The sequence below is a fragment of the Musa acuminata genome, chromosome BXJ1-1 (assembly GCF_036884655.1).
Source record: "Musa acuminata AAA Group cultivar baxijiao chromosome BXJ1-1, Cavendish_Baxijiao_AAA, whole genome shotgun sequence".
NCBI classification, from domain to species: domain Eukaryota; kingdom Viridiplantae; phylum Streptophyta; class Magnoliopsida; order Zingiberales; family Musaceae; genus Musa; species Musa acuminata.
The window spans coordinates 435,961-682,327 of record NC_088327.1 but is presented as its reverse complement, the minus strand read 5'-3'; the positions used below and the strand labels follow the sequence as shown (position 1 = coordinate 682,327).

General features: G+C 39.9%; 29 protein-coding genes, 3 long non-coding RNA genes, 2 other non-coding genes and 1 pseudogene across 87 annotated transcripts; 17 read left to right on the top strand and 18 right to left on the bottom strand.

The window, feature by feature from the left end:
• Nucleotides 1–7,795: 7,795 nt before the first annotated feature.
• Nucleotides 7,796–15,110, bottom strand: LOC103981913 (uncharacterized). Its single transcript, XM_065079473.1, has 6 exons — nt 15,060–15,110; nt 14,512–14,634; nt 12,266–12,325; nt 10,390–10,527; nt 10,136–10,224; nt 7,796–8,383 (listed from the first exon to the last, which is right to left on the bottom strand). Exons 1-6 carry the CDS (start codon nt 15,108–15,110, stop codon nt 7,903–7,905), a joined length of 942 nt encoding a protein of 313 aa, XP_064935545.1. The 3' UTR covers nt 7,796–7,902.
• A 3,951-nt stretch (nt 15,111–19,061) lies between these two features.
• On the top strand, nt 19,062–28,384 carry LOC103981903 (ubiquitin carboxyl-terminal hydrolase 18). Its single transcript, XM_009398663.3, has 11 exons — nt 19,062–19,618; nt 21,360–21,558; nt 21,644–21,732; nt 21,852–21,937; nt 22,015–22,183; nt 22,319–22,442; nt 24,331–24,488; nt 25,628–25,712; nt 25,820–26,032; nt 26,102–26,163; nt 26,611–28,384. The coding sequence occupies exons 1-11, from the start codon at nt 19,326–19,328 to the stop codon at nt 27,842–27,844; spliced, it is 2,712 nt and encodes a 903-aa protein (XP_009396938.2). The 5' UTR covers nt 19,062–19,325; the 3' UTR covers nt 27,845–28,384.
• Nucleotides 28,385–28,895: 511 nt separating this feature from the next.
• Nucleotides 28,896–34,718, top strand: LOC103981895 (thioredoxin domain-containing protein 9 homolog). Of its 2 annotated transcripts, none has more exons than XM_009398655.3 (4): nt 28,896–29,051; nt 29,144–29,416; nt 33,960–34,118; nt 34,208–34,718. In XM_009398655.3, exons 1-4 carry the CDS (start codon nt 29,028–29,030, stop codon nt 34,385–34,387), a joined length of 636 nt encoding a protein of 211 aa, XP_009396930.2. In that variant the 5' UTR covers nt 28,896–29,027; the 3' UTR covers nt 34,388–34,718. The 2 variants fall into 2 exon arrangements, with proteins under 2 accessions (XP_009396930.2, XP_065043771.1); XM_065187699.1 differs by having other exon boundaries at nt 28,952–29,051; nt 29,133–29,416.
• Nucleotides 34,719–35,226: 508 nt separating this feature from the next.
• Nucleotides 35,227–38,691, top strand: LOC103981886 (glutamyl-tRNA reductase-binding protein, chloroplastic). The gene is made up of 5 exons (XM_009398644.3): nt 35,227–35,761; nt 36,131–36,211; nt 36,388–36,492; nt 36,949–37,098; nt 38,181–38,691. The coding sequence occupies exons 1-5, from the start codon at nt 35,348–35,350 to the stop codon at nt 38,403–38,405; spliced, it is 975 nt and encodes a 324-aa protein (XP_009396919.2). The 5' UTR covers nt 35,227–35,347; the 3' UTR covers nt 38,406–38,691.
• Nucleotides 38,692–38,843: 152 nt separating this feature from the next.
• LOC135676393 (uncharacterized) lies at nt 38,844–40,975 on the bottom strand. The gene has a single exon (XM_065187547.1). The coding sequence runs from the start codon at nt 40,966–40,968 to the stop codon at nt 40,210–40,212; it is 759 nt and encodes a 252-aa protein (XP_065043619.1). The 5' UTR covers nt 40,969–40,975; the 3' UTR covers nt 38,844–40,209.
• Nucleotides 40,976–41,169: 194 nt separating this feature from the next.
• Nucleotides 41,170–41,292, bottom strand: LOC135592708 (U6atac minor spliceosomal RNA). The gene has a single exon (XR_010479201.1). It is a non-coding gene; the product is annotated as a U6atac minor spliceosomal RNA (small nuclear RNA).
• Nucleotides 41,293–42,918: 1,626 nt separating this feature from the next.
• On the top strand, nt 42,919–47,853 carry LOC135676282 (probable E3 ubiquitin-protein ligase XBOS32). 2 transcript variants are annotated; one of them, XM_065187369.1, is made up of 10 exons: nt 42,919–43,989; nt 44,084–44,143; nt 44,289–44,360; nt 44,445–44,620; nt 44,712–44,872; nt 45,963–46,021; nt 46,113–46,159; nt 46,634–46,707; nt 46,981–47,072; nt 47,296–47,434. In XM_065187369.1, exons 1-9 carry the CDS (start codon nt 43,795–43,797, stop codon nt 47,061–47,063), a joined length of 927 nt encoding a protein of 308 aa, XP_065043441.1. In that variant the 5' UTR covers nt 42,919–43,794; the 3' UTR covers nt 47,064–47,072; nt 47,296–47,434. The 2 variants fall into 2 exon arrangements, with proteins under 2 accessions (XP_065043441.1, XP_065043384.1); XM_065187312.1 differs by having other exon boundaries at nt 42,922–43,989; nt 46,634–46,774; nt 47,296–47,853.
• Nucleotides 47,854–48,549: 696 nt separating this feature from the next.
• Nucleotides 48,550–53,284, top strand: LOC103981849 (GCN5-related N-acetyltransferase 7, chloroplastic-like). The gene is made up of 5 exons (XM_009398605.3): nt 48,550–48,956; nt 49,377–49,532; nt 49,695–49,790; nt 51,550–51,670; nt 52,982–53,284. The coding sequence occupies exons 1-5, from the start codon at nt 48,588–48,590 to the stop codon at nt 53,146–53,148; spliced, it is 909 nt and encodes a 302-aa protein (XP_009396880.2). The 5' UTR covers nt 48,550–48,587; the 3' UTR covers nt 53,149–53,284.
• A 5,356-nt stretch (nt 53,285–58,640) lies between these two features.
• Nucleotides 58,641–60,360, top strand: LOC135676197 (transcription factor IBH1-like 1). The gene is made up of 2 exons (XM_065187134.1): nt 58,641–59,281; nt 59,382–60,360. Exons 1-2 carry the CDS (start codon nt 58,731–58,733, stop codon nt 59,434–59,436), a joined length of 606 nt encoding a protein of 201 aa, XP_065043206.1. The 5' UTR covers nt 58,641–58,730; the 3' UTR covers nt 59,437–60,360.
• Nucleotides 60,361–62,174: 1,814 nt separating this feature from the next.
• On the bottom strand, nt 62,175–66,128 carry LOC135676115 (E3 ubiquitin-protein ligase GW2-like). Of its 2 annotated transcripts, none has more exons than XM_065187051.1 (8): nt 65,794–66,128; nt 65,624–65,675; nt 65,483–65,528; nt 64,155–64,236; nt 63,946–64,021; nt 63,723–63,813; nt 62,796–62,868; nt 62,175–62,642 (listed from the first exon to the last, which is right to left on the bottom strand). In XM_065187051.1, the coding sequence occupies exons 1-8, from the start codon at nt 65,998–66,000 to the stop codon at nt 62,313–62,315; spliced, it is 957 nt and encodes a 318-aa protein (XP_065043123.1). In that variant the 5' UTR covers nt 66,001–66,128; the 3' UTR covers nt 62,175–62,312. The 2 variants fall into 2 exon arrangements, with proteins under 2 accessions (XP_065043123.1, XP_065043061.1); XM_065186989.1 differs by having other exon boundaries at nt 62,186–62,642; nt 64,155–64,220; nt 65,449–65,528.
• Nucleotides 66,129–67,810: 1,682 nt separating this feature from the next.
• On the bottom strand, nt 67,811–67,883 carry TRNAE-CUC (transfer RNA glutamic acid (anticodon CUC)). Its single transcript has one exon. It is a non-coding gene; the product is annotated as a tRNA-Glu (tRNA).
• A 2,803-nt stretch (nt 67,884–70,686) lies between these two features.
• LOC135582801 (uncharacterized) lies at nt 70,687–76,647 on the top strand. Of its 7 annotated transcripts, none has more exons than XM_065186808.1 (15): nt 70,687–70,798; nt 71,726–72,007; nt 72,257–72,345; nt 72,429–72,529; nt 72,667–72,789; nt 74,001–74,070; nt 74,215–74,301; nt 74,381–74,446; nt 74,532–74,624; nt 74,726–74,782; nt 74,871–74,999; nt 75,090–75,180; nt 75,311–75,399; nt 75,956–76,149; nt 76,257–76,647. In XM_065186808.1, exons 2-15 carry the CDS (start codon nt 71,779–71,781, stop codon nt 76,360–76,362), a joined length of 1,524 nt encoding a protein of 507 aa, XP_065042880.1. In that variant the 5' UTR covers nt 70,687–70,798; nt 71,726–71,778; the 3' UTR covers nt 76,363–76,647. The 7 variants fall into 7 exon arrangements, with proteins under 7 accessions (XP_065042880.1, XP_065042516.1, XP_065042758.1 ...); XM_065186444.1 differs by having other exon boundaries at nt 70,710–70,865; XM_065186686.1 differs by having other exon boundaries at nt 70,732–70,929.
• Nucleotides 76,648–76,758: 111 nt separating this feature from the next.
• On the bottom strand, nt 76,759–79,128 carry LOC135676074 (tubby-like protein 4). The gene is made up of 9 exons (XM_065186901.1): nt 78,758–79,128; nt 78,569–78,680; nt 78,140–78,316; nt 77,946–78,001; nt 77,751–77,853; nt 77,568–77,657; nt 77,389–77,484; nt 77,186–77,253; nt 76,759–77,111 (listed from the first exon to the last, which is right to left on the bottom strand). Exons 1-9 carry the CDS (start codon nt 79,111–79,113, stop codon nt 77,036–77,038), a joined length of 1,134 nt encoding a protein of 377 aa, XP_065042973.1. The 5' UTR covers nt 79,114–79,128; the 3' UTR covers nt 76,759–77,035.
• A 428-nt stretch (nt 79,129–79,556) lies between these two features.
• On the top strand, nt 79,557–81,590 carry LOC135675802 (large ribosomal subunit protein bL35c-like). Its single transcript, XM_065186357.1, has 3 exons — nt 79,557–79,856; nt 79,936–80,052; nt 81,344–81,590. Exons 1-3 carry the CDS (start codon nt 79,581–79,583, stop codon nt 81,419–81,421), a joined length of 471 nt encoding a protein of 156 aa, XP_065042429.1. The 5' UTR covers nt 79,557–79,580; the 3' UTR covers nt 81,422–81,590.
• Nucleotides 81,591–83,083: 1,493 nt separating this feature from the next.
• LOC135675768 (uncharacterized) lies at nt 83,084–92,587 on the top strand. Its single transcript, XR_010514004.1, has 4 exons — nt 83,084–83,618; nt 91,212–91,859; nt 91,959–92,186; nt 92,320–92,587. It is a non-coding gene; the product is annotated as an uncharacterized LOC135675768 (long non-coding RNA).
• Nucleotides 92,588–93,699: 1,112 nt separating this feature from the next.
• LOC135675727 (chaperone protein dnaJ 8, chloroplastic-like) lies at nt 93,700–95,426 on the top strand. The gene is made up of 3 exons (XM_065186208.1): nt 93,700–94,026; nt 94,409–94,477; nt 94,974–95,426. The coding sequence occupies exons 1-3, from the start codon at nt 93,802–93,804 to the stop codon at nt 95,145–95,147; spliced, it is 468 nt and encodes a 155-aa protein (XP_065042280.1). The 5' UTR covers nt 93,700–93,801; the 3' UTR covers nt 95,148–95,426.
• Nucleotides 95,427–96,253: 827 nt separating this feature from the next.
• On the top strand, nt 96,254–103,941 carry LOC135675549 (uncharacterized). Of its 11 annotated transcripts, none has more exons than XR_010513975.1 (7): nt 96,254–96,728; nt 99,709–100,242; nt 100,353–100,430; nt 101,247–101,346; nt 101,868–101,952; nt 102,231–103,219; nt 103,344–103,941. It is a non-coding gene; the product is annotated as an uncharacterized LOC135675549 (long non-coding RNA). The 11 variants fall into 11 exon arrangements; XR_010513967.1 differs by having other exon boundaries at nt 98,463–100,242; XR_010513961.1 differs by having other exon boundaries at nt 96,254–96,748.
• On the bottom strand, nt 101,989–105,279 carry LOC103981773 (putative receptor-like protein kinase At1g80870). Of its 2 annotated transcripts, none has more exons than XM_009398512.3 (2): nt 103,238–105,279; nt 101,989–102,689 (listed from the first exon to the last, which is right to left on the bottom strand). In XM_009398512.3, the coding sequence occupies exon 1, from the start codon at nt 105,277–105,279 to the stop codon at nt 103,291–103,293; it is 1,989 nt and encodes a 662-aa protein (XP_009396787.2). In that variant the 3' UTR covers nt 101,989–102,689; nt 103,238–103,290. The 2 variants fall into 2 exon arrangements, with proteins under 2 accessions (XP_009396787.2, XP_065041838.1); XM_065185766.1 differs by lacking the exon at nt 101,989–102,689 and adding an exon at nt 102,941–103,030.
• A 4,223-nt stretch (nt 105,280–109,502) lies between these two features.
• LOC135675434 (transmembrane 9 superfamily member 9-like) lies at nt 109,503–113,361 on the bottom strand. The gene is made up of 7 exons (XM_065185617.1): nt 113,131–113,361; nt 111,863–112,027; nt 111,667–111,776; nt 111,469–111,577; nt 111,269–111,381; nt 111,035–111,188; nt 109,503–110,914 (listed from the first exon to the last, which is right to left on the bottom strand). Exons 1-7 carry the CDS (start codon nt 113,248–113,250, stop codon nt 109,757–109,759), a joined length of 1,929 nt encoding a protein of 642 aa, XP_065041689.1. The 5' UTR covers nt 113,251–113,361; the 3' UTR covers nt 109,503–109,756.
• Nucleotides 113,362–114,662: 1,301 nt separating this feature from the next.
• LOC135675231 (photosynthetic NDH subunit of subcomplex B 1, chloroplastic-like) lies at nt 114,663–119,054 on the bottom strand. 2 transcript variants are annotated; one of them, XM_065185536.1, is made up of 9 exons: nt 118,656–119,054; nt 118,071–118,480; nt 117,827–117,917; nt 116,556–117,619; nt 116,291–116,481; nt 115,902–116,159; nt 115,334–115,439; nt 115,134–115,219; nt 114,663–114,986 (listed from the first exon to the last, which is right to left on the bottom strand). In XM_065185536.1, the coding sequence occupies exons 4-9, from the start codon at nt 117,216–117,218 to the stop codon at nt 114,821–114,823; spliced, it is 1,470 nt and encodes a 489-aa protein (XP_065041608.1). In that variant the 5' UTR covers nt 117,219–117,619; nt 117,827–117,917; nt 118,071–118,480; nt 118,656–119,054; the 3' UTR covers nt 114,663–114,820. The 2 variants fall into 2 exon arrangements, with proteins under 2 accessions (XP_065041608.1, XP_065041601.1); XM_065185529.1 differs by having other exon boundaries at nt 118,071–119,054.
• A 4,117-nt stretch (nt 119,055–123,171) lies between these two features.
• LOC103981745 (WRKY transcription factor WRKY71) lies at nt 123,172–124,577 on the top strand. Its single transcript, XM_009398482.3, has 4 exons — nt 123,172–123,410; nt 123,527–123,871; nt 123,979–124,095; nt 124,184–124,577. The coding sequence occupies exons 1-4, from the start codon at nt 123,276–123,278 to the stop codon at nt 124,466–124,468; spliced, it is 882 nt and encodes a 293-aa protein (XP_009396757.2). The 5' UTR covers nt 123,172–123,275; the 3' UTR covers nt 124,469–124,577.
• A 5,141-nt stretch (nt 124,578–129,718) lies between these two features.
• On the bottom strand, nt 129,719–132,958 carry LOC135582774 (reticulon-like protein B21). Of its 4 annotated transcripts, XM_065184397.1 has the most exons (9): nt 132,328–132,958; nt 132,182–132,244; nt 132,014–132,116; nt 131,862–131,936; nt 131,609–131,762; nt 131,446–131,515; nt 131,268–131,333; nt 130,282–130,404; nt 129,719–130,176 (listed from the first exon to the last, which is right to left on the bottom strand). In XM_065184397.1, the coding sequence occupies exons 1-9, from the start codon at nt 132,956–132,958 to the stop codon at nt 129,941–129,943; spliced, it is 1,521 nt and encodes a 506-aa protein (XP_065040469.1). In that variant the 3' UTR covers nt 129,719–129,940. The 4 variants fall into 4 exon arrangements, with proteins under 4 accessions (XP_065040469.1, XP_065040408.1, XP_065040596.1 ...); XM_065184336.1 differs by having other exon boundaries at nt 129,719–130,404; XM_065184524.1 differs by lacking the exon at nt 131,446–131,515 and having other exon boundaries at nt 130,037–130,176.
• A 223-nt stretch (nt 132,959–133,181) lies between these two features.
• LOC135582770 (protein POLAR LOCALIZATION DURING ASYMMETRIC DIVISION AND REDISTRIBUTION-like) lies at nt 133,182–137,825 on the top strand. 9 transcript variants are annotated; one of them, XR_010513768.1, is made up of 7 exons: nt 133,182–133,569; nt 133,643–133,748; nt 134,580–134,675; nt 134,757–135,215; nt 136,410–136,861; nt 137,000–137,262; nt 137,388–137,825. XR_010513768.1 is itself a non-coding variant. In XM_065184730.1 (7 exons), the coding sequence occupies exons 3-7, from the start codon at nt 134,654–134,656 to the stop codon at nt 137,427–137,429; spliced, it is 1,242 nt and encodes a 413-aa protein (XP_065040802.1). In that variant the 5' UTR covers nt 133,182–133,569; nt 133,680–133,748; nt 134,580–134,653; the 3' UTR covers nt 137,430–137,825. The 9 variants fall into 9 exon arrangements, 8 of the variants coding, with proteins under 8 accessions (XP_065040802.1, XP_065040719.1, XP_065041025.1 ...); XM_065184730.1 differs by having other exon boundaries at nt 133,680–133,748; nt 136,996–137,262; XM_065184647.1 differs by having other exon boundaries at nt 136,996–137,262.
• Nucleotides 137,826–138,525: 700 nt separating this feature from the next.
• LOC135587733 (probable CCR4-associated factor 1 homolog 7) lies at nt 138,526–139,365 on the top strand. The gene has a single exon (XM_065079461.1). The coding sequence runs from the start codon at nt 138,526–138,528 to the stop codon at nt 139,363–139,365; it is 840 nt and encodes a 279-aa protein (XP_064935533.1).
• A 264-nt stretch (nt 139,366–139,629) lies between these two features.
• On the bottom strand, nt 139,630–144,487 carry LOC103981688 (nicotinamide/nicotinic acid mononucleotide adenylyltransferase). Of its 2 annotated transcripts, XM_009398432.3 has the most exons (10): nt 144,346–144,487; nt 144,122–144,232; nt 142,858–142,931; nt 142,494–142,579; nt 141,541–141,624; nt 141,206–141,290; nt 140,774–140,853; nt 140,294–140,395; nt 140,131–140,189; nt 139,630–139,974 (listed from the first exon to the last, which is right to left on the bottom strand). In XM_009398432.3, exons 2-10 carry the CDS (start codon nt 144,214–144,216, stop codon nt 139,884–139,886), a joined length of 756 nt encoding a protein of 251 aa, XP_009396707.2. In that variant the 5' UTR covers nt 144,217–144,232; nt 144,346–144,487; the 3' UTR covers nt 139,630–139,883. The 2 variants fall into 2 exon arrangements, with proteins under 2 accessions (XP_009396707.2, XP_009396714.2); XM_009398439.3 differs by lacking the exon at nt 141,541–141,624 and having other exon boundaries at nt 144,346–144,484.
• A 441-nt stretch (nt 144,488–144,928) lies between these two features.
• LOC135675028 (uncharacterized) lies at nt 144,929–149,369 on the top strand. The gene is made up of 5 exons (XM_065185320.1): nt 144,929–145,520; nt 146,444–146,524; nt 146,780–146,842; nt 146,918–146,977; nt 148,890–149,369. Exons 1-5 carry the CDS (start codon nt 145,080–145,082, stop codon nt 149,052–149,054), a joined length of 810 nt encoding a protein of 269 aa, XP_065041392.1. The 5' UTR covers nt 144,929–145,079; the 3' UTR covers nt 149,055–149,369.
• Nucleotides 149,370–163,665: 14,296 nt separating this feature from the next.
• LOC135679765 (uncharacterized) lies at nt 163,666–164,586 on the top strand. The gene is made up of 3 exons (XR_010515331.1): nt 163,666–163,818; nt 163,899–163,948; nt 164,032–164,586. It is a non-coding gene; the product is annotated as an uncharacterized LOC135679765 (long non-coding RNA).
• A 2,587-nt stretch (nt 164,587–167,173) lies between these two features.
• Nucleotides 167,174–168,409, bottom strand: LOC135679755 (protein RGF1 INDUCIBLE TRANSCRIPTION FACTOR 1-like). Its single transcript, XM_065193739.1, has 4 exons — nt 168,299–168,409; nt 167,957–168,202; nt 167,732–167,872; nt 167,174–167,648 (listed from the first exon to the last, which is right to left on the bottom strand). The coding sequence occupies exons 1-4, from the start codon at nt 168,383–168,385 to the stop codon at nt 167,322–167,324; spliced, it is 801 nt and encodes a 266-aa protein (XP_065049811.1). The 5' UTR covers nt 168,386–168,409; the 3' UTR covers nt 167,174–167,321.
• Nucleotides 168,410–170,608: 2,199 nt separating this feature from the next.
• On the bottom strand, nt 170,609–171,599 carry LOC135674402 (uncharacterized; annotated as a pseudogene).
• Nucleotides 171,600–173,065: 1,466 nt separating this feature from the next.
• On the bottom strand, nt 173,066–173,644 carry LOC135587728 (uncharacterized). The gene has a single exon (XM_065079453.1). It carries the CDS (start codon nt 173,642–173,644, stop codon nt 173,066–173,068), a length of 579 nt encoding a protein of 192 aa, XP_064935525.1.
• Nucleotides 173,645–175,890: 2,246 nt separating this feature from the next.
• LOC135674341 (probable anion transporter 6, chloroplastic) lies at nt 175,891–192,164 on the bottom strand. The gene is made up of 15 exons (XM_065184144.1): nt 191,727–192,164; nt 191,013–191,158; nt 188,348–188,447; nt 185,076–185,128; nt 184,188–184,262; nt 183,599–183,679; nt 183,333–183,394; nt 181,730–181,833; nt 180,873–180,988; nt 179,434–179,470; nt 177,834–177,929; nt 177,212–177,353; nt 177,075–177,127; nt 176,454–176,540; nt 175,891–176,358 (listed from the first exon to the last, which is right to left on the bottom strand). Exons 1-15 carry the CDS (start codon nt 192,117–192,119, stop codon nt 176,263–176,265), a joined length of 1,641 nt encoding a protein of 546 aa, XP_065040216.1. The 5' UTR covers nt 192,120–192,164; the 3' UTR covers nt 175,891–176,262.
• A 1,314-nt stretch (nt 192,165–193,478) lies between these two features.
• LOC135674288 (ER membrane protein complex subunit 7 homolog) lies at nt 193,479–203,328 on the bottom strand. The gene is made up of 7 exons (XM_065184037.1): nt 203,136–203,328; nt 203,006–203,049; nt 201,560–201,668; nt 195,040–195,103; nt 194,848–194,964; nt 194,662–194,770; nt 193,479–193,780 (listed from the first exon to the last, which is right to left on the bottom strand). Exons 1-7 carry the CDS (start codon nt 203,240–203,242, stop codon nt 193,695–193,697), a joined length of 636 nt encoding a protein of 211 aa, XP_065040109.1. The 5' UTR covers nt 203,243–203,328; the 3' UTR covers nt 193,479–193,694.
• A 669-nt stretch (nt 203,329–203,997) lies between these two features.
• Nucleotides 203,998–210,202, top strand: LOC135673697 (translocase of chloroplast 90, chloroplastic-like). Of its 17 annotated transcripts, none has more exons than XM_065183894.1 (4): nt 203,998–204,231; nt 205,719–205,834; nt 207,738–207,763; nt 207,856–210,202. In XM_065183894.1, the coding sequence occupies exons 2-4, from the start codon at nt 205,823–205,825 to the stop codon at nt 209,978–209,980; spliced, it is 2,163 nt and encodes a 720-aa protein (XP_065039966.1). In that variant the 5' UTR covers nt 203,998–204,231; nt 205,719–205,822; the 3' UTR covers nt 209,981–210,202. The 17 variants fall into 17 exon arrangements, with proteins under 17 accessions (XP_065039966.1, XP_065039698.1, XP_065039342.1 ...); XM_065183626.1 differs by having other exon boundaries at nt 207,735–207,763; XM_065183270.1 differs by adding an exon at nt 204,597–204,721 and having other exon boundaries at nt 207,735–210,202.
• A 614-nt stretch (nt 210,203–210,816) lies between these two features.
• LOC135673518 (flowering time control protein FCA-like) lies at nt 210,817–230,369 on the bottom strand. 4 transcript variants are annotated; one of them, XM_065182585.1, is made up of 18 exons: nt 229,920–230,368; nt 227,985–228,055; nt 226,325–226,403; nt 219,859–219,941; nt 219,671–219,722; nt 218,424–218,491; nt 218,115–218,181; nt 217,945–218,024; nt 217,805–217,869; nt 217,610–217,672; nt 216,668–216,809; nt 215,997–216,548; nt 215,583–215,786; nt 215,262–215,492; nt 215,148–215,186; nt 212,237–212,299; nt 212,105–212,150; nt 210,817–211,160 (listed from the first exon to the last, which is right to left on the bottom strand). In XM_065182585.1, the coding sequence occupies exons 1-18, from the start codon at nt 230,218–230,220 to the stop codon at nt 211,153–211,155; spliced, it is 2,214 nt and encodes a 737-aa protein (XP_065038657.1). In that variant the 5' UTR covers nt 230,221–230,368; the 3' UTR covers nt 210,817–211,152. The 4 variants fall into 4 exon arrangements, with proteins under 4 accessions (XP_065038657.1, XP_065038734.1, XP_065038818.1 ...); XM_065182662.1 differs by having other exon boundaries at nt 212,105–212,140; XM_065182746.1 differs by lacking the exon at nt 215,148–215,186 and having other exon boundaries at nt 229,920–230,369.
• Nucleotides 230,370–230,852: 483 nt separating this feature from the next.
• LOC135673409 (nonsense-mediated mRNA decay factor SMG7-like) lies at nt 230,853–239,307 on the bottom strand. Of its 2 annotated transcripts, none has more exons than XM_065182485.1 (8): nt 239,152–239,307; nt 238,526–238,622; nt 236,792–237,394; nt 236,557–236,679; nt 235,171–235,403; nt 233,148–235,096; nt 232,938–233,079; nt 230,853–231,308 (listed from the first exon to the last, which is right to left on the bottom strand). In XM_065182485.1, the coding sequence occupies exons 2-6, from the start codon at nt 238,595–238,597 to the stop codon at nt 233,188–233,190; spliced, it is 2,940 nt and encodes a 979-aa protein (XP_065038557.1). In that variant the 5' UTR covers nt 238,598–238,622; nt 239,152–239,307; the 3' UTR covers nt 230,853–231,308; nt 232,938–233,079; nt 233,148–233,187. The 2 variants fall into 2 exon arrangements, with proteins under 2 accessions (XP_065038557.1, XP_065038479.1); XM_065182407.1 differs by having other exon boundaries at nt 233,166–235,096; nt 239,152–239,306.
• Nucleotides 239,308–246,367: the final 7,060 nt, after the last annotated feature.

The window sequence follows — 246,367 nt, the reverse complement described above, 5'->3', positions numbered from 1 at the left end:
TCAGTGGAGACAATAACCTAATCATATTTCGTGCTCTTTTACAAATATTCTGTTTCTTCTTGATTGTAGTATCAATTTATTATCATTTTCTGCTACAGATTTAAAAAGCCATGTTAAGATAAGAGTCTCATGAACTTCGCTCTATATTTTGTTCCACTGAAGATAGGAACAGTCAGTATGCTTGATTGTCTACCATTCAAGCAAGTGTCGGGCTGATGACAAAGTATCATTTTCTTCGCATAGCATTTTCTTTTGATGCCTATGCACAAATTGTTTCTGCTCTAGGATTGAAGTCTGTTATATACAGATTTATATTCAATTGATCTCTGATATCTTTGGTGGAAATCCACAAAGTTCAATAAAAAAACTATGGAAGTCACCAAACTGCAAAAACTGAAACCTTCTGGGCTCTGGTTCTGTTATTATCTTCTTTCCGTGAAGCATGTTTTGTGCAGTACAAATGTAACCAACGAATGGGCCATTTCAGCAATTTCTTCACATTGTTTTCTGCAGACCCTATTGGAGATGCTAACCTAAAGATGAATCTGCTGCTATTCCGGTGGCATGTCACACAGGTTGTAAACGATTGTCTCTTATACTACATCCTTATGACACAAATAAGTACGACAAGACTGCAATGTCTGATCTTACTTTCCCGTATATTTATTGTTTTTGCCAAATTTCAACAGATATGGACTAAATAAAAAAATAACAGATATGAACTAAATTAATTGTTTATCATATGTTGGTATTCTTTCTCTTTCCAATCAGTGCCATGTTCTAGCATCTCATAACGATGATCTCCACATGCTGTATATTTTATGCCATTGGTTGTTTTACTGTTAGATAGCCATGACCTATATCATGTTTACCACTGTGACCCTTAAGCGATTTCTTAAAGGGGATATCCACAGCATGGTGGAAATGTTTTTGTGTCATCACCAGTTCACTGTCATCCCTGTATATAATTTCTATGTGCAACAACTGGGGATTGATCGGGTTATAGATTGAAGATGTAATATAGCTTTCCACCTCTCTGTACTACATTTCTTTAGCAAGCAGGGTTAGGAGAATCGATAAAAAGTTAAAAAGTTGTATGTCCTTTCATAATCATAAAAGAGTGCTCTTGTTTGGGGCTTAAAGTTGCTGGGGAGCATGACAGCCTGATCCTTTGGTCCGAACCATTATACAATGTACAGTTTGTTCTGAGTAGCATATCTTATCACGTTTAAAGAGTTTTTTTAGTGTTTAAGTACATGATATAATATCCGTCCCTTGTGCTTCTCCAGGAGGAAGAACTCAAAGGTGCTGCTGTCCTTGTACATGCAGACAAGCAGATAAGGCTTCTTTATTTTTTTTTCTGCTCACTTTGCGTAACTTAGTTAAGCAAGTTATTTTTTTAATATGCAAAGAATATTGCAATTATATTAGTCATGCATGTCCAATAAAATAATAAAAAAGGTTTATTTGATACCATTGCTGACTTCTATGCACTAGACGTGCCCAAAACAGAGAAGCTGTCAAATTAGTGAACACTAAAACTTTTTTTTGCTCTCTTGGTAACTAAGCTAAGATGTTCCTTTTTGAACATGCAAAAAAATTGTAATTATATTAGTCATGGTACCTTAGCTAAGAAGTTATTTTTTTAACATGCAAAAAATATTGTAATTATATTAGTCATGCATCTCCAATAAAATAATAAAAAAAGGGTTTGTTTCATACCACTGCCGACTTCTATGCACTAGACGTGCCCAAAATGTTAGAGAAGATGTCAAATATGGGAACACTAAAAGCTCTACATATGATAGTGGTTGCTAAAAGATGGCAAACAAACATATTTAAGGTTTACCTTGCGAGAATATATACTTATTTAGGAACAACAAAATGGTTTCCTTTGACAAAAGTTATTTAGTAGTACATAACTTCTGATATCCTTTATATTTTACAGTAATTGTCTTCTTTTAGTCATGGTCATTAGACGGTGCTGCGATAACAGAAATACTTGGAATTACACAAGACCAAAAACCGTCAAAGGGGAACTTCTGGCAGCTATAGGAGAACAGCTTTTAGATGCTCTTTAGATCGGTAAGCTTAACTACTTCGAAGTGCTATTTTTACTGTACAACTTGTGAAGGTAACCATAACTTTCCCTTCCGATTTTATACTGCAGTCTGAAACTTTGACAAGGAAATCATTAGGCAAAAGGCCACGAGTTGCCATTTGAAGGTATGCTTCAAGATTTCCCCCTGGCCCTTAAAATCATAGAAAACATAATCCAATACATAAGACAGAAGAAGATAAAATAAATATTCCACGACCCAAAACTCTAATTATGTAAGATGGCAAAGGTATTTCGCCATGAAAACAAAGCCTAGTAAAGCAACTTTAGTTCCCGAATATTGATGTTTCGTGCCTTAGTCTTTGATCTAATTTTGATATTTCTCAGTCCACTAAGGCAAGAAGAATTCGCATAAATAATAAGATGATGTGAAGAATATTGTTACAAAAGCCATGAAGTAGAAATATAGTCGCACTCATTTTTCTCACTGATCTTGCCTCTTAATATTGTAGATACAAACAAGTAATATCATCAATTGACACACTTCTGGTGATCTCTGTAAATAAACCTAGTCATGTCTAGTAATTCTGGTAGCTGTTTTCTGCATCGTCTCACTTCTATTTCCCATTCCGATTTCTTTCTTTACAATTTTACTCTTGATTTGGTATAACTCCTCTACTCCAACACTACTGCTTTCTTTTCTACCAGTAGATTTGTTTTTATTTTGTATATTAATTATATTGACACTGTAACATGTTCAATATTTCTTTGCAGTTGTGCATGCAAAAACAAAAAAAAAAACTCATACCTGATCATATCCTAAGCAATTTGATGTAGTACAAATAATAATATTTTATTTTCTTGATAATAGAGGAATGTATTCCGAAACTAATGTTTTGCACCTCCACATGTCTTACACATAAACGATAAAATAATTCCATTGGAAAAAGTACTTATAAACTCACACTATTTACACACAAGATGAAAAAGGAAATTAATTCATTGATCAATTTCAGATTGATGTACTACAACACTCTAGCCCTTTTTTATAAGATCTAATGCAAAAATAAAAACATATAAAAATAAAAAAATACAATCATATCAAATTAAATGCATAATGTTTTCTTTGAAAAAGGTAATAATTTTTATTTGATTCAAAAAATAAATTTTCTTTCCATAATGGTATTTTTAATTAATAAACTTTCATCTATAAACATAAATCTCCTATCAAGATTTTTAATTTTTAGTCAAGAATGAATTTTTTTTAATTATTTTGTTTTTTTCTTTTGAGTAGATGTTGACATATGATAGTTTATTATATATAAAAAAAATATTTTAAACTAATCAAATTTATTTAAATAGAAGATAGATTAAATTAATTATGTATTATTTGCTTTCATTGAATTGGAAGCCCCTAATATAAATAAGTGATGATAAAACATTTTGTTTAGGCCATAAGCCCCTAATATAGATAAAATGTTTTGATTCCATACATTATATAATTAGTTTGGTTAATCAATCAATTATAATAAAGTGATAATATTGTTCATTAAATCAAATCATTTACAATGTTTTTCAATCAGGTTATAATTTTTTTTATTCAACCAAACTAATTGTAGTGTACTTGAATATAATTAAATATATATTATTATTGAACTAAAAACCCAACAACCTTATTAAAAAATGAGTTAAATTGATTCAAATTCTTATAAATATTAATTATGAGTTTTGTTTTTATATTAATATTTAATAAAATATTGTATTTGAGCATTCTTAAGTGATTTTAAAAGAATTTTAAAATTATTATGACATGTTTTAAGGTATTACAAGCTTGTTTATGTAACCAAATTTAAGCATATAGTATTAAAAATAGGTTTAAATATTTAAAAAAAATCCAAAAATAAGGTGACATTATCTGGTTTCAATATTTTTCATGAATTCACGGTATTTCTGGACAATTAAAAAATATTATTATAAACCACTATAATGTTATTTAAAAATACTATAATAACTTATCGATTTAGCCTAAAGAAACTATTTTATAAGGAAAGGATAAAAATTTAGAAATAAAGTGTTATATGAAAAAAAATCCGAAAAATATTTTTCAAAAGAAAAATCGCCCTTGATTAAATATCACGTTCGGTAACCTGATGAGCGACACGTATTTGGAATCCGAGGCAGCCACATCTTGACTCTGCGGTAGGTTGCATTACTATATCTCGCTCTCAAGTTTCAATCCAACGACGAAACAGCTGTAGTCCAACTCGCCATGCAAGCAAGATATTGCGCCGAACCCGTCAAGCCGGTCGAGCTGTTCACATTATACCTTTCTCGTCGAAAATCAAACCACAATTATTCCCTTTTCTGTGCAAGGTTGCACACGGCGTACTGAGATTCATCACCAATAGATATTCTCATCAGAATTCTTATGATCACTTACATATCAAGAAACCCTAAATGTGATGTGATTCAACAAAACGTAGTTTGCAAGAGATGCATTGTGGTGACCACTCTCTAAGGTTATTAGAATAAGGACAGGCCAAGAGTTTGAGCAAATCAAATTTTACTACAAACCATTTATTCCATATAGTTAGCCAAGCTCAGAAACACCTTTTGCATGCAAGCATAGCAACTCGTAACGGTGTACTTAAGGATTAATCAATCTCACGTCTCTTTGTGCAATGCAAAGTAGCTACCAATTTAAAATAGGCTTCGTCAATAATACTTTGCGCACTGCAAAGTACTTACGTTTGATTAATTAGTCCCAGGTGAGCCAGAGTGAAATGCATAAACAAACTAAGCCAATGGATTTTGGGCTATACCATATGCTGTGTTGAAACGTTCACGAAACATCAACATCACCTACCACGTGATTGTGCTTGTGTTCAGTGACATATGCTATAAATGAGAAGAGCAAACAAAAAGAACATACCTTTGGTGGATGGAGAGGCTGCAAACACACAAAAAAAAGGTTAGCACCTGCGAGAACATTTGAACTTCGCATGCATTGCACGGACTCCTCTGCGTGTGTCGCAAATTTCTTGTTCGGCAGTGCCTTTAATTGGCAAGTTAAGATTCTAGGTATGTAAAAACATGAAATGAAAATGACGTAAGAAAGCTTCTAGAACTTGTATCAAACCATACGATTCAGCTGCCAAGAAATTAGCTTGCAATCAATCGAAAGCATTCTTATTCGATAACTCTTATACCACCAAAGCCACATTATAGAAACTGAGTTGTCGTATAAGAGGTATCGAGGGTCTCTATTAAAATATTTGAATTGATTAATATATTATTATATAAGTGATAGATTTCAAATTCAAATTCAATATGTACGTCACTTAATGTCATAATTATTTTCAAGACAAATATTGAGTATTTCATATTACTAGATATTTTTAGAATTTCAACACAGCACAAGTATAAGTTCCATTGGGTTTGATGCGGAGCAGCAAAGTGCCACTCTGGCTCAACTAGTCACGTAATCTCTCCAGCCTATTCTCATCTCAGCCATGTCCTCCGGGGATCTTTTCTTCCCTATGATACAAAAGCCTTCGCAATCACCAAATGTGCGTGCGCGCCAACCGTTCAAACTTCCTACTAGCTCGTTTTGTGGGGACCACAGCGATCCCACTGGCTGAAGCCAATGGAAGATGAGACTGAGACAGTCTGTCCCTCCGACGCTGATCAGCCGGTGATAGCCACTTTTCCTACCAACTAATACGGCTCGATTCGTACCTCGGAGGCTGATCAGAGGGTGATATCACAGAGACCCCACCGAGTCTAACCAAGGGAAAGTTTGAGGCCGACACATTCTGTCCCTCGGATGCTGATCAGAGGGTGACAGCCACTTTCTTCCTACCTTTTTTTTTTCTTTTTCCTCTTCCTACCCATCAATGTGACTTCATTCGTGGGAACCGAAGCAAGCCCACGGAGTCGAGCCAACGGGAGGTGAGACCTAGACATTCTATCCCTCGGATGCTGATTGGAGGGTGATAAAGCAGTCAGGTTAGGATAAAAATAGGTTACACGGCCGAACAATCGGCGGCGTAGAAAAAATGAAACAGGATGGTCTAATGCTAAGCACCATGTTAATGGTGCCGGGGTATTATCCGAGTTGGAATTCTAAACGGCCATTTCCATTGCGTGCCTTGTTATTGGCAATCTCAGGGCAGGCCTCAGGCGCTCTCGAGGTGAGAAAGACTTCCCCCGATGGCCCTCGTCTTCGACCATTGAAAGAACTAAACCAATAGCAAGAACTCAAAGAACACCACAAAGAAAGACGAGAGAAGTGTTCAAGCAGAGAGGAGAAGAGAAGTGGAGAGAGAGAGAGAGTGTGTGTGTGTGTGTGTGTGAGTGTTGTGTGCGGTAGCGCGGCTGTATTACGGGGGAGGACGCGGCCATATAGCAGTCCCTCGCTGCCGTGGCCACCGTCCCCGCTCCTCCCCGGTTCCAACCAAACCCACGCCAAGGGTTGGATCGGGGCGCTGCAGTTCAAAGAGGAGCAGTACTACTTCTCGATCGCATATCCTTACCTCTATCTGGTGAACACCTAAATGGTTGGGCGATCCTAATCCCCCGACGCCCCAGTTCCTCCTTCTCGATGCCGAAGCCGAGCTTGATTACGACTCGTCCAAGCCGATCTATAACTCGCACACCACCTGCTCCAAGAACCACACAGCAGATCCACAAGGAAACTTCAGATCTACAAATTTTTCCTCACTAATGTGCCATACCTTCCACGATCCTCCGTGATCTCGGATAGATCGGAGCGGATCTGTCGGAAGAGGTGAGAGAGGTGACGGACGGAGCAGCGGCATCGTCGGCTGAGCAGACAGATCTGGAGGCGAGGATGATGCCGTACAGGGAGATGCGGAAGAACGCCAAGCAGGCAGAGATCGACGAAGAGGTCGATCGCATCTCCTCTGTCGCAACCGCCGCGCCGTGCTATCCTTTTGAGAGGGAGCCTCTGTTCTGGCCTCGGTGTCTATATATAGTGGAGAGAGCTAACACGGGCTCTGTTTGCGACACTACACGACTCTTGATGCGTGATTTTGGAGGGAAGCGGATATTTCGGAGCCCTTTCGGCTTTTGAATTCCGTGTGGCACAGAATATAAGCATGCAAAATAAATGCTAGGAATTTTATATGAAATATATATAACAGCTTTGTTGCGTGGCCAAGAACAAGATGAGGATGAGGACATGATGAGTGAGCACGAGGACTCTCATGCTTCAATCAATTTCATAGGAATCCTCACAAAGTCTCAAATTCCATGACCAAGATTTTTGAATTAGTGATCAACACATGATATAAACGAGAATACTTCTGTAGATGATGGGGGGAATAGATGAAAGGAAGAGATCGATTTATCAGTATCTGAATGTGTTGCCAGTTTGGCGAGTGCACGCGTAAGTCTTCTAAAGGTTGGCATAAATGATGACCGAGCTGGTTGCCACATACACTTGTGTCGAAGTTTGATTCGATAGCTTACAATGGCAGCCATCATCCATCCCCTTCTTCTTTTCAACCATAGCAAGTAGTGACGTCCAGGTTTTAGCTATAATTTGATCTGTAGGCAGCTCTAACCCCATTGCAATTTCTGTAAAGGATTAATATAATGGGAACCTTCTTAACAAGTCTTTGTCCAATAATTACCGTCGTACTTACCATTAAAAATTCCAAGAAATGATCGAGCTGGTAATTTTCATGCAGAAAATAAATAATTCAAAGGACAAACCTTCAATTCAGCTCAAGAATTTGCATTTGCAGCTCAAAATCTCTGAATCTGAAGAACCAAAGTTACTTACAGATCAATCTAAGGAAGGAACAAAAAGAAGACTTTTACTGTTGGTTTACACCTCGCTCCTCACTACTATTTCCGACGCCTTGGCGTTGGGTGCTGTCTTTGTTCTTCCATTCCGTCGCGGCTTCGCGGGTGACGTCGCCTTCGTCCGAGGAGGTAGCGGCGCGGCTGGCGACCGGGGTCGCGAGGAAGGTGGGCTTGCAGTCGCCGGCCATGATGACGACGACGCTCTCCTCGCAGAGCGGCGGGGGCTTGGCAGCGTCGCCACCGCTTGCTGGACCGTCCACTTCGCGGTCACGGCCGCCGCGGTCGTTGCCGGATTCGAGGTAGCTGGCGAGCTTCCAGTAGGAGCAGGCGAGGATGAGGAAGGCGAAGCCGATGAGACCCAGCATCACCGCCAGCGCGCAGAAGAGGTAGGGAACAGGCGACTGCCACGACGAGTGCGGCGGGCCCGACGAGGCGGGGGACGGCGACTTGGCGGCGGTGGCGCCACCGCTTGTGTTAAACTCGCCTCCGGACCTCATTAAGAGAGAGAGAGAGAGAGAGAGAGAGAGAGAATGATGGCCTGCACTTTACTTTAGTGGGGAGGTGTATCTGAAGGAAAGCGGATATCTATAGTTCGGGGATGTCATGAGTGAAATTATTTTAAACTAATATGATTAAAATATTCGAGAATTATATTTACTCTGAAAACGTTGGCTGTACTGCCCGTACGTACTCTTGATATGAACACCCATTTTTTTATCTACTCGAGCATATTTCATGTAAACCTAATATGTTGGTGAATTTTGCCGTCTAATTTCATACCCAAAAAAACAAAAAAGAGTTACATGCAACACTTAATTTACGTGAGTTTTGAACGAGTCAGGTTTGGATTGAAGATAAGAATTAGTTAGTCAAATTTAAATTTAAATTCAGATGAGTACTCAATCAGCTATCACCCCTTTCAACACTGAATCATAGTTCATTCAACCTTACTGCACTACAGCTCAATGATCCAATTAAAGGATAAACACTCCCTATTCACGAACCTCGCTTTGAAGGCACCGATGCTTTTAGATGCCTAAACATCAATTTGGGTGCTATTAATTGTGTGCTTTATCAATAGAGGCCCCACCTCTGTTCATATTAGGCATCCTGATACGTCTCATTCAAGCCCAATGAGACCCGCACTAGTAGACAAGAAGGTGGTGGCCTCACCTCTGTCAATTTCTGTTTGGTGTGCTTTGATCTGAAAGGGATGCATTGGGAAATGTATGATCGCCTATTTCCAATAGGGGCTTCGTATATCCTTCGATTTAGGTCTCGTTTTGTATATGTTTCTTTAACTCAAACTAATATTATACATGTCATGATAAATTTTAATGTACGACATGCATATATATCCTCTATGTACGTTACATATATATTTTCAATATATATATATAATACCCTAATAGTTTCAATATCATAATGAGTCTTAAATGTGAAATAAAATTTCAACCAAATGATAAACTTAAAACAGACCAATCACAATGACAAATATGTGTATATGCAAGTTTTTAGGCTTTAAAGAATATATATATATATATATATATATATATATAGAGAGAGAGAGAGAGAGAGAGAGAGAGAGGGATAAGTATACAAATCATTTGCTTTAGAGGGATATACAAGTAATTTTACCCAGACAATGTTATATTGTCTCAGTGGCACTAAAGTTTGATGCATCTTTCCAGAAACGCATCACGTATTGGCCGTGCATGAGACGATACAAACAGATGGACTCCCTAACTCCCAAGTTTGGCCTAGAGCAAGCCCATGGTTTCTTTTTTGGTTTTCCAATGGTTCGGCGACAAACGGATGGGTAGTTCCAAAATAATATTGATTACCGATTCCAGTCATATTCATTTAGCATATTCATGCGTAATCTTAACCCTGTAATATTGTCATGAAAAAGGAAAAGAAAGACATGAATTAGTTCCTACGTACAGACCTAATTTGTAAGGACGAGGACTTGAAAGGGAGCATGTCTACAGTTAACTTGTGTCAAAAATAAGCTTGACTAGGTTCAGTTTTATTTCCTTAGTAGACCTCTAAGCATCTCTTGTGGAGATGGAAACACCAGATAGAAAATTTTCAATAATCAGAATTACATGATTATGTAGTAGATTAGTAAATGATCTGAACTTTCTTGATGATGAAGAAGCATATCATGCATAGCAAATATATAAGTATGAAATATATGGAAGAAATCAACAGATACTTAGAGAGGTATATCGGTAAGCTCACCACGATGCACTTACATTCACAGCGTCGGGATCAGGTCCTCCGCCTGAAAGAAGAGCCCAGGATCCGTGGTACCCTGCTCCACGTAGTTTCTGGCCATCTCAAAGCACCATCAAGCCAAGCCATGCATCATAAGCAGTTCAAGTAAACAGTGGCAAACCTATACAAAGCGGAAAGCGGCAAGCTGATGTAAGTCAACAAGGGATAAACATATAAAATATAACTTGATAATCTTCATTATGTAAAGCGAGTGCTACCTCTCTTTCAAAAAAGATGAATGCTTTTTGATTGCGTAACCATGCGGAGTATGCATTCCTGTTCCTCCCAACCCACCAAATGCCACTTGAGTGGAGGATAAGGAGGAGTTGTGCTGCTGATGGGAGATGTGATGGAATCTGTCGTCACAAGCCAAGATTGCAAGGCACATCAGAATTACCTATCCGATCATTGTGCCCATTGAAAGTAAATTAAAGCAGGAGGAAAATAAAAGAAAAGGATCCTTGCTAATGATCCAAGTCAAGTCTCTTTTTCTTTCACTATGGAAAGAACAACTGATGAATTTGATAGACTCCCATACGTGATCCATCATGAAATATTTCACATAACGGATACAGAGCCACACGAAGCATCTCATATTGGTCTCATCATGACGTGAAGACTAAGCAGGTGAGGAAACAACGTCATCATGCAAGGCCCGGGAACTCATTCTGTATGCTTCTGTCACAGATGCTCATGTCCATGAAGAAACAAGGTGAGAGATGCACTCGTGGCTTTTAGTCGTTGTATTTTCCAATGCTTACCAGAGAGCATGAATGCAGCAAGTGTTTGAGCTATTAAAAATAAAGATAATCTAAATGTTATGTAATCATAGGTGATATGGTCCAAATGCAATGAGTAAGCTGGACAATTGCATCACAGTATTAGAGATTGGTGGAAGTCATTTTCTCATTGAACAAGACATTAATGTCTCTGTCAGCAAATAATAACATATGCAGCTGGAAATATGCTATTTTGCAAGAACAACATTAAATTATAAGATTCACATATGCACATACTGTCTCATGAAGAGATCATTTGGTGGATAATACACTCCAAATGGTTCTGTTGTAAGGGAAATAATTGCCAGCTCCATCATGAGTAAAACAAGAGCAGTGATGTGACCAGACCAAAAAAAGATTCTTAAAGGGTGGTTTGACAGAAGCATAAGACTGTGAGCCAAGTGGATGTCTCACCAAAAAAAACAGTCATAAAGCATGAGTGGTTTGGTCAAATTACAGAAACCTGATGGCTTATAATTGGTGAAGCAAACCCTGATTAGTCGTAATTCTTAAATCGTGTTCCAAATATATGTTTTGACAACTTTGTCTATGCTAATTAGTTAGTTTGGTCATCAGCTATGCATTCCGATTCACCTGAAGAATTTGAATGCAAGTCACTGTAGGTTTGATTATCACATAAAGCTATATTTGTCTACCTATGGAATTATCACCAAGGATTTGACTTGTTCATGTGTGTCACTGTCACCTGGAGCATACAGGGAACTAAAGTTTTGATGGTGTATGATTTCAGCATCAAATTCAGATCTTCTGTTTTCCCTGTTTGCTTGCTACTCATGCGAAAAATGTTATAGTTATTACTGTAATTTGTGGATGACAACTTGGAATTGAACATTTCTTAGGTAAGTCTATATTGCATGAGTAGATCACTTGGAATCAAACACCTTGAGTATAGCAGGCAGGGGAAGATAAATTTATGGCAGTAAATAGAAGATTTAACTTTATAATAGTATTCAGCAATAAAGATGACAATTACAACTAATCATAGTTTTCGCCCTTCTGTTTCATATGATTAGTGCCATTTATCACATGTCTTATGTAAACAGGATATTGCTACAACTTAATATTTTCTGAACCAACAATAAATGATGGAACCACAGGTTCTGTAAGTAGCCTGCTGCAATATTTACTTATGGATGAATTGTCTGTGAGTATTTATCACTAGATTATGTTATTCTTCAAAGTTATATAGGTATACAGAAAGAAATATCGATAACAGCAATGTCAAAGTGAGCAAGTTAGCAACATACATTCATCTCTGCATTCAGGAGAAAGGATTCAGTTATATGGAATTTACCAGATGGGAAACTGAAGTTGCAGTGTATCCTTTGATCAGCAAGACAAGCCTTCCATGTTTCTTCACATATAAAACATATGATAGTCAGTGTTTGGCAAAATGGTGCTAAGGAGAATTTTTGGGAAGACGTTATCACTCGAAGCTAGTTGACAACTTTTACAAATACACTTGGTAAATTTGTCTCTTGAGCAAAACATTGAATGATAACTGTTCCATTTGATAAGATAAAATAAATTAAACAACTGGACATTCCATATAATGCATTATTATGCAAGACATCTCATATTCTCATCCATATGGTAACAATTCTGAGGGCAAGGTTATGGCACATTAAGATATGAAAGCTTAGTACAAACAAACTTAAGGAATATCTACAAGAGCTCAGTCGATTATTTTTATAGCAGTTGCCAAACAAAAGGATTTACTGAAGTTGCAAACTGACAACCCCACCAAGAATGAAGAAAACTCATAAATAATTACCACACAGCAGAAAGGCTGCAACCTATACAAAGGAAGAGAGTCAAAGCCACTTTCTGAGTAGTGAATTACAAAGTCACATGGGACAACTAAAGAAAAAAAGACCACAAATACACCATCAGAACTCCTTGCTCCAACTTTTACATAAGTCGGTTGAGCACTCATCTGACTTTAAAATCATGACTTTCAGAAATTTTGGATTAACCAGCAACTTATTCGGAGCAAGAGGCAGGTGAACAATCTCCTCTTCTTACACAGAGACAATATATACTTGAAATATTTGAATAAATATTCTAATATAATACATTCTAAGAGTTTGGTCATTGAAGGATCATCAGAATGTCCCTGGAAGCTATACATTAAAATAAGCCTTTGTAATGGGCTACTGGGTGATCTTCATATGATTAGTCCCACAACTGAGGACTTCAAGTCAGTGTGATTATGAAAGAGATAAAGTTATAGCACCTGGGGAGTTGCGTATGTAATTCTTGTCAGTCGGATGGGAAATACACAAAATCCTGGCTATTTCTGATATAGCTCAAACAGGTCAAAATAAGCATACTATTTCTGCACCTAGTGCCTGCGGTAGAAGGGGATGAACTTTGTGGTGTTTGGGTTTCTTTATTGCATCACATTGAAAAACTGGAGTTGGAGGCTGAAATAAGATGGCTTTTTAATGTAAGTGCAAGCTGCCGCTGAACAGGTTTAGGCCACAAAAGATGAGGAGAAAATTAGTGATCACAAAAGAATAATTAGGCATGTAAAAACAAAATCGAAGTGAGAAAGAGGGAAAATCTATCGGCCAAAAGAGTTTTTCCATGCTGCAGACACTTTTATCCCCATTGAATTCAAGCATACAAGACCTTACCCTTTCAGTAGCTGAATACCCCATAGACAATATCCTTACCTCTTTCTCAACCCATCTTAACGATTGCAGCCCAGAAATCTACAAAAACTATTTTCAATTATAACCTTTTTTACCTTAGTTCCTTGTGAAAATGCAATGTCACACTCGTGCCATGTTGCTTGTGTCAACGGGAAACTGTGAAGCATTTCAAGTGTAATTATATTGGACAAGTAATTAATAAACTAATCTCTCATGATTGTGGGGTCAAAAAATTTATTTCAAGTTATTGTTGCCTGACCTGAAGTATTCTTCACTGCATCATAAAAATAAATCTCCTTATAGCACAATGAATGAGTTCAACAGCTTGGTTTCTGGAAACCCCTATTAAAATTTCCCAAGTCAATCAAAAAAGAAGAGCAAATTACTCTCATAACCCACTAAATACTTGAAAGAAGGTGTTGATATATCCACATCTCCATCAGCACGCTCTATAAAGTTGCGACCTACATCGACTACACAGTCTAATTCAACACATTAAGATTATAACAACAGAAAAAGCTGAATCCATAACTAACTACACTTCTAATCCGTGATGAACAGATCGAAACCACAACCACCCACCTACTGCGGAAAGCCTGATCACCATTCACCAAGTATTTCAAGAGGAAAGCTTAGCAAAGGATCAAGCGCTAAGTTCCACTACTAAATAGCCTTTGAATCATCTCAACAAACAAATTGCGGGCAATGCAGGACCTTTCTTTTAAAACAAAATCATAAACGATAAACTATCAGGAAAGTCGTCATACTGAAGCCAAGCAGACATGATGTTAGACAAATCAGGGAATAGAAAATCTGCCCAGGGATCGGACGGGATCAGAGGGAGGGTGGGAAGGATTGACGGAGGAGACGGTGCAGGACTCACGAAGCTTCTCGGGATTGCCGCGACCGGATTGGAGACGGCGAAGTGGACCTTGTCCCGGTGAACGGCCTCGGAACGGTAGGGCTCGTTGAGGCTGTGGAGTCGGTGATGCACGCCAGCACGCCTCTATCTCTCTCTCTCTCTTTCTCGTGGGCTTGATCTCGTGGTGGCTTATTATCTGACGCATCATGACGGCCCAATCCGGTATACGTAAGCTCTAATCCACATTTCAACATAATGTTATTTTCTTACATCTCCTATTATTTAAATATTAAACGAATATTATTGTCCTATTCACTTTTTTGGGGGGGAAAAATCGTTCTTAAATCCAGTAGACCCATTCCGACATATTTTGATTTTTTAAAGTCCTTGATAATTTGAATATTCAATAAATACTTTTGTTTTTCCTAAACGATAATCAAACCCCATATGGTACGGCTTGATCCAATCTCAAGTGTGCAGAGTCACTTACGTGGATACTCCAACGAAGGTGGTCGGGTTCAATTCGGGCTTCATCTCTATAATTGATCTAAGGTAGTGTAAAGAATTACTCTCTCCTCCTCCCGCTTGGTTGCTGCTCCTTTCTTATCAAGTTCCTGCATATAAGCCGAAGTCGAGAGGGGTATTTCTCGACTTGACCCCTCTAAAACATAATTTAGTATTTAGTGGGGTTAAGTGGAGTTGAAGTGTTCGAGGTCTTTCCTCTGATGCCGATCAAGGGATCAGCTTTTATACCTATGAACGAAGGTCGATCATACGTGATTTGTTAATAGTGATTGACTCCTCGGGCTACCAGCTTGTACCTCCTATGCGAGCGTCGATCGACCTACATGTATCTGTGCTGTAAGACACCATTTTGGGCTTTTTGAAATAGCTCTATGCTATGCGACAGTATCTTGTATGACTTTGGACAATGCAGGAACAAGTAATCGTCCCATCCGAGTCCGAGGTGTCAATCGCTATTAACAAATCATGTATGATCGACCCTTTCGAGCTTTTCGAAACAACTCTGTGCTATGCGACAGTGTCTCGTTTGACTTCGGACAGTGCGGGAACAAGCGATTGTTCCATCCGAGTCCAAGATATAATGTCAATGCAATGCACCATATCAATCTTGAGGCTTTATGTTGGCACTATTGTGATTGCTGACTTTTGTCAGCGGTACCAAAATATGCCCTATAAATAATAATTCTCAACTTCACATTCATAAGAAAATAAACTCATGATAATTTACTAAAAAATTCGATATGTTGTAACAATGAACATCAATAATATTTGAAGCACAATAAGATTTTGATTAAGATATTGAAGCAAAGGAGGAACCTTCATGATATATTATGAATGTTATTATTATTATTATTATATATACAAAATCACGAGGATAAAATTTTCTCATGTATATAAACAAAGAAATAAAATGTACCTTACACAAAATAGTCTAGGTTAGATCAATTGTAAAATATAAGTTAATTACCTTCTGATCTGTATGCACCGTTATGCTAGGACGAGCATGATTAGAGTTACATTAATCCTTCTTAGAGTAATTTAAATTTATTTAAAAATAAATAAAATACATAATGGAATATTTTGGTGGGATCATTAATAAGTGTCTTGTGTATAAATTTATGCACGAAGCTTAAGGCGACGATCGGTTGTGAGAGTGCTAAGAATTAACGTAGAAATAGACCTACTCGCTGCATCCAAATTTTGGAGAGAGAGACGAACTCTCCCTATGCTGCCGTCGATATAATTATTAGCATTGATTTTTGGTTTGGTCGTTTTTAAACTTACAAGCTTTTCATGTGTTTAGGGAAGGCAATTTGATTGGTCCAATAAACAACAAATTTTTATTGGACATGGAGACCTATAAATAATTTCAGTTTTTTAAATTTGAAGATCGAAACTGAATTATATAGAGCTAGTTCTAGCATTTTGATTTGGTTCGAATCATTATTTTTGGGTTAAGATTCATTTTAGCCCCAATAATTTTGGTAATTGACCTCTTAAGTTTCCTCGCATGGTATGTTTGCTCATAAAAAATTATTAATATAATAACATATATAATTTAGGATGAAGGTCTATTTTAAATCTTATAATTTTAGTCATAGACCTCTTAAGCTCTTATGATCTACTCGTATCTAAAATAATCCTTATATTTTAAAAATATAATATATAAGCCTCTCACACCAAGTCCGAGTTAACAAATATTAGACTTCGTATATTGACTCATAATAAATCATTATTATAATGAGGGACTAAAAAACTACTTTGTGCCTGGCGTCAAACTGGTCAAAGCACATTCATTTGAGGTAGGACCAAAAGCTTTTGAGCTCATCGACAACATAGGAGAGGCTACGTGCGTACGATGCACTACTAGACAATAATAGTTTAGTGTTGTTGCTGGTGGTCGCATCCACGATATCACCTCTTCTCGTAATTGATAAACGTCTTAGTTTTTTTTTTTTAAATTTAAATTATATATATTATTATATTAAATACTTTATTATAAGTCAATAGATCTTGACGTTTGTTAACTCTTGATGAAAGAAACATATTTGTTATATTTTTAAAAATATAAGAGTTATTTTAACCACGAGTAAACCACAAGAACTTAAGATATTCATAACCAAAACTATAGGGTCTAGAATGTGTTTTAACCATAAATTATATATATCATTATATTAATAATTTATTGTGAGTCAACGTATCATGTAAGTAGACTAACTACGATTGAGACTTATATGTTATATTTTTTAAAAATATAAAATTATTTTAAATATAAATAAACCATAAAGAGTTGGAAGGTCCATGGTTAAAATTGCAAGTATAGAATGAATCTTAACCTATTATTTTTTATATTAAAAATAATTTAAAGTAAAAAATATTATATATTTTTTAAAATCAACAATCATAAGAATGATGTTATATAAAATAGTATTCTAATGTAATTGTTGGAAACAAATTAAACGGCACTTGTGTACACGCATTACTTAGCGATCAAGGAGTTTTGCTAGACAAACGCCCACTTATTCTTTTGTTGGAAGCAATATACGAGGTATATATATTTTCTGCCGCAAATTGAAATGAGACAAAAGTTTCTTAGGAAAATTCCTTCCTCATTTGACTTTTAATGCTTAGGGATTTTTCTATTCTCATGAGAATTTTCTAAATGCAGTCCAGGTTGAGGCAATTTGACTAAGTGAGATTGACAAAATCGACCTTATTAATTGATATAAATAATCTCATTTATATAAATCAGAAAACATCTTTAGAGTCCAAACCTAATTACTTAGATTGCAAAATGTCAATCTTACGATTAATTGCAATAAGGACCACATTCTCTTTGGTCATTTATTGTTTTAATTAATCAGCGGATAAGTTCATTATTTAATGGAATAAAATTATTCTCGGGTGCTGTTAGATGCATATTTAGAAAATCTTAATCAATATAAATATTATATTTCCATTTATGCAAAAAAACTTAATTAATAAGTTAATTGGATATCCATTTTTAATTTTAACCCAAACAAAATAATATTAATATCTCATTTGTGGAATTAATAACTAATATTGTTAATAAATTTTTTTTTGGAATAAATACTTCACTTTTGAAAAATTTTAATAGTAATATATCAGGTATTGTTCCATAGTTAATAAATATATAATTATCATGTCGGAAAACCTACACAAAACACTATATATATATATATATATATATATAATGGATTATTGATATATAATTGAATTGAATTGCCTCAACCAAACAAAGTAAATGATGAATATCATAAATTTTGTTTCATGTACATTCTTGAAAAGGATATTACTAAACATAGAAGCTTATCCTTTGGAAAAAAAATAAATGATATAACTAAAATTTAGTATGTAAATTTGATATTTTTCATTACAAAAAAAAACATAATATCTATATAAATTAAAAAAAATACCATATCTCTTTTTTGATAATTTTGTTATGAAGTAAAATATTCAAATCAACAATCAAATACAAATTTACAAAGTTGAATCCAACATTCATTGTCTATGTGTGAGAAAAAAGTTAAATTTTTTACCACATATATACCTTCATATACAAAAAGTATATAGAATTATTCTATAATTTCTTTTAGATAACAAAAAACTTAAGAAAAATATCTTTTGACATCCTCCTCCTATCAAAATCTATACATTCTCGAGATATATATAAAAAATAATTATGTTTTAGTTTTAGGATTTTTATCTCTTCACATAATTTTTTTTATATTTTTGATTTTTTATCGTATTGATTATAATAATAAAAAATAATTTTCAATTTTATTTAATTTAAATTTAATTTGATAATCTCCACTTTTCTTGTGCAAAATATAAGAAAATCCATATTATATCCTTTTCTTATGTTATAAATGACGACGATAGAGAGGGACTAACATGGGCCATAGTATGGGTTAAGCAACACAGAGTTTGGAATCATGGGCCACTTAAAACCAATATATTGCCTAAAAAAGAATATTTAGGCTAATGATAATTATAAATACCAACCCTCCCCTTTCTCTCATCTCTTCGTCTTTCCGGTGCCCTCGAAACAAGGCTTACTTTGGAAGGCGACGGAAAGCGAGAAACCCCATAAGGAAACCCTTGTCAAGGCTCGATCGCTAACGCCTTCCGATCCCATCACCGTCCTAAAATTTCCGATTCCTATAATTGATTTGAACGACGGGGTTGGAGTGCGAGAATAATTAGGAATTCGATCGGTCGCTTGAGGGCCATCGGAGGTTGATGATCCATGGAGCGCTTCTGATCATTGCGGAAACCCTAGGTCGTAGATGCTCGGCGCCGCCCTCCCCGCGCTGGATCTCTCGGCCGTGCTGCAATTCGCGTTCGCCCTGCTGCTGACCCTCTCTGGGGCGCTCCTCGTGGTGAAGCGTGCCGCATCCAGGTACTTCGTGGTCGACGCCAGCTTCGAGGCCGGCTCCTCCGGGTACGAGCCGCGGCGTTCGATGTCGATCGGCAGCGGCGATGCGGGCGGGGAAGGCGCGGCCCCCGCCGGCGGCGCCTGCGCTACTTGTGGGAAACCGGGGAGCAAGAAGTGCTCGGGATGCAAGAGGGTTCGGTATTGGTAGGTGGCTTGCAGATTCTTTTTCGCGTTGGTTTTGACGTCGATTTGGGCTTCTCGTCCGAAATAAAATTATCTACTTGGTTCGGATGAACTGTACAATTATATATTTTCGTTATGATTTTTTGTCATTTTAGTTTAAAGATAAATAATCGGTTGCTTCATGATTCATGAAAAACGTCAGATAACTTCTTGATTTCTTTGCTAGGCGGACGGTCCTTAGACTGATCCCTTTTCCTAATCACTGCAATCTTCATTAGTGATTTTGATCCTTACGGAAGGTCTTATCAAGATCAGTTATTCACATCAAAACATACCGAGGTTTAATTTTCTAACATTCCGATTATTTGGGTCATCACGGTCCAAGTCTTGAGAGTTTCAACCTTCAATCTCAACCAAATAATAAAGTGAGAAATGCATACCACTCTTAAGTATGTAGTTTTATTTTGAAGATATGTCTATGGAAGTTTCATTTGTTTCAGTCTGAAACTAACACTATGGATGTAAACAAGCTAGTAGTGTGTTTAATAAATTTTTGGTGTCATGCCTCTTTTAACAAATTTTTGGTGTGACTAATGGTTCAGAGCGAGTTTGTAGTTGACTTAAATTATGTTGCGACATAGACTAGTGTCAAGTCTTCCCATTTTATCTGATGATTCACTATTTACTTGTGCAGGTGTAAAGCTAATTTAGTCTTCCTGTACCTTCTGAAGTCGAGTATTAATTTTGTAACTACTTTCATTAGAAGAATTATTGTCCTTTTAGTTAAGATACTTCCAGTCTCAGTCCTCTGATGTTAAGGTTCAAAGAACCAATTTTTGTTCTTCTAAGTTCATAGATTGATTAGTGCTCATTCTTGGTTCTCATAAGGGTTTTAGAGGGAATGAAAGGCTCATTTAGAGTGATTGTCCATATGATTTGATATGAAAACGAACTTCACACTTATTTAGCGGTTTGATTGGATGGAAAAAAAATTGAACAGCAAGTCATTGCCAATTCATTCTGATATCTCCTTTTTTTCCTAATATTTCGTGGGATTCCTGTCGCTGAGTGTTTGGGCTCTATGGGAGAAAGCATTTTTGTGCTAGCTTAGTTGAGGTAGCCCTGCATCTTCTGGAGTTGTCCTCAAATGACCTATGCTAAATTGCCTAGAATCCCACTTGGTAAGCCTCTATTTCTATATGTAATACAAAGATCTTTAGTTTAGTATGGAATGAATTCACGTAGTAATCCAAAGGGTGGAGACTGCAAAGTTTGGGACACAATATGAGTGATATCGGGCTCTTACACAGTTATTTGGGGCCGTGACACAATCCTCAATGTTTAAAGTTTTGAACTGATTCCAGGTTTCTTTCCTGGCTGTTCTTTGGTTGCATTTTTCATGTGTAGTTCCACTTGCTGCTTACTTTTCTTATGTATCTTCTAAGTGTTCAAAATTTTTCAATAAGTTTTGGGTTCTTTGCTCCATTTACAAAATTATTATGTGTTATGCAGGCTATATGCCACTTAATCTTTAAAATAAATTTTATAAACCAACTACTGCGAAGTCAAGATTTTGTTTCTAATACAACATGGATGTTGTAACACATATCTTATTATGTGCTTTTCTAGTAATGTTTATACATAGTCTGATGTTGTCATTTGCAGTACCTTATCGTTCCTTTTCCCACTGTTATATTTATCATGTAATTTTTTAATGCATAATTTAACAAGCTTACGAGAAAAATATATTTTTCGTATTCAGTTCACAAGCATGCCAGTCAAAGCATTGGAGAGCAGATCATAAGTTTGAATGCAAACAATTGAAGTCATCAGAGCCAGATAAGGTAGACAATGTTTCACCAGGTAACAGTTCTTGCAGAAGAAGAAAATCATCTGGGTTTGGTTCTATTTCTTTGGTCCCTGCCCGTGGAACCTGTAATATCCTACAAGAACCAAAGAAGGTGATTTTTTTTTCTACTGAGCCTTATAGATTCACCTTGTTGCTGGTATTGGTTACTTTGTGTTAACAGTGAGTGCTTTCTTCAGATTCTTTTCCCGTACAATGAATTTGTGAAGCTTTTCAACTGGGATAACCCTGGATTTCCACCTTGTGGGCTTGTGAATTGTGGGAACAGGTCAATAATATTTCTGGTTCTTTTTTGCTTGATGGTATTGATGTTTCTACTTATTGACATCTAACAATTAGGATATTTGATAACCATTGTATTCATTTTGTTTTCTTCTTTTTGTGCAGTTGCTTTGCTAATGTGGTTTTACAATGTCTGGCATGTACACGGCCGCTTGTTGCCTATTTATTAGAGAGAGGCCACATTAGAGAATGTAAGTGGCTGGCTCTGAGCAGGCTTTTGATTACTCTGTGATTCAATTGCTTATGTTTGCCACCTCTTATTTCTTAGGTGTCAGAAAGCAGACTGATTGGTGCTTTCTATGTGAGCTTCAATTACACATTAAGAGAGCTAGTGAAAGTCGGCATCCTTTTTCACCTATCAATATCCTTTCTCGGTTGCCTAACATTGGTGGAAACCTTGGCTATGGAAGACAGGAGGATGCTCATGAATTTATGAGGTGCTTCACCCCTTGCTTTATCTTGAAAATGCTCCAGGACCTTAGTTTACCTACTATTTTGTTCTGATGGCCTCTGCCTGTAGTGCTAACTATGTAGTTAAGAAGTCTTCATTGACTTGATCATGCTACTTCTAGGTTTGCAATTGACACAATGCAATCTGTTTGCCTTGATGAGTTTGGAGGTGAAAAGGCACTTGATCCCAGCACCCAAGACACAACCCTTATTCAGCATATTTTTGGTGGTCATCTTCAGTCTCAGGTCGGATGCTCAATAATCTGTAATGTTATTGCTGGAATTTGCTTGCATATTACTGGAATTTGAATTTCTTTCCAAATGTTTGATAATTTCACATTACCTGATGAAATTGCAATGATGAATTTGTTTAATAAAATTTTAGCTTCAGATTTCTTTAAGCTACATGGTGTATAATATTCTTAAATCAATCATTCAAGCCTTTCCTTTTCTTGTCTTCATTCTTGTTCGATTGGTTTTTATCAATCTCAAAATATTTCATAATATTGGATTGAAGTTCTTTACGTTGAAGTGTTGAAATATAATATTCATGTCAAGGGTTGGGTGCACATGGTTATGCTAATGTTAAAACAAGCAGCCAGTATACCATCTCATTGGTTGAAACAAGCCTAGAGAGTGTTATGATGTCTATCCCAACACTTTTTGGTGCACCATATCTATGTAAAATTTACATATTCACATAATCACATCGATGAAAATGTAGCATAAGGTTTGCGATTTCGAATCGTACCGCCCGGTATCGGCTCGCTCAATATAGCCCTGTATCGAACGATACGAGGCTGTTTCGAGCAGTAATCGCTTGCTACCAGGCGGTATCAACCTGACTGAGGGAGAAGCGTCGAATAAGGAAGAAGGAGCGGGCATTCGAAGAAGAGGGAGAATCAGCAGAACCTCGACGTAAACTTGTTTCCATGCCCTTTCTCAATCCCGATTTAGTACAGCCCTCGCTCGACAATCCCGACCCAAGAGGTAACAGTGAGGAGAGTCATAAAGAGGAGGATCTGGAGGCGTGGGGATCAGGTGAGGCGGCGGCTAGAGCAGCGGAAGCGGTCTCCTTCATCGCCTCGTCCGCGACTTTGCGACCTTCGTCGCGTTCTTCGCCAAAGGCCTAAGACATCTGCGACTTTTGACGTCTTTGTCGTCTTCTTTGCCGAATGCCACAAACGAGGCGACAAGAAGAAGAGGAGGAGGCGACGTCGCCGAGGTTGCATACACCTTTTTTTAAAATATTTTTTAATATATATATATATATATATATATATATATATATATATATATATATATATTTATATATAGGTGTACTGCTCGATACACCTTGATGTACCGCTCGGTATGTTATACTGTATCGAGCAAAGCTCGATACACTAGTACAGTACGAAATTTTGAACTTTGAGCATAAGGTCAAAATATATCAAGGATTTGCTCGATACACCAGTACGGTACGAAATTTTAAACTTTGAACATAAGGTCGAAATATATCAAGGAACATATGTAGCTACATTATCACTCAATCCCATATGTAAATTTTTGCATTGTGTTTTATGCATGAGATGGTGCTCATTTTGCAAACTAAAATAATTTTTCTTAGAAGTATTCTGTTTGTTAATGTTCATCCTACAAAAGTTAAGCATATCATAGTGATAATTCTCTGAACTACATATGCTAACATTTGACAACATATGTAACATAATACTTGAGGGCTGTCCTTGGTACAAAGGTAAGATTGATTCTTTCCAACCTTGCTGACCAGGGTTGGAGTTACAGAAACAACTTCTTTATCTGTAGTGCATGGATCCTGCATTGATGGGTGTCTTTTGCACCTTCGTCCTTTTTATATGTAACAGAATGTAACAGAATGTAACAATTTCATATTAATTAGCTCACCTAGTAGCCTAAGCTATTCTCTGATACCATATCGATCCATCATATGGTGTTGCCTAGGTTATTTGCCTATGCATTGTAATGGTTCTTTTTCATCTGCCTGCTGATATATAATTAAATTTACTCTTTTTTTGTATACTGGTTGAACCAAAAATTAGTTCTTAAGCTTAAATGTCTAATGCCAGTTCTTGTGTGAATACATTATTCATACACTGACACAAATTAATCTCAGGTTACTTGTACACAATGCAATACTATTTCAAATCGCTATGAGAATATGATGGATTTGACTGTTGAAATTCTTGGTGATGCTGAATCTTTGGAGGAGTGCTTAGATCAATTTACGATGAAGGAGTGGCTTGATGGGGATAACAAGTATAAGTGTGATGGGTAAGCATTTCTGATTTGCTCATAAGTAGTATGATTTGTTATTTTATAGTATATCTTTTATACAATCTGCGTAAGAACTTTGTCTTAGGATGATTCTTCATCCATATATTGAGATTACATCTCACTGTTTTCAAATATCTGAACCCTCTAGCTGTTGAAGTTACATTTCTTAATGGGTTTAAGTTTGAACTATGGTTGCTTATCATATGTATGCTTTCTATGTTAATGAATGGCATTTGTGACACGAATAACTGATGTAGGGTATCGTATGCCTTTGGTCATCACTATGTGCATGTATCTCTTTTCCTTTCCTTGTTTGTGGGGTGACAGCTCTGTTAGTGTCTTCTATCTGTAGGTTTAAACTTGTTTTTCTGTTTATTTTGTTCTTCAGAAGAATATTGTTAACTGCTCCATGAATTGTAGATTGCATTTTAGAATTTGAATTCATTTGTTATGGTTATAGATTGCAGAAGATTGCCTGGTCTATCAACTTGTCAAAAGCACAAGATTTCTGAATGCAATTTTCTGACTAACCACTTAACATTTATGAATCTGAGAAGAAAGGAGCACCACTACATTCAGAAAACATCAACATATAGTCATGATAATTTAGTGTGACCTTTCTTTTTTCTGATTGTTTGTATGAATAGAGTCGGGATTGGATGCCTATCCTGTAAAGCGTTGACAGTCTACTGTGTCAATAACCATAATTCTTTTGATCTTTGTGCAGAGTTTTAAAGGTTTTGTACTTAACATAGAGCATCATAAGATAGTCCCAATAAGTGCATGAGAGAATTTGCAGTACCTACAACGCAATTACCTTTATGCCTAAATCGTCGAGGGCCAAATCGTCTTTTCATCCATACTTTTGCAACTTTTTCCCAAATCAAATACAAATGGAACTTATGAATTTAGTTTGTGATCTAGCATTTCCATATAGTGTTTTTGTTGTCTAAAAGAGCAGCATCTACCATTCCTATATAGTCCTCTAAAACTACAGCTACAAGCATGCTGTAGAAATAGACTTTGTTGCAAGAATTTTATTTGATACCTTTCCAACTTATTAGGCATAAACTCTCGTTAATAAACTAAGAACTGATTATTATTTGTTCTAATTAAACTAATTTTCTTGTATACAGATGCAACGATTATGTTAAAGCATGTAAATGCCTTACAGTTCATCAAGCTCCAAATATCCTTACAATTGCTCTGAAGAGATTCCAGGTCAGATTTTTTTTAATTTTAAAGTTATATTATCTTTGGACATTGTGCACCTTGTTTCACTTTGTGGGTGCTAGTGACACTGAACCTCCTTTTTTATAATTGTACAGAGTGGTAGATTTGGTAAACTGAATAAGAGAGTTACTTTTCCTGAGAACTTGAATCTTACTCCCTATATGAGTGGCAGTAGTGATGGAACTGACCTATATACACTCTATGCTGTTGTTGTTCATGTGGACATGCTAAATGCTTCATTCTTTGGCCACTATATTTGTTACACTAAAGATTACCAAGGAAAATGGTACAAGATTGATGACTGCAAGGTAATTTCATATATTTTTATTCAGTTTTAGGTTATTTGATACTTTGGCTTTACTAGTATCATATTCCAGGTGACGAACGTTGAAGTGGAGGATGTACTTTCTGAAGGCGCTTATATGCTCTTATACAGCAGGTAAAAGTTTTATTTGTTTTTCTTTGATACTCAAAATCAGAGTAAAAATGTGGTATTTAAGAATTCTAGTGTAGTAATAGGTGAGAATATATAAACAAGGTTTGTTGAACTATTCTTGCATTGTATAGTTTGTTAAATTTAATTTTATTATATTATAATTTCAGTTAGTATATCACCCAACAATTTGTTGGTGCATTTGCCTAGAGATGTTGCTGTGATTTCTTACATACAGGAACAGATTCTTAGTGATCATGCAATAGGATATGTCTAAGCAATTAAATAAACATATTTCGTAAAAGGTGAAATTTATGTTGGTTTATCTGTTAAATTCACTTGTCATGATGATTTTTTTTGTCCCAACTTGCTTTGATTTATCTGATTAGTAGTTTTACCTTCATCAATTCATAAAATTATTATGAATAATTCTCACATAATTCTTATTTTTAGGACAAGTGCACGCAAGGAGCCTTTTGTTAAGCATGTGCAATCTCAGAATACAAAGCAATTAGTTGAGTCAGCTCCCAAGTTATCAAGCCCCATCGGTGTTTCCTGCCTGGGGTCTGACATAGATAACCAATCAAGTCCTCCTGAACTTTCCATGTTTAGAGACACAAGGAACAAGAGAAAATTAACAGATGATGTCGATCCTGCAAAGGTCACAGAAGTGGATGTTATGGTCTTGAATACACCTTTAGTCGAAAAACCAGCAAGTGTCCATAAAAGTTTAGGAGATCTAGATTTCTGTAATTCATCATCAAGTTCAGCAACTGCAAAGAGTCTTGAAAAAGAGAGTATTGGTCTTTTCTCTCCTATGCCTGACTACTCTAGTGGGGAGAGCATGCAATTAGATAATCATCCAGAAAATTCTGAAAATAAAGTTGATGCTGAAAAATGTCAAAAACCATGTGCCAGTTATGATGCAAGCCATATCCTAGAAGATGGTGAGCCAACTAGAGAACCATCCACTGTGCAGATTAATGATGATATGATTATTGAGCCATGTTCCACTACTCCCATTACTACTGAGAGTGTAGTTTCAGAACCTTCAGATTATTCATTTGCCGAATCAGATCGTCCAGTGGAAACATACAGCCAATTTGATTCATCTCTTGAAGTTAACCGTCTGGATGGAGCCTCAGTTGATAGTGAAGGAAGCATGGCTTTGTTGTCAAGTCAGGAAAATAGATCCAGTGGAAAATCTAAGGCAGTGTTTTCCCGTGGTTTCCTTGATAAGCCTGCAAGAAAGAAGACTTTGGATAGTACAGAAGAAAAGCAAAATCATAAACACCCAATTGTTGATGTCAACAAGCAGAATGGTCACTCCAATGGTCATTGTAACATTGGACTGGCAGAGTCCACTGAGACTGGTGAAAATATTATTTCAGGTGATATGCCCTTTGTAACTCGTGGCTTCCTGCAGAAGTCTTATGCTAAATCTTCAGACATGAAGATGAGAGAACCTAAGAAATCCGAGCATCAATGTAGAGTCAATTGCAATGGTTCTGCTGAATATGCTTGTAGTTCTGCAGATGAGAGCATAGAGTTCAGATCAGCAGCTCCCTGCTGCAATGGAGCTAGCTTCATGCAAATCGACAATGACAAATTCCCTGATTCTGCATCAGTTAGTCAAGATAGGAACGAGGAACAACAGTTTGCAAGGACGGACGACCAGTGCCATTGATCTTTAGGAGCAACAGCAATCTTGCACCAGGTGAGAAGCTACAGCCACCCTCAGCGTGCCTAGTTGAGCATAACAGGCTATATAATGAAGAAAATGGTAGTGATAATGTTCAGTGATTTGATTCTGCATTTGGGGAGGTTGATTGACCAAAGATCTAGGAGAATTTGTTCTAACCAAGAAGCAGACGCCACTGGATTTGCCTAACCAAGACAACATCAGTCCCATCTCCCTTGGACTAGATTTGCATGGACTCACACTTCCACTGAGGAAAGATGTGGAGGTGGGCCTCTGGGTTTCCTTTCAATTTCTTGGAACCTCAGTTGCCTCTATGATGCCATGACAGTGTCATTACATCCTACTGTACATCTTGATTTATTCATCTGTTGTCTAAAGGGAATAAAACTATCCATTACATCAATCCAAGCATTTGTCTGCTGCTCTTAGCTGCCCGTAGTTTTAACAGCGAGTCCATGTGTGAACAATTGATATGATCTTTGTGGAATTTTGTTTATGATTAAAAGCATTACACAGTATGATATATCTCTCTCTCTTGATAGCATTTCTTTCTTGGTTTTAGCAGCGCGTGCATGTTGTGCACACTTCAATCTGCTCTTTCAGAATTTTGATCATTTTTGGAAAACGTAATTTACAGTATTTATTTCATCCTTTCTCTTGACATCATTTCTTTATTCAATCAGCTACTGGAGTTTGATGATACGATGAGCCCATACAAATCTTCTGGTGGCTGCCGCGGTCATTTAAGAACCGTTCGTGTGGCCCTGGATGGTGGGCTTTTTCGTCACTGTGAACGGTGAGGATCACATTATGAAGTGTTCTAACTATTATCGAGTTATGAGTAGATGAACGGTCATGATAGATCTCGATAAAGATGATAAGTGGTCACTCAAGATGTGTGCTTAAGGTTCGTCAAATCATCAACAGTCACGATTCACTCCCGTAATTCATCAATGATTTGGATTGCATCAAAAGTAGTGTTAGTGATCACGATATGTATTGGCGCGTCTCAGAAACATTTTCTATAAAGAAAAAAATAAAGTAAAAGAAAATTTGGAGGACCTGCGTATATATACGAGAGAGAGAGGGGGGGGGAGAGAGAGTCACTTCAACCATCTCCTCCTACGATCCTCGATCTCGAGAGGTAGGGATACAATTGGATTCGTTCATGGACGAAAGTCACGCGAAGCAGGTTATCGATACATCTGAAACGCAAGATCTCTTTTGTTGGTCTTTTTGGTTATTTTGGAGAGGAGTCGTGATTGTTTTCTAGGGTTCTTTCAGATCCTCGAGCAGCAAGTGCTGACCGTGGCCAGGGCCGTCGAGGACAAGATCGATGACGAAATTGCGGCACTCGATCGGCTGGACCTCGACGACTTCGAGGCCCTGCGGGAGCGCAGGTTGCAGCAGCTGAAGAAGATGGCCGAGAAGCGGAGCCGCTGGCTCTCCCTGGGCCACGGTGAGTACACTGAGATCCCCGAGAAGGAATTCTTCGCCGCTGTCAAGGCCAGCGATCGTGTTGTCTGCCATTTCTACCGCGAGAATTGGCCTTGCAAGGTATTTTTCTCTATCCCCATAATTCTAGTTTAACATACAAGCCATTTTTCTTCTTACAATTGCAATGCGGAGGGCCGTTGGAGAAATGATTATGGTTTGTAATTTGGTAGGAAGGGATTTGTTTGATTGTTCAAGTTTGGTAGGAAATAAATGTTTGAATCTGCATTAATAGTGTAGAAAGTATTGAGCCTAAAGTTGCCTTTTGCTGGTTAATATGAAAATTTTATAGATTCACAGATCTTTTCGGTGCTGTATAAGCTCAAATGAGATCTCACTAGCAACATGTCCATCCAATACTAAAACAGGTTCCATCTACTTATTGTGATACTTCAACTCTTAGATTTCTTTAGACTTGGTCAAGTTTTTTACTAGGGATAATATGGTACTTGGTTTTATTATATAGTAACATATCTTGAATGCATTCTTGCCATTAAACCTGTTAATGGACACCTTAAAATATCCAAAGAAAACAGTAATTTTATGTTTGTTGTCTAGTCCTTTAAGTTGGGCTCAATAATTTCATAACAAGGCACACAGCTTGTGTGTTTCCTTCACATTGTATGTTTTTCATCCTATATACTGAACGGCTATCCACCTATATACTGGACGGCTATCCAAAATTTGCAGTTGCCTATTATCTTTAAAGATGGCATCTACTTCTGAGTTCCCTTGTGGAACTTCATATTCTTTAATCCCACTGCTCAAAACTAGTACCCAATGGTCAATTTATTTCTTGTATTATTTTTAATAGCACCACCCAAATGCAGCACCTTTTGATTAGTTAGTTTTATGATCTGTCATGAATTTGTACTCCTTGTAGCTTCTTCCTTCTACTTTTGACTTTAAAGATGGCTAGATGCACCAATGCAACTCACAGGTAGAAATTTTGAAGAGAGAATGACAGAACTTGATGCAGCATTGGTTCTGTTGCATGCATCTTCTTAAGCATGAAACCAATGAGAATTTCCGCTGCTAACTAACAGAAGGAATTCATATGATTTAAATCTTTGCCAACTGAGTTTTAGAGGGAGAAGGATTACAGTATCCAGTAGATTTAAGATTCCAGATCCAAACAGTTACATGGGTGAATTTTCTAAGATTGAATGCATCAGCGTCATGCTTCTTGATTTAGCATTATTTTTGAAAGAAGATATGTAAGAGTACGACCAACATTCTTCGATATACTTGGTTTAGGGCACCTGCAACGTGCACATGGAACAATGTGATTATATACAACAGCAATAACAATAACAACAAAATCACAAGTCTCTGCTATTTGGATCGACTACGTGGATCTTTTGCTCTCATTGAGATCTGTAAAAAATCATATATTTAGTTAAGTTTAGAGTCTTTAAATCTTTATTTATAGTTTCTATTAAATACTCTTTAGGTCTTCCTCTACTCTTCTCGTACCACTAACATTAATTATTTCACCTGATTACTATATCTGGAGGTCTCCTAAGAATTATATGATTATATAAACAAGAAAATTTCATCTTGAATAAAGATTACCAAGAACACATTTATCACATAGCAATACGAGAACAAGTGAGGTCACTAACGATTTGTAGAGAGGCACAAGGCGATCGTCAAAGAGGGCCCTCAATATGCAGAATATTGGTTAGATCTGTGAAATCATTGGACATTTCATTGGACATGAACTTTGAAATACGGTCAACAAACAATCATCAGTGGAAGTGATCAAAGTAGTTGCAGTGAAATTTGAGCCCTCCTTGTTCATCACAAAAAAGCCCTCCTTGTTCATCACAAAAAAGCGAGACCTCGGTCTTTGTAGAGAGGCACAAGGCGATCGTCAAAGAGGTAGGTTCTCTGACTCTCCCCTTTATAAATTCTGTCATGTAAGTTTCATATTTTTATTAGAAATTTTTTGAAAAATATTTAAAATTATTGATTGATATTATAGATCAAAATACATGAAAATCATGAGTAAATAATCATTAGAAATTTCGTTTTGGACAATTATCTAATTTGATTTGTTAATATTTTTAATTCATGAAATTAATTTTAGAATCCTATTAAATTATGTTTCTGTTTGAATTAAATTATTACATGATTAGAACTTTGATATGTTTAAGAAATTTTGAACAATTATAATTGTTAGTAAGGATTTATAAAAGCTCATCTTTAAAAAAAAGTCAAATTAAATAGAAATTGGAATTGTTCTGACTCAGGTCTGATCTGAGTCAAACCAATCGATGGTACGATATGGCCTATCTAATTGATTGTCTGCTGCTCGGCCCAATTTAGGTATGAACCAGACTCGAACTACGGTTCTGTCCAACATGACCTCAAGCCTGCAACACAGGTTTGGCTCAGGTTCAACGGGCTGGCTTGCCAGCATAGCTTAACGGGTTGATGGCTTGGTGTTGACGCGGTGTAGCTCAGCGTTGCAGCCTAGCCCGGTACCTTTTTCCCTCTACGGTGCATGTGCTGAGCACATGAGCCCCTCTTGGGCTGGTCTAGAATCGTCCTAGTACGGTATTGAGCAAGCCGATCGATTTCTAGTCTTATGGTAGTATGGATTCGGGTCTGGGTTGACCAGTAGTGTTGTTTTGACCTATTTTATGAGTTTGGGCCCAATTGACTCCTAAATTGAATATGAAGCGAACTAGTTTGACTTATTTTGACTGATTCAAGGTTATTCTGAACTAATTTAGATCGATGCAAGCCTGTTTGACCCAAAGGGAATTGCCCTACCATATATTAGCCTTCCTAGAATTAACATGGATCATCCAATCCTCTTATCATTATCAATCTCATATCTTTTGTCAGTCTCTAGACTGAAGCTATCATGTATATTTATCAATTAAAAAATTATTTAACAATATTAGTATTAGGAATACCCTAATTAACCCTCAATTGATCTGAACTCTAATTGAGTCAGTCAAATTGATTTGAAACAGACTTAATTCAGCTAGAACCTAATTGAACCAACCTATCCTCATGGACTAATCTGGAATCACCCTAAATCAATCTAACTTGGACTTGGTTAGGTCCAATTTGGATCAAATAAGTTTGAATTGGTTTAAAACAGTTCGGAATCACCTTGAGCAGGTCAAAATTGGCCAAATTGATTTGGTTCAAATTCAATTTATGGATCAATTGAGCCTGAACTCATAAAACATGTTAAAACTGGATTATTGGGCCAACCCAAACCTGAATCCATACTAGCACAGGGCTGGAAATAGGTCGGGTTGCTCGGTACCTTGTTAGGCTGATTCTAGAGTAGCTCACAAGGGGCTCACTTGCTCAGCACATGCACCAGAAGGGGAAAAGGCACCTGATTCGACTGCAACATCGGGCCGCACTGTGTCGACTATCAAGCCATTGATCGATCAAGCTATGGCGACACTTGAGCCGAACGAGTGTCATAGGCTCGAGGTCATGTTGGATCGAGCTACAGTTTGGGTGGGGTCCGTGCTCAGATTGGGTTAGGTAGCATATGGTCATCTGGCTAGGCTTGATCGGGTCGGACAGTCAATATGACTCGAGTTAGACCAGAGTTGGAACGATTTCGATTTCGATTTAGTGTGACTTTTTTTTTCCTTTAACATAAGCTTTTAGAAATCCCTAATAACCATTATAATTGTTCAAAATTTCCTGAACAAATTAAAGTTCTAATCACGCAGAATAATTCAATTCAAACAAAAATATAACTTAATAGGATTTTGAAATTATTTTCATTTAAAAATATTAATAAATCAATAATTCCGAATTAAAAAATTCATGAAAATTTTGGATAAACTTTATGTATTAGAAAAAGTCATGAAGAGTAAAATAAAATTATATATTTATAAAAAAAAAGTATGATTATTTGCTCATGATTTTCATGTATTTTGATCTATAACATCAATCAATAATACTTAATATCTTACAGGAATTTTCTAATAGATCAAAAATAGATTTTATATCGTTTAAATATAAAAATATGAAATTTACATGATAGTATTTATATAGGAGTCGGAGAATTTGCCTTTTTGACGATCGTCACGTGCCTCTCCGCTAGGACCTCGTTTCATTGTGATGAATAGGGAGGGCTTTCCTTATCCTTGTATAGGAGAGGGGAGAGGGTTTTGCTATGGTTAGGATTCTAATCAAAATATAATCAGATTTAATAATTTAATTATTTAATTTCAGTTATTTCCTATTTAATATAGTTTGATTAGGACTCAAACTCCCTTTTTAAAATTATCTTATCATAAAAAAATCATTGAAAAAGGAAATATATTATGAGATATCTTTTTCTTATTCTTATTCGGATTCATTCTGAATTTAATTTATTTGGGGGATTACAAGAAGGCATCAATTGGGTCCTACTCTTTGCTTGGTCCACTTGGGGTGTGGTTACATGAAAGATGAACTTTGGATGTGATAACTAATTTATTCAATGAGTCCAGGCTTGAGATTTTCTGTTTAATCTGTTTATTAGATTTTCACTTCGAACAGGTGATACTGTATCTTCATTACTTCGGGACATACCTTTTTAGTATAAAAACAAGTTGGCTGTTGTATACGTTTGCAGGTGATGGACAAGCATCTGAGTATTCTTGCAAAGCAACATATAGAGACACGCTTTCTGAAAATTCATGCTGAGAAAAGTCCCTTCTTGACTGAGAAGCTCAGGATCATCGTACTACCTACTCTTGCTCTTGTAAAGAATGCCAAAGTTGAGGATTATGTGGTAAATGGTGCATAGTTTTCTACTTCCATGACTGAATACCATCGAAAATGCACTAGTTTTACATGTGTTCCTCTCGAAATGGGCTTCAGGTTGGTTTTGATGAGCTTGGAAGCACCGATGACTTCAGTACAGTAGAGCTGGAGGAACGATTAGCCAAGTCGCAAGTTATCTCCTTCGAGGGTGAAGCATCATCTTATCCAACCAAGTCCAACAAAACCAAGAGAAGTGTCCACCAATCCGAAACAGCTGACTCGTCTGACTCTGATTAATCCTATGCTTACGTCAGTTTATTCAATGGAATTAGTGAAAAATATTCCACCCGTTTATTCTTGATATTATGCATCTGTCTCCAGAGAATTATTTAGCTTCACCCACGCTGTCGTGGGATTGAACCTTTGATTTCATGATATTGAGAGATGCCTTTGGGATTGAACCTTGAAGTTTTCTCGAGTGATGTCGCCTCTCCAAATCAGGTGACACAAATCAAGTAAGAAAAGTTTCTGGGGTAATGTTTCTTTTCTTACAAGATATTGGAGTGACGTTTCTTTGCTTGACTGAAGGTCTTGCCTAATTTATAGAAGTTTGATGTTATGATCTCAATACAGTTCTCATTTAGTGTAAGTATATTTATGTTGCGAAGAATTTGATGATTTCTTTTCCTTCTATCAAAAGTGGAAAAAGATTTCCTTTGCATGTGAATGGTGTTGAAATTGATTATTGATTTAGAAAAATGTGTTAATTAAATATTATTATTTTTACAAGCTCGATTGATTTGGAATGATAGCAAGTTGATTACCCATCAATTTCGTCCTACTTTCTCTTTAACCCGATTAATTATCTTAATTAATCTCGTGCACGTATTTTTCTCATTCTCCTGCTTGCTTTGGTGATGGAACGAGTCCAATTAATCTTCATGCTCCTATTTTTAGTAGAACACCACCAGGGCCAAACCAATCGTCCGAGTTGAGACTAGGGTGGGGAGCATCTCAAACGAGTCAGGTCCGAGTCGATACTGTTTGACCCACGGGTTTGATCGCAATTGGCACGAGTCACAGGGAGAACGAGTTGACTCGGCGATCGACAGGCGAACCAACTCGGTTTTCAGCGGAGTCAGGGTCCACCATATCGTCTTCCTTTTCCCCTCTCATCGTCTCCAATTGGGACCAACAACCTCACCAACGCTTCGCCTCCTCCCCAATCCTCTTTGCCCTCCTCTCTCCCTCGGCAGCATGCCGCTGCTTCCCCACGCCCTGCTCTCCCCCGCCATTCCCTTGCCTCTGCCCTCTCTCTCCCTCCCAAAGAAGCCTATTCTCTCCTCTCCCCACCAGATCCCACCCCTCCGGATCTCCTCCCGCCCGTCCTCTTCCTCTCCCCACCTCCCCAGATGCTCTCTTGTCTCCGTTTCGACCGAGGCGCCTCCCAAGGCCAGGGAGAACACCCGGGCGAAGCCGTCCCCCGCTGAGGTTTCCAGGACCATCATGGAGCTCTCCTCAACTGGCACCTTCTCCTCGCTGTCCACCGACGGCTGGCCCCTCGCCATCGGCGCCCGCTTCGTCGTTGATGCTCAGGGCGCCCCTGCCGTTTGCTTAAACCAGCCCGAGAGGCTCTTCAAAATTGATGGCCTATCCAGCTTCCATGTTCAGGTTCAAGTTCGGATCTTTATTGGCTTTCGAGTGGCTTATAATTCAGTAATTTGTTTCCTTGTGCCTATGTGCGTGCGTGCGCATGTGTAGTGAGTGTCTCGAGCTCCCAAATCTTATCTTTCTTCAAGTTTCAATTTTTATGGGCTCCCTATCAACACTTGGATTCACTTGTTATGCTATGACTTGTGATATGGGTGATTCGGTTACTTTAGGGCACACTAGCCCTAATGTGCTCTATTGGAGAGAAAAGTTAGGCTTTTTGTTATGTTTTTGGGTCGAGTTAGGTTTTAATAGTTTAATGTGTAAAGTGTAGTGCTATAGACACTATGGAGTTTCTGATGCATATGTTGTGCCATTTTCTGGGAGCAGTTTGAGCAAACCAGGTCACGCACTCCACAATGCACGTTACTTGGAAGCCTGAGTAAACCCGATGATGCGTTTCTTCTGAAGGTAATCTATGTTTACTCTCCCTGTGATCATAGGAGTAAGATGGTTAATCTTGTGCTAATCGTCATGCATTCTTGTTTGCTGACTTGTTTTTTAAGTTTGCTTATGCCAATTTTCCTTCCCCCTCTGTTGAGTTCCATGAAACTTATTTGTCTAGATAATTGAATGGCATTGTACAGAGGCTTCGTGCAAAATGGGAGAAGAAATATGCAGAAGAGGTGGAGGAAGATCTTATTTATCTAATTTCTGTAGAGAAGGTGCTTCAAATTGAATATTTTAAGGAGGTATGACTGCTGTCCTTTTTGTAATTTTCTTGAACCAGCATGGAAATTATTGTGGTAACATCTCATGACTAAGTCCCATCGATGAAAATTATGTTGTCTTGGGCATGTTGCCCACTGATTCTAAGATGTGTATTAGTGTCCGCTTGGGTATCTTATTCTTCTTCATTGCTTTGTTCCATAAAGTTGGGCATGATGCACTTTAAACTGTTTCAATGGAGAAATTCTTGGTTTAGATTATGTGCATGAGTATATTCAGAAATACTTTCACCTTTATGGATGTAAATCTTTGGTATCTTTACCAGATTCTCATGTGTTCTCTGTAAATGTTGATGCCTAATTGGTTGTCTGTTGGCCACTAAGTCCTTGATGTTCTTGAGTCTGCTTTCCAGCTAATTGACATCGTTGATCATCTACATTCTTTATTCCTAGCACCTGTTTTATATATCATCTTTCCAGGATGGTATATGGGTGACCTCCTCAGAATACTCGAATGCGGAACCTGATCCTCTACGAAATTTTGCTGAAAAGATTGTTGATGAGATGAATTCCAAACATGTTGAAGACGTCCGAGGGTTATGCAATGTTTATGTGGAGCCAGGGTTTCAGGTGTGAATTTTTAGATGCCAAAGTTTCTTCAATTTTTTGTCTTTATCCTTTGTTTATGTCTTTTGGCTTGGATGTAAAAGTCTTGCAACCGTTTTTCTTACTTGTATAGTCAAAGCTAGTTAGTCAGTTTGATTGTCACTCCACCAGTCATTTCATGAGCAAGCATTTTCAGTTAAATATTAGTGTAATTGCAATGTAATAGAGAACCAATGAAAGTTTCTAAATCAGATAATCTGTATATTTTGAATAGAGTGAACGAGTATGCTAGTATCTGTTTGCATCGGTCTGTATCCATAAAGATGGGCTGATAAATTTACTTTTATATTTTAGGATTGATATGCATGATTTGTGTTCCAATCTATGATCATTATGAAGTTGTAACACAACTAGCAATGGCAGTAATAATTTTTTTTCCCCTTTTTTTGTGTGTGAAAATTGTTGCCGAGCTACAGCTAGCAATATCGTTGCGCTATTTCCTCTTGGAAGATTATCTACTTTTTCCTCTTATGTCTTGCAAGTTAGGAGGCACCATGAGCCCAGTTGAGGGTTGCAATGGTTACTTTTGGTAGTTAACCTACTTTATGTCAGCTGTATATGTTCCCAATATATTCTCTGTTCAACATCTGAAAAATGAAAGGCCAAGGAAAATGCAGTTGTGAACTGCACATTATTAAGTAATTAGGTTAAATTAAGTATCAAATGTGTGTTAGGTCTGTTTGCTGGCATGCTGATTTATCATGCTTACGTTCTTGAATTGCCGATGCATGCCTTGTTGCATGATGAGCTGATTTATTCCATAGTCGCACAAGAGGCAGATTATGTGCTGGCAGGGTGACAACGCCCTCTGGCATTGACCGAGTGACATGTTACAGGGGTGTGAGCCTCAGTATATGCCTGTAAGATATTGGCTCGATTGGTGCCATGCAGTATGCACATTTGAGCTTGTTATTTTGGTTTAAGTACCTCAACTTACTTGATATTCAAGTGGATCAGTTTTCCTTAAGTTGGCACTGACTGTGAAAAATTATCCAGCGACCCTGAAAATATACATGTTTACACCTGTGATTTCACCATGTTGGCAGGTAGCAGACACGAAGTTGATATGGGTCGACCGTCTAGGGTTCGACTTATTTATTTATTCAGAGGAAGCAGTATTTGCAGCCAGAATTCCTTTCCCTAGAGAAGTTTCAGATGAAAAGGGCGCCAAGTCATCATTCAATTCCATGTCTCATCTTGCTTGGGAGATCGAAAAGGGGTATGCCACTCCAGACTTCGAGAAGGTGAAATTTCTGAAGAGGATCAGGTAGCGGCTAATTGATTCTTGTCGCTGCCCCGTGTCCTCTTATTTTTCAGAGGTTAATCTGTCTGTGTGCAAAATGACCTTATTCTTCTGGAATTCCGCGAGTTGAAATACATGATTTGGATGCTGTCAAAACAAATACATGACATCATTGGCATTCCTGCTTTGTCTGAAAAGGAATGTTTGTGAATTTGTGGGCATCAAGTCATTTTTTGGGTTAAAGAATACTGAGTTATAGCTTATCAACCAAGTATTTCATTGATATAAAATTTTTCGGCCCTGTATTCCTACAAGATGGTGGCTCTATTCCTGACCAGGCATTTGATGTTATATACTCTGTCCAGCCACATTAAGAGACACTCTTGCTGCTTATGTTGTGATATACGCTTTGATGTATAATATGTTCATAATACCCAAATACATTGGTTTTGGTGGATAATGTCAATACACAAATGCAGTAACTTTGGCAACAATATCATTTACATTTGACTTGATGTATGCGACAAACACCAATAGAAACAAGTAACCCTAATATGCGACAAACACTGGATCATAATTTCCACGACAACACATTCATGGCAATTCTACTGCATCAACATAAGCATCAGTAAGCAAACTAGCATGTACAATATGCCCATCCATCTCCAGGAACTTCTCCTCTCCTTCGCACTTCTTGCACTCATAGTAGAGAACTGTACTTGTGGCTAAGATCAACAAATTCAACACCACATCTTTGCCTATATGGATGAACCCAATCAACAACTGGCTTCCATCAGACTGAGCAGAAGAGACTGCCTCAGACACCAAAGTGGCAACACTGCTGACAACGACCACGAGCACAGCGATCACCACTCCTTGCTTCCTGCTCCTGCTGAAGAGCTCCAATGCCCTGCCCATCGCCTCTGTTCCGTAGCACTCATCCTCTATTGCCGATACCACGATACATAGCAGCAAAACTATAGCTACGTACAGGTAATAAAAAACTGCCAGGAGGGATACGACGATGAGCAACAGAGTCAGCAGCTTTGAATTATTTGAGATGATTGCCAGACCAAGAAGTACGGGGTCAGTTGACAGGACGAAGCACAGATGCAGGATGGTGATGCAGATTTGGGTCACGAGAGACCCTTTCCATGCATGTCTCGTCTTCAGGATGACATCGCCTGGTGTTGCTGGGTGCTTCCCGGTGTATGCCATGGCAGTCGCATGGATGGTTGCAGTCGTTAGCAAAGAGATGACGTTGAAGAGAAGGGTCAGCAAGATCCACTGCGGAATGCTAAGCCCTTCGACATGTGCAAGGAGGCTAAAGAGATCCGTGACTCGGCAGCAGACGGGTCTCGAGAAAAATAACATGGAGAGGCTGTCTCCCAAGAGGAGGAGGGAGGAGAAAGAAGACACGAGGGTTAGGATGAGGATGGGAAGGATGAGGTTCGGGTTTCGGAAGGGGATTCTGAGGGCCTCCCACAGAATCGTGGAGGTCCCAGGGAACTTACATGGTTTCGCCATCGTTGCAGGAAAGCAGCTCACATCACCATCTCTCAGTTTGCCTTGTGTAAGTGTTGAAGGGAGAGGCCTTTTAAGGTCTGTGCTTTGATGTAGGGGGATAGGAATGGGTCAAAGAGGGCAGATGAGGAAGAAGAGAAGATCTGACTTGTTCCACTGGTTCCAAAATTGAATTTTTCTGAGCATCAAATAGGTGAAAGCAACAGAGTTGACTTTTAGCAGAGTTTATAATTGGAGACTAGCAACTTGCACCAGCTCATTGGTCTTTCTTGGAGGAAGATAGAAGATGAAGTTACAAGGCCAAGCCTTTAGATCGTTCTCTTCTCTTTTGCATGTCCTTTCTTGCACTCAAAATAGAACATGGTGTACAAAAAGTAGGTGACAAACTTGACCATGAGGAGAACTGGACCAGCAAATAGCAGAGTCCCAATACCCCAAGCACCGTCATCGTTGCACCCAAACACCGTCAGCACTGCTTGCTCGGCGAGTCCTAATGCTGCTGTCAGAACAAACCCGTGTAGCTTCTTCTCCTTGACGAGCTCCTCTGCTCTTGCAAGTGCACTCATCCCTTCGAAATCCTCCTCCGCCACTGCAACCACCAGGCTCAGCCTACAAGCGATCTCCGAGTGCGCAAAGACGACCGGCCCGAGGCAGGACAGCAGAGCCAGGGAGCCAGAAATCACCAGCGCTTCCGGCGCAGCTTCCCCGGCGGCCCCCGCAAAGGCTCTGAGCGCCAAGAGCAGGGAAGCCGAGGCCGTGGCGAAGAGCTCGACGTACGCCAGAGTGATCGCCGGCCTCCGCCATGTCGACAGCATGCTGGAGAGGAGCTCGCCGGGGGAGTGGGAGTGGTGGTGCTTCCCCGCGTACGTGGCTGTCGACAAGTAGGCCATCGCCATCGCCGACAGCCTTGAGCCGACGAAGCTGAGGGGCTCGAACTGCTTCGCTTTGCCCGGCGACGCTTCGATCTTCGAGAGAAGAAGGAAGAGGTTGCAGATAACGAGCACCAGAAGCGTCGTGGAGATAGTAAACGTGTTTCCGGCGAGCAGAGCCATCGTTTCGTGCCTCATCGGCCTCCTCCACGCTGCAAGGTGTGTTATGTATATACGACCAGAGATTGCAGGTGGAAGGGGCCAACGCCTTGACCGTTCACTGCGGGGAATTGATGTGAGAAGAACTAAAACAAGGAACGGCTAAAAGACGGCAGCCTCGTTGCGGCGAACCGTTCAAGCACCGGCACATGAAGGGTTAGCGTAAGGCTTCCGACGCAGAAAAAAATTGGGTAAGATCCGCCGAAGCGGGTAGCCTTAACCGTATGTGTTAACAGGTAGACCCGAAGGTCGTTCCCGTCCCTGTCAGGGGAGATGCCAACCGTCTCTCCTTTCTACGAACACAACAAGCGGGCGAAGTGAACCCATTAAGTAGGCTTGGAAAACCTGAAATATATCAATGTGGGACTAAAAACTCATCCCTCTAACAGCACAGTACAGAGCATGATCAAACCTGTGATTGGCACTGTTCGATGTGGATGCTAAACACGCACCGAAACAAGGATTTAGAATGAGGATATCAGCTGTGTGGACAACAAATCCTCGAGGATGATGATATGCCTCGGTAGACTCCTACTCTGCAAGTTTGCAGAACTGGCGAAACGCCATGATCGACCAGATGGAAGGTAAGCCATGGAGATAGCTTAAAGGTCAGAGCTGCGTAGGTTATCTGGGCAAAACCTGTAAACAGAAAAGATCAATACAACTAATTAATGCTCAGGCAACTTCAACTCTCCAGACTAAGGAAATTACTTGTCAGTGTAAACAACTTTATGCCGTGGCCTCGGGGCCAACACGGCTTGGTTCGGATCTGAATGGACTGAGATTTTGTACGGCGCTCCTCGAGCCCGCCGGGGAGGTCGGGTGCGGTGTCCGATTAGGACGGTGTAGCCGTCTCTTCTGGGCAGGAACTCCTCGCCTGCGCGCCCGCATGGGACCTTGGTCCTTGCACCTGTACAAAGGTCGAGCCGAGGCGCTCGGCTCGACCCCTCCGACGATCAAGTTAGCAGATGCGGAGTGGGGTTTGTTGTCTGTCTTCGTGTCTCCTCCCCCCTTTTCGTTTAGAACTCGGGGGTATTTATAGGGCAGTTTAGTGTTACATGATGTACATGCCTGCAGGAGCAGAATCGTATCTCTGATGGCGTCTGATATTGCCGTTGGCGTTGCGTGAAGAACCGAACTGCCACAGGGCATGGGCGTGCCTCGGTCGTCGTTCTCCTCTGCCTCGGTCAAGCGATGGAATCGTTGTCTGAGAGTGGGTGACGTCGGTGCACGTCGTGTCGACATTATTATCCTTGTTGGGCAGAGTATCGTCAGGGTGTGGCTGACGTCATGACGTGTCACGTCGTCGTTATTACCTTCATCGTTACTCTCAATCTTTTTGAACTCGCCTCATCTCACCGAACTGAAATATACATTAAATAGACGCTCTCATCATTCTACTATATTGGATAAGTTATTTCTTTTGCATTATCGAACAATTTATTTAGATTTGGGTTGATGTAATTATATTTAAATATTAATATCTTTTTAGTCAGATAAAAATGTATGTATATGATATTGGTTATAATTTTGTATGATTGAATTTTTGCCATCATCTATATTTCATATTATTTAATATTATTATCAGAAAAATATTTTCTAATATTATACTTAATTTTGAATTATTTTTGCAATATTTTAATATATTATTAATTAAATTCCTGTTCGAAACTGATGACCCTGTGTGGGTCCTCAATCACGTGTGGAGTCCGAGCACCGGATGTGAAAATAAAACGATGTGTACTGGACAAATCTGTAGCAAAATAATTATTTCGAAGCGGCTTCATCCATATTTGGCGCTCGGTAAGGTCACCGGATGGATGTAACGCATGCGACGTCCCCGATGAGAACGTGGCTGCTGATCCATGGACTCAGTGGAACGTGGCCTTTGACTGAAGATTAAAGAAAAAGCTTCCTCCGCTGCCCACAGCACGGAGTCGGTCTCCCAATCATGGAGACAAGCTCGCGTTTTCTCGTGGAAGCTCTCAGCACAAAAATATACAGCAAAAAAGAGGGGGAAAGTGTGCCTTTTTCCATCTTCCTGTGTCTTTTTCATGCAAACACCGATCCTTTTCCGGTCTTTTTGATCCTTCACATCTTATTTCGTTGCCGTCGAAACCATTTCAGCCCTTTCGTCTCGTTTCATCCCGTAAAACCATAAAAAAAATATCAGCTTTTTCTTCTTCTTCTTCTTCTCTGCTGTTCTGCAGTTGTCTCTCTCGGATCAGATGTGTGGCCTTGTCTTCTTGCCCAATCATTCGTGTTTCTTTAGCACCTCCTGTTCTTGGCACCAGAGAAGACGCCTCTTTACAGCTAATCCTCATCTGGTCACGGATCGATCAGCTGTTCCGGGGACGTGATGTTGATGATTGTGATGAATAACGCGAATCCCGATCTGCGTTCTTGTCTCCTGGGCGAGAGATTAATAATAAAAAAGGCGTCTTTTTACGGTTCTCGGGATTCTCCCTTCTTGGACCTTTGTTTCTGAACCCTGTTGGATGTTTGCTTCCTCTTGTTGTCTTTGTTGCGGCAATGGAGTTGTTTGAGAAGCGGTGTACGATTCGTTCCCCTTCCCAGTTCTCGAATTTGCAGTTTCAACCTCTCTCATTTCTTGGTTTTGGGAGCAATCCTCACTCTGGTTCCTAGAAGGAGATTTTTTGTGGCAAAACCAACGTTTCCCGAGGGAAAAGCCTGCAGTTTTGTGATCCTCTTACAGTATGGGATCTGTAGCATAGGCAACTTCCATTGTGTTTGATTCGAAGTAGGGATATTCTATCTTTCTTGGACTGATTTCGAGACATTAGCATGGGATTCTTAAGCGTTATCGGCAATTCCTTTGGGTGTTCGACTTCCGGAGAGCGGCTGCTATCGGCGGCAAGAGAAGGAGATCTTGAGGAGGCCAAGGCTCTCGTAGAATACAACCCTCGCCTTGCTAGGTATTCGACATTTGGTGTGAAGAATTCCCCTCTCCATTTCTCTGCGTCACATGGCCACCACGAGGTGATCCATCTTTTCCTTCTTTGTTCTATGACTGGTAACCTCGTTAAATCTAGTTCGACATGTCAAGGGGCTCATCTTGTGATTCCACCTTCAGATCGTCTCTGTTCTTGTCGAAACTGGTGCTAATATCAACCTCCGGAATTATAGTGGGCAGGTGAGATTTGTCTTCAATGGTGTAGGAAGAAAATAAGAAGATCTGACATGCTTGCTTATATTTTTCTTAGAGAAGTTGGCTTACTGGTTTAATTATTTGATAAATGTTTATAGTGTTGCATTAATGCCCTCTCATGCATTGACAGACACCTTTGATGCTTGCTTGTCTACATGGGCACTGGGAAGTTGTACAGATTCTAATTCTTTTCAAAGCCAATGTAAGATTATTCTACAAGAATAACCTTCTCATAAGGCATTCCATTCGAATTGCATCTCTTGACCAAAATCAGCCTGGTTTTTAGATACACAAAAAGGATTTTCTAAGTGGTGGAACAGCTCTCCACTTTGCCGGTCTTAATGGTCACAATCGCTGCATTCGCCTTCTTCTTGCTGATTGTGTTCCCAGCTCACCACAGTTTTGGAATACTATGAGGGGAAGATTGGCCTCGGAAGATTCTCTTGTGGACTTTGATGAGGTGTATGTTGAATTCTCATGTCTTCTTATTTTTTGTCTTTTGGTAACTATCAATAATTTAATAGCTTCTTTCTTCTTCCTTGTGTTCCTTTAGTGATTTATGTAAGATAGTTAATAGGAGGGCAGATGGAGGCATCACTGCGCTTCATTTGGCAGCACTAAATGGGCATGCAGAGAGTGTGCAGTTACTCCTGGACTTGGGTGCTTGTGTTTCGGAGGTCACGGTCAACGATGGAGCTACAATTGATCTAATAGGTGGTTCAACTCTTCATTATTAAGTTCCTTTTTTCTTGTTTGCATTTTGTTTTATTTCTAGGTTGATGTGAAATTACAGTTCTGGGTACAACTAATTAATTATGTGACAACCAAGTTTGATCGGTTTTTTAGGCTCCAAATTAATTCAAACCCAAGCCTGAGCATGATTAGGCTTGTTCAAGCTCGGTTCTCAATTACATCGCTAATGGACTATCTGTTGTGAACTTAATGGTTTACCTTAGTTCCAGTTTGACATAATGAAGTCTCAAACATTGTGGATGTCTGTGGACAACATAAGAAGTGATGCTGATGCCACTAGAGCAAGGTTGTCATAAGTTGTATTTATATCTGTTGCATTGGTGAATCAAACTCTTACAGTTTTTGGTAAAGTGTGTGGTTTTTCCTTCATCCTCCTCTCGTGCTACATTTCCTTTGGTAAACAAGTTGAGATTGAGGAGCTAGAGTAGCCTGTTCGCTCCTATTGGTTTTGGTGGTATCAGTAATGTAGATTTGAAGTTCAAGAAGATATAAGAATGTTTTGGCAGACAGTAAAATAAGGGGAGAGAAATCTATTATGCTCTGTGTAAGATTTTCCAGAGTTTGTATTCAGTGAGTTCATTCTGTTACTAATTTCATTTAGGTTATAATATTAGTCTTCCTTTTTTGTAGAGAATCATAGTAAGTCTTACATCAAGCAAAGTTTGTTTCACCCTCTTATGATGATTCAAAGCTCCTTTGCCCTTGATCAAACGTGCTTGTAGCCTAAGTACATTTGTTGCGAGGTAACAATTTCTGGTATCCAAAAGTGAGAATGTTTGGTTGATCATTCAAAAGGGAAGACTTTTGCCGAGTGTTTAACATTTCAAATGGAATTGCATGAGCGAGAAAGATGCGTGGCAGGGATAAGCGCTTAAAGCTTTACAGACTACCTAAAAGCCATCATGATAGTATTGGTTATGGCCAATTCATACATCATATGAAAAACTATAAATCGTTTTGTTTTTTTTCTCAAATGATGAAAATTTAATTATTTGAGGCTAATAACAAAAATTCTCTTTCATGCATCTTCTTAATTCTTTCAATCTGACAGGAGCTGGTAGCACACCCCTTCATTATGCTGCTTGTGGTGGAAATGCAGTATGTTGTCAGGTATGTCTACTGGGACTTCAATGTTTCCACTCTATTATTCATTTACCATAACACTAACTATAAATCTAATTCAGGAAATATGGACATGTAGGTACTTATTGCAAGAGGAGCTAGCTTGACTGCTGAAAATGCAAATGGGTATGTGTTGCACATTGCTAGACATCTAGAATTTGAGATGTGTTCCATATGGCTAACTAACTAGATAAACTGTTGAGCAATGCGTATCTTTTGGAATAATGTAAACATCACTGTAAATTTGCAGTTGTTTAGAAAGTTTATTGCCAATGTTAATTCTAAATATTTCATAAGGCCTTATCTGGGCCTTCTGAATTGCAAACTTTGTTTGTTATTTAGGGGCAATCTAAGATCATGAGTCATGACTGCCAGAAGTTCTAGGCTATCGGATTGTATATTTCAACTTTAATCACCTAAAGTTCTAGCACTTCATTCATTCGGTGCTTTCGATTATTATGTTTGTAAGGCAAAACTTCAGGCTAAACAGAAATTTAGAGGGTAAAATGCATTAGCATACTTGAATTTTTTCTATACGCAAGTAGAGGTTTTTATATACTTTCTTTTTTGGTTTGGATGTTTTCCTTGTGTGTGTAAAAGTTGGACCCCGTTGATGGTGGCTCGTTCATGGCATAAAAACTGGCTCGAGGGTATCCTACGGAAGGAACCAGAAGGTCAGATTGCTGTTCTTCCTTCAAAGTACCTCGCTTTGCCATTAATGAGCATTGTTAAAATTGCTCGGTAAGTAGGCATAAAACTTCTCGTACCTTCTTTTGTATTACATGATCTTTTTTTTTATTTACTTGATGCGTGTATTGCAATATTATTATTTTCTTCAGAACTGCTTGATGCTGAAATTAACTCGGAGTGCACCTGACAGTTAAATTTTTCACAAAGTTGAACTATTTACATAATCATTTAGTTTCCAATTGTTTTATATTTCATAGGGAATGTGGCTGGAGAAAGACAAAACATGAACCCACTTGTGTTGATCCGTGTGCTATTTGTTTGGAATCAAAATGCACTGTAGCTGCACAAGGTATATAATTTTGAAACTTGGGGTGAGATAAAGCATTTTGTCATTAACTTCTTGTTTACTCTCAACTTAAAGAGCATCTTAAAGTTGCTCTATCTTATCATAGAGCATCTAGTTCTCTCCTGTCTTTTTTTTTTAATATTTTTTCTCGGCTTTTCCGATCAGTGCACGTGTAGATATAGCAAATAGCAAATTACTTTTAAAAAATATTCTTCTCATTCTGCAGGTTGTCACCATGAATTCTGCACCACCTGTGCGTTGTATCTTTGCTCAACGAATAACACATCCGCTACAGTGCATGGTCCTCCTGGATCAGTAGCATGTCCTCTCTGCCGACGTGCTATAGTTTCATTCATCAAGCTACCGGGCACCACTAACATGACGAAGGACCTGGTGAGAGCAAATCTATCTAGATCTCTGTCCGTGACACACTCCACGACCAGGTCGAATCCTGCCACCTCAAAGGCTAAGCAGATAACCAAGCCTGATTTCCAGTACAAGCAAATCAAGCAACGCTCTTCTTCATTTCGATCACTTGGTTTTCAGCAATTCCTGTAATCTGATGCTGTTGGGATTCAGGCAATTCACAGCCAAGCTCTTTGCTTCCAACCAACATTGTAGATATCTGTTAGAGCATTTGAAGAGCTCTCTTTTTTCGAGTGAGCTGGACTTTTTGTTTTGTTCTTTATCTCTGTATCAGCTTGTGGCATGTGATTTCTTCTTGCTGGTTAGTGATGTAGATAGAGAATAACATGATTGCTATCTGAAATATGTCTGTTGCACAGTGTGTTTATATTTTGCTAGGAGGAGGTGGGTGAAGGTTTGTTGTCAATGTTGGCATTGTTGATACAAAGTTTCAAGGCATTTGCCAGACCATTTCATTGAACATAGTTGAGCCCCTTTCTTGTGAATAGTTGGATTTGGGGATGCCAAGCAAGAGATAGGAGATAGATACCATATCTAAAGAGTCAAGCAAAACATAGAAAACCATAAAGGAGAAGAAACCATAGAGTCCCCTTCTCTCTTCTCAAAGTATCTTAATCTCAATTTGCTTGGAGTGCTCACTTCATCAATTTATACTTTATTTGTCGAAGCCATACAAACAATATCAAGCTCAAAATAACCATTAATTACTTAAATTAAACACAAAAAATCAAGGATAGTACGATTTATTCATACCAAGGATAAATGTCTCACTTATTTGAGGTCAATTAAATATAAACAATAAGTTCATGTATAAATTAAATATGTAATTAAAGAAAACAAATTGCCAACTGCCAACCACCAACGACCACACAACTGTGTAAGATTTTTTTTCCCGTTATGATACTCCGCAAGAACATCCTAAGCTCTGCCAAGCCGTTCAGACCCAATCTCCCGGTGCTCGCAACACTCATGTTAACGGACGCGTTAACTAAATCGGTTCCGCGGGTTATTGTACAACATCCACCGAGCAAAAGGAAAACGGGCCGAGAAACCATGGCAGTAAAGACAAAAAGGAGAGAGGAGTCGGCGACGATGGCGCTGCTCTCCTCGGCCGCCGCTCCCCCGTCGGCACGACGCCCCACCGACCCGCTCCTTTCCTTCCTCCTCCCGAGCCTAAGGTGCTCGCTGAACCCTAGCGCTCGTATCTCTTCTGCCCTCCGAAGAGAAGCGCCGGCCAAATCCCTGTTCTTGTCGTCGGAGGTTCGATACCTTCGGAAGCGACGTGGCTCCCCTCGCGGCGACGTCCGAACCGCCGCCTCCCACCTTTGCGAGCAAGAAAGGCCGGCCTTTGACAGGAGTTTCCTCTCCGTGGGGGAAGCCATGTCGGATGACGAGCTCTGGGCCGCCATCCGCCTCCGGGTTCGCACCTTCTACAATTTCAACGACTCCTACGGTATCGAGGTGAGAATGTCTGGTGATGAGCTCCACTTTGTCCAAAAGTGTTGGTTGTTTTAAGATATCTGGATTCTTTCTTTCCTTCAATTGATTTCTCGTTGGTGGTAATCAAGGGAAAACAAAATGAATGTATAACGCTGAAGGTTTCTTCTTTCCAGCGGCTCCTCACAGACTTCTTTGTTCATAAAGATTCTTAATTTCTTATAAAGAATCATGACTTCCAAACTTTCATTTTCAGAAAAAAAAACAAGGCAATCTGATAAATTGATTGATGGTCATAGTCCATTTTTAATTGTGTATTTGGATTGGAAAATATAAGAATAAGATGGGTTTTGGTTCTTATTTCCAGAAATTGAAGCTAAATGCTCGCTTGTGGTGTCTCTTGTATCATATTGATGGTATTTGTTCCTTGTCAAGTTTTGTTAGGATTATAAGGCATCTGTGGCCAAAAGGGAGTTCGAAGGTCTGAAAGATCGCGTTGCTGGGAAAACCATGGGATTTAGAAAAGCTTCTTGCATCAATGCTACTCTGCCAGTATCAGCATATGAAGGCTCCATAGATGAACTCTGCTCTATATGTAAGGTGTGAAGGTTTCTTCATGGATATTAATTTCTAGCCAGTCCTTCAAGAAACTTTATTATGATGCTAATTGCAACTTCAAAAACCTTTTGTTTTGTTTGTTTTTCCAAATTTATAAATAACTATCTCCAATGGTGAAGATGTCGTTTTCTGTTGCATATGCAGTTTTCAAAAAAGAAAGGAGACCGAGTAGTTGTTGGAACCCTAGATATCAATTGGTGCCTTCAAATGCCTGATGAATTGACAGGAAAGCGACCTGAGGTATACTTTATATAGAGTTTTATATTGAAATGATTATTATAACAATGAGCTTATATTTGCATAAAAATTGTCGATTGGCTCACCTTATTGTTGGGATAATTTCAAATCTAAATGTCATAATTATGATATTTTCTTTTTCTGTAGCTGTCGGATTTTGACATAACATCAAAGAGTATCAATTTGTCGGGAATTTTTGATGCACAGTACTGAAATATGATAAAATGCAGTTTGACAGCAATACCATTTTATTATGGCAACCAACAAGTTCTTTTTAGCCCTATTCTATTTTTCATCTGGCCATTGTTGTCTGCTTATCGTTCGCTCTTCACTTCTTGTGATGATCACGAGTCCCTAAACCTTAGTTCATCGTTTAGCATTTTATAAATGTTTTTTATTGAGTCTGTTCCGACCAAAACCTGTCACGATCTAGTCTAATGGGATAGCATGTATGTTAACTTTGTTCAGCCTAAATCACTAGCTCAAAATACTTAAGCCGAAGTTAATAATAGTACACTCATCAAATCCATATAAGTCATCTAAGTCTTAGTCCACTTTTGATGTGATGTGGGATTAAACCAGGTGTTACAATGTCTCCTGCTTAAGGGCTTGACGTCCTGGCCCAACATAGCCTAGAATCAGACCATTGTATGGTGTATGTTAGGTATAGCCTAGGGATGACTCTACTGCACGACGTGTCCTTTGGCCCCATCTGTGGGTAGAGGGCATCCTTCCATGGGTAGTCATTTCCTATTGGAGCCTCTCACCATGCCCAATATTATGTCAGTTCTGATATCAATTGTCACGATCTGGTCTAATGGGATAATTGGCTTGTTAACTTCATTCAACCTAAACCACTAGCTCAACATGCTTAAGCTAAAGTTAATCCATTAAACCCATATAAGTCATTATAAGTCTTAACCTATTTCTAATGTGGGACTAAACCGGGGTGCTAATCCACAAGTTCAGCTGAGAGATAATTTTCTGCTAAAATTAACTAGTCCACATACCAGTTTAGCCGTGTAGCTAAATACCACCCAGTATGAACAAGGTTTAGCAAGATTGAAATATTTGGTAGTGAATAAGATGTTTATGTGGGAATTGATAAAAGAAGATTTCTTCATGGAACAACACATATTTAACATACTAGAAGTTTGAACGATTTATAAAGGTTAGCATTTGATCAGACCACAATTTTGTCAACCAAATCTGTGGGTTTTAGATGCTGAGATCTAAAAGTGAGTGGTAGACCATTTTATAGTTCTGAGATGAGCTTGAAAAATAGATGAACCATGCTTTGAAACTATTCTAACTCTAAGCATTTATTTATGAAGTTGTGTGCCATTTCTTTAACTTTTTTTTTCTTTGGTTGTAGTTAAATGGTCAATGACATCAACTACCATTACCAGATTAGCTGTAAAGCATGTTAGAACTAGTTCGTATAGTTTGGAATTTCATCTACATGTGGTACCATTTTGTTATTACCTATGGTATAAATATATCTTCCATGCTACATATTCTAATTTAGAATATGAGATTGTGTCAAATGTTTAACATCATTTGTACCTCATTGTATTTGTGTTCAGATATTTATTACATTTTTGACAGCTGAGTTAGTTATAGATTTGTACATGCTTCTCTTAGAATGTATCTAGATTTAGAGATTTACTGTCTGTTAGATTACCAGTGAATGTATTGCCTTCATTTTTGTCCTAGTAAAGAAAACTTGGTAGTAGGCATTTATGAAGAAGCAACTTTGCAGGGGCTTGGAGCCGACCTCACAAGGGCATATTTAAGTAATGTATGTGTTGCCAAGGAGTTGCAAAGAAATGGCTTGGGCTATGCATTAATTGGAGAATCTAAAACAGTTGCTCACTCTTGGGGTGATTGTCTCTACTATGTGTATATCTTTTCATATAAATATTTGATTTTCATTGCACCATTTTAACTTACATTTAGCCTGGACATAACAGTTTGTTTTGTGTAGACATAGTAGACAGAGCCCAAACCTCTTGGAGATTAGGACTAGTCTCTAGTCTGATCAGAGAAGATATATAAAAGATGGATTATTATCTCGAAAAGGTTCAGAGAGGATTTATCCCATTAGATTTATTTGAATATGTGGTGTCCTGTAAATTAATAAGCGTACACAATCCATAGGTCTATATTCTTGATACGAATGGAACTTGGAGTTTGTAGGGAGCTACTGAGCAATCATATTGGGTGTTATTCTTGATCCATTCAAAAGACTGCAATATGAGTCCGGAAGACCAACAAAGAAAGGGAAGGTTCTTACTGGTCAGAAACCACCAACTTATATGGTTGAAATATACCTAGTTTGATTTCATATCATGGTTTCGATGGACATCAACTCTAGAAGTAGGCAAAGGACCTTGACTACCATGAAATAAAGGGGGCATTTGTTTTCAGCCAAATGAAAACTATTTCTCAGCATCCGGAAGTTTGGACTTTTGCACTACCAATATAATCCAGTTTGGAATAGACCAGATATAACATGACAGATGTTACTTGCAGAAATGAGGAATTCCATAGTCCCTCACTCAACCTTCCTGATGGTTGTCAGCAAATACGTGAATGGTTTAAAATGACCAGCCATCCTAAGCCATTATAATAGCTGGACGCTTCTTGAATTTTATCATAATGATGGGACTAGGCTGATGGTGGTTTGGTTTTCATCATAAATGACTTTCAATTTTGATTTTTTTTTTTTTCTTTTTGAAAGCTATGGACATGCAATCCGATTGTAGAATTAGTTTGCATCATCAAACTTCTGGATTTTTTTTGGTGGTTCCAAGTTCATTATCTACTTTTGACTGTGCTTGCACTAAGAATATGAACATTTAAATACCCCTACTCTGACCAAAGATATATATTTGCCTAGGATATTATTCAGTCGCATTGAGTATTCGGAGGTTGATCTGTCGTTCTAAATAGATATAAAACTTTTGCATGTTCATGAAGGAGAATAATCAATTGCAGATTTGTGCTTGGTATGGAATGCTTGGTAAAAAGGAAGATGTTTATTTTTTAATTATGGACTCTAGATTCTCTCAGCTTAAAGCCCAGACAGCAATGCATTATGTTTGCTAGTAGATTAAATTCTTAAAAAATCTCTTTCCAATATTTATTTGTCCTGTTAACTAACTGCATTCCCTTTCTATTTAATGCACCAGGCATAACTGATCTATATGTTCATGTTGCGGTTGACAATGAAGCAGCACAAAAATTGTACAATAAGAGTGGTTTTATTTATGAAAGCGAAGAGCCTGCTTGGCGAGCTAGATTTCTTGGCAGGCCTCGGCGATACTTGCTTTGGACTGATTTAGGTAAATTAAGTTAGATATTCACATTAGTGGTTTTGATAGCAAAGCTGGTCACAAAGAAAAGATATGGAAATGTATGTCAGCAACATTCATGTGTATACTTTTATCTTTTATTTCACATCAATCAAAATGATTACATAGTTTTGTTGCTGATGTTTATCTTTCACAAGATGACCAATATTTGTCATTGTGTCAGTTCTTGCACATAAAATTCCCTGCATCATAAGGTGTTCATTCAGATAGTCCATGCCATACTTGTACCTTTGGAAAAGGTCATCTGTTAGCTCATGTTCTCCCATACTGGAATATGAATTATGATGGCTCCATCAAGTTCTGCATCATGCTCATGTTCTCCTACATTTGAGCTTTGCTTCCTGATGTACTTGTATTTTTATTCTGGTTCTCTTGGAATGATCAGTAAATGGTGAACAAAAGTGGGTGGTGTTCATAATGGTCCTCGTTTAGGTTTACATGTCTGAAGCCTTACAAAGATACAGGAGCATTTTAGATATTGATGGCTAGAAGACGATCGTTCCTTCTTTCTTCACATTGGTGAAAGCTTTCAAGGAACTGTAGATGTCAGTTTGCGAGGAGGATAAGAAAAGATTAGACTTCCATTATCCTAAAACCCTTGTGCTGATTTCTTTGATTCTTACCATGAGACCTTATTAGTTCTTCTGAACTATCTCTGACATGAGAATTGCCGGGAGCAGTCATCTTGGCATGTCTTCTGTTCTATCGTTTTCTTGATGAGAGCCATTTCTGCCGTGACTGCTCCTTTCTGCATACTCTTTCATTTAACAAAACTGAGAATTAGTCTGCTTTCCATTGCGGTTGAATCTTACTACATGACAGGAAGAAAACGTCAGGGCTCGTAGCTCATCATGGTTGAAGTGGTAGAGAAACCATGCCATCGACAAGCAGTGAAGAGATCTCGAAGCTCGCGTAGGTCTCTCTCTCTCTCTCTCTGTGTGTGTGGTGATGGGATGCTTGGACAAAGGGTGTGTCAGGGGATCGTACTGCCTCTCACGAGCGACGACTCTGCCCACGTGCACAGGATTGATTGGATGTACACTTGAGTTCTTCTCTCGCATCACATGCATCTTGTCCATTCCAACCCTAATGCCTGCTGCATGCATTATTTTGTATTTTTCAAGTAATATTTTAATTTCTTTGACATATCATCATGACTGATCCAATTTTTTGAGTGATAGACATGATCCATCCAGTTTAGCTATTTCTCATGATCAGCTAACTCAAAATGCATGACTTGCTTGAATCTAACTCTTTCCAAGTAATATGGAAGAAGGAAAATAGCTAAAAGATTGAGCTGGTTGAAGCCGAGTCCTGTGCAAGGTCAGAATAATATGAACTTGACTATTTCAAAGTCGTGGGGATTCACATTTCTGGTTCTCTGCATCGCAATCATTACAAGTTTTATTTATTTATTTATTTATTTACAGTGGATGAGAAAAGCTGTAGACTATGAGGCTCAGTGAACAGTGTTGAGGTATTTCGGGACATGACAGATCATGACATGTCTTGTGTAGCAGCAGCTCGCTGTGAGTGAGCGGGCAATGTCCTGTTCTCCGTTCACGTGTTCCTGTAGTCTCTTGTGCCCGGATATACTTGTGCTGTTACTTGCAGGTTTGCTGGCACAAAGACACAGTGGATAATTGCACTGGGGAAGATGAAGCGAGGAGGTCATGGTGTTCGTCTTGGATTCAAAAGGAACAGGGCATCGAAGGGCCAAATATTATTGTATGCCTTGCATCATGGTAGCTGCAGTGCTCATGCTCGGTTTGGCCTAGCTTATCATAAAATTCATAGCCGGAGGAGCCTCACAGTGACAGGCTAAAGTAGCTTTCTAGGGGGTGTAAGCTTGCAATCAAAGACATCGTACTATGTATTTTATGCAAATGCATAGTTAAAGAAAAGCTCTGATTTGATTGTTAGATTATCATGCGCAACAGAGAAGACCTTGAAAACTCTTAATAGCACAGCTGAAACATGGACATGAGAAGATACTCAATCTTCTCACTATGCCTGAGTATTTATCGAGAGACATTTTCTTGATTGTAAGGTTAGATTTGGAGCATCCGAACTATGGCAAATGCAGGATTCTTTTGAGAAGCATGTGAAGGACATCAGGCCATGCTAGATTTGCAACAAGGAAGGAGAGGAACACGATGAATCACAACAACATGTGGGGGTGGGGGGAAGAACAGTAATTTTAAGAAAGGTGAAGTTTGCAAAGAGGCTCAGAGAACGCAGATCTGTTACCCGTGGCATATACCAATTTCCTGGAAACAAGCACTATCAACCAAGGTTGCAGTGCCATGGGTTGCTTGAGCATGAAATCAGCTGACAAGGCTTCCCATGTTTCGAGGGGAAGAAGACACTCAAGGGAGTAATCAAACAGATTGGCACTTTGGTTTCGGTGTCATCGGACAAAGCACTACAACACGAATCCCGATCCACCATCTAACCCGAGAATCCATAATACCGATTAGTCTGTCAGATCTTCCTAAAGTGCCCTACTATAGGACATGCAAAATGGAAGGGGTCCCCTGCCCTCTAATGATTCAAACCTGGGGGGATGCATGCCTTTGTTGGGACAGGAGGAGCCCATCCATGTGTGAGAACAATGTGGTTTAGGGCAACCCCTCTATGCATACAGTACAATAATAGTATCTGTACCTTATCATGTGGTCCTTCTTTAGAGCATAGAGGTGGAGAGAAAAATACTTGTGAAGGTCAAGGTCCACTGACCCACATGCGTCCAAGGACCAGTGGAGGTGATGAGGCCATGGTCTCATTTATCCTTTCAGATTTTGGAAGCTCACCAGCTTCGATTTCCTCACACCACTCTGATTTGATCCTTCTTTCTTTCTTTCTCTCTCGTAATTAACATAAGATGTGGTGGCCATTCATGTTGCATTCGAAGCTTAGGAAGTTAACAGTTGGATAGTTTGCTTGGGGTCATGCAAATATCTGTTCTAAAACCATCACATCAGTTGGAGCACTATTTCAGAAAAAATAAATAAAGTGGAATCAATTATTCTTCGAGTCTTCACATCATCAAAGTGTTACCCAACTTTGTGTGGCATTCTTCTTCCATCCAAAAACATCTTACCTTCATGGATCTTTTTTACCAAGCTCAAGCTCATGTTGTGTCCACGATGCAAAAGTTGGCTGCACAAGGAAGTACGTGACTTGCATCACTAGTCATCTTGAAATCCTCTGTGGAGCACATGTATGGAACGTACACTCTTCTTTTACTCTCTTCTTCCCCCAGTGTGCCAAATTGAATGAGATCATAAGCTTTAAGAGGGTTTCTTTTGCTTGACGATAAATACCATGAGAGAGAACTATTTGCAGAACTCACCGTGAAGTTACTTTCGTAGCCATTCTTCACAACCTGTTGACTTTCGGGTGCATCCTCAGAGTCAATGCTGCAATGACGTGAAAGATTATTATCAGCAGAAATCACCATGAAGTTCTCACGTCTGTCTGCCTTGCCTTACCTCCTCCTCCTCCACAAAAATAGTGACTCGTGAGGAAGATAACAGTTACTTGTCTTGGCAAGATAGAATTAGTTGTATTCGAAGAACAATTAGATATCCAAATCATATTCATATTCTTCGCATTTATATGTGATCTATGGAACTCATAAGAGTATGGGGGGGGGGGGTGTTTTCCATACGTAAACAGTCATATCTTTGTACCTCAGTGAAGATCGATCGATGCAGAGACGGTAAAAATCGACATGTATTTACACACACGAGACGAGGAAGCAAACGCAAAACGACAACGGCGAGGAATATGAACGGTCTTAAAATTATGAGCTCTTTCTAAAAGAGAAAACAAAATACAGAAAAACCTGTCATTTGATTCTCTCGACAGGACACAGAAGAACACTACACTTCCAGCCCTTCCATCGTCTTGCTATGTTGGATGGATGATGTTAATGCATTCTGTAAGTTGTTTCCGGTGCGATGCATTTGACAAGCTTATAATGCGGAAGGAATGCAGAAAACTTGTTCCTTTTCTTCTTCTATCCAAGGAGACGGTCACTCGTGCGCAGATCCCTCGGAGCAAAGATAAAAGAAATGAATCAAGCAGACATGTACAAGAACGGAGTAGACAGGCGGAGGCATGAATACTTTTGAGACCACGATCGTTCTTCTCTTGAGAAAAAGGAAATGACTTTAGCGAGAGGGCAGGGGAGGGGTCATTCGGAGCTCCAAAGGCGATCGACCCCATGTGGATACCATGTGGGATTTCTTCCCAAAGCCGACCGAGGCTACAAAGAAAAGGTCGAGCACCCACATCCATCACCATGTTTCCCGGATCCTGCTAATCCCACTTTTCACAGCACCCCGGTCTTCCAACCTTGTGCTACATATCTCACCTCCATCGTTCTCAAACACAAACGTGGAAGAAGACTCAAACTCGATTCGAACCACACGATTTGGGCGGAATGGATCAGTTCACAGAATTTTTCTGGACCATACGATCTCCCAAGTACTGATGTAACAGTTCAGTTCATGCGCGACGAGATCACCTCGCAAAGCTTCGTTTTTATGCATCAACCAGTCGTCAAGCATGACAACGAGAACCGATCGTGTTGTCAAAAGACCATTATTATTTCAGATGATAGTGCGTGTGTTGTCCGAACGAATCACTTTCAGCACAACTTTGCGTGGAGTTTCAGAGGAGGAGGAGTTTAATTTTGTGCTTAGTGTCGATCCAAGCAGGAAAACAGTAGAAAAGCTCGATCGTTCTGACTCATGAATGCGTTGCTGGGGAGATACTACAGTGGAACCCTAATGATCAGCATGGCACTTCTTGGGCATGCATATATGGTCCTTCCCAGTGCCAACTTGTGATGTGGTTTCTCGCAGTGCAGTTTACTATGGGTGACGTATGGTGCGGTGGGCCTCCGGCACCATGTGCATGCATGTGGTGTGTCTCTTCCCGGTAGACCCCTTCTCCCGACCTCCCTTTCCATGGCCCTGGAACAAATTGGTTTCTCTGCTCATACGCCCCTTAGCCTCCATGCCATCCTCTTCCCCATGGAGAAGTCCACATGTTATCTCTTCTTCCTGTTTCATTTCTTGTTTATCCGGACACTTGGTGCCTGGCTGTTTCCTAACACTAATGCCTGCACTGCACAATCATAATAATCCACAGTATACACGAAGACAAGTTCTTCTTTCACATGACTTCTCCATGTGCCAACCAAGTCAAAGAAGCCACTTGGTTTCTCGCCACTGTAGACCTCGGCATAGGAGGCTCTCATCTCAAGAGGCAGCCAATGTTTCTCTTGGTTTTATCTGCTTGCCAATGGCCTTTTCTAACCTTCCTGACTAGGTGAAAGAGAGAGAGAGAGAGAGAGGCAGGGTGGGGTGGGCGAGGGGATAAAGTTTACAGTACCATAATGACCTAGCGCCACATGCAATGCTTTCAAGAACCTACTCACGAAATCTTCCAGCGGAGCTACCTCTCTCCTTCCTACCCTCTGTCTCTGTCATCTCGCTCCATATAAGCAAAGCAAGCCTTCGACACACTGTACTCTTCCCTTCCAACCACAACCATGCAAGCCACGAAATCGTTCGAGCGAGCTTTCCTCAGGCAACTGCTTCGTGTCTTCCGACTATCTGCTGTTTCGTACAAAAGCATGAGCTTACAAGAGAGGAAGAGCGCCATCAAGCTGTCGGCGGATGTGGCCATGGCCTCTGCGAGAGGCAGCAGAAAATGGACTCGTGGCCTCATCGCGAAGCTCTCCGAGGAAGACGAGCACAGGTCCTTCCTCCGGCTCATCCTGGGAACGGAGTACGAGAGACTGACCAAGCCATGCCACGGCTCATGGAAGATCCCAAGAAGCAAGAAGATCGTGAGGAGGAGCCTCCGAGTGTGCTCAAGGAGGAAGAACAACCTACGCGCACCGCACGGTGTCAAGAGCAGTGTCCTCGCCAGGACTCTGGTGGAGAAGAGAACACATGCGCTCAAAAGGCTTGTTCCCGGGGGTGAGTCCTTGGATGGGTACTCTTTGTTAGATGAAGCCTTGGACTATGTCATCTCTCTTCGAGCTCAGGCGGATCTAATGCAGAAGCTTCTGACGACTTTCGAGGCATCAAAGCTCAGGTAATTAAGCATCATCATCACTCTTATCTGTTCTCCTCCCTTATATCATTGATTTGCGTTGACCATCTTTGCACCATTTCTTCATTACTTGCATCCACAGTGCTCTCAGCAAATGCACATTGCCCGAAAGAAAAGCTTCGTTCGTTGGCAAATGAGGGATGTGAGGTGGGAGGCTGGTATTCACCAGCAAAAGTTGACAGAAAAGGCTCAGCTAAGGCCAAAGCTCACACTGTAAAATGGGAACAACGTGGTCTCTGAAGAAAGTAACATGGGAAGAATGTGGTGCCTGCAACGAGTGGTTTGTGATATGCTTTGAGATTGAAGGTCCCAATGTGAAGGACCGGAACTGCGCATGTTAAACCTCATCATATGGTTGTATATTTCTGCTACTTTGGTTTGCGAGAGTGGAGAGGGATTAAGAAGTGGAACTTTCTTTCCTTTTGCAATCGATGTTACTAGCTCTTGTAGTTACCATCACATACAAATGTGTCTGGGAAAGCAAGAAGCAGCAGCAGCAGCTCCTCTTCAAAGCACTCAAAATCCGTGTGCTGTTCGAGCAAATTCACTCAAAAGTCTATTATGAATTATTAGTTCCCTTTATACTCATTCGTATATGCACCGTTTAGTCTATAAACATTTCGAGGAATATGTTATATGAACAGAAATGATCATAACTGAGTGTGTTGATATATATCATGGGAGAAGTGGATTCATCAAAAGGGAAAGCTTTCAGAAACAGTAATGCTTTCATGCTTTTTTGTTTCTTTTTTAGATCAAGAGAACAAGTCTCTGCATAGTGTCGTGTTCATGTTTGTATGTATAATATCCATCAACCTCTGAGATTTACGATTCAGCAGTCTGTATCACCGTTAGTGAACTGAGATCACTTGGACATGGTTTAGCTTTTTAAGTAAGAAGCTAACGTCATGGATGTTCGTCTTAGGACATTCCATTAGGTGATGATCATCAATTGTTGTACTGTAGTTTGATGGATTATTGTGGAGTTATGATCCAGTTTAATGTTGTGGGCCAAACATTAAAGGAATTAGCCTCTAAGTTTGAGGGATTACTCTCGATTATTTACACGATTTGATCGATCTATTGTCGATTATTTTGTGATTTGGTAGGAAAAAAAAAATGCATCTATTAACACTAAGAAACAGCTTTCGATCAAATAAAGGTTGGAGTAATTTGTACTAAAAGAAATTAAATGCAGAGCTTTTAACCATCCAAAACCTCTGAATGTAGCTATCATGTGATGATGACTGATAGCTTAATTAGGATCATCAGACCAAACAACTCAACATCACATCCACAAAATTTTCTTTTTATCTCACAACATTTGATCATCAAGATATATGTGCATATATATCTCCAATTACATCCATACATGCATTTACTTGGATAGCTTTCCTGTTGCTAAATCCAACAATTTCAAACCATATAAATAATAACTTTCATCAACTTTTTCTTGCATATCCTACTGGAAAAGGAAAATTTTATTGCCTTGTTGGCCAAAATTAATGAGGCTCAGAAAAAGAAAATTTCCAAACTTCATTGGAATTGTGCCAATAAACAGACATGGCATGAGGATATATCTTCACAAGGACCTAACTTATTTGCACATTTTACATAACAGCTGAAATCCTATAGCAAGACAAGGCCAAAAATTTCCACATCAGTGCCCATGCAATGTTTCCAGTTGCCTTCCTAAGCACTAACACAAGCAAGTTGGTCTTGTGATGAAAATATTGTCCAGAACAACAATTTAATACAACAGGGACAGAGACCATTTCACTCTAAACAAGTTATCAAAATCTTTCATAAAAACAGAGGAGTTATCATCAAAGTTTCTTGAGGATTGAGTTACAGTATGGCAGTGATTAAATGTTATGGTTTAAAACATACATAAATTGATAATTTGATGATGATGTATCAAACTCACTAATCAAAACATAGACACATTGAGGATGGATAGCTGGTTAAAACTTGGAACTGCTCATCTTTACCACTTTAAAGAAAAAAAATCTCAGCTTGGAACAAAATTCCACAGTAACTCATCTTCCAGTACACACACAGGTTTTTGCCACAAAAATAATTCTTGGCACAAAGTCAATATTAAAGTATCTAATTAGAGGAGAAAAATCTTAGTTTGTGAAACCTTGCAACCAATGCATATGATCATAGAAATATGGTGAATGTTGATTCAAGCTACAGCTTACAGGTGCTGAGTGAAGGTATTTTACTTGCATGGGGGGTTCTAAGTTTGGATTAGAGGAGAACAGAGAACATAGATAAAAGATGGTCCAAATCTATGACTAGGGACTCATCAAATACACAGATGGGTCCCTCAAATTGATATGTTACATATAGTAGACCATGCAGAGATCTACATGTTTGGGTAGGTAATGTGTCACTACCAATGGCCCTGAAAACTTCATGTACCAAATGCCATTTCTAAGAATAACAGCTCTGACAATTTGTGGCTTCTCCAAGTGTAAGCTCAAGGAAGTCCATATCGCTGCTACTCCAACAGTTTTACTCTACAAACAACAAGAGCAGTACAGTTGCTCAAACATTGAAGAATGTCAACCCAGACTTAAGAAAGGAAATCTTGAACTCCTAGGATCAAAACACCACAATTCTACATGAAGCTGCAAAGCTACAGTTGATCAATCTTTTATATTAACTATGATACAACATTCAATTCTGGTGGGTACCTCATGCTGAAACTCATGCTTTATGCCCATGTTTATGGCATCTATGACTATGACTATTCACCATGATATGTGCAGACATGAAAATTTAGATAACTAATAATTCTGAAAGAAAAAAAGTATATATCGAGCTTTAGAATACAGGACATATCTGTGAAGTTTAGTTTGGTATAATTATATATCTACGAGAGACATGAGTGCCAAGAAAAAGATCAGTTATGAATACTTGTACTATCATCCAAGAAAAAGGCTCCTCATGGTAAATTGATATGTAAATCCAATTGCTTAAACAACTAGAGACACGATTACAGGTATCAAGTATGCTCTTCGTCTGAATCGAAAGATGTAGCCAAACATTCAACCAGTGATACCCTTATATTTGATTCTTCAGCTGAACTTCCATGTGGCTTCAACTTGGCCTGACTTTCACAATCTGGCTCAGGATGCTGTGCCTGCAAGAGATTTTGACCAGGTAATCTTGAAATACCAACTGCAGCTTCCACAGGCATTGTATCTGTTGAAGATACTTCGCCAGATGATTGTAAACAAGTTGCATCAACAATTTCATGTTCTGCATTTCCGAATCCAACCATATTGCTAGATCCAGAAATTTGATTTGCAGCACTTTTCTGTAATCTGGAATCCTGTAAAGAAGTGATGAAAGCTAAACTTCAAATATCTAAGGAAAATGTTACAATCTGCGGTCTCTGCTTGCGGCAAACCAGTATGATAAACAAAAAAAGAGGCAACAAAGAGATTGGGATGGTCAGAGAATCATAGAAGAACAGCAAACTCACAATCATGTGAAGAGAGTCCCATATAGCTTCCATGACCATGACTTCTTCAAGGTTTACACTTAGATTTTCATTCCTGCATAAAAACTTCACAATCACTAACCCTTTCTAGAAATACCAACACACTAGGAATAAAGAAAGGACTTTTTGAAAAATAAATGCCTTCATCCTGACCATGTAATCCTGCAAACCCCAAATAACATTGCCTGTTTATGATGTTTAATCAATGGAGGACTAATTATTTGTTTATAAGAGGCATGAACATCCTGATTACAGATAATAAGACAGGGTATCAACTTACATAGTACTTTTGCCATTGTAGAAATAGTGTTGCAAAATATAAATCAACAACATGCACTCAGTGAACTATGTAGATCAAACGAACCATCATTTCAATTACACGACGAGCATATCTAGAGGGACATTAGCAAAGGCTGTTGCCGGTAAATTTTGCAGTGCAGCAATATAACAAAAGGTTACAAGAAATGATATTTTCATAAGATCTGATAATGGAGTTCAAAAGAATAGTGATGACAAGAATATATACCGGATAGATAACTCTGCACACTTTCACAATTTCAACAGATAAAGTGATTTTACAGGGTAAATTATGTAATTTTCTGGTCCAGAAAATATTTAAATACGAAAATTCAAAATCATATTTATTCCTTTTTCAGTTTATTTTCCAGTATGAGTCCTGCAAATAAAAGAAAATTAATTTGAATTATAGAGAATGCATAATTCACACAGTTTTGTTTAGAACTTATGAATTCCACTTAGTGATGCACCCAAGGCCATGACAATTTTTCACAGTGGCAAGAATCACTGAGAAAATTAGTGACAATGAATCTCAACAATAAGGGCATTACAAAAATTCAGAATAATAGGGGAAAGACATAGCACAATATATGAGGGGAAGTACCAAATGACCTGTTATTGCAAGTCCGGAAAGGACCATCCAGGTCATTTCCTTGCATCAGAGAGGCCCCTCGTTCAGACATTTCCCTAATATTCTGCGCACCTGCAATAGGCACAGATATACTATATCGCAATGGCAAAAGTAATAACTTAGAAACAGAACTAAATTGGCACAGATTTTTCACCTCAAACTTTGTAAAGGGATATTAGAATTTGAAGAGAAGTGGAGATTCACCTGATGGTATAACTTGCCCAACAATTTCATATTCATGTTGCATCCTAAGTTTTGCTTCAGTGACCTTTTGCTCTTCCTATAAGCGAACAGCAAAGTTGCCAGAATTTAAAGGACAGTGAGAACATATCATCTATTCTTTTCTGGATTGGATAAGATATTTATATATGAAGCACATGAACTCAAAATTCAATCAGAAGTAAGATACATACAGCTCGTTCTAGGTCCTTCTCTTCCTCAGTTCTAGCACCACGATACTCAACTGCATACCAGGAAGTCTTGCAGAATGGGCATCTTTTATCAATAAGTACTTCAAACGAGGCAACAAGTTTTGAAATAGAAAAATGAAAACTTTACAATTTACAAACAAGTCATACCCAATGATATCCATTTTAGCCATCTTAGAGAACAATTTTTTTAAAAAAACAGGTCACATAAAGAAAGAAGCCATTAGAGAGATGTCACCCAACTATATTAAGTACCAAATGAGCCCTGCCGAGACCAACCAGTTTGTTAAGTTTTAAACCATTCTTTCATCATGATGTGTCCTCTTTACAAGTTGAATGCCAGTTCAAAGGTCTGAGGTTTCGTAACATGCTTGTTTTACATCCTTGCTTCTTGTCCAATACTAGTAAATTTTATCTTGGTGTCAGTTGTCTTGGAGGAATCATGTCAGCCATCACTTTAATCTAATGCAGCAAATCTCATCCAATGACAATGGATTCTGTTTCCAAAAATCAAAGCATGAGCATAGTAAATTTTGAGTGAATATCTGTAGATGGATTTGAATTGAACAAGTTGTCATAAGTGCGAAAAAAACTCCCCATGACAAAATTGTTTATTGTGCTAATCTCCTACATTTCAATTAACACAAGAATACAAGGATACAGATGAAACTTTTGATGGAAGACTTTCTCTGATTACAAGCCAACATGGAAGAAGGTAAAACCCAATTATGTAGAATTATAGAATAATCCTCCTAAAACTTTAGCAGATGGTTCATGAACTCGTAAATAAGCAGTGCTATTTCTATGGATTTCTATCAAAATCAAAAGAAATATATGAAGTACTTTGGCAGTCGTGTCTTTGCAAATTCCAACAGAGAACAATGTAATATACGTTTCTACAAGAGAGGCATCATGACTCCAGAAACATGGTGATGAGAGTAATCAAAGGGTGTGTGTGTGTATATATACACAGTTACACACACACACACATGTTGGTTTGGTCAACTTTTTGTTCTCTGTCGGCAGCAACACCACAGCAGCTCAATTGGAAAAGACATGAAAACCTGATTATTGGTCACCTTTTATCTTTTCAGACAAAAATGACTATAAATGACACTAATTCATTTCACATGCATTCACTATCACAACCAAGGAAAGAGATGCAATTCGGGCATCCAAATCAACATTCATCAACAGCAATGATTCATGAAGGTAAATGCAACGATCAAACACGCAAAAAGATACGAATTGAAGAAAGTAATGCAGGCAGAAGTAGAACCACAGCACAAGACGATGAAGACAGTGTAGGATACTGAACGGGACGACTCGCATCGGAAGGCTTCATCTGCAGAAAACACTCTGCAATTTTTATAAAGGAAGTGTTAAATGATGTTGGCAAATAATAATAAGAAGCAATATACGCCTAACGAAACAAGATTAAGCAGATTCCCCACCAGTGCAAATGCCTTTCGAGCAACACCGGGATCGATTCAGGCTGGGATAGTACTGTCCAAAGGCAAAAAGGAACGAGCTTGCTCATCAGAAGCCATGGCGAACATAAAACAGAGAGAGTTCGAACAAAAAAGACGCGATTTTGATGGGAGGGCAAGAGAGAGGGGATTACGAAGAAGCAAATGGGGCACTCCTCGAGATCGCGGGGGTGGTGGGGGACCTCGTCGAGGGCGTCGAAGCAGGGGGCGAGCTTCCGGGCGAGAATGAGCTTGCGGAGCTTCTTGTAGTCCAGATCGGTGGGTTGCCGAAGGATGCGCTGCGGCCGGGTGAGGCGCTCCTCCACCGGCCTCCGACGGGAGCCGCTGATCCGGTTCCCCATCCCCGCCCGCCTCTCCCTCTCATCAAGGGACTAGGGCTTGGGATGGCGCAAGGGGAGAGGAGGAGTAGCAGTAGGAGGGAGTGGGAAGGAGGAAACTTTTAAATCAAGCAGGGTATGACAAGAAACGGACGTCGCAAGCAAAGTAATGGGAGTAGTAGCCACAGTGATCGAGTGAAGTAGAAGGCAGTATGAATGTTGCCTATGTTCCGTGGAATCACAGAAATGCCATTGGGTTGGGAGTCCTTCATCAACATTGCTAGATTATTATGGAGGGAAAGAATCACTTGGCAAATTATTTTAGGAACTGTGGTTTGTTTTATGACTTAGCTGCAGATTTCAATTTTTTATTTATTTATTATGCATATATCTTTTAAAAGTAAGTAATTTCATAGATTATTTTTTTTTAAAAAAAAAATTTCTCCGATACATTTGATATTTCATAAATCGATATGCCGAGTTAGACTAGTGAAACATATACGGGTTCAAATAAAAATTATTTTATTAGAAAAAATATTTATGAGTATTACAGAAAAATAAAAACTCTAAATATTAAATATAAAAAAATCATCATTAAAAAAAATTATTTATGCAAATTACAGTGTTTTAGAATATGAAAATGTAGGGAGATGCATTCATGCAAATGTAAGCTATTTTGGAAGGCACAGGTGAAAATATAGAATAGAGGAATGTAAAATGTTCAATGCATCATCTTTGATGGGTTTGTATCAGATGTGATTATTCCCTAAAGCATGTTTTGGTTCCTACAGCACTGCAAGATTGTAAAGTTACTTCTTATGCTTGATCAAGAAGTATTCTTCCAAAAATTAATATGATGGCAATGAGCTTTGCTTGGTAGGAACACAAGGTATTGCAGGCCTAAAGTTACAAGATGATGCTCAACCTGAGGGTGAAGGATGAAATGGCCCAATGAGATCTGCTCTGTTGAAAGCTGAAACACAAAAAATAGTGCCAGCCTTGTCTCACTAATATAAAACAAGATGGAAATTAAAAATTAACATTATTGGATAAATTCATATAATAAGACATGCTTTGTGATTTAATGCTCATATTTGTGAGAGAAAGAATAATTTGATAGGATTGATTGCTCATTTGATTTAATTTGGTAGAATGAGACATACAACTTCTTTGATTACATCTCCTTCAAAAGAAAAAAAAAAGACAAAATGGTACTGCCAGCTCATTATTAATAATTCCAAAATATATTTTAAAAATCAGCTTCTTTTCAAGGAAAATAAAAGTAAAATAAAACCCTTTTACCAGCCAAAATTTTCCTTGTGAAAAATAATGTCAGCTAATTTCTTAATTAAGAACAAAGGTAATGTCAGATTGTGTTCACTAATGCAAGAGGAAATAAATAATTAATCAAAAAATAAATTTTAGCTTACATTAAAAAATCTGCAAAATATAAATTTTATTAAATAAATGGTGCTAAAATAAACTGAATTAAAAAATATATATTTCTGAAAATTAAAAAACATTATCCAAGAGGAAATAAATAATTAATCCAAAAATAATGTCAACTAATTTCTTAATTAAGAACAAAGGTAATGTCAGATTGTGTTCACTAATGCAAGAGGAAATAAATAATTAATCCAAAAATAAATTTTAACTTACATTCAAAAATCTGCAAAATATAAATTATATTGAATAAATGGTGCTAAAATAAACTGAATTAAAAAAATATATATTTCTGAAAATTAAAAAACATAATCCAGAAAAATAAATTGTGCTAAAATAAACTGAAATAAAACAAAGCTAAAAAAACTTCTGAAAATTAAAAAACATAATCTTCCGTTGCCGGGACTAGAACCCTGGTCTCTCGGGTGAGAGCCGAGTATCCTAACCAACTAGACTACAACGGAGGACTGTTCTAATTCAATATTTATTTTAGTTATAGTAATATATATAATTAAAGTAGGCTTGTACCTAATATTTCCACTTACGTTGGTAGTAGTAAAATAAAAGCAATGAATATAAAACAAATGTCACATGACATGTGTTTGGCATCAGCGAATTCAAAAGGTATATACATCCAACATGTAAGGAGTAGAGTTAATATCTCTACGGTCTCCAACGTGGAAAGTGACATCGGATCGGATTATTCTGAATTTTCCGACGTTGGCGTAACCCGCCACCGCAGTGGATCGAATTTAAACAAAGCACGACGCGACATGCCGGCGTCGAGATTCCCTACTTTCCACGACACATGATGTGCGTTGGATTAAACCCACCCGGTGGTCGCCAATCAAGCCATCACCTCCGCGTACGGTGCGGGCCACCCTCGACTATGGAACAGCATGCGGACATCGGTGACCTATCACGCACGACACGGTCGGTGATGTGACCGTCACTTCGTGGCTGTCGATCTTATCCTGACGGTGATACGATCGACTACTTGTGGTGAGTCAATAGCGACCGTCGAACTCACTCGACGTCGTTGTCCACTACAGCGTGGTGTCGATGGACGCACCAAGGCTCGTCTCGTGATTCGTGCCACATCGTTGCTTTTGTAGATTATTTATTGTAGCTTACATCTACATTCGATGCTCTCTTGTGCACGAGACGATATATTTTACGCGTAGAAATTGCAACAGGTTGGGTATGTTTAGGTTCTCGTGACTATCTGATCCACTTTAGTTAGGTTCAATTATTTTAGAATTGGAATTAGGATGGATAGTTATCGAAATGATGTTCACATTTTTTTTTCTATTTGGATAGTTATATCGATCTTTTCTTTATAATTATAGGAAACAAATTTATTTTCTTAAGAAATCAAAATGACTTACAGAAAATGTGTCATGGGAGAAACGATAACGTCGACATATCGATACTGGACAATCGATAATGCTCTGTCGACATATCACGATTATACGATTGACACATTTATTATGTAACACTTAACTTGTTAATATCACATGATTGATGACTCGATCTCACGTATATATACTCAAGCCACATGGATGATATAATATTTTATTACGTCAATGTGATCAAATCTTAGGCCTCATGAAGTAGTATATCGATGGCAGATGGATCTCATGCGGTATGTTCATTCTGTTTCAAAGTTTCATGTTCTCTATCTCGCCTTCATAATCCAATCCTGCGTTCAACGTGAGTTAGTGATAATTACGATTGAAATTAATGTCAAATTATCACACGAAGGTAACAACAACGAACACTCATGAGACTCATAAATATATTATAAAATTTATTGGACATATGTATTCGATTTGTTCGACTAGTGTATTAATCTAGATATTAAAGAGATATTATCGGAAGTGCCTTGACATAGTTATCGTGACTATCTGATTCATTTTAGTTAGGTTCAATTATTTTATAATTGGAATTAGGATGGATAGTTATCGAAATCATGTTCACATTTTTTCTATTTAGATAATTATATCGACTTTTTATATATAATTATAGCAAGCACATTTATTTTCTTAAGAAATCAAAATGACTCATAAAAAATGTGTCATGCGAGAAATGATAAGATCGACATGTTAATACTAGACAATCGATAATGCTTTCTCGACATATCATGACTATGCAATCGACACATTTATTATGTAGCACTTAACTTGTCGATGTCACATGATTGATGATTTGATCTCACTGTACTCAAGTCACATGGATGATATAATATTTTATTACATCAATATCACGTGATCAAATCTTAGGTCTCATTGAGTAGTATATTGAATCTCATGTGGCATGTTCATTATGTTTCAAGTTCTATGTTCTCCTATCTTGCCTTCGGAGTCCAATCCTAAGTTCGATGTGAGTTAGTGATAATTACGATTGAAATTAATGTCAAATGATCACACATAAATATATTATAAAATTTACTAGACATATATATTTAATTTGTTCGACTAATATATTAACCTAGATATTAAAGAGATATTATCGAGGGTGCCTTGACGTAGTTCTTGAAGGGTTCAAATGATTCGATAAAAAAATTAACTTAGAAACCGATCCGAGAAATAGGTCAGATTAGATCCGAATCAACTTTACAAAAGGAAACTTTCAAACATGCCACCATCATTTGAATTTTGAATAGAGCAAAAGAAAAGAAAGGTATGAAGAATAATTAGTTGTCTTTTATTTCACTTCCTTACGGAAACGTGTTTTATTTTAGTCAATCATCCCAATCCGGTCGATGGACGATCCGCGGTCGTCACGTGTTCGGGGTCCGATCTCCCCAAACTCGTCTAATTGGAAGATACGACACGCGTGTGAGTTACCGCGGATCGTTTCTGATCCGGAACAGCGGATCCCTCATCCGCGGACGCGACACAACTGCGCCGTCTCTCATCGCATTCCAACCGTACGATCTCTGCCGCGCAGCGCGTGTCCCCGCCTCGGCGCCCGCGAATGGCATTTCACAGGATCGGGAACACGGAATCCCAGCGCGCGGACCGACCGATTCTTCCCGCACCCACACGCGACGTCACCTGCGCCCTGGTGTCCTGTTCCTGACTGGATCAGACAGCATCCCTCTTCCTTCGACCCTCTTGCGGGCCCCATCGTTTCTCTGGGCTAGGCAATTGGGTTTGTGTTTCCCGTGCACGTTTCCGGCGCATGACGGCAGCACGTGGCGGGCCCCGCTGCCAACGAGGCGGGTGCGTGTACTATTCCGGTCCTTTTCCCATACTAAATTAACGCCTCTCTCTCTCTCTCTCTCTCTCCTATTCCTTCCCGGAGACGGATTCTTGGAGACCAAAGAGATTAGGACGCGGAACCGACCCTACGGCGGACCATCACCTTGCTACAGGCATCGCCTTTTCTTCATGAGACAGTAGAATTTCGGTCTTCCGACCCGTTTTCCCTGTAGAACCAAGGTTAGGGCTTGGTGGCTTCTCGACATCCTCGAAGACGTCGCCGGAGAAATCCATCGATGCCGTTGTAGAGTTCTGTTGACGATTCTTTTTCGTTGAGGATCTGACTGGAGGAGATTGGTTGACTTTGGAGTTTTTCTGATTCCGGTGGCTTGCGGAATATGCTTCCGTTATTAAGATGTCTTTTTTGGATAAATTTTGATGGTGTTTTCTTCTTTAAAGTGTTGATTTCGTTGGTTTCTACCTTTGGCTATAGTCAGAAAAAAAATTCTTCTAAATCGGGAGGATTCATTTTGCCCCCTGGGTGTAAAAAAGGCCAAAAAGATAGTTTTTTTGTGATACATTAACCTACCTTTTCCCTTTGTTTGTTTTCTTATAGCTTTCGTTTTCAAATCGCGTCAAAACTAATTGGAAATTATTTTGAGATTGCATGTTTTATATCGAGATGCAAAGGTCTGAATTTGCTCGGCCCGGCTTGGAATCTACTGTCGATCGGATCTGGATTCTGTTCATGATGATGATAAAAGTTCTACAGTTTCATCTTTCTCTTGGATTTGAATATAACGGATTCGGTGCACCATCGAGAGGTTCATGAATTGGTTGTACTACCTTTTGCAATTGTGTAGCGAGTGTTCCGCTTCGGTATGTAGGAAGTTTCTCCAGCACTAATTTTTAGGTCGTTGCTTTGAGAGCCGTACAAGATGTTCTCTCTTCCATGAAGCTTTTTACTGTAAAATTCCTCGTTTTATATTCGCTTTTACAACAAAAAGGGGAACTTTTTTTGCAAGTTGGCATTTGAATTACGTGATGCCATGAAGGTTTTATCTTTATTGATTCTGATAGCTTTTGTGTTGCCTATATAGGTACGATAGCTGCCAACTGAAGTTAGACTACCGTACGTTCTCAGTCGACAAGGATGAGGTCATTTGCTCGAGCTCTTCGACAAGTTCGAGCTCCATCTGGGGTTCATCGGGGAGCGCTTTCGCACACTGGGTTAGGGAAAGATGGGAAAGTCTTGATTCTGGGTAATTCAGTTGTTGATTGTTCGCGGAGCGCCTTTCACGGCAGAGAAATTGGTAGATATTTGAACCAGAGTACGGTGCTATCGAGATCTCTGTATACTCCTGCAGCAAATGACTCTGAAGGTTATCTTTTTGTTACCATCATCACCTTGTTATCTTTGTTTCCTCCCTTGTGGTAGAGAATTTTAATGCAAATCTTCCATCCTGTGTTCTATTTATACTATTGTCGTGCAAAGTGTAAATTTCTGGGTACTGCCTTTTCAGCTGATTTTGCGTATGTAATGCAAATAAACATGGACAATTAGGAGATTTCTACACCGATGCAAAATTATGTTCTCTGTTTTGACATGTCATTGACTATGCTAATCCCAGTGTCTAACTATGCTGGAGGAGCTGGCCCTTTGTCAGAGTATGAAAGGAGAATTGCTTCAGGAGAACTTGCTGATGGAGATGACTTTCAGGTGCAGTCACTAATTTCAATCAAAGGAGCGTTGGCTAATTGGAATTTTTGGATGCTCTAATTGTTGTCTGACATTTGTCTTAGGTAGATACCATTCAAGAACTGCAAAGGCTCTATCGGGAGCTTGCTGAGCTTGAAGAGAGTTGCCAATTGGATAGATATACTGCATCCAAGAAATCTCAGAGGTAATTTGTGTGTTGTTACTTAAATTTGACATCTTGTTAATATTTGTTGGTGCATTATTATTTTTCTGTTGTACATTGAGTTTTGCTTCTTTATTGGTCTCCTGTGGTTTATTTACTGGCCTTCAGGGTTTTTGCAGGAGTAGGTGGCTATGGTCCCGTCTCATTCCACAATCTTCATATTCACCAGTCAAAGGTCTATACCTGTATGGAGGAGTAGGCACTGGAAAAACAATGCTTATGGACTTGTTTTTTGATCAACTGTGAGCACTCTGTGAATTCCATTCTGATGCATTCTGTGGATACTAGTTCCTTGACATGTCTGTGTAACTGGGGAGATTTACCACGTCTAGGTGCCCTATGATTGTTAAAGCATAGCTCTAGTCATGATTAAGTTCACAATATAGATGTCCTTCCAAATTCTTTATTGGCAGGTGGTCTCATTCAGAATTAAAAAAATGCAAATCCTGAGTTTGGCATTGTAACTAATTATTGCTACTGACTGATCATGAAAAATTTATGGAAAAGAAATTCTGATTACTGTTTTACAGAGCCATATAAGACTGTTCTCTCACTTTGTTATTTTCTGTTCTCTTGATCTTTTTCTGGAGCAACGCCTTCAAATCTCATTTAGATGGCAAAAGTGAGGAACTAAATAGGAAGTTTGCACTTGATACACACCAGTCCATGTCGTTTATATCAAATATATGCAAAATGGTACCAACCCCTTTTATCATTTTTTGTAACTTTGCTTTTCTATATGTCCAGGATGGTCCAGTCCTGAACCGGCCAAGCTAAATTTATTTGTCTTGTTATCGAAAACCCTTGGGTGAGATCCAGCTTGGCATATGACAAAATACTTTAAGAGAGGCAAATTGTCATTCAAAATGTTAATAATATTTTATGCCAATCAGTCTGCTTTTATGTGATAAGTGGTCTGGCTTTTGCTAAATTATTTCAAAGTCGAGCCTAAGGCTAGTGACAAGTTAATCAGATATTTGCTATAATAGTATACCTGCAAATGGATGCCCAAGTATGATGAAGTTTAACATAAATCGGAAGCATATAGACTTGAACTGTAACATTCTACGTAGATGCTTGACAGCAAGCATTTGGTATTTCCATTGTCAATCTTAATGAGGTAGCAAAATGCATCCCACTTTTCTCAAAAAATTCTCAATTCTTAATAATTTCATGTTTGCTTCAATGCAAGTAGTACTTGACTGGACCACCTGATATCTAGTTCAGGATAGACGTTAAAGGTTCTAAATTGAAGACAGCCAAAAGTATAACTGCAATTTTTCACTTTTTTATTGATTTGATATAGATTTACGATCAGACTTTTTTCTTTGCAAGTAATTGTTTTTCTGCAATGTAAATTTTATCGGCATACAATTGAATCATTGTAACTATGACTAGCATGTTTATCATACTCTACGAGAGCTCTTTCTAATACTCCTTTGTTCTTGTGCAGGCCATCTAATTGGAGGAAAAAAAGAATTCATTTCCATGATTTTATGTTGAATGTGCATAGCCGCCTGCAGGTACAGCTGGTTCTTTGCATACCTGCAATTTTTTTTTATCCTGAGATTTTCACAACACCTAGTCAGATGATCTTTTAAACTGGTTTTTCTCCTCCTCTGCTTAATGCATTTTTATATTCTCTGCCTGGCATAACATTCATCTAGATGCACAAAGGAGTATCAGATCCACTTGAAGTCGTCGCAGGAGAGATATCAGATGAATCCATTCTTTTATGTCTTGATGAATTTATGGTATGTTTATGCTTACTAAACAATAATTTTCTCTGTACAGTGTTGTTTTATGAATAATCATTGAATATGTCATTAACAGGTAACTGATGTGGCTGATGCTCTGATATTGAATCGTCTTTTTCGGCATTTATTCAGTGAAGGCATTGTGTGTTCTCTGATCCTTTCAGATTTACTATAAGTATAAGTTGAAAATGCATTAATCCAAGTCATTTACTGTATGCATTCTGTAGGTCCTTGTCTCAACTTCAAATCGTGCTCCAGATCAGCTGTATGAAGGTGGATTGCAGAGGGACCTATTTTTACCATTTATTGAGACCTTGAAGGCAATGGAATGGATATATTTGTTCAAATTTCCATTTGGTTTGCAACTAGTTTAAGCATACAAGGACTCTGCTGTTGGGTTGAATGGAAATGTTTGTTGCAGGAAAGGTGTGTAGTTCATGCAATTGGCTCATCAACTGACTACCGGAAAATAGGTTCGGTAAGTATAGTGCATTTCTTCAGCAATACAAATCTGAAGTTTGTGTTTGTACACAACTCAAAATTTAAACTTAATTACTTTGATGCAGGCTGAGAAAGGTTTCTATTTTATTGGAAAGGGGCACACTGGATTTTTAAAACAGAAGTTTCAGCATTTGATAGGACATGATAAACCTGGACCGCAAGTTGTAGAAGTTGTTATGGGAAGAAAATTGCAGGTCCTTTTTCACAACCTGACATTCTAAAATAGTTAGCACTTTCAGTGGCTCATGGTCTGGCATCTTTGTTTTTTTTTTTTGTTTCTCCAGGTTCCTTTTGGTGCTAATGGATGTGCATATTTTCCATTTGAAGAACTTTGTGATAGACCTTTGGGGGCAGCAGACTACTTTGGACTATTTAGTAAGTTATCTATGTTCCCCTTTTATCTTTGTGGTGAGAAATTAAATTTCTTCATAGGCTGTATCATTGGCTTTCATGTTATTGTGGTGTTCTATAATTTAATTTCGAATTTTGCCCCATTGCCATGCAGAAAATTTTCATACGCTTGCCCTGGATGGGGTGCCAAGATTTGGGATCCACAACAGGACTGCAGCATATCGCTTTGTCACATTGGTTGATGTGAGTATGATTTGTAACGAGCTTTATGATTTCCATGTTACAGAAAATCTTTTCCATGTCTTGAATGAAAACTATGCACTTTTGTTGGATAAATTATTAGAGAATTTCTATTTATATCTTTTACTAAAGGAAGTTTTCATGCGATCATTGTCTAGATAAAATAACAGACATTTATATGATTTGTTTTTGGAGAAAATAATATTATCTATGTTACGCTGATGTCAAATTCAAATTTTTTTGTCTGACTGATATCTTGCCTTTTTATGAACTTATTGAAATAATCTGATTGACAAGTCTCGTTGACATCCAAAAAATTCAAAGTCCTCTGCATTCCAGTTTCTTTCATTTAAATGAGCATAATGTATATTAGGTTCTGAATCTGCACCAATTTCATAGTGTTCTTTGACCTGACAATACAACTTCTGTCACATTTCTATTTCATTTTAGCAAAATTCTACTTAGAAGGGTTGAATTTTGTTATAAACGAGCCATAGTTTGTTGTACAAAACATTACTTCTGTATTTTGGTTGTCATTATACGAGTCACTTTTCAACAGGTGATGTATGAAAACAAGGGTAGGCTGCTATGCACAGCCGAGGCATCCCCAGTCGAACTCTTTGAAAGTATTGTGACAGTTGCCGATGCTCAAAAGATATCACCAAGAACATCATCGCGGTCGCAGAAGAAAGATGATGTTGATCTTTGTGTCGACAACGAGCTAGGATTCGCTAAAGACCGCACAATTAGTAGGTATGACTCCAGCAGTCGTAACAAGAAAGGAGGTCTTCTATTCTTGCATTTGATATATGAAAAACCAATAGTGGTGTGAGCTACTAATGATATTGTTATATTTTCAGATTAACCGAGATGAACAGCAGGGAGTACTTGGAACAGCATGAAGCCAGATTGCAGGAGAAGGCCTCTGGAGAAGCACGTCTTAATGGTGTTTTTGTAGAAGCATGATTACCTTTTCTTTTGACATTATTCTCTATATAGTCTATTAAGGAGCAATTGATATCATCAATAATATCATCAGAGGCTTCAGATATAAGGCAGAGAAGCCTGCTTACCCTGTAGATGAGGAAGCCCTGAATAATCTTGCTTATGATGAATCATAATGGCCTATCTAATCTTATTTGTATTTTTTTGGGTACGATACCGAATGTTGATAAATATCCTGTATTATTTTCTTATCTGTGCAAGCTCAGAACGAGTTAATATTAAATATTGGTGACGGATTTTGGTGTATGGCACTTATGGTTCACTTGTATTTTGGTAGCTGATGGTGAGAGCTTTGCTTACAAGCAGCTAAAAGTTCTTGAATTGAGTGTCAAGAACTCGCATTATCTGTTGCAAAATAATCGCATGCATTTTGGGGCGCTGAAAACATCTCATTGCATAAGAAAAGTCTACATAACTCTGATAGTGAAGCAGGTAATGAAACATTACAATGGATTTTGGCCTCCATCCTTCATTGTTTGTCAGAGATCTTCCTTCAGATCCATGTTCATAGATGTTCCTGGATGACATGCCAAGTGATTTGTTCCTCTTCTTTGATAATGAAAGCCTTAATGATGGTTGCCATTGATGTTACGCTACAAGGATTCATATTTCTCTTTGTTCAGAGGTTGAACATCTAAACTGAGCAACAAAGCTTGGAATCAATGGATGTCAAACAAATGCAAAATGCTTGGTAACCAGTCAAAGGATATCTGCACAAGAGAGAGAAGGTTGTTTTAGATGCGCATTCTACAAAATGAATGCTTTAAACAAAGGTATTACTTGCCTATAATCCATTACATATTTTGATTTCCCAATCTTCCCAAGCTGCAAAATAGTCTGCTTTCCTTTCTCCTGTTCAACAATGTATGAACAGCTATTAATCTTCAAAGCAAATAAATGGGGAAATCTTGTGTACCAACGCAAAATTTGCCAAAAACCAAGCCATGATTTAATGTGATTGATGCAGTCCGAGCAAAAAAGATATACCTCCATTGTCAGCTGAAAGTTCTTGACCGAACTTTGAATTATTGGCCCTGTTCTTCCAGCTCTTTCTCTGAAGTCCAGTTCATGTCTTTTTGTAAACTAACCAGCACCAAACCAATGCATATTAGCATCACCAATCAAGTGAAAGAACTCTCGTGCAGATTCAATTTGGGAATGCTTACGGTATTATAATACGGCACTCTTGAAACAAGCCGATTGGCTCTGTTCGAATTCTCCCCCCAGTCTTTTGGAAGTCCATTAATGTGTTGGATCTGCCATGGCTCCAAGTCCAAAGCCAAACATTAGATGCACACTCCAACTCTTTAATCTCAGTTGGTCTTTACAAGGATGATCGTGGAATTCACCTGGGTGGTGTTCGAATTCTTTAGCTGCATGGATTGATACTTGGGAATCCATGCCCTCAAGCTTCTATAGTTCCCTGTGATTGTAGTTACTGTAGGAAGGTACCTGTCATAACGAATGCATTTAGATCACTCCTGAAAAAGATGATGGGACGCATCCTGAATTCATAGAATAAACCGTAGACCAAGTTTCCTCACACTACAAGCCCGAGAAGACGCCTGGAATGCTTCTTTCTAGGATCAAATCTGTTCCCCTGCAGCAAAAGAAGGGAGAATTATTATGCATGATGTCAAGTCCCTGCTTACTGTCAAATTGAACCATGAGCTCCTCTCTCTCTCTCTCTCTCTCTCTGTGTATCAAACTTCAACATGAATGCAGAGATGTCAACAACCTGATCCCAAATTTGATATTTTGATCCCATGAGGTTCGCTGTTATACTGCCCAAGAAGCTCTCATCTGAGTTGCAGAATATTCCGTTTGGATTCTGAGCAACGATGAACTCAGACCTGCCATTTCGCCTTCTGTGCCATGCAACAGCCAGTTTCCGATCTTGTCGTCCCTGACCCTCCTGCAATATCCAATCGAGATGATAACTCTCAGAAGAACTAAGCATTTTGTAGAGTTTTTGAGATTATTCAAGTAGAAGAAATCTTGTCAGAGAAGATTGAATTCTTGCAAAATCCCAAGTTTCTTACAACTAGTTCTTAGAATTTCTGTGTTGGTATGCATCGAAGAAAGCTTTAACAATATGTCATGCGGGGATGGATCATTAGAATGCCACAAACATCTTCCCAACTGAGATTGTAAGTGGAAAGCTCACATTGGTGTAAAGTGTGTAGAAAGACATCCCACTCCTGCCTTGTGTTCTCTCCTTGAATATGATGCAAGTGCATCTCCCAACATCCAGAGGCAGAGGCCTATACAACAAGGACCTGCACACACACACACACACAGCACGATTATTGCAGCTTAGCTCAACCATCCCCGCGTAGGTCTCTGTAACGCTCACCTGTTGGGAAGAGTGGACCAAGACGAGGCCGGCGCGGATTCGGAGTCGGAGAACTGATCCCACACGTCCGACGAGGAGGATAGCGGTTCCCACGGCTTGGGCGGCCCGAGGAGCGACGACGACGACGATGGTTGGGGCGGCTCGTTCAGCTTCATGCAAAGCTGCAGGGAGGACGGCCTCAGCGCGGGCTTGACGTCCAGCTTCTTTCCCTTGCAGGAATTTAGGCTGACGACGGGGACGAGGTTCTCCTTGTCGGGGTCGAGGAGGGGATCTTGGCAGCGGGATTGGTGGGGCGAGGCGGAGTTGCGGTGGTGGGAGGAGGGCAGTGGATGGGGCTTCTTTGGAACAGCAGTCATCGCTAGAGAGAGAGAGAGAGAGAGAGAGAGCCAAGTGGGTTAGGGGCTTCTTCGACGGGTTTTATGGGTGTGGAGGTGGTGGGGTCAGCTGTGGGTTCAAATTTGAATGAAGTCTGGGTAAGAAAGAGGGGAGGGCTTAACGGTTAGTAAAACCTTGGGAAGTGCGTCGTACACTTGGTTTGGAGTTATTTAATGATTGCTTCGGGCGGTGGGAGGGCGGGAAGGTGACTTGGTTTTGAATCAGACCGGCCGAATCCGGTCTGACCTGAAAACTTTGGGCCGATTTGCCATGCCTAGTCCTCAAAGGCTCCGTTTGACCCGGCCCATCTGATTCTATTATCCGGTTTGGGCTTGGCTGAATGGACCGGTCCCGGGCCAATGCCACCTCTTATCCACGAGAGCAGGAAACCCCGTCGTTCGACCTGATAAGAGGACGACGAACCTGAGCCGATGGAACGGAACAAACAATGGCCTCATCGTCTCTTTTCGTCGTCAAGCTCTCTCCCCTCGCGCTACCGCCACTTCGCTGCTCTAATGCCGTCCGTTTCTCCCCCTCGCCACTTGCAGTCTCTCTCAAGAACAAGCTCACCTCCTCCGCAACCCTATACGGGTCTCCTCTGCTGCTCCGGAGAACTCACTCTCCGATCCCCTCTTCTTCTTCTTCTTCTTCTTGTTCCCTCTGTCGGAGATCTTCGAGTCTCGTGGTCTTTGCTGCCAAAGGATACAAGATGAAGACCCACAAGGTACCTTCTTTCCTGCTTCTGTAGCCTCCTTGATGACATCTGAGGGTAAGTGGTTGTTCCCTTTTCTTGGCTGGAAAAGGCCTCCGCGAAGCGGTTCCGGGTAACGGGGCGGGGGAAGATTGTGAGGAGGCGGGCGGGGAAGCAGCACTTGCTGGCGAAGAAGAACACCAAGAGGAAGCTCCGGCTGTCCAAGATGGTATGTTTCAGATTGTAATTTGGGTACTGATAGTGCTTGCTTATAAGAATTGGAAGCAATTTGTTTTGACCCAAGTTAATCCTTGTGGCTTTTTTCCCTTGCATAAGAAAGGTGGGTGATTTTGCAGATTGCTGCCTATGAAGAAACTTTTAACATATGCTTAGTTACATTTAAAGGACTCTTCTTTCTCCCTTCCTGACCTACAAATATATGTATGCAGGGCATAAGATTGGGTGGATTTCATATACTATGTGGCAACATGAATTCCATGCAGGAGAATGTTGTCATGATTTGTCAATAGAAGATATCATAATTATGAACTTTAGAGCATGGATTTGCTTCTGCTAATATCCGATAATTGACAACTTTCATTCTCTAGAATTATTTGTGAGTTGGAGATCCTGTTACATAGGCCTCAAAATCAACTTAAACTTGAAGTTTTTTGCTTTCTTACATGCCATTTTATGTGCTCTGACTAACTGAGAATAAACCAACAATATGTTTTTTCCCTCTTAAAATCATGCGTATAGTGAGGTTGCTCGGATGAATTAAATTTCTCTTAAGCAAATTGTTGTAACCTAAATTCCAGAATACAATGTAGAGTATACAAGTAAAGAACGTTTTCTTCTGTGAATTGAACAGTCATCTAGATATGCTAATTTCTAGCTCATTAGTGGAGCTTCATGAGCTTCATGTTGGTCACATGACATTAAACCTTGATGATGTTTCGTGAGCCAATGAAATATGGACCATGAAGCTTACTGAAATGTTTCTCATTATTTTTGATGTGTTTTATAAATCCCATAGTCATGCCTTGAGAAATGGATTATCAATGCTTGGCATTTTGGTATCTAGCACGTTGCTTTGGATTTACTGATTGCTCAAGTTTTTTGCATTTGGGACAATCACATATCTTTGTTTTCTACCATGGTGAAAACATTTAGTTTGTTAGTTTGATTCCAAGAACTCTGGTTATAATTACCTGCAAAGTTTTCTATTGGTAACTGATTGGTCAAGTTAATTAATTATGTATGACCATGAGTAGTAAGATAATGACAACAAGAACCTTTTTGTTTTCCCTTTTTCTTTGTGAAGGAAAAAACGGGTTTCCTGTTGTCATTGTCCATTGTTTAGAGATGATATCCTTCTAATCATGATCATACAGAATCTTGACTTAAATCTTTCTGATAAAGAGGATAACTATGTGGGTGTTCTTGTTGGATAGCCACAAGGAATCATAGTATATGGAGAGTAATATATGATTATGATACACGCTCAATTTTGTTTGCAGCATCCAGTAAACAAGAGTGACTACGACAATGTCATTGGTGCACTACCGTACCTCAAAGTGAATCGAAACGCAACCTGAAAGGCTCTATTCATGTTGGACCTTTTTTCTTGATCTTTTTACACCCTGTGCTACTATTGATTTGATAATTTATGCTGCCTTTGCCCTGATTTACTCATGTTTTGCAAGTTCGATAACTGTAAACATGTCATTCACTCTGTTCTCTTCGTGAAAACTTGTGCATTCTTGAGATCGACCAGTTTGGTGAAACTAATCTTCCTTTGGAATTTGATTGTTTTTATCTTGGGTCTTTTGTGATAGGGGATTATAATTTTAAGAGGATCTGCTGCTAAAAAAATTGTAGAGAGGTGGTTTGGTTCATCACCATCTAATTATAGCTTGCTGGGTCAGCTGTCCAAAAATTTGCACTGGACAGATAAGTACTTCTGTTAATGTAATGCAGGCTGGTATTTGAGATTTAAGTTTCTAGTTATGTGCCAATGAAATGAAAGGAAAGCCATAGCTAAGTATGGAGAAAGTGTGAAGTAACAATGTCCACTAAAGTATTTGGGCTACTATAATTGTTTTGCAAAATTGTATGTCTATGAATACTGCTACAATTTAATAATATACTTCTTTTAATTTAAATTTTACATATATGTACATACAAGATCCAAAATCTTACATGTGTTTTTGTAGTTAATCTGTAGTTAATCTTTGTTAGTTGATAATTTTAATATCTTCTGGAAACTCCCTTAGAATTCCAAGGGTGTTTTCAGTATTTTACATTTTAACTCTCTTTTAAATTTACTCTTTCATATTTGTTAAACATGATTAGTAATGAATATTTTAAGTTTCATGAAGAATTTTGTATGAATGTATGGATGTACACATATGCTCTTCTTGGCTTATAGAGCTAATAAGTTTTTATTTTTGAAACGGCGAAAAATAAATAAATAAATATTAGATAAGTAGATATTCTTTATAAAATAAATGCTACTTGGTCAACTTCATGGTGGAAATTTCTCAAGGTATTTTATATATATATATATATATATATATATATATATATATATATATATATATATATTTGTCATTTATTTTAGTAGATCGATAATTTGTAAGTTGGGAGGCATTAAAGAAAGGATGATTTTTTTAGAAAATATTTTTTTTAGTATTTGTCGATCGGGACCTTTTAATTTTTAATAATAATTTTAATTTTAAAATATCCAAACTGCCTTTTAAAAGTTTTTTTTGATATATTATAATTTTTTGATCTATTTGTAACAGTGTTTTGGTCTATTATTATTATTATTATTATTATTTTGATCTATTACAATGATTTGACTATTAAAAAAGTACTGTAAAATATACTTAAAAATATTATAAATAATTTAAATTGATTCCTAACTTCAACCAAACTAACTATATGTCTAAAAATATGTATTGTAATATTTTATAAGCAATGATAATTAAAGAGGCTTGATATGATGTCCTTTATAATTTTTTTAATGAATAAAGCACTATAAAATTTATTAGGAAACATTGTAAACAAATCAAATAAAAATACTATAATAATTAAAAATTAGAAAAATAGATGAAAAATTTTAGCGAAATATATATATTTTTAAATTTAAAAGTATTATTTGAAAAAAAAAAGAAAAAAATATTTTTAATAAAAAACTAAAAATATAAATATTTTTTTTAGAAAATCGCACTAAAAGAAACACATAAATCAATCATATGCTTTCTTCTTTGTTGGATTGCATGTTAATTCTGTGTATTATTAGTTGAGTTAATTCTCTGGTTGGGCCCGTGACTCAGTGATCCGAGTCTTGGCCGGGTGGATACCCGATCCGCTAGCTGCCGTCTCTCACTTGCGGCCGATCCCTGTTGTTGTTTCGATCCGCTACGGTGTCCGATCAAGTTCATCATGCTTCGTAAATTCCTTGATCTTAATCTGACGGCGGGAGAAAGAAGCCGCAGACCTTACCACGCGTCGGATCCCTGTCTTTTCGATCCGCTACTGTGTATACCATCAAGTCCGTCATGCATTATAAATCCCTTTATCTTAAGCCAACGGCGGGAAGAAAGCGACCCCAAGACTTACCATCGCGAGCTCAATAGTCTCTCCGTACCATCGTTCCCAGCCCCAAACCTAGACGTCGGCCGGGGATGCGCTCTTTTTGCCACCGCCACCACCACTGGCGGCCAGCGGCCCACTACCACCGCCTCTGATTTCCTACAAGTCCACTGGGCTTATTTTCCAGTCAGCACGGTTCGTTCCTCGTCTTTCTTTTCTTCTTTCCTGAGATTATTTAGGTGTTAAATCCGTGTTTAAGCCCCATCTTTTGTTCTTGAAAGATATTGATGGCGATATGCTTTTTCCTCTTGTTAGAGGATCAAGATTAGCGCAAAAATAAGGACAGGATAAAGAAATAGAAGCAGAACTATCAATCATTGGCCCTTCTTGCACATCTGAGAAGTAATTGCTTGTGACGTGCTAGAGATGTTATTGATCAAGGCAATGCAGTTAAGGACTATTTTGCTTTGGTAAGACAATTTTAATAGTATATATATATATATATATATATATATATATATATATATATATATATATATATATATATATATATATATATATATATATATATATATATATTAATAGATGAAGGATGGGAGTCGCCCTTCTCCCAATAACAGATGGAGGAATACCATAAAATGTCCTATGATTTCCTTATGTACTAATGCAATAATAATATCAAAATTTTAATTATGCATGCATATCATCATCAACATCAATGCAACATGACATACATAAAAGCCAATTATCCATACATATCATCAATATCAAGGTATAGTTGAACTCGATGGTACACTCCCAACAACGGATAAAGAAGTGTTTCTCCAACTGGATGAGTTCTTTGTCTCGTAACAGTAGGAGGATAGAACCCATTTCGTACTCCCAACAATGAATGAAGTAATGTCTCTCACTCGTCAAAGTGGAGAAACGTTTCTCTCAATAGCTGATGCAGAAATCATTTAACTGTCCCATCTGACAACCTACTAGATCTCGAACGAAGTCACCATACCAATATACTGACTTTCTTGCTATCAGCAAGGCCCATGTTGAGATTTGATTCTAGTTATCTATCTAGATTATTATCATGATCTAGTGGTTACATGATGATTTCAATAACCACTTGAATCATGATCTAGTAGTTTCAATAACTATCTTATGATCTAGTAGTTATAGGGTGGTTGTCATTAGGTCCTATAAATAGGACCGTAGTTCAAGACATATCTAGATTATTATCATGATCTAGTGGTTACATGATGATTTCAATAACCACTTGAATCATGATCTAGTAGTTTCAATAACTATCTTATGATCTAGTAGTTATAGGGTGGTTGTCATTAGGTCCTATAAATAGGACCGTAGTTCAAGACATTGAGATTGAGGAGAGGAAGATAAAGAGTCTGTGTGCATTTGGTATCTTGTAAGTGTTCCTCCTGTTTTTAATACTACATCAGTTTTCTTGAGTCAAAAGGATTCTTTTTACTCGTATCGTAGTATTCTGTTTCTTCCTTGCTCCTCCATCCCCAACATTTGTGGTATCAGAGCCTAGTTTCAATCTGAACTGGGCATTATGGTTTTTAACGGCAATTCCGTGTCTCAACCCCTTATCCCCATCTTCTCGGGCAAAAGTTATGAATTTTGGAGTATCAAGATGAAGACTCTATTCAAGTCTCAAGATCTTTGGGACTTAATAGAGAATGGATATGCAGATCCAGATGACGAAATCAAGCTGAGGGAGAATAGAAAGAAGGACTCAAAGGCATTGTTCTTCATTCAACAAGCTATACATGAGACGATCTTCTCAAGAATTGCAGCAGCGACAACCTCAAAGCAAGCCTGGTTGATACTTCAAAATGAATTTCAAGGCTCATCAAGGGTGATTACGGTAAAACTTCAAACCTTCCGTCGTGAGTTTGAAATTTTGTTCATGAAAAGCAATGAATCGGTACAAGATTTTCTTTCTCGAGTGACTGAAATTGTTAGTCAAATGAAATCTTATGGTGAACATCTTCCTGATCATATAATTGTTGCAAAAGTTTTGAGAAGTTTAACTCCGAAATTTGATCATGTTGTTGCCGCAATTGAGGAATCAAAAGATTTATCTACTTATTCATTTGATGAACTAATGGGTTCCTTGCAAGCACATGAAGTAAGATTGAACAGGTCACTTGAAAAAAGTGAAGAAAAAGCATTTCAGGTTAAGGGAGAGTCTTCTACTTCAGAAGAAGACAAAAAATCAACAGGAAGAGGACGTGGCAGAGGAGGATTTCGTGGTAGAGGAAATGGAAGAGGAAGAGGACACTTTGATGAACAAGGGCAATCAAATTATGATCAAAAAAATTACAAAAGTGGAATTCAATGTCACTATTGTAAAAAGTTTGGTCACATGAAGGCAGATTGCTGGAAAAGAGAAAAGCAAGCAAGCTATGTGGAGAAAACTGAAGAAAATAGTAAGTTGTTTATGACTCATTCACAAATTCATAACATCTCAAATGATATTTGGTTTTTGGATAGTGGATGTTCTAATCATATGTCAGGCATAAAATCAATATTTAGAGATATTGATGAGACTCGCAAGTTGAATGTTAGACTTGGAGATAACAAGCAAATCCAAGTGGAAGGGAAATGAACAATTGAGGTGAAGACAAATCAAGGGAAGGTAAAATACCTTGATAATGTTTTCTTTGTTCCTACTTTATCACATAATTTGTTGAGTGTTGGACAATTAGTAAATGATGGATATCAAGTAATATTTGATGATGGTTCATGCACTATTAGAGATAAGAAATCTTGTTTGATTATAGTAAATGTTTGCATGACACAAAACAAGATGTTTCCACTTGATGTGTCAAATATTGAAAGACATGCGCTTATCACAACTCAAAAGAATGAGTCTAGTTTATGGCATTTAAGATATGGACATCTTAACATTAAAGGTTTAAGGTTGTTAAGTCAAAAAGGAATGATTTTTGGATTGCCTAAGATTAATACGCTTGATGTATGTGAATGATGTATTTATGGCAAACAAAGTAGAAAATCATTTCCTATTGGAAAAGCATGGAGAGCGTCTAATTGTCTTGAATTAATTCATGCTGACTTATGTGGACCTATGAATACAAAATCATTTGGTGGAAGTCAATATTTTTTATTGTTTACGGATGATTATAGTCGCATGAGTTGGGTATATTTTTTGAAATTGAAATCTGAAACATTTGATAATTTTCGAAAGTTCAAGGCACTTGTAGAAAGACAAAGTGGTAGATATATAAAGACACTTCGGACAGATAGAGGTGGTGAATTTTTATCTAATGAGTTTAGTTCTTTTTGTGAAGAAAATTGTATTCACAGAGAATTGACAGCACCATATACACCGGAGCAAAATGGTGTAGCTGAGCGTAAGAATCGGACTGTCGTGGAAATGGCAAGAAGTTTACTTAAAGGAAAACATCTTCCAAATCAGTTTTGGGCAGAAGCAGTTGCAACAGCAGTTTATTTGTTGAATATTTCACCAACAAAGGCTGTTATGAATCGAACTCCTTTTGAGGCTTGGTATGGTATGAAACCAAGTGTTAGACATCTAAGAATTTTTGGTTGTATTGCTTATGCTTTGGTGAATTCACAAAATCATCACAAGCTTGATGAAAAATTAGAGAAATGCATTTTAATTGGTTATTCTTAACAATCTAAAGCATATCGGTTATATAACCCTGTTAGTGGCAAAGTTATTATTAACAGAAATGTTATGTTCGATGAAAGGGCAAGTTGGAATTGGGAGACCAATAAAGGTGAAACACAAATGCAGATTCCAGCAGAACTAGACACTCCGCAGAATCAAGTGACAGATCCTGCTCCAACAAATTCATCGTCAACCTCACCCAATAGCAGTTCAAATTCGGATTCCTCAGATGAAACCCCTCCAAGAAATTTCAGATCACTGACAGAAATTTATAACTCAACATTTGCTTTGTTTATTTCAGATCCGACAACTTTTGAGGATGCAGTTAAAAAAGAGGAATGGAGAAAAGCAATGAAGGAGGAAATCAAGTCAACTGAGAAGAATGAAACTTGGGAGCTAATGGATCTACCGAAAGAAAAGAAAGCGACTGGGTTAAAATTGATGTTCAAAACAAAATTTAAATGCAAATTATTTGGTTTCACTGATAGTGATTGTGCAGGAGCTTTAGACGATCGAAAGAGTACTTCAGGCAAGTGGAGCCATAACAATGAAGCATTGTGGAACGGATGAACAAGTTGCGGATATCCTCACCAAATCACTTCCACTTCGAAAGCATATTTATTTTATGTCGCAAATTGGTGTATGCAACTATGAATCAAGGGGGAGTGTTGAGATTTGATTCTAGTTATCTATCTAGATTATTATCATGATCTAGTGGTTACATGATGATTTCAATAACCACTTGAATCATGATCTAGTAGTTTCAATAACTATCTTATGATCTAGTAGTTATAGGGTGGTTGTCATTAGGTCCTATAAATAGGACCGTAGTTCATCTAGCAAGACATTGAGATTGAGGAGAGGAAGATAAAGAGTCTGTGTGCATTTGGTATCTTGTAAGTGTTCCTCCTGTTTTTAATACTACATCAGTTTTCTTGAGTCAAAAGGATTCTTTTTACTCGTATCGTAGTATTCTGTTTCTTCCTTGCTCCTCCATTCCCAACAGCCCATACATATCCACATCTCATATCAGAATTATATATCATTTCATAACATGTCATTATATCATCTTGGCTCAATCAATCAGAGACATAATAACAAGGCAGTAGATCGTACTTAGAGGATGATATAGGGGTTTCAATCTAGTGGGTGCTACTCGCTACATGATTTGGTCCGAATCTCCTATCATGTGGGGGTACAACTACATGGAGATCTCATATACGCACCAACCTAAGTAGATTATTTGTTTGCCTGTCAATCATGCATCAAGTATGCATGTGCATTTACAAGATTCCACAAATGCATCAATAAAGATGTTGCAAATCGATCATTTACCATGTATCAAAATTCAAACATGTATGTGCATATGCGAGACAACATAAATGCATCAATAGGATTGTAGGTCAATAGTATAAGTATCACTCAAGCATGATATGTTCAAAAGAATGACATAATCCTTTTAAGACTTCTTTTTGCTTATTCTTTTCACTAGTCGAATATTTGTGCAAAGCAAATCATGAGCCGAGCTAGCGAGGTGACTCGCTGGTATAGTTTAGGTCACACAATCGGGCCGTGTACCAGAATATGCATTGTGGATCATGTAGTGGGTTGATACTTCCAACAAGTCACACTCTACTATCAGACAACACCCTACACTCAAAGATGTATGATAACTAGCTATTATGGACTACAAGCTCACATGCTAGCACATAATAGTTCATGTAAGCTAGTTGTGTGCCTTAGGCATGTAAGTTTTGTTTTAGGTGTGAACCACAAGTCTAGGCTCTCCATGTCTGGTCAGACCCACATGTCAAATGTCAAACCTATTTAGGATGATGCACTACAATGACATGATATCAGCAAGAAGTTACTTGTCTACATATGGATGGTGTTGTTAAATGGTTAAGTGCTTGGGTTGATGAGCCAAGTTGATCGCTTGTTCTACATGCAGTGTGAAGTGCAGGCTATCTTAGGTTATGTAATGTCTGACTTGGATGTTGTTGTGCGTTGTTGGGTAGTGTCACCCATATACCCTTGTGTTTAGTCAAACAATACCTATGTAAGTGGAACATGTGATCGTGCTCAATGATAATACAATGTCTTACTCATATACCTAAACCTGTAAGCAGGCTTATGCTTGTGTTGTCTTATATTTGGAGTCAAGTTTGTGCTTATATGTTGGGTCATGCGAGGCTCGACTATGAGTTTATGTCATCGTGCAAGCATGAGCAACAATCCAGTCTAGAGCACATAACAACTTTGTGATGGTTGCCATATATAATATGGGTTATGGGTACAATTGGACACGATTGGCTTTTGTTATAATGCAATTGTATCGTTACATACAGCCCATATTGAGTGGTAAACCACAGAATGGAAGACCTTGGCGTACGATCACATGTTCTAAACACAAGTGTATATGAGTGACACTACCTGGTTTCACATAATAACATGCAAGTCAGATATTACATAACCTAGTATAGCCTTCACTTCATACTGCATGTAGAACAGGTGACCAACTTGAATCATAGACCGAAAGCACTTAACCATTTGATGACACCATCCATATGTGAACGAGTAACTTATTGTTCATATCACATTATCATAGGTGCACCATCCTAAATAAGTTTGACACATGGCATGTGGGTCTGACCAAGACATGGAGAGCCTAGACTTGTGGTCCGCACCTAACCCAAACAAGACTTACATTCCTAGGGTACACAACTGGCTTACATGTACTATCATGTGCTAGCACGTGAACTTGTAGTCCGTAATAGCTTATTGTCGCATGTCTTTGAGTGTAGGACATTGTCTGATAATATGGTGTGACTTGTCTGATAGCTCTGTGTAATGGATATTTGATGGGAGCTTCACACATGGTGTGATTTTCTCGGCATACGAGTTAATTTGTACCAGGAACAGATCCAACTGAAACGACTACAGATATAAGGCAGAAGTTACAAACCTTGATTGATCAATTTAGCAATAATCAATGATTAATCTTAGGGGGCAGCTAAATTTTAAAGACATTAGCAAAAAAAGGGTAATCTAACCACCCAAAACTACTGATTCTATTAACACTATTTCGTAATTTTAGAGCATGAGTAGTAGTGCCACCTAAATCTTTCTTTTTATTTGTTCATGTGCAAGTTGACAATGATGCTGTTGTGGCTTTGATCAATAGAACAGGTTGGGTGTTGCCATATGCTGTACGCACAAATGCAATTTCAGTGCTGTTTATATATAGCATTTGTGAGTCAGGAGAGTTCTAACTATGAATGCTAACCTAGATCATTGACTCATACAAGTCTTTTCTCAATCAATGAATCTTTGAGTTTATGCATTTACTTCATGTTGTTTCATCAGCTTCATACAACCTGTAACATGCACAAGTTATATCTTGTTAAGCATTATTGACGTGAATGAAATTTCAGCAATTAGGTCTTACTTTTTAACTATATATAAATTTACAAAATGTGATAAAAACATGAAAATATGTTGTAAGTGATGCGTATGATCCACATTAAGAAACTCTAACAAAATATTTGATTTAATAATAGTTGAGAAATTAGAATTAAGTTTTAATTGGTAGTAGGCTTAATACATGCTGTATTCAAATCAAGAGTACGGGATTACATTTGTACTTCTGAGCAATTTCTAGTGGTAATTTAAATATTATACAAGGATAGTAGTAATAACACAATTGGAATTAATTATGAGGGAACATGATATGCACTGCATTATCATGCTTATGTGGTCTATGTATATGGTTGGATATACTTCATATATGATTTCTCCACATATGCCACATTCTTTATACGGTGTGACCATATACATCCATATATGCAGCCGCATATATCATGGAAAATTAATTTCAATGTTGAGGCTTATTTGTTATATGAGTTTTTTTTTCTTGTTTGTCAGGTAATCATGTTTCTATTAGACATTGCTTGTCTGAAATCTAGAGTTTTGATTTGAGTTTAAGATTGGTGAAATAAATGGTACATTTTCTGCACCATCTTATGCATATCATGTCCTCACTTTTGTTTTTCACATGTGATTATAAACAGTTTTATATTTCTGTAAGTTATAAAAATTGTCAATCTCCTTTTCAGGTGACAGCGAGTTTGAGAAGATTTACATTGCATGCCCTAAATCCTTCATGTCGTTCCCCTGATCAAGATAATGGTGACCTTAGATGATGATTTGCTCAAAACAGCTTATTCAGTCGTGTACAAGTGTAGAAAAAAAATAATTTGTTGGTGATGAGTTTTCATCAAAAGATTGGGATAAAATAGTTTGTGGCAATTGAGATGTATGATCTTGTGTAGCAATGGACAAAAGCTTTTTGTGCATATGCCGAATAGCTGCAACTAAACCATGGAGTCCAATACTCGTAATAGCGATCGATTGGCACTTGTGATTTTTATCTGGAAGCAAGCAAAAATTTTCAATAATATGATCTATATCTACATGATGTCCCTGAATTAGGAGATTCTTATGGAAGCAGAGATAAAAAAAAAAGGTTTTGTTAAAAGGAATACAGTGTCATCCTAACAATGTTTTTGTAATTAATGTGGAAAGATCTGAAAACTCTTAAGGGGGCTATGTGAGACACAATTATTTGTTGCACCTATTTCTTGGCGATTCTTCACTTGGATTAACATGGAATACGGTTTTCTTGTTTTTTAGTGGTTAATGTTGTGAGGATTGTATGGAAGATATGTTTTTGACTGTTGTCAGCACCACCTCACAAGGCCATGGTGGGTTTTGATGTTTTGCTAAGATTGTTCCTCCATGATTGTGATAGGATCATGAAAATGATCTATACGTATCACTGACGCAACTAATTTGGTTCACAGGGCAAAGATATTGAATGAGGGTGATCATGTCAAGACAATCAAAGACAAAGACAGGAAGGATGGATCAGACTTTTGAGAGGCCAAAAGGATGCAGCAAAAGCAAAGGGAGGTTGGCTCTTGGGATGATGGATCAGCTGGGCTAAATCCCGTGTGTTTATTTAATTCACAAGTGCTGCTTCTCACCAATCGAAGAGAGAGGGAGCTTTCAGTGCTTCCATGACGAGGGAGGTCGCCCCCGACACTAAATTCTGATCTCGCTTTCATATTCTTTCATAATATCTTTCTTTATTACATATAGATTAAACCTACCTTTGTTATCATATGATGTTGATCATTGACCCCTCTCTTTGTTCCTATCTAGCTAGCGTGGAAGGGAAGCATTCTTGCATAGACCCAATCCATTGTCAGATAAAATGGGTGAAGGAAAGGTCCTACACACACAGCGTCTGCCGCTGAAGTCAGTATCAACTTTATATACTTAATTACGTGAACAGTAACAAAGCAGAAAAAGACAGGCAAATTATTGTCCTTATGAGCGGTTGAAAGATATCCAAACTTGTTCTATTCGTTTTGGTAATCTCTTCCTTTCTCCACTTGCCTTGTATATAACCAACCTACCTTGAATGTTCCTTTTCTCCACCTCTACGTGCGTGAGAGAATAGGAGGTGTTATTTAACTGGAGACCTCATCAGGATCTAAACAGATTTAGAGTCTTAATCCATCAATACTTTTTTTACTGTAGAAATCCAATTAAAATTAGTTGATTTTTTTCTATACAAAGGTTGTCATAGTCAGAGTTGGACATATCAACAAAGGTTTGCAATATCGTATTGTATCGATGTTTCAACCTGGGCTCGGTATTGGTACGATACGATATACCGAATGGTACATCCAGATGTACCAAGTGATATACTCAGGTGTGTCGAATACTATAGCTTTGTTACAGTGCATTGCTACAATGCTATAGTATACTCGGATCAGTAACAGACAGTCCACGTACCGACAACCTGTCGGATCGGTACGTACTGTCCATATCGGGTGATACAGTTCGGTACTGTAGACCATGATATCAACAACCATGTCATAACGACATATCACCATATATCTAGATATGTCTGATTAATAAATCTTTGTCTTGCCATTTGCTTGCTTTCATATTAGTAGTAAAAAAAATTTTATTTTCCAGCAAAAAATTCTTTTGCTTCTTTATTTTCTTTTTTGGCTGATGCAGATAATCCCAATAGTTAATTAGTTAGCTGAGGAAAATTTTTATTTGTACGTTATCCAAAATTATGTTGTAAACTTAACGACCTTATCCGATTTTATCCAAACTAATAATGGTCTAAGAACAGCCACGCGGGGAGGCACAAAAACTCGTTCCTCACCACACACGTGTGACGAAATTGACGACATCGATTCTTGCCACGTTGTCTCCACGTAGCCGTCAACGAACCACCAAAACTTGCGGGGAGAAATGGAACCCTGACGTGGACATCGTTATCTCTAAAGGATAAAGCAAAAGCAACGACTCATCAACCCGCATTCATCGTGGAGCCCAGCCTCTTATTCTTCGTGTGGGTCCCGGTCGCTAACGGCTTAGGGTTGGGCGTCCGATTGGGTGACTCAAGACTTGGTGCAGAATGAGGGATATAAAGGGAAGGATAAGGACGAAGAGTCTTTCCACGCACGTGCCGCGCACGCCCCACTCTGCTTTATATATAATAACCGCGAATGAAGCCTTATCATCGCTTCTCCGTTTGCGCCGTTTAGCATCGCTTGCTGGCCCATTCGCCGGTGCAATTCAATTGGTGGTGATTGTGGGAAATCCGAACCGGTTCGGAGGATGGCAATGTCGATGGGGATGTCGGGATCGATGGGGGCGGTGTCGGCATCGTCGATGGGGATCTATGCTGGGAGGAGCAGGGTGTCGAGGGGGAGGAGGAGCGGCGGCGACGTGCGGTGTGCCGCCTCGACCGGGAGGTTGACGGAGCAGTACCGGACGCTTAGAGTTCAGCCCGGGGCGTCGGAGAAGGAAATCAAGAAGGCCTTTAGGCAGCTCGCTCTTCAGGTGCTTCCTTTCTCCCTGCGGTTTTATTTCTCGGCTCTTTTTCCTTCCGACGCTCTGATGAGATCGCCTCAAGGTTTTCGTTGGAGTTTGTGGAAGAGATGGGAATTTTTCTTCTTTGTGACTATTGGATTCGTGTGAAGATATGGATTTTGGATTTTTTTTTTTTTTTGTGGAGGTTTTAGATTTGGATTCATGTGTTTCTTGGTAATTCCAAAAGATCAAAATTTTTCGGACCCATTAGATTCTGTGCCGTGGTCTGAAGTACGATAAAGTAGATTTTTCTTATTTCTTACCATATAGTAGAGTTTTTATTTAGATTGGGATTTGATTTCTGGTGTGGCTAATCAGAGGAAAATATGCTGTTTTTATTCTACAAATGCAGTATCATCCAGATGTATGTAAAGGTAGCAATTGCAGCGTACAGTTCCATCGGATCAACGAAGCCTATGATGTAAGTATTCACCCTTCTTCACTTTGTTTAAGGTTTATGCCATTAAGATTAATCTCAAGCCTAAATTTTGGAAGTCCTCTTCGTTTTAATGAATGAATGAATTGCTAGCATAGAATTGTTTTTTTGTTCTAAAGCTGCGGAAATATATATTCTATTTGTTTAGATCCTAAAACCTCATAGTTTGTCATGGAACAGGATAGAAATTACAAGTCTTCTTGTCCTGGAGGATTTTATTGTTTATTTTCTAGAGAATTATGTGATGTCAGTCTTGATTCAGCAACCACACATCCTTAGACCAAACCAAGCTAAAAGAAATCTACTGTGGATGTCATTGCTAACACATAGAAACCATAGTAATTTGAGTGCAAATCTACTATGATGCAATTTTGTTTCCTCTAGTGTGGAATGGCTTCATCCATCAGTTTCAGAATTTGGTGTTCTCCACAGCTAATGCACAAATTGAACTGAACTTTTGTTACTTTATTGTTCATATCAGATTGTGATGAGCAGCCTGAGAGGACCTCAGTTGGAGGAAGATCGATGGAACGACGATGCAGACGAGACGATGAGGGGAATGAATGATCCAAGCTGGGATTTGTGGGAAGAATGGATGGGGTGGGAAGGGGCTGGTATCAGAGACTACTCCTCGCACATCAACCCTTACATTTGAACAAGCACTTTGACCCCCACATCCTCTGTTGATGACTCTCTCTCTCTCTCTCTCTCTCTCTTTATATATGTTTGTATGTGAATAATGCACATAAATCTCTTCCCAACCTGCTGCAGATGGTAGGTTGGATGTGTTTGTTGACATGATGCAGAACCCTGCAACCTCCCTTTCCCTCCTGTTAATGTTGGAAGGAAATGGTGATCATGAATGGTTGCTCCTGCTTTTGTTTCACCTGTTTATATGAAGAAATTATGAAAACAGCTTTGCAAGCTCTTCTTATGTGTGTATTTGCACTTTAATTTGCTTTCCTTTTCCTCTAAAAGAGATTATTCACAATTTGATGGGAGCATCACACCACAGGAACAAGAAGGATGTACACAGCTCTGTTCATGCAATCTAATGATAATTTGGTGTCGAGAATACCACATTTGGAGACCAAAACTGGTCCACTGAGATATGCTATTGAAGATAACATATCTGCCATTATATATTTTAATACATATAATAATATTAGGATCCTCCATGTTATTAGCATTTATGTAGAAGCTTTTAGAAAATTCAGGTCAGTTAATTCTAATAATGATTAATGTTAGTTTGAGCTAAAAGTGTCTCAAAGATATGATGAATTTTTGTATGGTTTCAACTTTTAAAGGATGTTGATATAAATATGAGTTTCAACCACATTCAATATAAAGAAATAAAATATGAAGATGACTGATTTTGAAGTGTATATATTTATTTATATACAATTTTAATTTCACATTGGAGACCCCAAACATGTGTGTTCTTATTTTATAAGAAAAAAAATGTATATTATAATTTAATACTAGTCAAAAAAGAATTAATAAATTGATTAAAAATGTTTATTTTCTTCTGCAATCATAATATTTTTAGAATCTTTGAATAGTTTTAATTATTACTTCAAACCAAATCGGGTTGGGCCGAGCTAAATCGACGGACAAGTGGATCGGGTCTAATTCGATCTCAATCCGACCTAATAAGAGCCTTCAAAGTTAACGGGCCGGGCCTACTCTTGTGGGCTTAGCATAGACCCACACCAAAACTATAAAGCTTATTATTGTATGGCGCTCTCAAGCGCGCATATAAGCGTCGAAACGCGCCTCCTCCGCCGTCTCGGCTCCGCCTTTCTCCTCCGTCCCCGCCGTCTTCTCCCTCTTCCCTCTCCTTCGCCGCTCCTCTTTTCTTCTCCCACACTCTCCTCTTCATCTTCTTCCAGATCACCCTTCTTTCCTCCCTTTCGAGCTGCATCCGTCCCCGGCGCCAGCGACTTTGACACCGACTCCGACGAGCCCTCAGCCGTCTTCCACGAGTCCGACTTGCATGGATTACACCTGATTCTCACCCGATCCAAAACCAAATCCTTGTCCTTGTCGCGATGAGAGGCCCTGGCCTTCCCGCGGGTCTCCTTTCGGTGGTCGCGCGCACTCGGGGTTTGGTCACCTAGGCTCTATTGATGCTGATGCGGGGCCATGAATTGGCCTTCATCGCTTCTGGTGGGCGTGGCATATCATGACTTGGGTGATGGGCAAGCAGCGGCGATTTGATTTGGCCTGCTTCCTGGTGCGCGGCATGCTCCCCGAGTCGGTTCTCACGCAGCAATTCCACTTCTTGGCATCTAGTAGTTAATATTGACGATTGAATAACAAGTTTTAGTTCTTTCTAGTGTTTCTGTTGGTTTGATTTGGCCAAATTAATGCCTAGTTAGAAACTTAGTGTGCTATCATCAATCAGCATTAGAGGATTATCCCCCAATTTGAAATGCATTTAAATTTGGTTTGTCTTAGTTACTGTAATCCTCCATATAATAGTTAAGTACTTATGTTTTAGCTTCATATGCTTTCCAGCTCTTTGAGTAATGGTTCTTGAGATTGAGAGGTAGAAATACAGAGTCAGATGCTTTGCCAAGATGAACTTAGGATACTTGATGTTATATGTTTTATAACCATTTTATTCCTTATTTTCTTAAAGCCATAGACTATGATCATGGTGAAACATGATCATCTAGTGAGTTGCTAATGCATGGTTTGTATCATTGGACACCTTGAATGATGTGGGTGTGTGTTTAGAAATGGCAGGCATAGGATGCTTGTGTTGAAGCACAGGTTAGCATTTGAGAACTTTAATGGTGAAGATGCTATGGAATGATTACAATCTTCGATTGTTGTGGCCATGGTAGATGAATCTTGCTAGTGCATTTTAGCATTATACCGATATGATAGAAGCAAATGTGTCCAGAAAAAAAATCATTCAAGCACAGTGTTTCTCGTTTTTTAGGAGATTATGATTGCCAGAAAGAATATGAGTCCTGTGTTGATATCTTCAAAGACGCTTCAAGGCTTACAATATAGGTTCTTGTTTCCTAAGAAGCACAACACATCAATTTGGTGGGTGCATCCGTGTTGGACAAGTGTCACACATGGATTCGTTGCTGACACGATCAAACACGTGACAGACACGTGTATGGTTTTATTTAATTTTTGGACACATCATATCCATATCGAACACATACCTCTCGTATGCCCTTCCTCACCTCTGTCACCAAATACAAGCAGGCCCACGCCTTCCTCTTCTGCATTGCGCTCCTCGACGACCCTCGATGCTCTAGCAAGCTTCTCTCCTTCCTTGCTGTCTCACCCTTCGACAACCTCGACTATGCCCACATAGTTTTCGCATAGCTGTAGCGCCCTCTTGACCACTTCCTATGGAATGCAATCATCCTCGGCCACACACCCGTAGCCTCGATCCACCTTGTCATGGATAAATCTATGAACTGGGTGTTCGATGTAATGCTTGTGTATGTTCATGTCTTTCGGTTTTGTTCATGTTTTGCACAACATGTAGAGGGATTGCAGTAGGCTTGACAGCCCCATTTTGGTTGACTTTTGTGGTCATTTCGGTTTTGTAAACGCAGATTGTGTGCAGTCGTCGCACATAGGCAAAACTGCCTAGAAACATACCATCTAAGCAACCATTTTGGGGGTTTTCTAGCTCCGCAGAATGGTTCGAAGTGTCAGCCAGCACAGCACCCAAGAGTTACCCTGGTCGCACATGGCTGGATGGGCCTTTGGGGTAGTGTGTAGGGTTGGTTCATTGTCTTATTCGATAGTAGTATCATGTGGGCACTTGTGGGGACTTTTGGTCACTGTGGACCACCTTGGACTCTTTATCACACGACTGTTCAGAGCTCGCGAAATCTATGTTTATAATTTGCACTGCCTATCAAATGTTTGCTGAAATGACTGCTTGTTGGATTCCAAGTTAAATGCTTCCTCTGACCCGTCTTTTCTTTTGTAGGTTCTTAAGGGACCATAAGAGGTTTCGGGGAGGCTAACTCTTTGTGGACGGACATGCATGGGTGCCGCGTGACTTAGGCAAAACTAGCTAAGTCCATGACAACCTTTTCGCCCTTTCCTTTCGCCATATGCTCCACGCATGTGTCGTATCTGATCACCACACGTCCCCCTTTGTGCTCGCGGCCTAATGTCTACATGCTCAACGCATTACTTCAAATGTACATCTGTTGTGGTTGCTTTGGAGCCGCTCACTTGTTATTCGACGGAAACTCTCTTAGAGATGTCATGTCATGGAATGTCATAATGAGAGGGTACGTCCTTGAAGGCTTTATTGAGCTTGCATTGCATTTAGAGGGGATGAAAGGCATGGGCATGAAACCAGATGAGGTCACATTGATAAGTCTGGTGTCGGCTTGCTTTGGCTCTAGTGATTTGGATAGAGGGCGATCACTCCATTTGTTTGTGAATGAGCTCGGTTTGGTGATGAAGAGCCTCAATTTGGGGATCGCTCCATTTTAAAAAATACACGTGTCCTCACTGTGTCCGTGTCCTAGTTTTTTAAAAAATGACGTTCCATCATGTCTGTGTCGTGTTCGTGTCCCGTGTATGTGTCCGTGCTTCTTAGCTTGTTTCTTGGCGTTAAGTTTCTTTTTTTTTCTTTCCGGTTACCTTTACAAGAACAAAAAAGTACTGAATAGCTCTAATCAATTTTATATGCAAGACAGGAAACTTAGTCATGTTTCCTTGGATTCTATAGTAGCTGATTTGGTTAAGTATTATATATTTCATGTAGAAGAATTAGCAGTTGACTGGTTATTTCATTTGATTCTCCGTGCTGTAACCGTGTTGTGTCACCTTATATCAGATGATTTGAAGACTTGAGCAACTCCATATTGACTAAGCTCCTATTAGTTTCCTTTCATCTCAGATTACTAGGTGTTCTGATAGGATACAGTGCATTAGTGCTGGTATGATCGCACCCTTTCATCTCGTATTTCCTTTCATCTCATATTTCAACTCCATATTGACTAACCTCCTATTAGTGTTTCTTTTCCTTGTATTCTATAATAGCTTATTTGGTTAAGCAATATGTACTTCGTCTAGGAGAATTAGCACGACTAGTTATTTCATTTGATTTTGCATGCTGTAACCGTGTTGTATGATGTTTTTGTCAGATGATTTGAAACTTGAGCAACTCCATATTGACTAACCTTGTATTAGCATTTCCTTTCATCTCATCTTTCCAGGTGTTTGTGACCAAGAAAACTATACAAATATCCCAATGGCAAGCAGCTGCAGATGTTATCAATCTTCTTTCCCCTGCCATGAACCCAGTACAGCTGGGATCGACAGCTAGATTACATGCCACTTTTTTGTTGGTAAAATGTGGCTTAATGGCCTACTAGCTGTAAATCATTTTCTGATTCTATAATAAGATAGATGTTGCTGATTATTTTCGGATTATTTGTTTTTGTCATGAGATAAAACCAAGGAAAGATGACCAAGATGAGGTATCACATTTTCTGCAGCTTGATCTGCTATGCGAGTGAATAAACCAGCTGACTAGTGATATTTATTTGGGCTTTTGAATTAGCATTTCAGATAGATTGTGGCTTCAACGGGCCAGTGTAAATATTAACTTGTGGTATAAATCTGTTGAAATGGTTCTTGAAGCTCTCACAAAACAGGTGGGTTCCACACGGCAGAAGTGACATGGGTGAGAGTACCTGCCATTTGAGAGGGGAAAATGTACCCCTGTATCGGCTGACGCCATTGATCCAGTAAGTATTGCATGTTACTCTTATATAAACTAAGTGTCATTTGATGCTGATGATTCATATTACTCTTATTATTATGTCTCTTTTTAATACACACCGATGTCTTGTTCCAGATTTGGAGAAGGCCTCACATTCATGCACATTATCTCCCACCTTTGCTCCACGACACGGACTTGTGTTGTTGATCCCAGGTAAGTGATTGGCTCTCGATAGCTTTCAGTGAGTTGTTAATATGCATATTAATTGGATGAATGATGTGGTGGGCTTTGATTAATAAAGTTGGGATTGAATGCTTGTTGCTTTGGATGGGTTGGTGGCATAAATGCTATCTGGGTCAGAGAAGTGCTAGGATCCTCCCCATTATTAGGACTTCCATTGATGTTGAAACATTGATTTGTGAGGGTGTCCTTTCATATAAAATGTGATAAATTGGTACCCTGCAAACCTCTTGACTATTCTGCATGACCTTAAGAATATGTGGCACTTCTCTTTTAAGTGGAAGGAATAGGAGAAAAATATTTTTTTCCACTCAATGTGTTCTTATGGTTGCAGCATGTCAATTAAAAGCAACTCTGGAGTAGCCCCACCATTGCCCTACTTTATCCCTGAATCTGATCACCTTGTGGCACATTCCTGGTTTAATCAATGAGGGAAGAGTAGCATTCAAAAAAGAAAAGCCCCACATAATGAAAGTTTACTTTTCCAGACATGGCTGTAATCATTATGCTTGTGGGAACATGTTGCTAATGCTTCTGAAACTAGCTTTTAATTATTTGGTCAATGGTGTTATATTACTTTTCCTCAAAGTACGATCTATTTTGTGAGAATCGATTAATTGGGAAGATTGAATGCAAGTGAATTTTCTATCTATTTCCATCGTTAATGGATTTCTATTCTTCAAAATGGTTACAGCTTATCAGACATGGATAGACTTTTACTTGGATCAAGAAAACACCTTTTTGTGATTTCATGCAATTTGTCTCAAACCCTATCATGCTGATTTGCAGGTGCAAGAGTGTCGCGGATGGTGTTCCTTGAGAATGGAGCTTCATGCAGTAGATTCCACATTTTTCGATGGGAAATCGTGTTCCTTGTCTCGATTTTCAGGTAACATGTTAGGTCAAGTCCATCCATCAATTTCTCCCAAAGTAGAGACAACCGGACCCATCAGCCTACTCTTCTTTTTTCCTTTTGGTATGTGGCATGGCCATCACATGTTAGCCCCACACATGGTTGATTAGCCATGTTCTAAGTGTCCCATTGGCTCGGGACCAGAAGTCATCGAGCCAAGTCAGATGGACCATTGTGTGCTTACTATAGTCCAAGTCTTGGGTGGCTGCGTGTCGTCTCAAATTGCAAACAGCCATGCTAACCCTTAATTAGCTCGTTCTAGTGATTAGAATCACACTGCAGCCTAACCAGAGACACAAAATGAAGTGCACCATATATGTTTTATCTGAAACCTCTTGTGCCAGTGTCTGCATTAGTTTCTGAATATCAAGTATATGGTTTATAGGCAAGCTTGTCAGTTAACACAGGAGAAGATGGAGTGTTAATCCTTAATAATTTTATATTTTGTGGTTACATTTGGAATTTGATGCATGCACACTAAAGAGAATGGTCCACAGTTGGATGATGATGATGATTGTGATGGTGGTGGTGGTGGATTCTGCCCCTTCAAAGTGGTGAAAGTTATTTCTCCCAGAAAAAGAGGTAAAGATACTCGAATCCAAAGTTCAAACAAGAACAAACTTCAAGCTTCCCAAGACTAGTAATCAGTTTTGTACATAGGTTTGCTTGGTGGTGGGATAAAAGCTAAAAAGCTCATGCATGCTACTTTTTCTCTTGCTACTTCTCTTTTGTCACTATCATTAATAATGCTGCTAGTATCATATGACAACATTGCTTTTTATGCTACCAAAGGGAAAGAGACTATGGTGATGCACTATTTCATGACCCTCTCTAATCGAAAGGTGTTCTTCTTCCTCCAGGTGTGTTGGCAATCATCAAAATACCTTCTCTGAACCATGTGCAGTCCACCTTGTTGGTATCAGTGACACAATAGAAAATGGAGGTGCAGCAAGCAGTCTGGCAAAACAGACAAAAGCACCCAACACTGTTTCATCTTTCTTTCTCGATTCAAATGATTCAAGAGAAAGCAAGAAAGTCAAATCCGTGAAGAAGAAGAATATAATTGTTGTGTTCTCTGCAGAAGACATCCGATGCAAAGATTTGCCTGATCCACTGGTATGTAGCATGACACCCTGCCATTTGCTAGTATAATAGGTTTTGAGTTGATGCCAACGTGCGTGCTCGATTTCATGTGATCACAAGTTGGTATGGTAGCACTTGCACTTGACGACAGAAATCCATATCATCTTCTGACATGTTACATGTGGTGGCAATTGATATCTAACCAGCTAAAGAAAAGCTCCGATGACAGGGAACCACTGCACAAGATACAGAATCACCATTCCAGACTTGATATATTGCATTTCAAGAATCTACACAAGGATGAACCGGAAGAACAAAATGCTCCAGTCGATTAGATTCCTTTATACCAACAAATTGTTTTCGAGTGCCTGTTAGCTGCTGTACAGCTCATAATAAGCTTTGTACAGAAAGGGCATCTATCTACCCATAATTGTTTCATGGAATAATATCCAAGCGGAGAAGGTTGCTGATCAACAACAACTCAAAGTTGGTAAGCGTTCGTTCTCTATCAAGAACAAAGAAGCATTCTATATCTTGGTACATCAACAGCTCAATGTTGCATGTGCTTTAACCATGTCTGAGAACAACACTACAATTAAGATGTTTTCTAACATAACATTCTTTTGATTTGGGTATTGAGGACCAAAAATTGCATGCATGCATGCATTCATGCGCAAGAGAAATCGGCAGAAAGCAATCAATCACACATCTTTTCAATCAGAAAGAAGGAAAGAAATCATTATCTACACAACAGCAAGAAGCTCAGGTTAATCTTTTAACTCACCTATGGGTCGTGTGTTTCATTTCTTCGACTGTTGAGGCAACAGCAGATGCTCTCTACTCTTCATCCATGGAAGCTTTTCTTCTTGACCTGCCATGGTGTTTCGCAGGAGGGGAAGGAGAAAACTCGCATGGCACAGCCGGAAGTTCCATCTCCCCCTTGAGAATTCTGACGACGTCGCCACCGTCCGGCCGCAGCTCCGGAATCCTCTGCAAGCACAAGAGAGCCAGGTTGATGCAAAGGCTCGCCTGTTCCTTGTCATATGCATCCGTCAACCTCTCGTCCACGAGCTCCAGGAGATTGCCGGTTTGAAGCAACCGCCTGCACCAGCTCACCAAGCTCGCCTTCTCTGGCTTCGCCGGCGACGGCAGCACGTGCAGCGGCCTCCTCCCGGAGACGATGACAAGGATCAGAACTCCGAAGCTGTATATATCGGCCTTCTCCATCAGCTGATCACAGCCATGGCACTCTGGAGCGACGTAGCACACCGTGCCTCTCATGCTCGTCGTGCTGCTCAGCTCCCTACTGAGCAGATCACCGCTGAACATGTCGCTGCCCACTGACTGACTCCTCTTCTTCCTCCATCCCTTTCTGAAGCCTGCATCCGCGGTCAAGTCTCGGCCATGCTTATTAGCATCATCGCCGAGATCACTGATCGTTCGGAGCCACTTCCGCTCTTTCTGGCAATGTCCCTTCTTGCTCATTTCTGCCAAGTACTCCTCCTTCCACCATTCCCTCATCTTCCTGTCGCAGGGGAGCACGCCTTTCTTCCTCCCCTGTTTCTTCTCCGGATTCCTCTCGTGGGAACCGCCGAAGAGGCTTTCATCTCCAACATCCGAATGCTCCACGCGACTCGAGTTCCTGAAATCGAAGCACTTCTCGGGGGGAGTCCTCCGGCCGTCGTCCCAGTCGGAGTTGCTCGAGGGGCAAATTTGGCTCCCGATCCACTCTCTGACGTAGTCTTTGCTGCTCAATTCTCCGCTTCCGTCCTGCTTCCACCACCAACGCTTCCCCAATTGATCGCTCGACTCCGTCCTTCCTTCATCCAGTGGAGGATTCGCTCTCGATTCCTTACTGTGTTCAAAGCTAAAAGTCTCGTCTTGGACGGGGGAGGCGACTGCCACTGTTTCCTTCCCCCTGGGAGTCGGTTGCTTCTTGCACGGAATGGATGAAGAAGCACGGAGGGCGAGGGCGAAGTCTACCTGTGGGCTCTCCGGAGCGAGGTCCTCCTGGCTCTTGAACAGCTCCTGGCTCTGACCGAGATCTTGGCTGAAGAAATCGGCGCCGAGATTGGCGTCGACCTTCATCTGGGAGAGACCAAAATCGGAAATCTTGGCCTGGAAATCGAAGCCGAGGAGCACATTGCTGGGCTTGATGTCACCGTGGACGACCGGGGGATCGCACTGGAGGTGGAGGAAGGCGAGAGCTTGGGCGACGTCGAGGATGATGGAGAAGCGGCGGTCCCAGTTGAGAGGGGAGCTGGACCCGAAGAGGGCTTCCTGGAGGCTCCCGTTGGGCATGTACTCGTAGACGAGGAGGCGGCGGCGGCGGCCCTCGAGGCAGTAGCCGAGGAGGGAGACGACGAAGGGGGAGGGTAGGAGGGTGGCGAGGACGTGGAGCTCGTTGTGGAACTCGCGGTCGGAAGAGGCGGCGCGGGTGGGGGAGGAAGGACAGGAGGCGGAGGAGGAGAGGAGACGCTTGACGGCGACGGACTTGCCGTCGGGTAGAACGCCGCGGAAGACGGCGGCGGAGGCGCCGCGGCCCAGGGACCGGGAGGGGTCGAAGGAGGCGGTGGCGGAGCGGAGGGCGCGGTAGGAGAAGCGGCGGAGGCGGAGGGGATTGGCGGCGGTGGCGGGGGAGGTGTTGGAGGGTAAAGGGAGGGTGGGGGAGCGACGAAGGGAGAGGTAGAAGTAGAAGAGGACGAGGAGGACGAGGACGAGGAGTAGCAGGGAGGAGGCGGAGACAGCGACTGCGAGGAGTAGGACGTGGTGGCGGTGGGAGGCGGAGGCGGAAAGGGAAGGTGAAGAGAGGCGACGGGAAGTCATTGGGGATGGAAGGCCGGCGCTTCGAAGGAGAGGAGGTAGCTGAGGAAGAGCAAAGGGAGGGAGGGAGGGAGTGGTGGAGGGTGGTTAAGAAGAATTGCATGTACAGTATGCCATTATTTAGGGGACAATTCTTAATGGAAGGGGAAGATGGTGTCATGAGACAAGATTTGATAAGCCAAATCTTAAACAAGGAGTTAAGAGAAAGAAAAAAAAAACTTATCAGCCAAAAAGAATAGTAAGCCTCTTGGCGACGATGTGAATACCTCGATGTTTTCTTAAGAAAATTGATGAATTGGACTTATTTCATCTCGGGAATCCCCCTAATCTTGATAACTTGATCAAGACGAGCTTTGTCTAGCGGTATCTCAATCAACGATTCCATCACCTTTGAATGTAGGAGTGGCTTAGTGAAAGTTTGGAGGTCCATAGACGATGCTTTGGATCGTGCCTTTTTCGGTAGGGGATCGTCATGAGGTAACACTGGCATGACTCGTTCGGGTTGCTTCTCAACTCTCTAATGTTAGTTTTCATCGGGAACCTCATCACTATATGATAGGTCGACACCATCACCTTTAGCATTTTCAGCGTTGGCTGACCTATAATTACGTTATATGCCGAGGGGATATCAACCACCATAAATCTGGTAGTCATCGTTTTAGAGTATGACTCATCTCCAAATATGACATGTAGGTTCACAGTCCAAAGAGGGGAGATTGAGTCACTATTGAACCCTATTAACGAAGAAGTTGTAGGGGCGTGGTCGTTAGTCAAGAACTTGAGTTTTTAGAAAATGTCAAAGTAGAGGATATTAGCAGAGCTACCTGTATAAACCATGATCCTCTTCACGCGAGCATTGATCGTCCTCATGGAGACTACTAAGACATTATCATGGTTCAAGTCGAGGTACTTCGTCTCTTCATTTTTTAAGGTAATTTTTGGGTCATCACCCATCGGTGCTTTTCAATGGTAACTCAGGCGTAAGCTTTATGACCCGAGGAGCTATTTCCTCTTTAGATGAGTCCATAAATGATGACGTCAATCTATCTCTCCACCGACCCTTACGGTTGGGATAAAGGTTCCTGGTGCCTTTGGACGAATCGCTTAAGGTGTGCCCAATGAATGAGTTCTTCAATATGTTCTTTCAAGTCATGATAATCTTTCGTGTCGTCACTGTAATCTCAGTGAAAGCGATAATAATTGGATCTATCTCTCTTTGCTATTAGAGTCTTCATTGGTTAAGGTTCTTTTAAGAGTCATTCCTCTTTTATCTATAAGAAAACTTCATTTCTAGTCATATTCAGGGGAGTCAACTTAGACCTCAAGCGATGCAACTCAGGTCGTTCATTTCTACTTCGCCATGGTGACCTTGGGGTCCGGGGTAGATTGTAACTATTTATATCTTGGTTTTTTCCATGTCTCCTCACGTTTACCTGAAACCATTGTCTCAATGACAATATATTAATTAGTCCTCTTCAATACCTCAGGTACTATTGTCGGTTGCCTCTCTACTAATAATTAGAAAATACGAGAGTGTTTGAGTTCCATCAAAAAGTTTTGTATTACAAGCGATGGATGAACATCTTGCATGTCTCATATTTCGTTGGTGAACCGAGCAACGAAGTCTAAGAGTATTTCCTCCTCTCCTTACCTATGTCCAAGAAGCATTGTCGCTGATGGCCTCGAGCACACACTCCCAAGGAAGTGAAGCTCAAATTCCCTAACGAGCTAACCAAAAGAACTAATAGAGAGCGGCTTCAAGCGAGCTACCATTCTCGTAACAGGCCTCTTAACATGGTTAGAAAGGTGCGACACATCAAAGCATCTAAAGTATCGTATAACAACATTGGGGCATAGAAACATGAATCCTATGTTGTCCGGCATGTCATTAGTTCATTCGGCACTTTGCTCGATCCTTCAGTGCATCATCCTCTCCTTCGGCGTATTGCCCAATCGGCATGTTGACTTCTTGCAACATCCGACTCCGTGGCACAATGCCCGATCCTTCGACCCGATGCTTGAACTCATGGCATGAAATCCTTCCGGCACGTCGACCAATCCTTCAGCTCGACATCCAATCTTTTGAGATGATCCACTTATACTACTTCAATCGATTTGTCTTTCCATGATTGATCTGAAGTACCATATAACAACATTTGGGATGTCATTGGTTTATCCGACACTTCGTCCAATCATTCGGTGCATCGTCTTCTCCTTCGGCGTATTGCCCAATCAATATGTTGACCTCTCGTAATATTTGATATCCTTGGCACAATGTCCAATCTTTCGACTCGATGCTCGAACTCATGACATGAAGTCTTTCTGGCACGTCGACTAGTCTTTCGGCCCAACGTCCAATCTTCTGACATAATTCACTTCGACCCAATGTTTGATTCTTCCTACTTCAATTGATTCGTCTTTCCATGATTGATCTTAAGTACCGTATAACAACATTTGGGCATGGAAAGTAGTGATTTACTCTAGCGGGTCAATACTACCGTCAAAGGCCTCCAATGATGAGCGGCATAAGTTAGTTGGGATCAGCTCCCCTTGGATGTTCTCGGTGAACGACGATCGACTAGAGGTGGAGTTAGCCGAGCCTTCCCCTTTGGATTGTTGAAATTCTTGTTGCATCTCCTGCAAGTGTTGGTCCATTTGCCATAGCTAGATCTTTAAGGAATCAACCATCGAATCTGCCAATTGGGTTTAAGTTCAGGTGGAGAGTGGTGGTGTGTTGGTCCGTTGAACTTCACAGTTGGGGAGCAGGGTGTACCCTCGGTTGACAATTCGACGGGTTTCAAGCGCTCTTGAGATGTTGGTATTGTGTCGGATGAGGGGATCTCGATGGACATCGATGCTGGTGGTAGTTGAGATGCTAACCCCGATTGAAACGATGGCGTCGCTTGTTGGGCTAGTTGGGCAAGAGTGGAGCAATAGTTTGCATTTTGCTCATTAGCATCTACACTTATTATGTGAGGTTTAAAAATGCGTCAGCGGGGATGAGCAGGTGACTCGGGGTCACCCTCGGGTTGTTAAACATGCGCTAATATTGTATCGAGGTGGTGGATGTATCAATGTGAATAAAGATTGACTGCTACCCCTCCTAAGTAAAAGTACTATAGGTTAGGGATAAGGTCTACTCGCTCAAGCGTTCGTTGGAAGGATTGACGGACAAACGCACCTGCGATATCAAACCCTCCTTCTAGTACAAAAAATATTAGAAAAAAAAATCATCGATGTCTTGGTCAACCCGACGTGATCTAATCTAGACCCATCGTGACTATGGTGACTTATCAATAGCCACAAAATCACTATGGCCGGCTTGGCAGATGGTAGCATTAGTCATAATGTCTAAAAATTCGATCTTAACTCTTCGTGCTTGGGTAACGATCGATGTCTCAACAATTGCTTTCACGAATCAATTCACACTTACCCAAAGCCTACTATCAAAGATCTCATGTATACTACTACAATGAACCCTTCAAAACCTTTAATTTTCGACGCTACATCTTTATCGGACACACCTACCCTAATTTTTACAAGACTGAACTCGAACATGTCCTAACGTTGATACTTAGGACACACCTATCGTAATTTTTACACGACTGAACTCGATCATGTCCTAACATTGATACTAGGGACAAGTTCTAACCAGGACAACCTATTAAATATAGAAAAAAAAATTAAACAATATATATATATATATATATATATATATATTTCATAAGCAATCGATTATAATTTTCATAAAAATAAAATAAGAGATTGATATAAAATGTTGACATATTTGCTAAAAAGATCATTAAAAATTTAGTCATAGAAAGGTATTAGTAATCCTATGAAAGAAGATAAAGAGACCTAACAACATCATACTAAAATTATTTAAATATAAACACCTAATATGAACCAGTAAATGAATGTTATGAATCTGGTGAACATAAAAAAATTACTAAAATCACTTCAACATAAGTCTGCCTTATCATATATATTAGTTAGTAGGCCAATAATAGATAGATCAACATGGGCAAGCATGCATGCATGCAGGTAACTAATACAACATTCCTGTACAAGTAACACCATATTGTCTTTGCAATTTGCCCTCATGACAATAACTGCACATATCCATTTGCATCGATGTAATGTGACGTCCCCAAGAAAACTAAACATGGCATATGGGATACGAGGTTGGTTACTTGACTGACAGAAACAACTAGTTCAGAAGTCTATGAGAGTAAAACAACCTTTGCATGACAAAAATATTGTAGAACAAGAAAAAGAAAAAGGCACCCTAATTTGATCATTGCAAATATAACAATATCAACAAGAAAAAAGATTCAGCTAAATCAACCGGGGAGGTAAATGAATCCCTGCTCTCAGAGTCTTGCTGATGCAAAATCCATAAATGTAGAAACAGCTAGGTGACTGAAGGTATTAACTTTTGTTACTCCCTATTAGAGAACCAATATGAACTCGCTGCCTCTCAATCAATCTTTACTGATGAATAGATCAACCTTGTGAACCAAAAGCATGCATAAAAGCCAATCGTGCCGGTCAGAACAAAGAAAGCGTAGGAGGCAATCAGCATGTAGCCAAAGTACAGAATTCCCGATACTGGCTTCGTAATGTCCAACTTTGTGAAGAAATAAAAGGTGGCATAAAGGAAGAGATATAGCGCCGAGGACCCTGACGTCAAATAGGACCTCCACCACCACAGGTAATCCTCGCTGCAGAGTTGGAAGTAGCAGAGAACAATCGTAATCTCGGCACATGTGACGATAAGGATGAGGAAGACAAGGAAAAGGAACCCAAATATGTAGTAAAACTGATGCAGCCAGATTGAGGTAAGGATGAAGAAGAGCTCGATAAAAACAGCACCAAATGGGAGAATGCCTCCGATTAGTATCGAGAAAATTGGGTTCATGTACCAAGCCTGCTCTGGTATCTGTCGAGGGATCTTGTTTGTTTTGACGGGATCCTCAACTGCAGGCTTCTTGAACCCCAGATAACTGCCGACAAACACCAGGGGCACAGAGATACCAAACCAAAGTAATACGAGTGCAAACATTGTCGTGAACGGCACAGCACCAGATGACTTCTCCCCCCAGATGAGAGCATTCAAAACAAAGAATATAGCAAATACGATGCCTGGGAATGTGAATGCTGTCCTCAAGGTAATTTTCTTCCATTCTGTACCCTTGAACATCTTGTAGAGGCGGGCAGAAGAATAGCCGGCAAACAAACCCATGAAGACCCAAAGTAGGAGCATTGCTGTCATTAATCCTCCTCTGTTTGACGGAGAAAGGAAGCCAAGGACAGCAAAAATCATAGTCACTAGCAACATACCAAAGAACTGGACACCTGTACCAACATAGACGCACAACAAGTCTGAGTTAGCTGGAGGCCTGAATACATCCCCATGGACCAGCTTCCATCCTGTCTCTTCTTGAGCTTCTTCTTGAGTTTCAAGCTGGTTGTACTTGGAGATATCACGGTAAAGAGTCCGCAGCATAATCATGGCAACCATACCAGAAAGGAAGAGAACAATCATCAAAGAATTAACAATAGAAAACCAGTGGATTTGGTCATCTGCCATCAGAAGATAGGTATCCCATCGAGATGCCCACTTCACTTCGCTCGCCTGCAAAACGGGGAGAAAAAGAAATTAACACTTTTTTAAATCTCCAAATTATACTCTTGAAAGTGCCATCAAATGAGACATGCTTCTATAATCAAGATTTAGGCAATGGTCAAGTCTCACCTGAAAATCAACATCATATGTGAATATAATATCTTTGTTTGCTTCAACCTCTTGTGGGGCATCTGAATTCACGACTGAGCGTCTGGCATGAGGATCGCAGGTGCTTAAGCGAGTCTTATTACCACTCCACTGACCTTCATACTCGTGTTTAACACTACAACAGAGCCAAAGATAAATCATAATGCAGAGATAGCTTGGGCAGAAAGAAACTGGTAGCATTTTGACAACCCTAACCTGAATGATTTGACCTCGAACCCCACAATCCTTGCCAGGTCCATTTGCATATCCTTGTGATACCTGACTAAAAATGACAAATGGTTGTGGATATAATACTTCACATCCTTTTTCTGCACAAGAATAAAGTGTATTTCATATGACCACATTTCTTAAGAAAAAGACAATATGCGGATTTGTTTTGAGTGTCTAGTATTTACTCCGGTAGCTTGGCCTTTGGCACCAATGTAAAAGCCATGCTGATAAAATGTGGGAGTATCTTGATCCAGCCTTTTAATAGGAACAACAAGTGGAAGATTGTCAAGAATCCTGCAAAAAAGAAATGCCATATCATTAATTGTATATGGTGCACAGTTATAGACAGATTGCCAAGTGGCTATGAACCAGGTTTGCCTTACATGTTGACACGATATTCATCCTCTATCTTTTCCTTAAGGTCCTTCGCATCTTTATCATTGAGTGTGACCTTGCAGACAATCTGACACATATGTGGTTCCCTCATTTCAAACTGGATCACAAGAAAGGAAAGCTTGTCAGAAAAGACCTGGAAGGAGTTCACAGAAGACGGCTGTTGCATAATGAAGAGCAACTAACCACATAGGGAGAATTTTCAATACGATCACCACGAAGAACTTCCCCAAGATTTTCTGCACTGTCAACTATACTATCTGGTCGACAATGTGGAAGAGAATAATAGGAATATGGCAATTGTGTTTTTGTCGAAGTTAGCTTGTTCACTTTCACCAAAAGTGGATCTTTCTGCAGTCAGAAGAAACCAGTGTCACTCTTTTACAAACAGAAAATAGAATTACTTGATCACCTTAATCCAAAATCTAAAACTCTCTCACAAAATGGAGGAAAAAGAACATCATGGAGAAGATAAAGATCATGTAACATATCATATTATTAAATAGAGACAAACACAAACAGAACACCCGTGTGTACACATGCACATCCAAACAAGCATATAGAAGAAAAGAAGAAACAATAAGAATATGTGAAACAAACAGCTGTCAGCTACGAGAGAAATTTTGAAAATTGGCCGGCTTATGAACTAGCTAAAATTGCAGAGGGAGCCAGAGACCATAGAAGGTAATATATTCAATGTCTAGCATGATATGTATCGACCACAAAGAACCAAAAAGGTCAATAAATCTCACTCTAGATATCTTATTTGCTTCAGCAGGAACGCAGTCAAGGCAGATAATTAACTATCTACTATGATCATGCATGAAAAAGGTAAAAGAAGATCTAATGATGATTTTATGCAAAAAAAAGCATGATTAGCATGATTTTCAATACTTCCATAGATTCAAGAGCCAATTTCATATGCACAACAAATTTGTACTGCAGCTGTGTTTGAACGAAAACTATTGCGTTCGAAGTTACAGGTGAGTGAGATGCAGTTGCCTTAAGCGGCCATGATATATATAAATATATGTCTCAATTTATCTCCATCATTAGCAGCAATCCGAACGCTTAATCCGGAAAACTAATATTTGGAATGAAACCATGCTCCAGTAGTAATACTCGATGATTCATAGAAGTGTTACACAAGCACGACTGACCAATTCTAACAAAAAGGGCATTCTTGATTAGATCTGTGGACTTCCATTCTTTCAACTCTCCCGTTTCCACTAAGAAAATCTAACTGCTAGAAACTAGATCAAGCTGCACCGTAATCAGCGAAACCAAACATCTAATTTTCATCAGATCCAGATGCATCCCAAATCGGTCTCACGATCCCTAGTCAATCCAAGCAACAGACACCAAAACCGCCCTGCGTCTAAACGAATGAGGACACCGACTGAATCAAATCTAACACTAGAGAAGGAGATCTACCGGGGGAAGAGAGATCTCACCTTCTGGAAGTCGGAGGGGGCGACGCCAGGAAGGTAGAAGCCGAGCCCTCCGGCGACGGCGGAGAGGAGGAGCACGGCGGCGATCCAGGGGGCCACCGCCATGGATCGGGAGATCTCCATGAATCGGAGGAGAACAGCGCTAGGGTTCGTGGGGAGCCCAATGCGAGATCTGATCTACGACCTCTTCTCCCTCGCGCCCTCTCCAATCCCTCGCAACCAAATCCCCCTTCTCGTCCATCGCTCCAGTTTAATACTCTGGGGTGCGTGTTCGGTGGAGAGGCGAGTGGTACGTTTTTTACTCGCCCACAATGTACCCGCTCGATATACCGCGTGTCCTGTTACCATTCTCCATTTTGTTTGGAATAACTCGAGTTGCGACTTGATACTGTCGGGCTCACGTGGGACCCGACCGCTAAGCGTAGGTATATTCCGGGGTACAGGAAAGGTGTGGGAGAATTAATTTCGAAAAGAATCAAGTAAAAGCACCCTCGTAACCGCGTAGAGTAGAGCCGTAGAGATTTGGAGAACAGAAAAAAACCAGAATACTTTTGCTTACCCTCCGGAGTACATGCACTGTGAGCAAAACTAGATACTGGGCCCGTGTGGGACCCACTAAACATGAGACCGGTATTGTGTGGGGAAGAAAAGAACGCGTGCGAGAAGTAACTTTGGATAAAAAGTTAGTGAAAGTGGCTGCTCACCTTTGACGAGAGTTCGGTCGACTTGTCTTCCCGGACGACCACACGATGGCTTGCAAGTGGAGGCAGAAACGGGGCCCGTGCGGGACCCACTGTTTGATTCGGGTAAGAAAGCAATCACCAAGTACTCGAAAGGATCCCAAATCTCAGTGGTGGACTGCTTATTAAAGAAGAGATGATGGAGGCCTACATGGAAATCTTCCAAGGCAGCTGATCCCAAAGCATGGTGACTTCAATCTTGACCTACACTACAAGGTCTCTCATTAGTCAAGTGGTTTTAGTACAATCCAGTAATTGTTTTATCTCTGTATCTTAATATTAGTAGTAGTAACTTGAATAAAAGAATTGGATTGGCCATGGATTCAGGATCTGGATCTGGACAGCCTTCTCAAGAACCATCATTGAGTGGAAAAAAAAATATGTGGTGCAAGGATCATGTGATAAGTGATCTTAGACCTTACAGTCTTTAGGTACTTGGAGTCAGTCAGTCTCTCATGGTAAGAACATGTTGGGCAAACTATCACCTTTAAGTGGATGTTGTGATTTGCATATTTCAGTTTTGAAAAAAAAAAATCTTAGATCTGATGATGTTATAAGTCCTAAAAAGATTTTGTAAAGTTCAGATCCATTTTTCCCTATGACTATGATCGTAGTAATGATGCATTAGAACTTGGACTGTTGGAATAACAGGACATTTATATTCTAACATCCAGCTGGTGCATTCGAACTTGATTGTAGTAATGATCCAAATCAAGTTCTTCTTGTAGTTATGGCAAATGTATATGATGTTGCATCATTCATATATCCTGCTGGTGCAAAGTAGATCACATTCAATTTGCTTGGAAAGGAATGCTGATCACATTCATTTGCAAAAGAAGATTAGACATTGATAAGAAGGAATACACTGAAGACTGCTGCATTTGATGTGTATATATATGCATATTTATCTACAGTTACTGTAAGAGGGGTGATGAAGAAGTAATCTCTTCTTTCTATGCAAGAACTGGAGATCCTTGGAAAATTTCCACCGCATTCTTCACGGCTTCAACATCAATGTCTTTTAGCTTTCCTGTTGGTGATGAAACGATCGAGCATCTCTTTTCTTGTGCGTTTGGAACGAAGAGATTTCCTTTCTCTTCGGAGGAAAACAATGCGATGCTGCACAAAGCAACCCAAAGACGGTAGTTGAGATACGATTCTTTCATATTACTGTTTTTGTGCTGATTTGCTGCTTAAAAGAAAGAAAACTAAGCACTCGATGACCGATGAAAGATCCAACGAAGAGGGAGAAGCTAAAGAACTAACCTTGGCTTGTTACGAGCAGTCGCAAGTTGAATCGCCGCTGTGTTTGTGGCTATCACTCCGGCTGAATCATCAATAAGAGCTGCTAGCTGATGCAAAGACGAAAACATAGAGAAAATGATTGGTTTCTCTTCGTGCAAAGATTTTGCAGGCGCAGCATAAAAGATGCAGCTCAGACGAAAGAGAAGCAAATGCAAGAAAACCTGGCCAGGCGTGGTGATGAAGAGAATGCATGAATCTTCGCCGATGACTTCCTCAACATCCTCCCTCACTTTCTCATGCGGGATGACGAAGAGAGGCTTCACACCCCTGTTTCCACAGGCTAACAAGACATATTACACATGAAGTGATGTCTTGGTGCTTTAGTTTTAAGGCAAGCTAGGGATGTTGAATCCTTCACATTAGGTGATTTATGAACTGCGCATGGTGAACTAAATTGAGCTCTACAGGAGTCGATAAATATACCACCAGCATGACAAGTTCTCAATCCAAACAATTCAGCGAATGATTCTAATGAAGTTTCCATCTCAGTAATGACATGTCTTTTTTATTTCTCCAACAAAAGGCAAACTAGAGATCTAAGCAGATCCTAATTTGGCGATAAACACCAGTAGTTATAGTTGTTCTAGTTGGATTTAGCGATCAAAATTTTCCTTGATCTACGACTTTTTCTTATTCTCTCTTTGTTTCCAAGGAGAAAGGTGGGAAATCTCACTGAAAACATGGTTTTAAGTCCAGAAAATGGAACAGATGATGTGGAGTTGTACATACCTTAACCCTTTTGCTATTTCGGCCCACACTCGGATAGGCAACAAGCAATCAGTGTCTCCTTTGGATCTCATAGAAGCGACCGAATCTGTTTCGATCCCATGAATGACCACAAATTTCCGCTTCTCCGCTCCTGCTTTACTGTATTTTGCTTCCACATATGCCTTCAGCTTCTTTGAGATGGACACTTTGAGAGGAGGCACCGGTTGCCTTGGGACATTCCGAGCTGGTCTACCCAACCATTCCACCATTTGATGATACCTGCAGCAAAAATCGAAAATGTTCCAACATCTCATGCGTGATTTACTGGGAACACAGAACAAGAACAAGAACGAGCAATCGAAGGGAAGAAGAGTGCTATGTCATCAACAAGGCAATGCCGGTGGCCTCACATGTCGAATCCAGCTTGGGAGAGATTGGAAGACGGAGGAGTGAACGTCTCCGTGAGCAGCAGTCCTGCGCCTGCTGCGTTGACATTTGGATACACGTAGCTGACTTTGTCTCTAGCAGATGTCATGAACAGGAAGGCCGCATGGCCGAGCCCAGAAAGCTTGGTCGATAAGATCATGTCATAGTATCGATTCTGTCCACAGATATGAGCCAGCGAGTGAGTGAGAATTTGTGTTGCGGTTGTCGTCGGATTAAGATCGGTCTGACCTTTAGGACACCGATCATGTCGATGTACTCGGCGGACTCAGGGAAGTCTTCGTCGGGGTCGTAGGCGTTTGCCCACCGCACGTTCTTGTTCAGCTCGTAGGTCTGCTTACCCCTCGGCGAGGCGACCACGTCCACCAGAACCCCCGGGTAGCGGTCCTTGATGAGCTGGACGACCGGGAAGAAGAGCAGGTTCTCGTAGACGCCGCCAGACACGACGCAGCAGCAGCGCCGCACGTCGCCCCGCACCTTGGCGGCGAGCGAGTCGAGCTCCACGTTGAAGCCCATGGGGAACTTGAGGAAGCCGTAAGGGTTGTCGGGGTCCTCTGGCGGCCTCGGATCCTCCTCCTGTTTGCCGTCGGCGAAGAGGGAGCCGTACTCCATGTCGGGGTCCTCCCCGTCGTCGAAGGGGTCGAGCCACGGGTTCTTCTTCCTCTTGGCGCAGGCGGAGAAGGCAAGCCTCCGCGGATGCGGAGCTGGTGGAGATGAAACGAAGGTGGAAACCGAGGAGTGGCGGAGAGTGGGAGGAGGGAACGATGGGGTGACGGGAGCGAGGGAGTTGGGAAGGGGATGGAGGGAGGCCATGGAGTCGATGTGCTGCAGTGACTGTTGCGGTCGAAGTGGCTCTGCTTTGTGTGGTGGTGGTGTGGTGGAGGCAGTCGACATTGGGATTTCAAATGTGTGGACGAGGGAGGAGAACTGCCTTCACTTCATCCATACTCCTTTTTATGTTTTTGCTTTTTTGTTTTGGTTTCTTTTAGTACATTTTAGCATGCTATTTCCGTAGGAAATGTTAATTGATTCCCAGATCCGTATCATATCATTCTTTCTCTCTCTCTCTCTCTCTCTCTCTCTCTCTCTACCGACATATCTACGATCTCGAAGTGTCACACTCATACAAGAGGAGGCTTAAATTCTAATGATTCTTCATGAATTATCCAAAAAGTTCATGCATCATACTGAAAGAAAAATGACTGCAGATCAAGTATGAAATGGTATACCTGCGCAGTATGAAGAAGGTTTTCGACGAAATGCCTCGTTCTGGTGATCCACTCTCGTTCCTTCACCTGGAAACAGAAGAATGATCAAAACGAGGGACCGATCACAAACTAAAGGAGTCATCTTTGGCACTTTTTACAGGGTGAGATCTGGCGAGAAAGACGGTGGATAGTGAAGAGACGAGTAATGGCAGATAAATATATGTCATGGCTTCTAGCGACCGCAGCATGCAGCCAACGAGGAAAAGCATGGAGATACTGGATACGATGAGGTACCGTAAATATGATGACGGCACAGATTTAGAAATCTGAGACCAAACCAGATCCGGTAGGGGAAAAAAGATCGCTCCTTTTTGCTCCGTAGTTCCTGAGGCATCGCAAACAAGCGTGAAGATGATATGTAAGAACATGAAAAACAAGATCTTCCTGTTCTATTTCCCACCGGAAGCAAGACAACCCTGGCGAGGTTGATGATCAAAAGAAGAAAAGAAGTGCAGAAGTAGAAGAAGAAGGTGCTTACGATTCAAAATCTGTCGTCAAAATTCGATCTTGATTCCAGGGATGGGGTTAGAAGCAGGAAGGAGAACCGATGCGGGTTCATGGATCGCCAGCATCCATCGAGACGCCGATAACAAGCCCTACGCCAAAACGAAGAAGAAAACAGTAGCAGCAGAGAGAGAGAGAGAGGACCAGTCGAGTAGTCGTTTCCGTTATGTCCGCACGGTGCGCAGAGGCGAGGCATGTACCCTCTCCTCGCCACCTCCGTCCCATCCGAGGAGAGAGACGGACAGTCGCCCACCTCTCCGCCTCAAAAGGCGCGAGGCAACAAGGCTTCCGATGAAAGAGAGACGAGCAGGAGGAGATTACATCATGATCGACCTCGGAAATCATCCCCTTTCGCTCTCTCCTTTCGGAGAAGAGGGTTAAAAGCTGCAGCAAACACGACAAACAACCTCAAAAAGAGTGGGGTTACTGGAGATAGAAGATCTCATCTTTGTTACAGCTCGTCCTATTCCTCGCCAAGAAAACCCAAATCCACGGGAGACGACGACGACGACGACGATGGCAAAGAAAAGGGCTGACAGGAAGAGCAGTGAGCACGCACCGGAAACAGCACCGTATCATACCATTACCCTCCGCCGTGTGCTCACTCTCTTCTGTCAACCATCCGTCTCCTCCTCCATAATTCTCACCATTTCCTGACATAAAATCTCCATCTTTATCCTCCCTCCACAGCAAAATCTGCACCAAAATCCATCCCAGAAGAGCGCGATCAAGGTTCCTTCTTCTCTCTCCCTTCCATCCTTCTCTTCCGATCAAGGTAAAAGAGCGAGAGGAAGGGGGTAGAAGAGCGCGCTCTAATCTCCTGCTCTCATCACTTCAGAGGGAAGCGCGAGGAGATGGAGACGGGGACGGGGCTGAGGTCTCGCTGATCATACGATTAAAGGCAAAGTAGAGGGATTTGGGGGGGGCAAACAAGCTTTTAAGTTGTTTGTCGACACGGGATTGGCTGAGCGGAGGAATTACCAGGTGGGACCCAAATGGGAGGCCTTTACGTAAGGCTTGTTGGAGGCTCCTCCCCCTCCTCTCGTCTTCTCTTCACTTCCCCCGCACCCCCCCCCACCCCCCCCCCCCCACACCCCACCACCACCACACACATAGGCTGCTGAAGCTTCAGTTTCCTGCCTGACGAGTGCCACTTGACAATAAATAGTCTGCAACCTCGCTGCCTACAGGAGGATTAGGACACCACTTCGGTCCTTGGGACACCCCAAAACATCTCACCTTAGGGTAGATGTTCCGACTCCCAGAATCCAAAACAATCAATAGTGGCAGCTGCAACTTTGTCCATCCTACACTGTTACAGCCAGTCAAAGTGGAAGGCTTAGGTTTCATACGCAGAGATCAAGAGCTTGGTGAGATGGTTTCAGAATTGACATCTAGGTTTGACTTCATGAGCGAGTGACAGAGGACTACCATCTCATCCACAACTTGATCCAAACTCATGGCCTTCCTTGGCACACGACTCTAAGTTTCCTCTCAGTAGGGTCATAGCATGTGATTCCAGAGATGCCACGCCACCATCATCTCCTCAGCCTATAAACATTTCTTCCAACTTAGTGTCTAAATGGAATTCAGGAACTTTCCCTTTCTTTTGATTTATCCATTCAAACAACTTGCTCGGAGACATGGTCCCAAACATTCTTAAAAGATGTAATCATTCGCTCCTTTGTGTGTGTGTGTGTGTGTGTGGGTGTGAGAGAGAGAGAGTGAGAGAGAGAGAGAGATGAACCTACAGAAATGTGAGTCGAGATGCTGAACCGATCGACTTGGTACCACAACCATGGAAACTAGTTGGATAAGCAGCTCCTTTGATCAACTAGGTGTACCAGATCCCAAATCATACCACACCTGTAGCACAATCGTGTCGGCTTTAGCTTTAGGTACACAGCAGGGAAAACTAAGTGAGAAGAAGCAGGGATGATGGGGACCTCCACAGTGGCGCAGTAAAACACAAGAGCAAAGGCCAAAGGTAAAGGCAATGCCCTCTGCAGTTGGTCCCATGGAAGAGATAAACATGTGTATTCTCACCAATGCTTGTGGAAAAGCAGAACAGCATCAGATGATATAACGTAGAATAATGTATCTTTGATTGAAAGAGAGATGGATGCTCAAACAGTGAATTCTTTTCATCACATGGTGATTAAGATCAAGGGATCTCTTGGATGGGACAATTGAATTCTACAATCTACCAACTCAGAAGGTACCACCTTGGAAAGAAATGCCATGCATCCTCGTGACTAGCTTACATGGAGTTGCGTCCACTAGACCTGCCTATCGATGGCTGAAGCCACTCTCCTTGATAGCTTAACTTTAATGGCAGGTAGAGTGGATCAATTAAAACACATCTTTTCCTAAAAGAATTGCTTGTGTTCAAGCTATTTAGAATTTGTTAATCCAGTCCACATTAGGAGTAGGTCAAAATGAGTTATTTGAAGGTACTCTGAACTGTAGGCTTCTTTTCCCCCTCAGAAGAAGAATAAATTTGATGGGAAGTCTGAAGAGAACACTGGTGTATTGGAGATCTCTATTGGTAGCAGTTCACCAAGCCACTCATAGGTGGCAGAAGCATTGAAGTTGCACTGGAAAATGGGGAACAAAAGGCTAAAAGAATAAGAGATCAGTAACGAGTCAGTGTCCTGACTGACACGCTAGAAGAATAAGGATGGCACACAAGACTGCTAATGAGAGTGATGGCAGGGAATCTAAGCTTAATAAAAGACCTAATCTGATGTCAAATCAGATCAGGTTCATGACTACTCTGAGTTGAAAGGGGTAGGGTTAAGGAGAATGAGGTCTTGCTCTTCTCACGTTTCCCTGACAGAGCCCAGAGGAATGGAAGAGGGCAGGTCGTTGCCATGTTCGCTGTCACTCTAGGTAGGGTGTGAGGTTGAAGAAGAAGTGAACAGGCTGATATCATGCAACATTTATTTGGCTTGGGATGCAAGTGAATTGAAACTCGATGTCTGCAGATCTCGAGCAAGAGTAGTGAGTTTCCAACTCATGATGCAATTGTTAATGTGTAGCATGAGAGATTTGCTACATGTCCTAGCAAATGTTGCTGTATGTTATCGTTAGTCTCATAGAATATGTGTCATTCACAAAACATGGATTACTGGATTTATCAAGCAAGCACAGCTTCACCTCTCACCTCTCAGTGGTTCCACATTTCACCAGCTGAGGTACGGCCTGGATACTTGTTCCACATCTATAAGCAGAAAGTCTATTATCATCAACCTTTTCTTCTCTTTCTTTTTGAGAGAAGTATATGATAGAAGATAAGATTTTCCTAACTATATCCTCTATTCGAGAAATCTTTCCTCCTAATATGTATAAATAGGAGAGGGAATAGTATCGAAGCTAAAGTTAACTTAATGAAGCTTCTTCAATAAAGCTTCGACTCATCACCGTTGCTTCTCCACCTTCGACGGCAAAAGAATATGCTTTCTACTATTGCTTTTCTGTCGTCAGGCCGTCGGTGCGATAAATTTTTCCTCCTCAACGAACGGCAATTATCTTCTCCACTGCCACTCTACGCCAACGTCCGTTCCTTCGCTCACCAACACTGCCCCACCTTTTCTTCTTTGCTGTAGCCTTCTTCTTTATTGTAGCATCGTTGCAGTTTCCACCTCTGTTGTAGCTTTCTTCTTTGCTGTACCTCTATTGTAGCTTTCTCCTCTGCTGTACCTCTGCTGTAGCTTTCTTCTCTACTATAGTATCACTGCAACATTGCTGCAACTTCTTCCTATACTGTAGCTTATTCTTCTGCTATAGCTTTTTCTATTGCTGTAGCTTTCTCCTCTATTATAGCCATCGTCGTCGCCGTCGTAGCCGCAACAACAGCAACAATAATAACAACAACGATTTGCTCTTGCCCTACTCACGAAGTCTCTAGCTTGTAAATTATTTTTTGCATCGATCCAAAATTGGTATCCTTAACTCGTAAATAGGAGAGGGAACATGTTAATATATCAAAACTAAAGTTAACTCAATGAAGCTTCTTCGATAAAGCTTTTTCAATATTTATTTTTATGTTCTATTCTTTCCAACAATATCTATATCTGTTTGATATCAGAAACACATGCAAAACTAGTAGGTCAAGCACCAAGTTTATGCATCACTGTAGCCCTAACGAGAACATCAAAAGCATAAGAAAGTGTCGAACCAAGTTTCCAAGATCGGCTCACCGGGGAGATTAATCTGCATTGCTAACATATTAGTGACACCTTGTAAGGCATGTTATGGTAGCTCCCTTAAGTTAATGAAGGGAAACCAAAAATTAATTGACGGAGGAAGACGGTCAAATAAGTTTGACCTCCGGTGAGGCCCCCATTTTCTTTTACTTTTATTGTCGCCTGCTCGCTCCTTCCCTGTTTTCCATGGCCGTCGCGGAGAGCATTCGATTCGAGGATCTTAAGCTTACATATTAATACGACTCAAACACTAAATAAAGACGCAAGAGGAAGAAGAAGCCACGGCGAACTGAGATGGGGCACGAGGAAAACAAGACGCACGAGACCCAAAACTTTGATGCATGCGTGCGTGCGTGCCTGCATTTTATATATATATAATTGGCCACATCAACAGCTGAGAACCTTCCGCCCTCCCTCCTCCCCTCTTTTCCTCTAACATGTGTCCCTCGTGCTCTTATTATGGTGATCAGTGCTTGCAGCTCTTCCTTCCTACTGATCGAGTAAAGATTTGGAAAGCACGAGCTTCATGGAAGCCGCACCATGTTGGTAGCGGAGGACAAACCAATAGAAAACGTGGAAGACAAGTCAACGAGTCTCGCCTCCTTCCTCCTCCCTGGACAAGCTCAACGAAGGCTTGACTTGAACGCCGACCCCTCGACTTCCTTTGCGGCTACTGACGCCCACCTTCTCCCAGCACGTTTACTTTTCCTTGCCTCGAAAGCCACACGCTTCGTGGTCCCATCATGACCACGCACAAGAAGGCAAGGCAACGACGCTTCCTCGATGGTCTCCCCGACCCCTTTCTCCGTCTCGTATCCGAGTCCTCCCCCCACCCAATGAAGCTTATATATCTCCCCAGTCCCAGCCCCTTCCGCTTCAATTCCCTTGGTAGATTTCTCCTCTTCAATTCCCTTGGTAGATTTCTCCTGCTTCAGCTTCACACCGAACCAAGTTACACAGATTCGCGTAGCATGGACTTGGCATGGCTTGATCACCCTTCGGTCGATCTCGATCTCACCATCGGCTCTATTCGGTTCGGCAGCGAGCCACCGGCGAAAGCTAAGCATGCCGACGAGAAGTTCTCCCGCGGCGAAGACCAAAAAGAGGTGAGTTCGAATCCTCGTCATCATCACCATCGTCATCATCCCCGACGATGACATGTGGTGTAGAGATTCTCGCCCCGAAACTATTGAGATGTGATTCGATCGTTTTCCTGGCTCAGATGACGGCTCTTGAGGCGGAGCTCGGCCGCGTGAACGAGGAGAACATGAGACTGAAGGAGATGCTCGCTTCCATGGCCGCCAAGTACAGCTCGCTCCGGAATCAGATGACTGGTCCCGTGTCCGACAACACTTCTTCCGAAGGCGGGTCGGTCTCGCTTGGGACGAAGAGGAAGAGAGACACCCTCGACTCTGCTACCACCGGGCATGACGACGCCACCGAGATCGGCAAGAGAGACCACATGGAGAGCACCACCAGCGACGATTCTTGCAAGCGAATTAGGGAAGAGCTCAAGCCAAAAGTTTCCAAGCTATATGTTCGCACGGATCCATCTGATACGAGCCTCGTGAGTTCCGCGGACTTCCTGATGCATGATTCTCCTCCTTTCCTTCGCGTTCCTGGTGAAGTCCCAAGCTAGAATTGACTTGAATTCTACCTCTGTGGTGTTCTTAGGTGGTGAAAGATGGCTATCAATGGAGGAAATATGGGCAGAAGGTAACCAGAGATAACCCCTGCCCAAGAGCATACTTCAGATGCTCGTTTGCTCCATCTTGCCCCGTCAAGAAGAAGGTAACAACCACGAAATCTATCGATTTGTAATCGGACGATCGACGATGAAGGAAACCGATCCAACTCGATGATGTCTTTGGCATCGCAGGTGCAAAGAAGCGCAGAGGACACATCCATGTTGGTGGCGACGTACGAGGGCGAGCACAACCACGGGCAGCCCTCTCAACCTGCAGGTCCGCATGGATCCATCCGCAGCAGCGTGGTTTCCGGTCACCTATCTCCTGCGCCGTCGAAGCCACGACAGGAGGTCGAGTCGCCGGAGCTGCAGCGCAGCTTGGTGGAGCAGATGGCCGTGTCGCTGACCAACGATCCGGCATTCAAGGCTGCGCTTGCGGCAGCCATTTCCGGGAGGATGTTTCAGTCATGCAGTTGACCGATTTGCCTTTCCTCATCATTCTAATTATTGCTTTTGTTTTTGTTGCTGATCGAGATGATGTTGTACATATAAATCTTTTCTAAGAAGAGAAGAAAACTTCTTTCAAGATTTCTCATGCTTATTGCATATACTGGTTTCGGGGTGGTCAAGTGAAGAAACCGAGTCAAAATACGTCTGGAAATTCCAAGTCAAAGGTCAACTTTTGGGGCTGCCGCCGTAATTGGAACAGCTACCTGTTCCCAATTCCTAATTGGTTTTCTACTGTGTGTTCCTTGTTTGACCTTGGAAGTGGAAGAAACAGGGAACTCGTTGACCATAAAATCAACATAATTCTCAGACCAATGACTGCATCGCCTGACCATATCAATCCATGAGCAAGCCAGAATGACTTGCTTGGTTTGACTAAGATGCAAATAGAATTCAAATTGACCAGCATGGTTAGGCCTAATCAGGTAAAGTGGGGTCAAATCGGAGACATACGAAGTCAACACCATGATTAATCTGACCATTTACGAATATTATAGCGTAATTGGCCCGGCCGTCCTTGGTCGGTTAGTCCATGAGAGAGTTGCTTTACGATTCGTGTGCTGCAACGATGATGCCATCTTGGTTTGACGGGTAGAAATGGAAGTCGAGGTTGAGATGCACGAGCAGTTTGTGTTCACGACGCGCCCTCCTCCGCCCTCTCCCTCGTCGACGCCGCCACCGCCACCGCGGAGGTTCCGGCTTCGATCAGCTTTCGAACCGATCATGCTCATCCGCCGCACACGGTCTGCTTTCCGTCGCCGTCCGGTTCCTTGCCGCCTCGCAGCTCCACGACTCCCCCTCCTCCGGCTCGGCCCCAATGTTCTCCTGGTTCTGGAAGAAGGTAATCCCTAATCCGAACCGATTTGCGTGTCAGCCTCAGGTGGAGATTAGGACTTCGGACCTTCCCGGCAGAGCCGATTGGACCGCTTGTTTCCAATTTGGAATGCACTTACATCATGGAGGAGGACCATTTTCTTGGACTCTAAACATCGATCCATCAGTTTTGGTTTGCGTCAGAATTTGATCTCGAGTCGCTCATCTTACTCGTGTTTTGGGACATCCAAAAGGTATATTGATATGGAGTATGGATTTCTAGTACACAACTTTTATGTTTGAATCACCGGGGACATCTAGTTACACTTTGGATGGATTCGTAAAGGCAATTAAATTGAAGTCAATTATGTATTGTTCCTCCTTCCTTTCATCTCATAACGTATACATGAAATGGATTTCTATGTTGCTATGACTGCTAGTTGTGTTTTTACTCATGTATTATCAGATGCACCAGTTACGATAATGGTGGGAGGAGGGGCAGAGAAAGACACAATAATACATTGTTAGAGACATTAATAAGAGATTTACTGGCTCTTGGTCTGACCTATAATATTTTCCCTCAGAGCACAATTGCAGGAAGAAATCCATGTAAGGTGACCCCAAACAGTTGGGAAACTATGGCTCTTGTATCTATATTTTTTATTATACATCAAATGTTCAGCTTGTCTAACATTAGCTATAAGGTCTCTGCAATTGCCTAAAGTAGTTTGTCAGTGCAAAGCATATGCTATCTCTTATTTTCTTGTGTTGTTAATGTTTGTTCAGTTTTCATGGTTTAAGTAGTTCTATTCATTATAGCTTGTTCTCCAATTATTTCTTAACTTGTTGCCTTTATTTCTACTAGACATTGAAAATGATACTTCAATTCCCTGATTGAATACAAGTTCATGTCAATCTACTCCAATTCCTAGTATTTATGTACTTTGATGTGCCTTCCTTATTGACCAGGATAATATAATGCAATACTAACTTAGGATTTGTTTTTGGTTCTCAGTGATTAATAGTGTACGACTAGGAAGCTTAAACTGACAGTTTTCATGACAGGTCCTAACAACAATGTTTCTGTAGCAGGAAAAGTGGAAAACCATTATCGTTAAACTCCTTTATCAATAAATAGGAAGCATCTTATTTATTGATAAATAAATAGGAAGCAAAAAAAAAAAATGCCGCTTCCGTTAATTAAATACATTGACTCCACAGATTGAAAAGTTTAAGGCTTTTAAGCAAGGCTGTCACTGTACTTCAGACTTCCTGCCATAATTCACAAGAAAGTACATGAAGAAGCAAATCAAAGAGCTTCAGGCATCTTATTTGTCTATGGTATCTATTTTCTACTGGAGGCATTCAACTTCAAGTGGTATGTTTTTTATTTCTCGATGTTAGGATGCAATTTCTTTTCTATTTGTTTTGACACATTTTGTGCTTTTGTATTTCCCCTAGGATAGGTAAAAAATTATATTGAACCTTTTTTTGTAATTGATATCTTAAGGGACATGATATTGTTATCTTTCTCAACATTGCTTATTTATAGTCTCAAGCTTCCAAGTTGACATTTAAACCCAGGTTACACTTAGTGATTTAAAAAGTGCTAGGCATCACTAAGGTCCCAAAACACCCGAGGCACTAGGCGCTTGCCCGAGCAAAGCGAGGAGCTTTGAAATATTAAAATATAAAAAATATAATATAATAATAAAAATATAATTATTTAAATAAAAATATGATATTAAATTAAAAATATACTGTTAACAGTATATTACTTACTGTTAACAATAGTTAGAGGAGAGAAAAAATGTTAACAATAATAGAGGATTAGTTTAAGATTGTTGTGGTAGCGCTATGAACAATAGCAGCGGCAGAAGCTGCAGACAGCAGCAGTGGCAGCGACGAAAGCTGCGGACAGCAGTAGTGACAGCAGCGAAAGCTGCGGACAGCAGCAACGACAACAACGGAAGCTGCGGACAGTAGTGGCGATAGCGGTGAAAGTTGCCGACAGCAGCGGCGGAAGCTCCAAAGGGCGTTTGTCGATGGCAAAGGAACATGCAGTCCATTCCCTCGACAGTGGAAGGAATTGCACACGGAGCAACAACAGAAGGAAGCTACAAGGGTTATCGGACTCGTCCATCAGCGACAAAGGAAGGCTCAGTTCGCTACATTTACGACGGAGGCAGTGGCAGAAAGTGTCAACGATAGAGGTAGAAGTAGCACTAGGGTTCCTCAGGGTCGTACGTGCGTGAAGGGTGGCTTTTGAGGTAAGAAACTACATTATTTAACCAAACCAGACTTAAAAGTTTGGTTTGGTTCACTTAATTGAACCAGGTGCTCGCTTGAAGCGCTCGACACCTGCTCTCGGGCGAGCGCCTCTTTGAAGCGCATCGCTTGGCCCTTAAATGAGGTGCTTGGGCCTCGCCTCATCTCGCCTGAGCGCCTATGCGAGCGCCCGAGCACATTTTTAAAATCACTGGTTACACTTATAGGTAACATCTTTATATCCGGGCCTATACCTGGTTTTAGGCAGTGAATTAGGTATGATTCCATTGTGCGACCAAATGTCAAGCAGGTTATTGTACCTTGCACAGAATTGTACCAGTTTGGTCACATCCTGCTACACCAAACAAATATCTCTTATTACATTGTTCTAGAATCTTCAATTTAGATCTATAAGGAATGTGCTTAAATTGATGCATTTGCGGCCAGAGATGTATTTTGTATTTGTTCTTGGTAACAATGAATGCAGTTTTTGTCTAATTAAAGCTACTTTAGTTCATAATCTGTTGTCATTAAAACTTTATAATGTTCGTTGATTTGTGCCTGCATCTTAATCTTTTACTCAGTTTGACCATTTCATCCATGAAGAATCCAAATGCTTAGTAAGCTCTTATCAAAACCTCTACCATGAACTTATGTCTTGCAGAACTTTCTACTTCTGGAAAGAGGTATTGGTAAGAGCTTACTATGTATTCTGATTGTTCACATATGCATTCTTCAGTGTGTTTTTTTACTTGGCCAAATTTTCTAAGTTAATTCTTGTTGCATGGAGTGATGCCCCTTCACAAAGAGAGGTAGTGATTAACTCTTGTTTGTTGATATTTTTCTTGATAGCTCCAGTATTTGGATACCACTAGTCACATTACGCAGCTTAAGAGTTGGTTTACATGAGTGATGCAACTTTAGTTAATTCTTGTTGCATGAGTGATGCCCCTTCACAAAGAGAGGTAGTGATTAACTCTTGTTTGTTGATATTTGTCTTGATAGCTCCAGAATTTGGATACCACTAGTCACATTACGCAACTTAAAGAGTTGGTTTACATGAACTTCAATTACAAAAAAGGCATGACGAAAGTATATTCAAATTTAGGGTGCATGTCATGGTTCGACATTTAGAGGTATGTCTGTTCTCTAATGTTTATGCTAAGGGAATGATTTCTCTCTAAAGGAAAAGAATATCTGAACCCAGAGATGTCAATAGCTAAATTGTATTTATCTGGAGAACTTGACTTCCTCTATGATAGCCTTCATTAGTTCTAGTAGCAATATAAATGTTTTTGGTGCATTTAGTAGTTGTATTTTTGTTGTTTGTTCCGAAAATTGTTGTTCTTTTTCATTTACTTTTCAGAGGAGGATGCTTGCTAATGTAGATACCCCAGTTATGCCGGTAAAAATAGATAATGGGCCCTAAATTGTTATCTATATTTCCTACTGGAGCTACAGCACGCATAATGATCCATGGCCGGTAGCAGTGTAGCATAAACCAATAATTCTGGATCACTTCCACATGTCTTGGTACTTTTCACGTGTTTGCCAACAAACACAGTTTACGTGCAGACTGGCCCAACACGATAATGTTCCTTGTTCTCTCAATAGCATTTTTCCAAGTGTTATATTAGGTCGCAGGAAACAGTTTGCCCAAAGAAACTCCTTATCCTTCAATTGTCAACCTGATGAAAATAAATGTATTCCTGTTTCTCATTCTATTAAGGTCTCGAATAAAGTTTCTCTTATCTTGTGAGGGGAGGGTGAGTTGTTGGTACAAGATCTGCATTTGGATTTTTAGGTCCTTAGTCAATCCTTCTGGTTGGGCTTTCTTCTTTCATTGAACTTCTTAATACTCTCTCCTAGATATTATATTTTGCTTCTATGAGTAAGAATCTTAAGAAAAAATGTAGGATATAGATATTGACATTCTCTTCTTTTATGTACAGATGGCAGGCGAGCCTTGGTGCCACAGTTAGGCTGCTCCTTACCAGTGCTGCATAATCTGGCTTTATGGAGACGAACATATCAGGTAGGGTCATGCCATATCTGTAGTATGTTATCTGCAAAAAGTTTAAGATTCTTTTCACCAAACAGGACTTCTGTACAGAGTTGACTTGAAAGCCAACCACCGTTCAGAGAGGAATTACAGTGTTATTATTAGATCAGGCTAAGATATAGCACATGGTGTTTCACTGTGGGGAGGGATTAAGAAAGCATAGCATGTGTCGGTTGGAGATGCCTTCACCACATTACAAGAAATCGTCACCGTGCAGAAGATGCCTTGATAAGATTATAAGATGACTCCCACCTTCCTCTCCTGATCTGTCTGCTGTCCTCTGTGTCAGACTGCCAGCATCACTTGGATCTTTTTCCGGCCTCTTCTCCTAGATCTACTTTTACATCCACTCTCTCCACTTCATTTCTAGTTGGCCCACCTCTTCGTCGGTGTAATCCAAGTTCCTGGTTTTGTCCTGCCATGGAATCTTCTTGTCCCTCCTCTTCCTCTGCCACCTCCTCCTCCTCCCCGTTATTCCAGCTGTGTTCTGCTGTGCATTGTTGGTAGAGCTTCACAGCCACCACAAGCATGAAGACTGCCTCAGAACAGAACAACAAGTGGAAACTATTATCGTACAGCCGTGGAGGTTTCTTCTTAATCTTTGAGGAGACTAAGTAACGAACATGTGGAGGGTGCTTACATGCCCAAATGCGAGCAACAGCTGAGGAAATGTTCCAGATGAGGGCGAAGATGGCAGCGGCGGCAGCTCTCTTGTGGGTGCATGACTCCCATCCATCTCTAAGCCTATCCAGCCAAAACTTGCCTACACCATGTACAGCAAGCCATCCTGGTGAGACCAAGGTTCATTATATATGTACTGCAGTCTTAAGATGCATTTATTTTTACTTGCTTGGATTCTGGTGCACATCTGGGTTAGATGAATCCCACAGAATTTACTGGGTTAGTGTGTTACTGGGTTAGTGTGATGAAAACTTAGAGAGGTGATGATGCCGAAAGTTAATGGGAATAGTCACAGGAAAGGATCCAATGCACCAGGAAAAACGAAGTTTGGACGCTTTTGGAATGGGTCACATACAGGTTGTTTCTCTGGACTTTTGACTGATTGTTTCCTTTTGCTTTAAAGTCGGGTAGTCCCAATATAATAATTAACCAAAATGATTGATGGATGATTGATTTGAATAAACTTGTAATAGGAAGAAAAATTGTAGACATTCCGAATTTCCATCTGATAAGAAATTGCACAAAAGTGAACTAGCATTATTTATGAAAAAATTCTCTCTAAATTATCTTGGCATTCATGTGCAGGAGCTTCTCATGCAGATGTGACTGCGAGTAAGTGTCTCATGCAGCCTGCTTGACTGCAGCCCGAGACACATGCGTGCTCCTGCACCAAAGGTAACTAGATCCACTTGGCCACCTCTGAGGTAAATGGGTTTAAGACACATGCACATTATTTGGTTTGTCTCCATCAGACCCAACAGTCCTGACAGCAGTGCAGGTGGAGAGGGATTAAAGATTGGCTTGGATTCTACTTCAAAGTCATCATTAAAGGTATAGTCAAAGTTAAAGGATAAATAAAAGCCCCTCTAGACTAACTAGAGAGTTACCAATCACTTTATCAATCTACGGCAACTTTAATGTAAGTGTGTTAAAGCATCCACTAACCCAACTTTGCCAGCTGAGTGGAATAGGAAGAGCACACTTTTGGGATGGTGAAGACTCCAAAGAATACTGCACCAAATCAATAGCAGAGCAGGTTAGTCAAACTGTTGCTTTCATATCATATTTTTTTTACAGTGCAGAGTAAAACTCATGTCATTTGTTCTCCATGTCCTAAGCTTACTCAGTTTTGCAAGACTCCACACTGTGATGGTGCTCCCACACCTTGCCATCACAAATAGCAGGGCTGCCAACTGCCATAGCAGCGTTACTAATATCACACATCTCTGCCTGTCTAAAGACAATATGTATGGAATAGATTCTGAGAGCAGAACCAAAAATCCTACCTTCAATGTTGTTGCTGGGTCCCCAGAGAAGAGGCCTCTGAACTTTAGAAGTAGCTCATTGATATAAGGAAGCAGCATCTTTAGAAGCCAGATTGCGTCGTCTTCTCCCACCACACACCTCTCATCTCCATCACCATACCGCATTGTTTCTCCTCTGTGATTCAATTTAAAATGATAAAAACTGTCAGAAATTTGGTGCAGGAAATCATGTCATTTCAATGTTGACTTTGCTTGCAAATGTTGAGGGGTTTACCTGTGCATAAAGGACTTACAGAGGAAAACAAATCCAAGATAGACAAGTCCAACATATGAACTTGCTGAAATCAGGCTGCACGGTAGAAAAAGTCTTCACATATTTTGTTGAGAAATCCTTGAAGGATGTAGCTTGAGTATTTGTGTTCTGACCTGAAGTTGATGTCCTTGGCATAGGAAGACGAAACGAGGAAGAAGGTTCCGATGCCGAACACGAAGGCTGATCTCGACACATCTCTCCACATAACCAAATTCTCTGACACAATTCAAGAGAAAATTTAGTGAGTTGTTCCAAGAGACACAGCGATTATGATTACTTACCGATGCTTTGGATTCGGTTGTGCTTGATGCAGGTGCTCTGAAACATTTCTTCTTCCGCATCAACTGATCAGAAACAGCATCAGAATTGTTAGAATTGAAAGGAGACAGCATCAGATTTGTTGAGATCATCAAGAACGACAGCTTACACTGAGGTATCACTGCTGGATCCGGCTTCATTGCCCTGTAATCCATCACAAGATTCTGCTTCTTTTCTACAATATCCATTGGTGACATACTCACAAGATTCTGGTTCTTTTCTTCTTCCTGTGACAGCGCAGGAATCTCTTCCTCCACTTCCTCCTCCTCCTCCTGCACTGTCTTTGGTTTCTCATCTGGCTGATCCATTTCTTTGTCGACAAAGCTCTTCTTTCCCTCCCCTGTCTCGGTCTCAACATCCTCCTCCTCCTCCTCCTCCTCCATCACCACTGCGACTTCAGTGTCATCACCAATTGTCGGCACTTCTTCCTCCCCTCCGATGTTGAGCGAATTTCCAACCGGAGTCTTGGGAGAGTTCGACAAGTCCGACTGGGTCTTTCGGAGCTTGACCGGACTTCTACCAATCAAACCGTTCTCCTCCTTGTCCGATGGTGCACAATTGCTTCTTTTTTCCCTCTCGAAGGCGACACTGTCACTTTGGTTTCTCCTCAGCCTCCGGAGGCCCGCACTGCTATCGTGATCGTGCATCTTTGCGCCGGCCGTGACCTTGATTCCGCCTCTAGCTTCATTCATCCTCGATTTAGTGTTTCTTGTTGAGACTCTCCTACTGCTTCCTTGCATCCCCTGCTTCTCTCAGTTGCTTCCAAGCTTAAGTGGAAGGAATGGATAATGAGTCGAGGGAAGGTAGATGTTGTCGGAAAGCTCCCTTTCTCTTTCCTGTCTCTACCGTCCTCTCTTCTCTATTACCAAAGTGGTGGGGTTGGAAATTTGCTGCTGAGGATACTGAGATGGAGTTTGTTAATGTATAATCCTTTGTCGTGCATGCTGGGAGTGGTTCTTCCTTTGTTAATTCATGCGGATGACAGAGAATCATGCACGAGGTCTGCTATCATTGGATTCTTTAGATCAGCAACAGGGAGTTAAAACTAACATCAGTGAGAGAGAGCATCTGCTTTGACGTTCATTCTTTTGGTGGGGTCAGTCATGACCCCAAGGTTATCAAAGCAAGTTTCAAGAAGGTGGCACATGTCCAAGTCCAAGCTTTGAGAGCCTTTTGGGGATTGCACACACTTGGGACATCCAACGAATGGGGCCATGGTGAAAAGTGTCAATCAATCATGTCCAGTGACTGCCCCAGCCAGGGAAAAGTAGATCCAAGAAACTGCAGATGCTGAAGGCTGTTCATGGTGGACTGTAGCCTGTTGGCCATAAGATCACAGTAGCCGTCGAAGGTAAGTAATCCACTTGTCAGTTCTTGTTTTCCATGAAAATTTATATTTCCTTGACTAGATTCTGATTTCTCAGTATACTGCCATCATGCATACACGACGATTCATCACAGATGTTGTCATTGCTTTCACCAATGAGCCATTTATTGTCCATGATTCTGAGGGGTTGGTGACCGAGAAAGGTGGGATATCTTACGATTCTAATTACATTTTTGGAATGTGATACTTCATTTAACGCTTTGGATGATTATTCAGGTTTAGCTAAATCTTCAATTAAGTCCTCGGAGTTTGAAATATTAGAGACGTGAAGAAAGAGAAATCATCCTTATTAACTTTAATATGTCAAAATCTATGATCTTAGAAGTTATATGATATCAAACAACATAATATTGTGTATTTCCAAACTGTATTGGGCTTGAGTTACTTTGGGTCACTGCTGAGTTTGGGTTTCGAGTTATAACCCAACCCGAATCCTAGGAAACCTAATCCAGTCCAATACCATTTTTGGGTCGCTGCAAGAGTAAGCCCAACCCAAGTCCTTGCGTGTGTGTGTAAAATTATAGTTTATGTTCCTTAAAGATTTATTAACATGCAAAGGCAACATACCAATGAAATGTATTAGGCAAAGTTTAATCATACCAATGATGTGTCAAGTTTTGGTACTTGGTTTTGTGTACCCCCGTGAGTCTACGGCCCAAACTTTGCTGCAGATATTAGCACGCAGCTTTCATGTCATCATGCAGGGGCTTCTATGGATAAGAATTCCATGCAAATACTTCCATAAAATTGTGGGCTCACAATGATGCAAGGTTGGTAGATTTGTCACCATATGCTATTGGAAATCCTATATTATAGTGAACGAATTAGCAGTCCACACCCATCCAAATTAATTATTATTATTGTTAGTATTAGTATTTGCCATCTTTTGTTTTCTTTCTCTTCAAATCAGAAACTTCGCGTGGCCGGCAATCAATATACATCATATAAATACCTGTCTGACGTGTCCTTTGCAGAGGCGTAGGATCGTCTCCAGTGGCCACCCTGGTTCTAAAAGCAGACAATTCCAGTATCAGAGCCGTCCACTGGCATGGGCCCCGCGATTGACGGTGGTACGACGACCGCCACGCCTCCGTCTTTTTCTGCTTCCCTCGCGCGCGCTCTTATTCCACTGCTCTGGTGAAGGAGGTCAGACTCCGGGACCATGGTGGAGTCCTCGAGGCGGCACGGGAAGGGAAGCCGAAGCCCCACGTCCGGTGCAGGTGCCGCCGCCTCTTCTGATGCTCCTCCTCCGGAGCGGGAGACGGGGAAGATGCGGATCGTGGACTTCCTCCACGAGCCTCACGAAGGGGACGACGTACCGGGCGATTTCGGGTCTCCGCAAAGGGGAGACCTTTTCTCTATTGATTCTTCGGGTAGCCCCCCGCGGAAGTTCCTCCCTAGATGGCGGCTCTTTCCCTTCCGGAAGCCGTCGCTCTGCAGCCGCGGTGGAGAGACGAGACCGGGATCGGGCCATACGGTGCCGTCACCTCATAAGAAGATGAAGGGGAGGGAAAGAGGAGCGGAGCAGGAGGAGGATGCAAAAGAAAAGTCGAAGATGGCTGAGGGGATCGACGGAAGGGATTGCGTCCGCTCGCTGGACCCTCCCGCAGGTACGTTTGAGAGATCGAGCGCCTCGAGTTCTTGCATCATTTTAGTTGCAGGCTAACTGTTTGATGTTTGGTGCACCTTAGAAGAATGTCGCGGGGCTTTAACCAAAAGGAGTGTCGAACCTCTCCAAAAACTTACCTTTGGTGAAACATGCCCACAAGTGAGACCTAACAGTGTGATCTTAGTAGTCTCTCACAAGTTTTGATGCTTTCCTGCTCTGCTGGGTTTCTTTTTTTGATGTTTAGCTCTGATTAAGGCACCTCTTTTCTTGTTTCTTATCACACTTGTTTGTTCAAAAGGAGAACAAAGAAGAGAACAATCACAAGAGAGGATAATAGAAAAGAACTGACCAGAGGACTGTTTTACCAAATAAAGATCAAAGTGGGGGAGAGATGCTTTCTATTACTCTCAGTTCCTCTCCATTTCTCATCTAAGTTTCATTCCGGAAGGAGGGAGAGTTTAACATACACCCACACTTCCCCTTTCCTTTTATTTCTGTATTACTCTTTATGGTGTGGAAGAACTTAGGTTAGGAAAGACTTGTGCAAGGGTTACTTCTGTTGTCCTCATGGAGTTGTGGTTGTTTTGGATGCGATGAATGAATTCTGACTAGTATGCCTTTATGCCACCTAGTAATTCTAATTGTTGAAACACTTCAAGAAGTGCTGCCAGCGCAACTAATTCCACATATTGATGGGTCTCTGTTTCTGAATTTTCTGTGGAGGGTGGACTTTCTATAATCTCAGTTCCCATCCATTTTGTTGACTGTGGAAGTCCTTGAGGTTTTTCTCCTCTCAAATGAAGATGATAATATTTCCTTTTATTCTCTTCATTTTCGTAGATGCAAAAAATGCGGAGGAATATAACTGCAACAAGTGAACCAAAGGTTGCATTAGGGAAAAGAATTAGTTGGTGAAAAGAGGTTACTCATCCATAATGAAGGAAAGTCGTAGATCTTATATTGCGTATTGAACTACAGAAACTAGAACTTCCCAGCAAGATATTCAGCTTTCAAATTATAACTCATCCTTTTGACTTTGCTGGCATTATAGTTTGTGTATGCCATTTTTCAGCATAAAATTTGGTATTGCTCTGATTTTAACTTAGCGTCTTCTTCAATCAAATCTTTCCTTTAATTCCCTGTTTCGTGTTACCATTCGATGGCCTCTGGGTTTGATCACATCCTTGATCTGCAGGACCTAGGAAACCTGAAGATGTATCTTTTAACCTAGGAATGGGAATAGGTATGGCTCTCGCACTGTCCAGGTGGTCCACCGAATTCAACAAAATGACAGAGCTCCGGGTTCAAATGGAAATGTTGCTCAAAGAAATTAAAGAAGAAATCCCAAAGAAAGACACTGGTTTTGGCATCATAAGATCAAACCATAATTTTGTCTCTTCATTATCGGATTGTAGCAGGGATGTCAGTGAATACAACCCTATCTCCTTCCAAAATCACAGGGCAGATTTTCATATGGAAGAGGCGAAGTCAACCGTGGAATCTGATAGGCATTCAAATAATGAGCTTGACAATGAGAACCAAAGTATGGATCAACTGGAAGCAGAGCTAGCATTCGAACTAGGGCAGTTGCAACTAAGCTTAGGAGGGAAGGATTCTATGAAACTCTCAGAACAGGAGAGAATGGAGGTACTACTCTTCTGAAGAATTCTGGTTTGCTGATGGGAATGTTACTTTCATAACTGCGAGATACAACTTATTTAAATCACGATATGCATTTTTTCTTGGTTGATCTTGCTTTATTTTCTTCTCCAAATGTATAGTTAGCCCATGAAGAGGCAAGTACTTCTGAAAGCCATGAACCTTCAGATGAAAACCACAATGTTCATTGTGGTGTTCCTGCAAGCGAACTGGAGAGAAGGTTATACGAACTTATATGCTCGAGACAAGAGGAACGGATTGCAGAGTTAGAGTCTGCACTGGAATTCACCAGGAAAAGGCTCGTTGAAAAAGAAATCAAAGTTTCTTGGTGGAAGGACACAGGGATGCTTGCTTCACCTTCGCTACAACACGAAGAAGAGATGCTTTCTGTAAGCTTTAACCAACCCAGTTTTGTTTCTCTTTATTTTCTCTAACAATCAACATTTTGATGGAAAATTGTGACACTTGCGAGAAAAGGTACTGACCTTAAAAACATCTTTGTTCCTTTTCGTAGGTAAATTTGTGTGATAGTGAGAGAGAGAGAGAGAGAACATGAAATCTTCTCATCATTGGTTGATTTGGAGTGGCACAGAAGAGCAAGGAGATCTTGCATGAAACGCTGGAACCTGGAGTGCCGTTGCTGGTGTTCTGTGACATGGTGAGAGACGGTATGATGCTGCGGCTTGATCTTGATAATGCATCCAAGATGAAGAGGTCACTGTTGCAGCTTAGATGGTTCAGATTCCTCGATGCCTGCCCGCATGGTAAGAGCAAGTAAAATGCAGATCTATCCCATCATTATTGACATGTATCACCTGAAAGTTTCTCGGGCTACCTTCACCATGTAGAGTGAGGCTTGTCAAAAGGTGACGCCACGATCTTTCTTCTTGTCCTTCTGATGTTTGCTGTACTGCAGAGCTTTTAGTCATTAAGCAGGTCAGGTTGGTAACGATGCTTGCTGCTGCCCTCCTCCTCGTTCTTTGTTGGAGAATTAGAGCCTTGGGCCATCTCTGACATCCCTCTGCTTCGATAAGTTGACTAACAAGTCAACACGTTGACTTGGCAATAACCGAAGCACTGTTTCCCACTCCTCCGAGCAGATCAAAAGACGAAGTGTGTGTTTTGTGTCAATTAAGCAACGCATGTTAAGTCAACCGAGTCTTTTTCCGCTATTTAGAATGAATGGCGTTTTAGGCATCATGTAACTTCCCACACAAGGGGGTCCCACGGAAATCCTATCGCTGCCACCAATCATGAAGTGATTAGGTTGATAGGGTATATAATTAGCGGGTGCGAATGGTGTTTGCTCTATTTAATTTATTTTTTGGGCTAAAGAAAACACAGATTTATTTTGTGTCGGTGATGGCGGTCGGAAACGCGATTCTCGGCACTCTCTATTCCCCTTCTTTGAAATATCTATTTAAACCCGCCCAACTTTCCCTCCATTTCCTCTCATCCCTCCTCTGTCTCTCTCGCTCGTTCGCTCTCGAGAACCCTAAACATCTCTCCCACTTCCCCGTTCCTCTCTCGCGATTCTTGGGTTTCGATCCTCTCTCCGCCGAGAACGAGGGTACTCTCTGGCTCGCCCTCCCGGGGTTTCATATGCTGCGCCCCCTCCCCAGCTCCGTGGCCGATCCGATCCCCGGTGCAAGATGTCGAAAGAGAAAGTGGAGAACGGCGACGTCGAGATCCGCGATGTGTGGGCCAGAAACCTCGAATCTGAGATCTACGTGATCCGCAACATCGTCGGCGACTTCCCTTTCATCGCCATGGACACCGAGTTCCCCGGCGTCGTCGTCCACGACACCGGGGCCTTCCAGGAACTCGTCGACGCCAACTACCAGTACGTCCGCGCCAACGTCGACCGCCTCCACCTCCTCCAGCTCGGCCTCACCTTCTTCAACGCCGCGGGCAGCCTCCCCGCCTCCCCCGACTCCGGCCGCCCCGTCGTCTGGCAGTTCAACTTCCGGGAGTTCGATGTCGGCCGCGACCCCTCCTCCGCCCATTCCGTAAAATTCCTCGAGAAAACCGGGATGGACTTCAAGAAGAACCAGGAGGAAGGTGTGGACGCGAAGTTGTTCGCGGAGCTCTTCATCCCCTCCGGCACCGTTCTCGACGACTCCGTCTACTGGGTAGCTTTCCAAAGCGCCTTTGACTTCGCGTACCTGCTAAAGATCCTCACTTGTAAGCCGTTGCCGGAGACTCGGGAAGGGTTCTTCGAAATCCTCCAAAAGTTCTTCCCCCTCTTGTACGACATCAAGCGCGTGATCCATTTGAATGACAATTTCCACGGAGGCCTCAACTCGCTAGCTACCTTGTTGGGGATCGACAGGGTCGGGATCGCCCACCATGCCGGCTCCGATAGCTTCGTCACGGCTCAGGTCTTCCTCAAGCTGCGGGGCCACCCCGTTGTTGGGTCCATGGAGAATTATGTCGGCTTGGTGTTTGGTTTGGATGCGGAGACTGCACAGATTTTTAGCAAGAAGTCATGAATTGGTGATCCGAGAAAGGAAGAAGGTTTTCCTCTCACCTCATCTTGCAGGTACGGTTCCTAACTGAAGAAACATGTCTTCTTCCATAGCTTGTTTCTCCTGCTGTTTCTTCCCGTCCACCTTAGAAGAAAGCTATATACTGATGATGGTGCTTCTTGGTTTCTTTTTGTGGATAATGGTGAATAGTTGTGATCTTTTTTGGTTCCATAGTTTTGGTTTCATTTTCTTCCCGTCCACCTTACAAGAAGATGCATCACCAGCAAATTGTTAACCCATCAAGAACCCTGATTCTTGATTTCATCAAGCGAAAACAAAAAAAGAAAAAAAGCGTAAGCCAAAAAATATACTACAACAATCCGTCTTAACTTCCATAATCCTAGGGGATTATTCCAAGTCAGATCCCTGCTTATGTTTGTGATCTCAAACACTCTGAGAGCATGAGAACAATAACATCGTTCTGATCCACTTCTCACCATTTTACTTGACTTGAGAGGTTCTAGGAAAGCATCAAGAATCACTCAACTTACGTAGAGCTTTTGATCTTTGATGTAATCAATGACCTCATCAGGAGTGAGATACTTAACAGAGAGCCCTCTTCTAATGCAATCCCTGAATTAAGAAAAAAAGAAGAAACGATTCCTTAGTCCTCCTACATGCAAAGATCTGTCATCAACCAAGTTGGAAGTCCAATCTCTGCTTTTATCACAAGCCAAGATTAGTCAAAGCCTAATGTAGATACAAACGATCAACCAACTCAATTGTTACCTCACTCTTGTTGAGCTGATCTGGTTTGGTACAATTTCATCCACCGAGAAGATATTATTCTGAAAACATCCAATTTAAACATATACTTAAGAGCAGATGACAGTGTGGACCGAATATATTTCAGAATAGACAAACCATCTACAAGTTTAGTTAGCTTAAGTACCTTATTTTCCTGCAATATCTCATCAGTTGATATTATCTTCTCAATATCCTTCCCTTCTCTGCGTATACAAACAATACCAAAGTCCTGACAAATTGTCCTGACCTGGAAAGAAATAAGTACCATTGTAGATTTGCTCTCTCTCACTGTCAACCCAACTCAGCAAGAATAATTTGATAGGTGGTCATACCCAACTAAGTTGCTAAAGCCTGCATAGCATAATAAAAAAACGACAGCTAACACGGCAACAGCCTTATGATAACTTTGTTGTTAGCTATATACCCTTTCCTACAAATTTTTTTTTTTTGACAGTTCTATTGAAATGGATGCTATCAACCACAATTTACCAGTAGATTTGATGTAAATGCTTGTCCAATCAACCAAATAAAATTGATTCCGAAATGAATATAGCCATAGGTTACTACAGGTTCCTTTGAGTTTTGATCAACAGAAGAACAATATCTAAGTAAGAGAGATAGATACCTGATCAAGTATCCAGACTCCAGGAGTCACAAAAGATTCTAGTACATCAGAGCCACATAAAAGCATTACCTTGAGAGATTCTACAACCAAAATTAAAAAAAGAATATTGGATCCGAAGAAAGATATATGCTTAAAGCACAAATATTCACAATGCCACAATGCATGTAAGAATTTGTTAGATCGTGAACTATCAGCATATCTTAAGAGAAGGTTAAGGCCATAACTTATTGCAAAAATGTTTATATTTTAACTCTCCGAAGATTAAGAAACTAAAACACAATAATTTAGCCAAAAACACAATTAAAATTATTCAACATCATTAAATCATTTACCAATAGTATTCAGAAGCCTAGAATGGTTACATGACTAGTCTACAATACCAATAAAAAAAGACAAATCAGCTTACTCATTTCGCAACACAAAAGGTCTTACCTTTTCTATTCAAACCACTGTGACATAAGGAACTTTGTATCCTTGACAACACAGTAAGAGTACGCTGATAGCTGTTTTGTTTTGCCTACAGCATTAATTCAAAATATTTAATTAATTGTTCGGAGGAACTAAAGGCAAGCACATATTGCATGCAATCAGTAAATAATTTACGTGATGCCTAGAAAAATCAACTGTAGATCTTTCAGCAAATTAGCACAAACATTCCTATGGAAGAAAAAAAAGAAAAAGATAAGAATGAGAAGAGACACCATAACACAACCAATTGATCTCTTCAATAGGAAATGAATGCTACAGAATCCCTCAATTTATATTACCTCCCATGGGTCTACCATGACAAAGGATGAAGTTCTGCATGCTAATTCACACAAATGAACTCGATGTATGGATGGCAAAAGATCCTATAGGAGGAAAAGAAAAAGTTAAAATCTCTACAACTTAGATTATAAGCATGGGGCGATACAACTATAATAAAAAAACAATGTAACTTCATTGTACTACACGTGTGGTAAGTGAAAATGTAACTAGACTATGAAACCCTAAGTGATTGATCGGATATTTTAAGATAATTCGAGAATTACCTAACTATCAAATCTCAATATCCTAAAGTAATCTCTGCTTGTATGATGATACTAGTTTGCCGTAGTGTATAGAATACTGAAGGTGCTTGGATCATGTCAAGGAAAATCACATCATAATCGTAATACAAAGTACAAACTACCATACACAGACCAGTGATAGACATGTCTACTAGTTATGTATGCATGAAAAGGCTGGTGATAGATCAATCACAATGTTTGCTAGCACAATCAGTGCCGTTAGCAGCTGTGATTCAAACATGAAACTAATACTAGTGTTGGTCTTGCCAAATCAGTGCCATTGACAGCCATGCTTTAAACATAAATTTCCTCACAAAACAAAAACTAATTAATATTCTGATGAAAAATAGAAAATAACTGAAACATGGATCTATAACAAAATCTTTTCTAAACTCGTAAGCCTAAATAGCAATACAATCTCTTAATGAATTTTTTTTCCATATACATATTTACATGTGTATATATGTATACATACATATATACATGTATACATACATATATGCATGTGTATATAAATCTTTGCCAAACATCTGTTTGATTTGCATAATTCACAGGAAAAAATAATTGGACCATTATTGCTCCTAATTTATTCCAGTACGAACACCGTGTTAACGTAATTCGAGTTTTTATGAATGTCTGCATACGTCAATAGATAGTGTGAGAGACTACACCTGTTTCCTGTATGCATCATTAGCAGGTGACATATAGCCTCCTATGACAATGTAGCCTTGTGCTTCCAATGCATCTTTTGCCAACTCTAGGATACATTATAATCTGTTAGATATAAAGATCCAAGAAGAGTGCAATAATTATGACCAATTCAGTATCCAAACAAGGATGCACATGCAACTTATTGAATAAACAATCTATAAGGTGCTTACTTACATGCATTTGGTATTACAATTGCAGAATAACAAGTGACATAATATTGTGAGATTTCTAATAACAAACAAGGAATGTAACTTATCAGGAAAAGTAGCTTCAGCTGAAGCAATGGTCAAGCACAAATGCATATAAATTCTGTTAAAGGCTCACCAAACAAGCGCAAGTGCATATAAGTTGGAGGATTGAAGCTTCCTGCTGATAACAAAACAACAAACATCTGATTCCTACAAGTGTCACAAGAAAAACATGGAACTCATGTTAAAGAAGCTCATCATGAGTATTAGGTTTCAGCACATATTTGGAAGAAAGGCAGTGACTATCCAGAGATGTTAAATATTGATGACATTTTCCACAAGTATGCAGACACAAGCATGCGAAACTACAATGTTTTCTTTATTTGATTGTCAAACATATGTAGACCCGGAAACTACACTGGCCTGATGAACTGGATTTCCTTTTTAGTTTTGTTACTTAGCACATGATGCATTATTTATTCCAATTCTACATGACATACACCACGATGGTGAAAGCATCATATGTTTGATCTATTTGATCAGCAAATGTTTCCATAAACAATGGCAACTGAAGCTTTAATAGAACACCCAAATTAACACTTCTCTAAGAATAACAGAATTCCATGGGGACATTTTATTTGAATATACTAGCAATGAAGTTAATATATAAGGTGGAGACAGCACTTGGTTGGAGTATAAGATTCCATGTTTCAAAATGCTTAATTTAATTCCTTAAAATGGTACAATAAAAGAATAAACTGAGAAGGTAAGCTACAACAAACTAGTATGTTTTTGAAGGAATCCTCAGGAGTCATTACAACATTGTATGTTGTGTGAATTATACTAGATCAACTGACACTTTATCATTGCCAATTGTAAGTTTCTATATATGAATCCACCAATTTGGTGAAATAAGACATCTGGCTAAGGAAATTTCATATGGACTAGACTGTTTAGCTCTGAAGTATCAGAACTACATAAATTAGAAGGAATAATTCTACTCTCATCCTCTTTTCCTTCACAACTTGTTCTCTACAAGAAAAGGTGGTGGATGTAGCATATCTCAATGATCTCTTAAGCAGCTGGCATCACATCTCAATAAACTTTTCGAGGTCATCTTACAAGAATTCATAACAGATATTAGTCGGCATAGGTAAGAGAAGACTCCCGACTAATGTCTTTGTATGAGGTCATACTAAGTTGACTTACGCAATGAAATAATTTAGATGTCCTAAATTTAAGAGGTCTTCATCACCCACTCTATAATCCAACCATCTAATCCTCTTATTTCACATCATTGATGCCGATATTGGTTCTCCTTTCTAGGGTTCTTTTAGAACTAAAGAGAAATACCAGCTACAACATCAAAATTACAAGGAAGATTATAAATCAACAGGAACCTTTCCGGAATACCAATCCGGCCGGTGGATTCTTGAACGCTGCTCAGGGAAATCTTATCCATGGGAAGAGGAACATCGACGAAACCCGAATCCATCACGAGATGCTGAAACCTAAAGTAACAAATCGGAGATACATAAATGAGAAATTTCGTGGGGTTCTTGACCAGGCCTCGTCTGCCAACAAATGAACACAGACAACGTTCGGAAAGCGAACAGGGATGTACCTCCTTGGAGTTATACGGCCGCCGATAGGGCAGGGGATTGATGACGATGGAGGGGGGAGGAGACGGCAGCAGAGAAGAGCGGAGCGGTTGCCTCTCCCTTGCGCGAGGGGTAACGATCGTGCGCTGCACGCGTCGAGCCTTAACCGCTCTTATAGGCATCAATTGGATCGAGTCGGGTCGGATCGTCACGGGCCGGGCCCGTTGAAACCGAGTTTACGCGTTTAAGTGGGGTCCACGACACAGGTGTAGAGATTCCCTCTGCGAGTATATCTTGGGGACGCGCGTTGGGGACCTGAATTTAATCCTTCATCTTTTCGTTAGAGCGTCATGGGATCCCCTCGTGAGACGGAGTTGCGTGTTCCTCGCCTGCGGGCGACCGAGGCTCGATGTCCGTGGACTCCACGTTCCCTTTGCCGACGCTGGTATGGCAGTGGGTGAAATATTTGGTACGTGGACGAAACAGGAATAACTCCTTTATTTAATAGCGATTATAATGGAGTCGTACTAGAAAAAGACCTTTTTAGTTAGGAAGGGCCATCTGTATTCCCCCGTAGTATATATGCAGTAAACACACGCCGATAGACCATATGCTTTCACTCCTGTCTTCTCTTTTGTCAGAGGCTCCCATCTCTCCCCCATTCCTTCGCCAACCCTCCACCCACCTCTCTCTCTCTCTCTCTCTTTCTCTCTTGCTTCATCCTTTCTTTCGCTAGGGTTGTCTCGTTCGGTCTCCCATGGTCGTCTACGCCTTCGCCGCCTGTGGCTACCCCGACGAATGGGTGCACGACGCCTTTTTCGATCCCCGTCTCGCCGCGACCGTCCTCCTCAGCTTTCGCCGAGGCAAGCGCCCCGAGCCGGAGAGCGAGGGCGACGAGAAGCCGTCCACGTCGGCGACGGCGGCAGATGCGCCGTTGCCGAAGTGGGGAAGACGGATCAAGAGACCGCGGATGATGAGGCTCCCGCGGATCCTCTCCGCGACGCGGGACGAGGAGATGGAGGACGAAGCGGCGGACAAGAGGAAGGGGAAGAGGAGGGCGAGCCCGCAGTCGCCTCTGGAGGGATACAGCAGTGCGTCGGGGAGCGACGGCGAGGAGGGGGCGAGCTCGGCCGAAAAGCCCCCGAAGGCGCCGATGTCCCCCTTCCCCGCCACCCCATCGGGAGACGGTCGCACCAAGGTGAGCCACCCTTCCGTCCCACTTCGTCCCTTTCCCTTTTTCGCCTTTATCTTATGACGAGAATACTACCCTGTCATCATCGAATCGGAGTAAACTCCAACGCCTCTGGATCTTTCCTTGCCCTCGGATTTCATTCTCTTTTTCCATCAGATCACTTGTTTCTTCTCTCAGATCGGTATCTTCATTTGGTTTTCTTCCAAGAATTTGTTGAAAGACGGATCTCTACTTTCTCGATTTTTTTTTGAATTTATCCGAAGTAATTTTTCCATAACTTTTTTGAGATTTCCTCTTAAGGATTCGATCCATCCGACTGCATTCTTTTCTGTTGACTCTTTGTTTCGACGGGGGAAGGTGGGCCCACTTCCATTCCAACTTCTTTTTCGTTGGTAGTGCGTGTGCAATACATCACAAAACATTTGAAGAGATGGGAGACAAAAGAAAAGAAAAAGAAACCATTAAATTCCCTCCCGTCTCACCTACAACTATCTGTGACTAGAAGCAGTTATGTTCTCCCAATCAGAAGACGGGTAGATGCAAGGTCTCTTTGGGCTGGTAACGAAATCACTAGTAGGACGAAAGAAAACCAGGCATGAAATCTTCAAAATGCCCCCGCTCGTTTGTTTCATCGCGCGTGGTGGTGAGCGACTAGCGTCGTGGGTCGTTATGATTCCACTATGTTTAATATAAAAAGCGAAATCCGTGGGTGTATCACAATTCGCTGCGCTAATTCTCGATTTTAATCGTGTCCCGTGCGCGTGTGATGCAAAGCCAGCCCGCAATCGTGTCCGTGCCGCGGGCGTGACCGATCCCGCCGTGTCACTAATAATTAAAACGGTCCTTCATCTGTTTTGGACGGCTATGCGTGCTGCGGGTCGCCACGTGGACGCTCTGTCTGACGCTCTTCTTTCATCTTTTTGTCCCAGGTGGTCGCGGACCTGCGTGCGCCGTTGATTTCGTCTATCCCGGTTTCGGCGCCCATCCGACGGCCAGCATCGAGGAAAATGGTAAGCCAACGACCAGGGGCCGATCTCTCTCTCTCTCTCTCTCTCTCTTTCTCGACCGACCTGCCCTGTTTGGTGAGCAGTGAATGCTGGCATCCGTCAAATGTGGACCCTTTTCTTTCCCGTCACGAGACGTGTTCTTCGAGCATGTCGGCGTCGTCTTTTTTTTTTTTTGCGGTTCCGCTCTCTTTTAGTGGGTTACAGTCAGCACGCTATTTAATGGCATGTGATTTTGTCTTCGGGTTGGTCGGCGAGCAGACGAAACCGGAGCTGCAGGCGGTAGAGAGGACTCTGCTGGAGGAGCGGGCGAATCTTCACAAGGTATTCCTTTACTCATCTTCTTCCTCGGATATGTTATGTCGTGATACATGTGAGTCATGGTTTATTGTGGAGCAGGCCATGGAGGTTTTGCGGAGGGCTGTGGAGGAGCTGCGGGCTGATAACCTCAAGCTGGAGGTGAGCACGACAACCTATGCCTGTCTCCGTCTCTTTCGGCACTTTCCCCTCTTACCTTGTTCTGTGGGTACGGTGTACCCTGTCATGTCTTCTTTCAATGGGCCAATTTTTCGTTGGGCGGGACGGAAGCATTCTTCCTACCGGTGTAGAGCGCTGGGCCACGGAAGCTGCCTGCCAGTCAACTGTGGTTTCGGCTGCTGTTGACCAATGATGCATGCCACCAAAATTATGCCTTCCTAGTGTGACTCATATGGGTCCTCCCAGTCAAAACCTCCGTGTTCGTAGTCGGCAATGGATCTGAAGGCTGCAGGGCTTCTTGCTCATCCATCATTCAAAGCATGTGTCGGCGCTAGCATGCCTCGTAGTATAGCACGAGTGGTAGACTGGTCTGTGAGAATTTGCCGAGTGGACAGCGGCGTTCCACCCTACTAGTAGAGGACATGCATGCCAAAATAAAAATCAAATGAACCTTGTGGAGGAGAGGAGTTTCTGGGAACAGTTAACGCACTACTGTGCAGCTGAGCCTGTCCTAACATGTTTCCTATTTTGCGTTGCGTGGGTCCATTGAATCGGATGCCATCAGACCTGAGCATCATCCCACAAAAGATTGCAGATGTGCTGACTATGCAGTGTAGTAACCTGTGTGACATGAAGCAGAACGGGTCCCGTCTGATACCGCAGTTGAACTACGTTGTCTAGCTTATGCAGATTTTTTGTTTGTGCATTGCATGCATCTTGCATCTCAGGTATAGCCCACTTAGTGCGCCGTCTGATTCTTGCACTTGGGGAAGATAGCCATCTGACTGGAAACAGCTAAATTTAGCTCCACTTCAATTGAGATCGATATATGGTCTTTCTTGTTGCTTAATATGCTTGGTGCCACATTGGGCATCTGATATTTGTGCGAGTTTGAATCCCATTCCCTCTTTCCCCCGGTGTTTAATTCACTTGGGGCTTCCACCATGCACCTGAATTTAAGTTCACGAGTCATTATTACACTTGTAACAGACTCAAGTTTCCACAGAACTAATGTGAGAAAAGAGAGTAAAGATCATTTGTGTAGGGAAAGTGGGTTTGAAAATTTGTTTTTAATGCTAGGGGGATAGATGCTATAGTCCACTGGGGAGTAGAAGGCTTATGAGACACGGAGTTATAATTGTAGCATCTTGACTAATTACTGGAATGAACTCATGTGTCTTCATTATCAGCTGGCTTTAGTTTGTTATTGGTAAAGGATGTGATAATATAGGACAAAGTGTATTTATTAGTTTCTTATGAATAATATCTGTGAACTCAACCCATCTCTCCTAGATTTAGAATATATTAGCTCTCCTACCAGATATACATCTGAGATCCTCATGTGAGTTTAAGTACTGTTTAGTTTGTTACTGAAATGCATTTCGAAATAAGTATCTGATCAGTAGAAGGTCGATGTACTTTGAAACATGATCACCCTTGGTTCGTCTGAAGCTTTGAGAATGTTGTAGGAAAACTCTTGGGCTTTGCCAGCGTCATTTTTGTTATTGATAATTTAGTAAATAAAAACTATAAATCCATTGTGGGCATATTGTTCTTTCAAGATTTGTAGTTCAAAGCAGATGAATTTCCATTTCTTGACTCTACAGAAGTGAACCGATTCTTTGAAAGAGGATCAGTTTTTATTTCTTTATGAATCATATAATGTGATATTTCTCTAAAGGTTGTTGTTTTGTTTTATCATAAAAGGACCCATCACGATGAACCCAAAATCTTCAGGTTCAAAGAAGGCTCTAGTGATGTCGTTTCTTGAGCCTCCCTGATAATGTTGCTTAACTAGTTAACACATCGTCTTACAATTCTAAGCTGCACATATGTTTACTGTAAATGAGATTTGAGGAATTATAGCTTCTTAAGATTGATTTGTTTTGTGTAGATGCATTTGGAGTTGTCGAAGTTACCAATTACTACTGTTCACATGGCTCTTGAGGATGTTCAATTACATGGATCATGTCAACCCACCGTTCTATCTTCTTCACTACCTGGGCGCAAAGCTTTTATTGCAATACCAGATCTCAATGATCCCCTACCAGATTGTTGAATCCCCAGACTGACTTTCTGAGTCATTGACAATGCAAAACTTCTCGCATTGTGAACAAATGACCGAAAATATTGATAGTGGTGTGGTGATCTCCGAAAGGTGGGATTCACGGAGTACTAGATTACTAATGATAATTTTCAGCATCTAATATAATAGTAGAGAACCCAAAGGGAACGCTACAGATTTTCACCGAATCTGGCTTTGCTAATTATCCGATACTCTTAGAATTCACAGGAGTGAGATACTTTATTTTTTCCGATCCAAGAATGAATTTGTTTGTTAACTTCTAGAACTGTAACGTGATTCGATTCTTCACTTTTGTCTCTTAATAGTCTGACTGCTTCATCTTGTGTTCCCTTCTCACAACCAATCTTTGCATTTCGAAGTGTGGCCAGACGTTGTTATTTAGATGCGATAATCTTGTGGCGTCTTTTAGAATCAATGATTTGAGATGGCTGATGAGGTTCTTTGGAAACTAAACTTGGATGTCTTGGATTCTGTGGGTTTCATAGCCAAATGGATTTGAACCCAAATTGATGACAGCGGCACGCTATGCCAATCTCCCATAAAAAGAACTGTTTTTCGACCTGGTCTGATATCTGCTTGGTGTTTTTTATTAGAGTTGTCGTTGCCTTCTGCTCTGTTCCTTGTAATACCAACTACATTTTTATGTATTTACTGTAAGCTGTAGAGCCAATTGAAAATGGCATGCTTTTTAAGAGAACCGCAAGGCTATCTATAATATATGTATAACAAATTGAAAGTGGAATATTATTTTAAAAAATATAATTATTTTTTTTATTTGGAGGGCTAATTATATATTGCAGTTAGTTATCATTAGTATATTGATCTCTATATTTTAATAAGTTACATTGATCTTCTTATAGTTATGAAAATTAAACATTTAGATCCATTTATCATAATGTAATCGATTTTATCAATAAAAAAAAAAGGTAAAAAGATAATTTTAACGTTCCAATTGATAGTAATAGATGGTGACCTTACTAGAGGCTACGGATGGTTATTATGGATAAGAGCGATGATGAGATACGAGAATCATAATGCATCTGCATTATCTCGACGTAGTTGTCGAGCAACAAAAGGGTCACTCGACATCTACATCGACAGTTATTTTGTAGTTCGGTAATTGCGTCGGCGCCGACACTAATGGTGGTGGTCGTCATGGCATCTACAATGAAAATGGTGACTGCTTCGTCACTGACTCAATGGGTGGATCGCTCAACCTGAAGCTAGGATTGCTAGAGCCTCACTATCACACCAGTTTTAGCATGAGCATGAAAAAGGGGAGATGGGGGCTTGTCGAAAGAGTTATATTCACCACGATTGTCGTCGATCGGGAATGGAAGCTTTGGAAGGCTAGTAGGAGAGTAATTGTCGAGCTCTCGATGGACGTCTCCGGTGGTCGTAGAAAATTGGGGTTCGAAAATTCGATGTTGAGTACGTCAGTCAATGTAATTGTCAAGCAACCCTCACCTCTTATCATTGCTCTTTGTCGATGAAAGTAACTCTTTCGATGAAAGAGTTATATTCACCACGATTGTCGTCGATCGGGAATGGAAGCTTTGGAAGGCTAGTAGGAGAGTAATTGTCGAGCTCTCGATGGACGTCTCCGGTGGTCGTAGAAAATTGGGGTTCGAAAATTCGATGTTGAGTACGTCAGTCAATGTAATTGTCAAGCAACCCTCACCTCTTATCATTGCTCTTTGTTGAATCTCGGATTTTGATGATGAAGTCAATTGTCATTTATTGTCTAATCTATGTGTTGAGATAAGTGTGCAAGATTAACTACGATGAAAGTTAGACAAGCAACAGGAGTTGCGCCGGAGTCAAGATCATGATCACGTTGGGAGTTCGAGAGTTCGACGGAAGTTCGCACAGTCGTCGGAGGTTCTGCGAGAACAGATCCGAGAAGTCCAGAAGCTTGCCGAGCGAAGCTCGTCGGAACTCGCCAAGTGGATCGTCGCAAAGTCCAGAAGTTTGCCGGAAGTCCGCAGAAGAATCACCGAGGGTTCATCGGATGATCGACGGAAGTTCGCCGGAAACTCGCCGAAAGAAGCGATTGACGCATCGGAGCAAAGCTGCAGAAATTGTCTTAGATTTAATCGTAGTTAGCACGTTGATTAAGTTGGAAAATGGGAGGTGATCCCATTAGCTTAATCTTGGGGCAATTGGGCCCCTGAAAAGATTGAAATTGGGCCGAATGGAGCTAACCATTCGGACCCTGATTGCACCAGGAGGTGGCACCGCCTGGGCTAAGTCTCCCAGCGAGACTGGGCGGTGCAACCGCCCCAGCCAGGAGGTGCAACCGCCTGAGCTCAGTCTTCGAGCTAGACTGGGCGGTGCAACCTCCCTGACAGAGAGGTAGCACCGCCTGAGCTCGGTCTTCGAGCTCTGGCAGAGAGGTGCAACCGCCTCAGTCAAGAGGTGGCACCGCTTGGGGCTCAGTCTCTGAGCCAGACTCAGGCGGTGCAACCGCCCCTGACAGAGAGGTGCAACTGCCTGGGCTCAGTCTCCGAGCTCTGCCAGGCGGTGCAACCTCTCCAATCAGGAGGTGCAACCGCCTGATCCCGGAATTCCGGGATTTGATCGTTTTGAGCTCCAAATTTGAACTGGGTTGGGGCCTATAAATACCCCACCCATTCAGCACAGAAATGATACAGACCTACACCGAAATCTTGATTCTTTCTGTGATTCTAAGAGCTCAAAATTGTTGTAAAGCCTTTAAGTCTCCTCCTTCTGTTCTTTAAGCTTCTGAATTGTAAAAGTGAGGAGAGAAAGGTTCTGTAAGGGTTGTCTCCTGATCCCATCAAAAGGAGTGAAACTGTAAAAGGGCAGTTGGCCTTCGCCCATTGAAGGAAGGCAGCTAGTTGACGTCGGTGACCTCGTCGGAGGAGGAAGCCAAAAGTGGAGTAGGTCAAGACTGACCGAACCACTCTAAATCTCTGGTTTGCTTTTATTTTGAGTACCTTATCATTACTACAAACCTCCTACATAACTACTGCTCTCTGCGCCTTTACGAACAAGTTCTAAGTGCTGATCTTTTCGAATCTGCATTCAGACGTAAATCTGTGTTTTTCGTACGATCAGCTTACGTTTGTGTTTTGATTCTGCAAAACTGTCTTCTGCGCTTTTTATGAACTAGCTTCTAAGTTTAGATCTCTTTGAAACTATTTTAGACGCAAACTACGTTTAGACGTAAAACTGCATTTAGACGCAAACTGCGTTTAGACGTAAAACTGCGTTTAAACGTAAACTGCGCAAACTGTGTTTAAACATAAAACTGTGTTTTAGACGTAAACTTCTTTTAAACGTAAAACTACGTTTAGACGTAAAACTGCGTTTAGATGCAAACTGCGTTTAGACGTAAAACTGTGTTTAGACGTAAACTGAGTTTAGACGCAAAACTGTGTTTAGACGCAAACTGCGCAAACTGTGTTTGGACATAAAACTGTGTTTTAGACGTAAACTACTTTTAGACGCAAACTGCGTTTAGACGTAAAACTGCGTTTAGACGTAAAATGAGTTTAGACGCAAAACTGCGTTTAGACGTAAAACTGTGTTTAGACGCAAAACTGCGTTTAGACGCAAACTGTATTTAGACGTAAACTGTGCTTAGACGTAAACTGCGCTTAATCTTAAGTAATCTTAGAATCGGCTTTTACATCGAAATCATTTTTATCGGACGAACGCAGCTTTCGTTTTTAAATCGCTGAAAGATTTCCGCTGCACTAATTCACCCCCCCCCCCCCCCCCCCCCCTCTTAGTGCTCTTGATCCTAACACTCTTCTCATACACAACAGTTCACTTGCGTCTCCCAACAATATCGTCGTTTGTTACTATCAACTAAAATATTAAATTTATTGTTTTCTTTGTTTTCATATTTTTTATTGATAAAATCTTAGAGTAAATGGACATAAATATTTCACTTTCGTAATTTTATGAATATTAATATAAATTTTTAATGCATAAGTAGCCCTTGTTCGGAAGCCACTTGGGTTCATGAACCGCATCAGCTCAATGTCACCGGCTCGACCCTTTGAGCCCATTACGAATCAATGTTCTAAAATAATTTTGGCGGCTTTCCCGATAATGGTGAGCTCACTAAATCATCGCAACCCCTCTCGCTCTCGGCGAATCCGTTCACTGCTAAGTGAGAATAATCTGTCAGATTCGATCGAATTGACGTTTATATATATATATTTATATATGTATATGTATATATATATATATATACACATATATATATACATATATATACACATATATATATACATATATATACACATATATATATACATATATATACACATATATATATACATGTATATACATACATATATATACATATATATACATATATATACATATATATACATATATATACATATATATACATATATATACATATATATACATATATATACATATATATACATATATATACATATATATACATATATATACATATATATATATATACATATGAGAAGAAAAAAAAACTATTTTCTCAACGGAAGGTGGAAATATGATCTCATATTTTTCTTAGACATTTTTCAAATCATTCTTGTGATCGAGTTTACATAAGAGGTGAAAATAATACCTCTGTTATTTTTGAACTTTCTTTTTCTGATGAACAGCGACTCTATACATGATAATACTTTTGAATAGAACTTCGAACTTCTAATAACACACACACACATATATATATATATATATATATATATATATATATATATATATATATATATATATATATATATATATATATATATATATATATATATATATATATATATATATATATAGTTAAGGGTGGGTCCATCGAGACGAATACACTTAAAGAATATTATGATATACCAACAACTAAGTTACCAAAGTCGAAGATGCAAGGTGAAATGATATTCCGAATTCAATGAAAGAGTTGAAAATCCAATCAATCATCCATATCATTTTCAAAATGGAAAAATCTCCAGGACCTCTCAAATAAGCTATCCAACGGTGGATTGTTCCAAAGCTAATCTTGGCTAGTGTGTTATCTTGTTACTTTCGAGGGACTTGGCAAGTAAGTCCAGGCAAAAGATCATCAATGCATGTAAAAATTTGAAGAATCAAAGTTGACAAGAACCCTACAAAAGTCAGATTAGCGAAAAATCAAAAGGAAAATACCTCTAAAGTAAACTAACTGATCAATAAAAGCAAGTTATTCTAATAACCTTGGTCACAACATTAAACTCGACTACTCAAGAAAAACTTGGTCACATTAAATTGAAGCAGTATATTTGATGTAAATCCTTCTCCAATCAACCGAATAAAATTGGTTCCTAAATGAACACAGCCATAGGTTCCTACAAGTTCCTTGAGTTTTGATCAGCAAAAGAAAAATATCATGGTAAGAGAGATAGACACCTGATCAAGTATCCAGACTCCAGGAGTAGCAAAAGATTCTAGTAGATCAGAGCCACATAAAAGCATTACCTTGAAAGATTCTACAACCAAAACAAAAAAGTATTGAATCCAAAGAAAAATATATGCTTAAAGCACAAATATTCACAAATGCCACAATGCACATAAGCATTTGTTAGATCGGAAACTATTGGCATAACTTAAGAGAAGCGAAGATGCACAATGCTCACGCAAGCGAAACGAGATGCTCCCAAATATTATAATTTAAAAATTATATATCATGATAAATAATAATAAACTAAAACTAAAATAATGCATCAAACTTGCATTCATTTAAAGTACTAAACTACATTTTCTACATCCAATAACAAAAATGACAAAATAAAACAACTTTAACATCGAACTAAAACTAAAATAACACATCAAACTTGCAATAATTTAAAGTACCAAACTACATTGTCCATATTCAATAACAAAAATGACAAAATAAAACAAGATTAACATCAAACTAAAACTAATGTAACACAACTAAAGTAACACATCGAACTTGCAGTCATTTCAAGTACCAAATTACATTGTCCATATCCAATAGCAAAAATGACAAAATAAAACAAGATTAACATAAAAAGATCATTAAAATCCAAATCATCTTCAATCTTGTTACCATCTTCCTCTGTAGGTGATTTATAATCTGCTTCTTCCTCCTCTTCCACAATTGCAATCGATGAGATTGAGGCTTTTGCATTCATCTTTGTTCTCATGAGTTGTCTTGTGTAACTCTTTATTTTTCCAACTCTTGAAGCTCTTTCTATATCTCCCCATGTCAAATTATCATATAAAAAGCAAGACCATCTTTAGCATTTTCCAAATTTGTACTCAATTCCCTCACCAACCATTCATTTGAATCATCTATATCATCTGATGATATCAGATCAATCTTATCTCATGAATTATAATGAGCTTTTAATGTTTGATTATACTTGATGTACACAAGGTCATGTAATCATCGATGTATCAATCGATTTCTTTTCTTTGTATAAATCTGTCATATATAAAATACAAATTAAGAATTCATTTAGTTATATCAATATATAAAAAAATTAATTAATTAAAATATTCTTAGATACTTACATTCTCGAAAACGCTCCAATTTCGCTCACAACCTGTAGCACTATAAGTCAAACTCAAAATTTTAATGGCTAATCACTATAAGTTTGGTATATTATTTCCAAATAAACCTTACCACTCAGGTGCAAATTTAAGTTCAACTGTTAATAATAAATATTTTTAAAACTTACATAATGTTAATTATATAAAATTACAAACACCTAGAGACTTAGTAGCCCTTGATCATATTGTCATAGGAATTCCAAACATACCCTCAGCATTCTTATATAATGATATCTCATTTGTGATCTTGTCTTGAACTTCAATGTTGGAACCAATCTTGCAATACACTAATATAACCTAGTTGCAATTTCTAAATCAAACTCAATTGAAGGGTTCTTATAAAAGATTTATAGGTTTAAAAGATGTCCTACCACATGTAGTGGATGATAAAGTTGACATTCTTATCTTTTATCAATGATTGCAAAGACATCCTTATATTTTTCTTTATTTCCACCAAAAGAATTTAAATTGTTAGGATCCTTTAAATAACTATACTTTCATGCAGGATCCTTTTTTGAGTTTCTCACTGATGATTCATCTGAAGTGGCCATGATTCAAGGTTCTAAAGCTGCAATGACAATCCAAAAACTAAAAAGTAATACTAATTACTACAGAAATAGCAATAATAATCCGTATTATCCTTATTCACTACAGCAAAGAAGGCAGCTGCTGTTGCTGTATCTTATGCATGCACAGTACCTCTACCTCCTAATGATTTCATACAAAAAAATGCACAGACCCAATGAATTCATGCAAATTAATGCAGCAGTAAACTAATGTGACAGGGAAGAGGGGAAGAGGGAAGAGGGGGGAGATGGAGGGCTGCTGCGAATTATTGCAGCAGTGAACATGAACTCCTAGCAGCAGTGAACTGGGAAGAGGGAAAGAGGGAAGAGGGAAGAGGGGGGAAGATGGGGGGCTGCGGTGAACGTAAGAGGGCTGCGGAGGACCGTGGTGAAAGTACGAGGGTTGCGGTGGAGGTAGGAGGGTTGCGGTTAAAATTAGTTTGCAGCTAGTAACCAAAGATCCACATGCAATAAACTGTGATGCATAGAGACCTAAAGCATGAATCCCCGATTTTCGTACTACCAAATGCTTCCATCCCTTTGATTGTTTGTAACGAATATATTACTTCCGACAACACAAAAACACTGATATCGCTAAGACATTTCAATGGCTAACTCATAGTCCATAAAAAGTTGCAATCACCATAGGCACAGTGAGACTCCAAAAATTAATAGATAATAGGATAATGTACATCTTCAGTGAAGATTTCCTATAGAAGGTAATCATATAGAGAATTCTCAATGTGATTGATGCACGGGACATTCCAACTGCTAACGGCATGCCACAATAGGTCAGTGAAAGTTGCTAAACCAGATGGGTTGCGAAAGATCAAAGAATATAGTTGAAGTGTGTAAGAGAGCATGGAATGTAATACACTTACAGTCCCCAAACCTTTCCGGGCATCTTGAAAAATTGAGGGTTTTGTTAAATAAAATGCAACCCTTATTTTCACCTTACATTGGAAGATATGATTAAACATCCTCATAACACTTGCATGCCAATGGAAAAGCTTGGGTCATTAAGAACTCAAATAATTGTTTTGCAAATTTGAATATGAACCCTCTTCATTGTATATGATGTACAACGATTTTGTACTTTGTTTCTAAAAATGACAGTTCTATATAAAATTGCAGTGTTTCACTGATGTTCCTGCATATCTTTTGACTATAAGAGGAAAATCTCTACATGATTATACAGCATTGCAATCTAAATATCATGGCAACTTCATACATTTTCACTTGCACTTCATTTATTCCTATAAAGTGGTGTAGAATCCTCATGCTCTCTTCCATTTAAGTATAAAAATAATCCAGAAACTCGTATAGATTTGCAAAAATAGGTGTCATCTACGAGTTAAAAAGCCAGATCATTTAGGCATGATGCTGAATCATGAACAAAAAAAAAAAAAAAAAAAAGAATGTCGCTGATCGGTTTTACCTTGTTGCTTTAGTTCCTGATGCAATTGTGGCTTCTCTGAGTTACAGGTAGCTCCAAATTCCATCACATGTTGAATATGAACTTGCAAAAATAGGGCATTCCTGAGATGGCTGACCAAGCCTCAGCTAGAGATGCTTCAGATGGGAAGTCATTACAGCTGACATCACCAAAGTGGCTTACAGAATTGTTGGCCCAGAAACATCACCAAGGCAACAGATTGATCTGCACACATTCCGGTGTGATCGACACCATCAATGTCCAAATGATGATCGACAATTTCTTTTCCCCTTCATAGATCCGAATGAGTTTTCTGAGGACTAACACAAATAGGACTTTGCTTCACTGCCTGCATGGGCTGGTTTTTTGATAGAGCAGGCATGATAACTTGTACAGAACTCAGAGGATTCTCTTGTAAAAAGATTACATACATCCAAATTGTGCCTCTGCAATCTGTTGTCCTGCTCCTCATTTATTGATTTCTACCGCACAGCATGTCCTACCTTTGTGTATGGATGGCACGGTACAAATTTGTCCATATGTTCTGCACTGCTCCAAGATCCACCAAATGCCTTGATGTTACTGGTTGCCCAATATTATCCAACAAGGTCTCTTCCATGGAAGTTTCATTTTCCCATAATGTATCCTAATTTTTGGCCTAATTCTTCTACTAATGATCGATTCAACCTTTGATCAAAAGGATAGGCCTTGGTTCTATTTCATCTCTTCAACAAGTTTAGCAATAAGCATAACGGCCCTATTGTTCCGATGGAGAAAAGAACCTATAATTAGCTTTTCGGAAAATTTCCAAACGAACAATTTCAACAAAATTTTTCAATTTCTTATTTTACTATGTTCAACTCTATGTATTCCTCTATTCGTAGAGTATATTGAATGTACAGAAATGTTTTTTTATTGACCAATCAGAATTACCTTCCAGGACCTATAATTGTCTCAAAAGATCCATATATACACACATTGTTGGACCTTTTGAATAAGAGTCAAGAAGATCTTATGAGAATTGAATATTTTCGTATAGAAGATGTAAAAGAGATATCGGACACTCTACAAAAGAATTTCATAATTGATTTATCTAAGAATAAATTTTCATTTTAAATCCATTATAATTATTTCATCTTCTTTTTCTAATAAAAATAGAAAGAAAAATTTATAAAGAAAAAAAGAAAATTTATTTTTAATCTTTTTGGCACAATCTGTATTTTCGTGGAATGATCATAATCAAATTAATTTGGAGAATTACCAGCTTTGGAACCAAGGCATCTTTTGTCAAAGAACCACCAGACCACTCTCATACACTATCTTCTGGTACCATAATCTAAGTCACAGGGCAACAAAGATCTGCTTCAAAATTCTAACAAGTGTGTGCAATGAGAAACCAAGACTGCAAGTACCAAAATATGGTACCTTTATATTGTAACTATCCTGCACAACTCTTAGGAAAATTTCCAAACTGTATAATTTCAAGTTGCTTAGAGGCTTGTCCTCAATTAGTTTACATGCCAATGTTCACTTGCTATGTGCTTGCATGTTGCAAATTTGCTTCCTTGATTTGATATAAGACAAGTTGCTAGTTTTATTATCATACATATACTCTGGCTTGATGCCTCATTTTGGAGGGATGCAGTTGCTTAATCTGAAGCATCATGGTGGCAGTATAAATAACATTCATTTGTCGTCCACTGCTTATTAAATTTGTCAATATAAGACATCTATCAATCATAAAGAAACTTCTGAATCAGATATGTTATCTAAACATCTATCAAGCAAAATCGAAGAATAGCTCTAACCCCCCATGTTATAGCCCTGGAATGACAATCTGAATCATAAGATCACAAAATTTTTCCATTTTTTATTTCCTACACCATCCAGTCTGATAAGAGGAAGCCAACATGACCAGAAATGCTGTCTAGAGTGACTTGAATCAGCCATATTTTCTCGCAATTCTATTACCAGAGTGCATATGAACAAACAGATTAGGCTAATATAATAAGGGCATACATTCATACTTAGTGATGGCCAGCTAATAGAAGTTCAGATCTAGCAAGAACTTGGCAGATGTGTGTAAGAGGATACAGTAACACAATTTCCATGTGTTTGTGAAGGGTGATGCTTATATCCTTGAGCAATCAGAGGCATAAATATAAATATGATTCAGTAGAGCCAACAATTTAGTTTAAAGCAGAGCAAGCGAACAACTGTAGAGTTGGCCAACATGAGCAAAGCAGTGTTCAGATACCTCACATAGATTACAGACGCTCATTTAACATGCTGCAGAGTACTCTGACGTAAGAAATGGGTAATCCATCTATTTGTTCAGGAGAGATAATGTTGCAAAACTGCCACATATAATGCACAGGCTTTGCTTTATCAAGAGAAACTGATTGTAAGTCTAAAACTAATTTGGTTCTGAACCTGACTCCAAGAACATTTGTTGAAACTGTTGCCTCAGATTATGCAGTACTTGCATGGAAGAAAATGCAAGCATAAATCAGAAATAGAAAGAATGGAAGTTAGGACATCTATTATGCAGTAAAACATAATGATAGAATTCTAGATAGAAGCAAATTGCAGAATATGTTTCCGTAAAAATGTAAAATGAATGAAAGATTCACCCAAAATTCCAAAAAAGGAAATTTTGAAAACAACAACTAATTCTCCAATTACGAGTTAAAAGTACCTGGCCTGTCTTTGATTTTTTCTTTAATAAAATATTTTCAAAGGGCATGACAGTTACCCCTTAGCATTGCTTGCACCGATGTGATATACTCGTTCCAGTCTCCAGATAGTCTCACCAGGGTTAATTGACTGTGATCCTGATTGCTGTAGAAGAATCATGGGAAGAAGACAGTGTTTTCCATGTGAGAGATAAAAGAAACATGCAACACGATAACAATCACACGGTTCTGATGTTCTATATAAGGCTACCTCGCAAACAATTTTCTCAGCAGACATGCAAGAACTATGACAAAAGCATATAACTCTGAAAAGTCCTGCGTCGCCCATACATAATTCTCCAACTATCAGATGTCAAATGAGGTCATCAGAATGCACTCTCATAAATTAAATTATTTTGAACAAATTGAGCCAGATAAAGCATCAGTGAGAGATGTACTATATATAAACCACATTGTCAAAAAAGATGACTGATGTTAATAAAGAAAAAAATAATATATGCAAGTCAGCCGTTTTTTGAGTATACTGCACAAGGAGTGTACTTACCAGTTTTTCTGCAGAAGACAAAGGGATGTCCTCTAAGAAAGAGGGAATTGTTATGGGAAACAGGAGACTCATCTTCAAATGAAATAATTCGTGAGGCTTGAACATCGAAAGTTAAATGCATATTGGCACTAGCTGACCTAATTGAAGTAGCTCATCCATTCTTTATAGAAGTCAGTACAAATCCTTTATTAGACACCTAGATGATTGTTCGCAAGCTAGTTCAACAGAGTCCATATCATGGTAAGAATGTACATATCATTGTCTTCAAATGAATTGCTGTTACAATTCACTCCTCACAATGTCAATCTGCATATCATGTCATTATTTTTTATTCCTCCCTAGAGTATCAGTCCATATCCCTTTGCTGTTAATCATTTGCAAACACAATGTGGAAAAAATCTTAACTCTATCCGTATAAAAGTTAACAACTGTACGAACCGCTGATAAGCTTAGCCCTGGTTCTGCATTTTATACAAGAGATAATCAAAGGACTGACAAATGTATCATTCACATTTCTTAGGCACCCCTCTCATGGTCATAGGTTATTTCATCAAATGGCTGAGAGCACATGTTTGTGCATGTTACAGAGGTACTTAGTTCCTACAATTACAAAAGGGTTCCATTAGCCCAATCTAAGGATCTTGGCATTATACGGTTAAGGTTAGTCTTCACCAAGCATTTTCATCAAAAAAATTGGCAAAGGTCTCACCAAACAGCAATTTATAACCTTGATATGTGGTGCGATGGTTAAGAACCATGCATTTTAAGGACACGATGCTCGATAATGTTGGTCTATTTCTAGTTAATTCCTCTGCCGGCTGCTTCCAGTGAGTTCCCAGATAATACTCCATTATGTAAAGAGATGTAGCTCGGGCGTCGATGTCGTTCGCATGGGATCCCACCAAACGAGAACCAAATGGCCAAAAACAAGGCAAGCATTATGCGAAACCCCGCTAAAACCCTATCCCTAAAACCCGAGAATCAACCCTCATAACCCGAAAGAACGAAAAGAGATCAGTTCTTGATGCTCCCAACGCACCCAACGGACGCACCAAAAAGATCAAGAAACCTCAAACAGAAGAAAGCGCGATACCTGACCCTCCGATGCGGGCGCAGGGGCCTGCAATGGTTGCGGGGGCGGCGGCGCTGCCCACGCATTTGGCGAGCCACGAATCGTCCAACGCCGCTCACCGCTCTCATCTCTCCTTCTACTCCGCCGTTACGTCAGTCCCACCACCGGGGAGCCAAAGAACAAAAGAGAAGAAGAAGTAGTAGAAGAAGAAGAAACAAGAGGGAGACCACAACAAGGAGGGATCGATCGGGGGAAACAAATAGCAAAGAAAGTAAAAGAAGAAAATATAAAAGCTTTTCTTTCTCTTTCATCGATCTTGACCATGCTCTGCTCCCAACTGACCCTTGGTTTCTCCGGTTCATCCCCCTGGCCAATCGACGGGGAAGAAGATGAGCTATCGTGGGTCCCATATTAGACGCAATGGACACGTAGGTAGACTTAACGGGTGCGACACGATTGGAACTTCCACATGGGATCCATCCGCGGCGTTATGAGCCGTCCGATGCGGTTTTGCCGCTGGTTTTTAGGTCCTTGAGATTCTCGTTTGGATAAGACGAAGGAACGAGATCGGAGATGGTAGGTTGTACGACCAACGATCCGATTCGAAATTTGAGATGGATCTACATAGCATATCCACTCGTACTATCGGGTCGAATCTAAATCCAAGATCCACTTCCGATGACGGATGAAACTGACTTGAATTCCTAAGAACGAGAGAGATGGATTTGGACGTCAGATGATCCTAACCCGAACCCGAAAGCACGCCGTCCCTCGGTGTCTCGGGAGCAGCCATGGGAGTGCAGTGACAGGATATGTTGCCTGCGACGGGATCATACAAAGAAGAGTGTCGGACATTAGTTTTCTTCCGAGTACAAATTTGACGGGCGGTGGGTGACAAATCAATCACCTTTTGATGGATTGTGATGAGCGAAGACCATCATCCGTTCAGGAATCTCCCTGTCCAAAAAGGCAAAAACAAGAAAAAAATGATAGATTTTTATTTTTCTGTTTGATTTCTTGTCAACTTTTGCAGTAATGTTGAATCTCCACTTGTTAGTGGAGATCTATCGGTTTGATTAATCACATTAAATTGGCTGTGGATGATATGCAAAGCATTTCTCCACCATTAGAAGAACATTCTCTCTCTCTCTCTCTCTCTCTCTCTCTCTTTCTCTCTCTGAGAGAGAGACACACACACACACACATCAAGGAACGGAACAAGCAATGTTTTTGTTAAGAGATTAATGTCTGCCATGGCCAAGGTTGGCTTCCACTTAATCTGCCTGCTTGCCCAGCAAACCGGGGACAAGCTGCGGGAAAAGAACAGGAATGCTGGATTGAGTCGCCACCTTTTTGTCACCATGAGCTTGAGCCCCACCGAGTTCCTTCTCGTTCCGCTCCTCCTGCTCCCCATCCGCATGCTTCCCCAGGTGAGCTTTCCATGTCCATGGCATCATGGAGCCAATGATTTAGTGCTGATTGATTCAACTCCAGGATTTGTTTCTTTGGGAGTACTTCAAGGCCTGCAACATCCACCACACCCACAGTTTGTGGAGACAGCAGCCCTCGAGAGAGTGTCATGAGAAGGCCAAAAATAATAATAATAATAATATTGATCAGGGAAGGAAGGCTGTCTTTTTATAGACCATCGATGTATATAACTAAAAGGACACCACCATCCCTCCTCCTCACAGCTCCTATCAATGCCTCCACAGAGTTCCAACATCACTGCTTCAAGTCTCTTCTGTCTTCCCTCCTGTTTCTGAAGCTAGCTCTTAGATAGACTTCTCAGGATGAGGTCTTCTTCCACAGTGGCCTTCGTCCTCTTGCTACTACTGCTGCTATCCACAGCTCACGGTAAAGCTAACGCTGAGTTTGAGTTTCATCTGAGGTGAAGGTGTTCTTATCCACCAGAACTAACCATCTTCTTTACTTAGGGATCCACTCGGAGAGGCAAAACCACAGAGGCTCTAAACACAAACTCCCTGTAAGTGTAGTGATATCACTCTATGATGACTCCTTGCTACTGTTATTCCATGTTCTAAAGGTTTTACTTGTGTTTGATGATAGGAAAAGAAGGTTTCCATGACAAGAAGAGGAACCGGTGCTGCACTGATTCCGTGCAGAGAAAATGGGCATTGCTCTGATACAGATAATGTAGGAGGAGCCGATCAAAGGATACCTAGAATTCATGAAGATTACTATGGGCCTGGAGATCACAAGTCTAAGCATCATTAGATTTTTCCTCCACGTTTTCCCCCTTTTTTTCTTTTCCTTTTTCGTTTTTTGGAGGGGTAGCTGCTGAGGACTAACTACAAAAGAGATTTTTTGTATTACTTTTGACACATTTTAAGTTAAATCTAGATCTGCTCAACTTCTCTCAGATGAAAGGTTCTAATTTTTTTCTCTCTCTTGTCTTGTAAAGATCCATGATAAGCCAAACAGCAGATGAAAATTTCTTGGAGATATTCTCACATACATAATCAACATAATAATATGCAGCTTTGATCACAAAACAACAGCTAGAAACCTTCTCTTCCTCGATGATGCCAGTCACAGAAGGCACAAGACAAGCTTTAACCGAGTGGGACATGGAGATCAAGTAGACATAGATGGAACTGTGGAAAGTCTCCGGCAAAAGAGCAACATTAGTCAAAGATAATTACTCAGAGAAAGCAGGACTCAGACTCTCTCTCCATCGACTGCACACATTACACATGCACAGCATGAACAAGTTTAAGACAGGGTTGCAGGAAATGCTCCAGGTTTCTAGCTTCGCACAATGCAGCTTGACTTTGGAAGAAGTGTACCTTGAAGTGGAGTAGGTGTATTGTGGCCTTGAATCTATTGAGAGGTGGGCATCACCATGCATGGACTATTTTTTTATCTCTTTCACCATGCATGGACTGTAAAACAGGAAGAGCAGACCATTTGCTGTGGCTTTCACAAAGTGATCTTAGAGATGGATGTTGGGAGGCTTTTTGGCAAACTGTCTAAATGAGATGAATACCGGTCAAGCTATGATCATGACAAAGCAAAAATAATAGGAATTCTACTACATGTGTACACAGACAGTTGATTTGTTCATAAATAATGTCAACATTAGATATTTTATATTATAAAATAAAAAGAAACAGAGGCATGAATTCTCCATTTCATGTTGCATAATCACCAAAAATTCTGCATGACCCAAGGAATTACTTGTCAATGGAGATTATTGTCTAGAGATTTATAAGGTCATTCTTCTTATTGTCAGTGTTTTCCTTCCTGTTAGAGGACAATGGGGACTTCACAATATCTATCTATCTGAAAAGTGTTCTTGTACTGTGCTTCAAAGCCAAGGAAACAGGTGATTGCAGCATCAGCACTCGCAATGTGCAGACCTATTTCCTAGATTTTTCATTTTTCATATTCATATTTTTTTTATTATATCCATTGATTAGGATATTTCTTTTCCTTCCTTTTTTTTTTTCATATAACACATGCATATCTTTAACATATTATATGTTCCACAAATGTTATAAATAGAATTATAATTTCAGATTGAATTATACATACTTAGAATTATTAGGAATGTACTAAATATACTCTACGAAATGTACTGAAAAGATTGCTGCAATGCCATCCACAAGGCTTAATAGAAAGCTCAGTATTACTTTTCCTTCAAGTGATTTGAAGTGGGAAATAGCTTTTCAGATCTCTTTCTGGCTCTTGGCTAATATTTGACTTTGTCCTGTGTGCAGATGGTAGTGTTGGTCATTTAAAGAGGCATTTGTGATCTTGTTCTTGATCTTAAAAAAATCTACCATCGAGAAATAAGACTTGAAAATGATGCAATGTCATAGAGAACATCAACGATATGAGTAGTAGATCAACTAACATCCAAGTGTTCCTGACCTCAATCCAGACCACCCACAAAAAGATATCCAACTATCAACACAGAAAAGAAAGAAAGAATATAATCAAACAACCAACAACAAGAAGTTTGCTCCATCATCTGCAAGGAACCACCTGAGTTTGGTGGAAGACATCTATCATGTCATCAAAAATTGCGATTATAATTATTGCTAATGAAACAGGTTATATATCCTTAAAAACTTTATACAGCTTCTGTAAAAGGAAAATGCCTACAAGGATTTATTATGGATGTAGTTTTATGAGTGATAAGATCATGAACAAGAAACAAGTTGCTGCTTCACAAATTCAAAAACAAGTTGCTCCCAAGTGATAAGATTACTTAGGTTGTTTGACCGAATATATCAGAGATGAGTAGGGCTGAGAGTCCTTCCTGCCTTCCATCTGTAGATAATAAACTAGAAGAGATACTGATTTCATGAGCTCAGATGTCAGGACATGCTGTTCTCTCAACATTTAAGTGAAATAATGAACAACAATAGCTCACAAGAGTTACTGTTATTGGCTGATTTCAGTCAAAGTCAAAGTGGGCCTTCCCTTTACTGAAGCTGATACCTTTGTCTCTAATCTTCATCATGGAAGGGTGACAAACATCTCCAGGCTTTGATAACAGGAGTTAATGTATGAAGTACATCAAAACTGGGGAGATGATGCACACAAGTACTCCTCCCCAAGCTTTCCAGCTGTGTTGAATCATATGCTCACAAGGGTCAGGACAAGTCAGTCCAATTTTTTACTCACTGTAAGAGTTCTTCGAGGAGAAGAAATATGGTGTATGTCACCATGATCTCGAGATTACTGACCATGCCTTGGTTATTAGTGTCCATTAGCTTAAACTAATGAGACTGCTTAATGAGATTCCACATCTTTCCCCCTGTTAGTATATACAAAAGTAGACAGACAAAACGCAGCATTGTCTGTTTCATGCAGACTTGTTCTAATGGGTTCTCATGATGCATGAGCTGGTTTCCGAACACATGAGCTTCCTTTGGAGAAAGATCCGAGGAGAAGCAGAGGCTTCATGACATGATCTTTCCTTGGCTAATTTGATTATGCTTTCATGACATGATCTTGTTTTGAAGATGAATTGTCGAAGTGATTTAACCTGATCAAGATGGCATACGTATATATATTGTTCATTGACCTAATACTTCAAACAGTCAAAAGATGTTGCAACCGTTGTGACAGAAATCCTCATGAAATTGGATGTGTTTTTCTGTGATTTTAGATCTTAACTTGAGATTTTTACTATGATAATATTTGGTGTCATGTTGATGAAGTAGAAGAATTGACTTCATATAGGTCACCGGATAATGTACATAGAGAGCTTGAAACTTCATGAGAGAAAAAAGAACTCAATTTCTTAGACAAACTGGGAAGAAGAAGAAGAAGAAGAAGAAGAAGAAGAATAAGAAGAAGAAAGGAACGGCCCAAATTGTTGGCTCTTAGCATAAAGGAGACCGGTGCGGGATGCTCTTCCTTCTGCTCATGTTTGCGGTCATGTACTCCTCATCGGTGACACTTGTTGCTGATCTTGCACAGATGTAGCGCCGCCCATTTCTGCTGGTGTGGATGATCTTGGCGCAGGGTAAGCTCAAATTCTCAGAATCCGAGGATGCCATGGGCTCGTCGCCTTCCACAATGGTTGAGTGCGTGGTCTCATTGGCCTCATCGTCGTCGTGAGGGATGTGGAAGTCTGGGCTCAGTTGCACAGTCTTACATGGTCTCAAGTATGGGGAGAGATCCTTCTTCTGCCTCAACACATACTCCACCTATCCACAAGCGCATGCTCGTGTTATTTGAATTCCACTCTTTGCTGAGACAATGAGCAAGGTTACGATGAACAGTGGATTACCTTACAGCCCAGAGAACAGTGAATGTAGGGTTCCTGGAGGCACCTATCACAGGAAGTGCAAACGTTTCCCGATCCCTTAAACTGCCGATTCTGAGGCCTCTTCTTCAGGAACACCACCTTGGAGCTGTTGATTGTATACGACTGCACAACCATTCATCGAGACGACGTGAATTCGAAGAAACAATTGTAGCGGCACTGTTCAGCGATTTCAATGCCACCACCTACCTGAACATTGGAGCAGTCGATGAGCTTCTCGAGGTCTTCTAGTCTCACAACATCATGGTAAACGTAGCGCCGGACCTGCACCAGCCTGTGAAAACGGTGCGACGATACACAATGCGGGCATATGCTGGTGCAGCAATCAAGGCAGCAAATGTTCTTCTCGTTCTTCTTCGCGTGCTCGTGATGAGAACAAGGCACGAAGAACTTTTCCGAATCGAGAGCCTGCAACCAAGCCGGCTTTCCGATCACCTGCCAACGTAGGAGAGCATTCAAACCAGACCAAGCACCGCAGCATTAACACAAGCCTCTCGGTCACATCCTAAGGCTACAACAAGATGAACTTACCATGGCTACAGCAAGAGGAGCTTGGAGAGACAGCCGCGGCAGCGGAGAGTACTTATGAAGGGTCACAGAAGAGGAAGAGGTATACATCTTTGCATCATGGACTGCTGCACTACATCTTGTCGAAGCAGTGGGGATTGGCATAGAGGAATAAACAAAGCCGGAAAGAGGTGAGGGGAACGTGGGCGCTGTTTTTTGTGCTCGCAATCCATCCTCCCTTCTCCCTTTTTGAGTCCAACCTCGCCTTGGCTTGAGAGCTCCACCATCTTAAACTAATGCCGGAGCGCAAACGCGCCCGAGGAGCTTTGATTCCTCCTCTGTAGCCTTATGTGAAGGGCGTCGCATGTCTTTGCTCCTGCCATACGAGCCTAACAGCTGACGACCACATCATCGCCTTGGTCTTCTACGAGTATATGCAACCGTTCCATAACTGTTAGGATTACATCGATACGAGAGGGAGATTAATGTCGAGTCCTCCATTGGAACTCGAAGTCATTTATACAAGGAGATGATGATCCAAGGATTTCCCTGGGCTCTCTCCGCGAGCAGATCCACACTGCTGGACTGAGTGAGGTATTTAAATCCTACAGAAAAATTGTATCTTGAGGTCTTTCGGAGGATTCAAAAGCTTCAAAAAGAGCGTCAAAGGTAGCTAATGCAGACAGTGCAATATGGTGGGGGAGTGGGTTTCCACGGCAAGCATCTAAAGCCCCTTTCGAGGTATTCTCAGGGAGAGAAGTGGGATTTAATATGGGTGGTCAAAACATCAATGTTGAGTTTGCAGAACCGACACCGCAACATCATGATCTTGCACTTTCAGTACATCAATCTGACAGATGCATGCTGTGAACTCAGTCTCCCAAGAGTTCGTAGGTTTCTTTCTACCTCCTCTTTTTATCTCCAACCCAAAGTATCTGCGGATCTACAAGTTGCAAGAGCTCGATCGCAGGATTGTAGCTCGAGCACATGCATGGGTGTAATAAATGGCAGATTGGAAAGCAAGTGGCTCTAACGAGGAAGGAAAAGGAAAGAGGAATTAGAAGAAGATGTCGATGGCTTTGTGATTCGGGACACCGCTTTGTCGGTCTTGACCAGCATCTCAGACTGACTCGTTTGTTTTTCTTATCCCCTAGCATGGCAGCTTTCATGGTGGAAAGCCCACAGAATCCCGAGCCCTACCATGTGCAGCTTGCATGCACCCGTGTGCATCGAGATCCTTCCTCTCTCAAGAACACAGACACACGCACACTAGTCCGCAGCTCTCACGTGACAGTGCTGATTTGGTGTTCGTGTGCGCATGATGAGCTCTCCATCGAAAGCTTCAGTCTTACGACTGTGTCTTGTATCAATCAGGTCGAATCAATCCATTACTCCGACCTTGTTATCGAGTGGAAGCGGAACTCCTCTTTTCTTCCAGAAATCATTGGTCCAAGAACATTGTAACAAGCATGAGTCGATATCCAAGTGATCTTTGCTCCAGATTTTTGCTGACCATCAAATGGTTTCCAACGACACCTACAGTGACACTCTTCTGAGAGACCACCGTCGAATGGTCGTCACCGTTTCTCTGTGTTCAGCCATTACTGGACTTTGGAGCATACCGACTTCAGAAGCTATTTCTTCTCGTTGGCCCATTTGTTTTCTTAACCCGGGAGATGGGTTAGTAGATGCGGTAAGTGTCATGTCAGCCTAATCCAGCTTGGCCATCGATGGGCAGTAGCTTCTCTTTGAAGTCTGGAAAACTGCATGTATGCAACTGGCCATGTTCTGGTGATCTGAAAGTTGAATCTTCTCTGGTTCTGTAGGAGAACTGGTGAGTTTAATTTGGATTCTTGGGCAATATTGTTGAAGAAACCTATCCTATTCGTTCCATCACTCATTTGATTCTGTTTCTGTGAGATTATCCTTTGACACTGATGTTCTTCCTACTCTCTTCATGTTTGCTTCTGAGATAGAAGAGTGGGTAAGCAGCTCACTGACTCCATCAACATGATGTGTGGTTGGCGAGGATAAAGATGAATTGAAATCCATCCTTTTGGACAAAGAATTGTTTAATATACAATATACATCACTACATACTGAAAACGTTTTAAGAATGATGACATGACTGAAGTTAAAGATAATTTAGGCAATGAGGAAAATGATAGTCTTGTTTTGTTATTCTATTCAAGTAAGTGTTCTTTCTTTGACACGTTACCGGATAATTAAGGCGAATAAAGAGCTCTCTCTAACGTTGCTGCAGAAGGCGAATAATCAGAATAATTAGCGATTCCCAATTGAAACATTCGCACACAAACATAATTAACAGCTTAATGACGTTTTAACCACACCTCTCTTCCGTCTATAGGCATCAACGGCAGCAAGCAGAGTATCTACAAATGGACCGAGGAGATCCATTCGGGGTTCATCATGTGTGTAAACAAAACAAAACAAAACAAAACAAAAATTAAATTATTTATTTACCCATTAATATTCCCCCGCAATTTCCATCTTGTTGGGAGGAGGTGAAGCCTCGCTGGGGAACGGAACGAAGCGCTAAGATCTACATCTGTTTCGAGATTGGAGATCGGCGATCATCGGGGATCGTCGTCGTCGGCCTTGGAGATGACGGAGAGGCGGCTGGGTCGGGGCTCGAAGGCGGCGCGGCGCCACTGCTGGTGGGAGGAAGGACGGGTGAGGGCGGCGAGAGACCGCCGCACCCACTCGCCCTCCACCGCACCGATCCGCACCAGCGAGTTCGTCATCGCCGACGGCCGTGCGTTCAGCCGGATAGACAGCGACGAGGACGACGACGCGACGGCGGTGGCCCGCCCGCCGATTCCCTTGTGGAGTCTGCAACGGAACGAACCCGGGTGGGTCGTCGGGGAGCACATGCACATCCTTCTCTGGCCGCCGCCATCGCTGGAGCCGACGACCGGCCGCTTCGCCGGCTTTGCTGACTATGGTTACCGTGGAAAGAGGCGACGGCGAATCGGACCGACCGCGGTGACGGGGAAGGCCCGGCGAAGATGACGCGGATCAGGGAAGCGGAGCGGTGGAGCAAAGCGCTCGAACGGGGTGAGGAGGAGGCGAAGGCAGAGGCGGAGGAGGAAGCGAAGGCGGAAGCGGAGCTGCAGCGCAGAGCACCGGACGGCGAGATCGATCGCCTGAGAGATGAGGAGTGGGTGTGGTCACGGCCCCCGCCGTACCTCCCTCTATAACTCGTCGCCGCCATCAACGGTTGGGACGGAGAATTCTGGGAACGACTGCTATCTCGGCCAAACCTAAGGCTCCTTCCGTCCGCCACACATATACGAGCACAAGAGCCGGTGGCAAAGATGGTAAATAAGATTAACGCTTTGTGCTTTATCGAGAAATATCTTGATCGGACCGGTTTTGAGTTCGTAAACCGGCCCGCGTTTGAGTAAACCCATGGAGGCTTAGGCAAGCATGGGCCGAAAAGCGGTGGGCGAGCGGTGTGACGTGTTAGCGTCGCGGTTTGGATGGTATCTATAAGCGGCCACGTGTCCTCGGATCGGTATGGGCAAATATATATTTTTTTCTTTTTTACAAATATTTTAATTTTCGTATCCACAGAGTAGAGTGGCTTCGACAAATTTGCTTCACAGGAAATCAATCAGTGGCATGCTTTAATTTTTGTGCCCCCTGCATCGGAAAAATGGAAATTAATCGGTGAGTTTCCTTGGTATGCATTAATCACTGTGTATTCTGCTTCAATACTTTTTTTCGTGAGCTATTTAGGAATGCATGATGATCACAATCCTTTGACATCATTTTCCACAGCCTGTCAGCGTAATTTATGTGCATGATGGAGATTATAAATTGGAGTTGTTTCTGTAGAAAAAAGGCTTCTTTATATAGCTTGCAGTCAAAAATCTTACTGAAACTCTATTCTGTATTCTTAAACCTAAAAATAGCCAGTAGCCTGTCTGAAGAAATGAAGTGAAATCTTAGAATACCATCACATTTGCTAATCTAATCTTAAGCACAAACAATGGAATGCCTTTTTCTTACTTCATATGTTCTTGCATATGTTTCCATCCACAGCCACCAATGACAACTCTGTCCACATAAGATATGTTTCTTATATCTTATGTGTCTTAAATATGGCAGTAAACATGGATTTTCATGGATGCAAACAGAGAGGAGAGAGATCCAATGGCCTCCTTGTCTATAAGATATGGGAGATGAATGGCCAAAAGCCAGAAGAATATAGAATATATAGTTGCTGGATCATGGAAGGTTTATTGGTTTGAGAGTGGATACAGAATGTACAGGAGCAGACAAAAACCATTAATATTGAACATCCATCAGGGTAGGCCTCACAATCACATGGCTTGTACTCTGCAGAGCAGGCATAATATTGTATCTGGTGGTGTAGTATCAGAGGTTGGGAGAACACAGGACTTTTGCATCTGCATTCATTATATGAATCAAAGTTTTGTTGAGGATCGCTCGATCAGATGATATCTGTGTCGAAGAAGACTCAGTAAGTTTTTTTTTTGTACCTTTCCAATGAATTACTATGAACTGATTAATTATGAATGATCGAGTTGAATGCAGAATATGTTTGCCCTGAGCACAGATTGATATTGGTATCTTACTTCGGTGGTTAACATCTATTGGTTCTCATCATGACTTCAGCTGTGGAAAGAAATATACTCTTCTCCTCCACCAGGAATGGTGGATCGAACTCACAAGCCTCGCAAGATCATGAAGTCTCCTGATTTGATTACAGCATGAGAAAGGTCACATGCAACATACCAGTTCTTATGTGGGCTTCAAGTTCTGAAACATGGCGTCCCACCTCATGTCTCCAACTGCAGTCTCCCAGTACCCATCATCGTCGGCAGCAGCTGCAGCATTGCGTTGGTCATGGTGACTGCGAAACATCGGGCTAGCGCTGTGGGATGGAGAAGGCACACGAGCGATGCTCATGCCACGGTCGGTGATCATCAGCCTACCCTGCCTCAAAAGCGCCAGCTTCGTCTTCCTCCTCAACATGGCCCCTCCCCAGCGGTCGCCGTATGGAGTCGTTGGGACGACTAAGATCGCCGGACTCTTGGCACGCGACAGCGTGCGGAGGTACCTGGCGAGACAATTCTTGGACTGCCTGATCGCTGCTACGAGCTTGGCGACAGGAAGTGGAGGCACCCTCCTGTCCTTGTTGGTGAGTTTGAGGATCTCCAACCTGTGCTTGGCTACGGCGATGCCCATGCTCTGGAGGAAGGAATGGTCGAAGTATGCTATGTCCTCCTCCTCGAGCTCGTTGTTCGTCAACAGGAGCCCATACTCGTAAACAAGGTACGGCTCAAGGCTGGAGTTGGACAACCAGGAGTACCAGTCCATGATTCTATGCTCCGGCTTAGACTGGTCTGCTTGCCACTGGCTTTATAGGGAGGAAGATGAAGGGTGGAGGGCTCACTCCATTTGGCTTCTTTCCGATTTCACATGTTATGGAAGCAGAGGATGCATGTCACAAGGAGTAGGTGGCAGAATGACCCATCAATGAAGGCATGGGAATTGGAATCTCTTCATGTGGCTTTCTTTGGCATGAAGAATAGCAGCAACGCCAGAGAAAACTGCCAACATCGAGGATTAGATACTGTGTTCAGATCTGCAACTGGGCTATCATAACAGTGTAGTCATCTATCATCTCACAGATGATGGATTGGGATGCTGATCAACAGCTATTAACTCTAGTGATGTCCAGTTGCCATGGTGATGAGATTGTCAATCCCGGTGCTGCAGTGGATCACGTATGGCAGGAAGATGTGTGGAAGGAAAAGTTACTTGACCTTTCTCTACCATGTGCAAGCTGCAAAGAGGCCGGTTTCTTCTCTTCTGGTGTGGACATTTACCAGACTCTTGCCACCCACACACTGAAAGCGATGCGAGTGCGGAGGAGAACACTCGATAGGTGGTGGGCGTATGAAGTTGAATGGTGCCAAAAGCGGAGTGCGGACTGGACTGGGATCGAAGCTGCAATCACGGCGTGGAAAAAGGAGACGTTGTGGGTCTTCTCGCCATATGGAATTCAGAGTGTGGAGTTGATGAAAGGGACAAAGGCAGAGGCAGAGGCAGAGGCAGACACCAAACACTCATGTCGGATGCTTCTCATAGCCATGGTTTCTTCCTGCCCTCCCGTGAATCCATGACAGGTTTGGATGGGCATGCCATGTGGAGGAACAGTCAAAGCTACATGTTGCCTTTTTTTCTGAATGAAATCATCTTCTTTGGCTCTCTCAAATCAGCAGTGTTGTGTGGCGGCTACAGCAATGAAGAACTGAACCAATTTCTGAACCGGTCGTAGATGATGTGATTGATCTTGCGTTGGTAACGATAATTACTGATGCATGGGATATGATCGTGTGAAGCTTTCATCACTGTTTCTGGTAATCTAAGCCGCATGGCTTTCATGACAATGATTGCCACTCGACCTGAACAGTAAGTATTATGCCTGCACTTTGCCTTGCCACCTTCGTTCTTCTGAAAGAGCTTCTTGTTTCTGGCTACAAGCAACACTAATCGTTTCCTAGTTTGCCATGTGGAAGAAGATCCTGATGATTGACAGCCTCGGAGAAAAGAATTTCAACACAACCTTTTTTTTCTCTTGCAGAAACATTAGTCTGATACGACTTCCTACTTACGTTGTCGCTAAAAACTCAACTTGATTTAGATGGGATCTTTATCAAGTCAAACTGAGCCATTGGGTGAAGGACCTGAAGTCATTTATGAGTATGACCTTTCTATCCTTATCTTCTGTGTACTTAGTTAAAAGTCAAAGAATTTATATGTTTTGACCAGTTCCTGGTGGTGTTATGTTTGTCACTGAGGTCTTTGATACTGAACCAGCTAGTTTGCTACTATAATTGAAACAAAAAATGTTTGAGGCTCTTTTGATGTGCTGCTTCTTTTGAAGGATACTTGGACGAAGCAAACATGAAGCTTTACTAGAGAACAAGGATGATAATGAGTCGGATGACGACGACGACGATGGAGACGATCAGGGCGATGATGGAGGCGAAGATGACCTCTTCGGATAGGAGGATGACTGACAATGAAGGAGATGAAAAGGATGATCCCGAGGCCAACAATGATGAAATAGGAAGCGAGGAAGAGGATGACGAAGATGATGACGAGGACGAGGAACCTAAAGAGGAGGAGCTTCCACAGCCACCAACCAAGAAGAGGAAGTGAGGTAGTGGTTGTTGCATCCAGTCCTCGGGATTTGTTTCATTTTGGCTCGTGCTGGTTAGACAGTAGCATTATGGAGTGAGTCCTCGTAGATTAGATCGAGAGGGATGACTTCTCCTGTGTATGAACCTAAAAATGTTTATCATTTTGTGTGTTTATCTTTAGACATCATACGTCGGATATGTTGGAGCCTTCTCGCTTTTTTCAGTATTATAAATATTCTAACCTGGAGGAGGCAAAGCACACTTCAAATTAAGACTATCCGAACAGCAGCCTGACATCTTTATGTTGGTGAGAGATTCTCCAAGTTTACAATTGCTACATGCAGATGGTGTTAATATTGCAATAGGATACTTCTGGTCAGATTGCATAGTGTCGTCGACAGCAATGAGCATCGGTTGAACAAAGTTGGAGAACTCTTTCATAACCAGTGTTTGTTTATAAACAACAGAAGCAAGTCTTAATTAGTATATACAAAATTTGTATGTTACAACCTATAGATAGATCGTACAAACTGATACTGGTAATAACATAAGACCTCGCTTTTTCTTAAAGTCCACTTCCAATTGGTCAATTCTTCTTTGTAGCTAGCTTAAAGCCTACATCAGGTATTCAGATCTTCCTGATTTCTAAGTTCCAACGACCTTCGGAACAGGTAAGTTGCTTTAGAGAACAAGTATCGTGGAGATCTCCCCATTTGAATACATCCCTTCTTTGGGTTATCTGACCCGAGTGTGGTTCCACCCATTAATACAAAATCACACACCTTATTATTCGGAGAAGTTCTGTGGCTTGCTACTGGCAAATGTTAGCCATACGACGGTGCCCGTCAAATAGAAGAAGATGGATGGAGCAAATAATGATAACTACGGAAAGAACGATATTATTAATTAGCCCAGATGGTACAGGGAGAATATACTATGACTTGGAAGAAGAAACGAACTTGACTCAGCTAACTTACGCTCCAAGAGTGGGTTGAATCAAGAAGATTTCCCGTAAGTGCTACACCAACAATTCCAGGTACCGCCCCAACTGTGTTTGTGATACCCTGTGTCCAGAAAAAAATGACTTGCTTATATGGTTTATAATCTTGCTCGGAATATTATGAAATATGGAGATTTATATTTGAATGAAGGTCCAAGGGAAAAGAGACAAAAGAACCAAAGAACGATGGAAAAGGGCAAAAAAATGAGCACCATAACTGCTTAGCGGAACCCAGAAAAGAGTTACTCTAGGTGAGATTTAGAATGGAGAATGTAGCATTTCCTTTCTCTGCATATGCCTGCTTCTTGCTAAACCCACTACTGGTCTCAAGCCAGATAAAGGAACTTTGTTAGATCTTATGGACAAGGATCTCTACCAATTATGGTGGAAAAAGATCCTTGTAGCACCCAAACAGATTATGGCTCGTTATGGTATGGTATTTCCTTTAATTATTTTTCTTCAATTTTAATCAGGATGTGGTGATGATACTTTGCATGTTGATGATTGAAGGATAAGAAAGGTGGTCTAGAAAGTAGACAATCAATTATCAGTCAGAAATGATGGTGAAAATTCAACAAAGCAAACTAGAAAGCCATACCAAAAGTATACTTGCATACTTGGGAGAAATATCTTGATGGGTACAATAAAGTCCTGCACCAGCAGAAAGATGTGTGTGAAATTCATTCGAGTATATCTTGGAGCAGAAATATAAAGATGCAAAATCCAAAAATGTACCAGACAAGGCAAAGCTTGAAAGTGCCAAACCACTGGTAAGAATAGCTACAACTTCCCAAGGTGGTAATCCTAGATCCAAAGAGGAAAGTGTCATGCAAATTGCAGGAGACATAAAGGCAATCGTTTGGCAAATTTTTCGCACCTACATGTTCAAAATGAATAATCAGAATTTTGTAGATTTGGAAGAAACTGTCATTCAATATGAACAACTTCAGAATTGAATCACTAGTCATGTTAAGATCACCAAAGCAGAGAGTTTAAAACTTGAGACAATTAATCTTCAGTTTGCTGAAAGCTATGTCTGACTTCATGTTAAAATTGGCTCTATATAACCAGATGGCAGATATCTATGACATCTGATGTTTCATCTATTGATTGAATTATTGTAATATATGAGAAAATTACCACATTCAAGATTTTGAAAGGATGAGTACAGATAAAAAAATTAAGGAATAATAATTCCATATGATGACACATCGAGAGATATAAATTGTAAGAAAAAGAGAACTCTAAAATAGGTAAATATTGGACTAGAGAAAAAGGTCAAATTTCAAACAAGTGATAATGACATGGATGCTTTCTGTATATAAAAGCCCAAAGCACATGGGATATGCACGTTTACCCTTGTAGTCTCAACTCCATTAGAGATTAAGTTGTCAGCGAGAGGTGCTGCCAAGGAGGTAATAAGAATTGAACCCAAAGAAGGGAGGATTGAAACCTGTAGAAGACAAGTGTTATCATCTATTATATAATCTACAGTATCATCCAAGCTCAGGTAAAAGTTGGTGCCATCCAACCAATGAACTAGAGCTACTGTATCATGAAAATATGGAAAAAGGAGAAATCCTGATACATAATGATGCTTGTCAAATAGCAAAAAATTGTAATATGGGCTTTGTGCAAATACAATGAGACAAAAAACCAAAAATATGTGTGGATCCAGATAAAGTCATAAGTTCACCATTTGCCAATTATCAGACAAAAGCAAGAGTTCAGAATCCCAAAATTATTCCACAAATTGATAAATCATTGAAAAACAAGACTTTTTTGGGAAATTAATATCGGTTCCCCTTAATATGGCAAAATTGTGAAATTTCTTCCCAACATATGAAAGCGTTTTGTGTGGAATATTTGCATGTTAAATGCATGAACCTAACCTGTTCCACATTGTTTCCTAGCAAACTACATATCTATCACAATAAAAAAATCTAGATATTAGTTTCAATCCCATTGATATCTCAGAATCCTGTCATGTGGGGCACACACAACATGTAGATTTGACCTGCCTTATAGGCTTCATATAGCAGGGTTGTGAGTTCCATGGAGGAAAAAAGTTTCTGGGATGGAACTCTTCGACCCTTTTATCTTAATTCTCAAGTTATATCAGTAGCACATCTCTTAGTCCTATTTAATGGATGTATTTCAATAAGCCAAGACAATCAAACAAACAGGTAGTTACACGCACCTTGCATGTGCTAATTCACATGCATCACTGATGTTATTTATTAGTGTAACACTACAATTGCTTCATTCCATGGAAGCTATTAAAATTAACTAATGTTATAAAGTGCCAATTTCTTTGTGATTTATCAAAATCAAGGGAAATATGTTCTATTAATTAAATGACTGAAAATGTTTGTCCACGTCCTACTTTGTGTAAATATTCATACATTCACGTATGCCATTATACATGATGTAGAGAAAAAGAATTTATATAGAAAGTAATTATTTTCATATAGTAGCAAAAAAATGGGTTAAATGACAAGTATAACAGTTAAAATTAAACTCAAGTATAACAGTATGAATGCATTATGAAAAAGAAATTACTGTATCATAAAGACATCAAGTTTCTTGCAGTAGTCTAATCACAGCCAAAAACCAGGGACACTATTATCTGTACTAACAGTTGAGAAGTCTTGCATGTAAATAACATACTGCAGCCTACAAATTCCCTTAAGTGTTTTAATCCACGATAGCCAATTAATCAAGTCATTTTGTCATCTTCATAGGGTCACCATCAGTTTAGATTGCATAAGAGAAATAGGATGACCGATACCATATCAGTATAATCCAGAATAAAGAAAAGTAACATTAGTGATTCATCAATTTATCTTAGCCATTGTTAACTTCAATATACCCTAATATTCAATATGTACTAAGATATGTTTCCCATCTGAATCCCCAGGAAGAAATTAAATGAAACAAAATGATTAAATATTTACCCATGCAGCTTCTGTCAAATTTAAGTCCAGCTCCTCACTGTATCAAGTGAAACTGAAAAAATTAGTAAACACAGAGAGCATGCCCAAAGAATTATATATCTACGAAGAAAAAAATTTACAAGAATGTAGTATCCAAGTAAGAATTCTGATTTAATGCACCATAGTCTTTGAGGCATTAGCATACGTAATGTATTGATGGCTTTAGAATGTTGCGTGAACTAAATTCAATACTTGCTCTTTAATAAACCTGATACTAGCTTTCTAATTCTGTAGAATTGTTCAATTATCATCACCAATTTTTTCTCTTTTTTATATATTCATCATCATTCAAAGTGGCAATTTATATCATCACCTAAGTCATTTTACCCTGAAGCAACCAGGTCTTTGACAAGGCTGTATTTCCAAGCTAACCGCCAAGTTCCAATTTTAATATATATTACAATGGAGAAAAAAGGGATAGAACATGATGCATACAGCAAATGGAAAGATATAAGTATGTTCATTCTTGAATGATTCAAATTGAAGAAGATTCTTTACTCAATATTGTTTTCACATGTGAATCCTATAAGAAGGTTGATATGATCAAAATGTTTGGATGCAATTTCTAAAAAACTAAATGCGCAATGGCCTGAATGTTAAATATTAGAGCATGGTATAGAAAAAAGATATTAGTACATAGAGGTGAGATGTAAAAATAGTATGTTGAGGAAAGATGTAAATGGAGTAATTGGGAAGCAGTCAATTTCTAATAGGAAAACCAAGATGCACAAATCTGCTGGAAATAATTGATAAAATTAGATATTTATAAGCTCATCAGTAATGGGTAATTAGAACAAACTAAAAATAAGTTTGCAACGGGGTTTTGCACAGCCAATGGGGTACCAAAACCATTTACAATGTACTTGTTGCAATTTTCTTTAGTTTTTTAAATCAAGGTCGATATACTGTCAGCACTTTACCCAAGTTCAGTCTGAAAAATGCATGAATAAAAGCTAACTGACTGTTTAAAAATTCTGTACTCCATCACCCACATAAAATACTAGAATCTGTGACTAGATAAAATTTGAAATGGTCCTCCCTCCCCTCTCTCCAACAATTCATTTAGGTTGGTTGGATAACATATGCATTGATCTAAATGTGCTTTATTTCGGCTGATAGTTAATGAATTTTGACACATCTAGACTCAGATATGCCCTGAATATGATATGAACTATTTTCATGTCACCATAACCATTTCAAAAGAGCTATAAACACATGATGTTCAAGAAGAGCATAGGGTCATCAGTTGAAGATTACATAATAGACTTACATCCACGAATAAAATACAAGGTTAATGATGGTATTAACTATTAAGTATTAACTATTAACTAACATCCTGACAAAGCTATCTAATATGCATATGTATGGAATCAGATCTAAAAAAGAAAATAATGAAATACCTAAAGTAAGTTGGCAACCAGGATAGACAAGTATAGTGTCCCCAGCTTCCACAAAAATGAGCATATATCATTGCCCACACTGCCTCACTTTTGAAAAATGCCTTCCATGGTACATCCTGTTCATTACAAACAGCAGCTTATACATCTTGACCCTTCAGCCAAATATCGATGTCATGATAAATTCAAAAATTCAAAAACTAAAAAGTTTAAAGCAATAGAAGAAATGGAAAAAGAACCTGAGACAACAAAAGAAAGGCAAAAAAGTGGACCAACTTACGTGTCTTGGCATATGAAAGTGAAACAATACCTTACACCTTCAAGTGATATTTACATATACAGTCATTTAATGACGTCAAGCATAGATGAAACTGAAGATTATTTGCAACTTACTACTTAATAATAAAAGGATCTTTTGTATTACAAGAAAATTAAGGTAGGTTGAGCATTTTTTTGTAAAATATACTCTTGAAGCGAACTATAATTTCAAGAGACTAAACACTAGAAAGGTCCAACATTGAAGGCAAGCATCTAAACATATAGCATGCTATTTGGCATGTACTTCTTGTGTGACATATGACTTTTATATTTATGCTTTGTAACTAGTTGTTAACATAGTTTAATTATGTAATTTGGATACTCTTTTTTTGTGATTAATTTTACTCAAAGTAGTTATCAAAGTACAAATTCATTTTTCTAAAACAGAACTAAGTTCATTTTTAACAGACCAATGATAATGTCGACAAACAATGCTAAGAGGATGTGCATGGCTCATAAAGGCAAAAATCAAGCATGAGGTTGGCATCTGTAAACGCATGAAACTATACTTCAAAAACAACTTGCTGGAAGAAGGGCCATACCTTAAGTGAATCACCCAATTCTTTGAAGGAATCATTCCATGAGTAATTTTCATAGGATGATGCCGAGAAAAAGTTACTGATACGGAACAGATTTTCACCAGAGCCTAAAAAACATAATAATTCTTCTGTTAACTTATACAAAACCAAAGAGTTGTATTAATTGAAATAAAGAGCTGTAGAAGATGCAGTGACTTAAAAGGTTATGCACTTAAGCTGCTGAACAGGTCGATAATTAGCTAAACAATAGCACTTAAGTCGCACATACGAACAGACCACATTCCACGGGGGCAGGAGGGGGAGGAGAAGAGGAAGCAGAGGAGGAAGAAAATTACTGGGAGATCAGGCGGGCCTACAACAGCAAGTGGTCTGGTGGCACAGGACGAAGGGCTGAGAGTAGAATGGATAGTCTGCTAGAGGCAACAAGGGGGCTGGGGAACCATGAAGAGCAGATCGCAAGGCCGCTTCCCTTTTTAAGAAAAAAAGAAAGAAAAGAATAGATCACCCGATAAGAGTGGTAAAAATCTCAGTTCATGCCCAAACCGGTAAATACTGGTCAATATGTACTAGTCCTGATGAAACTGGTCCCCTTGAGTTCAATCAAGAATTGTCATTTCAAGGCATTGGTCGCATGCCAATGTCCATCTCGAACACAAAATGCCTTGCTGTACTGATCAGCATGCCTCTATTCCAACAGTTGGTGACAGCTGGCACATGAGTTGCTACAAAGAATTGATTTTTGTTGTTTAAAAGTCTATCTTGGAATTTCAAGGCATTGGTTGCATGCCAATATCCATCTCGAACACAAAATGCCTTGCTGTACTGATCATCATGCCTCTATTCCAACAGTTGGTGACAGCTGGCACATGAGTTGCTACAAAAAATTGATTTTTGTTGTTTAAAAGTCTATCTTGGAAAATGCAGCTCTAAAAGGTAAGCTTTTTAGACTATTAAGACAACATAAGTGAATGTAGTCAAAAGGAACTATACCTAATAAGGATTTAATTCTTGATCTACACAGGGTAATACCAATTTTGATAAACATTCGAATTGTTATCGTACTACACAGGGTAATACCAAACTTTACCTACTGTGAACATTAGAAACATAATAAAAAAGTAAAAATCAAACAATACTGACCTATATGTCCCAATACATCTTCTTGGTCAAATAAGTAAATATTGTTACATGCCAACCCATATCTGAAACCCTGATTTCTAATCCACAAACAAGTGATAACAAAAAAACAACCAAATTTTCATTGTTGATCCTATAATTTACCAGATCTGTGAATAGTTTAACATTGTTCAGAATAATGAGATAAATGGATTAATATTTAAAAGTGATGCATTCAACAAAAGCAAATGATCGAGATCAACAGCACAATGAAATTCTGCACATCATGAGACATTATGACTTGATTTCAACAATTAGGTCATAATGGCAAACCCAGGAGTAAGAAATGCTATAATATTATGAACATGTACTCAACTTTGTGCAAAAATGGTGAAACAGCTGTGTAAGAAAAACAAACATACATTTGAATGAATAGATGTTAAAACTAAATATACAGAACCTAACACGAAAAAAATAGATAAACACTTACCAAAAATATCCTCATGACGAAATAATGATTGGCCATCTTTGATAAACTCAAATCCCAAGCACCTACATCGAGAAAGAAAATGAAATTAAGATCCAAAGCACTGTGCAATTCAATACTTTAAGAATCCTGATAGACTCAAAACCCTTGACAAAACATGGATTACATCAATTTTTTGCTTGAATCTAAACTACAAAGAGCAAAAATCATATGAAGTTTCGAAGGAAGAGAAGTATAATTAACAACACTTTCAGTGAAGTTTTACTCACCAAAGAATCCCAAGAAAACCAAAAAAATAAAAGACAGACTCCCAACCAAAATTCTGGATTACTGGAGGAGCCAAGAGAAGCCTGCAAAGTTTAGATAAAGAAAAAAATTAATGTTTGAACAGTGGAACAAACCAATGACCTACTCCTATGGATGCAAAGAGATATTTAATAGAAGTGGTAACTGAGATTAAAAAGATGGTGAATCACAAATGCAAGCAAAAGTCATGTAACTAATACATGAAATTAATTTACTCACTTTTGTCTTTTAGTGTGCAAAATGTCTACTAGAGATAAAATCAGTTTCCAATACAATTCTTTACCTGCCTTTAAGTTGCACATTTTCAAAAACTAACTAATTAAGTGACCAGTTTTTCTATCCATCAACTGTCCATAGTTGATGGCAATTGTGATATTTAATATTTCTTAAGGACAGTATTATAAGATATGGTCTATGCAGCAGTGATTGTGCCACATATGCACATGAGGTCATACAACTGCTCCGCATAAGATTGTGTGGCCATGTTATATGTGGTCCATGTAACATTCTATATTTATAGAAAGTGCTGAACTACCAAGTTCAGAGACATACCCCAGAATGCTTCCTACACTCAGACCACCAAAAACAACTGCAACAGCTCTTGACCGCTCTTGCAATGGAATAGACCTGTATAAGTCCAAAGTTTTATTTAATATGAACTTACTGAAAAATGGGAATGGAAGTATATCAGAAGATGTGCAATGGTATACATATAAAGAAAAACTTACAAGCAGATAAGAAAACATTGTTATGGAAAATTGCAGCAATCTGATCTAATTAAGTTCCAACGTTGGGAACAGAATGAAATTGTTATCAACTTCATAAGACAACAAACCAACAGAATGTTCAATAATTTTTAAAGCATCCAAAAAATGCCACAATGCATCTGCCTCTTATTTAAATTCTTAGGTGCATAAAAGTATACAAGTTTTTCTGTGGTATGGTGGATAGAAAATCTAAGTCCATACTATTAGAATCAACGGTGTGCCATTTAAATAAAAACCATCCCCCTCCTTACTTTTATGGACATAGTTGGAGGTCCTTTCACAAGGAATATTTATTATCCATGTTGCCTTCTGTGAGATCTGAAAACATGATTTTCTTGCATTATGCATTTGCCAAATGAGCATGTGAGATATTTTGGCTGAAGGCTGACAATCATCATTATGAGATTATTCATTGCACATGGAGCATTTAAAAATGTGCTGCACACGTCAGGTCATGCCATGTATTAGCACAAGCATTCAGATGGTATATAGTCGCACATATAGTGGCATCACCCATGCAACATGCCAGTTTGTCACCAGTTTTATGCTAGTGTGGTGCCCACATAATATTTATCACATCAAAGTGAGCACCTAAATATCTGTCTGAGACCTTTAAAGATTAAATGTTTATGCTAAATTCATAAAACAGGCCTCTTTTTCTTAAAAACCTTGCCTGGCAATTAGGTCGGTCGCAGCAGACGGAGAAACACCTTCTCCAACTCCAACCTGAATAATGAGAAACAAGCATCTGCTCACTATTCAGTAAAGAATTGCATAGTGATATGAATTAGTTACACATGAAGCCAACTGAAAATTCATGAAAATTGAATGAAACATAGACAATATTCCATTCACATCAACAGAATGCCTTATCCAGATGTTGCATAATGATGAGCAACTTAAAATTAAGAAGTTAAAAGGATTAAATATGACACAGTTAGATAGTGAAACACAGAATTCCACTTTACAAACCAGCAGTGTATAAACAAGAAAAGACTTTGTAGCACCAAAAGTAAAGTTACACATAACCAGGTCACTTCAGCACCTACTATACATCTAATAATATTTATATAAAGACCAATAGTCTAGAAGATTAATTAAAAAAGACTTGATCAAGGTTTGGGGTTTTGGTATGTCATCGGCATGATATGATTTGGAATTGTATCAAACAAAAATTGTCAAGAATTGGCAGAATAAAATCCAAAACTGACATGGAAGTCTCAGCATGGCTTGGCATGACTAGAACTTGAAATCTTGGTTTTGATCAATGTTTTCATGCACTATTGTATATTGTGTTAGTACCATGAACATGCAAGATCTTCTCATGTCACATGTTTGGTAAACTAAAGTAATTTAGTCAGTTGGATCGAAACCCAAATCATATAAAAAGGATTATAACTTAACCTCTCTCCCCTACATATACATATAGACAACTATGTTTGCATATGTCCATAAACACATGCTGTTCCATCCATATGGCACAGACTAACAAAAATCTTACCTGATAAACAAAAAGATGGAAGTTAAAAGAAGGCTCTTAGATATTGCACAGACAACCTAATATCTAATGTAAACCAACTTGAAGAATCAAATGTGATATACTGCATAGAATAACAACATTTAAAAAAATCATACTCAGTAATCTTTCTAGAAGAACAAACTGTGTGTGCTTGTGCCCAATGCTCAGGATAGTGCAATGTGTTCATGATACTCTTGATGCCAACATTGCAAGTACCTATGCGCAAAACTAATGTAACTAACATGCATAAGAAGATGCAGGGAAAAAGTGAAGAGAATTATGCACACAGGAAAACTTAGAACAGATGAAGCCAAAAAAATGGCAGTTCTATATCCATTGATGTTAGTAACTGAGGAGCAACATCCCTCGTAACAACAAAAAGTCAAGTTGCATGGTTCATGTCAGGAAGTTACTACTTAGAGTCCACATAAAATGAATTTGTATATCCCAGGTATGAATTTCCATATGAAATACTAACATGCCTAGTGAAAGAATCAATTAAGACATCTATACTAAAAAGATCCTTTTTTTAATATATTCATTATCACTAATTAGATGTTCAAAATTTTCAGTTGTGTTTTATATGGACCAAACCATGTGAAGCATTCACTTCACACATAACCGACAAAGTAGGGGGCAATGCCTGTCGGTGAAGTCACGGGGCCCTCGGGTGCTTGCCTAGGCGCCCAGGCGAGGCGAGGCCCAAGCACCCGGTAAGTGGGCCGACGGGCGACTTCAATGAGGGCCCAAGGGTTGGGCGGGCCAAGCACCCGCCTGATTTAAATTTAGTTGGGTCGAGTCAATTGTGAATATTCTAATTCAATTAAACTTGGGTCGAGTCAATTGTGAATGATTCTTATTCGATTAAACTAGATGAAACACTGTCCTCCCTCCCCCTTCTCCAAAACCAAAACCCACCCTTGCATAGCAAGCCTTCTTCTCCAACGACTATAGCATTTTCCTTGGTGAATAACAATTGTCTTCCTCTCCATTGGTGGACGACGACGACAACATCTTCCTCTGATAGGCTCTTCCTCTTCCTCTGGTACCTCCTCTCAATGCAGTGCCTTCCCCCGATACCTCCTCTCTCTTAGCTCTCTTACCCTTGGCCCCTCTCTCTCTCTCTCTCTCCCCCACTCTCTGGTGGTGCAACACCCCCTCTCCTTCCTTTTCTCACTCACGACACCGTCCCCTGGTACCGCCTCTCTCTTAACTCTCTCTCTCTCTCTCTCTCTCTCTCTCTCTCTCTCTGGTGGTGCAACGCCCCCTCTCCTTCCTTTTCTCACTCGCAATGCCCCCACCCTCTCTCCTTCCTTTTCTCCTTCATGTCTCCCTCTCCCTTTATCATGGCATCCTCTCTCTCTCTCATTTTCACATGGTTCTGGTCTGCCTCTTCCTTTCTTTTGACGATCCTCTCCACCTCTCTCTTTCTTCTAGTAGTCCCCACTCCTCTCCGCCTCTTGTTGCTCTTAGCCCTCGCCCTTGCCTCCCTCTCTCTGAGCCTACATCCTTGCCTTCCCCTGTCATCAGCCTCCCTCCCTTGCCTTCCCTTATTGTTAATCGAACTGCTGCTATTCTCATTCCCCTACCCAACAAAATTAAAATTTGTTTATAATAGTTTCCTATGAATAATAAGTTATGAATAATATTAATTATTGTATTGCGACTGCTAGAATTTTGAATTGTTAATTTGATGTTAATTTCTTTTGTTTTGTTCTTTTATTATTAAATTCAAAAACTTTAATGTTTTGTAGATGGTTAAATAAGTATAAATTGATATTTAAGGTGATAATTTGAATATGAAATTATATAAAATTTATACTTTGCTAGATTTTTTATTTTAATGATTGACTTTCTTCTTAATTATATTTGTTATAATTTTTGTATTGACGAACACCTCGCTTCGCTCAAGTGAGCGCATGGTACCTCAGGCGTTTTGGAACCTTGGCGCCTTTAACAACACTGATGCTTGTTCATAAAAATGATATCAAAATTTTGTAGAACTTTATGCTCAGGCAAAAGACATGGCTACTTAGCTAAATGCATGTATTTGCATGTAGTAACAGTGTCCGACAATTTTCTTCCTCTAGTAGTTCTCATCACAGTTTATACTACCTGATTTCTCCTGGAAAACAATGGTATATTAATAAGTATACATCAGTGAGATGCAATGCAACGAATTAATATGGCTGATAATACACCCAGATTCAAATATCATCCTGAATTACAGCACCTAATAAACTAAGGATATTTAGTAATCATATAAGATTTAATGCATATGAGAATTCATTTAATGAGTACTTCATATAAGTGGCTGTATAATAATGAATCATAAACCAAGAATTATATGCAATTCATGCATATTAGGCTGTGCAACTGCAAATGCATAACAAATGCTAGAGGTCTTGGTGCAAGCTTCATCTTACCAATACTCTTGATAAAACCAGTCCTGGCATAAACCCTGCCACAAATGGAACAAGTATTGTTGCCAATGACCAAGCCAGCACACCTACTTCTAGAACTCTCCTACGATTACAAGATGATAATCAGCTTAGGTAAGCATTAAGTTAGTTATCTAAGATATTGAAACTTCTGTTAAAGTAATCATATCATACACGTGAGTACAGAAAGACAAAGCAATAATACAAAACAGAGACATGAAAGAAAGTGCATGGTAGATACAAAGGTGCAGAAGTTAAAGGTTTAACTGTTGGTACCAAATGTCACAAATAGAAAATCAATGTGCAAATCAGAAAAGAAAGTTTGCAAGCATGTTTCCTCTTCTGCAATGTAAATTTTAGATAGCATACAAACATAATTTACAATATTTTTTTTGTGCAAAGGGTAAGTGGCCAAGGGCGGAATTCAAGTGTAGGACTTTGCGATAATCTATCAGAGTCTTTATTAACTAAGCTAGCCAGTACCTTCAAAAATATATCGAATGAGGTTTTTGTTGGGAAATCTTGGGGACGACATCACATGCGCAGCGAAAGAACAAGAAAACAAAATCCCTTATTCCCAAAGAGATGTTCGTCGTCGTGTAAAGATTGATGCGCAAAATCCGTGAAACTTAAAACTGCGTATAGAGTAGATTGTGTTACCTAGGGAGATCGTATATCCTAATTTCCTTACAGATCTTTAGGAGAGGGTAAAGGAAGTCAAGCATCCTCTTCTCTAGCGGTGATCCACACGGTAGGGCTACAACGACGCTCCTCAAAACTCCAGGCCTGCTCTGAGGTGGAGAATGGGAGGAGAATAGGAGAGGCAAGAAAAAACTCTAGCCTATGAGATTCTGAATCCCTCCTATTTATAGAGGCCCCCTGTCAAAACCTAATGGATCCTCCCCTAGTAAGTATTGGATCTGCATCCAATTACCCAAGTCTTTTAGATTAGTGGATCTCTATCCAATAATCTCTCATGGGCTCTTATTGGATCTCGTCCATGGGATCCAATAATTTAGGGGCTTATTGGATATCCAATAAGACAGAGGCTCCAGCGGATATCTCATATTCGAAGCTCTACTCATCGCAATGTCTACCATATGTGTGTGACCCTCTAGGCCCAATATCGAGCTAGCCGTGAGTCATACATGTCAGAACTCCTTCTAACTTAGTGAATTATTATCTCTATAATAATTCACTCGACTCATCGACTACGGACGTACTAGATCACTACGTCGTAGTCCCCAGACGATACAAGGGAATCCAATCTATTGGACCTGTCTGTCCTCAGTTACCGTGTACCTATAGTCCATCATCCATCTAATATCCCAGAGACCGTATATCGAGCATAGTGCTGTCAGACCCATACGGTTTCTACTCGAGTCTCACTCTAATCGGATTCTCCCAGAGAACTCTTTCTCTCTTAACCCGAATGACTCTGGTCAGGGATTTGTCTAAGCAAAAACACATGGAATATTTCTCTCATGACGCCGAGAGTGGATGATCCTCTATCGACACTCAATAGCCCTTGTAAGGTTGACCGTCACTCCCAATGACCAACTGTACTAGATTTGGGACAGTCAAACCTATAAGTCTGGTATCAAAAAGTGGAGCACTCATACAGGACATCCTTGGTATCTCAAGTCTAAGGATCAGAGACACCACTAGGACTATGGAATTGCTGTCTAACAATAAGGCATCATTAACCATCCAGCATTCCGAAAGCGGATCAATCAGTGAACTCATTCTCCAATGAGCACCTGTACTGTATCCCTAGTGTCCCCATACGAGCAGCTATGAGACCAGCTGTATCCATCATATGGACGGGTATACAGCATACCAGTCTGTCCGGTTATCACGATGTCCCTCTCGAGTAACCTATGACCGGGATTATTTATGATCTGTGTTTAAAGGTGAATCGATCTCATTATCGTGATCTCATCACGATCCGATTCCCATTGCACAGATCCAAAGACATCACAATATATACATGCATATATGCAATAATTAATATAAAGTGATAAATGCCAAATTAAAAAAGATTCCGTGTCAAGTAACATGTGTCATCACTCACGTGATTGATTTGCTGGGCACCTATGACTAGCAGTTTTGAACCCTCAACCTTTAATAAGTGAGTTTGAAAATATAATACTCTATTAGCTATCAACTTAGTCTAATTAACTGTTAAACTTTTCAGTTCTGAAAAATACAACTGTTCAAAACAAAAAAGAGCTTATATCTTCAAGCAACCCAACTATGTTGTCTATTGCAACTCAGTAATTTATAATATGCATCTTGCTTATTCAGATTTCAGAAAGGCATAAACACATAGGTTTCATGAACCAAAGAGTCAGGGAAGGGTTCAAGAATGAAGAACAATCTTTTCCTCATAACAAAAGATGGAAAAAAGAATGAAGAGCAACCAAGTCACCAGAACTATTTGCTAGTTAGATAGGTGCTTCTCATCAATCAAATATATTATTTGATCATAGACAATTTAGATGGTTCCAAACAGAGGCAACTAGCTTAGCTACTTCAGTTAACAGATATAGCCTGCTAAAGTGCTAATGTTATACAGCATAAATATAGTGCCTAAAATATAATTTTTTTGTTCCATAAAAATAAGAAGGGCAGCATCACTCATATTAACCTTCCACCAAATAACTTGGCAAGCCATCCTCCAGGTAACTGACTCAAGGCATATCCCCAGAAAAAAGATGATTGAACCAAGCCAGCTGTTGATGAGTTCCAGCCAAATTGATGTGACATAGGTATGATGGCAACACTTAAGTTAACCTGAAAGCAATCAACAAAAATAATCACAGATTGTATGAAGGACAAAAGACAGTTCATAATTTCTATGATTAGAAATTGAGCCTTCGTGAGGATTTTAAATAAAATGAAACTAATGTCCAAAACACCAAAATAAGCATCTAATCAATAAAATGATCAAAAACATCTCTCTCCGCCCACAAAAAATACTGAAAAAACCTCTCCACCTTGTGTTCCAGCAAATATCTATCCATCCATTTATATGTCGTCATAACCAAAGGATCCTTAAAAGCAGGTTTTTTCATTAACTTGCGCTTCATGGTTTACGGTGAGGAACAAAGATTCACAACTTTACAAAGTTGCCTATAAATGCACAACTCATGAGTTCAATATCCTTCATTCACCTTGGTTTTTCAACTGAGTTTCTTGATTTAATTCAATTGATCCAACTCTTTTTAAAGAATGAAATTAGGCCGCTTTGTGTCAAGAATCAAAAAGCTGCCAAGTAAAACTGTTCTTCAGGTTCTTCAGTAGCCAAATCAACCCACCGGAAGAGAGAAAACAAGATCGAGTCTAGGGTGACATAACGTACCTTATCCATGTTGCAGATAACAAAGGCAAGCGACGTCGTCCCGATAAGCTTATACCGCTGCGGCAAGTGCTTCCAAGGCGGCCACTTCCACTCAGACCCCTGATACCTCTCGTCGCTCCCTCCTCTCCCCTCCACCTCCTCCTGCTCCACTTCAACAGTCAGACGCTCACCATCAGAATCCCTCTGGAAACCGGTCTGAAGCCCACCTCTCTGCTGCTCCGCCCCTTTGTTCTTGCTCCCGGAGGACGAAACCCTAACGGCAAGCCGCCGGTAGGGGAGGGAAAGGAGGCGGAGGCGGTGGGAGGGAGCGTTTCGTGGGGCTATGGGGAGAGGCGGAGATCGGTGGCGGAGAGGTAAACAGAGATCGGATTGGAGAACGACATGCGGAGCCATTACCGATCAAGATCGTTCGCTCCACTGCTGGAAGAGCTCCGCTGCCATCTTTGGTTGGAGTCGGGGTTTTTATAGACGCGGAAATGGGAAGGAGAGGAGAGGACGGCGCCACGCGAGGCCGAGAGTGGGGCAGCCGGCGGGCTCCACGAGTAAGCGAGCTCATAACGGCCACAAGTTCGAGTTGTCAAGTGGCGCAAGCCACACTGCTCATCACATTAGCGGGCAAGGGCGTAGGAACGGCCGTTCCGGGTCGGATCCAAAGCGAGTCTTAATCAAATCCGATTTGGATCGAAAAGGATAAATCGAACCCGCTGTGAGTTGGATCAAATAGATGCGAACATCCAAAAACTTCATCCGATCTATTATGGTTCCGATTTAATCTTAGAAATAATAATGCATAAGGGAATACAAAGTTATTTTCAATTGAGTACATATTTATATTTTAATTTTCAAGCAAGAATAAATCCTCGAGCTTCTAATTTTTAGTCTGAGCCCATCATAAATTTTATTATAAATGGATCAGATATTTCCAAATATCAAAAAAAAAAACCTAAAAAAGTAATGTCCGATAGAGAGTTGATATGCTGCACATGTTTTCCCCTCATATTTGTTAGTACTGTTCTTCAAATACTTGAAGAACATTTTCTAATTATGACATTGATTACAGGTAAAGCTGATCATATCGAAGCCAAAACATAAGAAAACACTCACAAAATGATTCGAGATCAACAAAAGGTCGGTCATTTATTATCAGTGCATGGTTAATTGTCATACAAAAGAGACGGGCATACTTGGAACAAAACAAATCCAAAGCAAACTACATCTTAAGCTGGCAAAGGTGATGATAGCCACCGAGCATTGCATTTCATCTGCAGCCGAGTTCTTATTGAAAAGCACAAACATGATGGAATACGAAAAAAAAAAAAAAAAACATTCGAGGACAAGGACAATTGGGAATTGTAAATCCAGTGAGCATGATAACCATGAAGAGTCTCCAGTATCAAGGGACTTGTGTTGCTGAAGGGAGTACAGTTACTGCTGCAGAGCCAAAAGAAAGTATAGCCACAACACGAAAAAATGATTGGGAGGATCAAACTCGGAAAAGAAGTTTACATAATCAGCTCCTTGAATAATCATTGATAAAAAAATATTCTTGATAGAAACTGTAACAGAAGAATCGGCACCAATCAACTGGTTGAGAATATTAGTTGTGGAAAATAAGAGTTTGAAGATTCAATTCATTCCCAACAAAAATATCCTATGCCTCAACACCAAACCAGTGTCTAGCGGAATTAAATCCACCAATCAATAAGAAAAGAACATAATCTAAAAGAAACTGTATATTATGCCACAGGCCCAAAACGAAGAAGTCGCTAAGAATGCTTAATGGAACAATCATGCAAGATTAGGAGATCAGATGGCATATATCAATCAATTTTGCAGACATAAACAAAATAACAAACAGCCCATAGGATCTTCCATGAGAAAATCTTTGGTTACAGGTCTTCCTTGGTATTCAGATGTCAACTAAATCTGATGCCACTGCCAATTTCGGCAGTATGAATCTCTCAGAAACTAATTGCTCCTGGGCAACAAACTCGAAAGAGAAGGAACCCCTTGGGCCCTCATGTCTTCTTGAGCTCGCCTCATTTCTTCAGGATCTGATCCCAAAAACAAATAAATATCATATACCTTGACCAAAGGAAAACGAACTACATATTGCATTGTGTAAGATGATTTCGAATTAACAATGTCAAACAAACTGTTAAAAAACACATTAGGCATCACCGATACTGGTTCTATGCATTTCAAATAGATATATATTGGATGAACTGGTGAATACATTTTTCTGGATGATGAGTAAAGACACAAGTTAGTGAATTCAGATGGCAGTTAATAAGCAAATACACTTTTTTAATTCAGTCATTTTTTGTTTGTAGCATGAGCTATGCTACAACAGATGCATGATCTGGGAAGAATGTAATAACAAAGGTCTACATTGTATGTCAGAACCTCATATAAGGTCGGCCAGTTTCCTGGGCAAGAATTGAAGCTTGGTGCCTGTAAAACTTACGTCTCACAACTTGTTCATGATGAGAACAGGAGAAGGTGACAAAGAATCATTCAAGGTAATGCTTATAGATAACAGACAGAAGTAAAAGAAGCCTGGAATTGCATGGAAGATTTGGTGGCAAGGATATAGGTAGTCAGATCAGAGTTGTCAAAAAGAATTTCAAATTTACTTTGACTGAGAACATAACATTAGAGATATTGAACAGTGAAGTTACATGTGGCTGAATCTACATGGGCGGAATGATAAGCCATTCTGGTTTTCACTCATAACACAGTTGCAGTTTCTGCAAGGTATAGCATCTTCTTATCTGGTAACCATTCACCAGTTTTACAAATGATCTGGTTTCTATCTGAAATCCATTTTAGGAGTAGATAGGCTACTAAAATTGATCCTAACTCGTGTATAAATGCATCATTGGTCATATTCATCAGGACCAAATAAATGAGATACTGGTGAAAATTTTCTTACCAATATTTTCCATCAATTTTGGCATGACAAACATCACCAATAGCATGAAACCCATCATTAAACCCATAGGACTTTTCATTAGTGACATAATGGAAAAAGGTTCCCTCTTCTGCAAAACAATAATAAGAACATAATTAATGCTCGATTACTAGCTCTAAGAGTAGCAAGTAGCTTGTAATTGCTCACCTCATAGTACTGTTCTTCTCTTAAAGGCTCTAGAATCAACTCAAATAGAACCCTTCTGTTCTCTGTCAGTGCTGCCTGGATCTTACCAGGGTTTCTAGCACTAATATCAACACGAACCTGAGAATACAAGAAAAGAAGTAATCTCTTGATTTTTACCAGGTTAAACTAACAAACTAAAAGAGAAAATCTTACCGGAGAAAAGAAATAACCTAATGCAGCTACTTCAATCAGATGAGTCCCAGCTGGCACATTGTGGCTTCAAGCATATAGGTCAAGGATACAAGGTTGCAATCCAAGAAAACAGAAGTGACAAGAATCAGTGTTTTAACTACCCAAAATACCAAAAGACGACATTTTCAAACCAGCTTATTCCTTGAAAGTGACATTCCTTTTATTTTTCATATATCTAACTTAAATATTTTTATCAAAAGTCAGAAACAAGGAGAACATGGTTATTCATGAAAAAAAAATCAAATTAAACTCAAATAATGCAAGAACGTGCATATTCACGCACATGCCAAGTCTTAGTAGTATATGAACATGGACACTTGAAACGCAAGGGAAAAGAAACATACTCTGGTTAACATCCTGCAAGAACAAGATACAGTTGGTTTAAGTAATCTTTATATGCTTCCACCAGTGTTAGGTTTTGTATGATCTGTCATGAATATGCTAATTTAACTGGTACAGTTCAACAAAATATGATAAACATTTTCAACTATGATTATCAGTGTCATTAGATAAGTTTTAATTACAATGTTAACACCGGATATATTGCTATGATTTAAAATGATTAATATTAGTGATACGAGGAAAGGTACGAAGAGGACCTAAAAAGACCTTAGTAGAAACTATAAATAAAGATTTAAGCAAAGTATGTAATTTCGAATAATACCGCCTAGTACGGGGGATACGTACCAGTCTGTTAGCTGACCGGTACACGGACCGCTTGTTACCGGACGGAACGAAATATATATAAATATATATATATATATATATACTTTTATAAAAGGCGACGCGATGTCGCCTTATATATATATATATATATATATATATATATATATATATATATATATATATATATATATATATATATATATACCGAGTGATATACCGAACTGTAACGGACAAACTTCTAAACAATATGTTGGATGTAATGCTTATGTCTGTCCGTTGTCTTTTGGCATGTTCATGCCTTGTACAGCAGGTAGAGGGGCGGCCGAAGGCTAAATAGTCTCATGTTAGTTGGGTTGGTGGCCTCTTTAGGCTTGTAAATAAAGGTTGTGTCATGTGGACACGTGCGAGAGCTTTTCGGTCTGTAATGGACCATTCTACCCTTTGTTGTGCAACTATTCAGAGCTTGTAAAGTTTGTTTGTAATTTGCATTGTCTATGAAGTGTTTTTCGGACATGTTTGCTTGTGGATCCCGATTGAGGCGTTCTCTTTAACCCATTCTCTCTTTTGTTGGTCCTAAGGGACAATGGGAGGCTTCGGGGAGGCTGACCTTTGCGGACGGACGCGCGAGGGTGCCGCACGCCTTAGGCAAAACCAGCTAAGGTCGTGACATTATGGTATCAGAGCAGGACAAGCACTCATAGAAACACTTGACATGCAAATGTGGGGGACCTAGCGGGGCTGCGTTGAGGGCAGTCAGCAACGCGCGACCGTTTAAGGGAAAACGGGCATGGAGATGTAGGGAAAAGAGTCGCTCAGAGGAGCGGGCATCTAACATTGGCATTCTGAGGAATGGCCAACCCTTCGCGCAAGAGGCACCACGAGAACAGGCAAGCTTGGAAGAATGCGGAGCGTACAAAGGTTGGGATGGCTGAGTTTGAGCTACAGCTCAACGTTGACAACTATACTTGATGGTGCTCTAGGCAAGCGAGGCGCTTGGCAAGAATGAGACCATCCAAGGTGGAATGAGTTGTTCAACGACCAAAAGAGTTGTGCAAATTTCACAGAGGTGAGGGGAATTGCTAACTCGAAGAATTTGGTACTCATGCATGGGCTTGTATGCGGACGATGGAATGTTCGTGGCCATCCCAAGGCGACCGAGACTCGGCGCCATGGAGCATTGAAACTTTCTCTTCGGCATGCAAAGGATACGTCCGGAGGAGGCTGAAGTGTGCAACGAGTTTAGCATGTTGCTAGGCCTTGAGGGGTGCGGTGGTGGCTGTATTGACGTGGAGGCGCAATCTAGCAAGTGCGTTTGCAAGAGGCAGAACAATGCACAGTTTGTTCAGTCGATCGGAGTAGTCCAAGGGGATGGTGGTCTCCGAAATGAAGAGAGATGTTGCTCCAGCGGGGTAGTTATCCAGGAGGGATAAGTCCCGGCTCTCCAGAGGGAGAATCATGTGAGACGGATCTCACATGTTGAGGAGGAGTACCTCAACAAACAACAACTCCACGAAGCTCAGTGGACTGAGCAGGCGGCGAGGAGTTGTCGCATGATCTCGTCGAGAGAATGCATTGGTGGATGCATTGCGAGATCAAGTGGGGAGCGACCTAAAGCAACTTATGAAGGTACACTTGGAGTCGATGTGGAGATCGGACTCAAGGGAGGGCTGACCCGTGGAATGGTGGGCGTGAGGGCCACCATCGACTCAATGCAAAAACGAGGAGCGGAACAACTTGGGTGTAACTTGGCGAAGTACCCAAGCCGCATGAAGGGAGCCAGCATAGAAGTTGGAACATGGAGCAGAGGCACAGTACTTTCCTTAGACAGAGGTCAAGGGCATGAACTCTTGCAGAGGCAAGAGTAGGATCATGTTGTTCCATGGGTCATTCTTTCTGACGGAGCGGACTCATCTTGCATGGTGCCAAAGACGAAGGGAGCTTCGCGGCACATGCACCTTAACTCGGAGAAGCATTTGATGGAGGAACTAAGGCGACTCAATTTACGGAGGCGAAGTTGGGTTTAAAAGGGCCTTAGCACGGGGCAAGAGGACGCAGAGGCGGGTACTCTTGAAGAATATGCCACAGTGTTGCCATTTGAGTTGCTATGAAGGAAGCCGTGCGCAGCGGAGATGGTGTTGGTAGGGGCAGAGGCCCAGGATCCAGACAATGGTGCACAGATTATAGTGAAGTCGGTGGACTTCGAGAGCTACTAGGCGACGGACTGTCCTAGAGCGGTGCTTCATCTAGGTGTGACCCAGGAGTGGGTGGATGAAGGTCGATTGCCAGAGGAGCGAACAAAATCGAAGGTGGAAGGGACCCTGCGATGGATTGGCAGAGGCCACACATGGAGGGTTCACAATTCGAGTTTATTCCACAAGGATCAGAATGCAATGGAGATGTCACCAGGAGGCGACATGGTGCAGCGGATCGTGGTGGAACAGTTCGTGGCAATGCGATACACACAATCCGTCCCGTGAGGGATGAGATCATATGGAGGTATGATCGGGAGCTACTGGGAGCTCCGCTTTGGTGAACAACACGACGGCAGGAAGGGCTATGGATTCAAGGAGTGAAGGCCATGGTACCGCAGAGGCGGGTCTTCCGGGCGTGTACCGAATCTTGCATCGGATGAAAACCTTGGTCATCAGCATATGGGGGCTGGGTTCCACCAAGGGAAAAGTTCGAATGCAAGTACCAGTGAGTTCCATGGGAGGGACTTGATCATGCAGAGGTATGATCGAAGCAGCTGGAGAGTTGGACTGCTCCAGAGCTCATATTCGCTTAAGGGAGCCCGACAAGTCAGAGGACAAGGTCGAGTAAGCGAACGTTGCTACCAAGGAAGCTAAGGAGAACAGAATCGGTGCAAACTCTACAACGTGATGGCAGAGGCCATGCATGGGAGTTGCAGTCTGTCTTTCCATCGACCAAACGGACTGCTTGGAGAACACAGAGGTGTTGAAGCAGGGGGTCGAAAGGGGCGAGGAAGCGACGATGAGTCCAGAGGGACTTAGCTACCCAAAATCAAGCATCAGTTAGAATGGAGGTGGACTCAGAGGAGTGCCACGGAGACATCTCTACTGATTGTGAAGAAAAGGGATACAGAGGCGAGGCGACGGATAGTAGGGCCATGGGCATGGCAACGCCATGGTACCGCAGAGGCGGGACTTCCGTGCAAGTCATTGATCCCTTGCTCTCATGGAGGGAGAGCGCTTGGTCGTGAAAGGGGCCGAGGAGGTGGAGCATGCAGAGGCAATCTCCAAGTACCGAGACAAGGCTGAAGGGCAGAGGCCAAGAAACTTCGTAAGACCGGTGTCAACAAGTTTCTCATCAAGATAGCCGTAAGTGAAGGACTTCGGGTCATGCAAGAGTGCACGACCAAGGAACGAAGCAGGCAGTACGCGGTGCTGTACCTTTGCTACTCAGTGGAGTAGGCGGCAGGGTTGATGGAGAAGACGGTACAATCCCAGAGGCGACCTCATCTATCAGAGAATTACTCCAAGTTGGGGTGAAAACTTCCTGCATTCCAGAAGTTCAATGGCATTGAGAAGGTGAATCACAGTAGCTAACTCAACGCAAGGAGTGCAAACACTTCAAGTGCTTCAGAAGTGTGAGCAAAGAGCAGGCGAAGGCCAGTAACCAGCTCGATGCATGAAGTACAACCTCGAGGAGGCGGGCGAAGTCAAGTAACTTTTGCCTTCTCAACTCTTAAGAGAATGGGCGAAACCGAGTACCCCAATTCTCTTATCTATCCAGCAGAGGAGCGCTGCACAAGTTCAAAGACCCTTCGAAGATAATGGAAGACAATAGTTGTCAAATCCTCACCAACAGTGATCAGTGCTACTGAGAGTAGATTGTCCGCCTCATTTCCCAACGAAATGCCAATCGAAAGCGGAAGTGATGCGAACCTACTTAGATGTGACAACTAACTGAAAGAAGAGTCAATGAGCAGATTTTGTGGAGGAAGGACCCAAAACTTTAGAAGTTTGCGAGGCGATGCTCGTTAAAGCTCCAACAAGCATCCACCCAGTTCAAGCAGCATGTGAAAATTTTGAGAGACTAGCGCAGTAAGGATGGTCTTTTCCTTCATTTGGTGGATCCGCAGGAATCAACGAGGATCAATACAACTCAGCCAACCCCACACCAGAGTCAGAGTCATTGGCGAGTTGAAGCAGCATGGCGGATCAAAGGTTCGACTACTCAGAAACAGCAGCAGAGAGCAGCTGGGAGTCAGGAGGCGCATTGCAGCTAGAGCAGAAGATTGAAGACTCAGCAAAGGCGAAGAGTTGCAGTGTTCACAAAGGCTTCGACGAGGACGTCGAAGGGATAAGTGGGGGAGAATGTAACGGACAAACTTCTAAACAAGATGTTGGATGTAATGCTTATGTCTGTCCGTTGTCTTTTGGCATGTTCATGCCTTGTACAGCAGGTAGAGGGGCGGCAGAAGGCTAAATAGTCCCATGTTAGTTGGGTTGGTGGCCTCTTTAGGCTTGTAAATAAAGGTTGTGTCATGTGGACACGTGCGAGAGCTTTTCGGTCTGTAATGGACCATTCTACCCTTTGTTGTGCAACTATTCAGAGCTTGTAAAGTCTGTTTGTAATTTGCATTGTCTATGAAGTGTTTTTCGGACATGTTTGCTTGTGGATCCCGATTGAGGCGTTCTCTTTAACCCATTCTCTCTTTTGTTGGTCCTAAGGGACAATGGGAGGCTTCGGGGAGGCTGACCTTTGCGGACGGACGCGCGAGGGTGCCGCACGCCTTAGGCAAAACCAGCTAAGGTCGTGACAGAATGGTATACCGAGCGATATACCAAACAGTATATTGCTTGGTATGCAATATCGTACCGTACCGAGCGAACATCGAAATTCCGATACGGTACAATATTACATACCTTGGATTTAAGTACTCTAGACTTAACTGAACATATAGCTTTTCACAGATATCAATAGCGGCAAAATATCCATATAGTCAATCTCAAATAATTGGGACTTACGATTTTGTTATTGTTGTTGTATTTAAATATCCAATTCCAGACCATCCTCTTAGCAAAATCAGTAATTATTGTGTTTGATCTCTGCTGTCATGTACGCCTTTTTGCCCTTAATATGTAACATTCCCTGCACCCTAGACACTTAGCTTGTCTTTCTCATGGAATATTCATGGGGGAGATCCACCTTGAGTTTGCAAAGATGTGTTATAGATAGCATACATATTATGCTTCTATGAAAACATTGCATTCTCATATTTCAAGGAGGGACCTTGCACAAAGAATGGTTTGTAGCAATGTACTTCAAATGAGACGGCCATCTATGCCACTTGTATGGTCCAGACTAAACATGGCATCAACTTTAAAGGTTTCTAAGAAGTATGAAGAAACCATCCTTCAGAAATACTTAGTGTTTAAGATCTAGCAGCACATTTATACATATATAACTTATCAAATATGGTATGCTATGCATCCTATTTCAAGTCCATTTAAACAGCACATTTTGGGGCTTCATGGCCTTACAAACACAATTGTCCACTTCAACACAAAGTATTAGTGTTGTTACACATGACATTTAATGATATAATCTACTCCTAACACATAATTTAGTCTTCTATTCTCTCAAAATTCACATCAAAATATTTATGCCACGATAGTGCAAAGGAAAAAGGGCAGCAAAGGGAATAGTGTATAAAAACAATATTAAAAAACTGTTCCTGAAGGAAAAATAAAAAATAAAAAAAAATCCTTGACCATACATACTAAAGGAAAGACTAAGAGTCAAACATATAAATAAATTTAAGCTTGAAAAATAATGTTCAACAGGATACAATGAAAAATAACCATCTGCTCTTGCAAAACTGATGCTTTGACCACCATTGAGTATGACTTTAATATTTGTGGGTTTTGCAGGAAGGCCAGATTCTTTGGATGTTGCACCTGAAAAAGTTATCAACTAGAACTTCAGCAGAAATCCAAAGAGACTTATCACGGCATAGTATATTTCAACCAGGGTTTAAGGTGTTGCTTTGTGCTGCATCTAGCGACTAATGCAATGTCTAACAGCATATGCAGCAAACACAACAACAATGAGCTTCAAGGTTCCAATCATGTGAGGCACAAAATGACACAAATTGGTCTCCACGAGTGATGCTGCATGTCACAAGTGTAGTACACATCATGCTTCGCACCACATATGCAGCAAACATATTAAGGTGTTGCTTGTGTGCTGCATCTACTGACTAATGCAATGGCCTACAGCATATGCAGTAAACACAACAACAACAATGAGCTTCAAGGTTCCAATTATGTGAGGCACAAAATGACACAACTTGGTCTCCACAAGTGATGCTGCATGCCACAAGTGCAGTACACATCATGGTTCGCACTGCTCCAGCAGGCTGTTAGCCAAAGCATGACATTGTGCACCTTAATTTTTTATCATCGATATGGAGCAAAACAGGATAAGTTGAAATAGGAACTAGTAAGTTAACCAACTGGTAAGTAGAATCCCAACAAGCAACCTCGAAAGTGATTACTTACCGAATATCCATAAGTAAACATACAGTAAATAACTCCAATGCAAATATATTATAGTTAATGCATAAATCCAAAACAAAACACTAAATACTATGATGCATAGTGTCTAGTCAGAGACATGTGATAAGTATGGTTGAAGCTTTCTTATAGCACTACAAAGTGATAACATTTTATATTTCGTCAACAAGTCGATCAACATTAATTCAAGGTGATGATAATTGTTTGGCTTAAATATTTGCATAAAATTAAAGACCATACGAATCTCATGATAAGCAACTCCTACTATATAGCTAATGGTTATTGCAAAAAGAGTTAACGCTGCAGATCTAATTGATTTAATGGATTCACAGACATAACACTATTTTGAGCTGTAACATATCGATGGTTGGAGTCCTTATGGCACCTGGTACAGCAGAAACAGGAAAAAAAAAAAAAAGGCAGAAAATATACTAACTTCAGAATAACCAGCTCACAAGGGATTGCAATTCATATATCGAACAAAATCGCAGCATCTGATGACCAAAAACTAGTCCATTACAAGAATCTTGGAACAAAATGATATCTTTTCTTTTTCTCAGAACATCACAGTGAGATGTTGTCAACATCGAATTCTGGTTTTAAATATTATTTCCAGTCCATCTCCACCATCATTACCACCAATAATGCATACAGATACTCGAAAGATCTAAACAAGCAGCATAAAATATATAAAAACGAACGAAAGGAAAGTGATTCACCATCTAATTTCACACGACCGGCGATCGTGTACCCATCGCCAGATCTGCAAATTGAAAGATGGTAAAGTTAAAAGAAGGAAATCTGCAATAAGGCTTGGCTTAAGCAAAGGAAATCTTCTGAGAAGGGCACCCTAGGTCAGCGGCGAAGGCACGAGGAAGCAGATGCGAGAAAAGAACAAGAGGCAAAAGGAGGAGGAGCGGCGGTGACGGATTGAATAACGCCGCGGAGCTCCTCATCGCGTGTGCTATCTCTGCGGATCTGCTGCTGCTGCTGCTCCTCCTCGGCGCACTCTTTGGGTTTGCGGTCTTCTTGCGAGGCGGCGTATACTATCATATATGCCCTCCACAACTCCAAAATGACATGATTTGTGATTGGACAACAGCGTGGAGCCCATTGTGGAACCCACTGCCCATCGACGGACCCCGAGATATAATTAATTCGATAGCATCCGAAGGAGAGACTCTTTAGTTTATGACTCTTTAGAGCTGATAGATGTCCCGCATCAGTTGTGGTGGCACGAGTTCCACATCGATCATAATCGATGCATTCCAATCCACATTACTTGAACGACTTATTACAGTTCTGATCCTAAATAATCATATAAGTTCACAAATTTAATTTATATTATCTTAATCAAATATAAGTCAGAGTTCTCCAAGAAAATATTATCTTAATAAAAAAATGAAGAGTAAAGAGAAACCTAATCGATGCAAGGTTTGAGATTATTACGGATAACGAGTGTTTTAACTCGTCTAAATAACCTGACTTGAACCGATCGAATCGGCTCGGAAAACCGGGGTTGGCTGTCATGCTTAATGGCGCGTGCTTCATTTCGAATCGGGTCGGTTCAATAAGAACCAGGAAACGGAACCGGACCGGCTCGTCGCGCCGACTCGTTCCGTTATTTGGTTTTCCGACACAGAAATAATGTTCCGCTACATCCGATACGTAGCGGGGTTGGGTGGGATTAGAAATTTTGGTCGCTTGCCACGAAGGAACTCGTTGGGTGGTCAGGAAAGAAGCGAATCGAAGCCGCCGCCTCCTCGCCTCTCGTCTCCCCCAATACCCCTTTCTTTCTCTCCATATCTCTCCCCCTCTCGCCTCAAGAATTGTGGACGAGCGTCGACGGAGAACACTTCTGTCACCAGTTCCGTCGGCGGCGGCGGTGGCGGTGGCTGTTTTATTCCGTCGAACGGCCGAGCTGATTCGATTTCTTCTCGAATAGGTACCGCGTTGAGCTCTGTGTCGAATAGGTTTCCTCCTTTCTTTCGGTTCTTTGTTGGGAATATACGTCGTCTTGGAGGCAACCGTGCGTAAGGAAAGAGAGTAAGTAATTTGATGAACTTTGCTTCAAAATCGAATATTGCGGTCTGGTAATCTAATCTTGGATTCTGTGGATTTAATTGAATAAGAGTGTTTCACGGACGATTGGAAACAACCAAGGATGGCGATGAAAAGCAAGTGTCGTGGGACAAGCGACGTCGGATTTGGGAGCTTGCGATCTATACTTTTTAGTGTTTACATTTATCTGGGAAAAACCTTTTTTCTTTTCCTATGGTGACTTACTCTTGTTTATGTCAAATCATGTAGAAGATGGTAGTGTGAGGGTTTAATTGTTGGTGTTGCCTTTGAGATGAAGAATTGGAGTGTGATAATGAACCATTCATTTTTGTGGTGAAGCAAGAACCGGAAGTGGATTCTTCTGATGCTAGATGGTACATTTGGCTTTTTCCCTTTTCCTTTTGTGGAAAGGTTTTATGGACCTCTCGTGCATGCAAACAAGTTGTTCCATCGTATATTGGTCCTTAATGAGAGTAATTCACACAATTTTCACTAGGTTAAACACCTTACTTGTTGCACTTGCATTTTGCCTCCTAAACCAACCGGGAAGGAGTTGCACTTAAGACACTACTGTCTTCTGTAATAGTTGGATAGATAAATAATTTATCTTAAATTAACACAGGAGAAATGGTGTTTTTTTTAGGTCTTGGTGATAGAATCTTAGTTTGATTTAGCACAGTAGAATAGATAATTGTTCTTGTGGTATTAGTGAGACAGGCTTAGTTTCCCATGTAAGATTAGTTTTACTTGAATACTTTCCCAACTAACATGGGTTTGGTGATGGACTGCACTATAAGTTTCAGAGGCTTTATAAAATGTTTGATAAATTTCAGTCCTCCGTCAATTAACAACAATGAGTCCGGTTCTGCTCAGCATGAAAGAAGATTGCCATAAGTCTTGAAACCTAAATGACTATTCTGTGGTTAAGATTATCTTATGCTTAGTACAACTGCACAAGGAGAAATGACCGGCTTTGACTTAAGGAGTAAAATCCTTACAGTTTGTAGAAGAGTATTTATGGTTGCTGGTGTTGCATTTGTATGTTTGTGGACTTAACTACACAGCTACTAGGTAATGCTTTAAGTGATAAGAAGTCAACAGCGTGTTCCTGTATATTCTGGTACCTTCTTTTTGTTTCATATCAAATGGTCTTCATAAGTTAGTAATACTTATTTAAGTGGAGAAAAAAGAGGAAAATCAGTCACACCCTGAGGCTAAACAATGAACTATAATAAATGTGTTAATATTTCGAGTTAAAAGTCTCCCCTCTTTAGGTGCAATTTTGTTACCCTTCTGTCGGTATGGTATAACAGTAATTTAATTGCTATATGTCATATTCACTGGTTTAACTAATGTCTATTTTGCATAAAGGATGATGAATTTTAGGAAATGGGTTTCATGCCAACTCATTTCCAACAAATTGCTTTCCGCAAGACCTTTCCAATTCTCCGACGAGGACTCGACAAGTGAAGAACATGTTCATCCAGGTATCAATAAAATCATTGAACTCAACCAGCTTTTTGTGTTTTCTAAGCATTATTTTCTTTTTGTAGACTATTACGGTTCCTATTCTTTCTTTGATTGATTTGGATTTCTGCATGTATAAGGAATTGGACTTAGTTTTGTTTGTGGAATAATATTTTGAAAAGATCCAATTGTTGTTCACACACCAGATGAAATAATAAGCCAAGTGAGTAGGTCTCGCTCTAGAAATCCTAAGTTCAATAAACAGTTACAAATGGTATAATCTCCCTTTGGTTTATCATGACGCATAACTGGATGCATCTGACCAGATTGATGGAATCTGATAATGGTCAATTAGTTTGGAGGCCTAGGACATAATTGCATTGCTCTTTTTCTCACTTTTCCTCTCTACCTGTACTATACTGTGTTTTATGTGCAAAATTCCTAAATAGACTTCTTACATACAACAAATACATCCATGCTCATGAAATTTGACAAGGTTCCATGCTCTGTCATATAATAGACTGTTTGCACTAGACGTTGCGGTAGTGTTTATCTCATCTGTTGCTATCTGGTAACTAAGTGGAGCTTTTTGTGGTCAGAATTAGGAGTAAACCAGGTTTTATTCGTTCAACTGTGGTTCTCAGACACCATAATTTTTCTCTGTAGCAAAGCAAGCAAAACTATTGCTCTCTTATGAAAAAGAATTGTCTTTGTGCGTATGTGAAGTATCTTAGTTGAATCACCGGTTATCAACCTTGAAAATTGTGATAACCTTGTTCAAGATTAAATTCTGCTACTGTTGATCTTGTATTGCTGCATGTTTTCATGTCCCAGAAATGTTAGCTTTTTTCTTAAATGAGTATTCAACTAATATTTTAACCATCCCTGGTGGCTTTAAATTTATTATACTTGTAACAGTATTTTTGGTGTGATGAACTTTATTTCAAACATTAAAAATGGAGAGTTTGCATCTTCATGATATATTTGAAGCAAGATTATATTATATCGTTGAGCATTGTAAGACATTATACAAGGCATGCATAAACCTGCAAAAGTCACAAAAACCCCTATAGAACATGAGATTCCATAGACATATTTTTATATATTGTACATTTACTTTCGGACCGAGGTCCTCAGCTCAATGTAAAGGTTTCACTATTGTTAGCTTAGTATGATGGTTTTGTGCTCTGGAAGTGTTTTCTTACATGCTTTGGTAGTTAGTTATACCCTTCTCAAGGGTATATCTTTTTATCTTGAATTGCTAGATGCTACCATATATAACCTGAGAAGGGCAGACATAATTGTTCTTTCTAAGGACACATGCAGTTTTAAGTTAAATCTTCTGAGGGTAAATCTGCAAATGTCAACTTTATTATGTGTGTTTTGGGATCGATCGCATGAGTCACCTACCGTATCAGGTACCTATTTTGAGGTAGACTTATCTCTACCTTTTTCACCCTTTTGAGGTGTGAGAACATTTTGAAACCTAGTGCATGTTTTTCCTAGAAAGTTGTCTGTCATTATGTGATAGGCAAGTAAATTCTTGGGTATATTATCATTTTTGTTGTTGGTCATAATCAGTCATCTGCATGATCCCATAATTGCTAAATTTGGAAAGTCCTCAGAGCAGAGCGGTTTAATTGCCTCTGCACATATGTGAAATTCTTAGTTGGATCACCAAGTGGACCATCGTAGTTGAATCAATGCCTCAATGGTCATTGAGCTTGAAAAATTAGTAACTTGTCCAAGATCCCACTTCTTGTTAATGTTGATACTATATTGCTGTGTGCTTTTATCTCCCAGTAGCATTAACTATTTTCTTCAATGGATATTTTAGCTATTCTTGCGGTTCAACAGTATCATATTATTTGATCTTATATTGGAAGGGTTGGTTTTTTTTTTTTTCTTTTGTTTGGACAGAAGACACAGCAAGCATTGGGACCGTATCAGTTAGTGATTCTCAATCCAATGATGCTCAAATAACTGAAGTTCCAACTAGCCCACATCTTATTACTGCTATGTCTTCTCATCTTGGTCACAGGAAGGCAGATCCATTGACCAAAGTTGAGGAACTTCAGATCAAATTCTTGCGTCTCATTCATCGGATAGGACTGACACCAGAAAACCTTGTAGTGTCACAAGTTTTATATAGATTGCAACTTGCTAGCTTGATTAGAGCTGGTGAATCAGATGTAAAGAGACCTGTTCTCAAGGTCAACACAGCTAGAGGAATAGCAACAGAGCTAGAGTCAACTGGTAGTCCCAATCTGGATTTGTCTCTCAGGATTCTCGTTTTGGGGAAAACAGGTGTAGGTAAAAGTTCAACCATAAACTCAATTTTTGAGCAGCCGATGGTGGCAACCAATGCATTTGATCCAAGCACTGATCGTATCCATGAAGTTGTTGGGACTATCAAGGGCATTCGAGTTACGGTAATTGATACACCTGGTCTTTCTGCCTCTTATGGTAACGCATGTCACAACAGGAGATTGATGCTTTCCGTCAAAAGGTTCATTAGAAAATCTCCACCAGATGTGGTTTTGTACTTTGAGCGGCTTGATGCCATCAACAGGGGTTATAGTGATCAGCCACTGCTGAAACTCATAAATGATGTTTTTGGTTCTTCGATCTGGTTTAACACTATTCTTGTCATGACCCACGCCTCATCACATCCTCCTGAAGGATCTGATGGGTATTCTGTGGCTTATGATGCCTTTGTGCATCAGTGCACAACAACCGTGCGCAATTATATACGCCAGACAGTCTCAAATGCGCAGTTTGAAACTCCTGTCATTCTCGTAGAGAATCATCCAATGTGCAGAACTAATAATAAAGGTGAAAAGGTGCTACCAAATGGCCAGGTGTGGTTGTCTCAGTTCTTGCTGTTATGTGCAGCGACCAAGGTGTTGGCAGATGCAAATGTACTTCTGAAGTTTCAGGAGAGCTTTCAACTAATACCAAAGAACAGCCGACTACCCTCACTACCGCATCTCCTTTCATCTATTCTTCGGCCTCGTTCTTTACCTAATGGTAAGAGCTTTGGTGATCAAGATGATGTGTATGAGCTTCTAGACAATGACAATGATGAGGATGATTATGACCAGTTACCTCCTATTCGTATATTAACAAGAACCCAGTTCAAAACATTGTCCAAAGCTCAGAGAAATGCTTACCTTGATGAGTTGGATTATCGTGAGACCTTGTATTTGAAGAAGCAGTGGAAGGAAGAGCTAAGGAGGCAAAGAGAAAGGATGCTTCATCAGGATGATACATATGTAAGGAATGATAACTATGAAAATAGTGATTCCCAAGAGGTTTCTGAAGTGTCAGATATGGCTATCCCACTAAGTTTTGAGTCTGATAATCCTGCTTATAGGTACCGCAGCCTGCTAGGTAATGATCAGTGGCTTGTGAGACCAGTTTTAGATCCCCAAGGCTGGGATCATGATGTTGCGTTTGATGGCATCAATCTGGAGAGTTATCTAGATATAAGAAAAAACTTCCAAGCCTCTGTTGTTGGGCAAATGAGGAAGGATAAAGAAGATTTCAATATCCAATCCGAATGCACCGCGAGGTGCTCCGATCCAAGACACCACTCTTTGCTTGCAGAGGTGGACATCCAAACTGCTGCTAAGGATTTGGTCTGTACTGTTCATGGGGATGCCAAGTTTTGTAACTTCAAGTGTAACACGACTGGAGGTGGTATTTCGGTGACTAAATACGGGAATATGTATTTTGTTGGAGCCAAGCTAGAGGATTCTATTAACATCGGGAGGAGAGCTAAGTTGACATTGAACGCAGGACAGATCAGGGGCTGTGGCCAAGTGGCATCTGGTGGTAGTATTGAAGCTACCTTGAGGGGGAAAGACTACCCCATCAGAGATGATAAGTTGACCGTGGCGACCACCATCCTTTCCTATGACAAAGAGATGGTTCTGGGTGGGAGTATTCAGACTGATTTCAGGGCTGGTCGTACAGTAAAGATGTCCGTAAATGCCAATCTGAATAGCCGAAGATTAGGTCAAATTAGCATAAAGACTAGCACCTCAGAACATGTTGAGATAGCACTAATTGCAATCTTTTCATTGGTCAATGCCCTGATACAGAGAAAGGGAACCGAAGCTTCGATCGATGAAAAAAAGGAGTCTACATCTATCGACTTGTAAAACAAGAGGGACCGTAATGGCCAAGCTTTAGAGGTGATGCCAGTAGAATCGTTTTGATACTTTTCCTATTTGTATGGTATAATTGTACATATATTTTCTTTAACCCCCTCAAATCGTTATGCTAATGAATTTTGAGGCAAGAGAGAAGCATTTTCCAAAATAATACAGTGGAGTCTTGTAGATCAAACATGATCGATTACCTATTCATTGGTTTTATGAGAAGACTTGTTGCATTGGTAGTTGGATATTGGGCAAAAGGTGGCCGTTTTCTGCTGTGTGTGTGTCCCTGTGGTTTATTGCAATCGGTGTTGCAGGATTTGAACGGAGGCACACACTGCAAATTACCTATTCATTAATATCTGGGTTGTAAGACGAGGACCGTATATGGACGTGACTCTTTGATTTCTTAACATCACAGGGAACATGTTCTTTGTTGACTTGTTTTGTGAAGTGTAACATAACAGGGAACATGTTCTGTACATTTCTGATACCACTTAACTAGAACTTGCGTACTCGCCCAACATTTGTTCTCTTGAATGAAGCTTCAAGAGGCGTAGGCAGTTTAGTGAGCGTCGTTTCAACGTTGGATTGGATCAGTCACTCGTTATCCAATCCATGTCGCCGAAACAACGTTCAAATGGATCAGTCAGTCAATCAGTCGCTCCATGTCGTCTTAGCGACGAACGCTTCACTCCCATGTCTCTCTTCTATTACACGGAACATGTCGTCTTAGCGACGAACGCTTCACTCCCATGTCTCTCTTCTATTACACGGAACAAATGTAAGTTGCTTGTGCATGTCGACAAATACCGAAAAAAATCCTACACCAATGCATCTCAAAGCCAACAACAGTCATAACCAAACTATAAAGAGATGTGTGTTCATGTCTCTCCATAAACTTGAATGACAAGCAACTAAATCATGAACAAGAAGATCTTGGGCGATATGTTACACTACGTCAATTAACCCACACCGTAGCCAGAAAAATTGGATGTACACTGAAACATTTATCTTTTTCTGCTGAATGATAATGCTAAGTACCGGTTTTGGAAAGTAGAAATAAACATCAAACAGCTCGGGGAGCCATCGCTGGCTTCATCCCAATATTTGCTCTGAAACACTTCACTTGGGGGTAATGTCACACTCTGCTGCGTCACCTGATGAGCACTGCATCAAGAACCTGAAGACAAAACATCAATCAGACGAGACAGAAAACAACTGCAATGAACAAACAGAAAGGTATCGACTTGAACAAACAGAAAGGAGCAACCGATAATCTCTCAACCCCAAAATTCCAAACTATTTAAGATCAGCTAAGGGTGTTCTGGTTATTTAATTCTATAGAAGTGCCATTCCAAAATTCAAACGCTATAAGATTTCTTCTTACCAATTTTAGTGAAGTCTACCGTGATAAGATGATTCACCTTTCACCTCTTAACATCGTTATGGCAAAAGCATAATATACTGATGACAAGATGTCAAGGTTGCTAAAAAACATGAACTTAACAAACTAAAACAGATTAACCAACAGAGAGCATTTGGCCCAAGGATGAGTATGTTACATACATATATAAGAGTATATACATATATGTGTGTATGTCTGTCTTTAGTACAGGAGATACAAAGAAACTGCATTGTGCATATGATACTGACATCAATTTAAGGCTCCGTGAGCACAATGATTTACAAAAATAGAAAAATGGATAATCAATATATATTCAGGATATGAAAAACACAACCACATGCAGCTCATCTCAGCTCAAATGTGGAAGTTGAGGCAAAAGCTTCAGGGTACAAGGACAAAAGTACTCAAAACATTTAAGAATAAACCATTTAATCATATTTGAGACAGAAAAAGGGAAAGATAGAGAGAGAGGGATTTACTAATAATGTATTCCTAGGTAAAAAAAATTGTGATATTGTAAATGACCGCCTCATGAGAAGACAAAGAAAGCACTGAAGCATGTCAAAGTGCAAGCTTAGAAAATGGGACAGGATCATTCATTTAACATAGTATCAAACGCCAAGATATAGAACAAACAAAATCTCATATTTAAAAAACTACAGAGATAAAACTTAAGGGAGCAATATAATGTATAAGAAGGGTGAGTATCTCCAGAGAACCTGCAGGTTTGTTCTTCAGAGCCCACTCTTGTGCTGCTGAAATCCCCTAAATGAAAATGTATAAGCACAACAATAAAATGAAATTTAGAACCAAAAGCTGGGACTGCAAGCATGGATGAAAAAAGTCAATACCTGTTGCACTTTAGCAGGATCAATAACAGAACCAGCAGCCTTTAGTTGTGCATAACTCAGATCCTATTAAAAAGAGAATACTTACAAAGGTAAGCCAAACTATCATCTCCAAGTTAGACGCCTCTTGCTTCATTGACGGCAGAATAGCCATGCAAGTAGCTAAAAATTAAAGCCAACAGGACTATTGTTGATATCATGATCTAGCAAATTCTCTCCTAATAAAAGTCATCTCTACATTTATGAATCTTATATAAACTCTAAATCTTGTCCTCTTCATGCAATGTCTCAATGGACACACAGTGAACAACAGAAATCAAGGCAACATTAGTAACAAGTTCCCTGAGCTTCTCCTAGACAAAAAGAACTCAATTCATTCCCTTCAAACAAGTTGTCCAGTTATAATGTAATATACATATTACATAAAATTCAAGATAAAAAAATCCAACAATACAAGGAAGAGGATAGTTGAAGTTCTACAGCTTGTAAAATATTATCTCATCATGTAACCATAGCTAAAAAGCAACATTTTATAAGACTGTCACAAGGATAGAATGTTAAGTAGTTAGGAAACAACATATTTAAAAGTTAATATTACTGTTATGATGATGTCAAAAAGTATTGTTATTAAAAGATAAAATAGGAAATATTTTGTGTTCATGATCAATTCAAGGGGATAGCAAGAGATAGACAATTAAGAAATGACTCTTTAAATGGTTGAATATGTTGAAAGAATACCGATGACCGCCATGGTCAAGATGGGTGAAATAATTCATACTAGAAGTGATTGGAAAGATAGAGGAAGTCCTAACGAGATTTTTCTGAGAACTCAAGGTTCTGATGAGTTCAACAAATAGTTTGGCTAGTGATAATGCATTGAATAGAGCTCAAATGCCAAAATGCATCCATGTAGCTAAATCCACATAGTTGGGAACTACAGCTTGTTGTTGTATTGTCTAAGATATAGAAGTTTGCTTTTGTTAGCTTCAATCCTTAGTTCTCGAAGATGCTTTTGAAGTTATACGTTTTTTCATTAGTGTTTTTTGGAACATCTTCATTTATTATTTCTAATCTTCTGATTCATTTTCACGGTTGTTCAACATAGACCCAGACATCACAAATTCTCAAACAGTCTAACAAGGTTCTCACACATTGTAATGATTGGTAGAAAACCTAAACATGTAACTTGTTCCACTTAAAAAGATCATGTCAATGTTAACTTTCTTGTTCCTGTCAAGTTTCATGTGTACCAGCCTCTCTATATATAGAGGTAAGACTGCATATATTGACCTCCTCAGACCCCGCCGGAGGGAGCTTGATGCAGCAGGTATGCCTTTGGTCTTTTTACTGTGGCATTGGTCAACTAAATAGTTATACTGAATACACAGTTACACACTATTTTCCTTCACAAAAATTGCTTGCTTCCTATGATCAAAATCTTCCTGTAGTAACACAAACTAGCATCTATCTAATCACACAAGAAAATACCACAGGCAGATGACACAAAATAATGAGCTCTGGAGGGAGACATACATAATCGCTCATTTTCTCAGGTTATAACTATGATTCTGGTCATTTAACTGCAACCTATATGCCATACGGAAGCTCCATAATTGCATATATCCATATCTAGAAAATTCCATGCAAGCAAGCAGGCAATCACACACTCATGCATGTATATGTACATGCATGCATATGTTTACATCTTTATGTACATATATGTGCTGAAACTAAATAAAAGCCCTTCTAATGATAAACATATGAACAATCCTACCTTTAAAATTTTCTTGCTTCATAACCAAGGAAAAAAATGCAATAATTAAACATCTCACGGAATATATAGCCAAATACAAAGCTCTATAGGTATATTGCAGAGCGACAACACACCTTGCCCATCGCTTACTTCTTCAACTAACTATTTTCTTTCTTTGTGGATACTAAATTGACCGCAAGCTTACCCTTTAGTCGCTCAGGTACCTCATGACTTAAGCAATTCTAGCTAAGAATGTAACAACATGTTGCATAGTTAACAGTCCTCTCAAGAGATATAATAAGCATCCTCACAAAGAGTTTGACCAGATAATGTGCTCCACATATTTTAAGTGAATTTGACGGTTGTCCACAGTGTGCTGGATTTAGGCACCAACGACAAAGGTACACTAAGCAACAGCCAATACAGTTCATGCTGTGTTGTATGCAGCCAGAAGGAAGAAAGAAAAACATGCAAACATGTGTTCCAGCTTTCCATTCCTCACCTCGAGTGGCTTCCTACCCAAACTATTATCTGGAGGAGATGAAGCATCACAGCTGTACCAATTTCCTCCATGGAAGCCCTTTGATAATTCAGTTAAGAAACCCTAAGCCCTAATAGATTTACACCTATGTGTAAGTGAACAAAACCAATTTCGTACAGTTAAAGTGGTCTTGTTCTCTTTTTTTAGCAGGTTCAACATTGAACATATTGCTTTCGAAAAAAAGAAACATTCAACATATCACACATGTATCTGCTTGCTGATTCCACATCTTATCCTTTGTCAGAATAGAATGCTTTTGAGGACATTTTTTTTCTCAAAACTCAACCACAATTCTTCTCCCGTGACGCTTTATTTTTCATGTTACCCTTTGCACATATATACTAAGTAGCCCGTAGACCGACCAGAAAACATCTATCTATATAAGATCCAACAGGAGATGGTGAAGATAGGACAGTTGCATGAAATTCTTTTTTTCCTGTGAAACAGTACATGATGCTCAAGTTACCTCTAGTATGAAGACTAGACACTTTTCTGAAATAATATTATTATATTTTTCATTCATACTTTTCAAGGTGTACTTGGCAATCATGCCACTACAATAGTCTCAAAGAGTAACCATATTATATTAACATCCAAATAACTTATGATGCAGAACTTACTTGCACATTTTGTTGTAGGGTTCCACCAGAAGCTTGATACTAAAATAGCAACGGAAAGGTGTAAATCTTTGGAAGAAAAAAGATCTAGATGTAAAGAAAATAAAAAATCACTACCAGTTGTAAAGGTTGAAGAGGTTGCATTTGTGATTGTTGCCTCATCAGTTGAGGTTGCATTTGCTGTGTCGACAGAACTTGCTGGGTTGGTTGAATCTGTGTGTGTGATTGAGTATCAGATGGTGATGGAAGCTGTTGGAAAGAAAGTTTTTGTTGTTGCTGCTGCAATAAGAGCAATTTCTGATGTTGTTGCTGCTGCTCAAATAGTGTAAATTCTTCAGGCTTCTCCCACTGGAACAGTAACAATTTGGTCAATTTGAAGATTAAGGAACCAAAAACCAGGATATTGAGTTAACAGCAATATCATTCAGCAATTCCCACCTTACTCTCTTGAGTAGCACTGTTATAGTAGTACTTAAATCCATCAGGAGAGGTATGCTCTGTCCAGTTGCAGGTCATCGGAACTGCAGGAGACGTATTTACTGAATTTGGAAGAGTTGCAGTGGTTGACGGCACAACTGAAGCAGGTGTGCTGGAAGATGTTGTAGGAGGGATGGATGACGACTGTGGTCCAGTCCATGCAGACTGCAGAACACATTTTATGCAATAAAACTTTTAAATGAACAAGTCAACAACATTGATGCAGAAAGAAGGATTTGACAGCAAGAGAAGCTTTGAAGCAGCTACATGACATTATGGTTCATGAAAGAACCTACCAAAAATTGAAGGTGGAAATTCAGTTCCCAATGACTAAAAAATGGCAGACACTTTATGAATATTTTCAATTGGCTTAACCTGCAGTTTAGTAGACTCAGAAACATGCTGCTGTTGTTGCATTTGTTGCAGCTGCTGTTGCAGTTGGAGAATTGCCTGTTGGGATGATTGAAAGCTAGATTGTAAAGCTTGGGCTTGCTGCTGAAGCAGCATCTGGGGTAGTTGTGCTGGAAACTGTTGGATAGGCTGCTGAAGAAGCTGCTGTGTGACATTAGATGTGGCAAACTGTGGAAGATTGGCGGCAGGCATAGCTTGTTGTTGCAGGCTTAAAGGAGCCTGCAATGCCATGGAAGAGGCACTTTGCTGGGCTAAAGGCTGCAAGGATGCTTGTCCACCCAGTCCAGGTAACTGTTGGGATGGTATGTTTTGACCTCCAGATTGAGGAAGTTGAAGCTGGCCAAAATGTTGCAGAGGTGATTGCAAATTTAGAGCATGGGGGTGGGAAACTGGAGGCTGTTGGGTATTCAGTTTTAAATGTGGAGGGAAGTTTTGAGGGGGCATCAGTGGCTTCTCCAACTGTGATACTTGCTGACCAACAAAGGAAGGGAGTGATGCCATCGAAGGATTGAATCCCTACATAATGAAACAACTAGTAAGCTAAAAGTATTAATATTATTGTGTAGTTTGTTGTATTAAAATTGGACTAATCAAGCTCAGACAATCAGACAAAAAACAGAAAGATGAATCAGCACCTGTTGCGATGAAGGTGGCACTGGAAGCGTTGAGGTTGTTCCATTAGAGTGGGAAGACGATCCGAATGACTCGGGATTCATTGGATGCCAAGCATCAGATGATTTACGCCCATTCCTTGGCTCATCCAGGTTAGCTGTTGGCCTGTAACCAAAAGCATTTGGCATTAGAAAAAGAAAATGTCAAGAAAAGAATATATTTTTCAATCAAAATGATTCTTACTACCACATTTATAAATCCCTTGAGCACATATCCATACTATCATACCATTCTAAATGATTCTCTCTCATTTTATCCTCTAGCAAAACGATACCTACTTGTTCATAAATAAAAATATTTTTTTTCCTATCTTTCCTAGTAACTCCATGCATTCACCTCGACATTCTCATCTTAGCAAGAAACTTTTTGTATATTTTCTTAACCAAATCCATAGAACATTACTGGTCAAACAATTATCTTATAAATTTTTCCTTTTATAAAAACTAAAATTTATGAATAAATAATTAAAATAGCCACTCACAAGATGTGGACCACTCATACAATTCTAGGCCTTTAGCTCCTGCACATCTTAAAGCCATCAAGTGAAGGACTGCCTATCAATATGTGTGCAATGAACCACAATTGAAAAAGGCTCCGTTTAAAATATTTGTACCGCATTTGTTTTTATTATCAACATTTTTAATTTCATCACCGTCCGTGTAAACCAACCACTGGCTTAGAGCTATGCCAGTCAATGCAAGCACGTCAGGCACGGCAACATGCACCATGCACATAACACCCTGGGCAGCACTAGCCAGAGAGCAGATTTGGTACATTGGTATATGCAGTAACAGGACGTGCATCCAAATGTCCCAAAGATTACAAGACACTAATATCGTAATATGTCAACCATTTAATTTTCTCAAAATCTCTAACATAGCATTTCCTCCAGTAGATAACCAAACCTGATGACTAATGCTGCTTCAGATCGAGGACTGAAACCAGGACCACCAAATGCTGGTCCACTCCTGTAACAGGAAAGTTACACGACAAAGTATTACAATAAGCATAATATAAAAAAAGAAAAAAAAAAGAATGCTTGATGACTGAAACTGCTCCTCTAAGCTCTTGACAAGAAGGGTATAGTTTTCATCAAAAACCTCTGGTCTCCTGGCCTTGGCCGCTTAGGATCAGCAAATCGAACAACTAACGGTTGATCACATCCCTAATAGCAGATGGAAGAAAGGAACTTGATCAGTAAGTTGAACATATGAAAATGTTATCTAACTAAACAACTTACACTCATCACATAAATTCCATTAAGAGCATTCAAAGCTGCTGATGCCATCTCTCTAGTTGAGAATTTTACAAAGCCACATCCTTCACAACTCATATTGAAAATATGTTAGAAGTAAACACAAAAGGAAACAGGCAATAAATGAAACTTCCACATTATGTGCATCGACCTACCACGACTTTGCCCTGATGAATCTCTCATTAAGTAGACATCTTCCACTCGCCCATATGGAGAAAATATCTGCCACACAAATACCAGACTTTTACAAATAACACGAAAACTATGAGATCTCACTAATTAGGAAGAACCAGTAAAGTTGCTTCCAATCAGAAAATGTTTTAACATTTGTATTCAATTTTGGTATATTCTTTCAGAGGTCATCTGGTTATCAAATACTGATATTAGCAAAGCATTTAGTTTCATTAGAACTAGTGGAAGCATAGAAGTTACTTCCTTGACGAAAAGATATTATAGAAACTTACTTCCTCAATCTCCTTTGCATTGGCTAGCTTGTTAAGTGATGCGACAAACAGTTTGTCTTCAGCAGCACCTAAGACAAATTTTGTAGAATCAGAAAAGGCAAAACAAACACTTCCAAACTTGGTACACACTCATGTATGCCTTTAGTTCCAACTTTTAAATAGTTCCTTGCCAGATGTCATTCACAGAATACATTTTTATGACAAAAGTAAAGCAAAATCCAAACATTGAATCCCATACGTATATGTAGGAAAATGTCAAAATTGTAGACAATAATTCTGAAGCACCTCAAAACTGTCTTGTATTGGTCTCTTGGACCTAAGCTTATACATGCACAGAAGCACTTACTAATGTATTTTTCTGTTTAGTTGACACAACTTTCATCTCAAACAGACTTGGTAAAGTCTAAGTTGTGAAAACTTCAATCACTCAACAGCTCTTTTCAGCCTTCTCTATCAGAGAAGAGGGTAAGACAGATGCAGAATCAAAAAATCATACCCAGAAGGGGCACAAAGTTTGTGAGATTTGAATTGAAACGGAATTCTTAGAATAACACAATACGGTACTTTCCCCAAAAAGATGCTTAAATAGACTGAAAAAAACATAAATGCTTGGAGTTTAAGACAGCTGTCAAATTAAAATTTAAACATAGAAGTATATGATGCGAAAATCATTAAACTGAGATAATACAGACCAAAAATTGAAAAAGATATATGATGCACATAAAGCTATAAACCACAAGTTGAAGTAACACATAGGTTAGATCAATATACAACACCTATCATAACTAAAAAATTTAATAAATAAAATAACAGCCAAATATAGATGAGAAAGATATAAGAGAGCACTATAAAGAAACAGGTCAAAAATAAAGATGATAAAACTGCAAAAATTGTAAACTAGAGTACAAGTAACAACAATAAAAAAATATCCAAAAAAACTATTTAAAAAAAATGAAACAAATACTCATACTAAGATTGCTACAGATTATTTTATAAAATGGCTTTGACCATGGGGTACACCTAAGAGAATATCAAATAAGTTACAGAAAGATACTCAGGTTAACAAATGAACTTAAGATTTATATTAAGATACTGAACACAAATGATATGTATATTAAGATACTGAACACAGAATATAATGTTGTTATGAGCTAAGAAAGATGTCTTTTCTGGAGAGAGAAGAAAAACACATCATTTTAAATGTTTTGAGAATTCTTATATGTGATATGATCATCATTAGATGGTACCATGGTGATTCCGATCTCCATCAGCATATCTTACTTGAATAGGTCCCGAGCCCTGAGAAAACCATAGATGTAATCAATCAAGTTATACTATAAAGTATAAACAACAAAATTGCTTCAAAAGTGCATCGGCTTTGTAGCCAAGAAAAACACATCATCAAAGGCACACAACAAATTGGAATAGTACCCACCCCAGGCAACGTATACTGATTGTGCAAAGCCCTGATGGCTCTGTCAGCCTCGTCAGAAGTTGCATACTTGACGAAACAACAACCTGTAAGGAAAGGTTATGTTTCTTGACCCAGCTAGATAACAATAATTATTAATGTAAATAATGTAAATGATACATGCATGACATGGCCAAAAAAAACTGAAAGTTTATCACTATACATTAATTAGCCCAAAACAAATGGTCAAAGGACCAGAAAGTCCCTTCTTTCATATGTTAGAAAACGTTAACACATATTCTAGACATCCTTAAAAAAATAAAAGAAACCTTTAAAAGGATGATGCAATTGCAGGGATGCAACTAGAACATGCAAGGAGTTCAGACTATCAGCAGGGACAAACAAGACAAAAGGTGTTAAGCACGGATTTTTTCATAGTGTAATTTACTAACAAAAGAATAATGTGGAAATCAACAAAATCTAAAAGCTCTGGAGCATAGATAGCAATATAGTATAACATAATGGTGCATACAGATAATATGACATAGCAAATCACCAAAACAAAAAGATAAAATGGCATAGATATTCAATAAAAATAAGATAATATACATGCCAAATGCATAACCCATTTATGCCACAAATCTTCATAGCACTTGAACTAACAGAGAATATGAAAGTTGCAATAGAAAAAGCAAGGATGTATTAAAAATGACCAGAATTTATAAAAAAAAAGAAGTAAATGTCAACATTTAAAACAAATCCAATAATCAAGACCAAGAAAATTCCAAATAACAAATCCCTAACTATCCATCATCAAAAGATTAACATGAGAATGAAGAAACCAAAGTAATCTACAAGGGTGTCCAGGAGGCAGGAAGACCCAAAGATATATAATTTTACAAAATTGTTTGAATATAAAGCACTTTGAAATAATTGTTTGATGAAAAGGCACTTTGAACACTTTTCGTAAGTTACCCAATTACTATGATTATCCAGATGTATTTGGTACAGGTATGCCAAAAGTTCTAATGCATCTACTATGTTGAAGTGAGCCAATTTCTGATTTGACAAGATGAAACCCTTTATAACAAGAAAATATTCTAGACAAATGGCATGCCTCTGCAAATAACTTATAATGAAAAATAATAATACATTATAATTTACAAACATGATACGAACAATATTGTGAATGCAAACAAATTGCTTTAGTCATGGTCTATAATTATAAATCATATCCAGGCAAACACTTTATTTTGCCTCTACATGGGACACACACACACGATCCAAGTTTAAAAGCTGGTCATGAGTCTCAACTATCAAGACACAATGCAAACCAAAGTGCACCAACATAAGTCTCACACAAGATGTCCTGCCCAAGGAGACTCTTGCAGAAATATTATCAAGAAACAAAAAAACACAACCAATATCACTTCCAGGATTTTGACACTGAAACATTCAAAAAATTGTGGAAGGCTGACATGTTATGCTTATAAACATGTATGATTGTGTTTTAAAGTAAAATTCAAATGTCAAAGTATCCTAATAAAAAAGCATGACTGACAAAGGACAGTTTCCAGAGGACATTCTATCATCTTATTATCATGCTCTAACATTAAAAATGTCAAATTTTAGATGAGTATACACTTGTTGTAATGAAAATAGAAAAGTCCTTATGGTGTTCTTCTTTGACAACATATGGACACAGGCGAACAAACATGTCAAAGAGGCAGAAGAGCTTAGTAAGTAAAGCAGACACTGCATCTTGACTTGAAGGAACAAAAGCTACAGTAATGCTTGATGAGGAACGAGATGAACAGTCAAAATATATTAAAGCAAAGTTATCCCGAGCTCCAATTTCAGATATTCTTTTGCGATATCAGATAATTAGACACCCAAACATTTCAAGACACTTGAGCGTTGAAAAAATTTTCTAATATTGCCGTGATGTCTAAAACTCTCACATATATTGAAACTATATGCAAAAATACAATTTCACATATGAAAATATAAGTCCAACCACACAAAATGCTGGAACCCCTTGAAACCTTGGGCACTTGATGACTACCAAACAAATCAAAGAATGGGTTCAAGAATTAAGATCATTCTGGAAGAAACAGTATGTGTGTGTGTGTGTGTATATATATATATATATATATCAACTTCACCAAATGCATGCATGCATTCAGCCTTTTTTGTCACGGAACAATAATACAATCTTTGTTCTCCCCACTTCCGAGAATAATTTCAATGAACTTACACTTATTGTCAAATTGCTTTACAAACAATATGACATTATGCATACATATATTCACCAAGCAACGCCCAGCACCAGAAGAATAAGAACATCAGCAAGTTCAGTAATGAAATTAGTGTAAAGTCCATATTTCAAACAATATGCACAAATTTGTCTTGAGAATACAATCTGTACAGTTCCCAAGCACCAGAACAAAAAGATAATAGGAAGATCAGCAAGCCCAGCAATGCAATTAATATAGATTCCATGTCTCAAACAAATTGCACAAGCACTAAGGAATATCCTCAGTAAAATTAGATTTTGAACACCACATCTGATTTTTTAACCAAGCTTCACAAAGCTATGACTTGATGTGCCAACATCCATTAGGAAAAGATTGATGCTGAACGTAGAGATCATCATATCTACATGATATAAATAAAACTAACCAAATCAAATAACGAGCTTCTGCAACAAGCTCAGGCCCCAGCATTATACACATAAGACAAGGACACACAATGTAAAACTGCTGTCTGATAAAACAGTAATTGGATAATATGAATTATCAAAACCTCTTTTATTGCACTCTTTTGCAAAAGCAGCAAATAAAAGAGTAAAGAATTTTTTGAAATCTGAGCTGAAAAAACAATGTTTCAGTTCCATGTAGATGTTCAACATTCCATGAAACATGTTGACAACTAAGATACATTACACAATATCAACAGCACAGGTCTGATATCATTCAGCAACTAGTAACTTATGGTTCTCCAGTGAACCAAATCTAAATAATGTAACTCTCGAATAGCATTATAAACTCAATTCTGAACATGGAAAAGGCATGCATGGACAACTTGATTAAAATCAAGAAAATCATTACAGCCACAGTGAAACAGACAGCACTATGCCACCAAAAATATTAAAAGCATGTTGGATTAACAGTAAACAAAATTCAGTCAACAACTGGCAATTCTCTTAGCAAAGAAAACCACTCAAATTTTTGCAGTAGAAAAAATTTGATAGCCCAAAAAGGGGTACTAGCGGAAGATACATCAAAAAGAAACAATTTCTGATGGCAATGTGCAAGTATATGACTTCTTGTTAACTGATCAATTAATATCAGCGAGAGATAGAGAAATTTATGACTTCTTGCATATTCTTGTTAACTGATCCTGAGGAAATTGTACATATTAATAATAATAAATAGGTAACCAAGTATCCAATACTCAAGCCATCTCAGGATTTGAAGTTCAAATATACTCCCTACCACTGAAGGAAGTTGTTTCCTACAAACCGAAGTCACAAAGCTCAGGTGCAGTGAAGCAAAGGGAAAAAGCATCAGAGATCAAAGTAATGCTCATAGGGAAGTAATAAATTAAAATGTGAGTCCACCACCTTTACATACAATTGTAGTTTTCTGCTGCTGGAAAGAATGAGATCAAATAAATGAAGTATGCTTGCTAAATATAAAGGAAAACATTGTCACTGTGTGACTCCTAGGTTTCAAAATCCAAAACTGCAAAAATTTGCCTGCAGATCTTCTTTTTACATTCAAGCACAACTACCAAATTTAATGATATTTACGCAAAGAACAAAGGAACCATTAGAACCAAGGCATCATTCTAATTCCCGCAGAACTAACACTTGGAGAGATGATAATAACTTGTTCCAAACTGAAAGAAGGGTTTCCAGATCCACACAACATTAACAACAACAGAAAGTTCTTTCAAGTTAATGAAACCTTATAGACAAACTTGCTGCCAAACTATGTTGTGCAATATACCAATCAATATCTGAATGTAAGCTGTACCAATCTAGACAAGGAGCAGGTTTCACTAGTGACAACAAAGCAAACCAAAAGCATGTGTCTAGGGATCTATTACTCCACAAGAATATACCTTGGTGTGATATAGCAACAATGCACATCGACCAATAGATTAAACAAACAAAAGAGTGTTGTTCTCATATCTCGATAGGAGGAATCAGAGAATAAAGATGGAATAAGTCAATAAGAATTATGAGTATATTGCAGATCCATGCAAACTAAAAAGAGAATAATAAGAGGAAGAAGCATAAAGAAATAAGCTGGTTTATTTCCCACTGATGACAAAAGACAGCACCTTGATTATCAGATATTAATCTTAGTACACTGTTCAATTGAAGCATAAGATGTGAAACATCAAACATCATGTGCTGCCATAAAAAAAAAAGATGCAAAGCCAAGATGAGAAAAAAATATTCAATCAAATTAATATTTTTCATTTTTTGTGTACAGCTAATAAGCTGATTAAACAGTAAATATAGATGGATCCAGTTTCTGAAACTGTGTGAAGCAGCCATATTTTTCATTATGGGATATTAGAATGTCAAGATATCCATCAAGCAAATCAATATGGCCATAGGCATGGCTGAGGAAACCAAAAAAGCACAAGAATAAACAACCAGAGAAATACCATTCACAGAACTGGACAAAAAGCCTCAATTGTCAAAATATGACCAACAAAATCCAAGTAACAATGTACCACCTAAATTGACACATTAACGAATGTCACAGACTTGCAGGAGCTGGAATCAAGAAAATTAGAGTTCAAAAGAGCAACAATTGCTCTTGAAAAGTGCAGAATTGCTCTCAGAATCATTATGAACAAATTGAAAGCTGATTTTATCCCATGATAATGGATTTTGAGTTTTTTTACATCTCAACAGCTAACGCATAAATCAAATCAGCTGTCAACCAATTAAAGAAAAATTACCAATATCCAGGAAGGAAAGGGGGGTTGTAAATTCCTGATTATAGCACATAAACAGAACTCGTGGCAATTTCCACATGCACATAGCAAAAATGAACCCACTTTTACCATGACAGTACGCACCATACGAGTAACAATGCAAGAACACAAAAACTCAGAAGCTCTCAAATGGTTGTTCTCTGCATTTAATATCCAAAGGTTTCTAACATCAACAAAGCTCTCAAATTTAATACAGAGGACACACAAAGGAACACTGCCAGAACCCAGAAGTACGCAAGGTGGTGCAACAGTGAAGCAAAATGTACACCACCACAGCCACATATATGAGGATCTAACAGTTCAGCTTAGTGAATGGTCCATTGAAAGGTATCACTCAGCCGTATTACACAAGACATTTGCACAAAAATCACACATCAAATTTGAAACTTCAGCTTCATTAGCTCAAACAGATACGTAATGACGTGCCAAAAAGAAGTCCCATCCTCCAGGAATTGTTTTTGGCACTGAACTAAATGTGAATGCAGGTATACCGTAGTCCATCCAGGTGTCACAAAGAGACTAGAATACATTTAGAACTGACATGCATGTCAATCTCAGAAAACTACCTCGTTCAAATAAGAGGTCCATTAACATCCAAGGCAGAAAATAAAACACAAAACGCACATACAATCATCCACCCATACTGTCTGATGCTGACAATGTCACAGCCACAGAACAATGATTACTCACATTCATCCATGGGAAGGTGAAGGGAAGAGACTTCACATAATACACAGTGGTATCAACGCCTGACAACATTATGACACGTAAGCCACTGGCTTCCATGCTTCATGCTACAGATGAAAAATCAGAAGTCCAGCTACCAAAAGAAGGGGAATGGCTTAAGCTTTCGCACAACAACATGCAACCAAGCCAAGAATCCAGGTTCAAACACAACCATTGTAATAACCACAACTGGACCATATTAATCACTTGGTTCAAAGATCATCTGGGAACATCCAACAACATAAACTGCAAGGGCAAACCTTCAAAACCAATCAAAGCACAGAATATTTTTCTTGTCAATGTTTGTCCTTATCATATTCAAAAGTGTTAAGTGTTTTTAAGTAACTGACATACTTCTAAAGCATGCATCAGATGCATAATTGCATCTCCGTCAACTGCAATACACCAATGGCAGACAACCACACACCATGACAAACAGTAAAATTGCACCTACTGACTTGCTCAACATGGCTTATAAAATGCACTGCTGCACCAACAGATACTAGAGAGTCATTTTATTTGAAGCTAAAGTCAATAACCATTGATGGTCTTCAAGTATTCTTCTTCTCGATGTAGAGAAAAAGCAGAATGGAAACAATGCCAAGCAAACCAATAAGAAGAGGCAACCGTTCCAAAACCAAACTGAGAGGAGAGATGACCATATTGTTCTCTGGTTACCACTCAGGAACCTGGAAAAAAACAGACAAAAGATGACAGTGAAAAGTTAAAAAGGATCAGAGCAAACCTTGTTGCTCGCCAGTTTTCCTATCCTTTATGAAAGCCACTTCAATGACATCTCCATGCACCTCAAACAATGGGCGTATCTGAGGGACAAGTAATAGGTTATGATGATAACTTCACAATGACAGAGGTCCACATCAAAATTTAAAAGAAAAAAACTACAACCAAACACCAAAGGAGACATTACGAAAGTGAAATCAATGAAAGATTGGCCAGCAAACATACATGCAGTATATTTTTTAAAACCAGATCCATGTCAGAGGATAAGAAAAGTCACCACAGTAAGTCAATATTTCATAAGTGCAAAATTCATCGGTGGATACTGGGATCTCATAGTTCAGGTATCATCGCATATTGATCAAAAAGGAAGCACATAAAAAACTATAATGTAGCTTTTCTTAACAAAATAAAAATAACAACCCCAACAAGATTCTGACAGGGAGAAAACCACTGCCAAGGCCACAAGACAAACCATGTTTAATGTTCTGATCACATTCATATGTCACATCCAATCTTAGAACTGCCTTCCATTTCTTGTATACCTACAATACCAACAAAAACAAAAGCATGTGGCATTGGCACCATACTACTTTCTAGCCAGTAAATATCATTAAGGGAAATATCCACATCATGCCCCATTATAATTGTTCATTGAAGAGACTTCTGTAATGTCTACATCACATGAAACAATCTAATGGAAACAATTTTGTTACATCCATCTGATAATTCAAACTACCGTATGAACTTCATCCACCACTACATAATTATTTCAAAGAATTGACAAGTAATACTCTGAATGGCAAATTAATCTTCATCAGCATCACATTACTATAAAAAAAAAGCACATTGCTTAATGGATTAACAAACTAAGCTCATCCTGCACCTAATGATAGATGCTCATCAGAACACACCAAAATGTAAAGTAGCACATTGGTGCGTAACAAATCTCAGAATAAATCTTCAAGTATCTAACAAAAGCTGGAACATAATCAAGCTGAAGAAATTACTCATCGGTCTTATTTGTACTTGATATAAACTTGTTCGGATTCTTAAGTTAAAACATATAATAATATAACTTCATGGGTTTCAACTTCTTTCCACAGAAAACTTTGTATAGCGAAAAGAATCACCATTAGTATAGTTTTTGTCACCATATTTGCTACAAACAATGAGACAGAATGGCAACCAATGTCCATTATTACTTACATTCCTGTGATTATTATCGTTCATTACCTCACTAAAGTCAAATAAAAAACTAAAAAATATTATCTCTCATAGGTAACTGCAATTTATGCACAATAACAGAACAGTATTTGGACCGATAAGGCATCTGAATATAATCTAAATTTCAAATGTGCATCTGAAACATATTTCAGTAGCATGTAGCATCATACTCAAATTCATATCAAAAGGAGATTCATGAAGATGAACATAAAGAGTTGCTAACACAAACCGTTGTTGTTTCTGCTTCTGCTGTTATATCATACTCATTAGATATAAAATGAAGACGAAGCAATAGTGTGGTAGATATACTGAGAGAATCAATAAGTATCTTACAATAGGAATCAAGGAGAGAACAGTAATGATGACAGTTATGGAAGACAATAGATGGTAAAAAATTCAAAAAATTCACATAACCATCACGAAAAACAACATTGACTTACATCTTCTTCAGTTGCTGTCCTTGGGACTGCTCCAATAAAAAGTTTGGCAAATTTATTCCCACCAGTACGATCTAGATAATATTGGTAAAATAAAATGACAAAAAGGTTATTGCGAGTTCACAGATATTAATTTTGAGACAAAAAACAATTATTCACTTGAAATAGTGACACTTACAGAACATATCACTCATAAAGCCATATGACAGCAATATATGAGATGCAATTCAACTTCGATTATCATTAAATAACAATAGAAAAAAGTGACATCACATATTTTACTTGCATGCACTATAATCAGTTAGTAGTAAGAACTCAAAATGCAGTTTTATGAGAAGGGCATATATTTCCATACAACAACGTGCGATAATCCATTTATCATACTTTGTGATTGTATTATTTAACTGCAAGCGACAATTTAGCATGAATATATATTTGGAAAAAATACAACTGTAATTATTTATTACCAAGCATAATACTATAAGCTCTTGAGATACGAGGGTCAGTAGGACACTCACATTGAACAGTACATCAAAATTCAACATTATGATTAAATTTAATAAAACATATTCCTCGCCCACATGTTCATATTATATAGTGTGTCGTGGCTAAAAATAAAAAGAATTCATGAGGAACTTAAGAAAAAGCCACAGCACCTGAAGTATTTATCATTCCTGACAAAAATAACAGTAACACGCAATTACAATTTCCATAAGATATATACGATACGAAATTCTCATGCCCTAGCATCACCATCCCAATTATAATAAGAACTTTTGTTCTTTCTTAATGGCCGGTTCTGATGACCTAATTATAGTGCATCCCATGAAAGCCTAAACCTGAGTACTTTTATAATAACTTGCATGAAAATATACAAGATGGTTCATGAGAGTGATTTTTGCATGACGCCTATCTGGCTTATTTGCACAATACTTGCTTGCTCCAAAATGTCTTCATCGATTTTAGCCTAGGACAAGATAACCTAACTATCTCTCACAACATATAAGAAGAAACAACTTGCAATACAAATTTTAAAGGTTCAAAATCTCAAATAATAAATTTTTACTCGGTCTGGTGGTGTTATACTAGATCAACTTACCAAAGGCTAAGGATTGAAACAATTTTTTAAGGACATCTGCTAACGTAGCTAATAAGGGCTTTGACTGTTGACAGAAAGATCCTAAAATCAAATATCATCTTCACCACTTACCCTTTCCCCCCCCCAAAAAAAAAAGACTTGCAATACAATCAAACTTCTTGAAACAAGGAAGTCCTCCTTATTATCATGTACAATGTCATCAAAGCACCACAAATAGACAATTTTAAAATCACCCAGGCACCTTGTTGGAAGGGTAGACAATTACAAGCCAACAAGTTCAGATGCCTCAACACTTCCAAAGAAACGAGTACTAGTTGAATCTGATTGATGAAACATCACTAGAAGTCAACTGATTCTTTGAATGGCATGCCTCTAACAGTGGGTGTTAATGGATTGGCCACATTTGAGCATAACAAATGATTTAATTTCTGATTTCATGAGTGAGAACCCTGCCTAGTCGTTATAGGGGAGAACACAAGATCAACCATGACCAGGCTAAGTTTAGTAGCAAATCACGACGTAGTCGTTTTGCTCTCATTCTTGAAAAGATCCGAAAAGCTAAAAACCCTCCAGATTTATTTATCTACCGTGAAGTGCCAAAATAACGGGTGAAAAAAATAATTAAATTGCCACCAAGAGAGGGTGAGGGAGAGGGGAGAGGAAGATTCCGAGAAAGAAAGGAAGATCGTGGTTAGCAAGTCGAAACCAGCCATTAACCGCCCGACCAAAAAAAAAAAAAAAAAAGAAAATGAAACAACGACTATCATGAACCCTAACACGGTGAATGAACGACGGTAAGTACAATTTTCGAAAAGAAAAGAGAGGATCTTTGAGCTTACCTGGAGAGCCAGTTCGACCAGAGAACCCGCGCCTAGGCCCGCCCACGGACACCGGAGGGCTGAAGCCACCGGGATCACCGCCTCGGAAGCCACCGCCCGGAGGTGCGGGAAGGTCCTGAGAACCGCGGTAGGGATGGTAGCGGCCGCCATCGCCTCCGCCTCCGGCGCCACCCCTGGGATAACGGGGATGCCGCTCCGTGGGGCTGTCGGAGGACCATCGGGAGGGCATCCGCCGCCCACCGCCATCGCCGAACCGATCTCCGGAGCGGTCGTCGAAGCGGTCGCTGCGGTGCCTGTCCATGGGTATAGCTAGGGTTTGCTCCTCTTCGAACCCTAGGCGTCAGCTATACTGAAAGGGGGCAGAAGAGAGGAAGAAAAGAATCGAAGAGGACTAGCGGCCTTTTGGTTTAGACAAATATCACTGTTTTATGCATAACACACGCCTTGTCGGTTGGTTTCATCCAACCCCGATGCTACGATGCATGCGAGGTGAACCGCCTCATCTCTAGGTTTTATACAGATGCGAGTTACCATCAATGCACATGCTTGTCACGTGAGCTTCCGACTAATGCACGGGACCATAGCACCAAAGAAACACACTATCATACATATTATCTCGTTAACGAGAGAAGAAGATTCGCACACACTAATACCACGGATGCTAGTGGTGGTGGATTCGGGAAGACCGAAGAAAGAGCGACGTACGATTCCCCGTCTGGGGGTACCGTAGTTTTGACTTTGGAGCAGACAGCTCCATTCGCTCAAATGCGTCGCAACCGTGACAAACCGAGAGAACATATTTCACACGATTGTTGATCGGAAACAAATCAAAGATCACACAAACTCGCTCGAGCACCTCCTCCCTCCCTGTAAAGCAAGCAACGGTTAGATAATATTGCACATACTTATTAACTCACTCGCAAGCCACGAACATCCATACAAGTTATTCCACAATATTTAACAAGGATGATGTAACAGTTGGAAGGTTCCAAGTCTTCCAAATTTTGGTAACAAGCAAACCACACCAACTGCAAAACCACACTGTAATTAAAAACAGTTTAGGCAAAAAGCTTCCTCAAAGCGACCACAAAAAGGACTGGATTCTCCTCCCTATCCTGAATGAAGTACCATCACCAAGCAGACTCCACTCTTAGAGACTCACTCCATTTCTGCGACCAATATCTTGGGGATGGATGAGTAACAACAGATAGGCCTAAGATGGAAGGCAACTTCTACAGCTCGACTCAGGTTCCCAAGGAACAAAATCCATGAAGACGTCACTAGCTGTTAACTTCTTCAACAGTCATGTACTGATCTTGCTTGATATTTTTTCCACATAATCAACCACAATTGATTTCTCGACCTTCAGCCTGGCGGCGTCGATGCATTCTGGGAAAGGAAGATAGCATATAAATACATTGATCATTCTGGCGTGAAATATATCAGCATACACCATAAAATAAAAGAAACCATTGGTCAAAAACATCAGATGGTTAACCGTGCAATTAATCAAGATAAAATCTCCCAAACTCAACCATAAACAGTGTTTCAACTCCAGATATATGTTGCCGAGTCATGAGTATAATAAACCATTATACTAAATTTTCCAGATGAAAAATATTATTAGGAAATACTGTTTAAATTCATTGAATCCAGCAAGCAAATCAAGAAAGCATGTATAATGTCAACAAAACAAAAAGAATAATGAAAAAATATATCTACCTAAGCCAAAGGACCAAAGTTCAAATTGCCATTCTCACCATACCTGTTATGAAAGGCATCAGCTATTACACCAAACTAATTTTTAAACTGATCCAGGTAGAAAGACTTGGACCAGACCAAATGTGGAGCCAAATACATAAACTTTCATGAACTCCATGCACAAACCTTAGTAGCCAGATCCACACAACTTTATGCTGATGTAATTGCGGTTAAACTACATGGATCCGAAGCAGAATAACTATTATAAACATAGGGCCAGAAAATGACATTAATGTGTTATTCAACAAATTATGAAAAATTCAATGCCGCCATTATCACGATCTAAACAACACTGCTTCCAAAAAAATTGTTAGTAGAAGCAAATTTATATCTTCAAGAAAGGAATCATTAACTTCATCAACAAGAAAAGGATAAAAGGAAAATAAGCGAGATGACAAAGAAACAGCTAGTCACAAATATTTTTTTAAAAAAAGTCAATTGGGATGGTGCAGCACCCAACCAGAGGAAATCTGTAATTATGCCTCATCTGACTGATTTATACAGGCAGACCAAAAGCAGTCCACATCATTGATATGCAACAAGGACAACTTATCAGACACTAGGTCTGGAATTCATATTTCAATGGCAAAGACTACAAAAGATACAAGACCAAGGATAATAAACATTAGCAGTGAAACTAATTTAGGTGCTTCTTTGTGTAAGTAGATAATAAAGAATTCTCCAAATCCTAAAAAATAAAACACCATATTTGAAACAACCACCCGTGGTTCTAGTCATAAAGCATATTTGATAAAAAAAAATATATTAATAGTTGGTCGGTAATTTACTTTATATTATATAGTCTGCCATCAAAACTAACATGCTGATATATCATGACCAGAGTCAAGGTTCTATGAACGTAATATGCTGCAGATCACAAACCCAGCAATTCAAATAAAAGAAATCCCAAGTGTTATGCAGGAATAACATAATAATAGAGGAGGTAATATAGCTTGTAAAGGATAGAAAAAGCAAGTCTGATTAAACTAACATAGTTAAATGTATTTCATAGCAATCATCTCAGCATGGAGTTATATAATAAACTGACTAACAATTCTGATATGTTTTGCCCCTTATTCTCTTGAAAGAGGAGCTGCTCAACGAGGTTCTACCAGTAAGAGATGGCAGGTCTAGATATCGTTCCTTTCATATAACTATAAAATAATTAATGATTGATATCAGAACAACATCAAGCCTCGATTTCATATGAAACCTATATAAGTGGAAAATATAAAAAGTTGAAGCATCAACACCTACCAAATTCAAGGGCCAAGAACCTGCACCGCTCCCGTGACCATGTTCAAACATAAACTCGACGAAGTTAAATTCTGCAAAGGTGGGATGAAGTCAATAGTCCCCAGGCTGCAGGCCACTCATTGTGAAAGATCGTCATCCATTGCTAAAACATAAAACCTAAAATTAGACAAAGGTATGAAAGTTTCTGATGAATATTATAAAATTAATTACCGATAAGAATTTTGTTACCAGTAACCATCTTCATAAAGTTTCACACGAAGTATGAACCAGACCAAAGAGATTGTGCATGACAATTTTCAGGTGGCAGAGTGTGCTGTGGATTTGATTGCTGAAGCTTCTGCCCATTATACGCTTTCAGTTGCTCAAAAAGCTGGAAATCATGCCATTTTTGCTCATCAACCACTTGGGTCTGCACATTAGAAACTTGTTTCCCAGGAAATGGGAAGCTGGAAACACTGGTAAAGGCAGTAGAACTGGCTGTACTAACATACGGAAGCCTATATGTAATTTGATCAAAGGAGTTTTCTATTCCCATGACTTTGGATGATGATGATCGACAACCATCTAGCCAGCTGTAATCATCGATCTCAGGCTGCTGTTCCTTTGCACTAGAATTAGGATTTGTTCCATCCTGTTTCGGAGCAATATGGCTAAATCCGGGAGGTGGCCCAAAGTGCCTAAAGGGCCGACCAACAGGATTTTTCCTCGGTGGTGGCAAGGCTGAAGAGAGCTTCATAGCCATGCCATCAGCTGTTGCTTCTGAAGGCAATATAGTATCAAGTGTAGATGGAAACACTACTTCTGCAGCTTTGATCTGACCAGAAAGTGCACTGTTGGTGCCCAAACTAACAGCAGAAGAAAATAGAGGTGATAATGAACTAGGCTGCAAGTTACTTGAGCCTTCTTGCAACATCTGCTTGTTCAAGTAACCATTTTCTGTTATGTTCATATTTTTCAGTTCATCAGACAAGAACCATCTGGTGGTGTCTGAATTTACAAATTGCAAAGGTAGCTGTGAGACATTACTGGTAGATGGATGCAGTTTCGAACTCACATTTGATACTGCTGACATCTGAACACCATCAAAATCTGCAGAAAAATGCCGAGCATGTGTCATCCAATCGGTTGCAGAAGATGTTTGTCCAGGGTTGACAGAGTCACAAGCAGTCATCGGTGAAGCAGATATATCAGGATACTTTTCAGCAGTTGTAGGCTTAAAGACAATTTCTTCCTCCTCTTCTTCTCCTCCCATATATAATTCCGCATTGGTTTGTGACACTCCAAGATTAGATGTTTGTAGTGCTGCCCCGGATACATTCTCAAATTGAATTTCCTGTTTCACTACTGCCGAATCCAATGGATATGAAAAGGTAGAGTCCATTGGCCCTTCAAACACTGGAGGCTCTGTACCTATTACAAATTTCTTCAGGCTTGGGTCAATATATATTCTCTGCTGATCAACTGAAACAATATTAGTAAGGGCCCGTCCAGCTGCCAGAATCCTTTCGACACGTGATACTTTGTCCTTCTTGCCTCCGTCATTCATGTAGGCATGCTTCTTCGAAAAATCCAAAATGAGCTGTGCTGGCACTAAGGGTACAAATCCTCTCAACTCAAAATCCTCCCATAGTGCAAGCCTATTCCCAGTTTCTCCTTCATCATAACTACTCATGTTTAAAAAGCAGGTTTCATTCCCCTCACCATCGACAGATGCAAGTCGTGTCTCGATAAGTTTGTTCATAAATGGAACAAATTGAGTCCAGAAGAATGATCTTGCTCCCGCTTGTTTTTCCTCCACATCAAAACCGGTTGCTACATCTGGATGAGATGCCAGCCACTCAATGAAAATCAGAATAGCCGGCAAGAGGCAGCTCGATGCAGCATCATGCAGCGCTATGCATCTCTTGAGGATGTATCCAACGAACTCAAAAGCAGAAGTAAATGCATGCTGCAGCAACACGGTACGCTGCAGTGTCTGGTTTTCAGACTCCCTTTCAACATTGTGTACAGTGAATATCATAATTGCAACAAGCCTCAAAATGGTCAATGCATTTTCCGTAGTAGCTGGACCAAAATTAAGCACGTCTTCGGGACCAGAAGAAAGAAGCACATTCAGATCTTTAATCACTGAAGAAAATACTTCTCCAAAAGTTTCCAAGCTGTTGAATTCAGCCAAAAAAGTAAATTTAGCATCATGAAGTCTAAATAGTAGGAAATTAATGAGATCAAATACCTTGTCCGTGTGAAAAGGATTCCATGAAGACGAACAAAACGAGTGGCAAAGGCTTTAAATACTTGTGACATGGTCAACTCTTCGTCTTTGGTGGAAGTAGTTTCAATCTTACTGTCTTTGGGAAGGAGTTTTGTATCACTTCTTCCTCTACCTCTCCCAGCTGAACGTGCAGGCAATCTTCTGCCTGAGGCAGTTTTCGTATTACTAGGCAGCAGAGAGTAACTTTGTCGATTCTGTAAACAAGTGTCAGTAGAAAACATAAGATCAAGACAAAAGGAGCATATATGAAAACATCAAATACAATCAATGACACGGGTCTTTAAACATTATCATATACAACAGCAGATAATCAGATATAAGTAAATTTAAAAAATGTGTAAGCCCATAATTTGTTATTGACAAGATCCACACATTCAAGAATATAAATTTCAAAAAAGATCAAACTTTCACATGCAAGAACTATTAAAAAGAACATGTAATTCAAAATCTATATTTAATTGGGTTCAGTGATCCAGAACTTTCAAAATTGAGTATGAACCAAGGTCTGCCATACCGAAGTGTACCGCCCGTACCGGGTGGTACATACCGGTCCGACAGGTTACCTGTACGCGGACCGCCGCTACAGTACTACAATGCTACAATACTATACTGTATTTACTGCTACAGTATGAAAAAAAAATTAAAATTGTTTGGTACACCCTGATGTACCACCCAGTACACCGGTACTATACCATACTGAGCCCGGGTCGAAACGTCGGTACGGTACGGTAAGGCAAACCTTGGTGTGAACTTCTTTTTAAAAACACTGTAGCTGTAGCATGTTCAATTAGTTATGCAAATTGCACTCCTTGAAGACCATTAATTGTGCAAAAATTTGCAACATAAATCACATGTTCTAAATTCACATCAATCAATGTTCTAAATAATCATGCACTTTACCGGAAGGAAAGAGAAAAGGTAAATCTTCCAGCTTGCCAGAAGGCTGCTATTGTGAAATACAATCTATGATTCCATATCCAAGTAAATATTTGTGCAGTAAATGGTACCACCATCATAGGCCAAAGAAATAATCTACCAAAAGGAACCAGAGGCAGCAAAAAGGTTCGATGTGATATCACCGAACCGACACAATAGCATGACGGATAACAATGCTGACAAACAAGACTCTCAGCAAACCTTTATTCAGAGCCACCAAGGGCATCTATCATCGTGACGGTGTAAGACTCAAAGTTATTGATATTTGCAATTAATCCATATACTCATGTCAAATATATCTGAACTAGATAAGGAACAGAACATGATAAAAGTGTGCACCAAGTCGTCGACAACACAACAGAATACAAATTACACAGCCTTGCCAAGTTGGTGCACCAAGTCAAAAGATACCTTCTCAAAAGCAATGATCAAGTTATCTCTTGCTGTTGAAAAGGGGATTTCCACTGCCAAACTTCTAAAGTACCGGTAGACTGCCAACAAGTCATCTCCCGAGTAGGAAGCAAGTATTGCTAGCTGCAACAATGAAATTTTTCAGAAAAATGAGAAAAGAAACATGATGTGAACAATAAAAACATAAGCAGTGGATAGCAGCAGATGCCCTAAAGAGATAACACATGATCCAAACCTGATGATGTGGATTGCCACTGAAAGGACAAAGAGAAGATGCCTGCATGTAGTAACTTGAAGCAGCTGCATAATCACAACTAACGGAGTCACCCTCTCCATAAAGTCCTTTGTAACGAGCAAGGTCTCCCAAATATATCAGACAACGGTGACAAGACATAAGCCCTTTTCTCATGTCAGCAGATTTCTTTTCATCTTTCGTCAAAACAATTTCAGTCTCAATGCCCTCATTGAAGTAGCTCAAAGGCAGGCCATATTTTGCCCTGATCTTCAATATCAGGTCATGGTAAAATCCAGTAGCTTCTGTCAGGAAGCTTCTAAAGACAGAACGGAGCTTCTTGATTTTATCAGGCCGGACAAGAACTTTCCCACCAGATGATGCATTTGATCCAGCCGACACTGCAGCATTAATGTGCTGCCTGAACTCCTCGATTCTTCTATAGTGCAGTTGCCAAAGGACAAACTCTATATCATGCTTTTCAGAAAAATCATGATCTTCAAGAATCATAGTCTCATAATTCTCACGCATCTGAAGCCAAGCATTAGGGTCTGAAGGAAGTTTTGACTTTGCCGACCTTCGCAGTCCATTTTCCAGTTCAATGTTCTAAAAAGAGAAAAAAATTACAAATTAATGAGTACAATAAGGCCAGCTCCAAACACTTCCATCCAGAATACAGCTTTCAACCCTCCACAAAAAAATAAATAATAAAGAAAATAGAAGTGACCACGAGTGGTATAATGCTGGTCCATGAGGATATAGAATAGCTTATAAGCTTCATAGTGAAGTTACTGATTCTAATCTAATGTGTGGTTAGATTGATTAGTATCTAAGAAGGCTGACCTAGTGACTTAGTTTTGCCATCTTGGATAGCAGTGTAAAAGAAGCATTTATCCGATATACATGCAAGAAGAAAATAACATGTTTACCTATTCTAACATATTGAAAATATATGGCAATTCATGAAAACCTATTTTCACACATTTAGTTAATGTACGAATAGAGGTCCGGAATGTACGAGCAAAGGAAAAAATATTAGAAGCCAAAAAAAATACCAAAATAGAAAAGAAAATAAGGACAAGTTAGAAAACCTTCCTTCTACGCAAAGACAATGCAGACACTTGTTTGACTCCTCGTCGAGGTCTAAAAGAATAAATGAGATTAAAGAGGTATATATGAGTTGGCCAGATAACAGGGATAACTAAACCTTTAAAATATTTAAGTTATTAAACGACCTTTCTAATTAACACATAAAACAGAGAAAACAATCACTATAATTACTATGGGAAATAACAAACTTCCAAATTGCTTCTCGATAGATGATATCGTTGCATTGACACATGCGCTAGAATATGTAACAGAAATGGATCCAATTGTTCAATTAAGCAATAAGACAAAATGGATATATGAGAACACTTGGGAAAATAGTTATTTCATGAAAAACAAGATTGTACTTATGTGGTAAAACTGTGAGAATGTCAAATGCTAAGAACTAAAGTTCATAAACAGAAGATTTACTTATTGTATTGTTATGGAGTTTGATAATGAAATAGAATAATTAAAAAATATTATGTGTCCTGACTCAAAGACACATAATATTATGGTTAAAAAAATTTATGGTTACATTCCGACGATGCCTGTGAGTGTAGACATGAATCCATGTTACAATGAGAAAAGAAAAACAGAAATGTAATTGCAGATACCATGGTAAAGCAGGAAGCATTTGCAAGTTCATACCTTTTCAAGAAGTCGTTGCGCAAGCTCCCGAGATGAGGGAGCAGACGACCTATCCATCGGAACAGTCATCATCCATCAAATACACACAAAGTTCTCCCTGTAGCAGAAAGCATATGGGAGATTCAGACCAATGAATGCGTATCTAGGCCAACAAATCCATCTAAAAAAGATGAACGGCTTAAATTATGAAACGAGAGAACAAAAGGCATAAAGGTTACTAATAAAGAAAAGAATACAATTGTCAATTATCATCGTACCCAGTTCTTAATCCCCGATCCAACGGACCAACAATCAGAGGCCATCAACATGCCCCCTTCCCTATATCCCAATTTTCGTCCAACCCCCTAATACCTCCCACCCAAACCCTAACCCTAACGCTACAGATCAACCGAACCCCTCGATCGATCCAAAGCTCCACGAAACCGAAACTCCGATGCGGATTCACAATGAGACAGATCAATCCGCACGATCTCGACGCGAGAGCGTCCAGATTCAACGGATCCCCACGAAACCGAACCCCACCTAAACACGCAGACGATCACAGGGACCAGGACAGCGCCTGTAGGTCTTGATTCAAGACCTATCGATTTCACCAAGATCGTGGTTATACGTTAGAAGGAGCATACCTGACCGCAAAGATCCAAGGCAAGCGAAGGGGAGAGAGGGAGAGAGAGAGAGAGAGAGAGAGAGAGAGAGAAGGGCGAAAGGGGCAAAGCTTTTGCCCTGAGGCGGAGTTTGCCGTCAAAGAAGGGCGACGAGACGACGACCGCCTATTTATATAATCGGTTATATTTATTTGATTTTATCGGATAACTAAACAAGACACGGCCGCCGGCTCCAATAAAAACACCCCTTTTTTATTGTTTTATTGTGTTATTTTTATTTAAAAACAAAAAACAAAGATAATGACGGATTATTTTATTGTGTTTATTTTCATGAAAAATAAATAAATAAATAAATGACTCGATAAATTTTTGCCTAAATGGTTTGGCTCGACCACGTTCATTTGTCGTTCCCCAAATCCCTCGTTCATCAATAACGAGTCTCATCTTTCGTGGTCATTCACAACCCCAATCAACACATTCTGAGTTATAATAATATGTATGGTGCCAATTTGGTGATGGACTTGTGCACGTATTACTCAAATGACTCGTGAATATATACATTTTTTATTCACGAATAAATTATAATTTGGGGGTAGGTTGACCGTCTCTCCTCTCTTAAAACAATTGATAGGCACGCGTGTACAATCCATATCAAATACCTAATAAAGTCATGATGCTATATTAAATCACTAAAGTTTCTTATCCTTTATTATCTCCGTACATAATAGTAGACATTGACAGATTTCTTTTTTTTTCATATTTATCAGTAGAGTGTATATAGTTAAGAAATCTCTAATTTTTACAAATTTTCTTTAATACATCCTGTCGTCCCCTACCAACATTGTAACTTGTTGTCACCGTGATCATTTGTAATTTTCGAGAGGAACATACTTATCGATCGACATACTTGTCGATCGATTGATCAACATGCAACTCTTCCTTACCCTCAACCTGCTTTATCATCGTCTTTCACCTTCATTCTCAACCTTGTGACATGCTATGAAATGAAAGCGTAGAGCCTATAAAATAGTTCAAACATAATAGATTTTTTTAAAGAAAAATTACTATATATATATATATAAATAATATCGATGACATCTTGATCAGTTCAACATGATATTGACTTGTATGTGTAGAATTACCTGAAATGTTCCCGAGGTGGAAATATCGTACTCCTGATGTGTCACCTACTCAAAGACCAAGGTCGAGAGAGGTTTCTCAACACGATCCTTCGATACTCAAGTTAGTAATCCAATGTCTCTAAACGTGGGTTCGAGTAGTTCAAAAGTAGTCCATTGCATTAAGTTTAAAATTTTGTTTTATATCTTACAGGATGAGAAGGAAGTTTGTGATTGTCTTCCTCGTTACAATACATAAAAAGGAAGCTTGTAATTACCTTTCTTATCGTAAAGGATGAAAAAAAGGATACATTTATTATCATAATGAGAATAAAGTTGTGATTACATTCCTTGTTGTAATGGATGAGAATGAAGCTTATGTTTGCCTGCTTTGACTCGTTGTTTACGTAGGTAGATAGGTGAAGGGTAACTCGGATCTCACGATCACATGTAACCGATATTGTATTCTCTATCATTTATCCCTAACTGAAGGCGTGCTTTAGGATCCTTATGAGAGGGGCTCGAACTATGTCATATAGTTCACTTGTCAAGAGAGCATTCGGGATCTCTTCTTGCGGGTCAGGCTTTTTCAACTCACACGTCTTAAGCATATTTCGCATTGTGCTTCCGCTATACCATATTTCTACTAATATAGATCGAGTTTTCTCGATTCATACGCCTCAAGCATATTTTGTCTTGTGCCTTCGTCGTAGCAAATTTCTTCACACATGTCGAATTTTTCCAACTCATGCATCTCGAGCATGTTGTTGGCCTTGTGCCTCCATCATGATAGATTTCTTCTCACATAGGTCAAGTTTTCTTAACTTATATATTTGAAGATATACCAATTGGATATTAGAGAAACATTACATATCATATCATCAACACAATCCAATAATATCATGAGTTTAAACATCACATTACAATACGCTTCAAAAATTATGTCTAAGTTCTCTATCTGACTCTACTAAACCTACAAGCATCATCAAGCCCAAAAATCTTTATATTGGCACAAATTCATATATGATGAATATGATAATTTATTCATAATGCCATGTTGTCACGGTCTTAGTTAGAATTGCCTAAGGCGTGAGGCACCCTTGTGGCCAAGACGCGAACTTAGCTTGCGTTGCCTAAGTCACGCTTCGCCCTTACAATATTGCTCCGCAAAGATTAGCCCACTTGCAACCTCTCGCAGGTCCCGAAGGACCTGTAAAAGAGAAAGTTAATTAGTTCGAAAGAACGAGCGACGGACAAGTCCCGACGTTTCGCGAAAAGAGGGGAAGCTTTATAAGCAATTCAGCGAGAACCTTGCATGCACAAGAGAAAAGAGGGAGAGGGGGAAAACAAGGCTTTTAGAAGGTTGAACAAACAGCTGCAAGCCCACAAACAGTTGTTCACCGAGTCCCGAGCGTGACAACAAGTTCCCATCAAGGCAACGTGCGAACTTGCGAATGAGTGTTCAACGCCTGGTACTATACCGAAGCCCCATCCTGCCCTGTGCCACCTGGGGGGTTCCAAGGGATCGAGATGGCTGACGTTTTGGTGAGCAGAGGTAGATTTCAGAAATCAGTCCACGGCACACGAAAACGGAGCTGTTTTAGGCTGTTTTAGGGTTGTTTTGCTCGGTTCGATGAGCGATCGCTTTGTAACGTTGCAACTTGTTTGAACTTACATTTTTACAAGTAAAATGACTCAAAACCAAGGCAAAACAGACTGCCAATTAACTGTACATGTAGATGAGAGCGACAAACGATTCGTTGAACGGAGTTGTTGCGGGTGCACGATGACCGTTCGTGACATTCTCCCCCACTTAAACTGCCAGCATCCTTGTCGACGCTTGTTGGTAGTTGTTGATGATTTCTTTTTTATGTCGTAGGGCATCTTCAGGCTCCCAATAGGCTTTAGTTCGGGGAAGCTTTCATCACTTCACCAAGTACTCTGTCTGCTCAGCTCCGTTGGGTAGTTTTATCTTGCGGTCCGCTAGAATGGTTTCAACTCTCTTCTTATAGGAGGCTATGATGGGAGGTAGCCGAGTTGGAACACTTCGGGAAGCATCTTGCGGATCCGAGTGGTAGGCTTTTAGGTTGCTGGCGTGAAGAACGTTGTGAATTTTGAACCACGCCGGCAGTTGCAACTTGTAAGAGACGTTACCTACCCTGCTGATAATTGGGAAGGGCCCTTCATACTTGCGCACCAATCCTTTGTGTACTTTGTTCCTAAAGAATTTGAGTGATGTTGATTGGAGCTTTACCAATACCAAATCGCCAACTTTGAACTCTTGCGGTCTCCTTCCCAAGTCTGGCCACTTCTTCATCCTTTTTGCCGTCTTTTCCAAGTAAGCTCGCGTAATATCTACATTTCGATGTCACTCTTTTGCGAAATGGTAGGTTGACGAACTACTCCCAGTATACCCAATGGCCATGGTGTGCGGAGTCAATGGTTGTTGTCCGGTAATGATCTCGGAGGGACTCTTGTTGGATGCAGAGCTCCCTTGCAAGTTGTAGGAGAATTAGGCAATGTCCAACAGCTTCACCCAATCTCGTTGGTTGGTACTCACGTAGTGCCGAAGATATTGCTCCAGGAACGAGTTTATCCTTTCAGTCTGGCCATCCGTTTGGGGGTGGAGGCTTGTAGAGAAGTATAACTTTGACCCCAACAATTTGAATAGCTCGGTCCAGAATCGTCCTAGGAACCGAGCGTCTCGATCACTAATGATATTGTGCGGGACTCCCCAATACTTCACCACATCCTTCATCATCAGCTTAGCCACCTCCTCTACTGAACAGTGTAGGGGAGCAGCAATGAAAGTTGCATACTTTGAAAACTGATCGACCACCACGAGTATCGATCCGAGTCTCCCTACAAGTGGCAAGCTTGATATGAAGTTCAATGAAATGCTCTCCCACGGCCTTTCTAGTATGGGCAACGACTCCAAAAGTCCCACCGGCTTCCGTTGCTCCACCTTATTTTGTTGGCAAGTAAAGCATGTTCGAACATATTCCTCCACATCAGTCCCCATCTTCGGCCAGTAGAAGGCCCTCTCCACGAGAGCCAACGTTCTGTGAATGCTTGGGTGTCCAGCCCAGAGGGAATCGTGACACTATTTTAAGAGTTCACGCCTCAAATTGTCCACTCGGTGAACATAAACTCTATTCCCTTTTATGTAAACAAGTCCCTCTTGGACCCAAAATCATCGTGCCTTGCCTTCTTTGATAAGCTGCATCATGATAACTGCTTAGGGGTCACTATACAGTCCATCCCTGATCCTGGAAAGGAAGTTGGAGTGCAATTGACTTGCTTGACCTCTGCCCTCCAATTGTGCGACATTCACACGCTCCACTTTCCGACTCAATGCATTGGCCACGACATTTGCCTTCCCGGTCTTATACTTCATTGTCATATCAAATTCAGCTAGGAAGTCCTACCATTGTGCCTGCTTTAGGGAGAGCTTCTTCTGAGTTTGGAAATAGCTCAGAGCGATGTTATTTGTCCTTAGCATAAATCACGATCCGAGGAGATAGTGTCGCCAAACTCATAGATAGTGGATCACCGCTGTCATCTCCTTCTCATGCACTGGATACCGTCGCTCGGTCTCGTTGAGTTTGCGGCTCTCGTAGGCCACCAGATGACCCTCCTGCATGAGTATTCCCCCAATAGCGATGTTTGAAGCATCTATATAGACTTCAAAAAGCTCCCCATAGTCTGACAATTTGAGCACTAGTTCTCCAATAACAGTAGTCTTCAGATCTTGGAATGCTATTTCACATTTGTCAGACCACTTCCAAGGCTGCTCTTTCTTCAGTAACTCCGTTAGTGGAGTTGCACGCTTCGAGTACCCCGCTATGAAGCGTCGATAATAGTTGATGAAACCAAGGAAGGATCTCAACTCTGGCACCTTCTTTGGAGTTCGTCATTCCACAACCGCTTACACCTTTGACTTATCCATCCGAATGGAGCCATCACCGATTCGATGCCCCAAGAATAAGATCTCAGTTTGAGCAAAGTAGCATTTCTCCCTTTTCACGAACAAAGTGTTCTCCATGAGAACCTTGAAAATTGTCCGAAGGTGTTTGACGTGCTCCTCGAGTGTTTGATTGTAGACAACGATATCGTCTAAGTAGACGACCACGAACTTATCCAAATACTCCTTGAATAGCTGGTTCATGAGAGTGCAGAACATGGCCAGAGCATTGGTTAAGCTGAAAGGCATCACCAAGAACTCAAACACTTTATACCTGGTCACACAAGTAGTCTTCGCTTCGTCGCCTTCAGCAATGCGCACCTGCCAATACCTCGATCGAAGGTCGAGCTTCGAGAAATACTTAGCTTTGCCCAACTGGTCGAACAAGTCCGCGATGAGTGGGATTGGATACCTGTTCTTCACCATCACTTTGTTAAGGGCTCGATAGTCGACGCATAATCGGAGGCTCCCATCTTGTTTCTTCTGGAAGAGAACTAGAGCTCCGAAAGGTGCTTTAGAGCTATGGATGAGACCGCCGCTTAGCAATTCACCTAACTATTTTCTGAGTTCCACCAACTCTGGCGGGGACATGCGATAGGGTGGTCTCGCTGGAGGCTTCACTCCTAACTCCAGCTCAATGTTGTGATCCACGCCGTCTCACTAGAGGCTTCACTCCTGACTCCAGCTCAATGCAGTGATCCACGCCTCTACGTGGTGGAAGAGTCTTCGGCAACTCGGGTGGCATAACGTCATTGAACTCTTTCAGGACATTCGCCACCACAATAGGTTCTTGAATGGCCTTCTCGTTGAGTGGCTCTAGCTTCATAGCAGCCACGAATGTTAATTCGCCTTTTCGCACCCCTTTCTTCAGTTGTAATGCCGATATGTGTTGTGGCTCCTTGGTTCCACTCCGAGAGACGGGAACCATGCAGGGGTCGTCACCTCCCATCATACATAGGGAGTTCAAGAATGGCATTGGCACCAACTTCGCTGCGTGCATAAACTCCATTCCAAGAATCACTTGGAAGTCATCCAGTGGCACTGCCATCATGTTGGTGTTCCTGCTCCATATCCTGATTTTGATGGGGACTCTCTTCACTATCCTGGAGATTCGCTTGGCCTCCGAGTTCACCGCCTTCATTCGGCTTGGGTTCTTCTCCAAGATCAACCCAAGTCGCTGTGCTTCTCGATCGGCTATGAAGTTGTGGATAGCGCCCGTGTCCACCATTGTCCGGGTCGTTTGGCCATTTAGTTTGATGTCCACATCCATCAGCTCACTACTTCCTGCTTTTTGTAGCTTTGTCTTCATGTTCTCCCCCACTTGACCCTGCATGGCGTTCACAAACGCATTGCTCCCATCTGGGGTCCTTGCGACTCCTCGTCATCGCTACTGGATTCAGAACTACTCGAACTAAGAGCAACAGCTTTTCCCTTGTCCGATCGGGGGGGGGGGGGGGGGGGGGGTGGATGGAAGCCGTCAAAGCATTGAGTGCCTGTTTTTGTGGGCACTCCCTCACCATGTGCGGTCCTCCGCAAAAGAAGCATCCTCCAGGTTTTGAGGCATTGCCTTTCGGGTTTAGCCCTTTATGGGAACTCTTCTTCTTTTGTTCGTCCCCGAACTCCTTCCCTCGAGAATGTTTTGGAGGGTGATTGCCTGAAGATTGTTTCCTTCTCCCTGGGTCTTCGGAGGAAACAAAGTCGGTGAGCCTTTCTGCAACAGCAATTGCCCGGACCACATTGGTAACATTCCTTTGATTTAGCTCCTGTTGAGCCCATGGCTTCAAACCATCGAGGAAGCTGAACAACTTGTCCTTCTCAGACATGTCCTGTATGTCCAGCATTAGTGCAGAAAATTGTTTTATATAGTCTCGGATGGTGGTACTCTGGCGGAGTTGTCTCAACTTCCTTCTTGTGACTAACTCTGTGTTCTCCGGTAGGAACTGAGTTCTCAACTCCCGCTTCAAGTCCTCCCATGTGTCGACTCGACACTGACCTTATTGGATCTCCTCCCAACGGGTTCGCCACCAAAGTTTTGCATCTTCGTTCAGATACATTGTTGCTATAGAAACTTTAATATCTTCAGAATCGGACCTCGTAGCTCGAAAGTATTGTTCCATGTCGAATAGAAAGTTCTCGAGCTCTTTGGCATCTCTGG

What these genes read in the sequence shown, in the direction of transcription:
- LOC135674341 (XM_065184144.1), bottom strand. Translation starts at nt 192,119, where the DNA reads ATGGCTCCGCATGTCGTTCTCCAATCCGATCTCTGTTTACCTCTCCGC. An exon ending in TGGTTTTATCAAGAGTATTG is followed by an intron (nt 185,129 to 188,347) that starts GTAAGATGAAGC and finishes CTCATTATTCAG; the next exon opens with GTTGGAGTTGGAGAAGGTGT. An exon ending in GGTTTTCTTGGGATTCTTTG is followed by an intron (nt 183,395 to 183,598) that starts GTGAGTAAAACT and finishes TTCTCGATGTAG; the next exon opens with GTGCTTGGGATTTGAGTTTA.
- LOC135676393 (XM_065187547.1), bottom strand. Translation starts at nt 40,968, where the DNA reads ATGAGGCACGAAACGATGGCTCTGCTCGCCGGAAACACGTTTACTATC.
- LOC103981849 (XM_009398605.3), top strand. Translation starts at nt 48,588, where the DNA reads ATGGCGCTGCTCTCCTCGGCCGCCGCTCCCCCGTCGGCACGACGCCCC. An exon ending in AACTCTGCTCTATATGTAAG is followed by an intron (nt 49,533 to 49,694) that starts GTGTGAAGGTTT and finishes TTGCATATGCAG; the next exon opens with TTTTCAAAAAAGAAAGGAGA. An exon ending in TGACAGGAAAGCGACCTGAG is followed by an intron (nt 49,791 to 51,549) that starts GTATACTTTATA and finishes GCAACTTTGCAG; the next exon opens with GGGCTTGGAGCCGACCTCAC.
- LOC103981773 (XM_009398512.3), bottom strand. Translation starts at nt 105,279, where the DNA reads ATGACTTCCCGTCGCCTCTCTTCACCTTCCCTTTCCGCCTCCGCCTCC.
- LOC135676115 (XM_065186989.1), bottom strand. Translation starts at nt 66,000, where the DNA reads ATGGGGAACCGGATCAGCGGCTCCCGTCGGAGGCCGGTGGAGGAGCGC. An exon ending in CTTCATCGTCTTGTGCTGTG is followed by an intron (nt 64,221 to 65,448) that starts GTTCTACTTCTG and finishes CCATTCTGCAAG; the next exon opens with ACTTCCTGGTATGCAGTTGA. An exon ending in TTCCGGACTTGCAATAACAG is followed by an intron (nt 62,869 to 63,722) that starts GTCATTTGGTAC and finishes GTTTTTATGCAG; the next exon opens with GAATGAAAATCTAAGTGTAA.
- LOC135587733 (XM_065079461.1), top strand. Translation starts at nt 138,526, where the DNA reads ATGTCGAAAGAGAAAGTGGAGAACGGCGACGTCGAGATCCGCGATGTG.
- LOC103981913 (XM_065079473.1), bottom strand. Translation starts at nt 15,110, where the DNA reads ATGCAGGAACTTGATAAGAAAGGAGCAGCAACCAAGCGGGAGGAGGAG. An exon ending in CCAAGCGGGAGGAGGAGAGA is followed by an intron (nt 14,635 to 15,059) that starts GTAATTCTTTAC and finishes AGAGAGAGATAG; the next exon opens with AGGCGTGCTGGCGTGCATCA. An exon ending in CGGCAATCCCGAGAAGCTTC is followed by an intron (nt 12,326 to 14,511) that starts GTGAGTCCTGCA and finishes TTATATGTGAAG; the next exon opens with AAACATGGAAGGCTTGTCTT.
- LOC135676282 (XM_065187312.1), top strand. Translation starts at nt 43,795, where the DNA reads ATGGGATTCTTAAGCGTTATCGGCAATTCCTTTGGGTGTTCGACTTCC. An exon ending in TCCGGAATTATAGTGGGCAG is followed by an intron (nt 44,144 to 44,288) that starts GTGAGATTTGTC and finishes ATGCATTGACAG; the next exon opens with ACACCTTTGATGCTTGCTTG. An exon ending in ATGCACTGTAGCTGCACAAG is followed by an intron (nt 47,073 to 47,295) that starts GTATATAATTTT and finishes CTCATTCTGCAG; the next exon opens with GTTGTCACCATGAATTCTGC.
- LOC135673409 (XM_065182485.1), bottom strand. Translation starts at nt 238,597, where the DNA reads ATGATGACTGTTCCGATGGATAGGTCGTCTGCTCCCTCATCTCGGGAG. An exon ending in CGCAACGACTTCTTGAAAAG is followed by an intron (nt 237,395 to 238,525) that starts GTATGAACTTGC and finishes TTCTCTTTTTAG; the next exon opens with AACATTGAACTGGAAAATGG. An exon ending in GTGGCAATCCACATCATCAG is followed by an intron (nt 236,680 to 236,791) that starts GTTTGGATCATG and finishes TCATTGTTGCAG; the next exon opens with CTAGCAATACTTGCTTCCTA.
- LOC103981745 (XM_009398482.3), top strand. Translation starts at nt 123,276, where the DNA reads ATGGACTTGGCATGGCTTGATCACCCTTCGGTCGATCTCGATCTCACC. An exon ending in GCGGCGAAGACCAAAAAGAG is followed by an intron (nt 123,411 to 123,526) that starts GTGAGTTCGAAT and finishes TTCCTGGCTCAG; the next exon opens with ATGACGGCTCTTGAGGCGGA. An exon ending in ATCCATCTGATACGAGCCTC is followed by an intron (nt 123,872 to 123,978) that starts GTGAGTTCCGCG and finishes TGGTGTTCTTAG; the next exon opens with GTGGTGAAAGATGGCTATCA.
- LOC135675231 (XM_065185529.1), bottom strand. Translation starts at nt 117,218, where the DNA reads ATGTCGACTGCCTCCACCACACCACCACCACACAAAGCAGAGCCACTT. An exon ending in GAAATAGCAAAAGGGTTAAG is followed by an intron (nt 115,440 to 115,901) that starts GTATGTACAACT and finishes CTGTGGAAACAG; the next exon opens with GGGTGTGAAGCCTCTCTTCG. An exon ending in TCATCACCACGCCTGGCCAG is followed by an intron (nt 115,220 to 115,333) that starts GTTTTCTTGCAT and finishes TCTTTGCATCAG; the next exon opens with CTAGCAGCTCTTATTGATGA.
- LOC103981688 (XM_009398432.3), bottom strand. Translation starts at nt 144,216, where the DNA reads ATGGATTCGGGTTTCGTCGATGTTCCTCTTCCCATGGATAAGATTTCC. An exon ending in CGGATTGGTATTCCGGAAAG is followed by an intron (nt 142,932 to 144,121) that starts GTTCCTGTTGAT and finishes TGACACTTGTAG; the next exon opens with GAATCAGATGTTTGTTGTTT. An exon ending in CAGTGGTTTGAATAGAAAAG is followed by an intron (nt 140,854 to 141,205) that starts GTAAGACCTTTT and finishes TTTTGGTTGTAG; the next exon opens with AATCTCTCAAGGTAATGCTT.
- LOC135582774 (XM_065184336.1), bottom strand. Translation starts at nt 132,958, where the DNA reads ATGCAAGGAAGCAGTAGGAGAGTCTCAACAAGAAACACTAAATCGAGG. An exon ending in GTGGAGTCTTGCAAAACTGA is followed by an intron (nt 131,334 to 131,445) that starts GTAAGCTTAGGA and finishes GATTTGGTGCAG; the next exon opens with TATTCTTTGGAGTCTTCACC. An exon ending in CACTCAGCTGGCAAAGTTGG is followed by an intron (nt 130,405 to 131,267) that starts GTTAGTGGATGC and finishes TACATGGTGTAG; the next exon opens with GCAAGTTTTGGCTGGATAGG.
- LOC135587728 (XM_065079453.1), bottom strand. Translation starts at nt 173,644, where the DNA reads ATGGACTGGTACTCCTGGTTGTCCAACTCCAGCCTTGAGCCGTACCTT.
- LOC103981886 (XM_009398644.3), top strand. Translation starts at nt 35,348, where the DNA reads ATGCCGCTGCTTCCCCACGCCCTGCTCTCCCCCGCCATTCCCTTGCCT. An exon ending in TATCCAGCTTCCATGTTCAG is followed by an intron (nt 35,762 to 36,130) that starts GTTCAAGTTCGG and finishes TTCTGGGAGCAG; the next exon opens with TTTGAGCAAACCAGGTCACG. An exon ending in AAATTGAATATTTTAAGGAG is followed by an intron (nt 36,493 to 36,948) that starts GTATGACTGCTG and finishes TCATCTTTCCAG; the next exon opens with GATGGTATATGGGTGACCTC.
- LOC135675028 (XM_065185320.1), top strand. Translation starts at nt 145,080, where the DNA reads ATGGTCGTCTACGCCTTCGCCGCCTGTGGCTACCCCGACGAATGGGTG. An exon ending in GGCCAGCATCGAGGAAAATG is followed by an intron (nt 146,525 to 146,779) that starts GTAAGCCAACGA and finishes GTCGGCGAGCAG; the next exon opens with ACGAAACCGGAGCTGCAGGC. An exon ending in CTGATAACCTCAAGCTGGAG is followed by an intron (nt 146,978 to 148,889) that starts GTGAGCACGACA and finishes TGTTTTGTGTAG; the next exon opens with ATGCATTTGGAGTTGTCGAA.
- LOC135675434 (XM_065185617.1), bottom strand. Translation starts at nt 113,250, where the DNA reads ATGGAGATCTCCCGATCCATGGCGGTGGCCCCCTGGATCGCCGCCGTG. An exon ending in TTGAAAATTCTCCCTATGTG is followed by an intron (nt 111,777 to 111,862) that starts GTTAGTTGCTCT and finishes CTTGTGATCCAG; the next exon opens with TTTGAAATGAGGGAACCACA. An exon ending in CCAAAGGCCAAGCTACCGGA is followed by an intron (nt 111,382 to 111,468) that starts GTAAATACTAGA and finishes ATTCTTGTGCAG; the next exon opens with AAAAAGGATGTGAAGTATTA.
- LOC103981903 (XM_009398663.3), top strand. Translation starts at nt 19,326, where the DNA reads ATGCTCGGCGCCGCCCTCCCCGCGCTGGATCTCTCGGCCGTGCTGCAA. An exon ending in CTTGTGAATTGTGGGAACAG is followed by an intron (nt 21,733 to 21,851) that starts GTCAATAATATT and finishes CTTTTTGTGCAG; the next exon opens with TTGCTTTGCTAATGTGGTTT. An exon ending in GATGCTCATGAATTTATGAG is followed by an intron (nt 22,184 to 22,318) that starts GTGCTTCACCCC and finishes TGCTACTTCTAG; the next exon opens with GTTTGCAATTGACACAATGC.
- LOC135582770 (XM_065184804.1), top strand. Translation starts at nt 134,654, where the DNA reads ATGGGCCCCGCGATTGACGGTG. An exon ending in CTCGCTGGACCCTCCCGCAG is followed by an intron (nt 135,216 to 136,409) that starts GTACGTTTGAGA and finishes CTTGATCTGCAG; the next exon opens with GACCTAGGAAACCTGAAGAT. An exon ending in ACGAAGAAGAGATGCTTTCT is followed by an intron (nt 137,263 to 137,387) that starts GTAAGCTTTAAC and finishes TCCTTTTCGTAG; the next exon opens with GTAAATTTGTGTGATAGTGA.
- LOC135673518 (XM_065182585.1), bottom strand. Translation starts at nt 230,220, where the DNA reads ATGGACAGGCACCGCAGCGACCGCTTCGACGACCGCTCCGGAGATCGG. An exon ending in TGGAGATCGGAATCACCATG is followed by an intron (nt 218,492 to 219,670) that starts GTACCATCTAAT and finishes AATTTGTCTTAG; the next exon opens with GTGCTGCTGAAGACAAACTG. An exon ending in GAAGCAGCATTAGTCATCAG is followed by an intron (nt 216,810 to 217,609) that starts GTTTGGTTATCT and finishes TTTTGGTTACAG; the next exon opens with GCCAACAGCTAACCTGGATG.
- LOC135675727 (XM_065186208.1), top strand. Translation starts at nt 93,802, where the DNA reads ATGGCAATGTCGATGGGGATGTCGGGATCGATGGGGGCGGTGTCGGCA. An exon ending in TTAGGCAGCTCGCTCTTCAG is followed by an intron (nt 94,027 to 94,408) that starts GTGCTTCCTTTC and finishes CTACAAATGCAG; the next exon opens with TATCATCCAGATGTATGTAA. An exon ending in GGATCAACGAAGCCTATGAT is followed by an intron (nt 94,478 to 94,973) that starts GTAAGTATTCAC and finishes TGTTCATATCAG; the next exon opens with ATTGTGATGAGCAGCCTGAG.
- LOC135582801 (XM_065186808.1), top strand. Translation starts at nt 71,779, where the DNA reads ATGAGGTCATTTGCTCGAGCTCTTCGACAAGTTCGAGCTCCATCTGGG. An exon ending in TGCAGCAAATGACTCTGAAG is followed by an intron (nt 72,008 to 72,256) that starts GTTATCTTTTTG and finishes TGCTAATCCCAG; the next exon opens with TGTCTAACTATGCTGGAGGA. An exon ending in ATTTATTCAGTGAAGGCATT is followed by an intron (nt 74,447 to 74,531) that starts GTGTGTTCTCTG and finishes TGCATTCTGTAG; the next exon opens with GTCCTTGTCTCAACTTCAAA.
- LOC135673697 (XM_065183006.1), top strand. Translation starts at nt 205,720, where the DNA reads ATGATGAATTTTAGGAAATGGGTTTCATGCCAACTCATTTCCAACAAA. An exon ending in TGAAGAACATGTTCATCCAG is followed by an intron (nt 205,835 to 207,734) that starts GTATCAATAAAA and finishes TTGTTTGGACAG; the next exon opens with AAGACACAGCAAGCATTGGG.
- LOC135674288 (XM_065184037.1), bottom strand. Translation starts at nt 203,242, where the DNA reads ATGAGGAGCTCCGCGGCGTTATTCAATCCGTCACCGCCGCTCCTCCTC. An exon ending in CGGTCGTGTGAAATTAGATG is followed by an intron (nt 201,669 to 203,005) that starts GTGAATCACTTT and finishes TAACTTTTTCAG; the next exon opens with GTGCAACATCCAAAGAATCT. An exon ending in GAGAAGAACAGTACTATGAG is followed by an intron (nt 194,771 to 194,847) that starts GTGAGCAATTAC and finishes ATTGTTTTGCAG; the next exon opens with AAGAGGGAACCTTTTTCCAT.
- LOC135676197 (XM_065187134.1), top strand. Translation starts at nt 58,731, where the DNA reads ATGCAAGCCACGAAATCGTTCGAGCGAGCTTTCCTCAGGCAACTGCTT. An exon ending in TTCGAGGCATCAAAGCTCAG is followed by an intron (nt 59,282 to 59,381) that starts GTAATTAAGCAT and finishes TTGCATCCACAG; the next exon opens with TGCTCTCAGCAAATGCACAT.
- LOC135675802 (XM_065186357.1), top strand. Translation starts at nt 79,581, where the DNA reads ATGGCCTCATCGTCTCTTTTCGTCGTCAAGCTCTCTCCCCTCGCGCTA. An exon ending in ACAAGATGAAGACCCACAAG is followed by an intron (nt 79,857 to 79,935) that starts GTACCTTCTTTC and finishes TGGCTGGAAAAG; the next exon opens with GCCTCCGCGAAGCGGTTCCG. An exon ending in AGCTCCGGCTGTCCAAGATG is followed by an intron (nt 80,053 to 81,343) that starts GTATGTTTCAGA and finishes TTTTGTTTGCAG; the next exon opens with CATCCAGTAAACAAGAGTGA.
- LOC103981895 (XM_009398655.3), top strand. Translation starts at nt 29,028, where the DNA reads ATGGACGAAAGTCACGCGAAGCAG. An exon ending in ACGAAAGTCACGCGAAGCAG is followed by an intron (nt 29,052 to 29,143) that starts GTTATCGATACA and finishes GGGTTCTTTCAG; the next exon opens with ATCCTCGAGCAGCAAGTGCT. An exon ending in CCAAAGTTGAGGATTATGTG is followed by an intron (nt 34,119 to 34,207) that starts GTAAATGGTGCA and finishes AATGGGCTTCAG; the next exon opens with GTTGGTTTTGATGAGCTTGG.
- LOC135679755 (XM_065193739.1), bottom strand. Translation starts at nt 168,385, where the DNA reads ATGTATACCTCTTCCTCTTCTGTGACCCTTCATAAGTACTCTCCGCTG. An exon ending in TCGACTGCTCCAATGTTCAG is followed by an intron (nt 167,873 to 167,956) that starts GTAGGTGGTGGC and finishes ATGGTTGTGCAG; the next exon opens with TCGTATACAATCAACAGCTC. An exon ending in ACTGTTCTCTGGGCTGTAAG is followed by an intron (nt 167,649 to 167,731) that starts GTAATCCACTGT and finishes GCTTGTGGATAG; the next exon opens with GTGGAGTATGTGTTGAGGCA.
- LOC135676074 (XM_065186901.1), bottom strand. Translation starts at nt 79,113, where the DNA reads ATGACTGCTGTTCCAAAGAAGCCCCATCCACTGCCCTCCTCCCACCAC. An exon ending in TCTACACACTTTACACCAAT is followed by an intron (nt 78,317 to 78,568) that starts GTGAGCTTTCCA and finishes TGGATATTGCAG; the next exon opens with GAGGGTCAGGGACGACAAGA. An exon ending in ACTTTCAGCTGACAATGGAG is followed by an intron (nt 77,254 to 77,388) that starts GTATATCTTTTT and finishes ATTGTTGAACAG; the next exon opens with GAGAAAGGAAAGCAGACTAT.